This window comes from Parasteatoda tepidariorum, chromosome 9, assembly GCF_982258835.1.
Source record: "Parasteatoda tepidariorum strain Cologne lab strain chromosome 9, Ptep-v5.0, whole genome shotgun sequence".
Lineage (NCBI taxonomy): Eukaryota > Metazoa > Arthropoda > Arachnida > Araneae > Theridiidae > Parasteatoda > Parasteatoda tepidariorum.
The window spans coordinates 19,249,812-19,538,169 of NC_141763.1; the positions used below are offsets into that span (position 1 = coordinate 19,249,812).

General features: G+C 29.7%; 9 protein-coding genes across 17 annotated transcripts; 6 read left to right on the top strand and 3 right to left on the bottom strand.

Moving 5' to 3' along the window:
- Positions 1-1,935: 1,935 nt before the first annotated feature.
- Positions 1,936-22,256, bottom strand: sigmar (Tumor necrosis factor alpha-induced protein 8-like protein sigmar). 6 transcript variants are annotated; one of them, XM_016051593.4, is made up of 4 exons: positions 21,965-22,256; positions 15,782-15,823; positions 13,337-13,536; positions 1,936-12,387 (listed from the first exon to the last, which is right to left on the bottom strand). In XM_016051593.4, coding segments are annotated over exons 2-4 (567 nt in total). In that variant the 5' UTR covers positions 15,783-15,823; positions 21,965-22,256; the 3' UTR covers positions 1,936-12,021. The 6 variants fall into 6 exon arrangements, with proteins under 6 accessions (XP_015907079.1, XP_087007114.1, XP_087007115.1 ...); XM_087150988.1 differs by lacking the exon at positions 21,965-22,256 and adding an exon at positions 21,891-21,912; XM_087150989.1 differs by lacking the exon at positions 21,965-22,256 and adding an exon at positions 21,885-21,912.
- Positions 22,257-30,557: 8,301 nt separating this feature from the next.
- Positions 30,558-31,136, top strand: LOC139426895 (putative serine/threonine-protein kinase DDB_G0284251). The gene has a single exon (XM_071187026.1). The coding sequence runs from the start codon at positions 30,558-30,560 to the stop codon at positions 31,134-31,136; it is 579 nt and encodes a 192-aa protein (XP_071043127.1).
- Positions 31,137-31,328: 192 nt separating this feature from the next.
- Positions 31,329-34,132, top strand: LOC107451542 (uncharacterized). Its single transcript, XM_071187078.2, has 2 exons — positions 31,329-31,711; positions 32,888-34,132. The coding sequence occupies exons 1-2, from the start codon at positions 31,592-31,594 to the stop codon at positions 33,533-33,535; spliced, it is 768 nt and encodes a 255-aa protein (XP_071043179.2). The 5' UTR covers positions 31,329-31,591; the 3' UTR covers positions 33,536-34,132.
- Positions 34,133-49,323: 15,191 nt separating this feature from the next.
- mTor (serine/threonine-protein kinase Tor) lies at positions 49,324-154,645 on the top strand. The gene is made up of 58 exons (XM_016051467.2): positions 49,324-49,556; positions 50,950-51,169; positions 54,947-55,182; positions 56,961-57,062; positions 59,006-59,104; positions 66,221-66,352; positions 69,437-69,733; positions 70,509-70,621; positions 72,223-72,402; positions 73,862-73,987; positions 75,558-75,721; positions 77,712-77,795; positions 78,549-78,667; positions 81,362-81,455; positions 82,572-82,777; positions 83,704-83,826; positions 86,111-86,194; positions 86,966-87,058; positions 88,275-88,409; positions 91,031-91,169; positions 91,625-91,869; positions 93,852-93,938; positions 95,202-95,369; positions 100,317-100,429; positions 102,292-102,406; positions 103,431-103,571; positions 105,126-105,275; positions 108,043-108,185; positions 109,410-109,572; positions 109,706-109,845; positions 109,928-110,006; positions 112,071-112,210; positions 115,633-115,733; positions 116,302-116,417; positions 117,717-117,794; positions 117,904-118,011; positions 119,970-120,095; positions 120,218-120,349; positions 121,860-121,975; positions 123,650-123,767; positions 124,556-124,699; positions 125,842-125,939; positions 127,266-127,362; positions 129,091-129,312; positions 131,884-132,066; positions 135,351-135,485; positions 135,769-135,943; positions 136,818-136,953; positions 140,696-140,843; positions 141,721-141,843; positions 141,945-142,027; positions 143,980-144,127; positions 146,458-146,593; positions 147,136-147,201; positions 149,472-149,531; positions 152,482-152,559; positions 152,647-152,752; positions 154,487-154,645. Exons 2-58 carry the CDS (start codon positions 50,950-50,952, stop codon positions 154,500-154,502), a joined length of 7,479 nt encoding a protein of 2,492 aa, XP_015906953.1. The 5' UTR covers positions 49,324-49,556; the 3' UTR covers positions 154,503-154,645.
- Positions 154,628-159,385, bottom strand: LOC107439156 (cytidine deaminase). The gene is made up of 4 exons (XM_016051645.3): positions 159,094-159,385; positions 158,154-158,268; positions 155,890-155,947; positions 154,628-154,838 (listed from the first exon to the last, which is right to left on the bottom strand). The coding sequence occupies exons 1-4, from the start codon at positions 159,233-159,235 to the stop codon at positions 154,716-154,718; spliced, it is 438 nt and encodes a 145-aa protein (XP_015907131.1). The 5' UTR covers positions 159,236-159,385; the 3' UTR covers positions 154,628-154,715.
- An 86-nt stretch (positions 159,386-159,471) lies between these two features.
- tsu (40S ribosomal protein S12 homolog tsunagi) lies at positions 159,472-166,727 on the top strand. Its single transcript, XM_016051639.3, has 6 exons — positions 159,472-159,654; positions 161,808-161,867; positions 163,769-163,846; positions 164,842-164,978; positions 165,883-166,010; positions 166,526-166,727. Exons 1-6 carry the CDS (start codon positions 159,582-159,584, stop codon positions 166,554-166,556), a joined length of 507 nt encoding a protein of 168 aa, XP_015907125.1. The 5' UTR covers positions 159,472-159,581; the 3' UTR covers positions 166,557-166,727.
- Positions 166,728-172,109: 5,382 nt separating this feature from the next.
- LOC107439080 (uncharacterized) lies at positions 172,110-182,121 on the bottom strand. Its single transcript, XM_016051559.4, has 2 exons — positions 181,767-182,121; positions 172,110-175,806 (listed from the first exon to the last, which is right to left on the bottom strand). The coding sequence occupies exon 2, from the start codon at positions 175,692-175,694 to the stop codon at positions 174,240-174,242; it is 1,455 nt and encodes a 484-aa protein (XP_015907045.1). The 5' UTR covers positions 175,695-175,806; positions 181,767-182,121; the 3' UTR covers positions 172,110-174,239.
- A 178-nt stretch (positions 182,122-182,299) lies between these two features.
- Positions 182,300-209,621, top strand: LOC107439038 (eukaryotic translation initiation factor 5B). Of its 4 annotated transcripts, none has more exons than XM_043046299.3 (2): positions 182,300-182,488; positions 202,431-209,621. In XM_043046299.3, exon 2 carries the CDS (start codon positions 202,461-202,463, stop codon positions 205,800-205,802), a length of 3,342 nt encoding a protein of 1,113 aa, XP_042902233.1. In that variant the 5' UTR covers positions 182,300-182,488; positions 202,431-202,460; the 3' UTR covers positions 205,803-209,621. The 4 variants fall into 4 exon arrangements, with proteins under 4 accessions (XP_042902233.1, XP_071042884.1, XP_042902234.1 ...); XM_071186783.2 differs by lacking the exon at positions 182,300-182,488 and adding an exon at positions 194,026-194,155; XM_043046300.3 differs by lacking the exon at positions 182,300-182,488 and adding an exon at positions 196,338-196,424.
- Positions 209,622-235,261: 25,640 nt separating this feature from the next.
- On the top strand, positions 235,262-239,257 carry LOC147803365 (uncharacterized). Its single transcript, XM_087151264.1, has one exon. The coding sequence runs from the start codon at positions 235,262-235,264 to the stop codon at positions 239,255-239,257; it is 3,996 nt and encodes a 1,331-aa protein (XP_087007390.1).
- Positions 239,258-288,358: the final 49,101 nt, after the last annotated feature.

Here is a 288,358-nt window from a genome sequence, read left to right on the forward strand (position 1 = left end):
TTACTTCACACTGATAAACCGCCACTGAATAAAAACTCTTTTCACTTAATCATGCAGAAATAACCAATAGTGCAAAGATTGAATTCGCCCTGCCAGATCAAATCTATATTACAGTACGCATACCTGCTAACTTTCACTCTTTCTGAGAATGGATTTTCAGAGTGGTTGTAAAACAATAAACGAAAAACAATCTGACTCAAAAATATATTTATATTTTGATCTCGTTCAGAGGTGATTGTGAGTCCAAGTCAAAATTCCGGAAAATTTCTTGAGTAAAAAAAAAAAAAAAAAAGACGGTTCAAATTGAAAAAAATTTAAACAAGTTTTTTTTTCTCCTTTTTCTCAATATTTCTTAGTTTACTTAAAATATATTTAAAATTTTACCCATACCTGTACCATTTACACATACCTATGATGACCTGGAGAAGTAATTAAAATTTACAAATATGTCTGTCTTTCTTGAGGTTATGATTATAACAACTATTTACTGATAAAAAAATGAATATTAATCAAGAATATAAGCTTATATAGTATCTCTCTGGCTTTCCCTTACATACAAATAAAATAAACTGTGTTTTTAAGTTCCACCTTTGAAAATTTGATTTCCGGAAACTTCTGTGATCAATGATTTTTTGAAACGTTTGGACCTTCGATCTCCGGAAACTTCCGGATCGCTGTTAGCGAAAAATCCGGAATTTTTCCGGAGCACAATCAGCCCTGCTCGTTGAAATTCGCTTGTGCAAGGATTATTATGCTTTTATATATTTATTATAATTATTTATATGTAGTGGTGGTCAAACTCATTTATAATTATCATTATAATTCAAAAAGTTAATTGGAATAACATGAGTATTGCTACCACTTTAAATATGAAAATAAAATCTTTCGGAAAATCCGGAAGAGTTGGCAGGTATGCAGTATGTATACTAAAATAAAAAATTTATCATTATCAAAAATAGAAATTTCAATAAAAAAACATCACTTGGTGGTGCAATTATAACTTAGCAATTCTATTGACGATATAACTGCGTAGTATTTTATACTGCAGGGCAAAGGGGAGTTTGCAGCAGGAAACCAATTACGTATGATAAACTTCGTTTGATTTATACTAGGACAATTTGCCCTTCGTTCGATTAGTACACATTATCGCTTAATTTTAATTCCACACGCTGTGCATGATTTCTAAAATTAAATTCCATATTCAACTGGTTAAAAATTTCATGTACCACACTTAACAAAAAATACCTTAATAAAATTAAAAAGCTAACTTGTAATTTACACGTCATATAAAATCTGCATTATAGTGTGATTGGTACTAAGGTTTACAAGATACACATAAACAAAAAATGTAAACGTTTCAATATCTATCTTGCAAATACAAAGTTTTTTTATTTTAGCTACTTATTTTAGACATAAGCCAAAGCTAAAAATTAACAGCAAAATTTTAATAAATTTCAGAAAAAGCAGCTTTAGCAATGATTAAGAAGCTACGAGAAAAGAAAACATAATTCTCACTATGTGAGCATCGGTGGCTCAGGGGATAGAGCATTTGTCCCCCAATGATGGGATCTAGGTTCAAACCCTGCTCCCGTCTTGCACCGCCACAGTGCCGATGTAAAACACCGTCAGCGGTAAATGAATCATTGATCTGAATCCCCTTTCCGCCAGGCTAACAATAGGAGGTTATAGTGGTAATGCAAATGTTGGTTAGTTCCATCAAAAAGTTCTCCATGAAAGCTATTTTGTCCCAATGCTTGATCCACGAGTTCTTTTGTTTTCTGGGTTAGGCTCAAAATTAGAAGGCTACAGAGTTGAATATTAATATTTGTAAACCCAAAAATAAGTAATGAAAATTGGGTTATAAATTAAGTATTTAAACAGTAAATAAAATATTTATGTCAATGAGTCTAATGGAAAAAGAGAAAAAAAAGTTAATTCATAATATAAAAAACATTTTATTGTTTGTGAAAAATGTACAAGTACAGTAAAATGCTTATAAACATGGCAAAGTGGAGTATTGATAAATTCATTAAGTACAGTAACATTAAAATGCACAGAAATGAAAATGCATTTCAATAAAATTTGTTGTTTTGCAAAACACATAAAAAAAGGGAAGGAGAATAATGCTAGACTAGAAATGCCATTGGGGCAAATAAATGGCTAAAAAAAATTCATAAAGAAAGTAACAATTTTTAAAAAATTTTGTAGCATATTAAATCACAATATTCCTTCAAAACATTGTTTTACTAAGTCTTAACAACATTTATGTTCTTATTTTTCTTAATAATATTAGGACACTATTTTGCATCTCTTTGAAAGAAAAATTTAAAACTAATTAAAATTTAAAAATTAATTAAATTAGGATTTCATATATTAAGTTACAGTTTTCATTATTGAAGAAACCTTCATATATGAACCATTAAACCAAATAAGCTAGGCTATATTCATGGGTCAACATAGCACATATAGTTTGTTTATGGCAAGAACTCCCCCCGCCACAAAGTCAGAGGCTGTTGCTATGGAAACAAGAATAGCACATTTCAGGGAAGGTAACTTTTCTAGGGCTAACACAATAGACCAAAGATAAAGATTCCTTTTTTCTCGCTGACCAGAGCCAAAACCTTTCCTAAACAGTGACTGCACACCCCTACAGAAATAGTTATATCTCGTTACCATAGTCACCACCAGGGGTCCAGGCGAATGGTATGGGGAGTTCTTATTTTAGACAAACTATAGTGCAGGCTTTTTGCCATGTCACATTACATCGAATAATTATTAATAAAAAATTTTAACATAATAATATGATATAATACATATGATATAAATGTGTAATACTACACATTTAAAAAAATTCAGTCAATTTCATTTTAAATTTCGTTTTAAAGTGCAAAACCATTAAATATTTTTGGCTTATGAACACAGGGAGTGCCAATATTTATTTAACAAAAGTGCGATTTTCATTTGATTTAATGGTCGCACATCACATGCTTGATATTTAGTACATCATTTAAGCAAAATGATCAATATAATAATGAAAGACAAATAGATAATCCGAATAAATACAAACAACAGCTAAAATAATAAACTGTACAAAGTAGTGATTTTCAAGTAACTATCACGTTAACATGCTTTTTGCGTAACATATAATATATCCAAGCCACAAAAGCAAATTGAAAAATGTAAACAATGAAGTGTAAATGTAGATTAGCAAAATGGCAAAAAACATGGAGACAAAGTTAAACAATATAAGCCAACTATGTGAATGAGGAACAGAATACATAACTTGAAAACAATTAAACAATTGAATATACGAATTTCATATATTTTAAAGTATGCTTATAAAACCTTAAGTAAGGAGATCAACAATTAATAGTAAGTTATAAAAAACTAAGTTTAAAGTTATAGGCTCAACCAGAATAAAAAATAGTTTAAAAAAATTTATCGGTATATTTTACGTAATCCTACTATTCACAATTAATATAAATTAATATGATTAGTACACAAGAAAAAAAATATTCTTTCAGATCTGAGCATCAGTTCATAAATCTTATGAAGGAATTCGTTTTCCATGCCCAGATAGCATATTGGGAGATAAGTAGATTAAAAGAAAATTAATTACTGTAGTTAACAAACATTAATTAAAGTTAAGTAGTTAACAATTCTTAATTAAAAATTAAAATTATAGTCATTACAAATTAAAAGTTACACATTCTACATTCAAAAAATTTGAATACTACATGAAAATAAGGCACTTTAAAAACAATTGTAAGTGATGAACAGCATTTTCGATGTTTTGTTTCTTGTATTAAAAAAAATAGTGGCAAAATTTTATTTTTTTAAATCAGTTTTAGGTAAAGGATATATGCTAAACATTGATTGAGAAAAATATATGTTGTTGTTGCTTATCCCCCTTGGCTTAGACAAACTAAACCAAGTCCATAAGACCATGTCTCACAATTAAATAAAAAACTACACCTCCCTCATTCAACAGCTCTCAATATAATCTAAGATATGAGAAGGAAAAGCTAAGCAGAACAGAAGCAAACAGTGCAAGTCTTCTTGTTTCAGTTAAAAATTAGAAAACATGTTATTTAGATATGCATAGCTGCCAACATGGATAGGAAAAAATCCAGTAGATATAAACTTCATGATAATTGTTGCATAATGAGCTAAATATTTTAAACACAGTTAATTTTAGGGATTTTTACAGTCATCAAAATAGTAAACCTGCAATATTTTTCAGTTATTTCACATTAAATATGCTTGAAATGTTATGTATTATGTTTACTCACAATTTCGAATATTAATAGGCATTTAATTCATCAAAGATAGTTAAAAGATTTTTTAAATTAATTTAAAAACAGAGTTCTGAATAAAAATAAACTGAACATTTTGAGTAAAAAGAGTATTGAAATTGATTTATATAAATGAGGTTTGCTTCATTATGCATTAGTAATACTTAATTATTCAAGCAATAATCTGTACAACTATTTCAATAGGGAATTTTTTTTTAGGAAACTTACTCAATTTTAGGGAATTTTCTAAAATGTACAAAAACCAGGAGAATTTTAATTAAACCAGTAGAAACTGGCAAAATCCAGTAGAGTTGGCAGCTATGGATATGGCATTCTTCTGATATGAATTCTGTAAAGTTAAAAGGTTATACATAAAGTTATGTGGCTAAAGCTGAAAATGTTTTGTTGCTATTCTTTTCGTAGGTTTACATAACAAAAAAGTATTCAATAAAATAAAAAAAATCCTAAAATTACTTAGTGTATAATTAAAAAGATTAACTTTTATCCAATATGTGAGTTTGTTTAAATCAACAGAAGTTTGCTGTAAGTTACAATCAATAAGATTAGAAAACAGATTGATGGACATAGCATTTTTTCCCCTTATAAAAGTATTTAACTCAATTGAAACAAAAGTATATTTCTTCTTCCACCAATGAAATATTTTAGGTACACGAAATCGACAAATAAATAAACCTCAGTGCTAGTTACAGATAATAATAGTAAATCAATTAAAAAAATGTAATGAAAGGTGGAGATTGGAGAAATTTCAAATGTTAAGAAACATCAATGAAAATACTATTAAATGACACAAAAAATTACTTAAATAACATCACATTGAAACAGCGATTTATTTAGGACAACGTCAATTTTCCTCATTTGATATTTTATAACTCAGGACTTATTTACAAAATTAAAATGATTTAATACTAATTGTTAACCTAATAATAATTGTTAACTAAAAGCATGTTTTCTTAAAAGAGTGATAAGCTAAAAGTTTTGCATAGAGGAAAAAACGTTTGAGGAAAAGTACTAACAAAAATGTTAAAAAAAACAATAAAATAGTTTAGAATTACATTATAAAAAAGTAAATTAGATAAAACATAAACTGATAACCTAATACACAAAAAGATAAATATTTGTATGCACAAACACATTATGTAAAAAGCAAAATACATACTTATTCAACAACTAATATAATTTTAATGGAAATTTTGGAATATAAATAAACTATGAAAGATAATAAAATTTTAGTTAATAATAACTAGGAAAAATAATGTAATTAATACAAAAATAAAATTTTGAACCTATTCTAAGGATTACTTAAATAATTTTTGTAAGTAAAATATCCAAAAATAACAGAAGATTAGTTTCTATAAATATACTAGATCAAAGGCTATAAAATTCAGAAGACAAGATGAAAAAATTAATAAAAAGGTTTTACTAAAATGTGCAAATAAAAAAAATAAAATTTGGAACATTAACATAAAGCAAAAGCAATTTTTTTAAAAAAAAAGAGATCAATTTTATTTTAGAGAACTCACACAATATTTTAAGATAGATTTTTTTTTCTTTAATAACTGTGGTAATTAAAGTAAATTAATCTAATCTAATATAATATTTGGAGTAAATTGATCAAAAACAAATGCTTGCAATATAAAAAAAAATGACAAAGCAGCTTTTAAACAAGAAGAATAATATAACCCTAACTTACGTAGTTTGGAATCAACCGAATTACTACGCATAGAAATAGTACTCTCAAAAATGATTATATAGTTAGATAATACACAATTGAATACACATTAATGAATCATAATTATATACAAAACCTTTAAAGAAATTCAAGCATATAATCAACCAACATCACAAAAAATTTAAAAAAGATGGTTAATATCACAAGCAATCTAAATTCAATTTCACATAAACTTTGAAACAAGAAAACAGATTTCCTCTCACTAGTTCATAAGCACGAACTTGATTAATAAAAAAACAAACATTATTTGATCTACAATTTAAAAAAAAAGATTCAATATACAAAACCCTCTAAGAACAATGGAATGCAGCGGTTCTCAAAAGGTGTTCATCGGAACCTTAAGGTTCCGTAGGAGGGTCAAAAGCGGTTCTGAAAATTTGGTTTTTTTCTACCAGTTATTTTTTAAACCTGCAATTAAATTTTTATCTCACTAATTATTCATTACTTGTCTAAATTTATTCTATTCAAATGTGTGTGAAAAAAAACCCTAATAACAAATAATTGAATGAATGATCATCATCATCGATCATGGCATGACAAGGTGAACCAAGTCTTCCGAACTAGGTGTTTACAGTCACTCCAATGAGCAGTCAATAACTCTCATTTATGAAAAATTACATTAGTATTTTGCCTAGATTAAAAATTACTAAATTTAACATTGAAGAGCCGTGTTTCTCTGATAAGCATTTTTAACGTTTACAATATACTCTCGATATCTCAAAGAGACAGTTAAAAAAAAAAATTTGAGATAGAGAGTTTTCGAGATAACAAGTTCAGAACTAAATATGTTCTAAAAAGTAGACAAATATACTCTAAAATGTAGAGTCATGAAATATGTATTTAATGATAGTTAACTATAAGTCTAAATACAACAGTGATCATCTTATTTTTAAAAGACATAAATAATTATGCATTAAACAGAAAAAAATTAGTGTACATAAATTTTACATTGTGGTTTTTTTTCGAAAAAATTAGATTTCTATTTAGAAAAAAAATTTGAGATACAAGGTTTTGAGAAGAATCTCATCAACATAGGAATTCAAATTATCATTAGGTAGATATAGAATGCCAAGGTGGAAAATATTTTTTGACATAACAAGGTTTTAGAGACATCGAAGTTCGAGATTACGAGAGTATATTTCATTCTTTTTCCGCTTTTCTTTAAACAAAAACCCTGATTCCAAATTCATATTCAGTTTAATCTTTCACTAACTTAAATCAAAAGCTAAATTTGTGGGCTCCAAACCTGCAAATTCAAATATCTCCCTCAAAACACAAAATAGTATTTCAAGACTAGTGTTCATGAAACGATAGAATATAAACATTTCATTCATTCATTAACTCTTTTCAAAATAATTTATGAAATTTCAGACACTAAATATTTTCAAAATAATTAATAGTGTTTTGTTAATTAACATGTTTAGATTTGCTAATAAAACTTATTAAGTCTCTGGAGGTTTTGCCAAAGTCAAATCTAACATTTTCCATAGCTTAAAATTGGGAACCGCTGATCTAATTAACCCGCCAATAACAATGAAAACATACTTTGAGAATAAGATAAGAAACAAGTGTGGGTTGGAGAAAAACAACCAGCTTTAAGTGATGTTTAGAGGCTTTAAAAAAATTAATATTTAAAACAATTTTTTAGCTCATGTAATTCAACATAATCTCACTTTTTATAAAATATATTCACTTAAATTTTGAATTTAAGAGCTGATATACCAGTGAATTAATATTATATATTTAAAAAAATTTGGTGTGTAAATGTTCCATTTCATTCAAATTTCTTAACCCAGCAAGGCTTCGAATTTTAAGAAATGTCAAGCTCATGGAAATAAACTGTAAACACAACATGTTAAAATAAAATACTGTCCACTGTTTTTTTTTTTAATGTGGAATGTAATTTTGCTGATATTATATTAAAAAAAGTTTTTCATAGCTAAGTGTCACAAATTAAAATATTCTTATTTAAGATAAGAAACTAGAGGCCCAACAATAAGGACACCTTAAAGAAAAAAAATTAGCAAACTATCACTCCTTAATACACTATTTCCTTGTTTAATAACATTAAAAAAAAAAACTGTTTTACTTTAAGGAGAAAACTTTAAGGTAAAAAACTACTTTTTAGGTCTAAAAATATCAAAATCACACTAACAAAAAAATTATTAATGAAAATAAACCATTGGAAAATGTAGTGAAAAGTTAAAAAAAATATGTACAAAAAAAAGAAATATATTAAAATAATCTCATTATTTGAAAAAAAAAAAAGAAGAAGCAATAACATTAAGATAAACTGTATCAATGCTTACCAAAATAAATAATGGCAGGATATTTTGAATAAAACTACAGATTTCACACATAACGTTCCAGTCAGCAAGAATAATGCTGAATACTAATATTAAATGTTCGATGGCATAATATTGTAAGTCTAAAAGCTGAATACTAAATTAGGTTACTAGCTTAATAGATTACTTTCAAACACATAAATATTTTAAATATGTACACGTTTCAACAAGAGATCTCGTTTTAAATTTTCAGAGTTGTTCTCGTTTTATGTGGACTTTTTGAGGCCCTAAGTTGCAATGATAGTTGGGGCACGAGGTCGGTTAATACAGCAGTAATACATTTGAACTCAAAAATTATTACTTTAATTGATTAAATATTGTTCTTGAACAAGTGTAAAATCAAGGATCGACTTATACAATGAATGCATACTAGATTTCCATTTGAAGTTTAAAATAGGGTTAACTTATACACAAGAAAATACAATAACTGCATACTTTCACTTTCAACTAAAACATAGTCCCATTTCAGAAACAGAATCAACGTTTTCCAGTTTTTCTTAAGTTAAAAACCAACTCTCAATCTTTTAAAGATATACTTGAAGCTTTTTTTTTCTAATTTATTTGTAGAGATATTAGAAAACTTTTGTACTCTAAAGTTTTCTAATATCTCAACAAATAAATTAGAAAAAAAGCTTGAAAAATAAATTTAAAAGATTGAGAGTAAAAAATTTTTGAAGCAAAAAGAAAATTATGTGTTTTAACTCACACACACACACACACACACAAATCAATCAGTCTACAGAGGAGAGGGGACCAACGCAATAACTACCACTTGGCACACACCACAACCAATATACAGTAGAGAACCGATTATCCGGAACGATCGCTATTCCAGATAACTGATTTTTCCGGTTTTCTGAATCGCTACAAAGAACTGTTTTTTATTGTCAAACTCAACTAAATATATATATATATAGTATATATATTTAGAATAATTTTAAAAAACTTTTACTTCTCTTGAGAGTATAGGGAACTAATGATTATTTCTAAAATGATGGTAAACATCTTTTAAAAAAGAAAAAATTCTGAAATCTTTTGAGGAAAAAAAAATTTATTTTTTTCTTAAATGGTGGGAAAATGCTTTGAATTTCGTTCCGGTTTTCTGATTTCCGGATAAGAGGTTCTGTACTGTTCAAAAGCTCTCTCAAAATTGATTAGTAGAACTCTAAATCTATGATAATTGGCCTCATTTCGAATATGATATGCACGGTTAAGATTGAAAAACTTCAAACAGTTACAAGTAAGTCAGTAATTATCACTACATATCTAATATAACATGAACAGTATATAAAAGATTAAAAAGTTTAAAATTCATTTGTTACTCAAACCATCTATAAGGCATCATAAATTTATGGTACAAAACTATGGCACAGTTTCATGCAAAATGTAGGCAATTACATGGTTTTACAATGAGCACATAACATACAAAAATGGCATCAAATTTCTTTAAACACTTCCACACAATACTAAATTTGGCATCAAAATAATATATCATGATGTTGTTTAAGTATTTATCAGGAAAGTATTGTGCAATTTATAACAATTAGAAAAAGAAAAAATTATATCTGATTTTTTCCCCACAATATTTGTCAGTATACAATTTACTTTTAAAGTATAGGAACAAGTATTATAAACTACAACTATATTTAACAAAAAATATCAGATATATTTTTTAGAATTTTTTTTTTTAATAAATAAGATTTAATTTAGTCATAAATAAGGGATACTTTACAAATATTGCATTAGAAAATAGAGGCTAAAATGCTGAAAGAATAGAACAAAATATTTGAAATAAGTTAATTTTAATACAATAGGGTCATATGAGATCATTTAGTTAAGTTTTTCAAATTGAACATATGGCTATATAAGTTATAGTTTTAAAAAAATAAATTTTAGAATTAGTTTTAACAGAATAGAAAATCAAGCAAGAGATCAAAATAATTATTAATGATTGTTACAACTTTCTATTTTTTTTTAATTAAAAGAAAAATAATCTAATTATACCAAAAATCTATTTAAATAGAAAATTAATTAAGAGTATTATCCTAATTAAAATAAAAAATAATAAATTTTTATTATTGTTTAATATGTATAATGCAATAATGTTCCTACTATTTTAAGCGATAAATATTAATTAATTTCGCCTCTAATCCTACTATCTGGGAAGTAATTAAGACATGTAAGGGTGATTTTTTTCTAAGTCATCGATAACAAATATGGCAACTTTGCTATCTTCTTCATATTTTAAATGCAACTATGCATTCTCTTTTAAGTATTTCAATAGCTTACACTACAAACAACTACATTACATAATGTTGACTTCTACATTTCAAAAAGTTTAGCTGTTATTCAATATTGTGCATAATTTTAAAGTACACAAATGTGTGAGTCTGTATACTTGTGGAAGCACATTTTGATAGTAAAATAAGACAGATTATACCTCACAATGAAAAACACTTATAAACGCTCAAATCAAATATGTATAACTGCAAAAATTCATTATTAAAAAATACCTGTTTTTAAACAGATGTGTACAAATCTTTTTCTAAATATACATGGACAATGCAAAAAAATTGCAATAAACATGGCAAGTGTATTGTAATGTCACAATAACTAATCAACTTGTATTTTTAACATACAACTGTAGATAAATGAAAACAATTCGTAAGCAAACATTAATAATAGTAACTATGCAAATAAAAGTTTTAAAATAATTAAATAAAAATCTATTTACTCATTATATGATTAATTATGACAATTATGAAGTAGCATACATACTACTTTAATTACTAAATTCAGTACTATGTCTTAAAAGTTTTAAAACAAAATTATAATGCAAATTGAAAGGATTACATTATATCAAAAGCTAGGAACTATATTTAAATTACAAACTGGTACATTGTCGATTAAAATCCATTCAAAGAAGAATGAATAAAATATATCAAATTGAATTAGTAATTCAAAACACAAAAACTTGCAGAAAAATCCTTGAAGGAAATTACAATTAAGATTTCTTTATAAAAAGCTTAAGCGTTATAAATCAAGCACTAAATTAAAATGAGCATGCTAAACTCAGTTTACGATACCTAATGCATACTACTATTTTCTTGTAATCTACTACCCTTGTTTATTACAAAAACATGTGCAATCTTTCTTAAAAATGTCTTTTAAAAACATTTTTCTTTGAATTTAGGATTATTAATGTACAACAACATCTTCCATGATTATTACAAAAAACATGTGCAATCCTATAAAAAAAACATGCTAAATTCAGAGTTAGACAGTTTCTACAATCTATAACTCTTGTTTATTATAAAAACATAGGCAGCATTCCTTAAAAATTCCCTTTAAACCTATTTTTTTTCCTGTAGTCAGTTTCCTTTGTTAATTACAAAAACATGTGCGATTCTCCCTTTAAAAAAAGTGTTTTTAAGGCATAATTCCTAGAGATTAAAATTCACTGGTTTTCATTCTTTAAAAAAAAAGGTTCCGTGTAAAAATTTGTTTTTTAATAAAAGGACACTGCTATAAGAGATATATGATTAAAGAGAACCATCTTCCATAAGCCTATGCATGCTGGACACAATTCTTCCCAAAATGTCTTTGTGGTGACTATCTCTGCTAGATATCATTAAAGAGAACCATCTTCCATAAGCCTATGCATGTCGGACACAATTCTTCCTAAAATGTCTTTGTGGTGACTATCTCTGCTAAACACATCATCGAGAAACGTTGGACTGGCAAAAAAGTTGAACACGTGCTCTATTCTGTTGATGGATTTCTCCGTTAGGTGGCGGACAACTAAACTCTTGAGAAGGGCACAGCATTCGTTTAAAGATTGTAGGAGAAAATTACGATCATAGGAGAACTCGACCTCATAGAAACTGATGATTGCCATGGCTGTGGAGTGGAATTTGTGCTTAAATTTTTCAGCTGTCCACAGTTCCTCTTGATTGAATTGGTCATTGCGATACAAAATTCCTATTTTGATTACAATCTGGAATAACAAAATGCAGCATTAAGCAATTAATCTAAATTATATGTACCTGTAAAATTACAAAAGTGAAATGTACCTGTAAAGTAAAATGGTATCGTTGAAAATTTAATCTAAAGTTAAATGTATTTAAACAAAATAAATCAAAGATCAGAGTTTTTAAAACTGACATTGAAATGTAATTCAAAATACATTCAAAATTTCAGCTCTATAAACAAAAACTTTCCTCGGTGTCGAAACACTAAATGATGGCATTTAGACAATATGAATACACCAAATTATGGTGTTTAGACAATGAGGAAAGTTCTTGTTGATTAAACCAAAACTAATTTTAAATTCTTAAATATTAGATTCGATTTTCAGACATAATTCTGCACTAATGGTATTAGGTATTTTGAAATACTAAGTACAAAGTATCAGATAAATTGATAGAGACCCTATATGGAATTAATAAATTCTTTTGAAAACCGCTTCACTTTTTATTCTCAAAATTTCTTGCAATTTTTGATAAAATCTCAATCTTTTGGTTGATTTATCTATTCATTTGTTCAAAACAATCTAAACTCTTATTTTCATGTTTTTCATACCATACAGGTTCATTTCATACAGGTTTTTCCTACCATGCAGCAACTATAACAAGTCATACTTGTTACACAACTAAAGTTAATATGGAATAAATTTGATTTATAATTTCTAATTATACTGAAATCAACAGAACTTTAAAGCTATTAACTAAAAATAAAATAATTAACACACTTAGCATTAATTTGCAAAATAAATTTTTAATAAGCATTTTTTAAATTTCTACATTTTTTTCAGCATGCACTTAGATAAGTTTATAATATCTTTGAGAATCAATTTCAAAATATTAAAAAACAAAAAGTTTAACCTGAAACAAGATAAAACATAATTTTATTAAAGTATTTAGATTAGATTTAGAAATAAAACTCACTTTTATAATATTCTTTACGACTTTTTCAGCTTCCTTCTTATTACCAGACTGACTCCTGCCAAGTTTATAGAGATTGTCCAGCAGATTTCCTGTGGCGTCATCGATAAATACTTTTGCAATACTCTTGTTTGCCATACGACTAAGCAACTTCTTCTGAGCACGGAAGCCAATGTCCTTTGCTCGAAAGTTCGAATCACCCACTGCAACAAATGCACAGGGATAATAAATAACAAAAGAGATCAAAATTATGGCAATTAGGTACGTTAGTCCAGAGACACAAAACTTTGACTCAGACTAACATAAAATTATTATACAGTAAATGTATAACATCTCATGTGTAGAAGTTATAATGTAAAGTTGCTATATCGTACTGAGTTACTAAGTTACGTTGGTCCAGGGTCACAAAAATTTGACTTAGACCAACATAAAATTATTGCAGTAATAAAATTATTACATAAAGTTTTATCAGTAAATGTATAACCTCCCATTATGTGAACATTATAATGTAAGGTTGCTATATCGTACTGAATTACTAAGTTAATGAATCCGTGGATCAAAATACTAAAAAAATAGACACCTATTTGCTAAACGAGTAAGATATGTATTTGTAAAAAAAGTGAGTTTAAATGACAATAACTCAGTTTGCATCAATAAATTGCAAAGATTAATGTTAAAATGTTTAGAATATATTTAATTTTTTTGAATGACATCTTTTAATATTATGCAATAATTATTGAATGCAATATTAATGTAGGTATTGATACATTTTATTTGAGTAATGAAAGTATCAACAAATGTAAAAACAATATAAAATAGTTACAATTTATTGTTAAAAATATTGATATTTGTTGACTATAAACCTGTTAGATTAGCATCATGATATTAGAAATCTTATTTCACTTAGGCGGTGTGTAATGTTTGTGTTGATATTGAATCAGAAAAGTTCATGTGGTCCCTACAACTGATAAGTACCACTATTCACTTTTCTCAAATGCCACCAAGATTTTGCAAAGAATGAGACCAATTGGAAAAGCCTCCAGAAAGTATATTGTGTCTTCTTTTTAGTCACATATTTGTAAGCTCATTACTATTAGCAAGGTTGGCAAGTTTCTGCAGAGGTGGTTAAAACCACTGGTAGAAACCAGTTAAAACTGGCATGGCATAATGCTTTTTCAGCCACATTTGTGGCAGAAACTGGCAGAAATTCAGAAAATGACATAAAAGTAAGTACTGAGATTGACATACAATGGATAATTCATATAAAAACAATTAAATGTTAAACAAAGCACAATTTATTTACAAAATTATCACCATTCAAAATCAAATATCACATTGTTTGCACTCTGCAGTAATCTATAACAAAAGACAAGTTTTGATGCAGTTTCTAAACCTAAACAATTTCTCAATTTGCTATGCACGAACGAGAAATTTAACTGTTACTGCTATAATAATTGGATTGTTCCCATGCAAATTATGTATTGAAAAGAAAAAAACTATTTGAAAATAGCTCTATTCAGTTATGTTAAAAGTTAAATGTTAATGATTACTGAATTTCAGTTTAATATAATAAATTAAAATCTAGTATTTATATTTAATATAACATTACTTTATTCTTTATTTTATGTAAATATTTGATATACTGCACTCTTTGTATTTAATATAAACAAATATTTACAATTAAAAAATTTGTTACAGTTACATTTTTCAATTTACTTAAGCAAAATGCCATTAAGCAATTACTAGAACCAATATAGACATTTCTGCCAGTTTTTACCGGTTGTAACTAGTTTCTGCCACTGGCATGGCAAAAAGCAGTTTCTACCGGCAAAAAGCCAACCCTGACTATTAGTCCATATGCTTTTAGACTCAATAGAAGATGAACAATGAGTAAGTTGCGTGGTGCTAAGAAACATCAGTGGCTTACAAGGGGAGATTTCCACATCGTGACCTGTGTTCCAACATCTACATATTTTTCTTTTTTGGGAAATATGAAAGTTTAAAATCCATTCGGCACCATCGCAATTGTAGTTGGTGCAACAGATCACGATACGGAAATATTCTCGCTTACAAAGTGCCTGACATTTCACTTAACCTACAACATAAATACATATTTAACCATCTTATAATATATAGGAGATATATGTATAACAACAAGGTGAAATATTTTAAAGATCGTCTTAAATGCCTTTTAAAGTTCATGGAAAATCATATCTAATTTTATAACATTCAGTGAAGATTAAATAATAACTTAAGTTACATTTTTTCCTATTTATTTGAAAGAAAAAACAAAAATGAAAGAAGCAAATACATACATTAATTTGATTACCTAAAATAAATATAACAAGAAAATGTGAATGGCTCAAAGATATTTCTCCAAGAGTAATAATTGCTTTTGTACAAAAAAAAAAGAAAAAAACTACAGAGAACTTATTTGCAAATACTTACTGTTATTTAGCAAAAGGAGTTCTTTAAAGTAAATCAATAATCCTGCAAAAAATGAATTACATTCAATAAGTAACATGATACACAATGCAATACAGAAATTAGTGAATATTAGTAGTAATTATAGCGAATGTCTAGAATCTTTGTTTAACCCTTTAAAGGCAATTTTTTTCTAGTGAATTTATATTAAAATACTTCTGGACTTGAGATTGATTTATAAAAAAGATATTTGTTTGGCTTATCATATAACATCAATTTGATTTTTTAGACCATAACTTGGAAGGGAGAAAAGTGGGATTTTCAAAATTTTACCTACTATCAAGAATAGTTGATAAATTTTGAACTTCTGTGTTCATAAATAAACAAATAAATAAATTTTGTACTTTTAACTACAAATAAACTCTGTGGGAAATGATGAAATGAACAAAGGGATAAAGCAGAGATGTTTTCGTTCATTTGATCAGTTCTCTTGTTGCAAAGGTGCCAACTTCAACTTCCCAAACTAGCTATTCATAATCTGAATTACAATAATATATGTAACGTTAACAAAGTTCAAACTAATGCAATTTAAAGGTGTCCTAACTACTTAATTTTATTTAGGTATTATTTAACACCGTTAAAATTTATCAAAATGAGTTATATTATATAATAACTGAATTTGGATATCAAAAAAATTTTAACCATACTTTTCAACAAAAAATAAGCACATTTTAAGTACCTTTTAAGCTCTTTACAAAAAAAAATAATCATCATTAGGATCTGTGCAATAATAAATAATAAAAATTTCTATCGTTTATAGTTCTTAACAGAGTTGGCCATTGATTACAGTAATCGATTACAACTGTAATTGATTACAGATAATTACAGCTATGTAATCAATTACTTGTAATCACGATTACAAGTAATCAATTACTTGTAATCGTGATTACAACTTTCAAAAAATTTTGCTTACAGCTGTAATCATGATTACAATTTTGATTACAGTAATCAATTACTTGTAATCACGATTACAAGTAATCAATTACTTGTAATCGTGATTACAACTTGCAAAAAATTTTGATTACAGCTGTAATCATGATTACAATTTTGATTACAGTAGTCAATTACTTGTAATCACGATTACAAGTAATTGCGATTACAAGTAATCACAACAAAAACGATTACAAGTAATTATGATTACAAGTAATCAAAATATATGATTACATGTAATCTTGATTACATGTAATTTGATTACATGTAATTGTGATTACTTGTAATCAAACTATACGATTACAAGTTATTACGATTGTATACTATAGTCAAGTTTTTTATGTAAGTATTCATGTGTTTACATATTTTTATGTACATAGAATGTACGCACGCATAAGCGTACAATTTGCGATTCCTATACATACAATGTATGCACAAACGTTGTTTGTACGTACAATATTCATAACTATAGTGTAATATACTTAATGCAATGCGCATATGCTTAGTACATATAATTATGCATTTATGATACATGTACGCATGTATGTTAGTTTGTACAAAAAGGCAATGTTTTGTATCTTTATATACATAGACAATGTATGTATGAACGTATATGAAAATAAATTATTGTTTATGCGTTTGCATGCTTTTATGTACTTAAGTGCATATATTGTACAAATTTACGATAATAGCACGTATATGCAATGTACGTTTGTATATAAAATTGTACGTATTTGCGAACAATATGTAAGAATGTTATTTAAAGGTACAATATATGCACATAGTTGCGTAAATAAAATGCGTACATGTATACATGCATATTTATATGTACATCGATATATGTTTACGCAAAGTATGTACTTATGTACAACTTACGTATGTACTTGTATAACTACATACTTTGTTAATACTCATGCGCATGTAATGCATGGATGTACAAAAAAATAGTTATATGCACAATGTATGCATGTGCATACAACGTATACATGTACATAATTACAAGTAATGTACAAATGCATGCGTACATTTAAATATATGTAATTACAATATACACATACATTGTGCATACATTAAAAAAATTTATATGAGTAAAGTTATTAAAATTTGTTTTAAAATTTATTCTAAGGCATATGAAACTCGACCTCATATTTTTTAGAAAGCAAACGATAATTTTATTTGGAATTTCTAAATATTAATTCCACACATAAAATTTACCGTTTTTCTTACCATTTAAAAAATTTCTATGAATCATGCATTATGTTATAAAAAAAATAAATCTATATTGTCAAACATTTCATGAAAATACCTGAAAATAATTTTTTATTCAGAGAATTTCAAAATGATATAGAACAATTAAAGCTGAAAACTAAATTTAAATATCGTTTGATTTTGTCATTTAACTTGCTTGAGTCATTAAAAGTTAACTTACATGCATTTTATTTATTGCATTGTACACATATTTAGACATAAATGTAATGTACATATGTATACGTGTAATGTATGTACGCATGTACAATGTATGTACATACATTCATGTATTGTACGTGCATATATAGTACATATGGATATGCATACATGGAACATACGTGTATTGTACATGTGTGGATACATTCATTGGACATATATACATTGCACCATATGCATAGATAGGGATAGCATGCATGTACACATGTAAAATTTGTACGAAAGAATTATGCCCAATATATTTATGCACATATGTACTGTACATGTACACGCATATGTACATTATATGAACATTATATGTTCATTTCATCATATGTACATTATATGAATATACATCTGTACGCTATATGTATACACATCTGTACAATATATGCATCTCAAATGTGTGTATGTACGTACGTTATGCATGTCGAATGCATGTATGAATATATGTGAAATATAAATACTCCCAATGTACGTACAGTCGTACACAAATGTATTATGCATATTTGGATACTTACATTGAACATGAACATATTATGTACATGTACATAAATACACTGGACATGCATATCATGTACATGTATACATACATATATTGTACATCCTACAGATATGCCTATATTGTACATGCATACATATATTGTACTGTTCATAAATAAATTGCACATACATGCGTGGGACATACATTGTACAGACAATGTATGTATGTTCGTACAAACACAAGTACTTGTGTATACATGCATACATGAACATAGATATACATTTTACATACACAAATATTTGCATAAAATGCATATATTCATTGTGTATAAATGTACATGTCTACATTGTTTGCACATACATACGTAATTATTATCTATATACATACGTACGTATATTTTATACCTACAATATAAGTGTATGTACATGTGTGTGAAACTAAAATGTCTGAACATATGCACTAGATAAAATCATATGTACATACATTTTAATTACATTCATTTGTACGTATACAAATACGTACAAAATGCAGTACATGTTAATACGTGCAAAATGTATCATAATAAAATACATTCTACTATCTACTGTAAAATATAATCATTTATAAGAATACAATAGTCTTGTAATCGTGTAATTAGATTACATGTAATCATTATTACATGTAATCAAATTACATGTAATCAAATTACATGTAATCATATATTTTGATTACTTGTAATCATAATTACTTGTAATCGTTTTTGTTGTGATTACTTGTAATCGCAATTACTTGTAATCATGATTACAAGTAATTGATTACTGTAATCAAAATTGTAATCATGATTACAGCTGTAATCAAAATTTTTTGAAAATTGTAATCATGATTACAAGTAATTGATTACTGTAATCGACTATGTAATCATGATTACAGCTGTAATCAAACTTTGTAATCACGATTACAAGTAATTGATTACTGTAATCAATATTATAATCATGATTACAGCTGTAATCAAAATTTTTGAAAATTGTAATCATGATTACAAGTAATTGATTACTGTAATCAAAAAATGTAATCGATTACATTTTTGGCCAACTCTGGTTCTTAATTTATAAACCTAAAATTAATAAAATTCAAAAACATTTCAAAAAACTTTACATAATCATTATAAAATAAATTGTTTCTGATAAATAATGCAGAGAAAATTGTGAAAGTCATGCATTTTTTTGTAATTAGAACAATCGACATGGCAGAGAAAAAAAATTCTTTTTCTAAAAGATAGAAAATTAAACAGTTTCTACAAACCCCAAATATAAAAAAAGCACCTTTAAGCACTTTTTTAAAATGCTACACATCCTGTATAAAATCATTTAAAAATTGATTCACATACTCCCCCCCCCCCAAAAAAAAAGTTAACCAGTTGAGAATAATCCTAACAACATGAGTAAACATATAAACAGAGATAATTTAACTAGTGGGTAATTATTATAACTAAACAGTGAATTATTTTTTTAAAAATGGAATATGAATAAAACAGCAGTGTTTTTAAGGGATGGAGGCTTATTTTTACATAAAGGGCACAGAAGGCACTTAAAAAGGGAAGCAGGATGGGCTGCCCTTCTAAAAAGGCTTAAAAGTTAGATTATAATGAAAAACTTTGAAAACAGTGATTTTTAATACTCAACTATTAGACAATAATCTAGACTAGGAAATGATAATAATAATGAATTAATTGTAGTAGTTGCTATTCTATTCTTGGTCTCTCTCTTAATTACATGTAAACTTTTACAAAACTCATCAGTGGTTTTTCTATTTTATTATTCTGTTATCAGCAGAAGGCCATATATACCATAAGAGGGGAAATAGGATAAGAAAATAATTAGAGAAAGATAGACCACAACATTTTAAAGATTATCCAAATTTTTTCAAGTATAATTAAGTCTTTATAGATGAATAGTACTTTTTTGTTTATAATATTATATTGAAATTAGCAAAAAATATGTCATATATAAAAAAGATATTAGAAAGAAAAAAAAAATTTATCACAATTTATAAAAAAAACACTTCTTCTAAGATTTAAAAACTATTAAATTAATCACTAGGAAATTATTCTAATTTTTAATTATTCTAATTTTAATTTTCATTTCACTATTATTCTAATTTTTAATGTGATTAATCTAATGTTTTTAAATATTGCTTGCTTCATTATTATCTAGTATTAAAATTAAATAAGAAGAAATTACTTTATTTCTCATTTTTAAGTAACAAGATTTAAAAAATCAGAAAATAATTTATAATTTTTAATGATTTTCAGCAAGATCATCAAAATATTATTTTAATTGAATGTCTTATATAAAATCATAGATAAACTAAGATATAATAATTTAAATACTATTCCAAAACACATTTGTAATTCAAAAGTTCCATGTCACCTACTGTTAAATACAAGAAGATTTGACACCGTTAGCAACAGATTTCAATAATATCAGAGCACAATTTCAATAACATTTAAAATCAAACAGTTATGATAATAAAGCTAAAAAATGACAACTCAAATATCTCAATGACTAGATGTTTTGTAATAGCCTATTAAACACTTCAAAATAATGTCACCACAAATACAAAATATTAACCAATATTTGGAAAAATAAAAACAATTTGAAAAACTCTAATAAAATACTTCATATTAAAATGTATATAAATAAAACTTCAAAAATAACATTCGTTCATAAAATAAATAAAACAAACATTGTTATCAAAGTAGATCTATTTCGTCTTATCTATAGAGATAACCTCTATCTATTACAATCGATGGAAGAAGAAATCCGGCATAACTTTAAATGACAGCTCATAATAGATAATTACAAGTCAATAAATAAATCCGATTTAAATATAAAGTAAATAACATTTAAACTTATATAATATATATAAAGAAGCTAATAAAATAATGCTCAACTATGGTATCTATCTTAATAAAATATATTTCGAGTTTATTATTTATTTCTCCTTCCGAAAAAACATAATTGGCAAAACAAAGTCAATCGTTTATTATTAAACGAGGAATTTCCGACATCTTCATTTCCGGGAAAAGACAAATTTGAATTTTTTGCAGCTGCAACAAAATAAAATAATTTATTCATTGCAAAAAGATACAAATTATACTAATTTTGACTGAACGAACTCCTAATAAAATATATTAATAAATAATAAGAAATATCAATACGAAAGTGATACAGAAACAGCATTGAAACTTTAGTCCTAATAATTCTCTCTGATATTTTCTACTTAATATTGAAACGAAACATTTAACTTACCTGTAATTAATTACTAATACAAGTCAAAATCGCGTTTCTTTCTAGTATGTAAGTTTAATTAAAAAACCGGCGTATGTCCACAAAAAATTATAGCACTAGCACACTTCATAAAATCTCTTTAGTGAAAAAAATTCTTTGGAAGTAACATAAAAAAAAATTATGCTTATTAATTTTCAATCATCATGAACTTGACAAGTCAGTTATAAGAAAAGGAGAGGTCATCAAAATACAATTAAACTTTGTCTGATAAAAAAAATAAAAAACAAACAATAAAAGTTTATTCATGATCAAAGTTGTAGTTACATATCAAAACTGAATGAATAACCATAAAAAAAAAATTTAAGATGGCGCTACGGGTAATATTCGTCGCCGAACTTCCGAATGACTACTCTCGATTTATTTTATGACTAAGTTTGAAAAAGCGCATCTTCCAATGTTACTATGCTTGTAGTCTTTAAAATATAACGCGTTCTTTCATTTTAACTTAGCTCAATCCGTTTAATTTTGACTACTATGATGCAACCGGAAAAATAACGAACAGCGATATTTTACACAAATATGGTCAGATAAGGGATAATACTCAAAACATGGCAAAGCCTATATAGGCCTTATTTATGTTGTAATATTATTCTTAAATTTATGTAAGACATCTTAGAGTTTATAAATTACACAAAACTCTTAGGGAAGGTAAAAGTACGGGTAAGTTTAAACACAAATCACAATAATAAAACTATGGGTGGTGTTTTCAATAGAAATGTAAACAATAACAATCTCGAGCTCGGGACCTACTCTAGTTCCGGTTAAAAAGTTTGCAGCTGCTTACTACATGTTATTCTTATAGGTGATGTTTTCAAACAGATAATTTTGTTTTCAATAAAAGAAATAAACTAGATAATTTCTGACCTCAAATCTGCCGTATTTCATAAGATATTAATGTTAATATGTAATTCTGGGGAGTTTGGAGTGAAAATTTGTTTTAGTTATTTTGTTATTTATTATTTAAAAAGGTGACATGGTTGCTAGATTTTGAATAACTCGCTTTTTTGGCAGTCTTGATTTGGCCTCTTTCCATTTGTTTATTACTGTTTGTTCGTGTTGCAAGCTGTGCACCATCTTACGTTAGTGTTAACACTTTTAGTATTGTAAACAGTATTGTTAGTATTGCAAACATAAGCAATAAGTAATGAAATGCATTGTTTGCAAGAATCTCAAAACAGAATGATGCCAAATGGCTTTAAAATACAACTGAAACAGTAACCCGGAAATTTAGGCAGTCCCGAGCTTGCAGCGCTCCCTAGCGTAGAAAACACCATCCATAAATGATATAGACTCGCGAAATGGGCTACAGGTGGCGTAGAGCAGAATTTTCCACCTCCAGCGAGACACAGTGGAAATTTTCGAAAATATTTGTGTTAATAAAATACGAAAAATAATAAGAAAGGAAAAAATATCATAGTACTTTCCTATATAACTGGGAAGAGGGGAAGGGTCAAGCTATGGAACCGGTCTTCTACCCACATGGCGTATTCGAGCATTGCGATAGCGAATATTTGGTTTTTGAATTAATCCATAATTTTCTAACTTTGACCATATATTTTTTTCAAGGTCAGTAAACACGAGACCAAGCCTCAAAATTATAGACAAATTAGTTTTGGTACTCAGGAACCTAAATGTAATATTGTAAATGAATGATTCCCTATATAATACAAGAATATAGCACATGCTCTAACTATACTTAAGGCCTATATCTTCTCTTATTATTAACCTATAATTCTGAATTTTGGTGAGATATTGTTATAACGCAGTAAACTACCACACCGAATGGCAAAATTATAGACGAATTAGGAGGTGTATTATGAGGTATGAGATGTTTTCATTGCGCTGCAAAACCGCGAAAATAACTCAGCTTGATTTTTTGTTCCGCAGACTGATGACCATGGTCCCGTAGTGTCAGATGAAGCACATAACTGCTATTCCCAAGAAAATGAGTTCGAGTCCCGGGGGCACCTTTCTGAATCAGAGATCATTTAGCGCATTAATGCAGTTAAATGCCATCAAATTTAGCCAATTAACAATTTTGCCAACCTCTTTCACCTTTTCTGGCAACCCCATATTCAAGCCATGTGATTCTTATACTTAACTATGATCGTCTTTTGAATTTTGATTTAAATATATTCAAGTATGAGTTGGAGACACAAAAAAAAATCCCCATTGAAAAAATTATCAGATATCGCTCACATCTTTATTAAACAAGAGATTTGATATGTTAAAACAAAAAGAGTTTTTTTAACCACAGTTATACAAACATAATAGCGTTACTTAAGGGTCTTATTCTACTAAGAAAAAAAAACGAATTTATTTCTTTTCGATTTGTTGCTTTTGTTGGCATATCCGCCAAGACAAAGTCAAGTAAAATTGGGGACTTTAGAGATAAAAACAAAGCTATTCTTTCTCAACTTTGAAAGCTAGTCTATAACTAAGTAGGAAACTTTATTTTGTTCTGAAATTAAACTAAATGGGCGAATAATGTGCTTTTTGACATTTAGGAAAGTAAAGTAAAAGTAGGAAAAATATTTTATTTCCAATTTTCCCTATATTTTCCGGGTAGAAAACTTCATTTTCTTCCCAAATAGTAATGACGGAGCGAACAAAATGTTTCGCCCCTTCTGAAATTTCGACGTGCGCAAAAATAAAGTCAAGAAATATTGATAATTAAAAAAATTTCATTCTTTGAATCTATTTTCCAAATAGAAAACTTTGTTTTCCTCTGAAATAAAAGTGAGGGGGTGAAAAATCTGCTTGCATCTTCTGAAATTTAGGTGGTACAGAATCGGAGATTGATCGTACACTGGTTCAGATCAAAATTACAATCTGTGGATCAATAAATGAATGTATGAATGGTTCCGCCTTGTAAAGCGGGCTGTGACGAGTGTGACTGAAATCGTATTGTTGGGCATAAATGGCAGCACTGAGTAAGAACCACATCATCTGCCTTAAATTCACTTGGTTTCCCAAGCAGGCTTGCTGGCATGGTAAGTGGCAACAGAAACAACAACACAATTATAGTATAAATAGTGAACAAAATGTTCTTTGCTATATGGAAAATACTGACTTTTAAAGAAAAGAAAAAATGATGAATGAGAAACAATTATGGGGTCGAGCGGTCTCCTAAAGCGGAGTCTCTTGGAAACATAAAAATATTTAAATAAATCTAGCCACCCTTAACGTTCAATTAAACGTTCAATTTTATTGCTAAAATAATTCTGTTTAATAAATTATATATTTATACATCATGTAACTAATTGTTAACTTATTTATAGAATTTAAATGTTGCTTATAAGTCTTGGGAAGTGCAATGCCTTCATTATTTTTTTTTCTTAATCACATAAAAATAAATTCTATTTGCACTTTTTTTCTGAGTGATTCAGAAGTTGAGTATTCAGTGATTCAGTAATCTTTTACAGAATTATTTTTTTATTGATATTATGTTAAAATAATTTATTTTTAGATTGATTTATAAAATTAGAGAAAGCAAGCTCATCATCTAAAAATAATTTTATTTTTAAAACCTTATTTTATTTTTTTTGTGTGAAGGTAGGTAAGATTTTCTGAATTATATTTATTGTGATGAATAAGCCTTAAACCAGCACTTCTGTTCCTAAAAATAACAAAATACATAAGTTCTATTATTATGCACAAATTAACTTGGTGAGAGAAGATCAAACGAACAAATGCGTAAAGCACTAAAAAAATATGCATCACACGCAGGAGTGCCTCCAATGATGTGATCAACGACGAACCTGGATGAAGGAATGGCATGAAGTCGTCTTTTAATACGAATCCAGGTTCTGAATACAGCATCACGATGGCAGCATCCGTGTTTGGCGACATCGTGGAGAACACCCATTGGTATGGGGTGCCATTGGATACACGTCTCGATCACCTCTTGTTCGCATTGCCGGCACTTTGAACAGCAGCCGTTACATTTTTTATGTGTTGTTGTTGTTGCTAATTCCCATCTGGTCTGACGGGGTCAGACCAGATCAATGAATCCGTTGACATTCAGAAAATCCGAAACCAGAATGGGAGAGGAATGAATGTCATTCCAGTCCAGCCCTAAACAGTTCAAGATGTGCTCAGGTGATGCCTGGTTTTTTTTATGTGTTAAGGCAAGTTACTCTGCCTTATCTTCGAGGCCACCCTAAAGCTACGTTTCAGCAGGGCAATGCACGACCGCATGTTGCCCGCCCTATCCTGACCTTCCTTGACTCAGAACATGTTCGCCTGTTACCCTGGCCATCATGTTCTCCTGATCTCTCACCAATTAGAAACGTCTGGTCAATGGTTGCCAAACAACTTGCACGCCACCACTCGTTAGTCACTACGGTCGATGAATAGTGGCATAATGTTGAAGCCAAACGGAATGCTGTATCCGTCCATGCTATCCAATCTCTGTTCGACTCGATGCCCAGGAGAATAACTGATGTTATTGCTGCCAGGAAAGGCTGCTTTGAAAACTGATTCCTCAGGTTCTATGCATTCAAATATTCTGAAAATTTAATCGTTTGTTCTTCCAACTATAATGCATGTGTCCAATAAATATCATTCTGTTATTTACATTCCTTCCTGTTGTTGGCAATTTTAATGGCCAGTAGTATATATATATATATATATATATATATATATATATATATATATATATATATATATATATATATATATGTAACATAAAAAGCTTCAATTAATCTTTTTATGTTAGTTTCTTTGCTATAAAACAACTCCTACTTAATTCCTAATTAATTATTCTATTCCAAATTCTTTCTCACACTTTTAAAAGCCACATCCTGTTCTTAAATCTATTTTTGGCTCAACTATGCATTTAATTAAGAGCAGGACATATCTCCCTATGCTCTGTGTGGGAAACGCTAGATTTCTTTCATAAACCAGTAGTAATCCTTATCACTTCCCTTTTCCCCTCAAATATAACAAAATAGAGGAAAATTCCTTTGCTACTTTCCCTAAGATAAAAACTTAAGCACACAGTTTTTGAGTGCGATTTTGAGCTCCGCCTTTGCTAGAAAATGTCTTAAATATACTATGTGAAGCTAATAAAATATTTTTTGCCTTCCAACTGCTATCTGCGTGGCCTAACATCACTCACCATGACTGCTACCCTTTCATATATATATATATATATATATATATATATATATATATATATATATATATATATTCCAGGTTGAATATTTCTGACTACGATTTTCAGAACCACAGGATAAAGTTATCTTTCACGTCTGTTGTCCAAATTTCAAGATCCTAGCACAAATAGTACTGGATTATAAGAAACAATGATACAAACCCTTTTTTCATTTTTATCGAATTTTTATTCCAGACTTTCACCGCTGTTTTGGGTGTTCAACTTAAACTTACAATTTGCAAAATCCATGAAACATAGATAATAAAAGGGAAGATCAGGCTCAGAATTGCCTCAAACATGCCTATGTAATATTTGAATGGCCTCTTTTAAAATTTCGCTTTTATTTAAAAATAAAAATTTTTCCAATTTTAGAGTTAAATTGTTTACGTGACAAAGTACTTAATGAATTATCTCGTTTTATCCAAAAGTCGGCAAAATATTTGATAATTCTCCTAACTACTTTGATTTTTTAAAGGACGCTAAGACTACTTGGTTTAGGAAATTGAACCCGTTAACACTCAGTAATCTCATTTAATTTTTTTTTAAAAATTGTTATTATCTAAAAAAAATCACAACTGATACCTAGCTCAATTATTTCCTCAATAGTTTTTTTTTTTTTTCATGAAAAAACAAAGGATTCGTATTGACCCTGATATATATGAGCAACACTAATCACTATTCGCAGTCTAGTTGTATCTCGTTTCAATTTAGTTGTGTCTCGCAGTCAGAAGTGTAATTTGGTGATTGGATTTTTGTTTCAAATAAGTTTTTGTGCGTATTATTCTTATGTATTTGTCTAGTTCTTATACTTCTGTATTTGCTTTATGTATTTCGTATTTTGTGTTGTATTCTCTTCCTGGACTTTGGCAAAATCTTTGGCGTACAGAGAGAACAATTTTAGACATTTGTCGTGCTCTCTCAAAAGAAAAGGTTTTGCTTTTATGACTTTCGGAGCTGGTACCCCCTGAAGACGTCAGCTTCGCTTGTCATATTTATTCATTTTTTCATTTTTCATTGTTTCTTTTATTAGCAGTCATGAAATTGTGATTGGTTTAAAAATGAAATAGTAACTAATACAAGAAAATATCTACTTAATTTAAATATTTCTGTACTACCAATATTGGCACAATAGCACTTTTCACATCACAGCAGTCTTTAATAAATGTTACTAAAAAGTTTATAAATAATAGTAAAATATTGTGTTAGGTTTTGAAAATAAACAAAAAAGTGTTAAAATCTTAGCAGTAGTACTTGAAGTAGTAGTTTTGTAAAGCGCTATAGCGGAAATAACAACCATTTTCTAACATGTTGTTAAAAAGTCTAATTTGAATGCAGCTAAAAATTCCAAAGTTGTAACAGTATTTTTGTGAAAATCATTTAAAAAAGTCTCAAAGTAACAATTTATTTTCTTTTGAGGTTGATATTTTTAAATGAATGATTGAGCTTGGTAGTGGTTTCTGCCAGCCATTCTTCAATATATTCACACATGAAATGATTAATGAGTTAAAAATAATGTAAAATTTTATTTAAAACTAAATAAAATGAGATTATTTTTCTTAAACATTACTTTTTTTAGTGTGGTATAAGCAGTTCCCGCAATGAATATAATACTTAAAAGAAACCATCTCTGGACAAATTGTCACCACAACGAAGAAAGAATATATTATATATCGACTTTTTCGAGCAAATAGAATCTGATTCACTGCGAAAGTGAAAGCAAAAAAATTCAATGAAGGATCCTGAAGAAGACAGTTTTCAAAACCAATAAAAGAATATTAAAGTAGTTGAAACTCATACAGTGCAAGAGAGTGATAAAATTTACGTTATTCAGCAATTTTGAAGGAAAAAAACTAACTAGCATTTTTTAATAAACTTTTATTACAACTTGTATAGATTTTTTAAAACAATGTTTACAATAGTCTCCACCTGATTACGTTTGGGTGACAGACATGTTTCAATTGGTGAAGATATTGCTGCAGATTGGCTCAATTGACTGCAGATTGACGCAATGTACTGCAGATTGACACAATTTACTGCAGATTGACTGCCAACCAGGCTGATAAATAGCTTAACATTCTAGTAAATTAATATTAAGCTATTGTTCACTATTGTGTGTGCAAGGGTGTGTTTGTTCAAATAGCCTAATATATTCATGTCTACATTTTCTTCACTCAAAATGCAGTCAGGAGAATCAACAAGTCCAATATGGAGTAGATGTGGATGTAGAAAGTCGTGTCCAGTTGCACATTAGTCTCTGCATGACCATCTGCACTCTGGTAACTTTCATTTAATTGATGTACCAGTTTTAAAAATAGTAAGAAATTTAAACAAACAGATTTGTCACAATCCCTGACAAAAAATTAAATTTTGGTAACACCATTAATTAAAGAGGAGAGTCATCTTTTCAGGCTTTCGAAATTTGTCAACCTTTCTTCCATTTCAAATTTGTATCGAACGAAGTTTTTTTCTTTTACATTTTTTTTAATATTTTAATGGCAAAAAAAGTGGATTAACATTGAAGTTTCCATTTGTTTAGTTCAATGAAAAGTCTTCTTGTTTTTCAAATGTTTGGACAATTTTTGCTGACACTTTTTTTTGAGGAACTGCCTGAATTATAAAGCAGGAAGATATGTACTGAGTTGAGGTAAAGGAGCACGCAGGGTGTGTCATAATCACCGCCCTGAATATATATATTTTCAATTATTGTTAAAAGTGAAATAGAAAAGAATATGTACCCATTACGGTTCGTATGAAATTTAGGAATCTTTTGATTACAGGGAGAAAAAAAAGAGTTAAGGAGATGATTATTCGAAACACTTGGAACTTTTAAAGGAATCAAACAGATTTTGATTTCTTTTTCAACCAGCTATCATCCCTAAGAATTCAAAAGACGATAGAGTTTTTTTATTTATTTATTTTTCCCTGCTTAACCATTATTGTGGAATTTTAAATAAATACATTGTGGGGTCATATCGAATTTCCCTGTTTAGTGAAACGTATTATTTATGGGTATTTAGAAACTACCGTTTAAAAAAACTTTGGTTTTCATTCAGTATTTTATAAGAAGAACTTCAACAATGTAAACTTTTGATTGAATATTTCATTAATTGTTTCCTAACAATCAGATGCAGATCTTTAAATTTTAACAATAAAAAATTTAAATCAAGAGTTCAGTGTATAAAAAATTTCATTATTGCTTAACAATTAAAATACGATGTAAGTACATGTTTAATAAATTATATTCATTGTTGAAAACTTGCAAAAATACTTTGTAAAATTTATTTTTGATCATTCTAACTTGTGCTTTCGTGATTGATTGTGCGCTTTAGAGTTCTTGCTTAACAGCAAATTAATTTGGAAAATTTTTCCTGCGCTTTGAGAAAGAAGTTTTGAGAAATGGGTGATCATTTTGATGAAAGTGATCATGATTTGGGTCAAGAAGAACCCATGCTCCCTGATTCATCAGGGCAGCGGTACCAACACAAAAGAGATGCCATGAAAGTTTTAGAGGCTAATCACTTCGTATTCATCGAAAAGCTTGGGTCTGGAGCTTTTGGTGACGTATACAAAATGATGGACTTCTCTGGCCAAGAAGTTGCTGTCAAAGTTGTATCTCTTGAAGTCACTAAAAAAAGTGAAATTGAAATTTGGCCAAAAATGCGTCATCCAAACATAATCCCCCTCCTGCAATATATTAGCTTCAGTAACCCTGATGTAGGAGTTTTTGTGATGCCCGTACACTGGGGCACTTTGAAGGATGTAGTTGTAGATCGGCACTTTTTGAGTCAAACATGTGCCCTAGACTGCCTCAAATCATGGCTTTACGACACTCTTTGTGGTTTAAACTATTTGCACTCTAATGAGGCATGTCACTTGGATTTAAAATCCGATAACATCTTGATATCGCAAGATTACAGAGCTGTCATATGTGACTTCTCTTGTCTTGCATCTGCTACGAAGGCAATACCAAGGTGAGCCCTTTAACATTTATTTAATATTGGTGAAAATGTATTGCCTAAAGCATTTTTAATTTTAAGATTAAATTCATGATTCTATTCAGTTTTTTTCAGTATTAGCAGATTATATTATTTTTAAATTATTATTATATTAATATAAAATAAATATATTATTATTTATTATATTATCAAAAGTGCAGTGAATCGAAAATATAATGTGTATTTCAATAATTGAACCGAAGTTTGTTAAAAATAAATTATCGAAGTATATTTTGTTGAAATTTTTATTAGTTTCACTAATTAGTTTCAAATCATAGATTTGTCCCGGGTTACTTTTCTCTCTGGGTGAGGATTTTACGTAATAATTTTATTTTGTTTTGCAGGGATGAACTTGGATTGCCACGTGTGTATAGACCTCCAGAAGCTTGCCTATCACTCGGGGGTGTGACAGAAGTTGATGGCAAGGCTTTTGACATGTGGGCGTATGGAGTGATGGTCTTGGAGCTGTTTACCAACAAAGCTCTGAGCAATGCCATAACCTGCGCCGGTAATTGGAACAGGGAAATTTATCCTTTCCTGTTCAACATTCTGCAGGTAAATATTTATATGTGTCTAGAACATTATTTAATTGGTTTTTAAGGTGGTAAATAATTATTTTTGGTAACTTAAGTAACATTCTACACCAAATTTGCTAAAACAAATTTTTCTACGATAAATTAACACCCAAAATAGGCTCAAAGTATAAAATTATAATTTGATCAATAATTCTGAAAATGATGGAAAAATTAGAAATTGAAAAAAAAATTAATAATAATATTTTTCCCATAAAAACTAGTTTTTTAAAATTTTCTTTTGTTTAAAACATAAACTTAATTTTATGGTGAGTATATTCGTTAGTAGTGCGATAGTTTTATTCAATATTTGATATGAATGATCTAATGTTACAAATATCAAATGTTGCACAGTTATTTAGTTTTTGTGTAGATACAGTGTGCCACAAAAATTTAGGTACGCTCAAAATTTATCGATACATTTCAAAATAATTTCGACTTTTTTTATACTGCAAATAAAATAAACAGGTATGAGAAGATTCAAAGTAAAATAATAGGTCAAAAATTAAATCCGACAAAAAAAGTTACAATTTACTTGCCCCAAAAATTTAGACACAGAACTCGATAAATTAAAAAGTTTTAACATTCCCAGCTTTAATTATGAATCTTTGAGGTTATATTAAAATTTTCATCATAATACCCAAGTCAAGACAGAATTCGGAGGTTAACAACTGCAAATAAGTTCATTTCATGAATTTTATTTTAAATACAACTCAAATTGAGTTACATGCAAAACTTCACACCGTGGTAAGAATTACAAATCACAATTATGGGAAAGGCGTATTATAGAGAAGATAGGAAAATTCGAAAATCAGCTTCAAAGCAAAATCATGCAACTAATGGCATCAAATTTCGACTGTTTTGATTGCTTTGAAAGAGATTTTCAAAATTCTTCATTTTTCATATATTTCTTTCATTTTTTTAAAGCTTTTTTACACCCAAATTCAAAAGTATGAAAAAAATAGAAATGAATACCGAATTTTTTAGATTTTTCTTAAATTTTCGTAAGAATGTTCTTTTGACTTTCACTTATTAAAGAAACGATTTAAAATGATTCTAAGATGCTCTTACGAAATTTCGCAGTCCAAATGTAATTTTAAAAAATTTTGTTTTATCTCTCGAAAATTCATTCATAATAAAATAAAATTGTATTTTTTAGGAGGATGTTTTCAAGAGCTTAATGCTTGGAATGTTTTCCGAGACGGGCATTGCAAATGGGCAAATAAGACTTGCCCTAAATTTTATTCACATCTTTTTGATGCCCGATCGACGGAAGAGGTGGAGTGCCGGAAAGGCAATTGACCACTGCTTCTTTGAAAGTGGTGGCCAGATTGGAGCAGGGCCAGATCTAAAATGGCAACATTTTGGTAGCGAGGAGAACCAATTGATTAGCATAGATAGAAATCACGGTGTGAAACGAGTTGCTGACGTTAGCGTAAAGGCCCTGCAAGCAAAAAAAGCTAACACTCAGTGGGAACAACCACTTGAAAAAAACCAACTCACAGAATGTGAGAATTGTAAAGTGCTAAAACGCAAAAATGCAGCATTGGAACAGGAAGTTCTTGAGCTAAAAAAGTTTTTGGAAATCGATGAATTTGCAAAAAATAAGAAACCTGTTCCGAAAAAGAGGGTCATTTCTGGAAGCACTCAAACCTCAAATCGTCCACAAATAATAGCTATTCAGGAGGATTTGCGTGAGCACATCTCAAATAATAACAGCGCACTTCAGAAGGACACGTTCATGAGTTGGCTGCGGAAAAAAATAAATGCTTGCAAAAACAGAATACTTCGATTTCATTTCAATTAATTAGAATATCAACTGAATAACAGAATCGAAGCATATCTGGAAATAGCCTACAAATTTTCACACAATATGTTCAGATATTCAAAGCAATAGAATGAAAGTTTTAACAGGAGTGTGCTGTCAGGGAGAGAAACCTGCCTTAAAATTTGTCTAAGAAAGACTCTCCTCGTTAAAATGAAAAAAAAGTTTGAAGAACAATATATCACGTCATACGCAAAGGCTGCAGTCTAATTGGTTATGAAAGACTAAATTACTTTTATAATAGAAGTGCCGGAGTAACCTCATATCACAAGCTCTGTTGCAAAGAGAATATGATGTAGCAGATTTTGAATGAGACTGCATGAGACTTAGTAGAAAACAAGCATTGAAACAAAGAAATTGAAATGAGAAAAAGTAACTAAATGAGAATGTATGGGACTGTGTAGTACTACTTCAGTAGACATGTTCTATATACAGTAGACTATCAAGATTGTGTGCTTCCAGATGCTTGATTCTCTTCATGAAGCATAGATAACTTAGCAGAGGTTAAACGAAGAATGTTTGAGAGACTTAGTAGTAGAAAATCTTTGCCAATAATAAAAAATAAAAAAAGGCTAAAAAAAAAAAGAGCTAAAAAGTAAAAACAAAAAAAAAGAGCTTAAAATAAAAACAAAAAAATACCATTTTTCATCAAACTCTGCAATGTTTAAAAAAAAAGTCATTGAAACAAAGCTAAAGCAATAAAAAAATATATATATATAAATAAAATTTAAAAAAATACCAAATGAGAATTGTTCTTTTGCCTTCACCAGACCATATATTGTGCAAAAAAAAAGCTAAAAAATACTAAAATAAGGAAAAAATTACTTTTTTTCTCTAGCAGACTACATATTGTGCAAAAATGACTTAATGAGAATGTATGAGACTGTGTATATAGATAAAAGAAACATTGGTCTTCAGTAGACGTGCTCTATGTTCAACGGACAATCCTATGTGTTCAGTACTCAGGAACGAAAATCCTACGCACAGTCTTTACAGAAATTTGTGCTGATTGTTGATGTCTCCAAATAATTTGATCCTCATCATATAGCTGAAATGACCTAGCAGAGGTTGAAAGAGAATATGTGGAACTGGGTAGAAAACAAACACTGGCCTTTACTAGAAATGTTCTATATCCAGCAGACTGTAAAGTGTGTTCATTATTTATGGAAGAAAATTCAGAATGTAGAAGATGAATATCCTTGTGGGAAGTATGGAGCAGCTTGATAAATGATTGACCAAACAGACATCTTTACAGAGAGACATTACAATTAGTTCTTGAACTTTAATGGAAGAAAAAACACACTGAATCTAACATTAAGATTTGTCAAATGTTTTATAATTTGCTGAAACAAACGTAAAGTGATTTAAAATATTGGTTCAATCATTCATGTCAAAAAAAAAAATTTAAAGTTGGAAATAAAAAAAAAAAAACCTAAATTGATGTGTCTAGAGTAGTTTTTTTCTTAATAAAACCAATTTTGATTGTTTCAATTCATATTTAGTGTTAAAATACCTTCAAACTATCATTTTTAATACAAATTTTTTTACTGGATAGTTAATTTTTTACAGGTAATAAAAGCCTACAAAAACCTTAAAAAAAATCTTCACAAATGCTGTAAATAAAATTGGAACAAGCTTAAGTCAAAAACACCTTTATAAAACAGATTTTATGAAAATTTATTGCTTTAACGATAGCTTGTTCTAAATCTTTTGTGAAGATTTTTTAAATGTTTTTGTGCAGCGATTCTTTTTTTTATTTTGAATGCCCTTTTCGGAACACCAGAATGGAGTTATTGATGGGCTAATTATTTTTAAAAACTGTATTAGTACTTGGTTTTGTTATGATCATAATTTGTATCATCAAATAGAAATAAGCTTCAATTGAAATTTAAAAATCTTTCCGACTACTTAAACTAAGTTCAATGGTACAACAGAGCAAGGAGAGCCAAGTCCAACTGTACCTTTCCAAGTTCACTTGACCTTAGGCTCAAGGGGGCAGGAGCAGACATTTCGATTAGATGACCAAACCCCCATGCGTTTACCCTCCATTCAATGGAGGTAAACAAATGTTCACCCTCAATGTTTAAAAAAAAATGTTTAAAATACAAAAGTTTACCCTCCATTTATGCTTGGTACTCATTTTATAGACTAACTGAAGAGATGAAAGGCTAAGTCAACCTTGCCAGTTTCATTCAAACTACCTAGAGGGATGATACGACAATAAAAGTTATAAATGTTCTCTAAATAGTGAATGCAACATTTTTTGCCGATTTATCGCCATTCAATTCGACTATAAAAAATTAATATTACAAAACTGGAAAAAAATGAATAAAATAAACTCAACTAAACTCAGTGGCGCGACAGCCTTAGAGGGCCAAGGCCTACTGTGCCCATCTCAGTTTTCCTTACCTTGAGCTCGGGGGTGCAGGAGCAGATGTTCGGGTCAGGTGGTCAGCCGAACGCGGGACCCCCAGTGTTTAGTTTCCAAGCATGCTTGGTACTCATTTATAGACCCACTGAAGGGATGAAAGGCTGAGTCACCTTACCCGCCCCGAGGATCGAACCAGGGACCTGTGGAATGACAGCGCGAAGCTCTACCACTCAGTCACCGGGCGTTTAAAAGCCGATTAATTCAAATTGTTTAACTTTATATAAAATTTATTTCTTGATATTCTTTATCCATTTTATCTTCAGTAGATTTTGATCTACTGAAGATCTACAGAGTAGATTTTAATCTTTAAGAAATCATTTGGAATTGAAAAAAGCGTCCAAATGTGAATGAAAATTAAAGTACAAAATAAAAATTAATAATATACAAACGCCAATGTTAGCATTTTTATGAATTCTGATAACATAAATAGCACTTATTACTCTATATTTAATATTGTATATACAAGTCCCGCAGTGGACTGATCGTTAAGACACGGTTCTCATCAGATCATCGAAGTCAAGCATCACTGGCTGCAGTCAGTGTGCGGGTGGGTGATCCACTTGGATCAATCTGCGTAGGGACCGAGTGTGTGCGGTATTGGTCCTCGTTAAACTGTGCTACCGTAAAGTGCTCGACTTCGCGTGCAGGCCGTTGGGTTACCGAAGCGGGGGTGCCATCCCCTCTGCAGAGGATCAAAAAATTGTGATGGCACGTCTTCGGATCATCCTCAGGGATGTTTCCCAGACCGTCGCCAATAGCCCATTGTGCAGCTCTAGTGCGAGTTAAATCAACAACAACAACAAGTATACTTATACTACTCTACTTATTAATATATAATACATAAATATACTAATATTGGTATAAAAGTTCTAACTTTTTTGAAGATAACTGCGTATTTTATTTTCGATCCTTGTGTACATACAAGCGCAAGTTAACTAATTACTTTGGAATATAGTTTAAGAGTAATTCTTTTACTTCATGCATTAAACACTTTCAAATATTCATAACTATTGGTAAGAATTAAGTGAAGCTTTCTGTACTATCACTAGCGTTTTAAATTTAAATTGTACTTATCTACTGTGATATGTTTATTACGGGAGATGTTCTTCATATTGTTCAATGACATACTTTATTTCATATAATATTAGTCATATTTAGTCAGTCAGTCATTAATCAGTTAACATTCTACTTTTGTATCTTGTATTTTTCAGAATTGTGTCTTCCTGATATACTGCTGATGGGGAGCTAAAACTGCACAAGATGAGAAGTTTCGAATAAAGCATCAGGTGAGTTTCTTAAAAACGGAACTATTTTAAGATGTTAATGAATATTTCGGACACAAAGATTTTTTCAATTATGTTGCTGCCAACTTTCAATTAAACATTGATGGCTGAATTTTGAAACCAAGAGTTGACTGGTGTATACGAATTCTGCTACTCGCAGCAACCACAGTGCTGACGTAAAATATCCTGAGTCGTAGACGGATCGTGGGTTAAAATCTTCATACCGTTGGGCTAACCGTGGGAGGCTTTCAGGGTTTCCTCTCCATGTAACGCAAATACGGGTTAGTTGAAACAAAATTCCTCCATGAAGGCTAGTTTGATCCAGGAGTTCCCTTGCCTTCTGGTTTCGTTTCAAATGTGGAAGCTTATGGAGCTGAACAGTAATAGTCGTAAACCCAGAAATTAATCTGCGTCCAACCCCTCTTGTACAATAAAATAAATTTGGATAAAGACTTGTATTTTTGAACTAAAACAAACCTGTTTTCTAAGCATCGAGAGTTTTCGAGAATACAGGCTTACGTGGTTCCTTTTTATTACTGTCTGAACTTCTGTATAAATCGTGTATAATCTGAATAAATGTGTAATACTTGCAATTTGGTTTTTAGTCCTTTTCGTAGGCTTTCATTTTTCAAGGACAGATTACACAAGCCTGCGAAATTGAACTTTTTTAAAAATACAAGAGAAGTTATTGTTGATTTATATGTTATTTGATGTGCTGATTTTGAAAATGACCTTCATTTTCCCCAATCACATCAGGATTTTTTATAAAATCGATATTAATGTTTTTACTGAAATCCTATTTGGAAAGGAATTCTCTCAAATAATTTTGCATGCACTATCCGGTAACTGTTCTCTTCATTCATTTTGATCTATGTAAAAATTTAATCTTGTGAAAGAAAATTGATTTTTGAGCTATCAACTGATTTTTTATAGGTTAAAATGAATAAAAAATACTGTTACCAGACAGCAGAAGTCACCTCTGGTCAAGAGAAAAGCAATAAGTTCCCTGTGTTCAAACTTTTTACATCAGTTTCTAGAAGAAAATCACCAACATACTATTTCAATTTGTTTTAATTGAGATAACTTACGTAAAATTGACGATTAACCAAGAATAACAAATATTGTGTATGTGTATGAGAAAGTTAGAAACAAAAACAAAACAAGCAACAAAAAAAAGAAGAAAAAAAAGAGAAAAGTTTCTATTTAAGTATATACTCGTTTTTCTCTGAAACTTATTTTTGATGATCTTCTTTCATGCTTAATCTCAGGTTTATCCCGAGCTATCATCCAACAGTAGTCAGTGAACATGTTCTTGTCCCATCTTCCTTGACATTTACCCTAAATATCTCTGATATCTTGATGGAACCTTTCCCCTTGTTCTTCGCTTACTGCTCCTAAATTTTCAGGGAAAAAGTCCACACGTGAGTGAAGGAAATGCATTTTTACACTCATGGAGCAACCCAACGTTTTAAATATGTCCAGCATTTTCATTACAATTTCCTTATAATCAGGATCCTTGTAATTACCCAGAAATTTACTGACGACATCTTTGAAAGCAACCCAAGCTTCTATTTCCGTTTCTGTAATGTTAGTCTCAAATTCTTTATCCTTTATGAGTTTGCGGATATCTGGACCAACAAATATTCCTTCTTTCAACTTAGCTTGGGATAAACCTGGAAACTTTTTGCACAGGTATTTGAAACAAATGCCATCTCTTGGAACAGCCTTGACAGACTGCTTCATTACACCTAATTTTATTTGTAGCGGAAGTAACAATACTTTTTTCGGATCAACTAAGCTGTTTCGAATAACGTTCTTGGTGCCTGGGTCAACATTTTGTCTTTTTGGCCATTCTTTTATGACCCAATGTTGAGTCTTGTCACGGCTGTCCCACTCACAAATGAAACATGGGTACTTTATAAATCCCCCTTGTTAACCAAGAAGCATGGAGATAACTTTCAAATCACCGCAAATGGTCCAACTGTGGTCTATATATTTTATTTTGTTCAGGACGAGAGCCAGGTTTAGATATTAGTCTTTGATTTTTTCGGCTATACCCACGAACATGGCAGGAACAAAAATAACAATCATCAAAGTGGTTTTGGGGCTCTCTCCACGTCATAGGAATTCCAAATCTTAAGGCTGTCTTCTTTCCTTGATGCCATAAGCGTACATGATTGAGACACTGCCCATAAACTTTATGAGGTGCCCAAAATTTGTCCTGATCTCCGAGTTTCATGTCAAAATATGCGAGATAAAGTTGTCTTACATAGTCTGTAATGCTCCTCATGAGATTTTTAACTACACTATATTCGCCGCATGTATAACAAAAGTCATCTGGGAAATTTTCACAATGTCTTGAACTCAAAGCCATGTTTCACGAAACGCACAGAAAAAAGCAAACTTTAAAATGGCTCCCTATAACGCTTATTGCTAGTGTTTCTGAGAGGTCAGCGGACCTAGATAAGGATTCTCGCGACGCTATTGGTAGAGAGAGATTATTACAGAGAGAGGGCTGGTGACAGGAAGTAGTGATAGAGGGGTACTTTCATAGATTTGACCAAAGTAGAATGCTGGTCCATCGAAAAGGGAAGAAAGTCAAAAATGAAAACTTTTTTATGGTAAATGTTCATAAAAATTCCAGTAAAATTGAATTTTTATAAAAAACGTGACGTGATGGACATTTTTCATTATTATTTTCCATTTCAGCACCAAAAAATACATTAAGTTCAGCTATCAGACCCCTTGTATTTTTTTCATCGCAGGCCTGTGTTATTAAAGGTTGTATTTAAGTTACCCAGTAAGGATACATAATCAAACTTTGATAATCTATATTATATAAAACGCTAATACGTACGTATGTATCAATAAAACCGATGATACTTCTTTTCTCGCGCTGGCAACAGTTTTCATTTTTAATTGATTGGATTCGGCGCGCAAGAGCACGTAGTGAGTATCATATGGCTAATCCATGTTATATAAAACGCTAATACGCTTTAATTGATAGGCTTCGGCGCGCAAGAGCACGTAGTGAGAATCATATGTCTAATCGGGTGAATTCTCACCGAATTATCAAAAAATTTCTCACAAAATTATCTTCATCGAAGCCGATGCTTTACATCAAGCTTTCAGTACTATTTCATATTGTTTTACAACACATGGTTTTAGCCCTCTGGTGGGAAAGACTTTAAAACAAAACTTACAACAGTTACTTTTCGCAACAACTGAAATTTAGAATAGTGTGATTAAGAAAAATATGTGAACTGTTTGCAATTTCAAATTAATATTGAAATGCACAGGCTTAGAATTTTCTACAGTGCAAAGTTTTCGGAACTTCAGTGTTCAAAAAAGTATACAAAAGCTAGACGTTAAGAACGTATTCAATGAGTGAGCAAAGCGAGCATCGGATTGCGAAGCAATCCGAAATGAACTGCGTAAGCAGTTCCGGGGGTTGGCGAGCGCGAGCGAGCAGGGGGCGAAGCCTCCTAGTTTAATGTTATTTTTCTTCAGATTAAACAGATTTCGGAGGTCTTCCATGTTAACAAGATTCTTACTCCAACTCTAGCTTGAACATTTTGTGAACGGCTCGAAAAATGTTTCTGTAGTATCTGTTTCAATGCTGTACAGTGCGCGCAAAATAAACGATATCACATTGAGTAACTTTTCGTTCCAATGATCGGATTTTCACAAACTGGGTGCAAATCCTAATTGTTATAAAGAATAACTTCAATAGCTAGCTATAATGAATAACTATAAGTATTTATGTCCGATTCTGTAGCTGAATCCCTAATTCTCGTATCTGAGGCTGCCCGTTTCAGCCGTTACGATGGGCTTTTGATTAGTAAAAATCTAATTGTTAGAAAAATATATTCAGGGCTTTATTTTCTTTACTGTCTACACTTTTTTGTACTTAGTGAAATTACAAGTAACCATTTAAGTTCCAATTTTGTCTTAAATGCTACTAGTAACGTCCATTGGCATCAAATACAGAGATCTAGCTAAAATTTAAACAATATAGCTAGTCAAATTTTTATTGGTAATAAGGTTTTTTGGCAGCATAAAGGAAAATGGCAAATTTAATGGACACAAGGTACAGAATAACAGTTGAAAATTAATTTCTACTCACTTAGGTATTTGAATTGAGATCAGTGATAAGTTTTGTTTGACGATAATTTTATACAGTTGAAAGGAAACCATTGAGACTTGACTTATCAACAGGCATTGAAATCCAGTGGAATTTTCCGGAAAGGCAATTGACCACTGCTTCTTTGAAAGTGGTGGTCAAATAGGAAGAGGGCCAGATCAAAAATGGCAAAATTTTGGTAGCGAGGAGAACCAAGTGATTAGTATAGATAGAAATCACGGTGTGAAACGAGTTGCTGACGTTAGCTTAAAGGCCCTGCAAGCAAAAAAAGCTAACACTCAGTGGAAACAACCACTTGAAAAAAACCAGCTCATAGAATGTGAGAATTGTAAAGTGCTAAAACGTAAAAATGCAGCATTGGAACAGGAAGTTTTTGAGCTAAAAAAGTTTTTGGAAACCGATGAATTTGCAAAAAATAAGAAACCTGTTCCGAAAAAGAGGGTTATTTCTGGAAGCACTCAAACCTCAAATCGTCCACAAATAATAGCTATTCAGGAGGGTTTGCGTGAGCACACATCAAATAATAACAGCGCACTTCAGAAGGACACGTTCATGAGTTGACTGCGAAAAAAAATAAATGCTTGCAAAAACAGAATACTTCGATTTCATTTTAATTAATTAGAATATCAACTATATAACAGAATCGAAGCTTACATGAAAGTAGCCTATAGATTTTCACCTAATGTGCTCAGATATGCGACGCAATAGAATGAAAGTTTTAAGAGAAGTGTACTGTCAAGGAAAGAAACCTGCCTTAAAATTTGTGTAAGAAAGACTCTCCTCAGTAAAGGGAAGAAGAAAAAAGTTTTAAGAGCAATATATTACGTCATACACAAAGGCTGTTGACTGATAGGTTATGAAGGACTAAATGGCTTTTATAATAGAAGTGCCAGAGTTACCTCATATCCCGAGCTCTGTTGCAAAGAAAATATGTGGTAGCAGATTTTGAATGCGAATGCGTAGGATTTTGTAGAAAACAAACATTGAAGCAAAGAAATTGAAATGAGAAAAAAAAACTGACCCATTGAGAATGTATGGGACTTTTCAGCACTTTTTTCATCAAACTATGCATTGTGTAAAAAAAAAAAAAAAAAAAAAAAAAAAAAAAAAAAAAAAAAAAAACTCAAGAAATGCTAAAGCAAAAATCAAAAATAATAATAATAATAATAAATAAATAAATATGTAAGTAAAATTTAAAAAATATCAAGTGAGATTTGTTCTTCTGCATCTAGCAAACAATATATGATGCAAAAAAAAAAACTGAAGCAAAAATAAGTAAATATACATGTAAAATTAAAAAAGATACCAAATGAGAATTGTTCTTTAGCTTTTAGCAAACTATATATAGTGCAAAAATGACCTAATGAGAATATATGAGTGTATGCATTGCAGATAATAATAATAAAAAATAAAAAATAGAAAAATAAAAAGAAAAAACATAGTTCTTCAGAAGACGTGCTCTATGTCCAAAGGACTGTCATATGTGTTCAGTACTCTGTGCTTGACGATTGTAGATGTTTCAAAATAATTGGATCCTCATCATAAAGCAGAAATAACCTAGCAGAGATTGAGAGAGAATATGCGGGACTTGGCAGAAAAACAATCATTGGTCTTTGGCAGTCGTGTTTCATATCCAGCAGACAATCAATTGCGTTCAGTACTTAGGAACGAAAATTCAATTTATAACAATCTTTACACAGAGCTGCTCAATGGACACGGTTGGGCATTTCAGAATAACTTGTAACCTTATAATGAAAAACGGACGAAGCAGAGGTTGGATTAAAATATGTGAGACTATGTGTTCAGTAATTATGGAAGAAAATTCTATGCGTAGAAGGAGAATATCCTTATCAGAAGTATGACGCAAAAATAATTGAACAAACAGACATCTTTACAGAGAGACATTACAATTAGTTCTTGAATTTTAATAGAAGGAAAAACACACTGAATCTAACATTAAGTTCTGTGAAATGTCTCATAATTTGTTAAAAAAGAAGAAAAAAAATGCATAGCAATGTAGAATTTCAGTTTTGCCATTCATGTAACAAAAAATTTACAGTTGTAAATAATAAAAATAAAAAAAAATAAAAACCTCAATTGATGTGTCTAGAGTAATTTTTTTAATGAGGTCTCCTCTATTACAATTTCTTATGGTTTTAAAAAATAAGAAAATGTCATTAAAAAAAACGGAGCATCTTGGGTAAGTTTGCTAAAACAAAGGCAGCAGCTTTTCAGTAGATAAATTGCCTAAATAAACAATGCAGTCATATTTGGTGTTAAAATACCTTCAAACTATCATTTTGAATATTTTAATTTTTTGCTGGTTGAAGCTATTTTAAAAAAAGCCTTCAAAAAAAATCTTAACAAATGCGTAAGAATGCGCAAGCTTTCCTTAAGTCAAAAAAAAAAAAAGAAGAAAAAAACTTTGTAAAAGATGCAGCTTAGATTCAAGTAGAGAAAGCCTTAAAGAAATCATCATTTATGAAAACTGCAGATTTTGTAAAGGTAAATCATCTGCAGAAAATCTGCAATTTATTTAAGGATTAAAAAACATTTTTCAAAGCTGCACTTTTTGGGAAGGTTTTCTATATCTTAATCTAAGCTGCAGATTTTATGAAAGTTTGTTACTTTAAGGAAAGCTTGTTCAACATCGCGAAATTGTTTTGCGAAGGTTTTTATAAAGGTTTTGCGCAGATTTTTAATTTATATTTTGGATGCCCTTTTTGGAACACCGGAATACAGTTATAAAGCGCATAATTTTTTTTAAGAAAAACAATATTAGTACTTTGTTTTGCTATGATCATAACTTATATCACCGAATAGAATTAAGCTTTAATCGAAATTTAAATTTCTTCGAAATTTTCTCATTACACCAAAAATAAAGTTCTTCAGAGTTGTTTCTTTTGTCAAAAACTGTTAGATAAATTTTGATGGATCATTTAAGAAACAATTTTAAATTGTATTGTCTTTAGTTTAAATATGAACTTACTAGATAGTTGGAAAGTGGTCCAAGTCTCTAAGTTCTGTTTGACTGCAAATTTCCCGATTGTAGCGTTCATATAGTTATTGAAACTTTGCCATCCAATATGGAGCATTGGTTAAAATATACACAGCCTTGCTTGACCGATCTTACTTGGATCGATTACACTGGAGAACAATTTTATCTTCTTCTGTTGCATGTGATTTTTAATTTTCAAACGGATCTTAGATATTTTTCGCAACGCTGATTTCAAATCTGTAATCGGCTGATAATACATTTCAATTTATGATGCGATATGTTAAGGACCTGTGTTTTTTGTCTTACGTGCTATTTTCAAACGAAGGAACTAGTGTATGTTTATGTACATAAACCTATGTGTTCTTAATTAACAAGAACATATAAGCTATTGCAGTACATTCAAACAAAAACAAAAAATATTATTTTGAAAAATCTTTAGCTTTCTGAACGAAACTAATTTCAAATTCGCCCATCCGAATAAAGTAAAGTCAAATACTTGCAAAAATTTTAATTTTTTTTTAAATGAAACTGTTAGATTTATTTATGGCAAATATTTAATTTCTACTTTGAGTATTTCTTTAAATGCATCAATGCATCATTTAATTATAAAACTTTAATAACATTTTCTACATCATCATTTTATTTGGAATTTGTACCCCATTTCACAAACGTCTTTAGAATTTAATAAGTTAAAATATAAATCTCTTCTTGAAGAACAAATGGCACTGTAAGACTGTTATTGATTAAAAGAAATATTTAAAAAAAATCACTCTTCATCTAAAATATTTTCTAAGTAGGAATTATTTTTTTATTTTTTTTATTTAGCGTATTTCAATGCTAAGAAACTCATTTTTAAAATCGGGATTCCGCCAAAAGAACTGATGCACTTATTAATGGCATTTAGCTTTGAAATGCTATGTAAAGTAACGCCTACTAAGTAACGCCCATGAGCGATGTGTGCACGCCAAACAGTATGTACCATATAAGGCAGTACTTTTACTTTCGTTACTTGTACCGCCGGTACGAGTAAAAAGTACGTACTTTTACTTGTACTTCGTTACTTTTTAAATTTAGTACTTTTACTTGTACTTTCGTTACTTTTTTAGGGAAAAAGTACAAGTATTTGTATCGGAAATGTCGAATGAAATCGTTACTTTTTTCTAAAACTCGGTAAGCTTTCTAAAAAAAAAATGCTTTCGAAATGCAATTATTTTGCAAAATGAATAAAAATATTAATTACCAAGTTATTTTCATTCATTTTCGAGTTTTATGCATTTGTTTAATACATTTTAAATAAAAAAATATTGGATTTTGTTATTACGTTTTTCAATTTTCTTTTTGAACTCACTAATAATACAATTTTTGTCTTAATACATTTTTTACTAAATACATTTTTACCTAGTATATTTTTTACTAAAATTATGTTTATGCCCGACCTTGTCAAACAATGCCCAGTCAAATCTCTAAGAACTTCAGAACTATTTGTGCTACTGAAAACTATTATAATTACTATTTTAATTCTTGAAAACTCGAAGGTATTAATTTAGCCGCTGATACTAAAATTCGTTTACAAATTTTAATTATTCCGTTAGGCAGAAATGTTCGGAAAATGGTTTTCTTGCATAACTTCAGCATTAGCCATTGTTACAAATAAAACTGTAGACTGTTCTGCTTCAACTTATACTGCACATTCAATTATTTTTTACTAGCTCAAAGATCACAAAGCTTTCTGAAACCCCGTGTTTGCTTTGTTTATGTTTGTGCTTTTAAAACGCGTTTCTATAAAGTAAAACAATTTTAAATCAATGGTAATTTAAATAAACAAAAGTAAACTAAAAATTAAAATCAATATATAAAATTTCTTTCTCGTGCAAATCCATAAAAAGTTTGATATTAAAATTATATTTGATTTTAAAATTGTATTATACGATTATATTATAAAATTATATTATAATATTCTTCCGAATTTAAAAATAAATCCATAACTTTCAAAATTAAAAATAATTAAATAAATAACTACAATTTTGCAAAAACATTAAAGAACATAAGAATATTATTCAATCAAATTTTAAGTTACTTTGAATTTTCGATTTCCTAGAAATGTACTTTTAAATCGTTACTTTTTTTGTTTAGTACCTGTACTTTTACTTCTACTTTTTACTCGTTACTTTTTAAAATAAGAACTTTTTACTTTTTACTCGTTACTTTTTTTAAAAATACTTGTACTTTTACTCGTTACTTTTTAAAAGTAACGTTGCCATATATGGTATGTACTATACTGCATAACTTGTCTTTTGTTGTTCTGTAAAAACAGATATGAATTAAATTTTGACTTATTACATTAGAAAGGCGAGTGTGAAATGAGATACACACCTAAAATGTCATTATGATACAGTAAGTGCTACAAAAGTCTTATAGCAATGAATTCCTATAGAAAATATTAATGAAAATCGAAGTAACAAATATTTTTTTTACCAAAAATTCTTGCCAGTTTTATTATAAAATTAATTATTTTATATTCAAAATTTTCAAATCTATTCTACAATATGCTAATAGATTTATCGAAACAAATATACGTAGAGAAACACTACGCCTTAGGGTTCAGTGGTGTTTCATAATTATAATAGTCCTGAAATGAAATGTTAGAACATTTAGGTTTTGTATTTACGTTTTTAAACACGTTCACGCCGGGACCGGTGGGTCACGCTAGATTGTCTCATCTTGGCAGCGCACCGGAGTAAATACTGGTAACAATAAATTGCATTTTTTAGTTTTTTTTCCGGGAATAATAAAAATCCATAACTACCAATTGTTTTTAACGGATGCAATTTTTATATTGAATCGCTTCTTCGCCGTGATAAATTTCCTTACAGTGAATTGTTATTGTTGAGAATAGATTATCTCCTCCCGAATATTATCTAATATTGAAATAGTTCTTCTACCAGTATTTTCACTTTTCCCGCCGTGAACGTGTTAAGTTATTCGCACTTATAAGAAAAATAATAAATTAAGGCGAAGGAAAAAAAACTGGGTCAGGTATCAGATTTTACTACCCTACCATGCCAAAAGAAATGATTATACACAAGTTAGGAGCCTCAAAATGTGGCACAATATTATTTATATATATTTCTTGATGCGTATAATGGCAATAAAATTGAGAAATTGTTGTTCATATACTGCAAATCTAAGTGGGCCCTTATCTCCCCTTAATAATATGTAATTTTCAAACTCGGTTTGGTAATAGATTATAAGATAATATATCACCATACCAAAAGAAATTATTATGGATCCTACAATGTAAAAGAGTTACAAATTCGGACGGCTTGGCCCACTGCACTATAGTACAAATGAAAAATTGCTAGAAATTACTTAAGAAGCTTATTATTAGTCGGACAACCAAGAGTGACCAATTGGGTTAAGTAATAATATGCTAATTATTTAGAAAAGATGATAATTTAAGTTAGGAAATCAGACACAGAAACGTAGTTTCTCCAAATTAGCTTACTTTTTTTTTCAACGTATTCAGATTTCTGATCCCGAAATTTTTGGGGGTAGCTGCAGGGTGGTCCGTTTTTTTAGCGCACTGTGCATACTTATATTTTACAGTGCGCACAATAGAAAACGGACCACCGGCAATAGCTTTTGATCGAATTTATGGATTTTCGCGCTCCAGGACTCAATTTTAATGGTTCGAAGGGGTGACCTCAAATATGCTAATTAATTAGATCGGATGATATTTCAGGTAACGAAATCAGGCATAAAACTTACTTTATATGAATAAGCATACCCTTTTTTCTGACGGATTCGGTTTTCCGATCCCTTAAATATTGGGGTAGCCGCTATCAGAGCTATATATGGTCCCCATAATTGGATCAAGAGAGAGCTCCAAAGTTTGGACCCATTAATGTTAATTTTAAATTTTTGGCACCCAATTATAAAATTCGTTTATCGGAAGACAAATCCATGTAAAATATAACTTTTAGTATGTATTCATTACTTTTTATTATTTCATTTAATAATATTCGAAAAACTTTGGAATTGTAAGGTTTACAATTTTTTTGCATTTTATAGAATGCAACTTTAGATGGCAAATACAAAATTTGAGTGAAATCGGTCGCATAGTTTCTGAGAAATCTAATTTTGATAAAGACATGTTTTAATCATAATAGTAGGTAAAATTGAAACACAATTTCTTTAATTAATTACATACTTTAATCTATCAGTCTATGTCTATTCTCTGTTAAATTGCAATTGTGTGTATTTAATAAGCATGACATATTAATTATTATTAATTAATTAATTAGTTTTAGCAATTGATTAACTTTAATTTCCAATTAATGACATGGTACAGTATGTTAGTTTTATTTACGTCACACTAGAGCAGCATCATAATGGGCTATTGGCGATGGTCTGGGAAACACCTCTAAGGATGATCCAGAGACAACATATGTACGTCACATCCCGTTTAACAGGGAGGACGCATTCACACATGCACCCGCAGATAGTAATTTTGACCTGAACCATTCAGCAACTCCAGGGGCGTAGATTTATTAGGCAAAATTGGAAGACTTTTTGCCCCAACAGATTTAGCGTGCACCTGTCACCATTTTGTGCACGGGACTAACGTCCTACCAGTCGCACTATCCCGCCCTCTTCTGATTTGAACATTTGATTTTAAACATTTTAAAATTCTCGCTTCCATTTTTTTTTTTTTTTTGCGAAATCAAATGTATTGGGAGTGATGCAGATTAAAAATGTCTTAGTTCAGACTGAGCTATGAATGAGAAAAAATTCGCAGATACGAATTTGGGGATATTCCATCAATTTTTTCATGCAACAAGAATAGCTCCTAAGAAATGTCTCTCGATTATGCTTTGCTTGTTTTCTTTTCATCTTTTTAGTCAGGTAAAAATAAGCAGTCGGAAGCGTATTATATGAATGAAGAAATAAATTGAGCAAGTTATGAAACAATTTAATATTTGTGGGCTATAGTTTAAATAAAGTTCTTGTTTTTCTGTCTATATTTGTCTTCTGAATGTTATGGTTAATGTTTTTGTTATAAATTTTTATCAATATGTATATGAAACTGTGTCTTATACATTTATCTAGCTAATCAGTGTTAACTCTGTAGCACTAACTATATCAAGGTTTGTTGTATTCCTGATTTTTCGTTTAAAAACCTTTACTCCTGATTTTTAGCTTATTGCCCTGAATTTTGTGTTCACTCAGATCATTCTACTTTCTCCAAATACATATGCGGTTTTTAAAATAAATGTTATGAAGAATAATTGGATTTGGATTTTCGATCCGATAAATATATATATATTTAATTCCTAATTTTTGCAAAATTTGATATTCTAAACTTAGGAGATGTTTGTTAATGGTATATATCGTTTACGTATGTTGCCCTCTCTCAATTTATATTGGTTCAAACTTGGATTTCTGTCATTTTTTTAAAATGAAACTTAATTTGCAATTTTACTTCATCAAATTAAACTTTTTTTAATTTTGTCGTTAGCCCTATTTATAAAGTACTTTTCCGCTAAAGGGTGTCGTTGTCGATTGGTAAATTTTTTCGCCAAATCGAAGATAGTAATCATTAATAATTACTCTATTTTTAATAATCTGATAAATCCAGTGCCACTATCCAATATGCTCTACATACATTCATATTTAAAGTTAATTGCCACTGTGTAGTATACCATACACTACATTGCTGTATTTTTAAGGTTAAGTGTCACTGTCCGGTATACCTACACTGATGTTTTTATAAACTTAAGTACCACCACTCAGTATACCCTACATATATGTATAAAGGTTAATTGCCACTTCTCAGTATACTCTACTCAGATGTTATTTTTAAGGTTAAGTACTGTCTGACATATCTTTTGTGAAGAATGAATAATATTCACAAGTCTTGAAAACGTGAGGGTAGTGGCTAGTGAAAAACCAGAAAATAAACATAAAAGAGGATTTACCTAACTTTTTGCTTCTGCTTTTTCTCTTAACCAAAGGTCTTCTTAGTTTTCAAACAATAATTGTTTGAATCAAGGAGCATAATAATAATTAATAGATCCTTAGTAATATTTCTTACTCTATAAGTGGCAGACCCTCCAAAAAAATAGAAATAAATCTCGGCATAAATTGAGCATGTCAAAGAGTTATTACTTAAATGCATGATGCAGATATTACGTGTAAATTTCTGAAGGAAAGGAATTTTTTAAATTTTTTTTTTTATTACTTAAAACAGTAATCTTTCTGATTAACGTTCTGCAACGTCGCCGTATTGCCGCAATTCTGCCACTGGGTGTAAAGGTTACTAAAATTATATTACATAAATATCATTTGCATCCATGTATTATATAAATGTCTTTTTGTTCTGACATTTTTGATTGCCATTTACTTTATGCCATTACACTGTGTTGCAGATAAGTTTTGATCAAGTATTTGTGTATACAAAAAACTTCAGTTTTGCACATTGTGAGGATAACTTTTTAATGAATAATTTTGTATTTTCATATGTTTATTGTTTAATTACAGATGGCATCTTCATTGCAAGTTTTTGTTTCTGGTCTTAAGAGCAAAAATGAAGATGTTAGGCTCAAAACAACACGTGAGCTTCATCATTATATTACAACAGAGTTGCGGGAAATGAGCATTGAAGATGTCACCACTTTTCTGGATGAGTTTAATCACCACATTTTTGAAATGGTTTCAAGCTCAGACGTTAATGACAAGAAAGGGGGGATTTTAGCAATCGGTAAGTGTACTTTTTTTATTGAATTTTTAAAAAAAATTTCCTATGGCAGAGGTTACAAAAGGCCACTGATCTAAAAAACATGGTGCTTAGTGTTTTTAAAAAGTGCTTAAAGGTGCTTATTTTCGATTTTCTTTATTTGAAAGTGTTAGTGTTTCTTTATTAGAAAGTTTTTAAAAAGTGCTTAATTTCCCCTTTTCAAAAATGAGATTTTTTTCCGTTACCATGTCGATTTTCGCCTCGTATTATGCAAAAGCGTGCTTTTCACATTGTTTTATTCAACGTTTTCACAATTCATTTCGGCATACCGTCGGTCCATAGCGCACAAAAGATCCAATCGTTTTACACGTTTTCCTAAGGCAGAGGTTACAAAATGGTGTGGGTCCATAGCGCATGAAAGAGCCAATTATTTTATATGTCTGATGAAATACTTGCAAGTCCGTATGTGCGTCTACTGAGCTGGGTTTGGGGAGATTATTGCCTTCTCATGTGCAACTCTGCTGCATTTTGCAAGATATTCTCAATTTCAGACTTCATTTTCCATCCTCTGATATCGAACCAAAAAATCTCTCGATCATTTTATAACGGCTAATATAATCCAGAAAAGAGTTCTTTCTCAGAAACTAGTTATTTTCTCATGAAAGTCCTTGAAAATCATGTTACATTTTAATAACATACATAGTACTTAAAAGCAGGGTTCGTTGATTTAAATCAGCTTGATTTAAATCACGATTTAAATCATGATTAAAATCAAATGATTTTTTTAAAAAAATCATTGATTTAAATCTACTAATTTATATATATATATATTATATTGATTTTAAAAGTTAAAAAACAGTGCTTTAAATATTGATACTTTTATTATTTTCTTTTCTTAGTTTTAAAATTTATTTTAAATAAATTGCTGCATTAATTAATTCTAGTTAACGAAATTACTTTCTTTCTTGGTGTGTGTTAAACACATTTGAAATTACATGTTTAAAAATCTTTTGATTCTTAACATTGAAAGTACAGATTAAAGTAAATATTTAATGCTGTCTTAATATAGACTTGCATAGATGTAGAAAGTAAATAAACATGATTTTTTTTCAAAAAGCAAAAAAGGCAAATGTTAATTAAAATTCTACCTTTTGATTAAAAAAGCATGGAATTCAAATCTACATTATAGTTTATTGATGGAAATTTCTATGTTTCTAAAGCTCGAGGTAATATTAAAAAGAAATTACTTTAATATGCCAAAAATAGAAAGAAAGAAAAAGAAGCTGAGTTCAGATATTTTTTCCTGATATAGTGTCATTCTTCCCTTTCAAAGTCTATTTGAAGCAATAGGGTTTATTAACTGGTATTTTTTTTTCTTCTTATAATATGTTTACAGTATCTTTGAAATTATCAGATTTTCTTTTGTGAAAAAAATTCCAATGAGTACATAGATTTTTTTAAAATGTTTTTTAGCTTAACTTATATATTTTGATATAGGATTAAAAATGAATATTTTAACATAAAAATTTATAGATTGAATATTTATTTTTTGATGAATGTCAACATTTATAAACACAATCTGTTGCATTTATTCTGCCATTTTATAAATCATGAGGAAAAAAAAAGAGATAACAATTTTAAATTAAAATTATCGTGTGCTAATTGAAACTTTGTGTTACTAGTTAAAGTAGTATTCTTTAAATTATCTATTTTATCTTGTCTTTTAATTTCAATCATGCCCTTGTATCAAAATGGTCGCTATGCATTATAATGAAAAATTATTTTAGTAAGTTAGAGCTTCTAAAATATTGTTATAATATAGTTTTAATATTAATTTAATTTTGATTAAACATTTATAAGGTTTTTTTAATCATAAATTAAAGCTCTTATAGTGTTTTTGAATAGAAATCAAAAAAATCTGATTTAAATCAAAAAAATCCGATTTAAATCAAAATAATCCGATTTTTTTAAAGAAAATCAAAAAAATCACGAACCCTGCTTAAAAGGTGCTTATTTTTTGTTTAAAATTTGACTATGCACCCTGAAAAAGAGAAGAATTAAAAATAACTTTTTGAAACATGAAAGAGAAAGCGTGATGACAAAACTGTCTATGAACCAGGACTATCCCTAGTGCACCAATAACAATTGCACAAAGAAGAGTCATTTATTGCTTTTCAGCATCACATCCAGCATGAAGAGGATTCACGTCCATCTTCTCTTGAAGATTGCATTCCTTGCAGAAAAAGGCTGGGGTAGCCTGGTTGGTATGGCACTGGGCCTATGTCCAAGAGTTCGTGGGTTCAATCCGCTCTGGCCAAAGACTCCCCGTGTAGTAAATGGTGACTGATGCACATTAAATCTCTTGAGTCACAAAGTCCTCCATGTTCCCATAACAAATCAATACCTCTGGGCCTTGTCTTCTGGATTGATTCAAAATTACAAGGCTATGGAGTATGTACATTAGTAGTTGTAAACCCAAAATTGGGTCGGCTGTTCAACGACGGATATAAAATAAAATTGCAGAAAGGGATTTGGAGAATATTAATACAGTAAAGGTGTTTAAGGTTATTTTTTGTAGGCTTTGCCGTTGTATGAAATAAAGCTTTTTTTGCGAATGATGTGCTATTTTCATAACTGTGAGCTTACAACAGTTATGAAATGATGTTTTTGTTAATAATTTGTTATTTTCATAACTGCTGCAAGTTTTCAACAGCTCTTCATGACTGTTAGGACAAGATTAGCGTATCTAAAGCTAGCACTATTTATGTTTTATGTTTATTCTGAAAATGGCACAAAAGGTTAATAGGGAGAAAAGCCACAGTTTTGTGGAAATGAAAAGCTTTGTGGTCTTTTTATTTATTTATTTTGTTTTTTCATAGTTAACTGCAACTGCTTTATTACAGGGCCGGGATAGCCTGATTGGTAGGGTGCTGGACCCATGTCCGAGAGTTCGTGGGTTCGACCCCCGCCGACCGATGCACATTAAGTCTGTCGAGACGCAAAAGTCCTCCGTGTTCCCATAACAAATCAATACCTCTGGGGGTACTGGATTAGAGGTCGATTATTCTCTGATTCAAGTCAAAATTACGATCTGTGGATAAATGAATGGATGTATAAATGGGTCCGCCTTATAAACGGATGCGACGTGTGGTGTGGCTGAAGTCGAATTCTTGGCCATAGATGGCGCCACTGGAAAATGAACAATCACACCCCCTATGCCTAAACAGGTATACGTCAACAACAACTTTATTACAAACGTAGTTAACTAAAACTACTATAGAACTCAGATTATCCGCCACGGATCATCCAATCATTCAATTATTTTAAAAATATTAGTTTTTTTTCTAAAAATAATTAAGAACTTTTTAGTATGCTTATAATAAATATTTTCGATAATATTCAATGATTATTTATTTATTATATTCGATGATCATTATTAAAATGTTATTTATTTCCAAATTTTATATGACAAGAAAAATTTACTTAAAACAACTTGTACTTTCTATTGTTAAATTTTTAAAAGTAATTTATTTATTGAATATATCCCATTTTTTAATTCCATATTTAAGAATCTATTTACTTTTTCACAAAAATTACATAATTTTAGATTTTCCTAAAATACAATTTGCCCTGTATTAATTATTTTCAAAAATAAGCATTATAACAGAAATCCTGATATGGGCCATGAAATTTGTACAAAAACATTTCCTACGTGCTTTAATTATTTATTCTTGAAGTGAGATTGTACTTTTTTTATAAAATGCTTTTATTTATTTAATTATACGGTGTTTTTTATTTTAGTTAATTTGCTTGGGATCAATGTGGGTAACACTGGTACTCGCACAAGCAGATTTGTTAATTATTTAAGGAATCTGTTGCCTTCAAGTGATATAGGAGTTATGGAGTTGGCAGCCTATGCCATTGGGAGACTTGCCTTAGCCAGTGGTACATATACTGCTGAATATGTCGAATTTGAAGCCAAAAGAGCATTTGAATGGTTAAGTGGTGATCGACATGAAGCTAAACGGCACGCTGCTGTGAGTATATTTTTTCACTTACATTTATCAGCTAACATGAATGCCTTCATTTTTAGAAATTACACTGTCAAATATAACAGACTCAGTCATCTGCGTGAAAATGGATGTTATAACGTGGATGTTATATTTATGATCTGACAACAAGGTGCATAGTTTTTTTAAAAGGTGCTTATTTTTGATTAACGTTTTTTAAAGACCCTTAAAAGTGCTTTTTTCATTCGGGGTTTGTAAAAAGTGCTTAATTTTCCATCTTTTAAAAAAAGATTTTTTCTTTACCTTGTCGATTAACGTTTTAAGTTACAAAAAACGCATGATTTATATTTTAACGAGTTATTTTATCATGATTATGTGAAGTTATTGAATGTGTTTCTAAATTTTATTGATTTTATGTTTTGTTTCTAAATTAAGAACTTTAAAGGATAGAATTTTTTTATTACTTTTTTTATTGCTGCACAGATCCTAATTATGTTTTTTTTTTCTTTTGGAAAGTTATTAAAAATATTTTTTGAGTGCTTGAAAAGTTTTTAAGGTGCTTATTTTTTTGTTTGAAAATCTGGCAACTCACCCTGAACAATGATATATTTTAAAAAGAATAAAGAAATTAATAGAATTATTGATAGCTCTAAAGCTATGATAATACAAACTGTTAATATAAGAATTAAACTTCTGTAGAACCCTGATTATCCAATACTTATGGAAAGGTATATCAGGTTACTGGGGGAACTTTTTTAAATTGATTTTGTAAGTATATAAATATTAAACTATGAGTAAAACTACTCTAAGTAATTAGCGACTAAAATAAGGTTTAATAAAGACCCTCACTTGTGTTTTAATACTTTACTATTTTAAGTGACGATTACAATATCATAAAAAAGGAATCATTGATAATTTTTTGCTTTATCGAGATGTCCCAGCCACAGGCTTAGCTCTATCATTTAATATTACTCAAATGCAGGAATTTTCCCTCGTGCAGTGGGAGCGATACCATACTCACCAACAGTGCTCTAAACTACTAAAGTATAGGGAGTTTCTTTGGTTAGACAAATATTAGTTACTTTTTTCCTACCTGCTGCTTCATAACACACCTTCATATTAGGTCCTAGTAACACCACTGAATTTTAGTTTCGTTAATTATTACTGTACTTGTACTATATAGGACAAAATTAGGAAATTTTCACTAATGACCAATGGCAGCATTTTTAATAGGGGGCTCTTTTTTAAAACATGTAGCCATTTTTTTCCAAAATTAAAGATTTTAAACAATAAAAAAAACTATTGATGTTTTTAATGTAAAGCATTCCTTTTGAAGTATTTTTCTAGTTATAGTAAACATTTAATGGCAAAATTTCAAGAGGCAAACATGAAGTAAAGTAATTTTCAAAATATTATGAGATATTAATTATGATTCCATATTTATTAAAAAAATAATTATTAAAAGCGCAGGAGGTGTATGTTGAAAAAAATCGCAATTAACAGGCAATTTTTTAAATTTCCACTTACTATATTTAGTCACCCTGTGACCAGTTGTCACTCTTAAGTTTGCCCTGTACTGTAAAGAGTTCTACTGTAGTAACAAGTACTGTAAACGCGCAGGAGGTTTATGTTGAAAAAAGTCGCAATTAACAGGCAATTTTTTAATTTCCACTTACTATATTTAGTTGGCCAGTGGTCACTATTAATTTTGCCCTATACTGTAAAGAGTTCTACTGTAGTCTTATTCATATTGTGTATAAAAGTGAATTTTTTCAATATTTTAAATGCTATATATTTTTTCATAGGTTCTTGTGTTAAGAGAGCTTGCCGTTTCCACACCAACTTTTTTCTTTCAGCAAGTGCCTCAATTTTTTGAATGCATTTTTAATGCACATAAGGATCCTAAAGTTAGTATATCTGTTTTATTCTTTTCTTCAGCTTTCTTAAAACTATTTATTTTTTAAGGCTAATTATATTATGATGTTCAGGGGTCGCATTTCCCCTAAAATTCATAAAATTCCTAAAAGTATGTGCAAACCCTAAAATTCCTAAAAATCTGATAAAATTTTGTTGGTGTTCCTGAAAAATTAGAGTTATAGGCTAAATATAAATAAAAAAGCAATAATCAAAAATATAAGAATTTAACTACATTAATTAAAACTGTTTTAATTTTGCCACATGGGAATTCTGATCCTGAGAGAGAGGTTTTTTGATTATTAAATAAAGCAATGCTTAATGTGAGTCACCATGAGAATACTATTATGTCTCTTAGACTAATCAAAGATACCATTCGAAATTATGGAGGAGTGTTGAAGATCACCACAACACTATTGAGGGCAGTAAAAGAATCTCACAAATCATATCAAGAATATTTTAGAAAAATGATCATGATTAATTTGTTTTTCTCTAACTTCTAGTTTTGATTAAGAAGGTAAAAATTAAATAAAAATCCAAGTTGTTGTTAATTTATTTTTTCTCTTGATTTATTCTCACTTTTGCCTGTTCCTGAATTATGCACTTAATTTCTGATAGGTAATATGTAAAGTTGAAATTTCATTTTTACACTTTAGAGATTTCATTCTTGACTTAATAAATTTCAGAGCTTTATTTTATGGCTTGAAATTATTTATGATATGTGTGGATGAATTGTAATAATCTTCTGTTATGTAATAAACTACCGTGTGATCTGTGTTTATCCTAGCAAAATCATATATTACCCCTAAAATTTACCTAAAATTTTTTGAAAAAAGTTCCTCAAATTACCCTAAAATTTAAAAAAAAACTTTGCTGCTACCCCTGGATGTTGATAGATTTTAAATTATAACACAGGGCTTCAAAATTTGAGTTTTTGAAATATAGATAGGTACTCATGATTGGAAACTTCATCTTACGCTGCAGAACGGATTTTTTGTTGTAAATTATGTGCCTCTTTACAGGTACTTTTGTTTATCTAAATGATCTTAATTTTACATTAATTTTATGTTTTCTAATGATTATTCTCGAAAACGGTATTGAATTGCCGGTTATTGTCAAAAATGGCAATTTTTAATCTTAATTTAAAGATTTGACAAGCATATTGACAATCTCTCAAATACTTAAATTAGGATTAAAAATCCAATACTGAACAAATTTAAATGCTATTTTCAAGAATAACTGTTAAAAAGCTTAAAATTAAGATGATTTAGATGAATAAAAGTACTTTTTCTAAGTTAACTGGAAACAGTTTATAGCAGGGAAGCTATTGTTTAATGAAACTTTATGAATCAAATATTTAGTTTTACTTAAAAAAATATTAAAAAATTCAGAACCTAATTGATTTACACATGCTAAAAAGTAGTCTTGAAATAAAAGTTTTTCTTTAAATTTCTGTTCTTTTTTTTAAATAAAATGTTTCGTTGAACTAATTTAAATCAAGATAATACTTGATATTTAAGCTTTTTAATTTCAGGCATTTGAATTCATTGATATTTACCTTTTTAAATTCTTTGTTTGTTCTCATTGATCACCATTTTAAAAGTTTTTTTTTTGTCCAATATTTTAAATTTCATCAAACTTTTATTTTATTTTCTTCAATTTTGTTTTTATTGATTCAATAATTTTCTTTATGAAAGTTAAAATTTTTTAAATAATTTTTTATAATCTTTTTTCTTTCCAACTACCCTTGAATTTTTGATATTTTATCTTATATGGACGAATTAAAAAAGACTAAATAACAAATACTAAAATGCAGTTTATTGTCGAAATAGATAACAAAAAAATTTCTTATGAATAAGATATCTGTATAATTTTTGTTTTTGCATATCACATTTGATGATTTTATTGATTTGATTTATTTTTATTTAATTTGTAGCCTCAAATCCGGGAATCTGCGGCTGCTGCTCTAAGAGCTGCTTTAGTTGTGAGAGCACAGCGAGAGACAAAAGAAGTAACCCCACCCCTCTGTTACAGTGTATGTATATTTAACGTTTGTTTTATATTATAAAGTGATCTGTTGAATTGTCAGTCACTAAAATAGTAATTCAACAAATTTCATTAAAACTTGTTTAGTGAAGAATATTAATGAAATATAACGAGCAAATAAGAGTGCAAGGGGTTTTTATCTTGTGGTTTTAAGACCACACTCCGTCTGCAGTGTGTTCTTTTCAAGTCAAGAAACCAATCCCTGCCTTCTTACATTCTAAACATTGTATGTGATGCTTTGAAATATAATCAATAAATTTCGAAATTTTAAGTAGAAATAAGCTTAGTATTGAAAATAGTAAAGATAGCTCTTATTTGATTCAAAATATTTGGCCACCCAAATATTAAGTTGCTCTTTATTTGGTCAAATTCACTCATTAGTATAGTGATTAATGTTGAAAAATAGGAGCCAGCTTACTAAGTATAGTATATTGAAGACATCTATTACTACTCAAAAATTCACTTCATGGAAAAGGTACAACTATATTTATTGAATATAAATCTTTAAATATAAAGTAAGAAAAACTACATTCAAATAAACTAAACATAACTCTTTAACATCACATAGCTCTCTCTAAACATAACATAAGAGAAGAAACATCCTCTAACCAAAGCAAAGATATAACTAACTAAAACCAGAAACACCCACTTCCTTCTAGCTGAGATAACAGGAAGTGACCCAACTTCCCCTAGGAAGTGACCCAACTTCCCACAAGAAGTGACACAGCCAAGAGGAAAATACTGTTTACATTTCTATTTGTTTACATTTTACCAACATTCGGCCCCCTTTTCCTTTTGCTGTGCTAAAAAGTTAAACACTTATTTGTAACCTTGAGTTAAGTCCTTAAATATATTTTATTACAGAAGGATCGCATTCGTTCTTTAACCGCAGGCTTTGTTAACAAGTCCGCTGTATTGTTCAAAGTTCTAACATATCTTAATTCAAAGAATTTGTCATTCGCATATTGTCTCACAAAATGGTAACGAACATCAATGTGTTTGCTGCGAGAGTTCTCAACCTCAGATTTAGAAAAATCAATAGCAGCCCTGTTATCACAAAACAATTCACAGCTTGGTACGTCCAATTTGAGTTTCTTATACGTTAGCACATTTTTTAACCACACTAACTCCTTGGCTGACTCCGATAAAGAGATATACTCAGCCTCCATGGTAGAAATTGAAACACTTTTCTGTTTAAAGGTTTTCCACAAGATAGGGATATCACCTACATATACAATAGTTCCTCCTATTGACACTCTGTCATCTCTGTTTGATGCATGGTCTGCATCCGTGTAGCACTTTATTGACAAATCTAAGATTTTCGACAAATCAAGCATATTTTCCTTTGTATATTGCAGATACCCTAATAATTTCAGTAAAGCTTGCCAATGTTTGATACCAGGATTTTCTTGATACTGCGATAAAATATTAACAGCATAAGATATTTCAGGTCTTGTCCTACTTGCTATAAAGGATACACATCCAAGAACACTTCGGTATGGAATGTTTTCCATTTCTGCTTTCTCCATTTCTGTTTGTGGGCAATCCTGCATTGACAAATTTAATCCTTTAGCTATTGGCAATGAAACTATGGGTATGTTGTACCACTTGCTAAAATGCTTCACTGTATTCTCTATATATTCTTTCTGGTGGATTACTAAATGACCATTAATTTTCTTAAATTCTATACCTAAAAGTTTCCTTGTTTCTCCCAAAACCTTTAATTCAAAATTTTGATTCAACTCTTTTAAAATTAGATCTATGTTCTTCTGACTTTTTCCCATTATCACAATATCATCTACATATAACAATAGCAACACATTATCTCCTGTGAATACTCCATTGCACCAATCTAATTTTTCAAGCTTTAATTCATATAACACACTAGTTACTTCAGTGTACCACTCACGTCCTGATTGATGTAATCCATATATTGCCTTTTTTAATCTACACACTTTTGATGGATCCACTACAAAACCTTCAGGTTGTGCCATATAAATTTCTTCTGTTAAGTCTGCATATAAATATGCACTTTTTACATCAACTTGACAGTGAACCCAGTTCATCAAACCTACAAAAATAGCAAAACATAGTCTTATGAGAGAAAAATTGACCACAGGACTATACACTTCGTAATAGTCAATACCCTGTTGTTGCTTAAATCCTTGTGCAACAAGTCTGGCTTTATGTCTCACAATTTTATTCGATTCATCAGTTTTTAGGTTGTACACCCATCTACTACCTATCACTTTAATATCTTTCGGTTTCTCTACCAATGACCACACTTCTCTTTTCTTCATCATTTCAATTTCCTCTTCCATTGCATTCTTCCATTTTTCACAATTTCTTGACTCAACTGCTTCTTTGTAGCTTTTTGGAATATTATACTCGATTAAATTTGCTTCATCTTCGTGTACTATGCTGACTTCATTTCTGGTTACTTTACCAGAATATTCATTCCTACCACTAAAATCAAATATATCTTTTTCAAATTTAATTCCATGACTATCACAATATTTCTCAATGTCATTTGATGACCTAAATCGGTTTTTAGATCCTTCTATGAAATAATAAATATCATTTCTAGATCCATCTGATCGTTTAGTTGCTTTTCTTAACCAGTTTAAATCTGATACCTTCTTGATGCTTTCATGACTACAACTTGAGTCAAATTCTGGCCTATGAGTAATATCTTCATCACTTGATTCTTCTTTTTCATTCCATTTTGTTCTTCTTGGTGGTTTTCTACTTGGTCCAGGATGACTTCCACTGAAAATTCATTTTCATTGAATTTAACATTTTTTGTTTCTATAACTTTACGATCTTCAGGTAAGTAGATACGGTAGCCCTTGGTTGAAAAAGCATAACCTAGCATTATACCTTCTTTGGCACGCATTTGGAATTTATTTCTCTTCTGTTTAGGTACACCAACATAAGCCTTACATCCAAACACTTTAAAATACATTACTGGTGGTTTCCTTCCATACAACATCTCATATGGCGTTTTCTTTCCCTTTCTCGAAATTCTGTTCCACGTATGAACAAAACAACATACTGCTTCATCCCACCATTCTTCATTCATGTTACTATCCTTCAACATAGATTTAATGGCATCCAGAGCAGTTCTATTAAATCTTTCACATACACCATTTTCTTCTGGTGTATAGTAATTAGTTCGCTCAGCACAAATTCCATGCTCTTCTAAGTATTGTTCAAATTGGTTGTTGCAGAACTCACCGCCATTGTCACTCCTGATACATTTTAATTTTCTTTCAGTCAAGCGTTCCATCTTTGCATGATAATTCTTAAATTTCCTAAATGCTTCACTTTTATTCCTCATAAGGTATAAAACTACTGCACGACTGTAATCATCTATAATTGCCAAAAAATACCTATTTCCTTCCTTTGAAGTTTTCGGCATAGGACCACAGATATCCATATACACTACTTCAAGTGGTTGAGAAGTACGACTTGGAATTGATTTAAATGAGATTCTATTGGACTTGGCAAGGAGGCAAGTGTCACAATTTTCATCTGGTTTTTCTATATTAGGTAATCCCCTTACACTCTGGTTCTTGCTAGTTTCCTTAAGGTAGTCAAAATTAATATGACAATATCTCCTATGCCACAATGTAGCTATATCTGTTCCTGATTTACAAGTGCCAACATTAAATCCACTATTTTCAGCTTTTGGAGTTCCAGTTTTATATTTGTATGGCTTCAGGTAGTACAATCCGTCTTTTCTAGTGGCATAGAATAACTTCAGCCAATCATTTGAATAAATCCATAATTTTCCCTTCGTTCCAACAAAATTAGCTCCTGCAGCTTCTAATCGTGAAATAGATATTAGGTTTCTTCGAATACTTGGGTTGTATAAAACATTTGTTAAAGTTATATTACTCATTTCTCCTCCTACTTTAACTGAAAATTCAACAGTTCCTTTTCCTAGTACCTTACTAGAAGTATCCCCAACAGCCAAAGCCATGCTTACATTATTTGTTTCTTCATAACTTGACATTAAAATTTTATTTTTACAGAAATGTGTAGTTGCAGCGGAATCCAAAACCCATATTTTATCATCATTTTCAATCATGGTTTCACCAACTTCCACAGAGTGTGTTGAATAAGTCTCAACTAAAGCAGCTGACTGATCATTGAAATTCCTTTTCTGTTTACCCTACTTTGACTTTACATTTCTGGCATATCTATCTCTACAATTTGCAACTAAATGTCCATACTTGTGGCAGTGATGACATGGACCAATGACTTTTCTATTACTTTCTACAAATTTACTTTGAGATTTTTTTCTGTCTCCATATCTTTCTTCATCTTTACTTATAGAAGAAATGTTAAACGCACTAACCTCTGGACGAATATCAGCTTTCACTTGTGTAAGTCTGCTTTCTTCTCTTATCAGTTCTTCGGCAATTTTATCAATCGTAAAATCTTCATCCTTCCAACGATAAATTAACTGAACTATACCGGAGAACTCAGGTGGTAGATGCCTTATTGCTTGGAAGCCTTGAAATAACTGACTTAATTCATGACCTGCTTCACTAAGCTTCTTCACTGCTGTTTTAAGTCTAGCAATAAAAAGGCCTATACTTTCATTAGCTTGATACTTTATGCTAAAAAACTCATCAAGTATCTGAATGAGTCTAGCTCTTGTTTTTGGCTCAAAATGCTGAACCAATTTCTCCCAAGCCTTTTTACCATCTAAACAATCTTGAATAAGCGGTCTGAATTCTGGCTGAATTGCATAATTCAATGTAGAAAATGATCTATCTCTTCTCAATTCAAATTCCTGTTTTTCTCTTCTTGTAGCTGAATTTTCCAACTCTTCTTCTTTTCCATCAATAAATTTCCAACAGCCTTTATCTAATAACAAAATTTTAATGTCTGTTTTCCACCTGTCCCAATTATCATAACTTAATAAGTTAAAGCCTTCTGGTAGCAAAGCCATTCTCTATAAAAGTTCTTCAAAATATCAATACAAATTGTTCACGGCCCCCTTCTAAAATGTCTGGGCCCATAACCAATGTTGAAAAATAGGAGCCAGCTTACTAAGTATAGTATATTGAAGACATCTATTACTACTCAAAAATTCACTTCATGGAAAAGGTACAACTATATTTATTGAATATAAATCTTTAAATATAAAGTAAGAAAAACTACATTCAAATAAACTAAACATAACTCTTTAACATCACATAGCTCTCTCTAAACATAACATAAGAGAATAAACATCCTCTAACCAAAGCAAAAATATAACTAACTAAAACCAGAAACACCCACTTCCTTCTAGCTGAGATAACAGGAAGTGACCCAACTTCCCCTAGGAAGTGACCCAACTTCCCACAGGAAGTGACACAGCCAAGAGGAAAATACTGTTTACATTTCTATTTGTTTACATTTTACCAACAATACGTTCCTGATGTTAACATGGTGCATAGCATTTTTAAAAAGTGCTTAAAGGTGCTTATTTCCAATTTTTTGTTATTTAAGAGCCCTGAAAGGTGCTTTTTTCATTGGGTGTTTTTAAAATGTGCTTAATTTTCCCTTTTCAAAAATGAGATTTTTTTTCGTTACCATGTTGATTTTAGCCACCTATTATGCAAAAGCCTGTTTTTCACATTGCTCTATTCAACGTTTTCATAATTCATTTCGATGTACCACCAGTCCATAGCGTATGAAAGCGCCATTAATTTTACATGCTTGATGAAATACTTGCGAGTCCATATGTGCTTCTAATGACCTGGGTTCGGTGAGATTATTGCCTTCTCATGTGCAACTCTGCTACATTTTGCTAGATATTCTCAATTTCAGGCTTCATTTTCTACCCTCTGATATCGAACCCCAAAAATCTCTCGATTATTTTATCATGGCTAATATAATCAAGAAAAGAATTCTTTGTCAGAAACGAGTTATTTTCTTATGATCATCTGAAGTCTTTGAAAATTATTTTGCATTTTGCTAATATATATAGTGCTTCAAAATATTTTTTGAGTGCTTAAAGAGTACTTAAAAGGTGCTTATATTTCGTTGAAAGATTTGGCTACGCACCCTGATTAATAGTGTTCTACATGAGCACTATGTTTCCGTAAATTATCTGACTGATTAAAGAGAAATACAGTAGGGAACCGATTATCCGGAACGATCGGGACCATCGCTATTCCGGATAAATGATTTTTCCGGTTTTCTGAATCTCTACAAAAAGCCGTTTGTTTATTGTTAAACCTAACAAAAAAAAATATTTTTTTGGAATTAATCTTAAAAAGAAGAAAAAACGATGAAGGAATACACTAATGATTATTTCCAAAATGATGGTAAGGTAAACATATTTCAAAAAAGAAAAAAAAAATCCTAAAATCTTATGAGGAAAAAAAATTTTTTTTTTTTTTTTTTAAATGGCGCAAAAATGTATTAAATTTTGTTCCGGTTATTTGGTTTTCCGGTTTTATGATTTCCGGATAACGGGTTCTGTACTGTTTATAGAGAGGAAATTATTATTTTTTTGCTGTTTGAGGTTTATTACTTAGTTGCCAGCTGTTACATGGTAATCTGGGAGAATATGGTAAAATCATGAAAATATCAAAGAATTTTATTAAAATACTCAAAAATCAGAAAAACGAATCAATTTGAGTTTGAGGTACCTAAAAGATCAATGTTATTCCTCAAAATGTTGGTCTTGTTATAATTTTTTTTCTAAAAAAATAATGACAAAAAATTTTGTATTTTTATTACAATAATTTTTCTAAAAAAATTTTTCATTTTCAACTTACTAACAAGTCTGTTTTTATATATTCTATGTATAAGAATAAGGCATAATTAAAATTTTAATAGCAAAATGTGTACAATCGGTTACATTTTACAACTTTTCTCCTGAATATTTTTGTAGCTACAATGGGATTGGAAAAGTGAACGGGAATTCATCTATCGGCTGTCATAATGCAAAAATCGCTGTAATGGGAGGATCATGATGTGTTTATTTTAGAAGTAAAGGCATGCATACTTTACTCCTAAAAAGTAACAAACTTTTGTTACAAAAAAATTTAATGAAGAAACAATATAAAGAGTTTAATATCTTTTTTAAACTTTTTTCCAGCTTTCATATGACGTAGCTGCAAAAGGATTAGAAGAAGCTCTGAAAGAGAAGGGTGTTGCACGTGATGACAAAATACACGGATCACTTCTAGTGCTTAATGAACTTCTTCGCTGTAGTAATTTAGATGGAGAGGTCAGTAGTAATTGGCTTAAATCTTATTTATTCATTTACCAGGTTGACTTAAGAAAATGTCTGTTTCTATTTTTAAAAAAATTTCTTAGCTTCTATTGGACAAATGAAATGAAATTTTTATTATGAATATTTTATAATGTTCTGAAATTTTTCTTAAATATTTTTTTATTTTCCAAATGGACTTGTTGACTATGTCTGATTGTGCAAATGGGGAAATTCAGGCAGCCCTGGAAAAAATTTTGATCAACCATTTTAATATGCTTAACCATGTGACCATTGTTAAATATGCTACTATTGGTTTAGAATGAAATTTCCTAGTATTGTTTTATTCTAGCTTTAAAATTCTTCTGTATTTTGTTAAAGGGCATCAAAGATAAGCACACTCGCTATAGTCAGTTGTTGTCCGCTCTAAAGCTCCACAAATTCAAAGCCACTGGGGTCAACATTAATCTTTACTTTCCACACATTTATGACAATGGTCACTTTTACTTTCCAGGCAAACAGGTATACATCAATCTGCAGCTGAGTAAACTTTGAGCTGGTTCTGGGGATAGAACCCTGGTCCTACTTAATTAGATCTCAATACATTTGTTCATAATGCTATTGGGACTTTTTAAAAGTGGTTTGTCACTGCAACTGTTCACTCACCTAATTAGATTGCAAAATTTCTAGATTAATTTGAAATTTAACATTTTTGCCAAACTATTACTCAATTCTACTGCCAAAGTTAGTAAAGAAAAATGTACAAAAAACAAATGTCAAGTCTCAACAATGAGTGTTAATACAAAATTCTAAAAATGAGTCTGTTTTTAAGCATTTTCTAGTATAAGCATTTATATTAAATCGTGTTATCTTTTGTGATTCCAAAGCGGCTATTCTTGCAATGAATTTTAATTCAACCGCTGCCTCCTCTGACATCTTTGAGTGCAAAAAACTCCTGTTAGGGCTACATAATCTTTCAGAACAAGTCTTGCGGTGGATTCCGGGACACTGCAATGCTGCTGGTAGTGAATAACGGACTACCTAGCTAAGCTGGGTGTTTTTATCTTACAAACAGCAAGGAATGCTACCCCTTTTGAGAACTAAAAAAGATAGAGATCTTTAACCAAACAGTGAGAAATTTTGACAAGATCTGGTGGAATAATCTCCAACTAGGAGGCTCCGCCCCCTGCTCGCTAACGCTTGCCATCCCCCGAGAATTGCTACGCAATCCTATGTGGTTCATGCCGTGAACCATGGCTCGCTCGCCAATGAACACAATGTTCTAGCACAAAGACATAATATATTATCATCAAAGACATAGTATTTTATCATCAAAGACATAGTATTGTACTTATGTAGAAGAATTCTACCAATGTTCTTATTGACTTTTAAAAAAGTATATTAGCTATTTAGATTGTACATGGTGAAAAAATCAAAACATTAGCTAAATAAGAAACATATTAGCAAAATAAATTATCAAATATTGCTTCACTAATATTCTGCATTTTAAAGCGTGAAAATTCAATGCATAAATAAACGCGAAATATAAAAAAATTCAATGTATTCAATACAAACACTTAAACGTTTTTTGACGTTTAGGTAGCTCCCAGTAGAAAAATATCAATTCAACAGAGGCCTTTTAAAGCATTCGCACTTCAATTAATTAATTCCTAATTGAGTTTAAATTAAATATTGTCATGTTTTTAGTGCATGAATCTGAATTGAACAACCTGATAATGCTCACTCTGGTTATTGTTATCTGGTTGCTCACTACGTGCTCTTGTGCGCCAAATCCAATCAATTAAAAATGAAAACTGTTGCCAGCGCGAGAAAAGAAATATCATCGGTTTTATTGATACATACATACGTGCGTATTAGCGTTTTATATAATATAGATATGTCCCGAAGTGGCCTAGGTGTAGAGCTGTTGGCGAGTTTCGCGAGGCTACTGGACACATCTGCCTCTTTAAACATCTTTAATGTATTAATATTGTCTAAGACCTTTCTGCAGGCTCCGCAATCTTTGGGAGGAAATGGGTGCTAACCATTTTCATCGTTGCTGTGCAATAAATGACATTAATGGTACTCTAGGGACATTCATAGCTGCTAACTCTACTGGATTTACGAGTAAACTACTGGATTTTGCCAGTTTCTCCTGGCTTGCTGGTTTAATAAAAATTCTAATGGTTTTGGAAAATTCCCTAAAACTGTGTGAATTTCTTAAAATACTAAAAATACTGTAATTACTTAAAATAATTACAGTATTTTTAATTACAGTATTCGTAAATTACTTAAAATGCTGTATTGAAATAGAATTTTTATACAATTTATTGCTAGCTTGAATATTTAAATAAATATTACTAATACATAATGACGCAAGCCTCATTTTTAATAATCCGTTTAAAGCTTCTTCTTCTTTTTTTTTTTTTGGTTCTGAAATTTTCAATTTATTTTTATTCAGAAATCTCTTTTTAAACTAATTAAAAAAATCTTTGAAGTATCAATAATAAATTACTTGTTTATTAGTATTTAAAATTGTGAGTTAACATAATAAAAAACATTTAAATTTAATTTCATTTAATGTCAATCAAAAATGGGAAATATTGCAGACCATTTATAGAGTTTACAGTAAAAAAAAATTTGTATTTTGATTAAAATAAAAATTCCTGAAATTCCATATATGTAAAATATTTAGTATATTATGCAACAGTTATCAGGAAATTTCTATTTTGTAAAATCTACTGGATTTTTTCCTATCCATGTTGGCAGCTATGGACATTCATGGTTCATAAACTTTTCTGCCACACACTTTTTTCTTTCTTTTAATGTTATTTTTCAATTCTTCTCTAATTGTGGTTTTCTGTAACCTCGGCCATTGGAAATTTAAAAATAATATTAAATACTAGTTTGATGAGCACCCTAACTGAAAAAATAAATTGTCTTAGTCCTTGTGTTATTATTATAAATAAGTTCAACTGTAAGAAGTATTTTTGTGCACAAACTGTTAACTGTTAAAAAATTAATTAGGCCAAACACAAAATAATTAGTATTCATTATTCTATGCATCCTTATCTCATCACTTACTTACCATTTTTGTTTTAGATGACACGACAAGAATTGGAGGATAAAATTCAACAGCAAGCATCTCACGAATCAGGCCAAAATCGATATAATTTTTTGAAAGAGCTTGGAACAGGATCGTTGAGTCGTAGCTTCAAGGCATTCCACCAACTCCATCAAAACACCCAGAATGGGTCTCATAAAGGAGCTGGTCTCTCTGCTGTCGTCAAATATCACAAGGCCCTGGGTACGTACCCCGGAGATGTCGTGTCTACCAGAAGAATACAAGTTTATGAGAGCAATGCATGCAAACAACTCATCGCAGAACATTTTGACACTGTAAGTCTTTTCTTTATTCCTGCTTTGTGTAACATCAAATTACAATTACCAGTGATTCCGCTAGATTTAGGAGAGTACAGGTCCTTCCTTCTCAGAACTTCCGAATTTCTGGGACATTTTTTACTAAAAGCAGGTCCTTATTTAAAATTATACAAAACTTTTCTTTAAAGATATACATAAAATATAAATGTTTTATGATTAAGAAAAAAAATGCGTAAATTGATTCAGTAATAATATGTCAAGAAAAATAAAAAGCTAAATTATTTTCATTTTTTCTTCTGTTTTTTGCCCAGAAAAAAAATTAATTATTTTGTCTTCCTTTTTAAAATTTTTTGTGGTAGAGAATTATGCGTCAAGGAAAGGACAGTGCTATTACTTAATAGATTACTATTTATGTGAAAAACTTATATGAAGTGCATATTGATTATTTAAATTAAATTTTTTAAATTTGGATAAATTACTTTCCTAGATTGAAATTCAAGTAATAAGTAAGTAAGAAGTAACATAAATATCCGTTCAAAAGTTAATGTTTGGCAGTTTGAAACATTTCTAGTATGTGTTTAGTATTGCCTTCTTCTGTTATTGGTTGGTAAATTTATAAATGAAGTATAAAAATAGATTTTGAAAAAACAGCTTATTGATTGAATTTTTTTTAAAACTCATTGTGAGTTAATTTAATTTTATTTTAAAATTATATGTCATCAAACTTGTAACTAACTTGTAACTCTTTATACAGAAATCCTAGAGTATATATTTTTTATGAACATTTTTTTAGATTTGTCAACAAGTGCTTAGGTACAGAAATTCAAAAAGCATCTATATTCAACAAACTCTTCTGAATATTATTCCTCGACTGGCTGCTTTTTCAACAGAAAAGTTTGCCAAAAGGTAATAGATAGTGATGAGTTGAATATTCAAGTGTTTATAATTCAGTCATATTTGTATTAAGTCTTATTTGTTTTAAAAATCTATTTTATTTTATTTCTTTTATATTTGCAGGTATAACTTTAATAACTTTTGATTTAATGAGTAGATTTTCACATACTTATGCTCATTTTTAATTACTTAAGGTATTGACTTTGAATGTACATATCAATTAGATAGAGCAAACAATATTTTAAATTACAAAATCTGACACAAAAACACACTTTCGCTGAATAAACAAATTTTTTTTCAATTGATTTGGATTTTTGACCATCAAAATAAGAAGGAAGTAGCTAGAATCTAAAAAATATGGCCCAAATAATTTGATTAGGACAACTGTTTAAAGTTTAGATTCCTTAAATTAATTACACTTTTTGCATATTTTGCCATCTGAAAAAAAAAAGAATTGTAAACTTTTTTACCTCAAGAACTATTAGACTTATTCCCTTCTAATTTTAGGTTTAAAACAACTTAGATCAAATTGGTGGAGAGCTTTATACATTTTTTGATTCAAACTTTGTTCAACCATTAGTAAATTAAGTCAAGCAGCATATTGAATAATTAAAAAAAAAAATTTTTTTTACATTGACTGAAAGAATCTTTTGAATAAACAAGTTTTATAATTGTAAGTAAAAATTTTTTTGGTTTGCTTCATTAACAATAGAAACTAATTCTAGACTGAAAGTATATATTTGCCCAAAAGCAGTCAAAATTACTGGAGTGTAAGAATAACTAATGTGTAAAGAAATTTGTTTAAAATTGTTTTTTAATATTTTTTATATTATTAACAGTTATATAACAAGTTATTAGTAAGTATTAACAATAAAAAAAATATATGTTGTACAAAAAGTCACACAATTCTAATAAATTGTGTCATTATATGCATCATTGTTTTTCTAATTGAGATTAAAAAGCAGTCAAAATGATTTCCTTGGCAATCTAGTATTAATTCTTGGCAATCTAGTATTAATTCTGTGTAAGAATTATTTCTGATAGGGAAATTTATTTTGCATAACTTTCTTAATTAATTTATAATTTAGTATTATCCACTTTCACTCATATAGTATATATTTCTTTTTTAATCCTTTTTAATATTTTTCATTTTAATATTTTTTCCTTCTATGTTGTTGCTTACTTCTAATTATATTGTTATTATAATATTATTATAACTTTTTTTTTAAAGAATGTTAAGTTTTTATTTTAATGGAGATCCATTAAAAATATGATATCAGCTTTTGCTGTAATTTTAATTCCAGAACACTTAGCAAAATTTTGTTTTTGTTCATAATAATTTGTGATATAGCCCTGCTATATATTTAGTATCCTGTTTTACACTTTGTATGTAAAAAATGCCCTAAGTTGATTATCTGATATTTTATTCCGAAATTTTTAGTTTTATAATAATTTGTTTATGGAATAAATACCAAAATGAAATCATGATGATCATTAATAATGTTAAATTTGAATTTTCTTTGTGATTAATCTGGATGAGAATTTGAAATTTAGTTAGAAAACTAATTTAGACAACTAAGATGCATTGTTAGAATGATTCTTTGTATTTTTAGCTATTTGAATGAAACAATGATACATTTGTTATCCTGCTTGCGCCGTGAGAGGGAGAGATACAATGCGTTCAATGCTGTGGGTCTTTTAGCTGTAGCTGTTAAGTTGCATATCAACCCTTTTATTCCAAAGATTATGGAGGTTATTCGATCTTCATTGCCTTCTAAAGACGTGGTTATTAGGTAAACTTATGTTTTTATCAGATTAATATTTGCAGGAATGTTTTTTTTTTAATTTCAAATACATTTGTACAGATTTTTTCTGTTTTATCCGATTAATATCTTTTGAACTATTTCCCAAGAATGCTAAATATTTAAACCAATGTTTTACTTTTTTTTTTTTTTTTTTTTTTTTTTTTGCTATGCCCATCCTAAACTTTTCTAAAACACTTGTGTCCCCCTAACATATGCGTAATTTTTAGCATTCAAAAATTGACCTTTGACCAACATTCGATTGACAAAAATTTGACCCACATTCAAAAATTGACAGGTTCACTAAAGAAACTTGTTGACTGTTATTTATCAAGCAAACGCTGAAAAAATGCATAAATTTAAATCATAAACAAAACCCTCTCCTTTTTTCTGTTAGAAAAAAAAGAAGAAAAAAAAATAAATGATGCTTTTTTAAACATTTTTATTTATTTTTTTTAAAAAATTTCAGCTGCAGAAAATTAACAACGTCCTGATAACCATACAAAACAAACATCCTAATTTAACCATCAATTTGCCTTGATCTATTTAACTGTTATTATAAAGCAGTTGAATACACATACAGTATCCAACAAACAATTATGCAAAAAAAAAACTCACTTTCAGTTCTTGATATCTTTTCAAATTTTTTAACATATTTTACTTTGCTTAGTGAGCATAAATAACATAAGACACTGTACTATAATAATTGTTTAGGCATCAAGATGTGGTGGTATCAGGAAAGGAAACGTGTGAAATCTTATTATAAATTTTTATTTATTCTACAAAATTAAATACAACAAATTATTTTTCTTAAATTTTTATATAAAAGGAGCAATATAAAATCTAATATTAAATTAAGTTGTGTTAAATAAATTGTGAGGATAGTAGTTGTCGGCAATGTCAACCTTCATATATAGAAAAGGTACCCCAACATAGAATCGAGTTAACATGTCTTATATACTAATGTATTGGAATTGTATTTTTGCAGTGGTAGACACACTACAGTACTCCCCCACCAAAATTATAGCTGGTATTGAATTCAATTGATACTTAGTATATATCTACCACTACAAAAATACAGTTCCAATTCCCTAGCATGTAAGATATGTTAACTCGATTCTATATTGGAGTAACATTTCCTTGATGAAGGTTGACATTGTCGATAACTGCTATCCCCACAAAATGATAGTGTTTAATGACAATTGCTTGAAAACTTACCTTTTGTTCTAGCATTACATTTATCAGATAAAAAAAGCTTTTAAGATAAAACTGGATATTTTTTTCTACATTAAGAAGAAAGTTTTAAAAATAATTTTCATTGTTTTAGTGTCTGACAAGTTTATGCATCATAATATTCTGTTTTATTAACATATTTAAAAATTGTGTAGTGTCATTTTAATAATAATAAAGAATATGAAAATATATGTATTCTTTATTTTTTCTACTGCAGAAAGAAACCACCTCCCATAGAACCAGCGGTTTTTACTTGTATCAGTATGCTAGCTAGAGCTGTTGGACACAACATTATGTCTGACATTAAAGAACTGTTAGAACCTATGATGGCTACTGGTTTAAGGTAAGTACCATATTTTAAAATAATAAATCATTACTCGTTATAAGAATTTTGAACCAGGATAGAAAGTTTCTTCCATAGGAGGAAAAACAGACCTGCAAGAAACAGGTTTCTTTCAACCTGCATAGAAGAAATAGAAAAAAATTATTTTTTAAAAAAAGTTATCAAATATTGAAATAATGTTTCAAACAGTTTATAGTTGCCGTGAAGTTTAAATAATGTAATATTAATTTTTGAGTTATTTAATATATCGTTTTTAGATAAGTAAAAGCTATTAACAAATTGGTAGAAAGTATAAATTTAATGAATTTCTTAAGAAACTATATTAGTAGTTCTTCAATATTTTAAATGAATGAGTTTAAAATGTAATTTTATAATTATGAGAATTTTTAAAATATAATTAAGTTTTATTAATAGTTATACTAAATTAACAAATTGCATACTAGATCTTTACACTAGTACTAATCACACACTAAATTCACAATTACAAATAGTTTTATAATCAAACGCTATTAAGTGTGACTACTCAAATTGACTTTTTAATAATATGATTATCGATTTTAAAATTTTGAAAAATTTTGAATTAAATGAAAATTATTTTTCCTTTAAAGAATGATGTGAAAATTTGTTGATGTTCTAGTAGTATCTTAAATTTAATTAGTTTAAATTTAATTTGTTTATAATATTGCAAAATAGTTATTTTTAGTTTTTTCAATTCTGTCCAGTTTCTTTTTTCCTGATTAGTTTCTTCTATTATGTCAAGATTCTTTTTCTGATTAGTTTCTTTTTTATACTGTTCAGTTTCTTTTGTTTTTCCAGTGTTCTGGAAAGAATAAATTTCATTCAATCAAAATCCTAACCCTGATTTTGAAATGCCCAATTGAAATTTTCTGAAAATGAGCTAATGTTGATATTTTATTTCTGTCATGTATTTCTTAGTTGCTTGGCCTAGAGCAAAATTATATCTTACGCTCTGCTGCAAGACTTGTTAACTGCAAATGTTCTGCACTTATTGCAAAAGACGAACTTTTACTAAATTATTAAACATTAGGTAAAATTATAACATATTAGGTAAATTATTTTTCTTTTTTTCTTTCTAGTTTTGTTTCTGCAAACAAACCCAAAAGTTGCACAAAAGGAACAGTTGATTAGTTGAATTTTAAATTAAGTATAAATGTCTGCATGACATATTTTTTATTCTGCAAGATGTGTTTGCGTGATATATTTTTTACTTAATTTGTTAACTTTAAATATGATTGTTTCAATTTTTTCGAGTGCTCCTCACACTATTGTATTGATATATTTTGCTTTTGCTACATTAATACAATATTAGAAAGCACTCTTTTTTATGGATATAATGGTGTGAGTTGACGAAGAGAGTATATCTTTTCATTTTTTTTGTTTTTCAATTTTTTAATACATGTTTTTTTTAAAATTTTTTTTTTAAAAAATATTTTATTTCGATAATTTTTCCTCTTCTCTTTTCATTAATCTTTATTATTTTCTATGTTTCCTCTATATTTTTAGCTTATATTAATAATTATAATATATTTAGCATAAATGTATTTTGCAGCCCATCGTTGACTGCCTCTTTGCGTGAATTGGCCACTGAGATACCACAATTGAAGAAGGATATTCAAGAGGGTCTTTTGAAGATGTTATCTGTCGTTCTGATGAGGAGAACCTTGAGACACCCAGGAATGCCAAAACATTTAAGTAGTCTACCCCCTTCTTCGAGTAAGCATTTTTTTCTGCATAGCCCAGTATTTCTTCATGTGATAGAATTTCCAGATTTTTTTTTTCTCTTTATAAAGTGCAAAATATTTTTGTCTGAAGCAATTAATCACTTTTAAAAATGTAAAATTTAATATACATTGTTAATTTGTACGAAGTTTCTACGTGAGGAAATGAACATAAAATTGAAAACTCTGGTTTTAGTTTTATGGTCTATCTCCTACATATTAATAGACATAAAATTACAAAAAAAAAAAAAATAATAATAATAATATTAATAATTAACTGCATAAAATTAAAAGCACTGAACTTTAAACTCGTTTTTCTTAATTGTTTTCTAAGATTTAACTGTCATTTGAATAAAAGTAGACTTTCAGAAGTCACATATTTTTAAAGAAGATAACTAGTAAAATTTTTCTTGGATGTATTCTGACACATGATTGGGAAACAGCTTAAAATAAGTTATATTTTTTTGACCCATCTAAAGTTAACAAGATTCTTGAAATTTTGGTTTAAGAATTAAAAAAAGAAAGAAAGTAGTTCAGATTATTGTTCACTAGCAAGTTTTAAATAAATAAAATGTTATTAATCTGAAACAGAATCGCGTTTTATTATTTTCATAAGCAGAAGTTCGAAGCCATTTTGAAGTTTTCTTTTAATGGTTAAATTTAAACAGTTGTAAACAATTTAAACATTTAGACTTAAAATTTAAATCTGTTCTTTACTATCTTTTATTTGTTTTTTAATTTTATCTTTTATTATGTACCTTTTATTACTTATCTTTTACCTTTATCTTACAATTCGAATCTCTTCTTCTCTTTCTTTACTTTCTTGTATCTGTTTTTTAATTGTATCTTTTATTACTTATCTTACAATACAAATCTCTTCTTCTCTTTGTTTACTTTCTCATTTTGTATAATATGTATTTATATTGGGAATTTGTATCTTTTATCATTTCTTTCAATATAGTTGAGATAACAAAACCTTTGTCATGTAAAAATATTAGAACAAATTTCTTACATTATTACTGTCTTTGGCCATGGCCAGAAGTTTTTCAAAATGGTGAATAAAACTAGAAATCAAAGAATGTTTTTTTTTTAAAAAAAAGGTCATAATTTAAAACAGAAAAGATGGTTTTTAGAGCAAGCAGGAGAAATAGTTATTAGTACACCAACGAAGAGAAAACAAATTAAAATTAACTGCACTATTTTTTTAGGAGAAGAAAAAATATGTAAAAGAGATACAAGAATGTGAAAAAAATATTTCTATGTGTAGGTGTCTACCACTACAAAATTACAATTCCAATTCGCTAGTATATAAGACAAGTTAACTCAATTCTATGGTGGTATCTTGTCATAGATGAAGGTTGACGTTGATAACTACTCGCTATCCCCACATATGCATATAAACAATTTAATATATATATTAATGAGTTATTTCTGCTAATCTTCCCTCTAAAATTTTTCTCCCAACATGCCTGGTGACAATAATTCTTAGTTATCCCAAAGATTGTTAATTGAATATTATAAAAGAATAAAAAATTTTTGCGGGTTATTGTATATAACTACTCATGCCTATATCAAAGCAGTTCTTGTAAAAAGTTTGTATAAACAATAAATGGAACATTGTTTTATGCATTCTAAGGAATTTTAACAAAAAAATCTACAGTACCAATCCAGCAGGCAGTCAAAGAAAAGGCAGACCAAATTTGAGTTGGCTTTGAAAAAGGTCTGTTGGTATTGTGGACAAAAAACTAGAACAATTTGCTGGTAGAAAAGCTTTTGCTGCTAGAAAACCAATTTCTTAAGGCCAAGGCCCACTCCTATTTGTTGAGTCAATGAAAAAGAAGTTTATAAAGATCATCTGTTTTAGCTACAGAAAATTAATTCTTGAGTTTTTATTGACTTTTATTTCTAATTATTCTAATATTGTAGTTTTAATTTAGTGTTGTTCTTGGTAAGTGTTTCATTTATTTATTCGACTAACATTTCAGGCCTTCACCAGAGCTTGCTAGAAGTGAATGATGCTGCAAGCCTAACATTAGCTTTAAAAACTCTTGGCAGCTTTGATTTTCAAGGTAACGTCAAAATTACTTTTTCCATAAAACTTTTATTCATCACATTTTATTTATCATGTGAAGTTTGTAAAATTGGTGCTTGGGGAACATGAAATATTTAATACAAACTAAAAAAAAAATTATGCGAAATCCAGATATTTTCAAATGCTTCATCTTTAATTGCAAGAAAATAAGTACTTATTTAATAATGAATAAATGTGAAAATTTTTATTTCCTAAGTAATTGTTTTTAAATCATGCACCAATCCCAAATTTTAAAATGAAACTTACATACCTAATATACAAACTTAAAATAAAACTTAAAAATGTGGGTTATTAGAAGTTAGCAATTTTTTTTTTAATTTTAAAAGTGCATCTGTTTTTTCTTAAATCAATAAAATGTGATCATTCTTGACTAACAGCAACTGTCTATGTGAAAATTTAACAAAAAATAATGCTTACGAACTGTGGAAGACATATTCGAAGCAGTCCTGATTTGCATGTTCACAGTGGCTCTACAAGCGCCAAACTTATACACTAAGTGTGAAATTTGAATAGACATCTTTTAGTTGTATAAGCAAGCCTACCAAATTTAATTAATCTAGCACAACTCCTTTTTAGTGTTAGGATTTTTTTTCTCCTTTAGTGTATTAACTTGTTTGACAAATTGCAAAATTCAAATAACTATGAAGAAGTTTTAAAAATATCTTTTATTAAAAATTAAGAGCTTTCATATTTTAGTAGTAAAAGTTTGTCTCTTTTGAATGTGTTACAGGACGTCCTCTAATGCTCTTTGTTCGCTACTGTGCTGAGAACTACCTATCTAGTGAAAATAAAGAGATACGATTGGAAGCTGTTCGTACCTGTTGCAAGCTTTTATCTCCTGCTGTAGATGTAAGTATGAAGTGAAACATTTATTACTGTTTCATTAAGGAACCTAGTCTTTCAAAGCTGGGTGACTGCTTTAAACTGAGAAACATAACTTATTGATGTGCTCTGTGGCAGAATTGCAGCGACATTGTCGCATAACCTTAGAGTTTTTACAGAAAGATTTTTCATTTAGGAAAGGGAAAATTTTGATTTTCCTTTCAGCACAATTTTTTGAAAAATGTTTTTTCTTTTTTTTTCTGCAGAATTTTTTTCTCCCAAAGATGTCTTCTTGCCCATCAGGGAATAAAGAAATAATCATGATTTTTCCATTCTTATTTGAGATTTAAAATAAAATAAATAATAATCGGTAAATCTTCAGCTAGAATTTCAAATTAATAATTTAAAATAAAAAATTCAGAAATCGCAAAAGTTTAAAAGATAATTCGCTCTAGAAATGATGTTCTGTCTTTCATTTTTTTTTTCCTTTAAGGAACACCATATATTTATACTTATTTGTATCTTTATTTTTATTGAAGAGATACACTTATTTGTGTATCTTTTTTAAATAGTCCTACTCGCGTGATTTGGGATCTTTATTTTGGGAGTTACTGCACGGATTTTATGATTTTTAATTTATGTACAAATTTTAATTTATTTACAAATTTTAATTTGTGTAATGGTTTACAAAATTCAAAAGAATAAATAATTAGTGTATTTTTCCGCCTACACAATGCAAGAATATCTCCTATAATATTAGAATTAGAAAAATATCAATTTTACAATTAAAAATTATTATATATTTTTATTCTATACTTTCTTCTGTAAAAACAACATTATTGTTACTTTAAATTAGTAATTGTTATAATTAAAAGTATCTTAAAGCAAAATATATTAGTGATAGGGAAGTTTGTCGCAGAAAGCCTGAAAAACATTTTGCCACAGGGCTTATGTGTAGAATGACAGATTTGGGGTTCTGTCAACACAGTCACTACATTCTTTGATCTTATTATTTATTTTTTGGAGTTCCGTTCTATCGATCACTTTAAAATTTTTGGCATTGTAATATATTTAAGTTCAGTTTTATCTGTTGCTACATAATCTTTGGCTTTCTATTTTTGGATATTCTGTCCTCATCACCATTTCATGATCTTAGGCATTATTTTGAATTTTCAAGGCTCTATCCTCGATATTGCACAATTTTTGGCGTTCTTTTGTATGTCCTGTCCTCACTATCGCTGCAAAACTTTTATTAATGTTGTATCTATTTGCAGTTATGTCTTCATTGTGGTTACAAGGGTACGTGTTAGTCAGTTTTATGATACTGACCACGGCTTTGTGAAAAGCTTCATCAACAGATATACTACAGTGTTTTCACTACAGCGCGAGAACGCGAGAATCTCGCATATTTTTTTCCTTTCTCGCATTAAAAAATGATTACTGCGAGAAATTCGCGCATTCTATAAATCAATTTCAACATTCACGAATTTCTCGCATTTTGGTAATAACTTCGAATTACGCCATTTAGAATAAAATCCGTTTATCTTTTCTTCCTGGATCTTTCATTATTTTCAACATCTGCCCCATTATCTAGCTTCCCTATTTACCAGTATTGTTCAGAACCTCTTCGAACAACAGAACACAACCATGGAACCCCTTTCAGAATACATTTCTCTGCAACCACGCGTTTACCGTAGGTAAAGTTTCTTCATGTAAGACGTTCAAAATTTTTATGCACTTATGTAAGATGGACAAATACCTTGCAAAGGCAAAATCTTCTATGATGATGCACCAAAAATATTCAATGCTTTAAAAAATAGAAGACGTTAACAATGTATTATAATTAAAGAAATGATTTTTTTTTCAAGAGTTTTTGTTTTTTTAGAAATCTCACTTAACTTTTTGAAATCTCACCCTGTTTTTGAGAAAGGGTGAGATATTCTCACCCATTTTTTTTCTATGATGAAAACACTGTACTAGTATCAAGAAAGAGGTGTGTTTGTGGATGTATTAACGATATTTCAGGGCGCATAGCGTTTTTAAAAAGTCCTTAAAGGTGCTTATTTTTTATTTAAGTTTGTTAAAAGCCCTTAAAGTTCTTTTTTTATTTGCAGATTGTAAAAAGCGCTTAATTTTCTATCTTTCAAAAAGATATTTTTTCTTTGCTGTGTCGATTGTCGTTCTAATTTACAAAAAACTGCATGATTTTCTCAATTTTCTCTGCAATAGTTATCAGAAACTAGTTATTTTTATCATGATTATGTAAAGGTTTTAAAAATGTTTTTGAATTTTATTGGTTTTATGTTAATAAAGTAAGAACTTTAAACGATAGAAAAAAATAATTTTTATTATTGCACAGATCCTAATTATAATTATAATTTTTTTTTTTGGGAAGTAATTAAAAATATTTTTGAGTGCTTAAAAAAAACTTAAAAGATGCTTATTTTTTCTTGAAAAAGATGACTATAGATCTTCAAAAATTGCATTTTCTTATATGTATTTATAAGCTGTTCTGTTAAGAGAAGTACTCAAGTATTTTTTGTTTCACATTAAAGAAATATGAGTTAGTAGTTTTTGCTTGTTATGAAATACGTAAGTTTTATACAATGTCTGCCTTAGTTTATGTACTATTAAATTTCAAATTTTCTATAATCTAAAATAATTATGATTTATAAAATGTAGTTGTTCTTTTTGATCCTGATACATTCAGTACATTTTCAGAGCATGAAAGCTAGTGGAAGGTACAGCTCCTCTCTTACAGCAACTGTCCAAGAAGTGTTGGCAAAGTTACTCATGGTCGGAGTTACAGATTCTGGTAAGTATTTTTAATGAATCTTATAAACGGTTGAGCCGTGATGGCTAAGGGGATAGTGTTCACCTTCCAATGAGGTAAACCGGGTTCGAATCCCAGCATCGGCTGGTTGATACCAATTCTGCATCTGTCTTGCACCAATCACAGTGCTGATGCAAAATATCCTCAGTGGTAGAAGGATTATGGGTTAGAGTCCCCTTGTCTTCAGGCTAACTGTGGGAGGTTTTTGTGGTTTTCTCTCCATGTAATGCAAATGCGGGTGAGTTCCGTCAAAAAGTCCACCACGAAGGCAAATTTCTCCCAATGCTTGATCCAGGAGTTTCCTTGTCTTCTGGCTTGGGTTCAATATTACAAGGCTACAGAGTTGAACATTAGTAAACCCAAAAAAATTTGTCGACTGTGCAATGACGGTTATGATATTATAAACAGTTATTTTCTAAAATAATGTTATAAAAATCAAAACAAATAAACTGTATATGAATCAAAATTATTGGTTATAATATTATAAACGGTTATTTTCTAAAATAACATAAATCAAAATTAAATGATAGCATAGCTTAAAAGGAGTGATTGTGTTCCGACTATAGCTCGGAATTTTGGTATAAACACACTGGGGTTTAAACACTAAGAGAAGAGCATGTAATTTTTCTGCTAATTGGCAGAATTCTTCGTATGTCAAGGCCATTGATTTGCGTGAATCAAAAACTTGTTTTGCAAAATTTTTGAGGAGTACCACAAATCTAAATTTTAAATTTTGAAATTTATGCAATATTCCATTAACATGACATTTATTATTTCTATTGTCATTATCCCCTTTTTTTTCTACTCAAATTCTCGTTCACACACAGCTTTAAAAAGTTATAGAAATGTACATCTTTACTTTAATTAAGACATGATTCATGATTTTTGTTCCAAACTTTTTCAAAGAGGAGATTATTTTTTATAAATTATGGCATTTTGAAAATAGGTAAATAATTTTAGAGAATTCTTTAAAATGATTTTAATTATAATGATAGAAGCAAGTTTTGTTTTAAGAAAAATTATTATAAATATTATAAATATAAAACAATTATAGATTATTATTATACATAATTATAATTTATGTATTCTTTTCTGCAGACATGAATGTTAGATACTCAGTGTTAGCCTCACTGGATGACAAATTTGACAGCTACTTGGCACAGGCTGATAATTTGAATGCTCTGTTCATTGCCCTGAATGATGAGATGTTTGAAATAAGGGAGCTGGCCCTCTGTACTGTTGGTCGCTTAAGTGCTGCTAATCCTGCATATATTATGCCTTCTCTGAGAAAAGTTCTCATTCAAGTAATTGTTTTTGCAACCATCATCTTTTATTTATTTATTTTTTTGGTTGTATGATTTTTGAGCAAGGTCTTGAACAACTAAACAAAGAAACCGAATAGAAAGGAGAAAAGAAAGGAAATTTTATCAATCTGGAAAAATCAGGGGAATTTAATGAAAATATCAGAAAGATTAAGAAATTTGAAGTAGTTTGTATTTCAAGAACCTAAGTAAGTTTCTTTTTCTAAGTAAGTTAACTTTTTTTTTCCTTCAAAAATGTGGTACAAATTCTGAAAGTTAATTTCTTCTGCTTGATTTTGACTTCATTTTATCATTAAATGCTCATCTACTACAAGTCCTATTTTCTCTTCATCAATGCATTTATTTAAAATTTTTAAAAACAGAGATGATAAGAATAAGAAGCAACATACAAATCACTATGCTTTCTTCTTCTTTTTCCCTTCTTGTCAGAATGTGTTGTGTCAAGTTCAAGTTGAATGGCTGACTTGTTAAAAACATATAAAATTCTCATTTATTCTGTGTCTGGTTTCGTCATTTTTCGTACTAAAATCATCATCTCAACTCCATTTTGTGTTATTTTTTTACTTTGAAAATCAAGTAAAAGTCAATATTGCCTTTTAAAAAATTTTAATTTGCTCATCGTAACCATAAACTTAAGATCTTTATTGTTATCAGTCATCACAATCTCGAACCTATACCTTCAAATAAAATAGTTTGATATTTCATTTTGATTATATAAGTAAATTTGTTAAGACTGTACATAAACGATAAGACCTTTTATAAATAAACTTGTTAAACAATTAAAAATAAAATTTTATTTGTTAGTTTCTTCATAAACAATCTTTAAAAAAAATACAAGTATTTAATTTAAGTTTTTTTTTGTTGATAAATAGATGAGGCATTAATGTTACCTCTATGATTTATTTCAGATCTTAACAGAATTGGAACATTCGGGTATCGGTCGTAACAAAGAACAAAGTGCCAAGATGTTGGGACATTTAGGTGCCAATGCCCCAAGACTAATCCGACCCTATATGGAACCTGTTTTAAATGTAAGTGTTTTTAATAATCCTTCGATTCTATTCTTTTTTTATTAACAAAGTAAAAAAAAATATATATACAGTGAAACCTCCGTTAAGCGGACATTCGTGGGACCAAAAAATTTGTCCGTTTATGAGAGTTGTCCGTTTACGGGAAGGGTACCCTAATAACGAAATTTAACACCGTAAATTGTTTTTAGAATATTCTCAAAAATGTAGAAACAATTAAATAATATCTACAAGGATACTGTAAATATCTACAAGAATATTTATTTAAACAATAAGAAAGATAAAAAAGAATATATAAAGAAGTTTGAAATAAATACATAATTCTGGATGTAGCTACAGATAAATAAATATAATTTTCCTATTAGCATAGATACTCAAGTTAAACATATGATACCAAATAGGAGCGTACTGTCCTCAGTCCGTTTCAATTATTAAGTTCACATCCCCTTACACCTACTTATCATTTGATAGGGAACATGGTTAATACCTTCTTGGAAAATAAACCTCCCATGATTCGCAGAAAAAAAAAGTAATGCATACCTGTAAGTCATGAGGACCTATGGAGATGATTATTCACAATTGATCAATCAAGTGTATGAATAAATGTTTCATTTATATAAACACCTTAAAGATTATACTTCTGTTCTCTTTTTTTTTTACCCCAGTTGTGTTAAATACAGTCTTCAAATTGATAAGAAAATTAAAGAAATTTTCAATGGGGAAGAAGTATTGAGAAAAGTCATTTCAACTTGAGGGGTTTTATAACCTGTGTGGTCCAGATGAAAAGATCAAAAGATGCCGATGTCAGAATTATTTCAGGAGTGCAGTACCATTTTCTCTTCTCCTTTCTTTACAAAGATAAGGCAAGGTGACAGGAGAAAGATTGATTTTTCGGTGGTGAAATAGCTTAACAATATTTTTAGTTATGGATAAGGCAAAAAGTTTTATTTACATGCTTTAAAAATGGTGAAAAATTTGAATTTTTTTAGCTTGCAATTTATTTAGAAAAAGTAGTGTCCGGCTTGTAGAGATTAAAAACAACCTTTCAGGACCAAAATGACTGTCCGCGTCCGGTTACGGGAGTGTCCGCTTTGCAGAGAATGTACGTAATGGTTTATTCATAGAAGATTCCCGGGGAATTAAAAATATGTCCGTATTGAGAGGCGTCCGTTTTGCAGGAGGGTCCATAACAGGAGGTTTCACTGTATATATATATAAATATTTTAGATAAGAGTGTATAGGTAGAAATGTAGGTGACTAATTTTGGAACTGATTAATTGTCTTAATTTGGAACAATAACTTTCTATTTTAATGCTTCCATTTGTTAGTAATGTGCGCAAATTATATTAAAACCGTCTTTTAATTAAAATAAATTAAGATTATAAAGTTAAAATTAGTAATATATTCATTAAAATTCTAGAGCCATTTTTCGCATCACTGAAAAGACGTTTGTTTCCATTACATACCTCCTATACGCAAAATGATCTTAATTGTTTTTTAAAATCATTCTTTTAATTTTTTTTATATCGCAGATTTTTGCTCTTTTCTCTTCTATTTTTGAATCTCACGTTTGTTACAATGATCAGTTCTAGCATCACATAATTATAAATTAAAATACCATATTACTTTATTGTCTCTTTTTTTTTTTAAATTATTGTGTTTGATTAAATGTGTACACTTTTTTTTTTTTTTAATTTGTAAACCTGTGTTTTCCCTAATCATTTTTAGATCGGCCATATCTGCTCTTTGATCCTTATAAATGCACCCTCTTTGCCTTTTTTTTTTTGTGGTTAAAATAACCTGCTTTTTTACTCTTAGTCCATTTAATTAAATAAATAAGTCACTGTTTAAATAATTCCACGCAGATAAAATTATCTATGTTTATGGGTTTAATTCTGATTATACTTTGTTGGGATTATTCTCAACTGGTTAAATTTTTATAAGTTTCTCTTTTTTTCAGGGAGTATATTAGTAAATTTTTTAAGTGAATTTAAATTCTAAAATTATTTTTTAAACCATCCTTTTTTTTTTTACGTGTCCTTTTTTATTCCTACGGAGGACTCTGGTAAACTAATGTAATTTAGCTAAGCCATATAACCACTGCTGTTGCAATTTCTAGTATTCTTTTTAAAAAAATTATGATCTATTTTTTAAAAAAAGTATGTTTGTCCATTTTCAGTAAGGAATTGATATTTTTTTTAAATATTTGCTAAGTTAGATGTTACATAAAATATTTCTTATGTTATTTGAATTTCAAAAATGTTTTAAATTACATGCTTTATTGTAGGTCCTTATTCCTAAGCTGCGAGACCCTGATCCAAATCCAGGTGTTACTGTTAGTATTCTTGCTGCAATTGGAGAACAAGCACAGGTAAGAAACTAAACAGTATTCATTAACTTTTTTTTTGCATTTACGTTTAATTCTTTGTTATTTATGTAGTAAATTCAATAAATACTTGCTTGTAGGATATGTACATATAAGTAAGTTATATTCGTATGTTATTATAAAATTTTTTTCAGTATTTAATGACCTCTGCACCTGTAAATGATTTAGTGAAAAAATTTTGTGATATATATCAATATCCGGGGCCAACGCTAAGGATTTCTAATTATTAGCCAGTAAATTAGCCAAACATCAAAAGTATTCACCAATTTTTAAACGTCTTCGTCAATTGCAAATCTTAAAAAAAAAAATTTTAGTTAATTTTTCCCCCCCGTAGAGAACTATTGTGCAGTAGTTTGTTTCAGGCTTATATTATTAAGATCCAATTCTAATTGGTCATGTGACGCATCTTCCAAAAATTACTGTAATTGAATAAAAAATACTGATTGTTTATAAAAATTCATTTTGAGGTAATTTAAATTTCTTTCCAGTGGAAAAAATTATTAGCCAATACTTTCATCAAAACACAACTTTATTTGCCAAATTTACAATTTTATCACAATTTGCAAGGTGGCAAATGCTTAGCGCAGGCCCTGCATATCCATAGCAATATCCATAGATGGTAGCTATACACATTTGTCGTAAAAGAATTATCCTATGCTTAGCACTCAACTTAATTTCATATTAAAATGATTGATTATATTGTATTTTCTTTATGATTTCACTATAGTTTTTTATTGTTTTCTTCTATATGTTAAGGTGAGTGGTGTAGAGATGCGTAAGTGGCTGGACCAGCTGATGCCAATCCTTTTAGATATGATGCAGGATTCATCTTCTTTGCCCAAGAGAGAGGTACATTTAATAGACATTATTTCCAATTTTTTTTATTCCTATGAGTTTTATTTTAGAAGCTTAAGAATAATTTTTGAAGGGAATCTAACAATTTGGAAAATACAAATAAACTTGAAAAGTCAGTGGAAATTGGTAATTTAAAAAAAAATAATAATCTCGGAAAGTTTTTGAATCTATTAAATTTTAAATCTCTTAGGAAAAGGTGGAATTTTTCTGAATGCAATTTTAAATTTATAAATATCTGGGGAAAATGTATTTAACTGTCTTTTGCTTTTATTTCGGTTTTTGTTATTGTTACCCACAAAAAGTTTCTAAGTTTCTTAACTCAATGTGTAATAAGAAAAACATTTTCGATCTAAATTGTTTCTTTAACTTTTACATATTTACCATATTTGTACAAAAAAAAAAAAAAAAAGTTTTTAGAAAAATTGTTTGATTTGTTTGTTTATATTTACAATATTTGTGCCTAAGAATTTTTTCCAAATTTGGTGTTATGGGAAAAATATTTTCATATAAAAGTTGTTCTTTTAATTTATACATTTTTAGAGGAACTAAAAATGTTTTTCTTTATTTTTGGTAAGTAAATTTCCATGATAAATATTTAAAAAAAATATATATTAGTAATATTTAAATTTATGTACTAATAAAAGTAAATAGTCTACAACTTTATTTTATTTATTACGTAATTTTCTTTATTTATTTTATGATAAATAATTGAAACATAATTATATTATTTTGAATGTAAATCTTTAATTTGTGTTTTAAATTTTCTTTTTCAGTGAAAGTATTAGAAATAGTCTTATATTTTTGAGGCATGTGTCCTTAAAATTTTATTTAATTATATATGGGAAATGATATACCTTTTAATATTTTACTAAGTAGCAAATTAAAAAAAAAATTGCAAAATAAAAGGATTTTGAAAGTTTACGCATCGAAGTTTTGGAAATTTTATATGAAACTTTACCACGCACCCTGGAATATTTTTTTTTTAATATTATATATTATTTCTGTCAGACTATTTTAAAATGATGTAATTTTTTACTGTAAAATGATTAAATGTAATTTCTTTTAAATTCATATAATTTGTTGAAAAATATCTTTTTAAATCTTGTTAGTACAAATTGTTACTTTTTCTATAACTTTTAATTTTTTGTAATTTGATATTTTGTTTTAATTGTGATTGTAGATGTAAGATGTATAAAAAGTAATGTTTTAGGTTGCTTTATGGACCCTTGGACAACTGATTGAGAGCACTGGTTATGTAATTGAACCATACATGAAGTACCCAAACCTGCTGGAGCTTCTATTGAATTTCTTGAAGACAGAGCAATCTCCCACCATTAGAAGAGAAGTAATATAGTCAAATTAAATTTTATTCCAAAATTAATAGGATAATCCTGTGTTATTCCTAACTTTTTTAGTTTATTACAGTTACTTTAATGTTAAGCTATAAAAATCTGATTTATCCCCATTAAACTTTGATTTTATACTGATTAAAACTTTTATACACAGTACACTCTCGATTATCCGTGCGCGGATTATCCGTGCTTATTCCGGAGTCGTACAAAAAATTTAAAGAGAAACAGTTTCAAAATTTAAAAACATTTGATTCATGAAGTTATAACACTACAAAATCTTTGGAAAGCAATATTCGTTATTGGATTGCAGTATATGGAATATCAGCAGCACAATCAAAGGTAAAATCGTCTATGTTATCACGATCGTGGAGAAAGATCATACCGCTTGATGAATAACCTTCTTCAGATATTCAAGAAGAATATGATAACAATATTCTCGAGCAAGCAAAAGAAATCTAAGGTTTCGAAATTCTTGATGAAGAAAAATTAGAAGATAGGTTTCAAAGTGATGCATGTGAGCCTGGCTTCCAGTATTTGACAGATGAAGACATCGTTATGTTGTTAAATCAAATAGTGATGATAGTAACAGATGCAGAAGATGTAATAAATGAGGGAAATACGATTTCTGCTGCTCTACAATCTGTTGAAACTTTAATAGATTATATAGGAGTATTTGATTACGGTGACATTACAACGGTTTGTAAAATATGTGTCAATATGCGGCGTATTACACATTTTTTACACGGTTCCCTGCAGATCACCGAAGTCAAGCATCACTGGCTGCGGTCAGTGTGCGGGTGGGTGACCACTTGGATCAGTCTGCGTAGGGACCGAGGATGTGCGGTATTGGTCCTCGTTAAACTGTGCTACCGTAAAGTGCTCGACTTTGCGCGCAGGTCATCGGGCTACTAAAGCGGGGGTGCCATCCCCCTCCGCGGAGGATCAAAATTGTGATGGCATGTCTTCAGATCATCCTCAGAGGGATGTTTCCCAGACCGTCGCCAATAGCCCATTGTGCAGCTCTAGTGTGACGTAAATTAACAACAACTACACATTTTTTAAAAAGGAAAATTCCTAGTTTGAAGTTATATGGGATGCAAATGTCAGTAATTTTTATATTTTTCGTACTGATATGGATTTTTTCTTTAATAAAAAGTTTTCGGATTATCCGTGTTTTTTCGATTGTCCGTGCGACCTGTCTCGGTGATTAACCCGGTTAATCGGGAGTGCACTGTATTTTTCAAATTTAAAAAAACAAAATATAAAAATTAGAAATGCTACATTACATTTTAATTATTTTTATAGTTATTAATTTAGTTTTTTATTTGTTGGTGTAATGCATTTTTGTTTGAGATGAATAATCTCAAGAAATTGAAGTGAAAAAAAAAATCTATTCATCAATGAAGACTTCATTTGCTTCGTAATAAAAATGGAGAATAGTCTTTTTCTACTTTAATTATGAAGCAAATGAAGTTTTATGGACAAGTAAAAATTTTTGTTGCACAAATTTTTATTTTCTTTTTTCTGGCGAAAAATTTAAATTTTCTTGTGCTTATTTCTATTTATTTGCTGAATGCACAAAAGTTTAATCATATTTAACATGTTAAAAAATTTTAAGTAATTTGTGATATTTTTTAAGATTATATACCTTAAAACAGATGCAAATCGAAAAATAGGCCTAATAGTTAAGTGAGGATGATAGTCAGAAGTTTGATTACCTTTAAGTTATGTTTACATTTTGGTTTTTTGTTAATCTGTGGAACTAATTGCACAGAAGAACATACAATTCTTATACCTATTTATTCAATTATCTAAAGGTAATATAATGTAAAAAATAATTAATATTTGTTTCGCTATTTAAAATCATTAAAAATTTTATGTTAGTTTTTAAAAAAATTTAAATCCTCTTAAATTTGTTATGAAACAAATTAAATAGTTTCCCTGGAATAAAAAATATGGAAAGTCATTTTATTCCTTGGTGAATACCTTGATTTTTTTTCTTATTTTTTGTTTATAAAAAATACCTAATCAATTATTTTTTTGTGTGCTTTAAGATGATATGAGAAGAGGTTGTATGACATTAATTATAGAACAACTCCATTTATAAATTTCTTAAGCATATTACTCAGATAAAAATATTCAAACTGCTCTAATAATACATTTTTGTAAAAATAAGTCTTTCTGTCATTTACACTTACTTCAATTTTTAGTAACTTTCATAAATTTTAAAAGTTTTTAAAAATAAAAACTAGGTGTTACAGGTTACAGAAATGACACAATATGTTACGTCCGTAACAGCCAATTTTTAAATTTTTAAATTTTTTAAAAAAGTCTACATTTTTTTAAAGGTTTTATAGTTAAAGTAAGTATAAATGACACCAAAGTCTATTTTTACAAAAAAATATTAAACATCTTGAGTATTTTTTTAACTGAGATCTATGATTTTAAAGTTTTCTAATAAGATGTTGGTAAAAGGAGGAATTGCCTATTTGTATAGAGCCACATTTTCCATTATTAAATTACTCTTATTTTGTTTGTTATTGATTTGAGTTTCACTTATTTTCTTGCTAAACTAATTTTTCATGGCCATTTACAATATTTTTTATCTTCTTAGGCTATTCGTGTTCTTGGTCTTTTGGGTGCATTGGATCCTTTTAAGTACAAAGTCACACTTGGTCTAATTGACCTCTCTGGAGAATCAAGTAGTGGTATGCTGAGCATAGGAAATTCTACAAATATTGCAGACAATCAAGGTACGTTTTGTTTAAATTTATCATTTGCATTTATTGTACCATAGCCTCTTACTCTACTGGATTTTCCAGTAGACTACTGGGTTTTTACAGTTTCTCCTCTTCATAAAAATGAAAATTCTCCTGATTTTCGTGCATTTTAGAAAGCTTCCAAAAATTTAGTAACTTACCTAAAAAAAATTCATATTCAAATAGAATTTTCCCTCAGATTATTGCTTTCTTGAATACAAAAATGAGTATTAGTAATACATAATGTAGTGAGCCTCATTTATAAAAATGAGGTTAAAACTTTTCTTTGTTCGAAAATGCTCAGTTTATTCGTTAAAATTCGTTAGTTATCGTGAAATATTTTATTGTATTTTTTATGTATTATTTTATGTATGAAATTATTGTATGTATTTCATGTATGATTTATGTAAAAAATAAATTTGTGTGAAAAGCTTTTGTTGTATTTGTAGAAATGAGTGCAAGTGAGATGTTAGTAAATATGTCTGGATCCCTAGATGAATTTTATCCTCAAATAGCCATTGTCACACTGATGAAAATAATCAGGGAGCCTCTGCTGCATCAGCATCATTCCATGGCAGTCCATGCTATTACTTTTCTGTTCAAAAATATGGGAATAAGTGCTGTACCTTATCTTCCTCAGGTTATGCCATCATTCATTAATGTTATCAAAACTGCTGACAATCCTTTTAGAGAGGTGATTTATTTTATTTTTCCACTTTTATTTGCTTTTTAACAGGTAGCAATTTTAAATTGAGAAAAAATTCTAATTCTTTTTAATAATATAATTAAGTATCTTATAAAATTTCTTTCTAAAATGTTTGGAACATTGCAAAATATGAGAACAAGTTCAATTCCTTACGTGTCTCAAGTTATGCTGTCATTAACTACTTGATATTTAAATTTTATGATTATTAATATGGTAGATGTGGGTTTTTACCGTTTCCGTTTAACTACCAACATTGAATTTTTATTGCTATTCGACAAAATTTTGTTTTTTTCTTTAATCACAATTTATATTAATGACATTTGCAAAATAGACATAGTGATTGATATGAATCCTTTTTGCTATTTGCGATAATATTAATGTGATTGATGTCTCATTATTTCATGTGTTTTTCGTATAGTATTTTTTTTTTATCTTATTGAAATATTATTAACTCAATATAATCTTGACTTGCGAGTCACACTTGCAATCTCCAAGTCCAATTCAAGTTGACGTCATTAAAATTTCACACCTGTGGTTCATATTCATGTGATTTAAAATTAAACATCGTGATTTGTATTCATGTGAATAAACAAAACATCATTCGTATTTATGCAATTTAAAAATCGAGCATCGTGGTCCGTATTCTTTCACTTCTAAAGCTACTGTTGTGATTTCTATTCACATAACTTAATTATATATTGAGATTCATATTCACACAATTATGAAATCAAACATCGTAACTATATAATTTTAAAATTTAACATCGCATTTCTTATTAATGTGATTTATTTTTAAGGGTTGACAATAATCTCTTGTAGCAAAATAACTTGGATCCTCATTGGACCAAATAAGGGTTCAAAGGGCCGTTATTTTACGATATTGGTCCTATGTAGAATTGTTTAATTCTCCCAATATTGGTCCCTCAGTGCATATTGAGCGATGACAATATAGGACCCACATCGAGCCAATTTTGAGCCCATCTGGGATCGAAGTAAAATTTTTGCTAGGGATTCGTGGAAAAAAACTAAAAATAATAATAATAAATAAATAAAATAAAAATAATAAAATAAATAAATAGTTTTGTATCTAGCCTCCTTATAATTCGAAACATATTTTCAATATATTGATGCAGATAATTAAAGTATAATAATTTTAAGAAACTGTTTTTATTTTTTATTTTACCGAAGCTTTTTTTAATAACAAAAGGATAGTCTAAATCTGTGTTGAGAATTAAAAATCTCTATTAGTATTGGTATGAAATGCTGGTATATTAATTTTTATGATTCATAATGTTGATGAAATTCATTCATTTATAATTCAATATGAAAATATTAAAACTTCATGTAAGAAAATTAAAAAGTAATCTAAAAATTTCCCAATAAAGAAAATTTATGATTGGAATTTATAATTTTCTAAAAGCATGAATTTCAACAATGAATGAATTTGTGTCTGCTGTCTAATTTTCTACTGCTAAATTTTTAAAAATATCTTCATGAACTACTTTTGTTAAATGTAGATAATAATTTTTATTGTATAGATTTTTCTGTTTTTTATTTTTCTAAATTTTTTTAAAAATATTTTTGGATAAATTATTAAATTTTAGTGGAAATGATATTCGTTTACAAAATTTTTTAATTTGTAGATAAACATATACTTTCCTGGCATTATTGATTTTAGTAGTGTTGATTTCAGTCTTCAATTCTAAACTTTTTTATTTCAAACTTATAAATTAAACAATTTCTCTTGTGTATGTATCTGAATATAAAACATCTATTATTTTATGGAAAAATAATGAAATAAACTGATTTTTTTCTTTGAAGTCTTCATAATTTTATTTAATTTTTTCTGTATAATTTATATTAACTATTTACTTTTGATATATATTCCGAATTTTGAGAATGGTACATAAATTTTGTTCTTTCTTTTAAATGTACAGAGTTATAAAATGTTTTTTTTTTTTTTCCTTTCAGTTTCTATTTCAACAGCTGTGCCAGATAATTAGCATTGTCAAGATTCATATTCGAAACTATCTAGATGATATATTTTGTCTTTTGAAGGTAAAAGTCAAAATTTCTTTTAAGTTTTGATAGAGCATTTGTCTTCTTATAAGGTGAACAGGGTTCGAATTCCGGTGATGGCTGGTTGATATGAATTCCGCATCCGGCTTGCACCGACCACAGTGCTGACATGAAACATCCTCAGTGGTAGACGAATCTTGGGTTAAAGTCCCCTTGTCGTCAGGCTAACCGTGGAAGGTTTTTGTGGTTTTCTTCTCCATGTAATGCAAATGCGGGTAATGCAAATGCCATGTAATGCAATTTAATCTTTCTATGTTATGACACTGTAGAAGGTTTTTTTTTAAAATTTTTTTAAATAATCTTATTTTTGTTTATATAGCATTAATTCTGCTTATTTCACATCATTTTGAATTAGATTAAATGGTGTACTAATGGTGTACTAATTTCGAATGTGTACTAATTTGGCATTTCTTTATTATATGGTGTGCGATAATTTTTTTCTCCTTTGTTGATAAGCTTGTTTGTGTATCCATTGCTAGTTTTTGTTTCATGAAGATAACTTTACCTGGTTGGTAAGGCTTTGGGCCCATGTCCAAAAGGTCATGGATTTGATCCCCGTCAGCCGAAGACTCCAAGCGTAGTAAATGGTGACTGATGAATATTAAGTCTGTCCGGTCACAAAGTCCTTCATGTTCCCATAACTAATCAATACCTGTGGGGGTACTGATCCAGGAGCTCCCTTTTCTTCTGGATTGTGTTCAAAATTACAAGGCTACGGAGTTGAACATTGTTAGTCGTAAAACCAGAATTGGGTCGGCTGTTCAAGGACAGTAATAAAATAAAATATAAAGATAACATTAATCGACAGTTGAAATTAAGTTTTTGTCACTGGTTCAATGGACTAGTTATCGAAAGGTATTATTAATTTACATTTTCACTGGTCTGTCTATCTTCTATTAGATTTTTTTTTTGTGAAAAGAAAAGCTTATAAAGTGAATGAAAATGAAAAGTTACATTATGGAGAATGTGTAATGTCACTACTATGAAATGTGCTATTTTATGACAGTAACATAGACTAAAAAAAAACTAAAAATTAAGACCACACCCAGTCTTTTACATCTATTGTTTGTCCTCGGGACCACTGATAATTATTTTAAGGTTGTCCGAATTGAATTTTGAGAACTGCTATTATTGTTAAAATTACATCATGCTAAGATGTCTCAATAGAGTGGGTACAATAATTTGGAGTGCAGCTTCCATATTGAATTCTGTTGTTTTGAGTAATTGTTTTTTTTCTTTCAGGATTTTTGGACACCACAGAGTCCAATGCAGAGTACAATTCTTCTTCTTATAGAGCAGGTTGTTATTGCCCTTGGAGCTGAATTTAAGATATATTTACCACAGTTGATCCCACATTTTTTGCGTGTTTTCATGCATGACACCTCAGAAAACAGAACTATTACCATGAAGGTATTGTATCAGTATCTATTCTATTCAATCAATATATTTTTTTATAACTTTAAAAAAAAATTATATTAGCTTCATCTTTAAAAACATTATGATTAAAGTTTGGAAATGCTGTGTTTAAATGTATTTCAACTTATCAGTAATATCCCATGTAGCATTATACGGGAATTAAACATAATTTTTTTGGAAAATCGGTAAAATCAATATGCTTTATGCACATATCTATGTAATATTGATGGAAGATATCCTCTGAGATATCTGGTAAAAATTCATTGGTATTTTTTTTCGTAATATTAACAGAATGTATTTTACCAACTACTTTCGGTAAGATTGCTTTTGTATATTTTATGTATTTTTGACGATGTAAATTTACCATTTAAATTTGGATAAGAAAGATTTTATGCATTTTACGTATAAATGTTGATGTGTATTTTACCATTTCGATTTTGGTAAAAAGTTCCCATATATTGTTCGCAATATTGACAAAATAATGTACCATTTTATTTCGGTAAGAATATTTTTGTATGTTTTACGTAATATTGACAAAGTGAATTTACTATGTAGATTTAGTAAAAATGCTTCTGTGTATTTTACATATATTGACGAAGTATATTGTTACATATATTGACGAAGTATTACATGTATTTAAGAACCATTAAAATAATATGTGAAAATAATGTACTGATAAAATATTTGCAACTGATAAAATATTTTCAAAATAAATTAAATTGTTTATGTATAATTTTACATCTATTTTTCGTTTCTTGGATGTCCATTTTTTTCTATAATATGAAGTTTGTTTTTCATAAATTTGTGTTACATAAATTGTTGTAAAGTAAATTATACATACTTTTGACACCAAATTGACGATTTTCTGCTATATGGGATTTGCTTTTGTAAAGATTAATTGCTGTAAGGATTACTAAAAAACTACTGGATTCTAATATACATTGAAGTCTTGCATGTTAACCATGTCGGAAATATTTTTAAAATTTTCATTATAATTTTGAGTGAGCAAAATAGTTAACTGGTTTCTTATTAAGAAGAAAAAAAAGTTTTAAAAACTTTTAATTTGAAGCACAACTGTCAACAAACACAGTTTTTCTCTTTTTAATTAGAATATATGTCATTTTGATTTATACAATGCTTAACATAAATTTAATTTTGAGAAATTTAATTTTGGCTAACTTGTATGTAAAATTTACTTAACAATTCAACTCATCAATTAATCAAAAAAGATGCAAAAGTCTAATTACTGTATAAATTGTAATTCTGATGGTTAAGCATTGAGTCAGTAAGAATCATTTTTTAGGTGTGGGTAAAAAGACCTTCTAAAAAATTTTGGCATTTTCTTGTTGCTAGAAAAAATCCAGAGGTAAATAATTGGATTACATATAATTGAATAGAGTGTAGTAATCTTATAACTCAGTATATATTCAAGCTTACATGAAATTACATTTTTCAAGATTAGATGTAACTCTAAATGACTTACAAATGTGTATCTTTATTGCTTGTAATTGTAGTTCAATATTACTGTGTGACTTTGAGGCGAGCTCCTCCAAACTAAAAGTCTGGGGCTGCCTGCTATTATGGTAACAAGCAAGAGCATGTCTCTAATGGGAGTGAAATAGAGGAATGCAGGTGTCGATTGGTTTACTCACGCAGACCTATGCCAAGTTTCAGACAAAACTATTCACCCCACACCCCTATTCGAAGTGACTTTTTCTTGTATCCTTAGTATCCGCCACGACGCGGTGTGGGTGTTTTAAGGCGTTCTCCTGAAAGCCGCTCTATTGTCCTATTCTGAATTAAATTAGAAATCTTAAGTTAGGAATGATTTAATGTAATTAGTAAATGAATTGTAGAAAAAGGTTACTTGGTTTGGTGCCTTATAACTACCAGGTTAAATAAAATCCATTTATTTAGCTAAGCTATAATTTTAGTAATTTTGGGAATTTGATTGCATATATAAATAATTTTGAAGGAAAAATTCAAATTTAAACAGCCTTTTAAAAATTAAATAAGTTGATCTAAGTTAGATAAAATTGATATTGTGTTTTTCTTATTTTTTTTTATCTAAGCACATTTTGATTTAAAAGTTTTAAATGTTTCTGGGCAATTCCATGAAAAAGGGGAAAAGTATTGGAAAATACAAAAGAATAATATTATTATTTTTGATCTTTTCTGTATTAGAAAGGTTTGAAGTTTGATAATTTATAATAATTTTTTTTGAGAATTTAGTTTTTTACTGTTGATGACCCATTGAACACTAGCAAATTGCTTGTTCTGATTTGGGTGAAGAATATGGTCAGATTTTGAAAATCAGTAAGTTAACATTATCTTCGTTTCAAAATGTTCCAAAGAATAAATATTGCTTATTGCACTTAATAAAAATATTGTGCAGTGTTAAAATAAGTTTTTGTTGTTAAATTCACTTAATTATATAAATTTCAACTAAACTTCAATGCATGTAACGTAAGTTACCAAAAACTAGGAAAAGTTTTTATGTGCAAAAAAGAACAAGTGATACAAAAGTAAGAATAATATTTTTTCTTTCTTACAGGCTAACAATAAATAAGAAGCAATAGTTTTCTTTTCAAATATTACTTATTTATTGTTTTGTGCACTATTCAATGTGTGTAACGTAAGTTACTGGCATGCATGTAATGTAAGTTACCATTGTGAAATGAGTCTATTCCTCTTGAAAATTGGCATATAAACTAAATAAGATATATCCAGTTACAACACCAAACTTTAAATGAATAAATACTGCCTTAAGATATTAATTTTAATGAAAATCTCTGCATTAAGTTATTTAATTGGGTGTTGGAGTTCATATGTTTTCAAAATTGGACGAAATCTCTCGACAAGCATCAGGAGTTAAGGATGTGATTATAATTCGAGATGCTAATGGTAGTAAAAAGAAAGTCCAAGAACGGCATCTTCTTCATTCAGTTGGAGAAATTCTCCAAATGTTTATAAAAGAAATCCAGAATGCAAAATTGGAAAAACTAAGTTCTTTGAGCTCCGTCCAAAGCATGTTTTACTCAGTAGCAAAATTCCAAGAAATGCTTGTCGTAAGTATCACGAAAACTTCGGATTGGCTACTGAAGCCTTCACCAAATTCCATAATGTTCCATCTTTCGAAATTCTTCAGAAATTTATTTTTATGTTTAGAAAAAACAGATGAGTGCTGGTCTGGAGAATGTGAAACTTGTTCTCATCAACTTGAAGATTCACTAAACAAAATTACCCAAAAAGAAAACCAAAATAGTTTGAATTGGTATGCATAGAAGGAAGCTGATGCTGGCCAACTGAAAAAAAAATGTCAGAATAAGGAAATTCTGAATATTTGTCTGAACACATAAAGAACATGAAGCCACAGTTTCGAAACCATGTTAAAACCAACCGTGTACAAGCGCTTGCTTACAGAAGGCAAGTCCAAACTTCGACATTACCATCATTCGATAAGAGCACTGCAATCATTCGATAAGAGCACACAATTTTGCTACTGCAATCACTTGAATATATTTCGCAGAAAATTATTCGTGCGAATACCAAGACGAGGTGTAAAGTGCACACTGGACGAAGAAGCAAGTAAGTATTTTCACCATATCAGCATGGTCCTCCGGAAAGCATCATTCAATGGCTTTCATAAGTGAGATGATTTAGATCACACTAAAGAAACAGGTGATCAGGAAAAGGAGTGTGAGAAATGTCGTATTGAGAAGAAAACATATTGTCACCAATACCTCTGAGTTTGAGGCAGCAATACAAGAGCATTGAACAAAAATAAATGTGTTAGAAATCACACCAGAAGATATTAAGAAACGTCAGAAAAAGTTACATCTGTCCATTCTATTCTCAAAAGCTCCACAGATTGAAAACATTAAGCAGATCTACTATTTAAAAGAACAAGAAGGCTTACCAGAAGGATTTTTTTAGTGAAAGATGTTGAAAAACAAAATGATGAATCCAAGATAAGAGCAGGGGATTGGTATATGGTTAGATACGAGGACATGTTATATCCTGGTGTGGTAATGTCTGTTGAAGAGCAAGAATTTGAATTCAATGTAATGGCTACTCTGGGAATCTATTGGAAATGGCCAGAAAAAAGAGATGAACTATTCTACCAGAAAGAAAACATAGTGAAAAGAATTGAGCCCCCTGTAGTAGTTAATAACAGAGGACATTATAAGTTTGCATAGTAATGTGTGAATCAAGTGTGGGAATCAAAAGTATCTGAATTTACTTCATGTACACTTTTTCTCCATTGCACTATACTGTTTAAATATCTTAATTTGCATTTGTACATTATTAGAATAAAAGTTTGCTACAAAGTGAATTTCGTAACGTAAGTTACCCATTTAAAAAATAATATTTAATTTAACTTCTGAAATAAAATTTTAAATCTAGGCATAAGAAATATTTAAACATGTCAGAAAAATGATACATATAATCTTAATCATTTAACGTTTGTATAGGAACAGAATTTTGCCTTCAAGTATATTGCAAATTTATGCCATTCCTTTTTCGGTAATGTAAGTTACCACACTAATTTTAGGTTTTTACACTGTTTAAATTGAAAAATATAAATTATTTTAATTAGGTTCCTCTTGGTTTTGAATGTAATTTTAAGAAATCACTTTATTTTAATGTGTGTATTAGTATTATTTGTTTGCTTCTGAGTTCTCAGTGCAATAAAGTTTATGTGAATGTAACGTAAGTTACCGTGGAATAGCCCTTCTAAATTTAAGCTCTTTCTTTTTTCCTTAAACTAAAATGTCTTAGTATTAATCTGTAAAATAAAAAAAATTTGTATTCTAGTTTTACTCTTTGTTTGCATTCTTAATCTTAAAATTATTGGGAAAGAACTCAGAAAAATATTAGAGCTCTTATTCTTGTTTGTTAGAAATTGTATTTATTTCACTTATATATTCATTTTTACAGCTTCTAATAGCATTACAAAAATTTGGAAATAATCTGGATGATTATTTACATTTGATTTTGCCACCTGTTGTTAAGCTTTTTGATTCACCTGACGTTCCTATCAATGTGCAGAGGTAATTTTTATTTTTAAATTACGGGTCTTTATAAAAAATCAAGGAGTTGGAACAATTTCTGAGCATATACTTACTAGCTTATTTTTAAATGTAGCAACAGTGTGGTATTTATTTTTATTAATGATTTATTTATAAAAATTTTAATCTTACAAATTTAATTAAAAAAATTTTTTAAAATATTGATTAATTTAAAAAAAAAGAGTATGTATATTTAATTAAAGTGTAAAGGGTGTCTGGTAAATGTTGCAACAAACTTCTGGATAAGGTAGGGGACATCATGAAGATTAAGAATTGTATTGGAACCCATGGCCAGTCTCCATACGGTGCTAGGGGCATTTCTCTATAATAAACTCTTTCAATGTGTACCTTTAAACAAGTACTTTTAATTATCTAGTATATTTTAATTTTATGTTTTCTTTTTATTATTGTTGAAAATTGTATTCAAATAGATACAGAAATAGCTGTTTTACAATAATTTGATGATTTGACGCTCTTGTTAAATTAATCACCAAATCATAAAATAACAATTAAAAATTCAATACTGAACCAATTTGACCACAATTTTTGACAATAATTATTAGAAAACATGAAATTAAGATGACATAAAGTACCTGTTCTAAGGTACATGTAAAAGCAGTTCATAATACGAAAGCGACCCTAGCAGTGAAAGATGATCAATCATAATTTCATTTGCAATTAATACTTATGATATGCCTTACCTTTCCTAGAGGTTTGTCGCAACATTTACTGAACACCCTGTATATATTTACACATTACTATTATTTTTTGAAAATACTGTTGACTTCTCCTTATCTGGCTCAGGACTTTAACATTACATTTTACATTTAACACTTACAAGTACATTTTAACACTTCCTAGTCATACATTTTCACACTTATGTATTCAGGGTTGTCACTCCACAGGAAAACTCAGAGAATTTTCGAAAAATCACCTAAAATAACAGGGAATTTTGAGTTTCTTTAGAAACTGGGGGAAAATACAGGGAATTTTGTTTCTTATTTTTGTGTTTTAAAAAATGGTAACCACTCAAAGTATAAATCTATGGGATATTTAAGGAGGACATTTCAGCTATATTAAACTAGCTCATTTAGTATAGCATTATTTGTTTTAACTATGCTCAGCTGTCCTTTTTTTTCCTTAAGTTTCTTTTTAACAATTATAATTAGTATAGATGGCCCAATACAGCTCATACAAGAGCACAATGATTGTTGTGTTTTCTCTTAATATATTGTGAATAATATAAACAGGAAAAACACAGAGATTTTTTTTTTCTAGATTTGAATGGCAACCCTGCTATAAACTTCAAGTATTTTTGGATTAATCACCTGTCTTAAAATGTGTAGCATGAATTTTTAATTATGTAATAAATCATTTTTAATTATATGGGGCCTACACCTCAACCACATCATGCCTTTATAGTTGAAAGTCTACTGCATTCATTAGCTAAAAATTAGAAATAACTATTTGTATTTATATTTCACAAGAAAGTACTGAAAACATTACATTTTTTGTAATTTTTCTTTCTATTTTATGGTTAACAAGTGATTAGAATGAATAATTATGATGTTTATGTTTCATCCAATCTTGTTCGATCCAACTATCTGATGGTTTTGCTCGTAAATGGGGGGAAAATCTTTCAATTTGAATGTTGCTTCGTTACAAAAAGCAAACCAGCATCTTTTAAGTTCCCATGTAACAAAATGTATTTTAGGGAAGTACTTGTAATAGCATCAGAAGATTAATTTTGGCAATTTCAAGACTTTATGCCTGAAAATTTCTCATATTGCTTCAAAGTGTTTTTTTTTAAAATCTAATAAGTGCCTTTTTTTAAATATTCATAGGCATGCTTTAGAAACTATTGATCATTTATCAGAAACCTTGGATTTTACTGAATTTTCTTCTCGAATTTTGCAACCTCTGGTCCGCAATCTGGACACAGTACCCGAACTTCGCCCAGTAAGTGATTTACTTTTAAAAATTTCTTTATTGGTTGGCATTTTTGTCTGCATTTGTCCCTTTATAAAAATAAATAAAGGATATGTTTGTAGAAAACTTAATAATTACTAAATCTAGATGAAAAAAAAAAAATTTCGGCATTACTTACCATTTATTGCCTTCATGTTCCATCAATACTAATTTATTAGACTGTAAATGTTAAATTGAAATATTCCTTTTATTTATTTGATTCTTAAAATTATATTAGAGCTACACTAATGGACTATTAGTGACATTTTTGGATTTTTTCTCAAATTAGATTGGGGAAATAGATGATGGTAACTATCATCTGATCTCTGTTGCATACTCCTCATTGAGATGAGGATTATTTTTTGCTCTGACACGATAAAGAACATTGAAAGGGGTTTGCTGAAGTATTTAAAGAAATCACACATAATAATTTTATTTTGAGACTATATGATAGGAAGGGAAAAAAATGCAAAATTAAAAGACATTGCTGGTACATAGCTTATTCTATGTTAAGAGTATAAAATAGTTTTAATTTAATGTTAAGTTTAAGAAGGTATAAGAAATATAAGTTGGATGGTAAAAAAAAGTTATCTTAATTGAGATCAATATTAAAATAAATATCATTGCATTAATTTTTGTGTAGTTAAAATGAATGAAAAAATTTATTAACAGCATACAACAATATACAATAGCATATTTTTGGAATTTTGTCTGAACTTCATTAATACGTTCAGGTGTAAATTGCTTAACTTGATTAATTTGCTGCAAAGTTATAAATAAATATTCAAAGATGTACTATCACAGCTTCTATTTTTATTAAAGCATTAGGGGTTATTGTTAATTTTTTTAATATGTTATAAATTTATCTGTCTTCGTTCTCAGATTTGAAAAAAAAATGGATTGCGTCAATTTATCAAAAGATTCCTATAACCAAACTTAAAAAAATTTGTTGAAATATTGTTTTATTAATTCATAAGACTTATGGACCTAATATTTTTATTTTCATTTTTTATAGACTGCTATGGATACCCTATGTTCTGTGGTTATACAATTGGGCAAAAAATACCAGATATATATTCCAATGGTGCACAAGGTTTTGACTAAACATCGTATCAATCACCAAAGATATGATGTTCTAATTAGTCGAATCATAAAGGTAAGCTTTAATATTTAAACAATTCATTCTTCTGCACACTTTTATGCATGAAAGAAGTGAAAAAAATCTGGATTTTGCACTTTCGGCAAAAAAAAAAAAAAAAAATGCATATAATTTTTCCTCAAGTTTTCTATTGAAAATAATTATTAGCATTATAGCACTAGTTTGTTACATGCTTAGTTATTAAACTTTTATGTATCTGATTATAAATATAAACTTAAATTAAATCCTCGCAGTCCAACTATTAAAAAAAAATATTGTTTATGGAGTTATTTACTTTTATTTATTTTTTTGATGCATGCTTGAAATCATTTATTTTTCATCTTCATATCTTAGTTTAACTGTTTACTCAATAAGAATTATTATTATTGGTGTTTTCTTTTTAGTTTAAATGTTTACTCTGTCAGAATTGCTTATCTGTCTTTACTATTTGATTTGACTGTTTACTATATTAAAACTATTTATTATTTGATCGTTTTCCCTAATTTGTTGACTCTTTTGCAATATTTACTTTTATCTTTATATTTGATATATTCCGACTGTTTTAATTTAAAAAGAATGACTGGCAATTAATTTAAAATGATGATTATTAAGCCTTATATATTGCTTAGTTTTCTTTAACATAGTTGTCAAAGATATTTGAAATCATATTTAAGAAAAATATAAATTATACTTTTTAAATGCTTCTCCCTCTTTTAATATAAAATCAAAATCTTATGTCAGAGTTAGAAGTTATGTTTTTATATATCTGGGTGCATGACGTTTAAAGCTTAGAGTTGCTTATTTTCAATATACGTTTTTAAAAACCCTTAAAGGTGCTTTTTTATCCGGGGTTTGTAAAGAATGCTTAGTTTTCTATCTTTTAAAATGAGATTTTTTTCTTTGCAGTGTCAACTGTCTTTCTAAATTACAAAAAATGCATGATTTTTCATAATTTTCTCTGCAATATTTATCAGAAACTAGCTATTTTATCATGATTATGTGAAATTTTTGAAAATGTTTTTGAATTTCATTGATTTTTTGTTTATAAATTAAGAACTTTAAGCAATAGAAAAAAATAATTGTTAATGCTGCACAGATACTATGATTTTTTTTGGAAGGTAATTAAAAATATTTTTTGAGTGCTTAAATTAAAAAGTACTTAAGATACTTATTTTTTGTTGAAAACTCTGGCTAGACTCCCTGTTATGTATTTGTTTCTTTAAAGAGTGGTCAAAGACGTTTAAAATTTAAAAAATTTAAATTTCGCTTTTTAAATGCTTCTGCCACTTTTAATATAAAATAAAAATCTCATTTTTTAAATATCTTATTGATATCACAGTATTATCAAGAACTTTCTCCCCCCAATTCCCAGTGTCTGCATTGTGAAAGCCTTATTTTATTTCTGTCCACTTTCATGCCTGTTTAACTGTTAAATCTATTAGAAATATTTATTGTTTACCCCTTTGGAATTATTTTTTATTTTGTTTAATCATTTCAAATGCTTGCTTTCTTGCAATTTTTTTCAATTACTTTTTTTTTTTTTTAACATTGGTTGTTGCGTTTGCTTTGTAGGGGACTGCAGTAGAAGAAAATGATGACCCCTTAATGTATCCAAAGAGAAAGACTTCCGCTAAGTCTCATGAAAATGACATCAGCCAGGCTAACTCTGAAGTTGGAAACCCTCGGAGAAAGCTGCAAATCAATATCGCTAACCTCCAAAGAGTAATATTATTATAATTAATTATTTAAAGTTGTAGTGTATCTACCACTAAAAAAATATAATTCCAATTCACTAGTATATAAGACATGTTAACTCGATTTTATGGTGGGGTACCTTTTCATGGATGAAGGTTGACATTGTCGAAATCAGCTAACCTCACTTTGTTGACCCGGACATGATGTGAACACGCCTACCTTGACGGAAACTCCCACTTCGATATGCCCTAGTTTGATAGTAACAGCCCTAGTTTGATAGTAACGCACACTTTGATCTAAATACACCTAATCCGATTAATGGTCCACATTGAACAGTTGACTTACTACTTGTGACTGCGACTTTATCCACCTCCTCACACTGTTGCATCTTAATCTCAATCACGCATAACATACAACTTATACACTCCACTGCTAAAGGCAACACAGGAGTGACCACGACCATGAACTTTATACAGCTCTCACAATCAGCATTTAAAATGTCCGGTGATCTTAATACAGCTCTCTCGGCTTCTCACAAAACAGGAATTAATCAACTAGTGGCATCCGTTCATCTAATTCTATCACAATATAATTCTGGTGGGGGAGTACTGTAGTGTATCTACCACTACAAAAATATAATTCCAATTCTCTAGTATGTTACCTCCATTCTATGGTGGGGTACCTTTTCATGGGTGAAGGTTGACATTGTCAAAATCAAGTTACCCCACAAAGTTTTTTCTTATAGTAGTGTTACATTTTCAAAAAATCATTATTTTTTAAAATTCTTTTTTTGAATAATTTATGAAAATAATCCTAATTCTGTTGAATTTAAATTTTGAAAGCCTTACTGATTGATTTATATCTAGGTCATATGATTTAATCGTGTAACCAGAGTTTAATATTGATGGTACCAGGGTACCTTAATGAAATCAATAGGAGTTTTCATTATATATTATGTTTTGCATAAAAGTATCTTAGATAAAATGCAAGATTATTTAAGAATTGAATTTATAAACGTGTGAGTGATTAAATTTGAGTTTTCCTCTGAATTGTTCAAGCAAATTATCCTTTTCATTGCCTTTTAAACTTTACATAAGAAGATTTTTATGAAACATTTCTAATAAGTTTTAAAAAAATAATAAGTTAATTTATGACAAATTTAAAATGCTTTGAAACATATTTATTTCAAATTAAAAATGTGTGTTATAATATGTTATAAAATGTTATAATATGTTCTTATATCATAGCTCATTCCGTAAACTTTTTTATACAGTAGGGAACCATTTATCCGGTATCCAGATAACCGGGAAACCAGAAAACCAGGAAAAATTTTGATCGGTTTTCCCGCCATTTTAAACTAGAACAATTATGAAAAAAAGCGGAAATTGAACTCATCCTTGAAGTTGAGTAGAGGAAAATGTAAGGAAGGGGAGAATTTTTCCCCTCATTTACCCAGAGAAACGTCATTTCCTCCTTGACCTTGAAGGCAGGGAAGGGAGGAATGTTTTATTTTCTCCTTTAGGCCGTCAATCAAGCTCAAGGGTGTGGCATGCTGATTTAGTTTTCTGTTTGATTTACGAGGGGGGTGGGGGAAATGCATTGCATGCATATCAGTGAACAGAAGATGAAAGATAAAAATATATTTATCTATTTGACATCGATTAATAAAAATAAAATCTTTTTCTTCTGAATAAATTCTCATTCTTTGGAAGTGCGGTATTATTTGCAAGTTTTCATTGGTGTGGAATCACATCTGCTGTAATTAAATATCGTGTTTTTATCAACAAAAGAAAAATAAAATAAAAGGAGAATTGTTTATTAATTTAAACATAGGATTATTTTATGAAGCAGATTGCAGTTTTGTTTTTCTGATTTCACTACATTTGATATTTTTTTCTTTTCATGATAAATTTTTCACTCAATAAATTAATTATTTTTATTCATAAATTTTATCATTAGGTTTTTTTTTAATAAGTTTTCCTTCTATTTTATCGTTTCCCCCGTATAATTAGGTATGAAATATATTGCATTATTTAACCATTGGTTTTGTTTATATTAGTCAATTTAGGAATTGTAATTATTTTTAAAAAATGAATAGGAGAGTTTGTGTTTTTTAAACTTGTTTTTCTTGTCTAAACTTGCAAATTTTTTTATTCTTTTAAATGTTATTTTTCTACCATTTTTTTTTCTTTTTATAGTTAGGAGTACCTTTCTTTTTTCTCTTACTTTATGCATTACACTTTTTCCTTGTAATTCGGGTTCGATAAAACATCGATTAATGACACTTTTTGGTCGACCCAGAAAACCGGAAAATTCAGACATCCGGGATAGCGATGGTCCCGAGCATCCCGGATAATTGGTTCTCTACTGTATTAATTTCTGATCATCATGAATTAGCATTATATACACATCATTACCTTATTATAAATACACAAGTGGGCGACCTTTGTGCTAAAAACCTATTATGTTACCTTATTATGTTAATCTATGATCAATCCAAAAAAGCTTTTTTTAAAAATTCAGGATTTCATTGAACTATGTTCACCTTTAAAACTTCTGAAATTTATTTCTAAATAATGTGTTATCATTCATTATACAAAATGAAACTAATTTCAGAAAATTTAAGGATTTTAATTGTAACCTGATAGTCATTTGCTTTTTTTGAATACTCAAATGAAAGTTCATTATTTATTTTTATTCATCACCTATTTAGAATGCTGTCAAAATTGTAATTTCACTTGCATGTTTTTATCAAATTAATACGATTTTATGTGTCCTCTCTGTATGATTTTAGGCCTGGGCATCAGCTCGCAGAGTTTCGAAAGATGACTGGCTAGAGTGGCTGAAACGAATGAGTGTTGTGTTGCTCAAAGAATCTCCGTCACCTGCATTAAGATCCTGTTGTGCTCTGGCAGAATCCTATGATCAATTGCCAAGGTTTGCATTTATAGTTCTTCGTACGTTTATTGCAAAAAAATTTTACAGCTATTTTATTTTTATTGTTTCTTCAATCTCGAGAACTTGTATTTGTGTTATTTTTCTCAAGAATTGTCTGAAGATGTATTATAATTATTATTTTTGAAAATTTGAGATTGTGTATTAATGCTGATTGTTATGGATCTTAGCATAGTCAGACGCTTGTTCATACCTCCCAAGTCTCCTGTTTTTTAAAGAAGACTCCTGTATTTTATGTCTATATCCTGGTTACCTGTATATTCACAATTCTCTATATTTGTTGAAGAAATGCGAAATTTTTTTTTCTGATAAAGTATCCACTGATGGCAAAAAAATACTTCTATTATTTCTCAACAGATGGTGCTATTGACAGTACTGCAGTATGGTTAGTGTTAATTGTTTAATTTGAGCCTTGATGGCTCAGGGGATAGAGCATTTGCCTTACAATAAGGTGAACCCAGGTTCGAATCCGAGCTATGACTGGTTGATACGAATTTTGCATCCGGCTTGTACCGACCACAGTCCTGACGTGAAATATCCTCAGTGGTAGATGGATCATGGGTTACAGTCCCCTTGTCGTCAGGCTAATCGTGGAAGGTTTTCCTCTTCGTGTAACTCAAAGACAGATTAGTTCCATAAAAAAAAGTCCTCCTTGAAGCAAATTTCTACCAATAATTAATCTAGGAGTTTCAATGTTTTCTGGATTGGGTTCAAAATTACAAGTCTGCTGAGTTAAACATCAGTAGTCGTAAACCGAAAATTGGGTCGGTTAGTGAAATCTCTGTTGTTTTATTTCTCCATTGTTGGCAGGTATGCTTGTTATTGTATGTGGTAATATTAATATTTATCTATAATATTTATCTAATATAAGTCAAATATTACAATAATCTTAGGATTTCCATTTTTTATAGATAAAATTAACAATGAAATTCTTTGCATGGAAGCCCAATAAATACACAACTTCAAACTGCTGTTTTTATAATAAAAAACAAATTAATAAATTTTAAATCATTTGGATATTGCTAATTAGTTACTCTTAGGTATAATTTATGTGGCATTCATAAAAAATCTGTATCCTTGATCAAAACATTGAAAGTCAAAAAAGTTTTTTTAATGTTTGCTAAAATCCTTGGCAACTTTTTTTTTGTAAGTTGTTTATAATAAGTATGATATTATTTACTAACGTTGTGTATTTCCATATTACAGAGACATGTTTAATGCAATATTTCTGTCCTGTTGGTCCGAATTGCACGAAAAACAGCAAAATGAATTAGCAGAGAGTCTTCAACAGGCACTGACAACACAGAATATTCCAGAAATTACACAGACACTTCTTAATTTGGCTGAATTCATGGAACACTGTGAAAAGGTAGTTTTATTATTTTTTTTATTAGATTTAAATCATTGACACCCTTGTATAAATATCGTAAAGATATAAAAGTTAAATATTGCACAATATCTTGTTTTTGAATTAAACAAATTGGTTTTAACTTTAATTGCAGGGACTCCCTGAAAGCACTCTAAAATCCACTTTGCTGGGAGAGAAAGCAATGGAATGTAGAGCTTATGCAAAGGCTTTGCATTACAAAGAAGATGAATTCCACAAAGGCCCCACAACTGAAATTCTAGAAGCTTTAATCGGGTAACACTAATTTCTCAATTTAGTGGAATTAGTTCGATGGAATAAAATTAAACATTCTCACACTGTTTTATTGTTCTTTCAGCATAAATAATAAACTACACCAACCAGAAGCAGCCGCTGGTGTTTTGGAATATGCTATGAAAAACCATGATGCTGAGTTGGTAATTTCAATGTTTACTTTTACTGCTACTATTTATCGTACATACCGGCGTAGAGGGACCAGGATAGCCTAGTTGGTAGGGCACTGGGCCCCTGTCCAAGAGATTATGGGTTCGGCCCCCATGGGCTGAAGACTCCCCAAATTATAAATGGTGACTGATGCACGTTAAATCTCTTGATTCACAAAGTCCTCCATGTTCTCATAACAAATCATACCTCTGGGGATATTGATCGAGGAGTTTCTTTTTCTTCTACAGTTAGTTCAAAGCTACAAGGCTATAGAGTTGAATGTTAGTAGTCGTAAGCACAAAATTGGGTCGTCTGTTCAATGACTGCTATGTAATAAAAAATACCGACAAGTCCACTTTTCAAGCCCATAAAGTTTATGAGAAACAGGTGGTCAACATATACAATGGTAATATCAATGCATAATAAACAATGCAATAGATATAAATAACTCAATTTACCACTTTCAAAAACTACTTTTAATATCTTATATAATATTAATTTTGTACTTTCTCTCATCTTATTTCCTTAACATATAAATGTTTTTTTTTTTAATACTTTGAAGTACATTCAGAAAAAAAAAATTTAAAGCAAGCTATGTTGAGATAATTTAATCAGAAAATATGACACAATGAAAACCTTTAAAATCTTCCATAAAGCTACGAATTTAAAAATTCCTCAGCATCTATATTGGATTCAATAACTATAGCAATGTTGTTATACGAATCAATGGATTCGACTTCATCCTCACCTGCTGATTCCATGACATAATTTTAATTTTGAAAATTAGTAGCAAAGTTTGCTAGAGCTAAAAAATGCTAGCAGCAAAATCAGGGTTTATTCTGGCATTTAAAAGAAAATGGCATTGCTATAATATTTTTTCATGCAGAAAATACAATATAATCATTACCATGTGACATATTGTAATAAAAATTATTACTGCACGGTTATTATTAAATATGTATACTTTTACGAAAGTTCGAATTTGCCTTCATGGAGGATTGGAAATATGAATATCTAACTGGAAATACGGCCTTTTTTTTTTTTTTTTTTTTTTTTTTTTTTGAATGGCATTGTTATAATATTTTGTGTTGCTGAAAATACATTATAATCACTACAATGTATTGCAATAAAAGTGATTACTGATTGGTTATTAAATATTTATACTTTTATGATAATTCGAAGAACACTGTTTTACACTATTTTAATGCTGTAAGTTGTATGTTCCTAATTTGAGTGTATATGTTCCTAATTTGAGTGTATATGTTCCTAATTTGAGTGTACTATAAATTTCTAGCTTTAGGGGGGGGGGGTTAGAGGTAAGTGCCATATCAAGAAGTACAAAATTTTGTGTTTTGCATTTAACTGACCATATTTAGTTACTTCAATACTATTTTTTAAATTGACTTTAATAATTCAGAACTTTTTTTTCTTATTGGCAGCATAACTACCAATATGAATAGGAAAAAATCCAGTAGATTTTACGAAATAATATAAATTTCACGATAATTGTTACATAGTGTGCTAAATATTTTACTCATAGGGAATTTTACGAATTTTTGAAATATTTTCCAGTTGTGATTGACATATTAAACTTACTTGAAATGTTATGTATTATGTATACTCATAATTTTGAATATTAAAAGGCATTTATGTCATCAAGGATAGTTAAATGATTTTTAAATTAATTAATAAAAAAAAAGAGTTTTGAATAAAAATAAACTGGACATTTTATAACAAACAAAGTTTTGAACTGATTCCCAGAAATGAGGTTCTCTTCATTATGTATTAGTAATACTTATTTAAATATTCAAGCAAGCAAACAATAATCTGTACAGAAATTCTATTTCAACAGGGATTTTGTTAGGAAACTTAATTTTAGGGAATTTTCTGAAATGTGCAAAAACCAGGAGATTTCTAATTAAACCAGTAGACCATTAGAAACTGGAAAAATCCAGTAGAAATGGCAGCTATGCAGACTGGTTCTACTACTGTCTTTAAATTTTCCCCCCTGCTATCTGATTGAAGTACATTAAAATTGTTTCTTATGTAATTGACAGAAAGTGAAAGAGCTGTGGTATGAGAAGTTGCATAAGTGGGACAAAGCACTGATTGCTTATCAGAAAGCAAGAGAGCAGAAACCAGATGATATAGAACTCATTATGGGACAGATGAAGTGTCTAGAAGTTCTTGGTGAATGGTAAGACAATTTTCATTTTGATTTCGTTTTGTGCGTGATTCACATCATAGACTTTTCATAAAACTGTTTTTCAAAGGGTCTATCATTGCATGAAATGACACTTTCTTTTTTTGCAAATAATGTGCTATTTTCATAATTATTGTGAGTTTGCAACAGTTATTCATGACTGCTAGGTCAGGCTAAGCTTATTTTTAGCCAGGGCCTTTCATGTTTATTTTGAAAATAGCACAACTGTAGATGTCTGTGAATATAAAGAAAAGCTGCAGTCTTTTGAAATTGAAAAGCGTGTGTGATTTTTTTTTCAATATTTAAGAAGTTACTGCAATGCTGTATTGTCTGAGCTCATAAAAATGTGAAAAAATTGAGAATCAATAATTTGATTTTGTTAGTTTTCATTTTAGCATTGAAAAAAGTTTAATAATTTTTAAAATGTTTAAATTTTTTTTTTAAAGCTTGGGTAATTTTTTATGGCAAGATGGTATACATGGTTTAAAAATATAGCTCTGCCTCAAGTGTAAGGTACTTAAAGAGTGGCTTTCTTATTTTTTGTGTCGAAAGAGCTTTAAAAAAGGTTGTTAACTGGGAGCATCACTTTGCAGTTATTATCAGCATTTTTCATACCATTTCTTTACCTCTCACAGAGCGGTCAGGGTTCCCACGGTCCTTGAGAGTCCTTGAAAGTCCTTGAATTTTTTTTGTGCTAAATTTAGGTCCTTGAAAGTGCTTGAAAAACGTCTTAGGTCCTTGAAAAACTTGATAGATCCTTGAATTTGTCCAATACTGCCGACGGCCCTTTTTATAAAACACCCGCGGATCTTTCTCGTTCTTTCTGTTTTGTTCCCGAGCTCTCTCACGTGGTTTTTAACGCCACCGTTTCTAACCGGGCCTAGCGTCTTGGTGTCTGCCAAGCGCGCGGAGCACAGCAGACAATCAATGCGTTCGGGGCGAGACTCCTTCATCATCTTTCTTAGATCTTCTTTTTTCTTATCGAAACTGGAATACTCTCGAATTTCGTAACAATATGTACCTTGTAGTTTTCAATAAATTTGCCGCTTTACCATCCGCACTTGTCCTTACGCTTGCGTCATTTCAAAACTTTATTGTAAAGCGTATTCGCAAAGGCACGACTTCGTATTTGTGTTATGTAGTTTAGGCTAGTTATGCCTGGGAAGTGCTATTTTAATCCCCAATGGATGGATAATCAAGCTTATAAAGAATGGATTTTATCGATGCCCGAAAAGAAGTTCAGAGCCAAGTGCCGATTATGCATGAAGGAGATCGATATCGGAAATGGAAGAGTGGAAAATGGAAGAATCTGCTCTGAAATCACACATGAAAGAAAGGTAAAACAAAAAAGCAGTCTCATGCCCTGAGTTCTCTTTTTCCAAAGACATCAACATCTAATTCATCTGGTGTAAATACTCCTTCAACATCGTGTGCACTATGTGAAACAGAAACTTTAATGGCCGAGGTAACATTGTCTGCTTATCTGGTCAAAAGGAATGTGCTTGATGCTGAAATTCTCTGGAGTCTGAAGTGCATCACTAGAAATTATTCATGTAACTCCTGTGAAGGGATTAGTAAATTGTTCTCCAAAATGTTTGCTGATAGCTGTATAGCTAGACAAATTTTTTTGTAGTGCCACAAAGTGAGCCTATTTGGGCTCCTTTGGATTGGCACTATACTTCAAAGGGATTCTTATAAATGAGCTGAAGAATGTTGATTGCTACACTGTACTCTTTGATGAGATGTTAAATCAGTCTCTACAATCTAAGCAGAGGGACATTATGGTAAGGAATTGATAATAAAGTTTGCACTAAGTATCTTACCTCCCAATTTATGGGTCATGTAACTGCAGAAAATATTTTGTCCTCTTTTTACAAATGCATGGATGATGGTTAAAAGCTCTCTAAATTGCTTCAATTATCCATGGATGGACCCTATGTCAATTGGAAATTCTATTAGAAGCTTCAGTATGAATTAAAAGAGAAATATTCCCACCAGGTCATATTCATTGGCAGTTGTGGATTACACATAACGAATAATGCTTTTAAACATGGTGAAAATGGGATTTGTTCCATCTAATTTTTATTTTCATAAAGAATTGTTGCTGCATAACATTTAGAGAAGGTTGTGTAAATTATAGATGAATAATTTCAGAAACGATGTTTAATAGAGGAGAGGAGGGGGTTATGGAATAGTCATGGAATATGGAATACCTAAGATATAGCTCTGTCTTTCATGCAGCCTTCACATGGAAATACACAGGATTAAAGGATTTCACCATTAACACCTCATTACCATTAGTTATAGATTGTGCTGAAAATGATTTTGTGAATTAATATGTAAAACCAGTAGTGTTGTTTTTTAAAAAATATAAATTTTAGTCCATAATACATATACTCTCTTCTCTCTATATAGGCAAAGCATTTAGGTATTATATTTGAAATTAATTATTGCCACAACAAGCATTGTTGCTTTTAGTAAAATAGAAGAGAATAATTTTTAAAATTGGGTCTTAGATTAAGGTCCTTGAAAATTTTGTTGAGGTCCTTGAAAAGTCCCGGAAAGTCCTTGAATTTCAATCTCATCATAGAGTGGGAACCCTGGCGGTTGCAAGGATTACCTCTGATTAATTTAATCCCGTCACTGCTGAGTTATTTGATAGCATTAGAACAATTCTTGTGAAACTATGTGGAAATATATCTTTCGAGCAAAGTAACACTTGCAACTTTTATCTCACCTCAAGAGGACACCATACAGCTGTTGAAAATTTTTGTCGAAAATTCTCTCTATCCTTCATTCATAATTTAAAATTTAAAAGAAAGAAAATGTAGGCATACCTGTTATAAGTCATGAAGTTTCAGTTGCTGAAAAAAAAATACTTCAAAACATTAAAATGCAAACAAATTATTAGAAGAGAACTTCAATGTTGCATAATCCTGAGTTGTCTTATAATTTATTTTCATTTGTATATTTTAAAACTTTCTTTTCAGTACTTGAAACTACATGGCTTACTCTAGGTTTGTCTGAACTCACACTTTAAACTTTAAATTAGCAATGAAGGAAAAAGTGAATTTGCGAGGAAAATTTTCTCCCGCTATATGGCGTCCTCTTAATATGATGACCTTCTTTCAATATAATATCATAAACAGACTACTTACACAGATGTCACTGTATTTTTTTTTATTAAATAATTTTATTATTTAATTTGTTTATTTTATTAAAATGTAATTCTGTTGAAATTTATTAATATTATGATGTACACGTGATTTTTTATAATTAATCTTTTGTTTACTGTGCTTAGCATGATGAAGCCATTCTGTGTACCAGCGGTAAACAAATGGTTAAACAAAATTATTCATTTTTATAATTTTTTTAAAAGGAATATTTTGTAACAGTAATATACTTTTCTTTTGCAGGGGTCAACTGTACCAACTTTCAAGTGAAACATGGCCCACTGCAGATACTGCATTCAAAACAAAAATGGCGCCTATGTCAGCTGCAGCCGCATGGGGATTAGGTTAGTTAAGTTAATTCTTTCTTTTAAGAAGTAGCCTTTTAATAAATTGGAGCTTTTTCTAATAAGTTTTTTCATCAAGGAAAATAGGTACTGTTGAATCAAGGTAAAATTTTAAAATTCCCAACTAAAAAAACATATATAATTGGTGGCCAGCTAAAGCCCACCCACATTCAGTTTGATGGGTGCCAGCTCGTCTGAGAAATAAAAGTGGCTGCTGCTCAATATTGACCCCATCATGCTCTGTTGGTCACAATATTTCAAATCACAATTGTGAAGACCCCTCTGGTCTACAATAACCTGTTGCAGGAAATGCAACAGGTAAGTAAGCACCTGTTGTAAGTAAGCACCTGTAACCTGTAAGCACCTGTAACCTGTGCTTACACCTGTTTTTGTAGTAAGCACCTGTAACCTGTAGTACCTAAAGTAAGAACCTGTTTTAGTATGCATATGCTTTAAATTATTCTTACTACTGTACATTAAAGATTATTTTTTAATTTCCTATATTTCTGTAAGTTCTTTTTTAATTTTTTTTTTTTTAAAGTGCTGAAATAATTATTGCAAATTTCAGGTCATTGGGAGAGTATGGAAGAATATACGAAGGTGATTCCCCGTGGAACTACAGACAGTGCCTTTTATCAAGCCATACTTTCAATTCATCGATCTGATTTCTATGCTGCCCAACAGGTATATTTAATTATATTTGTATCTAAACAATGAATTAAGCAAATCATTACTTAATCTTAGAACATTGCTTACTTATATATACTGATTGATTTTAGGCATTCATGTAGGTAACAATCTGAATTATCTCAATTAATTCAGACTAAACTACTTCAGTTTTTTTGAGATTCATTTTCCTAAGTTAATTATTTTCCTCAATATGCTCAAAAAATTGACATATTGGTGTATAACAGAACAAATTTTCTTCAGCTGATATGACATTCTGACTAAGATTTTTGTTTATTGAATAAATAAATACACCATGATAGGAAATAAACTTAAGTAATGTAAAAATCATGTTGTAATGTTTTTTGTCAGTTCATTCAATTACATATATTGGTCTGGTTTATGTAATATTGAATCAGAATGGTAAATATTTATATTTACAATATTTCAACTTTTCCTGTTATTTGAAAATAATTGCACTTAATGTCAATCGTTGCTGCTATTTACATAAAAGTAACTTAATAAAGTAAGTAAATTTATAAGAATATTAAGATAATTAAGTAAATTTTTGATCATTACTGTAATGCCATTATAGGGATTACATATTTCCTGACTTTCATAAATTTATTTTTTTAAATCATTCTTAATCCTGAATTAAGTCAATTATTTCATTTTTATCTCATTTTATAAAAAGCACTTGAAAATACTTTTATTCTTTTCTTAACAATCCATGTAAGGGCTGACGTTTTAATTTAGACAAATCTAAAACTCATTAATTCAGTGTCTCAATGAATTGAATTTTAACTGCTGGGTTATATTAAAATTTAACAGTCTTTTTGGTCATTAAGCTGTAGCCAAATTATTTTAAATTTAATATTAATGGAGTTGACTTTATTTTTCGCTATATTGTCTATCAGTAACTTGCCAAATTTTGGATATCTTCCCATGCTCTTAAGCAACTATGCATTCATTGCTAGTTTGTCCGATGACCCCTTTTTCCGATTGTTGAAAGTGTTACACAATTGTTATAAATCGATACCTAAAACGAAACTATCTTCTTCTCTGTAAAAGAGATGCTTAATATTTTTTTGTTACTATAATATGCTTTTGAAGTTGTAAATATGACCATATTTGATAATTTAAAAAATGCTGCGTAATTAAGCTGGATGATTTTCTTTGTTTGATCAGTAATTTCACTGTTTTAGTAACATGACAATGCGCAAAAAGTTTCCCTCTACCACTAACGATGATAATTACCTGCATTAACTAATTCAGTAACTTTGAAGAATGATTTGGTTTTATTGGTTACTTTTTCAGTTTATTGATAAAGCTAGAGATCTCTTAGATACTGAATTGACTGCATTGGCTGGTGAAAGTTATAGCAGAGCTTATGGTGTAAGTAATTTCTATTTTCATTGTATAGTTTTTTTTTCATTGCATAATTTTTATCTTCATTTGTTATGAATGTATGTCTTATTTCAATATATTTGTACTGTTCTTACAGGCAATGGTTCATGTCCAGATGATGTCTGAACTGGAAGAAGTGATACAGTACAAGCTCATTCCTGAAAGACGAGACCATATTAAACAGAAATGGTGGGATAGATTACAAGTGAGAAAATGCACTGCTAAAGTGCTTTAATTGACTATAATTGCATTTTTAAACCCAAAGAGTGTGAGTTTTTTTAAGTGCAATATCATCTTGAAAATCCAAACAACAGTCAAACAGTTTAAAGATAAAGAGGCAAAAAATTACTGGATTTTACATATGTTACTTAAACCAATGACTGAGTTTTATGCACAAAATTTAAGAGCAAAATTCTATTTCATCATAAATGCCGGAGAATCTGTTAAAAGGTCATCTATCAAGGTTTTATCTATCAAAAAGTACCTCAAAATTGAGTCAAGTTAGCATGTTTTGTATACTAGTTAATTGATATTTATTAATCGTAGTAGTATTTACATCACAATAATCCCCACCAGAATTTTATCAGGGATAGAATTCGATGAACGGTGACCACTAGTTGCCATATTTGTGAAAACCCGGGAGAGCTGTGTTAAGTTTACTGGATTTTGAACACTTGGTGAGAGCTGTATTAAGTTTGCCGAGTTTTAAGCATTTAACGTGAGAGCTGTATTAAGATCAAGGTTGTGTGTGTGGTCCCTCCTGTGTTGCTGTTAGCAGTTGAGTGTGTACAGGATCCGGCTGTGTGTAAATGAGCCAGTAGGACGAAGATGCAGTCGCAAATAGCAAGTCAACTGTTCAAAGGGGACCTTCCATCGAAATAGGCGTGATTAACTTCCAACTTTAAAAGTAAATCATTGTAGACAAAGTAATCAAAGTAAGTTCATTGTCTTTAGTGCACTCTGACTGTAACAGGAGGTTTGATTGTCAGAAAGAGCTCGTCCCGCAGTGGACTGATCGTTAAGACACGGTTCCCAGCAGATCACAAAAGTCAAGCATCACTGGCTGCGGTCAGTGTGCGGGTGGGTGACCACTTGGATCAGTCTGCGTAGGGACCGAGGGTGTACGATATTGGTCCTTGTTAAACTGTGCTACCGTAAAGTGATCGACTTCGCTCGCAGGTCGTCGGGCTACCGAAGCGGGGGTGCCATCCCCTCCGCAGAGGATCAAAATTGTGATGGCATGTCTTCGGATCATCCTCAGGGATGTTTCCCAGACCGTCGCCAATAGCCCATTGTGCAGCTCTAGTGCGACGTAAATTAACAACAACAACAAGTCAGAAAGAGCTCTCTAAATAAGAGCCTCACACAAATAGTTTGAATACATTTTTATCTATTTATTTGTTTTGTCAATATTTTTTGTTATAGTATTTTTTGCGTTTCCTTATTTGACCTTTTCTGTATGTGGTGCAGATGTTTTTCCCGGTCGCTGGGAGAGGTTTTAGTGGCCTTTCCTAAAGGAAGTCTATGGATAAAATTCCGCGGCACTCAAAAGTGGTCTTAAATAGAGGTGGTCTTTCCTGGAGGATTCTCTGTACTACCAATTACTTTGCTATGATTATGTTATACAGTAGGGAACCGATTATCCGGAACGATCGGGACCATCGCTATTCCGGAAAACTGATTTTTCCGGTTTTCTGAATCGTTACAAAAAGCCGTTTTTTTTTATTGTTAAATCCAACTGAAAAAAAAAGCTTGGAAATAATCTTAAAAAGAAGAAAAAACGATGAAGTAATACACTAATCATTATTTCCAAAATGATGGTATGGTAAGCATCTTTAAAAAAAGAACGAAAAATCCTAAAATCTTATGAGGAAAAAAATTTTTTTTTATTAAAAATAGCGGGAAAATTTACCGAATTTTGTTCCGGTTTTTTGGTTTCTGGATAACGGGTTCTGTACTGTACTATCATCCCTGTCCTGTATTCGCTTTGCCTTCTAGTGAGTGATTCCTTAAAAACAGAAACAGATTTTTGAAATAGATATTAAATGAATGGAATCACAATTAAAAAGCTATTTTAAACTGTTATATCATTTAGGATATTTAAATAATAATTTTATCAGCTTTATCTATTTTTAAAAACTTATTTATTTTTCTTTTTTAAAGGGCTGCCAAAGAATAGTTGAAGACTGGCAGAAAATAATGCAAGTTCATTCTTTAGTAGTCAGTCCGCAAGAGGACATGAGATCATGGCTCAAATACGCAAGTCTCTGCAGAAAAGCCGGACGTTTGGTATGATTTATTTTTCTGAGGCTTATTTATTTTATTTTTACTAACAATAAAGAAAAATTTATGTGTACCTTTGCTATATATCTTTAAAAGTTTTATTTTAACTAATAATTTAATTATTGCAGGCATTATCTCACCGAACATTAGTAATGCTCTTAGGATCAGATCCCTCTACAAACTCTCAAAATATGCTCCCCTGTAACCATCCTCAAGTAACATTCGCTTACATTAAGCACATGTGGAAAAGTAACCAGAAGGTATATTTAGTTTTTAAATTTTTTTAAAACAAATGTTTGTTATTTTTTAATGCACGTTTATTTGTATAATCACTCGTTAGTGGAATTTGCTGTTTATTGATGAAGTTTCTATAAACAGAATCCTTTTTAAGTGATATCAATGAAATTTCTTTTCCATTAAGCTCATGATGGCCAGATATCAGCATGGTTGTCTGGTTTTGACCAGGTCAATAAAAGCAGGCCGGTTTCTCTTTTAGTTTAAACTGCTAAAAAAAGACAAGGTAAAATTTCAAAAAAAAACCCGAGCTTATTTTTAACGAATATTTTTCAAAACTGTAATGAATGAGTTTTCTGACAAATGAAAAGTTATAGTTTATGTTCTTGATCGTAACTGTCGCCCTTTCAATTCAGTTGAGTCACTGTAATTCCCTGATCCTGTTTTTTTACTGCCTGACTGTGTCTGAGATGCGAAGAGATAAGATCCAGGATTTGGACATCAAATGTACTCTAAAAACCAATCTCTGAAACCTTTGTACTCTAAAACCCAATAATAGAAAAAATACATATTATTGCAAGAGGACCAAAAATTCCCGGAATTTTAGTAAAGCTAACTGGGGAGACTTTGCCAATATTTTTGAAAATTGAGTAACAGATATAAATTTGTCGGATTTATCTGCTGATGCAGCAAATAGGATCTTCTGTGAAGAGGTATTAGGGGCAGCCTAAAAAATCAATCCCTTGCAATAAAGCTAGGAGGTACAAACCTTTCTGTAATGAGGAACTGAAGGTCTTGAAGAAAAAATGTGATGACGCAAAAATTATGGCGGAACTAACAGGAAAAGAATGTCTCTGTATGGAGAATCTTAGCTAGACAATTTAAATCTGAAATGAAGAAATCTAAGCAACAGTATTTTATAAATTTTATATCAAATATAAATTATAAAAAGGATGGCAAGAAATTATATTATTTCATGTCAAAGGTAAATAATGAATATGAAAAGGCTCCAAAACAATCCATAGTATGTAATAACAGTTATGGAGCTGACAATATACGGAGAATGCAGATATTGCAGAAGCCTTTCTCAAGTTTTATGCTTAGAAACAAAGAAGAATAAGTGAAATCTTAAAAAAAGAAAGACAGATAAAACCTCTTCTAAAGCACAATTCAAATGCAACAGAGAATGTATTTTTTTCAATAAGATTTTTTTTGCCGTAAAATTTTGGTGGTTTGAAAAATCAACTTATACACTGGGATGTGCAGTGTATAATTTTACTGAATAGTTATCAATAAAACATTTAAATACGTTTGTATTAATTATGAATAGTAAAATATAAAAAAGCCAATAAAGGCTTTTTTTAAAAAATAAAAATAATAAGAGCTGGTATGTGAAATTGAAATTGAATTAAAATATTCTATTTTTCTCATTGCATTTTTATTTTGTTTACTGTATTATTAAATATTATATTAGTTTTGTTGTAATAAGTTTTATTTGTTTATTTTATTGATGATGTAATTATCTTATTGTTTCAGCAAAATGCATTTAAGCATCTGCAGACATTTGTGAATATATCTCTAGCATCTCAAGAATACAAAAATACTATGACTAATGGAAACCCACCTACAGAAATCACAAAACTTCTGTCTAAGTAAGACCCTGTATTTTGTAATCATATTGGACCAAATTTTTAGTTTTAGTTAGTTATTTTTTATGTAATTAATTGGCATTAATCTATATGAGTGAGCAATTAAAATTAAGAATTATCTTATTAATATTTAATTAATATTTTCAATCAACTATTATATAAATAATTAGTTTATCATAGCTGCCAACTCTACTGGATTTTGCCAGTTTCTCCTGGTCAACTGGTTTAATTAAAATTCTCCTGGGTTATGTACATTTTAGAAAATTCCCTAAAATTGAGCAAGTTTCCTAAATAAAATTCCCATTGAAATAAAATTTTTGTACGGATTATTGCTTGCTTGAATATTTAAATAAGTATTACTAATACATAATGAAACAAACCTTTTTTTATAGAAATTAATTAAAAACGTTTTTTGTTTTAAAATGTTCAGTTTATTTTTATTTAGAACTATCTTTTTAAATTAATTAAAATAATCTTTTAACTATTTTTGATGAATTAAATGCCTTTTAATATTCAAAGTTAGGAGTATACATTGCATTTCAAGTATGTTTAATGTCAATCATAACTGAAAAATATTACGATTTTTCTATTTTGATGACTATAAAAATCCGTAAAATTCCCTATGTGTAAAATATTTAGTGCCTTTTACAACAATTATCATGAATTTTATATTTTCTAAAATCAACTGGATTTTTTCCTATCCATGTTGGCAGCTATGATTTATGTTTTAAGTTATTAAATATTGTTATGATAGAGAACTTAATATCATTGTTTGATTAATTAAATTTTAAAGGTTGGCCTGCTTTTATAATGAACTTTTCTTAAGGGGGAAAAACATTTTAAAAAAAAATTGGTTTGGAAATATGAAAGAGTAGGATGTGCGAGTAGTGCCGCTGTAACCTACATGGGTTGAAATCAAATAGTAATATTGAGCTGCATAAATAATAATACATGGTGTGAAGTGCTTATTTTCGATTTTCGTTTTTTAAAAGTCCCCTAAAGGTGCTTTTTTCATGGGGTGTTTTGAAAAAGTACTTAATTTTCCTTTTTCGAAAATGGGATTTATTTTCTTTACCATGTCAATTTTTGCTTCGTATTATGCAAAAGCGTGGTTTTTACATTATTCTATTCAATTCATTCAAGCACAATCCATTTCGGCATACTGTCGGTCCGTTTTGCATGATAGCGTCAATCTTGATACATAATTGATGATATATTTTGGTGTCCGCATGTGCATCTATTGAGCTGGATTTGTTGAGATTCCTGCACTTTCATGTGGAACTCTGCTGCATTTTGCAAGATATTCTCAATTTCAGGCTTCATTTTCCACCCTCTGAAATCGTACGGAAAAAATATCTCAATTTTTTTTTTATGGTAGCTAATAGAAGAAAAAAGTTCTTTGTCAGAAACTAGTTATTTTATCGTGATCATGTAAAGTCTTTGAAAATTATTATGCATTTTGTTAATATATATAATGCTTAAAAATATTTTTTGAGTGCTTAAAAAGGACTTTAAAGGTGCTTATTTTTTGTTGAGAGATTTGACTATGCACCCTGTAATAATATTGTGCTTTAGATATTATGTGCATAAAAGTATGCCCACTGCTTTATTTACAAATTTGTATGACTTTTTTTTCTTTGTTGTGGTTATAAATAAATTCTTCTCTATCTGTAATAGATGTTATTTGAAACTTGGAGAATGGGAGGAGAATCTACACGGCATTAATGAAACTTCAATTCCACAGATTTTACAATTCTATTCATTGGCTATGGACAAAAACAGAGATTGGTATAAAGTATGTTTTTTTGTCCTTTTTTTAAAATTTTAATTATGAGAAACTTGATATTTAATTTCACTCTTTATTTTTTAAAAGTGACAGTTAAGAAATTCAATAACAAATGGTTAGTTTACATAGGTTTTGCTAAAACCTAAACAACATGAAAAGAGCACAAATAATTTTACATAAACAGATATATCATTTTGGTTCAATAATTATCTTTTTTTTATTGTAGGAACAGAGATGCAGAAGGAATTACAAACTAGTTATAACAAAAGTAAAAAAATTAATTGGATAAGAAAACAAAATTGAACCATTTATTGATTATTTGCAAGATGTATCTTTTAATTTCTACATCTTGCAGTATACTGCAAGATGTAGAAATTAAAAGATAGATCTTGCAAATAATCAATAAATGGTTCAATTTTGTTTTCTTATCTAATTAATTAATTATTTTTCTTTTTTGTTATAACTTGTTTGTAATTTCTTCTGCATTTCTGTGTACCCTCTTTCATACTGTGCTTTGACATTGAAAATGGTTCTTATTATTGTACTGAAATGGTTGTATGTCTATTTATATTATATTATTTCCATCATTTTCATATTATTTAGCTTTGCTGTTTAAAGCACAAATCTACTTTATTTCATGCGTGCTGATTATTTATTTAATTTTTGTTGCCAATTATTGGTTTAATTTTCATGTATGTGAGCTTCAAAGCAATTATCTTCACCATTGTTTAATTTAATATTTTACTCTTTTATTAATGTACATATTTTTCAGTGACATAATTCTTTTGATATTTCAGGTGGCTCATGCATGGGCACTGATGAATTTCCATTCAGTTCTCTTCTTCCAGAAAAAAGAACAGCAGAAGCAGCAGTTAGCATTGGGAGATACCATTGATATGCAACAGGAACATCCTAGTCTGGGATCCATTAAAATTGCATCAGTAAGTAGCATTATTAAAATTACATTTTTGGAAGTATTTATGCCACCATTTTTTAAATTTTTTTGTCTTGCGTGCTATTACTCCGATTCAATGTATTATTTTTGTAGTTTATTAAATTTATGTATTTTAAACAATTTAGACCTAAATTGTGGAATTTTCGGTTTGTTAAATTAAAATGAAATAAGAAAAAGAAGAAAAATACTTAGAAAGTCATAACAAATAGTTACGACTTTCTAACTGTATGATCATGCATATTCTGATTACATTGTCAGTCAATGATCACAGTGCAACACTTCCTGGCTTACCTAAAGTGATAAGCTGTATTTAATTAATATGAAAAAGCCCCTTGTGCAAGAAATGGGTAGACTTAAATTATAATAATCACCTTGCTTAAATACTTGCTTTGCAAGCTGGAAATAATTTTCGTCGTCACTCCCTTGTTTCTATTATTTTTCTCTTTTAAGTTAAATTACTTTCTTGTGAGATCAATCACATGTGCACAAACAAAATAATTTATATAAAGAATTGTTTTGCGTGTGCTTAAAATTTATATTAAAAAAAACTATTAAAGTGGATATAATGAGGAGAATATATAGATCTATCATTGGCCAATTTTATAATCTGACTTTTTGAAAACAGTCACTGTCATTTTGCAATGTACCAGGCTAATTGAAAAAGTATCCAATATTATCCAATGAAACTGACAGTTTTTAGGCTTATTTCTGTGATTCCAGATACCTTTAGAGCAATAGGAAAAAAAATCACACAAGGCACAATTAACCTGGTTTATTTCAGGCAGTTTGCAGTAAGCCCAAATAGAGAATAGAGAATTCATATTGTAAATACCCTTAATATAGGTTTTTTGCAATAAATCAAAGAACTTCAGACCGAGTAATTAACTTAATTCCTAATCAGCCCGAAGACATATAGGCTGATAGCAATAAGCCTAAAAATGTCAGACAGATAAGAAAACACTGAAGACTTCTCCAATTATTCGGACACAGTGCAAAATATGCAAGTTATTTGCAAAGTGCCAGATTTTTCAATTAGCCTACAAATTTTATATTAAGCCATGTATGATATTTCCACAGTTTCTCTATTGTATTTAATTTACTTATTATTTTTTTAAAACTTATTTTTAGTCTGCTGAATACATAAGGATGTATGCTGTTCCAGCTGTCAGAGGTTTCTTCCATTCTATAGCTTTGTCCAATGGGAACTCGTTACAAGACACTCTTAGGTTGGTGATGAATAGTTTACTTTCCTATGTATATGTAGGATTTATGCCTACTATAAAATAATAATACAAGAACTTATTATATAGAACTTATGTATATTATAAGAAATATACAAGATATTATTATTAGAACTATAGTTGATGTTCTTTAGATTCACTATGTAATGGGCTTTGATTTGTGGGGGCGGAGTTATCGACCATGTCAACCGTCATCTATGAAAAGGTACCCCGACATAGAGTCGAGTTAACATGTCTTATATACTAGTGAATTGTAGTTGTAATTTTGTAGTGGTAGATACGCTATAGTACTCCCCTACCAGAATTATATCTGTGATAGAATTCGATGAATGGATACCACTAGTTGAATCATTGCTGTTTTTGTGCGAAACCGGGAGAGCTGTATTAAGATCACCGTGCTTTATGAGTGCTGAATGTGAGAGGTGTATTAACATCGCGGTCGTAGTCGCTCCTGTGTTGCCTTTAGCAGTCGAGTGTATGCAAGCCGGCGTTGTGGGTGATTGAGAAGAGACTGAATAGCAACAGTGCGAGGAGGTGGATAAAGTCGCAGCCACAAGTAGTAAGTCAACTATTCAATGTGGACTATCCATCGAAGTAGGCGTTTCCAGATCGAAGTGGGCATTACTGTCAAGGTAGGTGTGTTCGCATCACGTCCGGGTCACCAATGTGGGGGCGGAGTTATCGACCATGTCAACCGTCATCTATGAAAAGGTACCCCGACATAGAGTCGAGTTAACATGTCTTATATACTAGTGAATTGGTAACTTTGTAGTGGTAGATACGCTATAGATTGTAAAAATTTAGTTTTTGTTCTCGTAACTATTGTAGTTTTATGACATTTATAATTTGTTTTTGAAAACTGTAAGAAATCTATAATTACTAAAATATCCTTTGAATTAGAGTTGAAACAATTTAAAGTTTTTTTTTACATTTTTAATTACTTTTATATCTGCTCAGGTAAATGTTTTGTACAAAATTTTTTATAATATATATTTGTGCCATTAATGTAGTATATAAAAGCAATATGTACTTTAAATAAAGTAATATATACTGTAACTAATGATCAAATAGATAAAATTCTACATTGTATTTCTTGAGTGTTTATGCAATTTTAAGATAAAAAGGATATAATCTAAACTTTTCTGTGGGAGAAAGTGACTTAAGCAAACACATTTTATTATATTATGAAAAAACGTTTTCGAGACGATTATTCAACGAAAAAGACATTTTTAGTCGAAAAATTTTAGACTTCTTATTTATTAAAAATATTTTAATTGTTAATCTTTTCTCTTAAATTTTTTTTATGACTAGATTGTCTACTTTATGGTTCGATTATGGACACATCCTTGAAGTAAATAAAGCTGTGATCGAAGGGCTAAAAACTATTCCTGTTGAAACTTGGCTTCAGGTTTGTATATAATTTTCATTATTTTTAATATTTTGCTTTTTCCCTGTAGAAAATTCAAAATTTTCTGAAGCTTAAATCATTAAGTTATTACTTGTTGGAGCTATTCAGGTATAGGATTACGTACAAAACTAAATGGAGAGGACGTTTGTGATTATCTTATATTTTGCTGTCATAGAACACTGAAATCCAGTTATTTTCAATTTTTTTTTAAATGTCAAAAAAAAAAAAAAGAATTAACTCCTGGAAAATTTTTAATTTAAAAATAGAAATTAAATTAAGGAGAAAGTTAAAAAATTTCTTCTAAGAGATTCTTAAAAAACAAGACCTAAATTTTGCTTTAAAGTTAAATCTTTAATTTAAATTTTATCCTAAAAATCTTTAAAATAAGATTACTAGAGAAAAGTTAATGTTAAAGCGAAATCAAGGGTGTTATAACTTTTTTGCATAATTATAGAAGGGAACCACAACTATCTTCTTGTTTATTTAATTTTATATTATTTCATAGCCAGCGTTGAACAGCCAATCTAATTCTAAGTTTACAATTATGTTCAATTCTGTAGTCTTGTAATTTTAAACCCAACCGAAAACACGAGAACTCCTGGATCTAGTATTGGGACAAACTAGTCTTTGTGATGAAACTAACCTGCACTTGCATGGAGAGGAAAACCTCCCATGAGTAACTTGAAGGCAAGGGTATTCTAATATCCGCCTACCAGTGATAATATTTTACATCAGCACTGTGGTCAGTGTGATCCAGGGCAGAATTTGTATCGACCAGCCTATTCTGGGATTAGAGCCTGGCTACCTCATTGGCAGGTAAATGGTTGTGCAATCTGGCTCCTTTTTATTATTTATATTTTATAACCAGCGTTTTAACAGCCAGCCCAATTCTGAGTTAACGACTTTTAATGTTCAAATCCGTGGCCTTCTAAATTTTGAACCCAATCAGAGAACTCCTGGATCAAGCATTACGACAAACTGACCGCTGTGGAGAACTTTTTGATGCCAACTGTTAGGCTAATGCAGAGTTTTCATGTGCAGTGTTGAAGTAGAAACAATGAAGACATCCTTGTTGCTGTTAAACAATTATTTATTAGGATAAATATGCCGATGATTAACTTATAGATGAACTTGAAGGCGAAGAATACAATCATGACGATATATAACGACGACATATAAGTCGAAATAAACGTACTGTTATAAAGAAACAATGACGTGAACACTTACATCAGTAAGTGTAAATGAAAGCAAAGACAATGCAGGGAGAAGATTACAGAATGCCTGAGCTATTTAAAGATAATACATTTACGTCATAAACCAAATCATAACATCCTGGGCATTGTGCATACCATTAAAAATAAAGAACAATCACAAGTTTAGTTGTACATATACTACTCTTAGTAATAAACATTTAAAGAGTTAGACAAAAGTTAACAAGCTTGTACTTAAGTTTCACTTTATAGTGAATAAGGTAAAAGCGTAATAAACTGATTCAACAAACTATTTCCAACAGAAACTAACCCGCTTTTGCATATCATGGAGGAAAACCACTAAAACCTCCCATGGTTAGTTCCAGGGTAAGGGGATTCTAACCCATGATCTGAGAATCATCCCTTTGAGAATATTTTCATTTGTTCATCATTAATGGCTCAACAACCCAAGGTGGGTCTTGGCCACCCTGGGTACCTTGCAGTACCTTGATGATTAATTTCAATTTTTTTTCTTTAGGTTATACCTCAGTTAATTGCTCGTATTGATACTCCACGCCAATTAGTTGGAGAAGTGATTCACCAGTTGCTGATGGACATTGGAAAACATCATCCACAAGCTTTGATATATCCTTTGACCGTAGCTGCAAAATCAACCACACCGTCGCGAAACAATGCTGCTAACAAAATATTGGACAGTATGATGAAACATAGTGGCAATCTTGTTGAACAAGCTAAAATGGTATGGAGTTGTGAACTTAAGTGTTCATTATACAATAGTCAGCAATAAATATATAGTGAATATCAGTTAAATGCCTTCAACTAAAGATTAGTATTTCCTGTGGAAACTGCTATTGATGAGATGAAGTCTTCTAGTTACTTACTGTTATTTATCGATTTACTCTCATTTTATTGTTTCATTCATATTTATGTCATTACAAATTTTTTTTAAGTTGTAGTGGTGTAAGTAGTTTTTATTTCCCCTTAGTTCTTTCACCAAAAAAAATATGACTCGCACAATTGTAATTTTTGTCTGTCTATACTATAATGCTTTAAATCAATATCATTTATTACTTATGCTTTTTATTTGCCTGAACGTAATATTTATTGCTCATCTATTTTTTTTCTTTTTATACGAAAATTGTATAACTGAAAACCTTTATTATTATATATAGAATTATACTAGAGCAATGCTAATCTGTTGTGGTGCTATTAGTAATGGTTAAAATATAACCATCTTTTTTACATTGAATAATCTGGAATTCAATGAAATGCCAGCTGTCATAATATAAGTATTTTACTGCCACACATTTGTTGGTTTTAATGGTACAAAATATGCACTGCCAATAAAAATTCTGCCCAATATGATGAGTGTTAAGTTTTATCATAAGGAAACTCTGAGGAAACGGAAAAGATTTGTCCATAACCAGAATTGTGACTTATCAGTTGAAGTTGTGCTGCACGATAATGCTCACTTTTATGGGTGCTCAGAAAATACAATATCTTATGCACTTTAAATGGAAGGTATTTAATTACTTTTCCCCTTGATTACCATTGTCATGCCACTCTATGCATTACATATTTCCTAGCTTTAAAAATTTATGCCATATTGAAATGCCAGTCACTATAAATTTTTGTTTCAACTGTTGAACTGTTGTAAACTTTTGAAGACTCCGTCTAATTTTCCTAAGTTTTTTATAATTTCTTATTTTCTGGTAATTTTTTTAAGGAGCCCCTTATTTTAACAGGCGAATCTAAAACAGCCTTGTGTTAGAAGAAATTTATCTTATTACCAATTGGAAATATTAATCTTTATTTCTTCCTTTACGGAATATAAAAAATTATTTTTTCTTTTAAAAAGTTTTAAAAACTTTATTTCTTCCTTAAAAACGGTGTTTAGTTTCGATTTCCTTGGAGCTATCATTCACATTTTCATGTACCATTTTGTTTCACACTGTAATTTCAAGTACAAGATTTTCTTGTGCATATTTTCAATTAATGAATACAGTAAACTTCTGATTATCCGTGGAATTGGGTGGACCATGAAGTGTGGATAAGGAAATTTGCGGGTAATCTTCAAAACCCATTAAAAAAACGCATCAGCAATTTTTTGATATAAATGATAAATTTGAATTTCTATTATTATATACTTTTAGCAAGCAGCTTTCTTCACATTTTTTTTAAAAATTTCTCTACGTTCTATTTCTTTGTGTTGCAACATTTCTTCTTTATTTGAGATTGCTGATTTTTTAGAAAAATTATGTCACAAGGAAAAAACTAAATTTCTGCACTTGCTATCGGTATCATTGCCTTGAATAGTAACAATATTATTCAGGATAAGAATTTTTGATGGGTGTTCTATTCATGGAAGTTAGAACTTTATCCTGCCGTTATAAAAAAATTCGACAGCTGTAAATAAAGACTCATGTTTTCTTGCTCTTCATGAATGCCTCCCTATTTTCACCCTTTCATTGTTAGTTTTTACTTAGGTATTGCACTTGAAGCTGCAATTTTTAAATAAAGACCCATTATTTGATTAATTCTGAACACTTGGGCTACGACCATGAATGTTTGCTCGCATGTTGTTCTCAAATTTCTTTAAGCAGTTCCATATCTATGAAATTGTTTATTTTATTTTCAATTCTAAATGCTATATTGTTCATCATGAATGCCTCTCTATTTACTACTAAAAAAGAAAAAGTGAAACACGTATGATTGGGAGTAGTGATTGGGTCAGGGTGTGTAGCGTTTTTAAAAAGTGCTTAAAGGTGCTTATTTTTGATTTCCGTTTTTTTAAAAGCCCTTAGGGGTGCTTTTTTTATTTGGGGTTAGTAAAAAGTGCTTAATTTTCTATCTATTAAAAAGAGATTTTTTTTTTCGGTATTGATTGTCATTCTAAATTACGAAAAATGCATGATTTTTACAATTTTCTCTGCAATATTTATCAGAAACTACTTATTTTATCTTGATTATGTAAAGTTTCTGAAAATGTTTCCAAGTTTTATTGATTTTATGTTTATAAATTAGGAACTTTTTATTACTGCTCAGATCCTTAGATGATTATTATTTTTTTGGAAAGTGATGAGAAATACTTTTGGAGTGCTTAAAATGTATTTAAAAGGTGCTTATTTTTTGTTGAAAAATCTGGCTACGCACCCTGACTGTATATTATTTTAAAATATTGTAAAAAGAGAAATCTTTATTTACATTAATATTTCTCTTTTGCAATATGTCGAAAATTTTTTGTAATGTAATTAACAAAAACTTATGAATGTGTTAAAATAAAAATGTAAAGATGACTAAATGCGTGCAGGTGAGTGAAGAGCTGATTCGAGTGGCTATCCTCTGGCATGAATTGTGGCATGAAGGACTAGAAGAAGCCTCGAGGCTCTACTTTGGGGAGAGGAATATCAAAGGAATGTTTGCAGCTTTGGAACCTCTTCATGCACTTATTGAAAAGGGGCCTCAGACATTGAAGGAGACATCTTTTACTCAGGTACGTATCATTATACTCCAATGTTTTGTCTTCTTTAAAAAAGGACAATACAGTAAATTAGGCTCAGGGAATAGAGCGCAGAAATGCCAACTTGCTCCGGAGAGCAAATATGTATTTTAAAGTGGTAGTTTAGCCATTTTGATTCCTGATTTAATAAACTAAATTTAGTAGATTTTCATCCACCACTATTTCTAAATAATTCGTAGTCTTACATAATTAACCACATTAAAGTAATTGAGTCATGCTATACCTTTAAAAAGCAAGTAAAAATAGTCAAATGTTAGCAAAATTTACCTTGTAGTTATTTACCGTTTTTTTAGTTATTTTGGCGTGTCCGGAGCAGTTGGCATCTCTGAGAGCGTTCGCCTTCCCATGGGGTGAACCGGGTTCAAATCCCAGCAATGTCTGGACGATATGAATCCCCATCTGGGTGCTGACATGAAATATCGTCAGTGGTAGACGGTTCATGGGTTAGCGTCCCCTTGCCGCCAGGCTAACCGTGGAAGGTTCTCGTGGTCTTCCTCTCCATGTAACGCGAATGCAGACTACTTCCATCAAAAAAATTCTCCACGAAAGCAAATTTCTCCCAATACTCGATCCAGGAGTTCCGTTGTCCCTGGATTGGGTTTAAAATTACAAGGCTATGTTGTTGAACATTAGTAGTCATTAACCCGAAAATTGGGATGGCTGTTCAAGGACAGTAATGATACTGTGAATTAGCTTTTTGTAAATAATAAATCATTTTTTATTAAATTTAATTTATTGAAGAGAAAGACAAATTAAGATAGATTATACAGGGATGTGATTCTTCCGCGGATCCGCTTTTTTCAGATTTTTCCATATCTTCCGCTCTTTTTTCATAAATTTCCGCGCTGAAAAATTTTTTATGCAGTAAATGATATTTTGTTGAAAATTTTTTTTCTTCCTCGGAGCAAAAGTATTGAAGCCCCCAATAAACCTTTCTTCACATGTCAATCTGCTGGCTGGGGTAAAAGTGGTTGACCTTGGTAAAACAATGCCGTCATCTACTACACTACTCTCTTATCTTTTCAGGGATGAAAGACTTTTTAAAATTTCCGACCATGTTCCAAAAACTTTTGGGGAGTCGAACGAACGATATAGTCGGACTTGTGACGAACTCCCCCCCCCCTGGAGTAGCCCCCTAAAAAAATGATCTTCAGAAGAAAATGGGTAGAATTTCGGCATGTACGCCGTAGCCTTGACAACCGCCACTTCCGCTATAGATTGGAAAAAAGAAAAAAAGTCCTAAGCAGTTTCGTTTCGGCCGCTGATATTTGATTGGCTGATTTACAGAATTTTAAATATTAGGAACTGGGCCAGAATCTGCTAAAATTGCGATTCTTACTTAGATGATTTTTATGTAAATCATCGACTTTCGTATTTAACTGATTTAAAAGTTACTTGTTGAGATTCGTTTTTACACGATTTAAAAATCATTACTCGCAATTCCCATTCACGCAATTTAAAAATTCAATATCGCGATTTGTATTTAAGCGTTTTTAAAACCCAATATCGCGATTTGTATTTAAGCGTTTTTAAAACCCAATATCGCGATTTGTATTTAAGCGTTTTTAAAACCCAATATCGCAATTCATATTCCCGCTAGTTTAAAATCCAATGTCGCGATTCGTATTCATATATATTTTTAAATTTCAATATTGCGATTCGTTATCACGCGGTTGTAATATCAAACATCGATTTTCGTATTTATACGCGGTTTAAACATTACTCGTTGCGATAAGTATTCACGAACTCTAAAAATTATGCATCGTGATTCTTATTTACGCGATTTAAAAATTCAATACCGCGATTTGCATTTTCGTGCTTTTAAAATCCAATATCGTGATTCTTATTCACGTGAATTAAAATTCAATATCGTGATTCTTATTCACGTGAATTAAAATTCAATATCGTGATTCTTATTCACGCTATTTTAAAGTCAAACATTGTGGTTCTTATTCACGCGATTTTGAAATCCAACATCGTGATTCTTATGCAAGCGATTTTAAAATCCAGCATCGCGATTCTTATTCACCCTATTTTAAATTCCAACATCGCGATTTTAAAATCCGGCATCGCGATTCTTTTTCACGCGATTTTAAAATCCGGCATCGCGATTCTTTTTCACGCGATTTTAAAATCAAGCATCGCGATTCTTATTCACACGATTTTGAAATCCAACATCGCGATTCTTAATTTAAGGCCTTTAAAAATTGTGTGAGAAATGAACTTTCTTGTCCTATCAACACTGATGATCAAAAGTCTGCAAAGCGCAGACTACAGATCAGTAAGGTTAATAAAAGACCATCGAAAAAACAAAGAACTGATGAGAAAGTCCATAAAGGCCCTTTGACCATTAAAGAAATGTTTTTTAAAATGATGTGATACATAAAATCGTGCTTATGCATAATTGCTCAAAGTTATCTAAATTATTAAAAAAAATTTATTTTAATCAATACTTTATTTAAGAACATAATTAAATTTTACTGGCAAGAGATTCTTCCTTTGATTCATATTTTTCCACTTTTATTATTATTTTATTTATTTATTTAAGAAAATCATTTTCTGATTATTTTTTGTCATTTTTTTAATTTTTGATGAATAACTGCACTGCCCAAAATAATCTATTAACCAAAATATGCCAATTGATCCGGACGCGACAATATATATATATATAAAATACTGTAATTATATATAAAATAATGTATATGTAATACTGTATATATATATAAAATACTGTAATAAAAGAAACTGTAAAAAATTACAAATTGAAATTTGCAGATTTTCAATTTTGCCAACTTTTTAACAGGCTAAACACAATTAGACTGTAATAAAGTGGCATATTACATAAGCCTTTGAATTATTCAAAAGTAATTAAAAACTCTATGAATTAATTGTTTTTATCTTGTTATTATTTTTGTTTTTTTTTTGTATTGTGTAATTGCCCTGTACAAGATGATAGTTTTGATAGATGACAGTTGAATAACGAAACAGTATCATTATTGTTAAAAATAACTGATTGAAGTATATATTCTCACAAGCACATTAATGAATGCACACAATATCGTAGACCTGAGCTAGTTCACAAGCCTGTCTTTTTTCTATTACCTAGTGAGAATTTAACATTCACAACATTCTTATTATGAAAAATAAATTATTTTAAACTGAAATTTTTTTTAATTTGTTGTGAAACTTCTCAAATAATTATCTATTATAGTTTTAACTTCAAAGTTGATTTTATTTCATGTTTTTTTATTCTCTAGGCTTATGGAAGGGAGTTAGCAGATGCTCAGGAATACTGCAAAAAGTATCAACGGACTGGCAATGTAAAAGAATTGACACAAGCTTGGGACACTTATTATCACGTGTTCAGGAGAGTTGCTAAGCAACTTCCTCAAGTGAGTGAACAAAAACTTAAAAATATTTTTGAGTGTTTGGAAAGTATTTTAAAGGTGCTTATTTCTTGTGGAGAGATTTGGCTATGCACTCTGTACACAAACAAACACTTTTTTCTTGTCCAAATTTTAGTTATTTTTTTTCCATTTATTTTGTGTTTTTCATATAACCTATTTAGATTTCCAATTTCAGCCTTTTTCGTATTTTACAAAACTCTTCCTTTAATGTACACATTTTAAATTGGTTAAATTTAAATACTAAATGTTTTTTCTTTTCCCCCCACAGTTGACATCTCTAGAACTTCAATATGTATCTCCAAAGCTTCTGATGTGCCGTGATTTAGAGCTCGCTGTGCCAGGTTCTTATAATCCTAACAAACCAATTATAAGAATTGCCAAAGTTGAAAGTGCTCTTCAAGTTATTACAAGTAAACAGCGCCCTAGGAAACTTACTATAAAAGGTATCAACATATATTGAGATTTCCCCCCTTTTTTTAAAATGTTATTTATATATTTTTTTAAGAACGAATTATTGTAATTAATTCTAGTTTCATTTTTGAAATGATTAGAAGGCTCCGTAAATTGTTCTTTCAGGGACTATATATCTTGATAATGCAGTATAACTTCTAAAATCCTGATTTTAGAAAGTTCTGGATTTTAGATTTTTTTAAAAAACAAATTTGGTTGTTAAGGTTATACAGCTAAAATAAAAATTTAAAAAAAAACTCATTAGATTTTTATCATAAATTCATGTCGATATATGTTTTTTACCCCCCCCCCCCCAGCTATTTCTTAGATTTTCATATGATCTTTAATATTGTAACTAACACAATATTATGACACGTGAATTTTGAGTTTCATTTCTGAATTGATCTGCTCGATTCGCGACCATCTATTTTTATAGCTTTCTTAATTTAAGGGGTTATAATAAAGAAAACTAAGGCTAGAAAATATTTACTTGCAAAAATTTCTTAGCAACTTTGAAGTAAGTATGTAGGTCTGTCATGCTAATTCCAAATGTAGAATTTATTGTGTGTCAGCTCTGTTTATAACATAAGTAACTGTTGCTGGCAAAAATAGCATTTGTTGATTTCAAGTTGTTGTTTAATTTTTATTTAGCACGGCAACACTGTTAATGTATTAGTTACAAATGCCAGTCATTTGGCCGCTACGCCATTAGACAACGGGCTCTGCAATATTTCTCTACTAAAAATATTTTATTTGCGTGAAAAAAATAAAATTGAAACTTATTATTTTTTGTGACCACATGTTTTAGAATGTCTGGGTTAAAGACTGTTGTCAAAATATAAATGTATATTTTCTTCTTGTCCTTAGGTAGTAATGGCAAAGACTTCACCTTCCTCTTAAAGGGTCACGAAGATCTTAGACAAGATGAACGAGTGATGCAGCTTTTTGGTCTGGTCAACACCCTTCTTACCAAAGACCCAGAGACTTCCAGGAGGAATATCACGTGAGTCATTTCTTAATGACCTCTTCAAAGATGTACCTTTGTAATTTACGCTTTGCTAACTTTTGATCTATCGATCAAATTTTCGCTGATAAAGATATAATCTTAATGCTTAAAGATTTATCTTATATTACTTAATTTGTGCAGACGATATGTTATGGTACAAAATGTTTTTAATTTTTGATGGATTTTAGATTATTAGCCCTTGAGATATAGGCTGGCTATATTATGCATACAATCTGTAAAATATGGCTTAATAGTTTACTAGTGCATAGCGTTTTAAAAAGTGCTTAAATGTGCTTTTCTTTTGTTTTTTAAAAGTGCTTTTTTTCATTGGATGTTTTTAAAAGTGCTTAATTTTCACTTTGCGAAAGTGAGATTTCTTTCTTTACCATGTCGATTCTCATCACATATTATGCAAAAAGTATGATTTTTACATTGTTCTATTCAATGTTGAATGAAACATTTTCACAATTTATTTCAACCTCAATCCATTTTGGTGTACAATCGGTCTGTAGCGTATGCAAGCGCAGATAATTTTACATGTTTGATTAAATATTTGCGAGTCTGCGCGTGCATCTATTGAGTGGGTTCGGTGAGATTCTAGCTCTCTTATGTGCAACTCTGCTGCATTTTGCAAGATATTCTCAAATTCAGGTTTCATTTTCCACCCTCTGAAACCGAACTGAAAAGTCTTTCGATCTTTTTATGGTGGCTAATATAATTAAGAAAAGAGTTATTTGTCAGAAACTACTTATTTTATCATGATGATTTAAGTCTTTGAAAATTATTTTGCATTTTGTTAATGCCATATATAGTGCTTAAAATTATCTTTTGAGTGCTTAAAAAGTACTTAAAAGGTGCTTATTTTTTGTGAAAAGATGTGGCTATGTACCCTGTATACATAGTTAACTACAATCTGTAAAATGTGGTGTAATAGTTTACTCTTAAGAGCCCTTGAATGTCAGTCCCCTTAATGTTAATTTCGAAGTTTTATGTTCAAAATTGGAAGCAAAAATGTAGTTTCTCTAATTTCCGCAGATGATATTCTAAGGCAGTGATTCTCAACCACTGTGCCGCGGCACTTTTGTGTGCCGCCAAATTCTTAAAATGTGCCGCCAAATATTAGAAATGATACAATAAAAATTAATACTCTTTTCATTACATGTAAAGTTTAAACTAAAGAAAAGTGTATAGATATATAATATTATATATATACTTTTTATAATTTTTTCACGCTTTAACCGCGTGCACATGTCTTTGTGGGAGATTGTCTTGTCTGCGACAATCTTAAAATAAGAAGGAAGTGTTTAAATTGTCTTTGACACACAATTTTAAATAATGTTGAAATTAGTAGGAAATTTAATGACTATTAAAATTATTAATTAACAAAGGCTAAAAAAAGCTAAATACTAACTTCCAAGCGAAAATAAAAGCTAATCAATAAAGTAAGCTATGCAATTAATAGTTATAAAAACAAATCAACAAAGGATAACTTAACTAGCAAAAAAAATAAGCTAACATAATTAGCAAAAAACTAACTAACAAGAAATCACAAATAATAGTAATGAATGTAAAAAAACTAACAGTTAATATCTATGGAAAACAAGCTAAGAATTAATAACTAGCAAAAAAAAACTGTTACTAACTAATAAAAAATTATTCGAAAGAAATAATTAATCCCTTAATAAATGTGCTTTTGTAGTACATATTATTTTATTTCACATTCAAAATTATTATCACAAACTATTTAACACAGTGTATTATAGGTAATTAAACAACTTTTAAACTAATTTTTTTCATTGTGTGCCGTCAAATTTCGAAATCTTTAAAAGTGTGCCGCCACAAAAAAAAGGTTGAGAATCACTGTTCTAAGGTATAAAAATTTTTGAATTTTCAATTGATTTAAATTCATCACCCTCAAAATATGAGCAATATTACAGAGTTTCCTACAATCTATAAAGTTTTTACACAACTATATAAACTTTTATCTAATAATAATTTCATGCAAAACATATTTTTTAAAAATATTCATTACTTTTATTATTCAAGCTCTATTATTCATAATATTCAAATTATTTTTTAATTATTCGTAAGCTTTTGAATTATATGGTATACCAATTTTTACCTTATTATATTATACTGTGTACTTCTTAATAATAAAGTAAAAAAATTTAGTAAAGTAGTCTCAGAGTACTGAAATTTCAAAAAAGTTCTGTGTTTAAATTTCTCAAGAACTATTCCTAGTATTTCTCTAAAATTATGGATTCTGTTACTTAAAATTATGTACCATAAAACTCTATGTCCTTTATTAAGCCATTGGGACTATATCATCCACATTTCGGCTTCCTTCTTATTTTGAAGAGCAAAAATTCAAATCCATTGGGGAAAAAAGGTATGATTATTTTGAGGAAGTATGTTTTTGTGTCTGATTTTGGAACTTGAAATATTATTTGTGCAAAATAAATCTTATACTCTAGCCCTTGACCTATTAGGATTGCATATTAGTACATGAAAATTAAATGACTTGATCAAAAGTTATTCTGTTCTGATTTTTTTTATACAATGTACATTGTGTAAATGTAATGAAATGGCAGATCTGGAATAACTTTTGACTCAATTGTCAGATTTTAACAGAATACAACACAATCTTATAGGGTTATATGTGCTATTTTTTAACAGATTTGCATTTTTTACCCTTAAAATATTGAGAGTGGCTGTAATTTAGAAAATATGGTTCTACTAGTTTAAATGGGATAGCAGCTGAAAATTTGGTTACCTTATCGTTGTTTTTAATGTTTTGAGTTGTTAAACACATCTCTGGAAATAAGTACCCAAATCCAAACTTTCTTCTCACTTGAGCTGCTTGCACGATATTTTTATACAAAAAATAATTTTTAATATTTATTTGTTATTTAACTTAATAATATCAAAATATATTGAATTGTAATTTTTTCATCCTTTTAAACAATGTAGTTTGTAACGGTGAAATTAAAATTTGAAATAATTCATAGGCAATAAAAGTATTCTACTTTCAAGACAGCCCTTTGAGGGTCAGAGCCTTCCCTAGAACCTTCCTCCTTTTCTTTGTGATTGTTCTTCAGCTTGTAATTCTTAGGATTTTCAATTCCTCCTCCTCACAGTCAAACCATCTGATTTCAGGCTCTAGTTTTCATTGGTTTCTAATTGATGATCTTAAATGTCAAGGAAGAAGGATCCATTCCAGAGATGTGACCCGCAAGCTTTAAACAACTTATTTTGATGTATTTGTTGATATCACCTCCTCCTTGAATAGCCTATCTAGTTTAAAATTGCGTTGTTGTCTCCATAAGCCATCCACATTTATAACACTAAAAAATTTTCTCATAACTTTTCTCTCAAGAACAGCAAACAGGCCTGCTTGAGTTTTAGTTAAAGACCATGTTTCGAATTCATAGGTTAAGATAGGCCTAATGATTGTTTTATGAAGCATTAATTTTGTTCGTCTTTTAATTCATTTTGATTTAAGAAATATTTTTAAGTCATGAAGGCATGATCATAGTCAACAAAATAGTCATAAGCAAAAACATAGTAATAATAAAAAGTCATATTTTCTCAAAATGTTTCAACGATTATTGAGAGAGAGCATATTTTTTTCAAATTTCATCATTAAATTGAATATTATTTTAGATGATACCTTTATACCTAATGACTGTGACCCTCCTTGACCCTCAAGAATTAAATTGTTTTTTTCTCACTTTCTTAGGATCCATCGATATTCTGTCATCCCATTGTCCACAAACAGCGGCTTGATTGGCTGGGTTCCTCATTGTGATACTCTCCATACCTTGATAAGAGATTACAGAGAAAAGAAGAAAATACTGTTGAACATTGAACATCGAATAATGCTAAGGGTAATTCATTAATTTAAGGTGATAAAATATGTGTGAACTGGGATTGATTCAGGTTTTATTTACTTATTTTTCTTTTGGTCAATTTTTGTAAATTAAATTTTGTGAAAAGACAAAATATTTAATAATTAATGTTTATAAAAAAAAAATTTCTAAGCCATTATCAAAAATATATCAAAATGCTAAGTATCTCTGTACTTACATAATTTTTTTCTTATCGATCACTGAAATGAAAGATCCAAGGTATTTATTTTTGTGCAAAAATAGTTTGTGTTTCACCTCCAAATTTGTTTTAATATTCCTAGAATAAAGTTTTCAATTAATAAAATTTTCAAATTTAATTTTGTGAAGGGGCTATTGATATTATTTTGAATTTTTCAAAAGAGTTATTTTTATGAATTTTTCAAAAGAGTTATTTTTATGAATTTGATTTTTTTAAAAAAAATCTGTTTTTACAAATTTGAATTTAGTGTCTGAGCCAATTAATGAATAATAAATGACGTAAAAATTATTGACTAATATTGCCAATGATATAAATAACCTAAATGTATGGGATATTTTCCAAAATATATCGCTGTGGAATTATTAAATATTGTATGTAAATATTTAACTTATTACTATTTACTCTCTAACCTATAACTATTTATTATCTAACCTAGTACTATTTAGTACTATTTTTCCTTAATTCAATCGATTACCACCTTGAAAATTTAGAATAATGCTCAATCGCATTAATAAATAATCAACGATATAAAAATTATTGACTAATATTGCCAATGATTTAAATATCACAAATATATGGGATTTTAAAGTGTTCCAAAATGTATGGCTGTGCAATTATTAAATATTGTATGTAAATATCTAACCTATTGTATTCCAGATGGCTCCAGATTATGACCATCTCACTCTAATGCAGAAAGTAGAAGTATTTGAACATGCTTTGAAAAACACCCAAGGTGATGATTTAGCGAAACTCCTGTGGCTCAAAAGTCCAAGCTCAGAAGTATGTTGTTTAGAGTATACAATTAAGTTCTCATTCTGTTGTTTCTATTTAAAATGTAATAAGTTAATGATGTGCATTGATTTTCAAACTTATGTTTGTAGGTGTGGTTTGACAGGAGAACCAATTATACACGGTCTTTAGCAGTGATGTCTATGGTCGGTTATGTTCTAGGATTAGGAGATAGGTATATAGACTTTTGTGTTATGGATTTATTTGCTTTGTACTGTTTTTATTTTGATATCAAAATCATCAAATTTGTTGCTAATTTAAATGAATAAATAATCTACATTGCTGATTTAAATGATGAAATAAGCTACATTGCTAATTTAAATGAAGGAAAAATCTACATTGTTAAATTAAATGAAGAAATAATCTACATTGCTAATTTAAATGAAGGAAAAATCTGCATTGCTAATTTAAACGAAGGAATAATCTACATCGCTAATTTAAATAAAGGAATAATTTACATTGCTAATTTAAATGAAATAATCTACACATTGCTAATTTAAATGAAAAAATAATCTACACAATGCTAATTTAAAAGAAGAAAAAATCTACATTGCTAATTGAAATTAAACAAATTTACAGAATTTAGGTGTGCACACAGTGTGCAGAAAGTTTACATATTTTGCAGAAAATTTTGCTAAATTTAAAAAAAAATCAAACTCAAAATTATTTTTAAATATTTTTAAAGGGACTGACTCGTTTTGTGACAATTCTTTTTTTTTTTTTTTCAATTTCAAATTATTTTTTAATTAGTGTTAATTTAAGGAAAAATGTTTTTATTTTTTGCAAACACAAGTATGTTTTTTTATGAAATTTTTGAACTTTAACAACATTGATACAGATGAAGTCAGCAACCATATAAGATGCAATAATGTACTGTGCCTATGTATATATATAAACGTTTGCATGTTTTCCAAAATTTAAAATGTTTGTTAAATGTAAATTACAGCATCTTAGGAATATTGCTCCAAATTTTTCAGAATATTTTTCTAAATTTTTCGGTCAATCTGAGTAAAACTGCTTTTCTATATAACCTTTTAATTGACTCAATTGCACATTGATCAATGGGTTTTAGTAATGATAAAAATAAAGAAATGCGCGTTGAAAGGATAATCGAAGTGTTGTATTAGCGAGTATCAGATAATCGTTTTTTTTTATTGTAATGTGATTGTTGTGTTTCTCCACTTAAGCCGCACCAAAAAAAACAGGTTTTAATAAAAATGCTTTTAGTCTTGTTTGAATTTTCCTAAATTTCTTTCAAACATCATTTTATTTAACACATTTCAGAAAATCTTGCTAAATTCGCTTAAAAATTGAAGTTGCCATTTTCCGCCTTTCATTAAACTTGCTCCTATCAATTAATTTTTATTGCAAAATTAATTTAACATACATATTTTTCAGGCTTTCAGTTGTTGATATTTTTGACACGCTAAATTGTAAAAATTTTGATAAGATCAAGGCTAAGAGTTTTTTTTTTTTTTTACTCTTCATCCTAGTATGATTCATAGTTTGTAAAAATTTTAAGTTATGATGCATTAAAAAAAAATTTTATAATTGAAATTCTTATTAATTAAAGTATAAAATAACAGTATGAAACTGTTTTTTTTCAAATTGCTTTAGAAGGCAATTTTGAATGTCTTCAAAATTTTTATTTTGAAGACAGTCAAAATAATTATTCTTGATTGCTTTGTGGATATGGAACACCATATGAAGTTAATCATTGGTGGCATTAGTCATTGGAATTTGTAATAAGACTTTTAGGTCACTTTTTCTTATTTAGTTTTACTTCTAACCTTAAAAACATCTTCTGTTGTCGCATGGAGATGTCTTGATCGCCCAATTAATTGTTATTGTGCTTTTACTGTTTGCAGTAAAAATTGTGCTGTGATTTTATTACTACTGTAAATTTACACAACTGTAAATTTATTTAACTTTAGCTGAAGACATATAGAACAGAAAATAACATTCAAAAATTGTGACACTTAACCCTTATTTAAGACATATTAATTTCCTAAAAATTATTTGTAACATGTTTCTTGACAGCCAATAACATGTTTCGTATTGCAATTACATGTTTCTTATTCTTTACCATTAAAAAAATTTGACCGAATTCTTTTTTTCTTCTTCCAGACATCCATCCAATTTGATGTTGGATCGCTTGAGTGGAAAGATTCTTCATATAGATTTTGGGGATTGCTTTGAAGTTGCTATGACCAGGGATAAATTCCCTGAAAAAATTCCATTCCGTTTGACTAGAATGCTCATACATGCCATGGAGGTAAGAATTTCAAATCATCCGTTTAATTAAACTACTATTTGTTACTTCTTTTTCAAGAATGTATTTGTTATTTAATTTTTGTGTTCAATAGCTTTTTTTTTTGTTAATTTCAACATTTCTATATTATCTTGGCGAGTAGCAAAGTTATATAAGTTATTATAAGCGCAATTGAACATATTAGGGTGTTGAGTCAATATGTTGATAGTAACTGTAAAGTCATAGTAATAATTTCAAATGAAGGCTGATTGCTTTAAATGTATATTGCCCTTATTATTAATATTAGTTGCAATTTTTTATAATTATTTTTAAATAATAGGTGTTTTTTTGCACAAAAATTATTGTTGAAAAAATAATCTGTATTTACAACTTTCCTTCATTCCTAACTATCAATTTCTTAAAAATAAAAACCATTTTTAAAACAAAATAAGTCTCTCAAACTGTTTTTATAATTAATTAAGAAAGTTTAACAAAAAATGAAAGATCGTTTTTGTTGCTTGTTTTTTTTTTTTTTTTCTGCTTTGTTGTTCAATTATAAAATGTTAACCTAATATGTTTTCTTTAATGTTAAAAGAAAGGCAAATGGTATCCTCATGTTTTGTACTTTCAAATCTCTTTATGTTCACTAAGTAAAAACTTACTTATGCCTCTCTCTTGTTAATTTTTTCACGTGTCTTATTTCATGATTAAATAATTTTTCAAAAATAAAAAAAAACAAATATTTGGATTAAGTTTCTGTAAATTAACTGTAGCATGCATATTTAGTACTACTATTTACTTTGGTAACAAATTATCTTTGTTTCATTCATTTTTAATATTGAAACATTATTTAGAATTTTTGTATCTGTTAATATATTTTGTTATAAAATTAATAAAAGTTATTTGACCAACTTTTACTTTCAATAAATTTTGCAGGAAATAAGATATCCAAGTTATGCTTGTATATGTTACAGCATCATTTGATTTAATTTTAGCGAAAAGAAACTAGCAAAAAATTAACTCGAAGCTAAACATGAGTTAAATATGCATCTGAACATTTATATGAAATAATACTTGAAGGAATGCATAAAATAAATAAATCAAAAACGTAAGAAATCTGTATTTTAATAGAATTTAATGTGTTGAAAGAGAACTTTTTAAGAAAGAGAGCTTTTTAAGTCATTATGTGTCAAATTTCACGAGATAATTTTCATTTATCAAGCATTTTTTAAATAAACTCAACTCTCTTATGACAGGGATGTGATTCTTCCGCGGATTCGCGGATTTCCGCTTTTTTACAGATTTTTCCATTTTTTCCGCTAATTTCTGCTGAAAATTTTTTTTGCACAAGTTTAAATATTTTATGAGGAATTAAATTTTCCGCGAAGTGAAAATATTGAAGTCCTCATTCCTCCCTCAAACGTTGATTTTCGTATTTGCCTAATTTAAAAGTTGAACGTTGCGATTCTTAATCAGGCGATTTAAATGCCGTACATTGTGATTCTTATTTACGAGATTTAAAAATCCAATATCGCGATTTGTAACTACGCACTTTTAAAACCCTATGTAGCGATTCGTATTCATGCGAGCTTAAAATCCAATGTCGTGTCTCGTCTTTGCGGTTGTAATATCAAACATCGATTTTCCTATTTATAAGTGCTTTGAAAATTAGACAGTGGGATTCGTATTCGCGCTATTTAAAAATTATACATCGTGATTCGTATTTATGTGATCTAAAAATTACGCATCATGATTTGTATTTTCGCATTTTTTAAATTCGATATAGAGTTTCATATTCACGTGATTTAAAAGCCTCATTTCGGGATTCATATTCTCTTAATTTAAAATCATGCATGTGATTCATATTCTTGTAATTTGAAATCATGCATGTGATTCATATTTATATATTCATGCAATTTTAAAATTAATCATCGGGATTTATAATCGCATGGTTTACAAGTTTAAAAATTGCACTTTTTTGTCAAATTTATATATATATTCATTCATGAATTTCCTCTCTTTTACTTTCCAACTACTCTCATCCCTGTTATGATTATAGTTTAAATTTATTCTTTATTTATAGACAAGTATATTTTTTCATTTTACATTTAATATTGTAGGTACTTTTTAAAAAACTGTTAGAAAATTTTTAAGGAAAAGCTGTTTGTTAAAGGTAATTAAAACAGTAATTGTTAGAAATTAAGATTTTTTTTAACACAATGTAGTGTCTCTTAGTCCCATCAAAGAATTAAACTATATGTAATATTTCACAAAATAATTTCTTTTTAATATTGTATTATTTTACTTTTTAATTGTAAAAGATAGCTTATTTTTATTTGTTATTCGTGAAATAGGTGACTGGTATTGAAGGAACATACCGAAAAACATGCCAAAAGGTTATGAAAGTATTGAGAGACAATAAGGACAGCCTTATGGCTGTTTTAGAAGCCTTTGTTTATGATCCTTTGCTGAATTGGAGACTCATTGATGGTATTTATCGTTTTTCTTTTAAAACCACCTATGAAACAATCTATTCAATTTATTTCTAATAATGAGTTATCAATCTTACAAGCAAACATTTTTTTTTCATTTACTGTAGTAATTAAAATAATCAACAGATCTCTGTTATTAATGATGATTGTTAAATGTTTACTTTCTTGTTTTCTTTTTTGTAGTGACATAATTTTGAAAATAATTAGTTATACATACATATATTTATGTATTAATAAATATATTTTTAAATATTGTTTGATATTGAATAAAGGAAAGGCCTGGGGTTTAATTTTAGTAGCCCTGGTTCAAATAAAATATATTAGGTTCCATTTATAAGTTTTTGTTACAAAACACATTTACGTTTTAAAGAAAAGATACAGATTATAAACTTATGTAATTAAATAAATAATACATTAAAAGTTGTTTCTATTTTGAAAATCTATCATCGTAACTTAGCATTCCTTGAATTTTTTACCTTCTCGCTACCAATTTTCCTCAAATGTATACATTTTGCACTAAAGTTTATTTATTATTTTTAGCTCAACCAAAAGGTAAACATTCAAAGAGCAGAAGTGAATCATCTTCTTCGATTCATGATCAAAATGGTAATAAAAACAGAATTCTTTACTATATTTTTCATTTTAGTATCTCTTATTTCGTTAGTCTGAGAGATTTAAAATTTACTTTTATTAATTATTGCACTAAATATGCTTTTATGTGAAGTTATACATAGTGGTAGCACAAAGTAACAATTAATTAGCAAAAAATATTGAACTTCAGAATAGTTTTTCTTTTCTCTAAGTTCTGATAATGTTTTTTTTTTTTTTTTAATTCAATTAATTTTCTTTTAATTCTTTTTTATTTAGCATTGTATAAACATTAAGTATGAGTATTGAAAAATCTTAACTAAATTAAATGTTTTGAAAATATATGAACTTAATGATTTGAATGCCTGATGACAAGAAAATAATTTAAAATGTTGTGTGTTGATATTAAGTTTATTATACTATGATAAAATACAAATTGTATACACTGAAATATTTATATTTCCATATCTTCTATATTCTGTACTTTAAAATTTTTTAATTAACCTTTTTAAAAATATATATTATTAGAAATTGCAAATTATGTACTAAGATATTCTCAAAAATTGAAATGTTAATTCAAATTACTATTTAAACTACTGTTATAACATGCTTCAATATATAATATTTTTAGAATCACAATTCGATGAAATGAGAAATAATTTATCTATAAAAGAGCATTTTAATTGCTATTTTCCCGACGTGTGAGTCTTATTACATACAGTTTTAAATTATACTTTTAAAATATCACACCTTTCAACTGGTTAAATACTTGTTCTAGAATTCTGGTTCTTGATCCCTGTTGATAAACTGATGCTTATTCTCAAAGCTATCTTTCACTGTTCATAACACGAGGCACAATAACACAGTTGGAAAAGTAATGCAATGCACCATTGCATAAATACATTTTTTTTGTTAAAAATTACTTTAAAATTGTTCTTTCATTTGAATTGAAATGAATAATTTATTCCTTCACTTAAACATTTAATAGTTTCCATAATTCTAAAATAGAATAAGTAAATTTTTTGAAATTAATTAGACAATTTTATTGCCATTCAAAATATTACTAACTTATGAAATAACATTGTTATAAAATGTGTTAATAGTTATGGTTATTAATAGCTTAATTAATTAAATTAAATGGTAATTATGATGCAACGAGGCTTAATCTACGACTCTAAAGAATAAGAAAATTATGAAAAACTTTATTTTGGTTTGAAAAAATCTCAGTTAAACCCTGAAAAAAACCTAGTGGGTTGAATTTTTCTGAAAAAAAAATGCTTTTTTTTTACAACATTGTTCCTACTAGAATTAGTTGGAATAAAAAACTTATAACATGACAAATTCAAGAAAAGAAATGGCCTGAAGTAGCTTTTGTCTGATACATAATTTGTTTTGCCTTTAACCTATATAAAATTTGCTGGTGCTTTTTTTTGTGGGTAGTTATTATCACATTTCTCAAAGAACAAAAGAATATATGCAATGCTTCTAACCTAGTCAAATGTTACATAGTGCATAGTGTTTTTAAAAGGGGGCTTTTTTCATTGGGTGTTTTTAAAGAGTGCTTAATTTTCCCTTTTCTAAAATGAGATTTTTTTGTCTTCTTTACCATGTCGATTTTCACCTCGTAATATGCAAAAGCGTGCTTTTTTCAAATTGTCTATTCAACGTTTTCACAATTCGCTCAACCACAATCAATTTCAGCGTACTGTTGGTCCATAGCGTATTAAAGCGCCTATCATTTTACTGGTTGAATGAAATACTTGCAAGTCCGCATGTGTGTATAGTGAGCTGAGTTTAGTGAGATTATTGCACTCTCCTGTGCAACTCTGCTGCATTTTGAAAGATATTCTCAATTTCAAGCTTCATTTTTCACCCTATAAAATTGAACCAAAAAATCCCTTGATCATTTTTTTAATGGCTAATATAATCAAGAAATGAGTTTTTTGTTGAAAACTAGTTATCTTATCATGATTGTGTAAAGTCTTTGAAAATTATTTTGCCTTTTTTTTAATGTATATAGTGCTTAAAAATGTTTTTTGAGTGCTTAAAAAGTACTTAATAGGTGCTTATTTTTTGTTGAAAGATTTGGCTATGCACTTGATTGGTTTTATGTATAAAATGTTTAGAAGTCGTTTTCTCATACTCTCCTTCCACTTTCAATTACTATAAGTAATTCTCTTGCATGTATATTTAATTTACTTATAATATATTTGATTTATTTATTTGCTATTTTATGTATATTTGATTTACTTATTAATTGCAAATCCTTATTCTTTCATTTTAAATAGATATATTGGAAGTAGAAGTGCAATCTCAGGCAGATTCAAAGAAAACAGACACTCCCATTGGTGAGTTACACATTGATGTTGAACTTGTTTGCAATATTTCTAATTTTCTTCAAAGCGTTTCTTTTGTAACATTTAGTTCTGCGGAACTTAAATGTATGGATTTGAAGGAGAACCTTTTTTTTCTATACAATTATCTTGTTGTGATTCTGCACCAAAAGAAACAAAATTTTTTAAGTCTATTTTGTCATATGAAGTCATATTCAATAACATGCTATTTTGATATGTTACGGGCAGGGCCGGATTAACCTATAGGCACACTAGGCACGTGCCTAGGGCCTACGAAATTCAGGGGCCTACGAAAAACTTGGGAGAAAAAAATTTGTTGACAAAAATAATTTAGCTTTAAAAACAACAAGTGTATTTTGCACAAAATTATGAAGATACAAATAAAAATATAATATTTTTCGGTAATAAATTATTTTGCATAATCTTATGATCTAATATAATACTTTTTTGCGATTTTTGGATTCAACGAAATCTTGTATTATGCTGTCGAATTCCAAACTACGCAAAATGTCGTATTCAATAGACATAAGTGCGAGCGATGCCAAACGATCTTGATTCATTGTTGAACGCAAATAATTTTTTATCAATTTTTATCTGGAGAAAGATCTTTCTCCTTCTGCATTTGATCCAAGAATCGACAAATATATTCTTTATGCAATGTGAACGTTAGGAAAAGTATTCACAAGTTTATCTTTAATTTGAGCCTTCAACATTTCTTGTGCAGATTTATGGTCATACAAATTTGAAAATAGTAAAAATTCATCTACAAAGTTTTCCTCTAAATCGGATGAGTAAATTTTCACCAAATTTTGCGCTTCTAGTTTAATCTCAGATTCTGACAAATTTTTGTGAACAAGAAAAGCGAAATTATCGTACAAATCACTGTAAGCTTTACGCCTTTTAGTCATTTCTGAAATTAATACATCTAAAATGGCGTAATACGTTCCTGACAAAACGTGACTAACATTTTATGAAAATAGTATTAAATCATTTTTTTTCTATTAGTAAACATTTAACCTACCTTGCAAATTTATTTATAAATAATGTCAAAAGATTTACTTTTGACAATGTTAATTTCCTTCACTGACTTATCATAGTAGTATCATGAAAACTATGAAGCTATTTGTAGTATAATTATTTCTTGTAATTAATCTCACTATCAATTTCACTGTTTTCTTTGCTGGTTTGTTGTTGTATTGTTGACGTGAAGTGTTTACCTTTACACAGTTATCGATCGAACTAATCATAATAGTACGTATTATCGATATCAACTGCAATATAGGCAGTATGTCGGTATTGCAGATAAAGTTTGATAAACAAATTTGCAAATTAAAATCCATATTAATAAAAATGCTAAAAAAAATATGCAAGAAAATTTTAGCATATATTTTGAAAAGAGGGGAGGAGTGGGGGAAGGGCCCCGAAAACGGCTGTGCCTAGGGCCTACGAAAGGTATAATCCGGCTCTGGTTACGGGGTAAAGCAACTGGGAAATCTGTGAAAAGTCAAAGAAGAATTATAAGTGCTCCTCTCCACCTGCCGTTTTTCTGCTCCACTGACCTTGGTAAGGGAAGCAGGGAACATGCTTTTGCTGATTATCTACTCACATAAGCAATACCGAAAATCAAATAATTTCTGCACTATTGAGTTTTTTCATTTTTATGAAAAATTAAAAATTCTGCACCTTTAAAGAAAGATTTTTAAAGAGAAACAAGGTTTTAAAAGGGGAGTAAAAACGAATTTCTCTCCTTTAGGTTGTGCAATACAGTCTCTGTGTAAAAGAATTTCTTTCATTGCACTAATGATATATTTTAATGCATTACCTATTTCCTAGCTTTTAAAATTTCTTTAATCTTATAAAATTCCATGTTTTTAATCATCCTTAATCAAACTTTAATTAAAATAAACCAATTGTTTATCTTTTATTACATTTTATAAAAAGCAATTATAAACTTTTTATTATCTTCTTAACAATCAACATAACAGCTAACTTTTTTAGTTCAATACAAACGTATAACTCCTTAATTCACTGTTGCGACTAAATTAAATATCAAAATCCATTTTTAACTCTTAATTTTATAAGCTACTTTATTTCTCCAACAACAAAAAAGTTTCTGTTACAGGGTTAAATTAATAACGTTGGGATTGGCTTTGTGTTTGGCTTTTTTTATCGTAGGATAAATCGCCAACTATGGATTTTTTCCCATGCTCATAGGTGTCTGTTAAGAACCATGCAGTCACTTTTAATTAGAAATTCTAGATGTTAGGTATGGGGGTTTTTGATTCCGAATAGCCCCCCAAGTGCTACTGTTATTAATTTACAAAAATTTCTCCGGCATCTTTGTTTGATACTTTTTTTTATTTATTTAATTTTATATGGCCATTATAAAATTATTCCTTAAATAAAAGTAACTATTGTTTTATATATCTGTGGACTCTCTCTTTTTCATAAAACCAATGTGATTAACAATGATGACCAATTAAAACTAGTATTAGTTATCCTAATATAGCTCACACATTTGCACAGTGATTTTATATTTCCTCCTAATATATTGTGTATAATATATACAGGGAACTTTTTTTTTTCAGATTTGAATGGCAACCCTGATTTAATTTTTATTTATAAATTGAGTTTTATTTTGCTATTTAATTATTTCACTTAAGTTTACAAAAAGGACAAAATGCTCTTCTTAATTTTTTTAAATGGTTCTCTTACTATTCTTCAAATATTGGCAACTTTGTTTTTAAGTCTAATCCATTCTTTCCAGCATGATGGTTTGCAAACTATAAAATTATAACCTTACTTCAAATTTAAGGCTTTAAAACTGTGAGCTTTTTTTTTTCACCTTTGCAAAAAAAGTGGAAAACATTTTATAAAAAAATATATGAAAAACAAATTGTGTTTTAAGTTTCCGATTCATTGCACATGCATTGCTTTGTTTTAGATTCTTGGTACAATAAGCCAGAAGCATTAAATGAAAAAGCAGTTCAGATTATTAATAGAGTACAGGACAAGTTAACAGGTAGATTATATGTATTCATTCTTTTATTAGTCTGGCATTTGCAGGAATATTTTGATTAAATATCTACTGTGCCATATCTATTTGCAGGTCGAGATTTTGATCCTGGCAGGATTTTAGAAATTGATGAACAAGTCGATTTACTCATTCGACAAGCTACCTCACATGAAAATTTGTGCCAAAGCTATATTGGATGGTAAGAAATTCAATTTCTTTTTAAATTAAAAAATTATTGTTATATTTGATTTTCTAAATTCATTTTAATTTTGAGAACATTTTTAGCTACTTGTTATAAGTGTAAAAAGTTGAAAATTTTAACTCAAAATTTTTTACAGTTTTTCAAGTAATCTAATAATCTTACTCTCATAATTGCTTTTAATTATCTTAAAGTTTTGGAAAACTTGTGCAACTTTAAAAGTAAAACTGTTTAATTAAATAAAAATATGCATTTCTATGCTAACATTATAACTTGATAGTTCATTTCAAATTCCTCCTTATGAAGAAGAAAAAAATGCTAAATGTAAATTTATATTATCAAATGGCGAAGCAGTACGCTGGAATTCTCAAAACTTTTTTCACTTGCACAAGTATCGGAAAGTCAGTTTTATTAGCAGTTAATTAAATAATGTTCAAAAGCATTATTTAATTATTGTACCAAAATTGATTGATGAAATTCGATTTTTGTTTAACATAATTAATAATTGATTTTAAATTATAAAATTATGTGTGACAATAATAGAGAAAAAAATTCCCAAAACTACTAAATAGAAATCATAATTGGAATTTAGGATTTAAAACTGTCTCTTTGGTTTTATGTTTTAGCTCTGACTTTTTGATCTTTTCAAAGTTTTTGATCTTCTCAAAGAATCATTTAATTAAATAGATTTTTTTGTTCAGTGTTTGTTTATGAAAAAAAAAAATGTTTACAAAATAATGAATTTCAACAAAAATTTGAAGGATTAAGTAAAATATATTCTTGTTCAGAATAGGAAAAAAACTGGTGCAGCACAAAGATATAAATATTTATTATTGCATAAATATTTATGCAATAACCAAAAGATGATTATGGTGTTTCTTACAAACACCATAATCATCTTTTTCAAAACTGCTGTAAAGGCTGTTGCTTTTAAAATTTGTATCTTAGTACAATTTGATTAAGATTCATTTAAAAAGTTGATAACAAATATTTATACACTATTTTCTATTCTTTTGTTCAATTCATCACACTGTAGCAGTAATTTTAATTATATTCTTTTAATTACTGCAGCAAGTAATTTATATATATTCTTTTTGTATAATTCATCATTCTGTAGCAGTTTTTTTTTTCTTTTTTCAAATTATTTTGAAATACATAACTTATAAAAAAAATCGTTTTTAACCATAAAACCAATTGATTGCATACAGTTTTTGGAAAATATTACATTTTACTTCTTTTTTGCATGTTGTTACAAAAAAATAAAATTAGTCAAACTATTAAAAGTTACTTAGTAATTATAATTGAATTTTTATTTTTTACTCTGTTCTATTGTATCATATAGTTGCTGATCCAATAATGTATTGTAAAATTTTTATCTAGATCTTCAAAGCTTTTATCCTAATATTTCTGAAGTGTTCTGTGTCATGTGATTTTATTATTAATTACTTATATTAACTTGCTTAGAAATTTTCAAATTCTCTTATAAAATTCCTTTTTTTTATACAAATTAAGAGATTAGAAATAAGCTATTATTTATAACATAATGTGTATTTACTAGAACATTTAGATTACTGTGCTTCAATTAATTAAAAATGCTCTAGTAGTAAATAATATGCTTCTTCAATGTAGTTCAGAAAATATAAATTAATTTATTTTAGATGCTTATTACAACATATTTTTATGTTATGTTACAAATTTGTCTTAAAATAAACTTTGCTATACTTGTATCTTTAGGTGCCCATTTTGGTGAAATCTCAAAAGTCAATCCTAGCCATGAAAATTGTACATAGTACTTCTAATTTGCATCCTCTACTGTGATAATACTATTAGAGTGGTGACTTATATGTAAATAATGCTATAAAAAATAAATAATACTTTGTTACTTTATAAAAATATTTGTTTTTATTCAAGTCTGTATATAAAATATACTTCAAATGGCAGAAATCATTAATAAATAAACTTGCTAATGGTTATAACTTTTTCTTAAAGATTCTGGTACAAATGCAAATGGCAGAAGATCCCCAACAGTACATTTAGTGTATGTACCATCTGATTTGGTCAAATAAACATCCCAATCTGTGCCAAACTGAAACAAAATTAAACAAACTTAATATATTTTAACCAGAAAACAATAAAAAGATAGGTATATTTTAAGCAGAAAATTTTAGAGTTTAGTTTAACATTTACAGCTTTAATAATTAATGAATATTCATAAAATTAAAAAATTTTCTAAACATGGAAACATACTTAAGGTAATCTCCTTAAATTTAACAAAAATCATATATGTTGCAGAAATAAAAATAAAAAAAATCTAAACTTGAAAACTGAAACCTTATAAAAATTATGTATGCAGAATTCTTTCCTTAAAATAGTGTTTAATAAGAACTAAAATAGCTTTGTTTAATAAGAGTTCATAGCATTCATAAAATACATGATTTTAGGAAAAAATGAATATTTTAATGGGGAAAAAATTAGCTAATTTACAATCAATTAAGTAAAAGAAAATATTTCTGGATCACTAATAAACTGCTGGGTTAATTTAATATTTGAGTTTATTCTTTCACAGTACTGTTATAATTGAAATTATTTTTTTCTGAAAATTATAAGTCTTAGTTTTATGTTACCTTTTATAGAAAAATAAATAAATAAAGCATTAGGCAATGGTATCAGATTCTTTTTATCATTCTAATTGTATTATGATAAAAAGAAATCAAATAACATGTATTTATTTTGATTAAAGAAATAGTAAATATGAAATAAATGGAGAAAAAAAAACTAAAATTTACACTTAATGCTTTACATGAAAAAGAAAAAAAATTGTACTAGTCAATTAATGATAATGCATAAACTATGCATTAATTACAACAATGCAGAGCATTTTTTGTAATAACAATCCAGTATTTCAGATAAAGGTAGTAGCAAGGGAAAATTACTTTGGTTTATTACATAGTGGTATATTATTAAAATTTAAAAATGAAATTATTTTATATTTTAATAACACACTGCTGTGTGAGAAACAAATTAATTGTTTTAACACTATAAAGATCCCAATTATTGCTTGGTTTATTTAAGAAAATATTATAGAGATTTAGAAGATAGTTAATTATGCAGTGGAATTAATTCCTTCTATGATTTACCTCCACCAGAACTTGCCTGCATGCTCCACAAGGTCCAATGTATTCATCACTCTTAGAGCTGAAAAAACAGTAAATTATGTCAAAAAGATAACATTCGAAAATTTATTGCTGTATAAATTATGTCACAATGGAGATATAAAAATATTGCATAATCAAAAGCTTTTTTTATTGTTCTGGTGATGTTCCTCGACATCAATAAATAACTAGTCTCAAGTGCTTTTGCATCATCTAGACATTTTTAATTGTAGCTTACAACCTTTAAATCAACATTAAAATTCAAGACTCAAAGAAATTTTATGTTTAAAGCCTTGTGAGAAAGTATATTAAATAGTATCTGTATATTAAAATCTGTCTAACTATGTTAAGAAAAAAATATATATAATGTAAATCCATTCAATTAGAAAAATAACAATTCATTTGCTGAAAGAAGTACACAATTTTTTTTACTATTAAGTTAGTAATCCTTGAAGTAGATTAATTTATACATATTTCAGTGAAAATATAATTATTAGAAAATAATCAACTCATTCAATGCAAAAAGGAAAGAACTTATTCACTGTTTTCACACATCAAGTATTTCATTTGAAAATTATATAAATTACGTATGGAAAAATTATCTTCATAACTAATATGATATCTTAGTAATACAGCAAAAAAGATTTTACTAAATATGTTGGCTTAAAAATAGTAATTTTACAGTATTCCGACAAAATGGGGAAAAAATAATTACACAAACGGTTCTGACAGTTCACGTCATATATCTTTACTTTTAAAACGACTAACTGTTCAGCAATAATAGTTGAATAATGCATTTATCAAAAATTATTTACTATGCATTTTCTAAGTTTTTGATAAATCGGAAAAATGCTTTTGTACAAATCAATGTTAACTATTTCTGTACCAACATAACAATTCTCATTTTTAGTAGTAAATAAAATGTTTTATATTAGTTGAATATGAATAAAAAAAATAGCACCAATTGTAATTAGAAATATGCTTATAGCATAGCTAAAAAAAACTCTGTAACTAAAAAATTTTATTATCAATGAAGGGAAATAGAATTCAAAAACTATATTGCACTAACAATTGCAAATGGACTTAAATATAAGTTAATTCTATTATGTACATTATATTTTCAAATAGTAAAGATCTTAAATCTATTTTATACAGTTGTTCTTGGGTAGTAAAAAAATAAATATTTTTAAAATTGTAATTTAAAATAAAAGGCTTTGGTATTCTGTGCAATTCTGTTGTCCTTCTATTTTTTTCCCTGACTATGTAAAGTGTACTTTTCTGCTGAAAATGACACACCCTATGAGAAGAGTCACAACTTCATTTTTGTGTCCAATCTACGGTTTTTGACAATGTTGATGCACTATAGCAGGTAAGCATAGTATAGTGGTTAATTTTTACCAGATCAAAGCAATTCTGTGGTGCTTTTTCTTTTTACGACCATGTAAATTGTACTTTTTTTGCACCCCATGAGCCGTGACTTTATTTTTGCATCGAGTCTATGGTTTTTGACGTATTTGATGCACTATAGCGGGTAAGCGGAGTCACTGATATATATTTGTCTCATCTTCACCTATTATTTAAGCGCATTATTCATGCAATTTTTTAAAAGCGGAGTGAAAAGTTTACTTCATGGAGATCTTTTTGGAGCTTACAAGTTTAATTGTGAGTAGTGACTAAGCCTTAAATATTGCATAAATAAGTTTTAGCAATAAACAATTTTATGCTATATTTAAATTAATACTGTAACTTACAAAGTCAATTGAACTAAACTAACCTTCCAAACATAAGGTTCTAGGCAAAACAGATAGGAACTTTGTTTGTCACACACTAGTTTCTCATTGAATAATACGAGTAGTTTTCATTATTGCATTTAGAAAGTTAGATTTTTACTACAACATATTATTCACATTCGAAGAACCAATTATATAAAAATATGTGGAAAATGTAACTTGAACGAAAAATAAATTGGAAACTAAATATATAAATGGCAAATATATATGTGTATGTGAGTGATAATTAATTAATTTGGTAGGTTTAAAACAAAATGCTCAATTTTAAAATGATGGGTGTTTTTTTTAATTTGTGAACATCTCCGCATACTTATACATAAAACCTTCACCTAAAAATTCAATACGATGTGCGAAGAAAAATTACCCACTACTATTATCTTTGCATTCATTATTACATTAATCTCTGTATACATTAAAACTTCACCTTAAAATTCGATACTATGTGCAAAGAAAAGTTACCCGCATACTATTACTATTGCTTTAAACTTTTGGCAACCATCAGTGACAGCTTTGGCTATAGCAGATCTTTCAGCACATATTGTCAAACCATAAGATGCATTTTCAATGTTAACACCTAGAAGAATTCATTTTATTAGCTGCAAAATTATATTTATCAATAAAAAAAACAGTAAAGAAAAAGGATTTATAAATATTACTTGTAATTACTTAATAAAATTTATATCAAGAGTTTTTTATGGAATGTTTTAAAAAATTGAAAAACCTAATGCTTATCCATAATAGTTTGAAGCTTATTTATCTCATTTTCTTTAAAATATTTATAAACCTCTGAAGCTAATGTTAGGTCTCAACTTAAACAAAATCCTGGCAATGCCACAGCACATAAAAAGATGCTAAATCTTCATATATATAGCTTCTTCATACAAAATTATCAGTAAATATTTTAAATCAGAAATAGATAATAGACTATAATATATTTGGATCTCATTAAAATCATTTTTTAAAAAGATAAAGTTATCTCCTTGTAATTCAAAGGATACAATTACTAAAATTAACAAACACAATTTCCTATCTTTGAAAACTACTCTATGATAAGGTTTTTTTTATTATTTCGAAGCCTTTGAATGATTTATAAATTTTTTCTAATACCTACTATACAAAATAATGGTGAAAATCTGATTCAACTGGAAAATATATATAATATATGAAATATTCGAGAACACTACCAAGAACACTCGTATAAATGTAAAAAGTAATTAATTTTTCAATGTAATTTAATTAATTTTAAGTTCAAATTAATTAATGGTTTAATTAAATTAATTACATTTATTTAATTATTTCGTTCATACGAGTTTTTAACTAACATGAAAAAAAATGAAATAGTACTGGTGAATAAATTTCCTACAAAAATTCAAATAAAAGTAATCGTACAGTAAGTTACCTGTAAATACTCGATCATCTTCACTTAAAATCGCAGCAGAAACAGAAAATTTGCTATAAGGACAATAGGAATTTGATAAATTTGATTGGCATATTTCAAAGAGATTTTTATATTCGTCTTCTGAAAGTGATTTTGAACTCATTTTGTTTCCTTTGAGAAAACTAGAGAAGAAAATTGTTAGAAATGATGGCGGAGAATATTACAGATGACGATTGTAAAACAAAAATCCTGTTTGAAATTCGAAACTTTTCTTTTTTTGCTTATGCAAGGACTTATCCGACGAGTTTTCTATGAAAACTACTTAGTTGCTTATAGCTTAGTACAAAAGTATAAAATAAAGGAAAGTTATTTTTAAAAAATGTTCACTGCAACTGTAACAAAGTGTATTCCTTAACTGTAACTTCAATTCCAATTCGCCGTATTTATGAAAACAAACGTTTTAAGTAGGTGAAGTTAATATAGTTTTTAAATTGTATCGATCTTTAAAAATGTCTATCTCATCGGATGTTATAGATATTGACGAAGGTGGTGAAGAGTTCCCAGTTGATGTTGAAGGAGATCGTAAGTAGTCCTTTTTTTCTTTCGTTTTAAAAATTACGACATATTCTTAAGCCAGTTATGGGGACATTTTCCTACTAGTATTGTTTTAATTTTTCAATAATATTAAATTCAGTTCAATCATTTAGTTGCAATGGATATCTGTAAGGTAAAACATAATTTTTCATGCAATAAAATAATATTTACATGTGATGTATAGGTTATGTTATTTTCTTCTTGTGCAACAAACATTGTCCTTTTAAAGAAACAGCTGAATAACTCTTTTTTTTCCTTTTTTTTTTCTGTGGCTTACGTTGTTTAATGAAAATATCAAAATAAGTACGTACGAGTACTGTGATTTGCTTACGGGTTTCCTCAAATTTATGAATTAGGTAAAGCGCACTTATTTCTTAAATTAATTAATTGTTAAAGTTAGGAATTATAATAACACTAATGTAAGTATCCTTAAGCATGAATGTTAAAGAAAGATAAGGGCAAGGTTACCTTTTAAGATGGAATACCTAAAGCCATCAATTTGAATTCATGTTAAAAATATAAGAATAAGTAAAGTGAGTCGTGGTTGTACGGAGTTATGACTTTTTCAAGCGTTTTGGATCATAGGTGACTGGTTTCAACATATGTGCTGGTTTAACTAAACGAAGCGAACTGAGTTTTGTTATTATTAACAAAATACAAATCTTAGGTTTTTGTTTTAGTTATTTACTGAATGCATGTAATTTATTTATACCAATTGAATAATGGCAAATTTTTCTTTAAAAATCTTTTTAAATTTGAGTTATTGCTACAGTGAGACTGTTTATGAATGCGATATGTCTCAAAAAATTCTATAAAAATGATACAGACCATGTTCTCACATAGTTTTTACTAAAAGTAGGTCCCTATTTAAAATATGAATTTTCATTCTCAATCAACCTCTTTACCCATTTATTAATATTCTCATTCATAATATTATTTATTTTATTGATCGATGAAACAGACAATTTAAAATCAAGATATTTTATTTGAACTATTGAAGCTTTTAATTAGGATTGATTAAACACATGCACCAAGGAAAAGACTCAGAATTATTCTTATTATCTCCTTCAATTATTAATTATGAAAGAAAAGAATTTTTTATGTGTATTTAGAGTGTTATAGTTTTGCTCACATAAATCGGCAGACACATTATTTTTTCCCTCGTTAAAGAATCATGCCTCAAATTATTTTTTGCATCTCAACATTTTTGCTATATTTGACCAAATAAGCAGAATCACTGATTTTTTATAATAAAACTGTAAAGCCCACAACATTAGGATTAATACAGCCACTGCTGCAGGTTAATTTTTGTTTTGTTACAAAAATAAAATAAACTTTTACAAAAGGAAATATTCTTCTTTATTGCAACATGGTCATATTATTTGTTACTAAAATTGCTGTTTAAACTTTGTTCCAATCCTGTCATCCATTGCCATTTTCTTTTTCAGCAATAAACGAATGTACAACTATCAGCCAAAGTGAAAGATGAATAACAAGAACTTTGCATCTGCAGTGTTCATTTTAGACCTTAAAAGGGCAGGGTGTTAGAAGCTAAAAAGGGCACTATTTCCCCCTAAGAAAGGGCATTGTTCGTAAATATTTGTATTATTTTTCAGACACCTAAAATATACAAAGTTTTTAATTTTATCATTAAAAAAAATCTTAGCTTTTTTTAAAGATAATTTTAACTAATTCCTCAGATTCAAATTTTGGAAATGTTGCTCGTCATAATATTAACTTTTAAACATATCTGAATTTTTAAAATTTATGTCAAAATTAATTGAAAAATGATAAATAATTGTAATAATTGCCTAAAAAGCAATTTAGAAAAATGATGTGGACTTATTAAAAATTATTGAAATTTATTGTTGCGAATCAAACATTTGAAAAAGTTAGTATTAAAATATGAAATTCCTTAGCTATGACGTCATATAAATTACATCAGAATTGAAAAAATTGTGAGGGAATAGTCAAGAAATGACAACAACTGCCGGGAAAAAAAATCTGTAGACGATGTGGATTTACAGTAGAATCAATCTAAATTGAGAATGTCAAAAATTGACTCCTTAAATATATGTTTTGAATAATGTTATATAGTTATATTTCTGTGTGTTAAATTTTGTAATTTTTATTCTTGGCAGAAAGTGTTCAAAAATTAAAAGAAAAAGTGAAGAAACGAAAAGGCAGAGGATTTGGTGGTGGTAAGTCATTTTGATTTTTGTTGAAAGAATTCAAAATAAATATCATAACTCTGTGGTTAAGAATGAATGTAGTTTTTTTTATGTATCTTATATAATTAGTTTTTATATATGATATGAGTTAGTTTTTTTCTTTCTTTTTATTTTCTCCATGGAAATCAAAAACTTTTTACATGTTTTTTTTTGGTTTAAACCAATGTGATTTATACCTATAAAAATAGAAAAAAATAATAAATTTTCCCATAAAAATCTTTTAAATATTAGTTTTTCATTGCTAAAAGTTAGACGGTAATTTTTGCAAGAACATAATTATAAAGTAATTAACATGAATAAATTTTATGTCAAGTTGCATTGCCCCTAATAATTCTTTTAAATAATATAGATCATCATCATTCCTATGTTCAGATAAATTTTTAAAATTATCAACAAAAAAAAAAAAAATGCAATTAAAAAAACAATTAAGTTCCAAAGTTTGTATGTTTTCTTATCTATTTTTTGGTGAAAGAGGCATCAAGACAACATTTCAGTAAATATTTTTTTATTAACACTGTTATTTCTCACTAATTTTATTTTTCTGCTATTGTTAAGGGTTTTGAAGACATCTATAAACGCTAGTATTTGAATTGGAATAAACACTTTCTGTTGAGAAATTTTTTTTAACTATTCTAGTTTCTCAACTTGAAATGGTTATTGGCAACTACAAATTTTTGAAACTGTTTAATTATTCAATTTCAGATTATTCATATGCTATGATGTATTAAAGTTGCAAGTTCTGTAAATAGAATGAAGTGAAATCAAATTTCTTAAATAACTAACATTCAACTAGATGGTTTGTCAATTGATTTGTCAAATGGTGCATGTACACATCATTTTGCTTCTTAAATAAAATATTTTTAATTCATTAAACTTTTTATGTTTAAATGAATGTAATTTAAACATATTTCAATTAAAAATACCATATATTATAAAATTTCTATCCATAGCTTGTGCTTTGTTAGTTGTGCTTTTTATATGTAGCAAGCATACATTCATTATGCTTGCTACAATCAAAAGCATAAATGGGAATGGAGTACTTTTCTGCATTTCATATTTTATTTTTAGAATGTTTTCTGTTATCAGCTTAAACTAACTATTGTTGCCTGTGTGCGCTATAATTTTATTGATTCTAATATTTTCAAAATACAATGCCTATATAAAAGTGCATAATTAAAATATATTGACAATATTTAAAATTCATGAAAAATTTTATCTTAGTATATTATTTAATGCTGCAATATTGATATGCTATAATGCAGCATTGTGTTAAGAAAATGACAAAAATCATAAGTAGTAAAATATACCTTTACTTTTATTCTAATATTTTCAAATTTGTTTGATTTGAAAATATATTACCTTAAATTTTCCATTCTCTCCTTAAAGTTTGTATTAATTGTAAAAACAGCATGATAATTTTAATAATTAAATATGATTGTAACTGTTTGTTGTAAACTGAATGCAGTTAATTAATGGTGTTAAATTCTAAAGTATGAGACTTTCATCTATACTGACAAACAAAGGGGTTACTCATTATTTACAAATGGAAGGAAATTAAGTTATGTTTAGGGTAAACTTCCATGTTTGTGGAAGGAAAGTGGTTATTTTTTAATTGTATATTATTGATAATATTAATATTATTATATTAATTATCATGATTATACCATACAATAGAATACTTTTAATTTAGAGCTCAAATTATTATTTTGCCTTTTCTTTTAAGTAAGCCAAAAAATCCTGGTTTAAACTCAAAAAGAGAACTTTTTTTCAAACTCTTTGTTTTTATGTACTTGTGTTAGGATTGTATTTTTATGATTTAAAACATGTTTTGTTATTTGCAAAGTTATTAAAATAGAAATGTTGTTTTATAGATGGCACTGCCAGAGAAGAATTGCAAGACTATGAGGCAATGGATCATGATGGAACAGATGAACCGGGACCTCAAAGATGTAATTTATTTTATTCATTTAACTATATTGAAGATTTCATTTTCATTACATATGATATGAATTTTAATTATTAATTCCTCATTTGCTATTGGACATATGCTATGGGACTTTACTTTCATTGTGGCTGTTAAGTTTTTTTATATATATCCACTGTTTAACTTGAATACCCATTTTTCAGCAATCAAAACTAGTTTAACTTCATATTAGACAAAACTATGGTACATAGCGTTTTTAAAAAGTGCTTATTTTCATTGAGTGCTTTTAAAAAGTGCTTAAATTTTCCCTTTTTGAAAATGAAATTTCTTTTTTTACCATGTCAATTTTTGCTGCGTATTATGCAATAGTGTGCTTTTTGCATTGTTCTATTCAACATTTTCACAACTCATTCAACCACAATCTATTTTGCCGTGCTGTCGGTCCATAGCGTATGAAACCGCCAATCACATTACATGTTTGTCGAAATATTTGCGAGTCCGCGTGTACGTCTGCTGAGCTAGGTTTGGTGAGATTATTGCACCCTCATGTGCAACTCTGCATTTTGCAAAGCATTCTCTATTTCATGCTTCATTTTCCACCCTCTGATATTGAACCGAAAAATCTCTTGATTATTTTATAACAGCTAATATAATCAAGAAGAGAGTTCTTTGTCGGAAACTAGTTATTTTATCATGTTCATGTATAGTCTTTGAATATTATTTTGTATTTTATTAATGTATATAGTGTTTAAAAATATTTTTTGAGCACTTATAAAGTACTCAAAGTTGCTTATTTTCTGTTGAAATATTTGGCTACGCATATATTTCATTATATTCATATATTTCTACGCATATATATCTGAATATATTTCAAACCATTAGTTAGTCTCCATCTTTAAAACCAATACAATCCTGAGTGTTCAACAATTTATTATTTGTAGTGAATGCCAGCCTTGTTTTCTCTACTTATATGTATGTAATCATGTCAAAATAAGTAGATTTTCTTTTCGTTTCCTTTAGCAATAGAAGGTTGGATTTTGTTTATTACTGGAGTCCATGAAGAGGCTCAAGAGGATGATGTTTACGACAAGTTCTCAGAACACGGTGAAATTAAGAATCTACACCTCAATCTTGATAGAAGAACTGGATTCCTAAAAGTATACATCTTTTAAATACAAGTCTTATTTTATTTAAAAATAATCTCTCTTTTTATTCTTATATTACACTAAATAGAAGATTTTAGCTCTGTTAAGTTTAACCTTTTAAGTATTGATACGTTTTATGTTATTAAATTGAAAACAAGCAAAAAGAGATTTTGAATTTCTCTTTTTGACTTACATGATTCTGCATGATGTATCAAAACTTTACTCATAACCTAAAAAATGTCGCTAGTAAAATCTCCACTATTTTATTTCTCCAATGTTAGCAGGTATGCTTTATATATTGTAAAGATGTGTTATGTTACCAAGAAATGTCCTACAATTTGGAAATTATCCTGAAAATCAGGGAACTTTACATCTTTGAGCTCAAACTCCTGAAAAGCCGGAAAGGTAGATTTTGTGGACCCTAAGCATGCAATATTAGCGTCAATATTTCCCGCTGAACGCATTCCTTGAGCAGAATTACTGTTATCCTCATTTGGCATGCAGAGTCAGTCAAACTGCTTTGTATTATGACTTAGAAAACTTTTAACCAAAAAAAGATTGTTGGTTGCTAGAATCCAGATCAGAATAATAGATGGACTTACAATCATCTATTCCTGTTATTGATTAAAAAATTTATTGAGTTCTTATTATTTTGCTATTTGCTCACAGATTGCGGAAATATAGCAACAATTATAGTTTCCTGTGTTGGCTTGCTGAAGAAAAAAAAAAAAATTCTTCTTCTCTCATTTATACATATTTATTGTTTTTAATGCCCTTTCTTCCTACCTTTATTCTTCTATTTGAGCGAGAAACCTGTTAGAAGTTTCTTAACAGTTTGCATTGAGTTGTTATGTTTGAAATTGTTTGTCAACTAATAAAGGGTTGCAACAATGTTATTTATTTTTTTTTATTTCAGGGTTATGCCCTTGTAGAATATGAAACATACAAGGAGGCTCAAGCAGCTTTAGATAATTTAAATGGCTCAGATTTGCTTGGTCAGCAGATACATGTGAATTGGGCATTCGTCAAGGGAGCTCTAAAAAAGTAATTTTATATTTGTACTATCAACAAATTATTTTTTTGTTTATTTTGTGTGTTTTGCAGAAAATAGTTGGTAATCTGAACTAAATCATCTCATTACAATTTATTGTTATTACAATTCAGATTTAAGTCTGTATATTGGGTTTCGGATAATCTGGCACTGTATTTTATAATTGCAAGAAAGTTAGAATGATTTTTCCCTAAAACCTGAAACCCATGTTAGATTTAGTCATAAAATAATTTTATGTGTCTTACTTGTAAAACCGTCTGAATTAATCAGGTGTTAAATAAAGAAAAAAAAGCCTGATCTAGTTATTTATTTTAATTTCTATTACCATGTTCTATTTGTCGTTGCATAATGATAATACTTCTAAATTGTATATAGTAAAGCAAAAACTTAATGTGAATAAAGCACAAATGAAAATATATAAATTGGCATAATATAGTTTTAGTTCTATAAGCAAGATTGATTGAATTGGTTTAAATACATCATTTAATTCTATTTTCTTATTTTTTAGAAAAAGAAGTAGTCGGAGGCATAGGTATTAATGCTGTGATGAGTCTAGATATGTTTATTTGTTAAGACGGAGAAAGTGTAAGACCTGTACTGTATACAATCATTGTCACATTAAACTGTTTGTGTAACGACAAATTTATTATTACAATATTTGTTTTGTCATTTTCATATCATTTGAATAAAAACTAAATTTTAAAGAGTGATTTTTTTAAGTAATTGGTAACACGTGTAGAATTTTTAAATGTTTGATGTGTGGGATTTTGTGTTGTTATGAAATATATTGTGTTTCTAGATTATTTCATTACAAATCATTCTCTTTGAATTTCGTATTTAAAGTGTTAGTTATGTTCATACATAAAAGTTTTTTAACATAAAAACATTATGCTAATAAAAGATAAATTGCTTATAAATAAAATAAGCTTCAATTTAAGAGAATTCTGTTTGTCAATTTTCTGTTTGTTTGTCTCTGTTGCTTCGCATTTGTTTCTCATCTCATGACTTTACACGATCAGTTTGAATCATTGCCGTGTAAAGAGGAGTATAACTTAAAATTTTACTCTAATTTGTTTAAATTTCAAGAAGATAAATGGAGAGCTTATTTCTTAGTGAGTCAAATAACAGTGAGCAAAAAAGCTTTTACGAAGCTCACTATAATTTTCCTAATAAATCATTTTAGTACTACTTTTATAACAATTCAATAGTTTTGTTACTTCCTGTTAAATATCTTTTCATATACATACGAATATCCTTCGCAAGTAGTCGAATAAGCGTCGCCCCATTACTGGTGACTCGGCCCGATCAGAAACTTTGCTCTCACCCGAATATGGGTACACAGCATGCAACACGCTAAAAGAAATTCGAACACTGGATGTATTTGAATAGTTAAATAGAAATCCTAGTTTTTATAAACATATTCAAAAAACCTGAAATATATTCAAGTTGCCATTTTAAATCTAAATGAAATACTCATTAAACAAATAAACTATAAAACAAATAAACTCGATAATTTGATTAAAACTGAATAATGTGTCTATTGATCACTGATCATGATATTTGAGGTGGGACTGAAAATGATTTCAAATAGTTACAAGGTTATTAACTTGGAGATAACATAGAGCAGAGCTTAAGGATTGAAAATTGCATAGCTAACCCTGGTTGGAATTTTCATTGTATGCTTCTAGGGGTCGATATGGTATTTTTGTTTGCCTAAACTATTGTAACTAAAAAAATTTTAGTAATTTTTTTTCAAAATCATCAAGTTTAAAAGCCACGCTGCTCGCCTCACAATTAGGTGATTGAATTCTGCTACTGGTTTGCCCCAAGAGTGGTATCATGGGTTAAAAGCCCTTGTGGTTGGGCTAACCTTGGAAGGTTTTCGTTTCGATCTACTATAAATGTGAAGCAATTTCATTAAAAGGTCATCCACAAAATCAAGTGTTCCAATGCTTAATCCTGGAGTTTTTTTTGTCTCCGGAGTTGGGTCCAAAGTTACAGTTACTGAGTTGAACATTGGATAGTCTTAAATCCAAAAATTCATCAACTATTCAACATGGGTTATTTAAAAATTTCAATAGGCTCAGAAATAGATATTTTTTCCTTATTAAATAATTTTGCGTTTAACTTGGTGTGCTTGGCAAGATGGTGGCTGACTCGATGTGCTTGTTTGAGAAGTTAACTAAAAAACCTATCTCCCCTTTAGCTCAGTAACTGCTGTTACCCAGTTTGTTTATACGAATTTTTTTTAACTAAGTTATTCAGAGCACTGAATTCACAGTCAAAGACATTAGCAATCGAGGTTGAAATTCAAATATATTTTATGTCAAAGAAATAAGTGATAGGAAAGTTCAATTTTTTCAAATTCATTTATTTTTAATATCACACAAAATTGCACTATGGCACTCATAAAACAATGTATTGTCTTGAACACTTACTGATTTTACAATAGACAAATTCAGTTGAAATCTGAATTTCACTTTTGCTCCCTACAAAGTTTCATTTGCTAGAAACTGTATACAAAACAGAAAAAGCTGTAGGGAGCATTTCGATTACCCAGATTTCAACTGATAATTACAGGTGACAAAGATCCAATAGGTGATGAAATTTATTTACAGATTTGATCTTATTATTATTATGGTTACAATGACTGATGATAAGAGTTTCTAGAAACCCTAGGAATGTCAAAATAGCAATCATTGATGCTTTATCACAATAAAAATAAAGGGGAGACGATGCATTTATTGTTTATTTCCAACTGCAAAATTCCATGCTTTTCTCAAAATGGTTACACTAAATTCTTATACTGGTGGAGAAAGAAAAGTAAAAAGGAATGCATTCTTTTCCTTACACTAGTTATTAAAGAAATGAATGCATTATTTTCCATACACTTCGATTCACACTGGACCTTATTTCTCAAAAACTATTAGGAATTTTATGATGCAATTTTGTAACACTGTTATAAATAATATTATCTGTGTTCTGAATTAGAACTAAAATTTTATTTCAATATTTGATTATTTTATAGCTATGTAAATCCAAAAAACTTTAAAAATATATCGTTATTTTGCTGTTTTTCTACGTAATTGGGCATATTTTACCAAATTTTTAAAATTTCGATTAACTTTTAATTCAGAACACAGAAAAGGGTTAAAATAATATATATTCCAAAGGAAATTGTATTTTATTGTACACAACTAAGTTGAGGGTGTCCACCGTAACTCTTAAAAATCACTAATTTTTTACCTAATTTCAACAAAATTTTAGAAACTATAAAATATATTGTTATAATTTTTCTTATTTGTGTCATTTTTTATCCCATTTTATATAACTAAGCATAAAATGTTTTAAAAATTTATTTTTTTTTAAAAAAACTTCACAGAACGTGGGCAATTGCCTTAAAGAAAGGAATAAATTTGTTCCCTTACACTTGTTATAAGGCCATTGCCTGGTAATTGATAATTATTATAATTTTTTTTTTTAATGTAAAGAATCATTGCTCAGCTTTCACAACTCGGACATTTTTTTAGCGGTTACGGGCTATTGCTTCTTAATTCCATACACTGACATATCTAATATTAATTTAGAGAGACTTACAAAACTCATTAAAAGTAGTGAATAAAATAATACATAGCAGCCAACTCTACTGGATTTTGCTAGTTTCTCCTGGTTCTTGTACAAATTAGAAAATTCCTTAAAATTTAGTAAGTTTCCTTAGACAATCCCTATTGAAATAGGATTTTTGTACAGATTATTGCTTGCTTGCTCGAATATTAAGTATTGCTAATACATAATGAAGCAAACTTCATTTATAGAGATAAGTTCAAAACTTTTTTTGTTCTAAAATGTTCAGTTTATTTTTATTCAGTACTCTATATTAATTAATAAATAAGAAATTTTAAACAATCTTTGATGAATTAAATGCCTATTATATTCGAAATTATGAGTACACATAATACATAACATTTCAAGTATGTTTACTGTCAATCATAACTGGAAAATATTGCAGTTTTTCTACTTTGATGACTATAAAATTCATTGTGTAAAATATTTAGTACATTATACAACAATTATCATAAAATTTATATTATTTCGTAAAATTTTCTGAATTTTTCTCTATCCATGTTGGCAGCTAAGTATGAAATAAAAAGAATACAAAGTGTGATTAACTCGAAGAATTGAAAGCAGTTTATTATTGGAAAAATATTGCTATCAGTTAGTTTCCCATACACTGACATATCTAATACTAATTTTGAGAAATTTACGGTCAAAAAAGTAGTGAACAAAATAATATGAAATAAAAAGAATAAAATGTGATTAACTCGAGGAACTGAAAGCAGTTTATTATTGGAAAATATTGCTATTGGTCAGTATTCCATACTCTGACATATCCAATATTAATTTAGAGAAATTTACAGTAAAAAAAAAAAGTAGTGAATAAAATAATATGAAATAAAAAGAATACAAAGTGTGATAAACAAGCTAAATAAATTTTCTTTTTGTTGAATTTCGAACTTCCAATACTGCTCTGAGTTATTGAAGTTTCTGTGTAGTTGCATATCAGAATAGATTATTTCCATTTTATTTAGGTTTTAAGTTGAAAAGGTTGTGCTACCATGCATATATAGACAGTTTTATTCACTCCTTTTCACCTGATGCACTATGTGCCCTCATGGATGCAAGAATCATTAAACAGGAAAGTGAATTGTGCATCCAAGATAAGTGAGCAGATTGAATGCGAAGGACACAAATACTTGTTCCTTTTGTTGCAGTAGTAGATGTATATTCTTAATTTTTAAATTTAATCCTAAGTCATGTACAGACAACCGGCAAATCTGATCATATTGTCGATAAATAGTGGAGGAAATAGGGAGCATTAGTTTAAAAAGATGATATAATTTTTTTAATATTGTTCACTATAACTGCATTTCTGATTAACAAAAAAATTCATATCTAAATACATAATACTGGTGCATATCAATTGTTCTTCTGAAAGAAAATAACTCGAATGAAATACTTATTATTGAGCTTTATAGATTTAACTAAAGAGACAATTTTTGAACAGTTCATTATTTTTTATTAATTATTTATCAATTATTAACCAATTATTTATTTTTTATTAATTATTTATCAATTATTTATTTTTAAGAATATAAATTTCATTTTTAAAAGAGAGATTTTCCTCAGCTTATTATTTAAATGATAAGTGATTGGGAAAAACTTGTTAATGTTGAGAAATAAAAGATTGTATCAATTTAATGGTTTATAAAAATATCCAAGACATACTTGGATTTTGGTGGCAAAAATTGATTTTTGACATGACAAGCGTCAAAATCTTAGGAATTAAAGTCCATTAAACATTTAGTTATATCAATAATTTAATTTTAAGAATCTAAATTTCATTTTTAAAAGAGAGATTTTCTTGAGATTATTATTTAAATGATAAGTGATTGGGAAAAACTTGTTAATATTGAGAAATAAAAGTTTTTAGTAATTTAATTGTTAAAAATATCCGAGACATACTTGGATTTTGGTGGCAAAAATTGATTTTTGTCAAGACAAGCATCAAAATCTTAGGATTAAAGTCCATAAAATCATAATACTTATAAAGTTTTTTTAGTAAATTTACTCAATAAGTTAATCTACAAATTATATGCATCATGTACTAAGTTATAAATAATTAATAAAAATTGTCTTAAAACAAAATCTTTTATTACCTTGCATCATTTAAAGGATTTTTTCAAGTCATTATCTTTTTTAACATTCGTTAAATTATGTAACATAAGTAATATTAAATATTTTTTGAGCATTACATTTAATAAACATTATACATATAATGTGGTGTTTAATACTTCATTTAGGATTTTGACTAGATGGTTTTATACATGATTAACATCCCCAAATCTTTTTTTTAATCTTTACTTTTTTCTGTTTTGTATAATGTTCTTTATATTTATTGCTGTAGTTCTCTTTTAGTCTTGTCACAGGAAATAAAAATCTATATAAAAAAAATCCCATCAGAAATTTGCCATTCCTTGTTTGTAATAAGTTGTTCAAATTTTAAAACACTTTAAGAATTGAAAAATTCAGGATGCCAAAGAAAATATTTATTAACAAAATTGTAATTCAATTTCTTTTTTAACTCTAATCAATTTTCTGTAAATTTTATCATAATACCTGCACAGTATGAATAATCCTGCTGTTAGAAAAGCTAATATTAGAATTAATTCGTGGAAAGAAGTCTAGTACTTTTGCTCAAAACAAATTTTTAATTAAGTTGAATACAATGAGTGTTTAGGAAATTGTTTGCTTAAACTGAATTAAATTTAATTGCTTAAACAATCAGTGTTTAAGAAATTAAAATATTTTAATGACCAGAAATATTACCTTGAGCATTTTTTAAATATTTTTTATAATCAAAAGCAAAAGTTATTCAAATTTTTACATTTAAATATGGAGAATCAATAGTGAATTGATTAGAAAACAAAATATACAAATAAGTTTATTTGTGCTTTCAAATTATAAAATAAATTTCTATATTTGTTTAAATGTGTAATGGAATGACTTTTTAAAACATTATACAGAATTTTATCACAAGAGTAAAATTTTTTCATTGTTAGTAAATTTTAAAATCAAGCATTGTCTCTCTGCAATACTTAGAATACGTGCATCCTAAATGATTGTTCATTTATCTTAATTTATTATTTCTATGATGAAATATCGATAAAACGACATTTATAAAATAAAATAATTTTAAGAATATTAAAAGACTATGTGAGTGATAAAAAAATAAAGTAATTTAAAACTTTTCTCCAATTCCAAAATGATAATTAAACTTCATTCACCCCATTTAAAAATAACTTCAAACAATCGAATTAAAATGAGCATTTAACTCGTTAATCACAGTCTTAAAATATGTCACGTTCATACCGTATTATTAATTAGTAGTAAATTTAAAATAATAGTCACAAAACCAGAACAATGAGACATGAAATTAATCCTTTTAACGATGCTATCACAAATAGTTAGTGCTTTTCTTGAGGACCCAAGTTTGCATGGCTGTAATTTGATTCAAAATTAAAATTACAAACTTTCTCTCAGAATTTACAAATTTAATTTCTTCAAAACATTTATTTTAAACACATCATGAAATTTAAAATTATCTTGGTATTAAAATATCAGATAAACAAAAATGTATATGTATGTGATTTCTCATAGAAAACCATGAACAATAAATTGCCGTAAAATACATCACTGAAGGGTATTTTTTAAGTCGAAAAAGATGCCATTTGAAAATTGGTATTGTATAAAATAAAATTATAAAACTATTAGACTCTAATTAGATATAAAAATAAAACAATGAAAAATAACAATAAAATAAAATAGTAAACATATATATTTCATCTTCATCAGTGCTGAAAACAAAAAAAAAGTTTGATTTTTCAGGTGAAATGTTATAAATGCCCACTCATGAAATACAATAATAAATAAATTAAAATTCAATGGCCCTATTCCGTTTAAGGGGGCCTTAAAAAATCTATTATAGTACCTATAATAGGTATAGTTCGCTTCACCAGGAGTTGGAACTTGGCTCCACCTCCTCGGACGAAGAGTTTATTACAGGGCGGGGATAAGAGAAGAAACCTCTCCGCACCTGAAATTAAGACAACCCTTAATGAGCGCCAAACTGAATTTTTTTCAGTTACTTACTTTGCTTTATCATCTGTTAACACATCTTTCATTACTCTAGCTAATTAAATATATTGCAACAAAATGTCTCAAAAAGGACAAACTATTCACTCGAAAGAGATAAATATCATCAAATTTATGAAATATTTTATGTTTAAAAAAATGCACATAAAGATTGCTAGATAATATTTTTGTCATATGATCGCCAAATAGCAACCTTGTTCAGGATTATTCGCATCCTTCTCCCAAAAATAGCGAAATAGTATCACCGGATACCACATTGATGAAGGCATAGCCAAGTGCCAACTCCTGGTGAACGAACTATACCCATTATTACTATACCAAGTATACTTATTGCAAAATTAAGCATCAACAACAGTTACGTGTTTTTTTCTAATGCCTCCTAAAACGGAATATTACCAAATCAATCACATGATATGGATTTGAATAGATCTGTTGGCCTAGCAGAGTATGATAAATGCATCGATGAGTAAATTTTAAAAGAAAAATTACATTGCTAAATATTATTGAGACTAGTTACCCATCCTTTCATTTTTTACACACCGAAAATTATTTGCTGGGTTTTCAGGACGCAAATGAATCAGTTCATCGAGTGCTTCGTGTATTGCCATCACTTTATCGTGAGGAGATGATAATTTACCCGCTAGGTCATCAATAGCACTATGTATAGTTTGCAGCTTAGACTCCACATTCTCATTTGGAAATGGATTAGGTGGCACACTTAACATTCCGCTCTCAGCATAAAAACCTGGCGGCCTAGGAAGAAAACTAGCTACAGACACTGGGCCGAAACCCGAGTGGCCTAGAGTTGCCTGCAGGGGCAGAGCACATGGCGTGAAAGGTTTGTGTTCTGATGGATTCCCAACGTTTATTGGCGGGTTGCATAACTGTATTTGAGAGGTAGGTGGGAAAGCATTGTTCACTGGCACTAAAGCATTTGACTGCACCTGTTGAAAGTTGTTTGGAGCAGGTGGCAAGACGTTGTTGACAGAAGAAGCTGGCACGCCTTGGTATTCGGGAGGGCGGTGGGGGTCTTGTTCATTTGGTGAACTCTTACTGAGGTTCTCATGTTCACTGTTTGGCGTCTCACATTTTACTCTCTTGGGTGGGTTTTTTCTTCGTTTGTTGTTTTGAGGTAGATCAGAAGCTTGGTTACAGTTTTGCGGCATTTCTTCTTCACTTATTCTGGAGCCAGTAGGAGAGCCAACAGCATCAGCTGGATCTAAAGAGAGAATGAAACTTTCACTGGACAAGCTTGGCGGTTGCTCCTGGTGCTGCGGAATCTCAGCCTCTGTCACGCCATGCTTTTCTTTCAGGTGCCTTTGCATGTTACCTTTTAACGTGAACGAACTGTTACACAAGTGACATTTGAAAGGTTTGTTGTTTCGATGGATTGCCATGTGGGCTCGAAGATTGTGCGCTCTTGACAGACCCTTCCCGCAAATGTTGCAAGCGAAGGGTTTTACGTCCGAGTGTGAGATCATGTGCATTTTGAGAGTCTGCGGCTGAGAGAATTTTTTCCCACACTGATCACAGGTGAATCTCCGCTCAGTGTTATGTATGTACGTATGTCTCTCCATGTTCGCTTTGAGAGTGAATGTGCGTCCACAGATGGGGCAGGCAAATGGCTTAACTGAATTATGCGTAGCTTGATGAGCCTTTAAGTGATGTTCCTTCATAAACTTCATTCCACATACCTGGCATACAAATCTCCGCACACGAGTATGAATTAGCATATGATCACGCAGCTGACTAGGATATTGGAACACGCGCTCACAGATTTCGCATCGCAATTGAGACTGGATGCCAGGTCTTGACCAGTTTGGCACTGCAACAGCCAAGCGAGGTTCAAAGTTTTGAAAGTTGTTGGAATCTGGGTGTTCTACATTGATGCAGAACTCCCCTTGTGGAAAGCACTGGTTTGTGTTGTCACAGAGAGGACGATTCCATTTCTTTTTCTTCCCCATCGGAGAATATGTGTGCACATATACATAAGATTAAATTAGTTTATGCAAGTTTCGGTCAAGCTGTTGTCCAGAAAGTGTGCATCTCACCCATGGCTGTTGTCGGTTGTGTCCTCTAACAAGAAGAATAAAACATATTAGATTTCTAGCAATTAAGCTGAATTTTTGTCTTATAAAAAATGATGTACATACTATAGCTGCTCAAAATACAAAATATTAGTGTTTTAAGTGGAAAACAGAAGGTTAAAAATTGTTTCTAAATTAACTTCATTATCAATTTGCACCTTAGAATTTTCAAAGTAAGATGATTTAATTTTAATTTAAGAAATTAATACAAGAAGACAAATGTCATTTTGAAAAAATGCTAAAAATTTTAAAGGTAATTACATTCATTAATTTTTATTTATTTATTTTAGAATGTCCATTTTGTTTTATGTTAAATAAATTATTATGACACACTATTATTATAATTATATTTTTATAACACACATAATTGTTGAATTTTCTTGTTCTCTGCAAGCTGTAAAGCTTCATTTTGAGTTTTAAAAGCATAGAAAACTGTATTTTTCATCCAAGTCTTCATAAAGCAATTTTCAGTGGAAAAATAAGTTTTTTCAAAAATCTGGTGCTCCTAGATTCACTGAATCATAACTTAGTACCTTTTTCCTTAGCTCCTCAATTAAAATCAGATTTGTAACTGAAAACAAAATATTAAATATATTGAAAAATATTTAAATACATAATTTTAACAAAATCTAAGCTATTAAGGGTGAGCAAGACAGTAGAAACCAGTAAAAAAAAAAAAAAAAAAAAAAAAAAAAAGGATTTCTTACAGAATTTTTTAACATTGTGACAAACTTAATATGTTCTTTATTTTCTTATTGTATGTATGTTTATCATGTTACAAACGTAAAAATTTTAAAAATTAGAGATGAACATATTTAATAAGCAAGTAAGAATGTTACAAAAATTTTTTTGAGTAAAACACATATACTTTTTGAACATTTCTTTTCTAATAAAAAAAGAATTACATGAGGATTTATTAAGCAAAAAGTCTGTTTTAGGATCAAATTTGCGATCAAATAAGAAATAAATAATGCTAGGAATTGCAGCTTTTTTTTTATTTAGAAAAAATGCAAATTTATTGCGTATGTAACATTTGGTGTTATAGACATAACACTCTATAATTTTTAAATTATGGATCAGCTTTTACAAAATGGAAACCATGAATAAATAAAATACAAAAGAAATTCAAGTTCTTGATTTGCTACAGAGCAACAATGTAAATATATTAAGTCCGTAACACCAATTTTTAAAAAAATTACATGCTTGGAAAATAATTGTGCAAGGTATTTAACTCGTTACTAACTATTATAGGAGGATCAGAAAAGATTTTTAAAAAATATTGCTTACTTTTTTTTTTTTTTAAATAATAACTTTTGCTTAATTTTTATTATGGTCATAATAAAAAAAAATTTAATTTAAATTCTAAAATAGCCAAAATTATTTTTTTTGAATAATTACTTTTTGTGTACATAATTGTAGTATAATTTTACCAAAAAAAAATCGAAAGTGGTTAAATGCTGAAAATATTTAATTAAATATTAAAATGGAGTATTTAAATAAGGCCTTTCCTTTATTTCACATCATTCTAGAACAAAATGAAATGTGAGATCTGAGTTAAAAATAGAGATATTAATTAAATGCTAAATTAAAATCAAGCTGTACATCAAAATATACATTTTAAGCTTTAAAATGATATATGTAATGCATGTTAAGTCTGTTAAAGTTAAAAAATTTGTTTTACTGTTTTACCCTACAGTACCTAGACTAGTGAAAGTACCCATTACCGCAACATTTATTATCCCAATACCAGCAGTATATCACAATTAATTATCATTGACCACTATAAAAATTTGGTGACTTTTACTATATCACAAAATTGATAAGTACAAAATAGATTCGTATTTAAAAAATTATGCTAATTTTTATAAAATTTTTTCCTGAGTACTTATATGAATTTGATAATCGGGGTCTGTCCAGACATTTTGTGAAAAGTCCTGTTTTTGTAAAATTGTGAAAAAACTATTCACAATATAAAATAAGCATTAAGTCACATTCTTTCAACCAGGGTCCTGCTTTTGTGAATTTGTGCAAATAGGGCCCTGTTATTGCAAAAATTGCTAAAAACCTTTTCAGGAAGTTTTTAAATTGTAAATAGATACAAGATTCTGCTCAACAATTGCTGCTACTAAATTAAAGATGCAACATACAAATATTTGGTATTTAGCCTATACTGCTCAACACAGAATATTCATTTCGAGCGAATAATGGAAACAAAATCACTCAATTTCAATTGACGTATTTTAAATAACACAACTTAGTAATGTGTTATGCATTAAGTAAACTTAAACAATTCTGAAATTTATAATATTTTATTTAAAAAAGTTGCCAGATTTTAATTTTTATTTACATAATATTCCATTAATTAATTTTATAAATAAATATAAATTGATCAATTATTTATTTACAAAAAAATTATGATTTAATATTGATAAGAATGTGCAAACCAGGGTTGGGTTTTTGACGTCAAAAAGTGGTTTTTGACATGACAAGGGTATAATACTGGTTTAAACCGTCAAAAACCCGTCAAAAATGTCAAAAACTGAAGTTTGCCAAGAAAATATATAAACTTCAAAACTACCAACAGTTGCCATGCATTATATTGAAATTTAATTATACTATAGGTAATCAGCAGGTTTTAAAATATTTTTTTAATTAAAATTAAGGTAAAATAACAGATTTGAAATCTCAGAAATTTATATTCAAATGCATGTGCAGAAAAATTTTGCACAAAAATTTTTTAAATATATATTTAAAAAATTTTTTTCTTTCTTTTTGATACTTAAGAAAATTAAAAGTTTATTACTATGCATTTTTGACATATAAGGAACATATAACTAATATTTATAAGGAACTTACAAGTTATGTTGTATAAATACAAACTTGATACAAGATACAAGTGTATACCGAATATCTTTATTATCCAGTATGTTAATTTGAATTTAAATGTAGTTATATTTATGAATAATGATAAATATAATTCATATTGTTTATTATATTTATTTATAATTATTACACTTATCATTTTAAAACAATTTTTATCTCTTAATTTTTTTTTTCTCCACTTGTATTAAGAATACAAATAATGCATATCTTGAAAGCAAGAAGTAATTATTCAACAGCTGAATATTTAGATATTCAACAAAACTATATCGTATTCAGCAAAATGAAATTCGCAAGTATTTGGATAAACTAAATTTTCAGCATAGTAAATGAATAGGCTGAATATACTGTAAATCGACACTAACTACTCTGTGTATTTAACAGAAAGCACTTAAATTTGTATTGTCTTATGTTAAAAAGATTATTAAGAAGATTTAAAAGAATATTAAAAAGATTTTTCTTTAAAAGAAGATGTGTAATGTATAAAACTGCTAATGTTTATCTTTAAAAAGGTCTAATTTTTAGTATAATCTATACTATACACTAAATTTGGTTATAAATAAACTTCTTAATAATATCACTGCAGATTTTCAATAACACATGAAAATAAATACATAATATTACTAAATATGTTGAGTTTTCAAAAGTACAAGATTTTGGTTACTATTCAAAATATAAGTGTTTCTTCAAAATTTTAAATTTATTTTTTCTAGAACATATTTAGAAACACTATCCTTTAAAAAATATATAAATTTTATGTATTAATTAAATTTCACATATGAATATAGGTTTTTGACATTTTCGACATTTTTGACAGTGAGGTTTTTGACGTGACGGTTTAAACCATGGTTTAAACTGTCAAAAAACCTGCCAACCCTGGTGCAAACAATGTTTGTAAAAGTAGAAATATTTTCTCAGAATACTACATTAAGAATTTAAACTTAGGGAAACTTAATTTGTCTGGAACCGTCTTCATCCCCCTCCCGGGAAGGGCTTATTCGATTAACATAACAATAATGGAGATAAACAAATTTGTGAAGGGTCCAATTAAAAGATAAATTATTTTGTGAAGGGTCCAATTAAAAGATAATTATTTTGTGAAGGGTCCGTTTTTATAAAAAGATATTTTGTGAAGGGTCCGTTAAATTTCTTCCAAACAGACCCCTGGATATTCACAGCTGTTTAATAATAACCTACTTAAAAAGAAAGTTAGCACAAGCAGAAATGGTTTTTTTTTCCCTCTTAGGCTGAGCAAACCTCAAGTTGTCTTTATTTCCTAATAAACCAAATTTATTGCAAAAAACAAATAAAAATATAGCTTTCTCTTGAAGATAGAATAAAATAAAAAATAGGTTTCTTTTAAGAAAAATTGCTCTTAATATATATATACAGTGGAGAACCGATTATCCGGAACGATCGGGACTATCGCTATTCTGGATAACTGATTCTTCCGGTTTTCTGAATCGCTACAAAAAGCCGTTTTTTTAGTGTTAAACCCAACTAAAAAAAATAAATATTTGGAAATAATCTTAAAAATAAGAACAAACGATGAGGTAATACACTAATGATTATTTCTGAAATGATGGTAAGGTAAACATCTTTCAAAAAAAAAGAAAAATCCTATGAGGAAAAAAAATTTTTTTTTTTAAATTGCGGGAAAATTTATCGAATTTTGTTCCGGTTTTTTGGTTTTTCGATTTCCGGATAACGGGTTCTGTACTGTATATCCCAGTAAGCATGTAACCTTACAGCAACCTTGTGTCGGTTACATAATGATACCTTGTGATGTATATAAGCCTTATTGATTGAGCAATTTTTATACAGTACAGAACCTGTTATCCGGAAATCAGAAAACCGGAAAACCATAAAACCGGAACGAAATTCGATACATTTTCCCGTCATTTTTTTAAAAAAAATGTTTTTTTCCTCATAAGATTTTAGGATTTTTCTTTCTTTTTTGAAAGATGTTTACCTTACCATCATTTTGGAAATAATCATTAGTGTATTACTTCATCGTTTTTTCTTCTTTTTAAGATTATTTCCAAATATTTTTTTTTATAGTTGGGTTTGACAATAAATAAAAAAAAAGGCTTTTTGTAGCGATTCAGAAAACCGGAAAAATCAGTTATACGGAATAGTGATGGTCCCGATCGTTCCGGATAATCGGTTCCATACTGTATTAAGTTTCAACATTTAATACGTAAGTAACACATAATATGGAATTATCAAATCTTTAACTTATGATACATGAACAAGAAGGAGTTGATATTTCTTAAGAATTATACACATAAAGTATCAGTAAATACATAATACTAAGACAATTTGAGAATACTTATTTTAATCTTTTTTAAAAAAAATATTAATACCTAATGAATCAATGTACACATATTTTTTACAAACTACACTTATTATAAAAGATTTAAATATGCGTTTGAAAATATGTTACTCATCTCTTTTAAGGGCAATTAAAAAATTGCAAACTATAATTGACACCAGTGATGTTTAATTAATTGAGCTAATAGGTACAAAATATATTGATATATTCGCCATGTCTAATATACATATTTTGATAGATTTTTTCAGCTCTTCACCCTCTGAAAATAACAAGAGCCACAGATATTTATTTTGAATTTTTTAAGTTTGGATTATAGCAATATTAGCCTCCTTCTCAACACGCTCATGAAATCAATGACCATTCATATACATATATAAATATATATTTTTTAAATCTTCAGTTTTCTTAATTTTATGAAATGTGGATATTTCTAAAAAAGCCACTTGAAATTACTATTTACGTGTTTTAATACAGGAATATATGCTAGAAAAACTAAAAATTTCATTTTACTTATTGGGGACAATTATGAATTTTACTTCATCTTTAACCTGTAATGTAAGAATTTTTAATTTTTTATGATGGATACAATGAAATACATAATACTATTAGATATAAAATATGATTTTAGGAACCTGTACTTTGGTTACTATCAAAGCAAAATTGAAATAAACAATAAATTTATTATTACTTAGACAAGATGCTATAATAGGTATATTTATTTTAACAACTCTTACCACAATGGGATGAAAACTCCCGATGCATTAAAATTATATTAATATAATCCATTTTAATTAACTGTTTTGTCACCAAATGGTTTTGAAAATTTGTAATTACACTCATTAAAATAAATAAGATATGTCTTCAAAATAGAGAAACAGTAATGTTTCTGACTAGACATTTTGTAATCAATCAATGCAATTATGTAAAATTTAAAAGTATTTGGAAGCTACATTTTTAATCAAGAGATAATATTTTATTTTATTTCAACATCTAGTCAACAGAGCAGAATCATTGATAATTTAATATCATTGATCCTCTTTCATAAATTCATCACATCAACAACAGAAGAAAATATTTGGACGATGCCATAATAAAGTTTCGTTTTGACTTATTCTTGAAAAATATTATTTTCTTAAATACTAAAAAATTATGTATTGTAATGATATATTTTGAAATTTTCTTAATAAATGTCATTCATAATTTTAATTAAAAAAACTTCCTTGTTGAACAAGTTCACTATTTCTTGATTTGATAAACAACTTGGCAACAGCAGTAAACGTGTTTTCTAGATTTTCGCAGCTGTCTTGGTTTGTGTTTGTGCCAACTGTTTAGTATTTCGTCGGTTATTTTTAAACATTGAAAATTATTGAAACGTGTTTACATTAACATAATAATTCTGAAATTTTTAATTCAAATTGATCTTTTTGACCAAAACATCAGGTTGACTTCATTTGTGGTAAGTTTAGATTTGTGTTGCACAAGTGCAAACAAACTTACAAAAATTTAAAGTTGTATCCAAATTATCTTTATGTCAACATTTCAATAATTATTTAAAGTATGCATTTGTTCTTAGTCGAGAATATTCATTAGTTCTAAACATGTAATTATTGTTTTCTATTTTATACATCAAATATTGCTTGCTATTTGTTACCTTGAAAGTTATGGTATTTCCGGTGTTCTATTTAAAATATTTATCAAAATAAGCGATAAATAGTATTCGAACATTCTTATTAGAATATTTCCTTTATGCATGTGTGTTTTAAAGGTTGTCATAGAAGTTCAAACTGCATATTTGATTATGACCCATGTAGTTGTGCAATGTTTTGGTATGCATGCATGGAAATAATTTCCGTTATAGAATAATTGCAGTTGAATAAAATTGCCTCTAAGCACGTATATTTTAAGAGTTGTCAACGAAATTTAAGCGTGATATTAGTTTGCGACCCATGTAGTTGTGTAAAGTTAGATATTCATGCAGAATTACTTTAAAATTATTCCCATTCCTAGAATTATTACAGACTTGTGAAATTGCTTTCAAGCATAATGCTTTAAAAGTTTTCAATGAAATATAAACTGTGTATTGGTGTAATGTTTGCTATGCATGTTACTTGCATAATTGCTAGGAAATTGATTCCTGTTTCTGAAATTATTACTGATAAATCGAAATAGCTATGAGATTATCTTATGTTTTTGTTTGTTTGTTGTTTGAATAGGTATTTTTATGACTTAAATATTATATATACTATTTATATCTACTAATTGTGAATTATGTTAGTTATAATTCAGAACTGATTCAAATAAATTACGCTAGTTATAATTTTAAATGTGTCAATTTTTTTTATATTGTGCTCTAAATTTTTATTACACTGATAGTTTTCAGGGGTCTGTCTAGGCTTTTCTGAGAGGTACCTATTTTGTGAAAATTTAAACATAATTTGTGAAAAATTAAATAATATTAAAAAATCAACACAAAAATATGGATTTATTGTTTCTTAAGGGATAAAATGATAAAATTTTAAGAAAAAGTATTTTGTGAAACTACCGTTTTTCCTAAAGTTGAATTTGTGAAACTTCCGTTTTTCCTAAAGTTGAATTTGTGAAGGTACCGCTGAACGGTATTAAATTCGGCCTGGACAGACCCCTGGTTTTTTTCTTATAATTAAAATATTATACTTTTGAAAGTGAAGATTTTTTAAGCTTGTCTGTACACATATATATATAATTGTGTGCGTGTGTGTGAATGTTTAACTTTAAATTCCGGAGTAAAAATATATTTTTTACTTCCTTTTTTATGTAAAGTAATGATTTAAGCAGGAATAAAGTGTTTCCATTTAGAAACATAAGTTTAAAAAAATGTTACTAAATCCTGTTCTAAATGCGTGTATTATAATTTTTTCACATGAAATATGAAAGTCTATGTAGAATCTAGTGCAATTAAGGTAAACTGATTTAATGCAGTCAGAAAAAGCATTTAAAAAAACCTTATTATATGTAAAGAAAAATATTATATAGTCTAGCACTGAGTGCATATTTTATTACAATTTTTTCTTTAAAATTCACATGAAATATGTATTAAAATGTTGAGAATCTAGTGTAGTTTTGGAAAACGAATTGCATGGGTGCAGTCAGAAAAATTCATGCATATATTATTGTATTATTTATTAAGTTAGTATAACTGTTATAAGTTATTTTTCCTTATAACTTTTAAACATTTTTAAAAAATTTTTGCCTGAAAAAAATTATGGCTTCATTTGAAAGCTATAAACATGATCATTTAAAAAATCCGGAGTTGAACAATCATTTACAATTTGAAAAAGATTTCGAGTGTGATCTCTATTTCAGAATTTACTTATATTTAAGGGGAAGGGAATTGTTATTAATTATCTTTTAGTAGTTCCAAATAAAGCATTTTATTCTACTTAAACTTTTAATGTAATTCTGAAATGTTTGCAATGTGTACTGTTTATGTATTTGTATAATTTTTATTAGATTGTTTAATAAATCTCTTCAGTTTAAGTTTAGCACAAGTTCAGTTGGTTAAGTTCAGTTTAAGTTAAATGTAAAATTTCATGAATTTGAGCTACTGATCTTAACTTCAGATTCAAAAAGATTATGCAGTGCAAATCCTATTTTTGATTGCAATTTTTTCGGGGAGGGGGGGTTAATATTTTTATTCAAGCTATAAGAAAAAACAGTTTGAGAACAATTTTTTCACTAAACCAGAGTTTATTTAAATTATCGGAAATAGAAATTATGATGTTTTAAAAGTTGACTAGAAAATGTATAAAAATGATTTATTATTACAGTAGAGAACCAATTATCCGGAACGATCGGGACTATCGCTATTCCGGATAACTGATTTTTCCGGTTTTCAGAATCGCTACAAAAAGCCGTTTTTTTTAGTGTTAAACCCAACTAAAAAAAAATAAAAAATATTTGGAAATAATCTTAAAAATAAGAAAAAACGATGAGGTAATACACTAATGATTATTTCTGAAGTGATGGTAAGGTAAACATCTTTCAAAAAAGAAAGAAAAATCCTAAAATCTTATGAGGAAAAAAAATTTTTTTTTAAAAAATTGCGGGAAAATTTATCGAATTTCGTTCCGGTTTTTTGGTTTTCCGGTTTTCTGATTTCCGGATAACGGGTTCTGTACTGTATATAAATATTTGCTCTGATTGAACATATTTTTAACTGATTATAATAACCTTTGAGGTTTCTTGTGGTTGAACCTGGGCAATAATTTGATTTACGGATAGAGATATAAAATTCTTGGTGATATTCTTCTCAGAGAATATTCTAGACAGAATATTCTAGAAAATAGAATATTCTAGAGAATATTCTATTTTCCTCAAGGAAAATTACTGAGAGATTCTCCTTTAAGTTACTCATAACAAATACAAACCTTAAATATTTTAGTATTTAATCTTATTTAATATTTTATTGAATTTATTATTTATTTTGTATAATTAAAAAAAAATATTTATTGATAATATATAGGAAATAAAAATAAAACTGAGAAATTCATAGCAAACTGAATAAAAACCTTGAAAATTGTTCTTAATTACAATGCATTTCAGGCATAAATTATTTAAAAAAACTTATTTATATTATGTAAAAATCCTGTTTTAAATTATAAATATTTATTTTATTTTAAGTTATTTATGAAAAAAATTTATAAAATTTTTTTAAAAATACATTTAATTGATAATATTGGATGTTTAATATCAGAATTTTCCCTCTAAGTGAGTAACATTAATCATAATTACTAATTATCTTGCGAAATTTTTATAGTAAATTGAATTACACTGAACAAAAGATTTGAAGAACAATTCTGTGTGTAGAATTAATCTTTAGAAACTGTTAAGAAGTATGAGTAGTTGCTATCAAAAATTAAATAATTATAAACAATAAGAATAAAGTTTTTAGTAAATGATTTATCTTGCATTTGAAATGCAGAATATAAATAACATATTTTGACTGCAAGATTTGGAAATTCATGATTTCGTGAATACTATTGTGAATTGGATCATAATATTAAGTTAAACTGACTTTTAGTATACTTGGTGAAACGTTTAAAGGAAAAAAAAGTTTGCAGAAACATTTATCATGAACTCCACTTTCTGCAAATTATGCTTATCTTTTTAAGTTTGATAATGATATTGTTAATAACCATTTATTATATTTAATCCGATCATTCAAATATGTATGAAATGAAACATAACTATTATTGCAAAAATCATACTATTGAATAATCAGTTTGGCAATTAACTAAAACAATTGTTTTTAAAGGGAAGTAAGTTCGTATTTTAGTATTTTTTTACTCTGATTAAATGGTGCTATGCTTGTTTAACATCACTTACACATATATTAAACAGCTCTTTCATCTATTTTTTTTTTCTTTCCTTTTTTAAACCAGGAGTTTTTGTGTTTAACAAATATACTTACTCAATTTCAAAATATGTATATTTTTTATAAAACTCAGATGTCAACTTTATTTTGTGCAATTATTTGTGAAATCTAAAACAAAAATTCAAATTAGTCCTAGGTATACTATCTTTTTTTTTTCCTTAAAAAAAAACTGTTAAATGAAAGATCAATAGTATATTAAACGATTTTCATATTTTGTTAAAAACATTTTATGGGATATTGAAGTTGCCTCTTTAGCTCCAAACCAAAATTTTCATTAAATGATACTCTCATACTTCGATATTTGTGTTAATAATAAACTTAAAGGTTTGTAAATGAAAGTATTTATTAAACTTTTTGTCTCAATAACATATCAATGAGAAAATTTTTTTTTTTTAAGTTATTGCTCCCTGGGCATATAAAAATGTGTAAAAAAAGATTTAAAAAAAACTTTAAAAATATACAAAAATTACAATTACAAAACACAAAACTACAGATAATAGTTACTGAAAAAAGATTGCTAAGACTACAGTAATTGCAGGTTTAAGCAATTCGCAAATATTTTAAGTTTAAAATTTATTTCATTGTTGCATAATTATTGAGTTTCAAGGACAAATGTTTTATTGCTTCTGACTAATAATGATAAATAACCCACATTTGATACAAAAGAAGTTTATTCATCAAATAATAATATTAAAAATCAATTTTTATACATTTTTTACTACGCTAAGTTTGTATTAAAATTTTAACATCTTACAAATCAAAATATTTTGGACACTTATCCATTTCAGTCTTTTCGGACGAATTTTTAAAGGATTTGAAATAACATCAGGTCTTAATTTTTTGTTACTATTTTTCCTATTTACTTTAAGTTCAGATTGTTCAAAATGAACCTGCAAGAAAATTTGAAATACTTTTTTTATATTTTCGTTCTTAAATTAAATCACATTAAAAGATTCAGAGTTTAAATTTTGTAAACATGCTCCCATTAACTTTTCTACTACAGAAACTAATTATTTCAGCAATTTAACACAAGAATTTTAAAGAAGAAACAATATTTATAGATCCAAAAATGTTTGAATGTTTAAATAGTTTTCTTATAGTAAATGTAAACAAACTGTTTGAACTTTAAGCTATATATTACCATAAGTAACTATTTGACACATTAGTGATTCAAAATGAAATACAATTAGAAACAAGTAAATATTTATTTTTAACAAAACGAAAGGAAATATTTAAAAGTGAATACAAAACTTGGCGATTTTGAGATAGGTTTGACTAACACTTATTTAGCCTATCTTTTGCCTTTATTTACTTTGTTTTATACCACACAAACATCAAAATTGTTAAATAAATATTTACTTAATAAATGTAATTTTCAATGGAACGTCTTATATTTTATACTTAGTTAAAACTAAACAATTTAAGAAACTCCCAAACACTTATTCGCTTATTTATTTTTTTTAAAAAAAGCATTCCGAAACGAATTCTAAAGATCGTTTATATTCTACATATATAAGTAAATAAATAATATACAGTAAATAAATGAGTATTTACCTCACATAAGGGAGCTCCACTTCCAACCTCTGCTAGTTACATTTTCTGCAGTTTATTATCCATTTCTTCTTTCGAGATCTGTAGGTAATTTTAACATTCGAAGTTTTTTCCAACTGTTTTCCCATTTGTGCTGCACAATTACCCATATCAATAATTGTAAATATCTAAATGGACTTCAAACTCTCACGCTAATGTTAACGCTATGTAACTAGCGAACTGGTTTGCTCCATAATGGCGGACAGTTCAGCCCAAACTATAAAGCAGCATTAACATATATATATGTATATATATTTTTATAACCGTCGTTGAACAGCTGAACGAATTTTCAGTTTACGACTATCAATGTTCAACTCCGTATACTTGTAATTTTCAATCCAATCCTGAAAACAAGAGGTTCAAATTTTGGGAGAAATTCGCCTTAGTGGAGGACTTTTTGCTGGAACTAACCAGCACCTCCTTGAAGTAGCAAGGCCCTCAGCACGGATCAATTTAGTAGTCCGATGTGACGAAGTTAACTGCGCAGTAGACGAAATATAAGAAAGATGTCATTACGTTAGGGGTACTAAGCTGCGAAGTGGTTGAAAATACGAAATATGTCATTACGTTTGGACTACTAAAGGATATTTATGGTAACTCGTGCTGAGGCCTGCTCTCTTCTAGGAAGTGTTGAACTAACCCGCATTTGTGTTACACGGAGAGGAAAACCACGAAAAACTCTCACAGTTAGTCTGACGGCAAGATAACTATAATTAATTAATGTTCCATCTACCACTGACGATAATTTACGACAGCACTGTGATCGGTGCGAGCCGGGGGCGAAATTCGTACCGACCAGCCATCGCTGGGATTCGAACCAGGGTTTACCGCATTGGAAGGCTAATGCGCTATCCCCTGAGCCATCACGGCTTCCCTGTATACCTTCCCTGCTACCCTTAAACTGTAGAGATTAGTTATTCGACAGATTATCTAGCTAATGTACAGATTAGCTAGAATGATCCTTTAAAATAAAATAGTTACATTTCTCAAATTACGTACTAACTACCGTGGTAATCCTTACTAGGACTAGTTAAAGTAAAAACGAGATCTTTGCTGGCACAATAGCAATGTTTTGTACAAAATTAACGCAATGTTATTTATTTTTCGCTATTTAGAAGAAGAAGAAAATCACGTTACTACAATCAACACATTAGTTGATAGAATTAACCATTAATCACTTTAAGAACTACAACACAAGAATTAATGGGTTTAAAATGTTTTTACAATTAACAGGGATGCTACGCCTGCGCCATTTGCGACAAACTGAGACAAAACGGCATAACTGCGCCATTTTGCGACATTCAGCTCAGTTTCTGCCAAAGCTGCGCCATTCTGAGACAAAACGTCCAAAATTTGGCAAACCTGAATTCAGTTTCAAATATTAATCCGCATCGCCGTGAGTCATTGGAGATCATTTTGCCGTTCACGTCTCCAAGGGATGAAAGACTTCCGCGAAAAAGCGGAAATCCGCTTTTTTCTCCCAATTTTTAAAATTTTCGACCATGTTCCAAAAACTAAAATTTTTAGGGAGTCCAATTAGAGAAACCCAAGCCGCCGGAACGATAGTCGGATTCTAGCGACTTCCGCTATAGAGTGGAAAGGAGTCTAAGCGTTTCGTTTCGACCACCAGTATTTGATTTTTTTTTTCCCTTCGTTTGGCTGATTTTCGGAATTTTAAATATTAGGAACTGCGCTGGAATATGCTAAAATCGCGATTTTTAATCAGACGATTTTAATATCAATCATCGATTTTCGTATTTAACTGATTTAAAACTTATGTGTTGCAATTTTTTTTACGCTGTTTAAAAATCGTAGTAGCAATTCCTATTCACTCAATTTAAAAATTCAATATCGCGATCTGTATTCTCGCGAGTTTAAAATCCGACGTCGCGATTCGTATTCACGCATTTTTAAATCCAATATTGCGATTCGTTATCACGCAGTTGTAATATCAGATCTCGTTTTTCGTATTTGTACGCTATTTAAAAATTACTCATTGCGATTCGTATTCACGTGATCTAAAAATTATTCATCGTGATTCTTATTTACGCGATTTAAAAATTCAATATCGCTATTTGTATTTTCGCGTTTTTAAAATCCAACAGCGCTATTCTTATTCACGTGATTTTAAAATTCAAAATCGTGATTCATATTCACGTGATTTTAAAATCCAACCGCACGATTCATATTCACGCGATTTTAAAATCCAAAATAGTGATTCATATTGACGCGATTTTAAAATCCAATATCGTGATTTGTGCTTTTTAAATCCAGCAGCGCGATTCATATTCACGTGATTTTATAATCCAAAATCGTGATTCATATTCACGCGATTTTAAAATCCAATATCGTGATTTGTATTTTCGTATTTTTAAAATACAACAGCGTGATTCATATTCACATGATTTTATAATCCAAAATCGCGATTCATATTCACGCGATTTTAATATCCAACCGCATGATTCATATTCACGTGATTTTAAAATCCGATATCATGATTCATAGTCACTTGATTTTAAAATCAAAAATCGCGATTCATGTTCAATCGATTTTAAAATCCAATATCGTGATTCATATTCACGCGATTTTGAAATCCAATATCGCGATTCATATTCGCGCGATTTTAAAACCCAAAATCGCAATTCATATTCACGCAATTTTAAAATCCAGTATCACGATTCTAGAAAGAAGTAGAATTAAGTTTTTTCTTGAATTAGTTACTGTAAAGATGTGATATATTTTTCTGCAGTTGTTGCATTTAAACAATTACTAAGTGCATTCATAATCACATTTTATGATTGTATATTTAGCTATATAAATTAAAAGAACATAGTCAACTAACTGATCTTGTGAATGCAAGAAAGTACAATCTACTAGTCAATGCCAAATAACTAAAAAGTTTACTTTTATACTTAATAAGGGATGCAAGTCATTTTAGAAAGAAAATTATATTTATATGTGTCTTTTTAAATTGTTTATAATAGTTTTTATATATTTCTGTTTGATATAAAAATGTATATATGCTAATTTTTGGCTATTAAGTGCTTCCTAAAATTTTCTTGAAAAATTCATACCTAAAATGTTTCAAAATTTCACTGCACCTCCTGAATTCTATCAAAGAGTGTTTTTTTTTTTTGTGTTATTTGCATTTTCTTAAACTCTCATTATTTAATTACTGGATTTCTGTTTTAATTATTGAAATCTGTAGACCTTCCATTGTAACTGAATAGTTATATATTTTGAGATGAAATTTGAGCTCAAAATAAAATGGGTATTTTCCCTTTTGAATTACTGAAACTAAATAGATATTTCTTTTTAGAAAGTTAGCACCATTATATTTTAAAAAATAAGAAAGTTAAAATTTACTTTGTAAAATTCTGGAACAGATACTATTCATTGGCATAAATGATAAATGGAATATATATGAAAACAACAGAGTCCACCACAAATAATTTTGTGGACTCTTATAATCAATCATATGCAGGTTTTTTAAAATCCTAGCAATAGTGAATGTATGTATAATTGTAGTACTCCTAGTATGCTATTAATGGTTTTATGGATCCTGAAAATTATCTTTATATTGTTATCAAACTGATTAATAATCATTTTAGCTGAGATAAACTGAGTGAAAAAATAATTTTAGCTGAGACAAACTGAGCCAAAAAGAGATTTTAACTGAGACGAAATGCAATTTCTGGTGAGACAATTTGATATTTTGCGAGTAGCATCCCTGAATTAAGGAAATGAACTTTTATTTTTCGGTGTCTAACGAATCAAATCTATGCAATCTAACAATCAACGAATTATTTGATAGCCTTTATAGCTTCAGCTACTCGGAGACCGTTACTTCACACATTATTTAGGTAAATTGTGGAAAACTTGATTCTTCACTTAAAAGTCTGCAGATAAGCTAGATAATGTGCCTGTTAACGGCTTTTATAAACGCCACTAACTTTTCATTGCTTACTTACAATTTCAGAGCTAGTACTTTTTAAGCGTTTTCAAAGGAAAAGAAATTTTCGCGAACAGTCATTAAACCTTTTTTTTTTTTTTTTCCGGAGTACAAAAAAATAATTTTGAAGTGAAGTTTCAGAAAACTCTTCGTTTTATTCAAGCAACAGCAGAATTTTATAAGGGTTGTTAACATTAAACATGAATTAAGAATTTTGCTCGTTATACATGGCACCTCATTAAATCATCTTCTGCGTGCAAAAATGTGACATTTTAATTTTAGATCTTTTCAAAGCTACTGGTGCTTATTATGTTTCTTTTTTCTGTTAACATTATTTATTTGTGTGTGATTTATGGAATTTTTAATCTATTTTTAGACCAAGTATAGAAATTTTATAATCTGTTGTATTAATTTCATTGAAATATGTTTAAATTACTTTCGTCAAGACACAAATATGAGTTTTGTGCATGCAAAATAACAATTTAAGAAATAAAATGATGCGTGCATGCACTATTGACTAAATCGCTGAAATCATTTAGTTGAACTTTAATCCATCATAAAAACATAATTTGTCTCAAGTTGAGTAATTATAAATTTTCAAAAATTTGAATTTGTTAATAATCATTTTAAGTTAAACAACCTAGCGTATTTTAAAAAGCTCTCAAATAAAAGTGTTTATTCCCATTGAATTATTAATATTTTATAGATGTCTTCAGACCCCTTAAAAATAGCTGAGTAAAATTAGTGAAAAATATAAGGCACACTATTAACCTTCCGTTAGTCGCGCGCACCTCACAGGTGCATCCCTACTGCACTTCCACCTCCTTTGCCGTCAATAGATTTTTCCGGGGGTCGAGCCTAATGTTATGTTCCTAACTTTGGATTACTCAAATATCTGTGTAAAACCGACCTTAGAACATGTCGATGGAGAGTTGGAACCGCTCAAATCACCCCTCTGGTGCAGCGCGACCATTGACGCAAGTATTATAGATATAATATTTTTCTGAATTAAATATATATATTTTATCTCATTTTCTGTCCTTCTCAACGTAGCAGGTATAAATGGTCAAGTTATATACACAGAAAATGGTTACGGAGTAAAAAACCGCAGAACCTTCTTGCGTCAATTGGTTGAACATCTTGTGATGGAAGAAGAGATCCGACGCGGGAGCAAGAAAAATTTATCTTCGGTACTTCGCTAAATAAGTTTTTTGATATTTATCTCTCTAAAGAGTCTTAAATTGGTAAGAATTAACTATTTAAACTAGACTAAATTTCATTTGGCTTTCAAAAAATCAGAAACACCTCATAGGTGCAACGCGACTAACCATGTCGGAAACAAGTGCGCGACTAACGGAAGGTTAATAAAAAATATTTAACTAAATGTTGCGTTTACGCACCTTTGGCTGAATAGGGGTTTACTGTATTTTTGCTGAAAGTTTCAAAAATAGTGTTCCAATTTATGTCCATTTTTTAAAATTAAAGCAACTATTAATTACTTTATTACGAATTTTTATTTAGAAAACTTAGTTTCCTAGAAAAGCTTAAAGATTTTAAAGCTTTAGGAACTTCGTTTGCTAGATATTTTTGCTAAATTATTCTTTTTTTTAGGGGGGGGGGAGCAAAAACAATTCTTAATTTAAATTTCCTTTAAGGAAAGCTTTATTTTATCATTCTGGTTTACATTTTTTTTCAATATATTTCCGTTTAAGAACTTTAAAATTTAACGGAATTTATTAAAGAATTAGCTTTCTTACTCAAATTACAGTAATATGTAAATAGTAATTTACAGTGGAAAACGTGCTTTAAAATTTATTTATAGATTCCTTTAAGTTCGCAAAATAAGATACGCATTACTTTCTTAAAATGGGATAGTTCCACCTCAGTTTAATAGATGGCACAACGAGTTCGTGTCAGAACAATATGAGGAATAGTTTCGTTTCTGTTTCGATTTCTTTTATCTCTTAATTTATCTACTAATTTATCATTTAAAGTTTCTGTTTCTAATTTGTAGCTACAAATAAGGATTTTTCCCTTTTGATTACAATAATATTAGTGAAGCTGGTTATTAGAATAATTAACTATTAAAGATCTGGTGTTCCTAAACTTAAAATAATTCAGTCTGCGTTTTGTTTAATTTTTTTTAGCTCTTCTGCACAATATTCAAGGTATTTATTTTATTGATTTTTTTTTTTAAATGTAACTGTATTTTATTCTCGTAAAAATTTATTTTTGAGACAAAATCGTAACTTTTTTATAAGGCTTTGCAATTTTTTATGTACACAATTTTATTACTAAAATTATTTACAGGTAATATAAGTTTACAATAGATATAAAACTAAGTTATATTAATTTTACTTTTTTAATATTAAAACTTATAATTACTCAATTTGTAATGCATAATTTGTAGTACTCTATTTGCAATGATTTCTTCATTGGTTTGACGGTTTGTTTCATTGATGTAAGTCTAGGGATTCTATAAAATCTTGTAGTCTTGGAAATCTGGGATAATTATCAAATTTTTACGGTTAAATTAAGTATTTAATAAGTGTGTTAAATGAAGTTGTAACTCAGTATGTCTAATTAATAAAAAATAAGAAACCCATATTAATTCATTACTCATAGTGGTTTCTTTCTGCTTCTCGAATTGCCTCATACAATCAATGGACATAGAACAAAAAGCGATGGAAAAAAAATAACATTCTCGGGAATTCAACTAACGGAATATATGTATTTCTCATTGCGTCACCAAAACATGATTACTGTAATTTTTATCTTTTTGTTCTTACATAATAAAAATTTTGGAGGTGGGGAAAATAACTTAACCATTCAAGTGGCCATAAAGTAAATCATCAATTCGAATTCAATGCCTCAGTTTTATATGATATTATGATTTTTTTTACACTTCAGCGATACTATCCAATTAGAGTCTTAGATTTATCTTAAATGTTGTCGATTTTTTTTTTCAACCTATGTTCGTAAATTTTTACCCAAATGATCCTTTAAAAGTATTTATTGCAGAAACAGAATCCGTAAAAAAAAATTTAAAAAAATCATATAAGTCTGAGCAATTAAAAAATGCACTTTATTTATTTTGCCCATCATACTATTTATTATAATAGAATAATTCAGTGAAGCCGCTAGACTTGTGAGAATCTACGGGTCGTTAAGTTCCAGGATTTCGCGGCAATTCCCGGTCCTTTTTAACTAAGAGCGGGTTCCTATTAAAAAAATGCTGATCTCCCATTTCAATTTGTAGCGTATAAAAACTGAATATTATATGATTAAGAAAAATTAGCGATGTGTAATTTAATAATAATGTAACAAGGAATTACAACCGTAATTTATACAGGACCGACCGAATATTGACTTCCGGATTCCGTATCAGTCCGTCATTCCGGTATCAGAATGTCCGGTTGTTGGCCACTCTCTCGGGGGCACTGGGTGGGCCAATGTTGCTCTCACAATAAGCAGGGCATATAGTACAGAGAAGAGAAGGAAAATCATCTATCCTTTATTCGGTATTCGAACCCCAGACCTTCCTGACTTGAGCCTCGCTCCTTAATTGTCTTTAAAAGGTCAAAATCAGGCAATCCTTTCAAAAGAAAATAAGAAACACTTCATCTTTTTTATATGTATCATTTCATTGTGCTGATTAGATCATTTAGAACAAAACTTTACTGAAAGTTGGACAAAACTAGCAAACACAAAGGTGTTCTCACGCGTTTTATTTTATTCTACTTATATTTAAATTTAGAAATTAGAGAAGTACAACAAAATCGCGCGAATTAGAAAACTAAACGAATCTCTTGTATGTCTTATCTTTAAGTTTAAAATTAGAAACTGAAAATACGCTAACTAGAAAATAAAACGAATTGTTCTATAAAAAATAAGCAGCTGAATAAATTTCTTAAATTTCTTCGCACTTAAAAAACTTTTTTTGCAATCAGAAATTTATTCTAAATTGGAAGTTTATTGCAAGTTTAATTTATTCTAAATTAGTAAAAATGGTAAGTTTATTTCAGCATGTCTTATTCCTCATAATAAATGCAGGTTTTTTCATGTTCTTTTATATTAGACGACTAACATTCGCTATTCATCAGTTTAGGAGCATTACTATTTTTTTAGAAGAGTAATTATCTTTTTTAAGTATAATATCGTTTGAATTATTTCATTGCTCTTGTTAAATGATAAATGCGCCACTTTGTTTTTCTTACATTTATTTCTCCGGTTGCAAAAATGCGATAAAATAGTAGTTAAATCGATGTTTCATCACCTTGGCGACGACGTCAGCTTAAAAAAAGTTCTTATTGGCTAACGAATTATAAACTGTAAGTTTTATTTCGTTGTTACCCAAATAATTTGTTTAAACTACTAGTTGGAATTTTGTTGCTGAAAACTTTTGAGATCGGATAATATTCAGCACTTGTAGTTAAGGTAAGCTAATGTAATTTATCTGTGGTGAGTATAGAAAATTATTAGAAATAAACATGAGTGTCTATTAACATCGATGATTTTCTATGGAAGTAAGAAAAACTGTTGACATTTTCAATTCTTTAAGGTGCTTTTATCTAATCTTTCTTTTTATGCTGTTAGAAATAAACAGATTGGAAATTGTTGCTATGAGTTTTCATAACGTTATTTAATATTTAACTTCAGCTATTATGTACTTGCAAGTACATTGAAATCTTTCTTTTATAGGGTAAAAGTTTTTTATTATATGTACTTATTATGGGTTGATCTTTTTCTGATACTTTGTAAGCCGGATTCATAGTAAATTAAATTATTTATTATTATAGTTCTTGTTGTTGTTGTTAACCTTTAGGGCAGAGGGGGGGGGACATAATTCTTTTTATTTTTATTATTTGGGATATACATTTTATTTCGTGTGCAACTGAGTAACTTGTTAAATTTTCTTTTGCTCAGATAAGGAAAAAAAAAAAAAAATTTTTTTGTTGATTTTTTTTTTTTCTGAAGAAAATAAATACACGAAACTTAAATATCGTCCTGTTAAAAATTCTTTACCATCCCTTAACAGTATTAAAATATTTTCGCGTACATCAATAAATTTTAATTTGTAAATTTTTCACAAAAAAACTGTATATGATAATAAAAAAAAGAAGAAAAAAGAAACTGAGAGTTTAAGCGAAACTTAGTTTCCTGAAAACGGTGCTTAGTATTTCACTTTTAAATAAATAATGTAAAAGAATTATTGCGTGGTGAAAGAAAAAAACTGTTTTCAGCAGTGTGTTAAAAAAAAAAAATGCAAAGGTTTATTTGAGTTATTGATAAGACAATTTCAACCTATTCTTCTATTTGTTTATAAAAAATAACTAAATAATTGCTTTTAGCCAAATAATTAAGATGATAGTTGATACATGTTTTTCCCCCTGATGAAGAAAAAAAAAAATTTTTCTTTTGTCTCGTTTTTATTTTTTTTTTTTTTTTTTTTGTATTAATGATTGATTCTAATTATTCACTTTTGTATACGATGTCATTAAATGTTAAATATTTTAATTGGATGTCTTTATTAAGAACTTTCTTTAGAATCCTAGATTTTTTTTTATTCATAGTTCATCAAAGTCATTACAAATTTTTTTTCGTTTAAATAGCTAATTTTTAATTGCGATGTAACTGTCGCGGGGAAAAAAAAATTATTGAGAAGAGATTGTGGGGGTTGGCAAGCGATATCGAGCAGAGGCCGAAACTCTCGAGTAAAAGTATAAAATTTGAGGTTTATTTCAAATTTAAGATACTATAACTGTGATTGACTGTGAAAAAATTATATTTTTTCATTTTTAGGAGAAGAAAAAAAAAGAATAAAATAAGAGTGCTGAGGGGGTACTTATATTAGTTTTTTTTTTTTTTTTTTTTTCAGTATCCCAAACATGGTTCACTCTAGGTTCACCTGAACTAACTTTTTCTGATCTTTAAATTGCTTATGTACATGAAAACTCCATAGCAGGATTGCGGCGACATTGTCGCAGAGCGTTACAGAATTTTTCATTTAGGAATGAAAAAATTTTAATTTTCCTTTCTGCATAATTCTTCGATTTTTTTTTTTTTTTTTTTTTTTTTTTTTTCTGCAGAATTTTTTTTCAAGGATTTATTTCTTGCGCATCAGAGAGGAAAGAAATAATCGTCGTTTTCTATTCTCATTTTGGATTGGAAAAAAAAGGCCGTAATGACTGGCTTCAGCTAGAATTTCAAATTAATAATATAAAATAAAAAAAAATCAGAAATCGCGAAAGATAGCTCTCTCTAGAAATTCGAGAATTTTTTTTTTTTTTTTTTTCTTTCTTATTTGAGTATCTCTTTTTTTTTAAAGAGTCTTATTCGCGTTATTTCGTCGTCGATCTTTATTTTGGAGTTACTGCGCGGATTTTATGATTTTTAATTTATGTACGAATTTTAATTTACCATCGTTTAATTTATTTACGAATTTTAATTTTTGTAAAGTAATTCGAAAGAGGAAATACCTAGTTCATTTTTCCGCCTACAAAATGCGAGAAAGCTCCTATAATATTAGAATTAAAATATACTTATACAACTACAAATTTTTATACATTTTTATTTTATACTTTCTTCTCTAAACACAACATTTCTGTTACTTTAAATTAGTAATTGTTATAATTAAAAGTATCTTTAAAAAAAATATTAATGCTAGGGAACAAATTCTGCCGCAGGACATGAAAGAGTATTTGCCATGAAGAATTTCTCCCTTGATATAACTTCCTCTTAATGAATTATATAGAGTAAACATAGTAGATAATTGAGGCTGATTTCAACTATTTTTGACATGAAATGGACTAAAAACAACAATTATAAATAAATCGCCAAATAGGCAAAGGAGGTCTTTATAAATACTAGATAATTGCCGGCGTGGGTGGTCTTGTTTTTGTAAACAGCGGAAACATCACCCTGTCACCTTGTTGTGGAAGGACATGACATTTTTACTTTTCGAATAGACAGAGAAAGCATCTCTATTTTTCTTCTTCTTTTTTTTATGCTTTCTCCAATTTCGGCATTTCCCAAAAGCGGAATCGTTTGAAATGTCGGCGCTTTTTCTGATAAAAAGTATGAAATATACGAGTTTTTATTCTGGAATTTAGGAGATCCCCTCTTCTGGATTTGATAATGAATAAGCCATTCATAATTCCTGCATCTTGTTTTATGTATACAACAATTATTATTATTCGGTTTAAAAACAACGTTTTTCTTTCCACTCTCAAAACTATTTTTTTATGTGTTATGTTTTATATGTATCAAAAATAACGTTAAAATTGTTAGAGAATTCTGGGAAAACCATAAATATACTTTTAACTGTGAGAACTCATTCATTCATTGGAAAAAAGCACTGTAAGAAACTTCATTTGTTTTTCATGGCGCGTCGCGTTTTTAAAAAGTGCTTAAAGGTGCTTATTTTCGATTTTCGTACTTTAAAGGCTTGAAGGTGCTTTTTTCATTATTTTTTTAAAAAGTGCTTAATTTTCCCTTTTCGAAAATGAGATTTTTTCTTTTCTTTACCTTGTCGATTTTCGCGACGTATTATGCATAAGCGTGCTTTTCATATTGTTCTATTCAACGTTTTCGCAATTTATTCAACCGCAATCCATTTTGTCCTATCGTCGGTCCATATAGCGTATGAAAACGCCAATCATTTTACATGTTTGTTGAAATACTTGCGAGTCCGCGTGTGCGTCTATTGAGCTGAGTACGGTGAGATTCTAGGACTCTCATGTGCAACTCTGCTGCATTTTGCAAGATATTCACAATTTCACAGGCTTCCTCTCCCCCCTCTGAAATAGAACCGAAAAATCTTTCGATCTTTTTACGGTGGCTAATATAACCTAGAGGAAGTTCTTTGTCAGAAACTAGTTATTTTATCATAATCATGTAAATTGTTTGAAAATTATTTTGCATTTTGTTATTGTATATAGTACTTAAAAATATTATTAGTGCTTCAAAAATACTTTTAAAGGTGCTTATTTTTGTTAAAAATTTTGGCTACGCACCCTGTTTTTGTTACACATAGTAACATAATTTCGTTCTTTTTTTTTTATCGTGTCATTATATATAGATGTCGGGTCTCAAGTTTAGCACTAGATAGACTGAAACTCCAAATTAGATTGTTAAAGTGTAGATTAATTAGACGTCCGAAATCTAAAAATCAATCATAATTAATTTAATAAAAACCTATAATAGATTTGGCTATCAAAATTTTTTGGTATTTTATACGATTTGGTTACCGAAAATATTCGATTTAAACTTATATATTAGTTTCTTAGATAATTAAGTTTCCTTCTATCAATAAATAATAATTATATCTATGTTGAAATACTTTTTTTTAAAAAAAAATAAAATCGGCATATATCTTATATCCAAACCTGCCAAAACACGTAAGGGAGCACTCTGGCCTCTCCTGTCATTCTAGGTAAAAGGTTCTATCTATACGTTTCTCTAAGAATAACACATGAATGATTTAAGACGCATTTAAATTGTATCAAAGTATAAAAAATCAGAAATACGCGAGTTTCAAAAAGTCGTTTTTTGAATTACAAAGCAACGTGAAACTAGAGGTGCCAAATCGGCTTAATCTGCTGTTTGGTACAAACCAAATCAAATACTTCTCAAAAATGTCCTTTTTCGGAAAAAATAAATAAAATGTACGTGTTTTTTTTCGTGTTTTGTTTTTTTTGAATTTAAACTTGTGCTCAGAGACTCGTTCTGATTTTACCGAACGGATAATTTGCACAAACATTTGGTGTTTGGATTATGGTGCCAAGGTTTCTGGAAAAAATATAATTTGAAACTTTTCCATAACTAACTCTGTAACACAATAAAAAAAAAGATGACTGCTAAAAATATTTAAAGAATATTTTGTTTACAACCTGCATACTCTGTGGTCATAATGCATACAGCTCTGAATTCTCTGTGGACATATAAATGATGCATACATGCGAATTGTCAGGCCACAATTCGCATGTATGCATCATTTCAATATGGTTTTAGTGTTGCATCGTCATCCATCGGCGATGTTTCAAATTGTTTTCTTTACGGATGAAACGTCGGGACCATGACCTAAATAATAAATATTTGAAGTTTCATTCGGATCGGGGTTTTATTTATTTTTTTCCTTTAATTTTTTTTTTTTTTTATAACCATTGTTGAACAAGCCTACCCAATTTTGAGTTTACGACTACCAGTGTTCAACTCCTTAGCCTTTTAATTTTGAACCCAAACCAGAAGACAAGGGAACTCCTGGATTAAGTGCTGGGAGAAACTTGTCTTCGTAGAGGACTTTTTTGATGGAACTAACCCCCATTTGGAACTAACCCCCATTGAGAGGAAAACCTCCCACCGTTAGAATGACGGCAAGGGGACTCTAACCCATGATCCATCTACCACTGAGAATATTTTACTTCAGCACTGTGAACGCGGTGCAAGCCGGATGCGGAATTCGTATCGACCAGCCATCCCAAGACAAAATTTTTGTGTTTTAACAAATCATTTTGATGGTTTATGTTGGTTGTTTATGTGTGATTCAAGATGGTCCAACATCATTTGATGGTCGCCATCGTCCAACATTTTTCATTATGTGTTTGTGGTTTTTGATATGCCAACAAACTTCCATCATTCCTTGATGAAAAATGCTACTTTAATGCTATGATGGTTAACCATCAAGAGAAGTTTGATTCTCATGAACCAATAATCCATGATGATTCCAACTATACGTTTCCACGATGGTTTAATTTTAATTCTTGTTGGTTCTTAAGAATATACCATCCATACAATTTTTTTTTTTTGTGTTGGCCCATTTATTATAAATCAGTCCGAATTCCTACATTGGTTTGATGGTTATTCATGATCGTTCCAACATTTGATTTCTAAGAAATTATGATGGAAATTTCTGATGGCTTAATTTGAACAAACTATCAAGTTGCTATTCTTATGTTGGACCATCATAAATCAGTCCGAATACCTACTTTGGGGTGATGGTTACTTAGGTTGGTTACTATCAAAAAATATGATGGTTGATGATGGAATTATTGATGGTTGGACCATTAATAGAAAACCATCAAAATTTTTGAATTGGGATCGCTGGGATTCGAACACGGTTTACCTCATTGGAAAGCTAACGCTCTGTCCCCTGAGCCATCACGGCTCTTTTGGATCCGTTTAGTTGAATCAGAGCTATCAGCCTCTCAGTACCTTCGATTTACTAACAACCCGGTATAATTGCACATTTCCAGTTTGCTAAATTAGCCTGTTAGTGTAAACCGTTGGAATATAAGTATGTCTAATTTAAACCGTTTTTTTCTTTTTTGTTAATAAATGTATCTATATAATAAGTATGTCTAATTCAGACCGTTTTTTTTTCTTTTTTAAAAAATTCTGTTAACGTTTGATTATAGTACTTACTGGTTGTTTTGTCTGTTTCAGGTAATAACTTTAATGAGCTTGGAGCTCTAAATGGGAAGGAACAGGAAAGTTAAGCAGTATGCCACTCAATCATCCCAGAGTGATTCTGAAGAGAACGGAAACCATTGCCCTGTAGAATTCCTCACCTCTGATGATTTTAAGGTTGTTCTGCCCAAGCGACATAATAAACGATCTCCAGACGCGCCGGAAGATTTCCCTTACACTTCGAGGTCCCGAAACAACTCCTGCAGGATCAGCGTCTGTTCCGAAGAAGCTGACGTGGGCTGCTACTCCAGTTTTTGGATGAGCAAGTCTCACTCCATCGACAAGCCTGCTAATGGAAGCTCCACTGATTGCAAGGATACGACATCGGAAGACGATAAGGAAGAATCTATACTTGCCCTCATAGCTGGTTTGGAAGTCGAGACTGCCGAACCTGATGCTGACTGTGATAATGAGTCGGAGGACGAGAAATTGCTCAATGAGATCGCCAACGCCACGAGCAGTGATTGCTCAGAGACTCGTGAATGTGAAATTAACTGTGATAAAAATTTGTCTGCTTGTGATGGAAGCAGCGACAAGCGGGTGCTTTTACAAGAAAATAAACATTCTGTGAATGGAACTATTGATAATTGTAACCCTGATTGTTTAGTCGATACGCGAAATGTGCCTGAAGTCCTAGACTTAAAGATAAAATTCTCGGATGAACCTAATGCCGAAAGCTCTAGTCCAAGTAATGTTGATAATGTTACTAAATCTAAAAGTCATAAAAAGAAAAAGAGGCCTAAGAATAAAGCGAATAAAGAGGCAACTGATGAGGTAGGTCGATCTCGCCAAAATACAACTCCTTCCTCAGAGAATTCTCCCACTGAGTGCCCAGCCGTACCTTCGTTTGATACGGGTGATAGTAGTAAGCAAGATAGGAAGAAACTGAGTAAGAAAAGACTTGCTGCCATTCACGAAGCTCTTCGAAAAGCCAAAGAAGAAGAAGAAAAGTGGAAGCGGGAAGAGGAGGCTAAAAGAAAGGAGGCAGAAGAAGCTGAAAAGAGAAGGCAGGAAATTGCAAGGCTGGAGCAGGAAAAGAAAGAGAAGAAGAAGTTAAAGGAGAAAGCAAGAAAGGAGAGGCTGAAATCTGAAGGACGTTTGTTGTCCAAGTCCCAAAAGCAGGCTAGAGCGCGGATGCAAGCAACTATCGAAATATACAGGCAGCAGGGTGTGGACATTCCTCAGATCGGTGAGAGACCAGAAAAGAGTGTTCGAGTTGGCAGCTACAAAAGTACCGTTCGAAGAAGGTTCGATTCGACTCAGTCCGACAGGAGTGAAGTGAGTCGCAACAAAACTGAGTCGTTTTCGTCGCAAGAATCGAAAGAAAGTTTCTCTGATATTCCGAACAGTTTCGAATCCAAAGAGTCTCTCGATTTCATTTCAATCGGGTCTCTCGCTACCGAATCAGATACGGGTCATTACAGCTTTTCTGAGGATTCGGATGCATTGGACGACGACAATCTTCCCTCCGAAAAGTCATTGGAATCGGAGGCCAAAGAATCTGCCGCAAAACCAACTCAGACTGACGTCAAAACGACCTCGTTGATAAGCGAAACAGTTATGGAAGACAAAGAGTCCGAATCGAGACTGAGGTCACCTGTGATATGCGTCTTGGGTCACGTGGACACGGGTAAAACGAAGTTGTTGGACTATATAAGAAAAACTCATATTCAAGATTCCGAAGCTGGTGGCATCACTCAGCAGATCGGAGCCACAATGATTCCACGAAACGCCTTGAAAGAGAAGTGCAAAATGGTTAAAGACTTTGATACATTTAATGTGGAAGTGCCTGGCTTACTCGTAATAGATACTCCTGGTCATGAGTCTTTCAGAAATTTGCGTTCGAGGGGAACGTCTCTTTGTGATATCGCTGTCCTGGTCGTTGATATAATGCATGGTTTGCAAGCCCAGACTTTGGAGTCTTTAAATCTCTTGAAGGCAAGCAAAACACCTTTTATCGTCGCCTTAAATAAATTAGATCGCATATACGGCTGGAAAAGTATTGAGAACGCCGATATCGTCGAGGTAATTCAGAGTCAAAGCGAAAATACCCTTTGGGAATTCAAGAAGAGGTGCCAAGATATAGTTCTTCAGTTCGCCAAAGAATGTTTGAACGCTGCGTTGTATTATGAGAATTCAAATCCCCGAACATTTGTTTCAATGGTCCCCATATCGGCCGTAACTGGAGATGGAATGGGCAACATTTTGAGTCTTCTAACTCAGCTCACGCAGTCTATGATGTACAAGCAACTGATTTACTCTGACGAGTTGAAAGCCACAGTTTTGGAAGTCAAAGTAACCCCTGGCTTGGGAACGACAATCGATGTGATCCTAGTCAATGGCCAGCTTCGAGAAGGTGATACTATCGTTCTCGCTGGACAAGATGGTCCTTTTGTCACTCAGATTCGCTCACTTCTTATGCCGCATCCTCTGAAAGAACTAAGGGTGAAAAATCCATACATAGATTATAAAACTGTAGAGGGTGCTCAGGGTGTCAAGATCTCTGGCAAGGATTTAGACAAAACATTAGCTGGTATGCCACTTTATGTGGTTCAGAATCCCAGCAAAATGGAGGCACTTAAAAATGAAATGTCCCAGCTTATAAGTCTTGCAGTGAATCACATTAAAACATCTGAACGTGGAGTTTACGTACAAGCGTCCACTCTGGGATCTTTGGAAGCTTTGTTGGACTACCTCTCGGAATCGGGGATACCATACTTCGGTGTCAAGGTGGGTCCTGTAGTGAAGAAGGACGTCATGAAAGCGTCCATAATGTTGGAACACGACAGTCAGTATGCGACCATACTCGCTTTTGACGTCAAGGTAGACAAAGACGCCCAAGAGCTTGCTGATCATCTGGGGGTGAAGATCTTGCACGCTGACATAATCTACCATCTATTCGATATGTTCGTTGAACACAGAGAGAATCATCTGAAGAAGCTGGATGAGAAACGGCATCTTGCCGTTTTCCCTTGCATCCTCACACTGCTGGCCAAGATAACGGCAGATTGCAGTTCTCCCTTAGTATTGCACGTGACTGTAGAGGCTGGAGTGCTGAGAAATGGAACGCCCCTGTGCGTTCCCAAGCGATCTAATCTCGACATCGGAACGGTTACTTTGATTCAAGTAGATGGTCAAACTGTTTTATGTGCCAAAGAAGGCCAGAGTGCCTTGGTGACTGTTGACAGTGATCTTCATCAGCCGTTGGAATTGGAACCTGATGACAATTTGGTGAGTCGTATCAGTCGACAATCCATCGATGTACTCAAAGAGTACTACAAAGATGAGCTCAGCCCTTCAGATTGGCACTTAATGAGTGAGCTGAAAAAAGTTCTTAATACTACCTAGGTGGTTTTTCATCTGGTCATTTTTTTAGATAGCTCGATGAAGTGCTTTTCCGTTGTTTGTTTGTAATCGATAGTTCTGCTCAAACTTATTTTAAACTGCTTACTAAGTGATGCATGAGATATGACTTTGCTTTAGGTTTAAATTTACTATCATTTCGGCGGTGTCTGAATTAGTTAATTATGCCACGTTTCGATGTTAGGCCTAAAACTTGTGTTGGAATTATTATTGAACTAGGGTTTTTCTGTAATATATATGATTTTTGGTACTTAAAAATGAAACTTAGCAAAGCTAGGAATTTTACCTTTTTAATTGAGTCTTTAGTTATAAAATAGCAATTAGAAAAATAAGCCATTTGTTGAAAATTATAGTTTTAATGTAAAAGGTATGTTTTCTGATATTACCCGATTTTTTTTTCTCAATTGCTGCAAATGTATGTAATAGAATATTTTACACGAAACGATCTTTTGCAGTTAACTATCCGAGTTCAAAATAATTGGATTGAGAGTGTGCCCCGGAAATTGTGTTTATTTTGAAATTTAGGTTATTACTGTATTGAGTAAATGAGAAAAACTTTCTATTTTTACATGCCAAATCTGTTGATGTTACTTGAAAGTACTGCTGAAAAACTTTGTGATACATAGTTTTGTTTTTCTTTTTATCATGTTGTAAGTTTTACTCTATACCGGTATCTTCATGAGGTGAAAAAAAAATTGTGTCTTTGTATAAAATAGTTCCTATTCTGGTACGTGGTTTCCTTCGATAGTTGATGCCAATTTCACTCCCAGATATTTTTTAACCTTTCAATTAGAAAACGGTATCATTAAATTATAAATTATGTTATAGGAAATTATTGAGGCAATAGAAAATACGTAAGAATGACGTCACATGTGTGGATTATACTTAAAGGATTTTAGATGATTAATTCTCCTGCGCAATTATCATAGGCGAAATTTATCGTTTGGAAATTGTATATCAGTTCAATATCGTTTGAAAATGATCTATTGAGGCAATTAATAAATCTTTTTTTTTTTTTTTTTTTGCTGAGAAATATGTCAGTCACATCTGAAAGATTTCTCTTGTGTTTGATGTGAGATACATATTTTTTTGCAATTAAAATATATTTTCTGGTGCGGGAATTTGTTCTTTTATTCGATTCCCGTACCAGATTATCTTCAAAATTAAAAAAATATATTAGACAAGACACGAGGAAATCTTTGAAGAAGTTCGCGTGTCTTTCGAATTAATACTGACGAAAATTTCTAATATTGGAATCGTATCAACCATGAACTCAATTTTCTTTCATTTCACCACTGAAATTATGTCATTCTTGGTTTTTCATGGCTGGCGTCGATGCTGTGAAATTTTCACTGATGGCATATTTGCAGGTCACAGTGTGTATATAAGATAACGAATTTTCGGTGGTAGATGGCATTAAAATACCAAAATCTAAAATTTCGGAAAGAATTTTGTGTCATTTCATTCAACCCTATTCCATAAATGTTTCAGAATTTGACCATTTTTCGGGAATTGAGCTGTTTACCAATTCCTTTACCAGAAAGTTAATTGCTTTAGCTGAAAATTCCCAAGGGAATGCTAAATAGAGAAACGAGTGAAAGGTTTCGGAAAAATTTTCGCAATTTATTGCCGAGCATAGTGATTGAGTATCATAATGTTGTCAGCAATTGTTAGGTAAATTGCAAATGATTATTTTACTTTATAAAATAAAGTTTAGGTAAAACTTTCAATTCATTATTGCGCACGAAAAGAAGCAATTTTTATTTCCCTAAATTGATCTTTTAAATTTATTTCAGAATTGGTAATTTATTCTATGTTTGTATTCGAAATTTTTTTTTTTTCAAATTCTTAATGTAATTTAAATTTTTCTTACGTCTTTGTGATTATCGAAGTGATATCAAATCTTTTGTGAAAATCAAATGCTTGTGATATAAACTTCAATTGTTATCGACATAGCCTCATTATATTAATAAGGTACGTCTACGTACTTCATAATACCTCTACGGACCAAATTAGTTGACTGTGGAAAATGAGCTAAGGTGAAATTGGTATCGATTTAGTTAGGCCTAATTATTTAGAACAGTTTGTTAAATGAATGTTTTAATTTTTTCTTCTTACTTTTGTTGCCATACATATCGTTTTGTGTTTATTGCTTAGGGCTTGTCTTAATTTGTGCTTTCCTTTTTTTAACAAGTTTTTTTTCAAACATTTTATATTATCATGGATGCTAACCGCTTTAAATTTAAAGCCATTTTATCTAATATTTAATATTTTGTTTATGTTCCCTTATTTTTATACTTTTCATAAGCGCCGTCTTGTTTTCAATGTAGATAATTGTTGCAATATTTTTTTGTACAGAAACGATTTTTTTTTATTAACTTGGCAGTTATATTCTATGCAAGTTTCGGATATTTTTATAAACTTTTAATTTTTTTTTATTAGAGTCCGGATTTTTGATGATTCATAAAATCCCCATAAATATCCGTAAAAAAATGCTAAATTTTTTTTCTTCTTATAAATACAATAAAGCCTTTTTAAAGTAAAAATATTATACTAAAATAATGTTTTTTATAATATTTGTTTTATAATAAAACAAAGTTTTTTTATAAACACCAGCAATGTGTTTGAATAAAGCAGCTATATTATACTAAAACAATGACTCTTTAAAATTATTTTCATTCAGATCAAAATCTATGAAGCAATGCAATATGTTCGTTGAAGTTTGAAATGTTATGTTATTTCCTTTTTTGTTGTTATTATCAATAACAAACAGGAAAATTTATTGACCTCAGAACATTTTGCATTTCAATTTTAATGAACATAAAAAGTTCCAATAATGCTTTATATCAAAATTTCATTGGATTATAAAAAATATTTTTAGTATTTTAAAATTTAAAAAAAAATTAAGAAAATATTGAAGAAAAAAATTAAAAGAAAATATCGCATAATGTTTTAAAGAAACCCCTAAAAATCTAAACAAAAAAAAATATCCAAGATTTAAAAAAAAAAATTATGAAAATATAGAAGAAAAAAATTAAAAGAAAATATCGCATAATGTTTTAAAGAAAGCCCTAAAAATCTAAACTAAAAAGCAAATATCCAATAATTCAAATGTCATCGAAATCCGGGCCTCATTTGTAATTCTTTAAATAACTTCTAATCGCTGCTATTCAATGTATGTGAGTTTATAGGTAAAAATTAACTTTCAGGATATCATTGAAATGTTTCAGTTGAGGATTTCATAATACTCCTCTGAATACAGAAAATAATCCCCGCAGATTAGCATCCCTGTATTATAGTACAAGTAAAGATTTTGTGTGTTTTGTATATTTTATTTTTAACATTGTGTCTGTTTTGTTTATTTGTATGCAAACGCATAGCTGTATTTGTTTGCTTTTACATTTTATTCAGAGTTAAATTTTTATTTGTTTATCTACTTTTTTTTTCTCAATTTTATGTTTTAAAAGAAATTTAAATATTTTTGATTTATATCTGAGTGGAGAAGTATTTTTTTTTTTTTTGCTTGTGTTCAATTTTCTACTAAATTATTTTTTTAAAATAATTTTACTGATTTCATATCATGTTTATAATTCTAATATTGTATGCTGGTTTTTCCCTTTTGTAATTGTAGTTATTGAAAGGGTTAAAAACTCTTTGCTGTAATAATTCAATGAAGGAAACCACTCAGCTCTTTCCTATAAATTTTGTGTTTGAAAATATTATTAAAACGAAAAAGTGTTCACGGCTCATACTTGTCATTTTTTTGAAGAGAAGTATTTTTCGAAATAAAAACACTTAAAATCATTTTTTGTGTTTTCTTTCAAATGGAATTTTTGTCTGTATTTAAATATTTACCACTAGAAAGATAAGCTTACAAATTATTACTCATCAAATTTATGATTCATGCTCTTTATAAATACAGTCCCTGGCCAAATTATTAGACGCACTATAAAATAAGATTCTATGTAAAATCTTAATTCAGTACAGAACCTCTTTTCCGGAAATCAGAATACCAGAAAACCGGAACGAAATTCGATGCATTTTCCCGCCATTTAATTAAAAAAAAATTTCCTCAAAATATTTCAGAATTCTTTTTTTTTTTTTAAAAGATGTTTACCATCATTTTAAAAATAATCATTAGTTTCCTACACTATCAAAAGAAGTATGAGTTTTTTTTAATTATTCTAACTATATATATATATTTTAGTTGAGTTTGACAATAAAAAAAAACTGTTTTTTGTAGCGATTCAGAAAACCGGAAAAATCAGTTATCCGGAATAGCGATGATTCCGATCGTTCCGAATGATCGGTTTTCTACTGTATAAGGCTATACAGCGTTATTGCTTCTACGAGACTGAAACCTGTTACCTCTTGTTTACGTTCGTGTATCGATTGTTTAAATTAGACGATATATGATAAAAATTCGGTGATTGGATAAATTGGACGATATAATATAGAATATTTATTATATGAGGTAATATATTAGTATATTACAATAATTAGATCCAATTATGAGACACTGTAGTGTTTTAATAATTACATGTTTTGCAAGAGTTTATATGCAATACTTTCATATTTAAACATGCATGTAATCGGTTTTCATTCGGGAATTTTTTATATACTTCCTATATGTGTTTATTTTTAACGTATTGCATTACAATGTTAACCAAGTGATACACGAAAAGTGTAAACCGGTTTCAGCCGCTTAAAAACGCTAATGTTGTATAGCATCACTTAATAATTAAGATTCTACTTAGAATCCTATAGTGCGTCTAATAATATCGCCAGGTACTGTAGACCAGTGTTCCCCAATCCCCGGTCCGTGGATCAAATGGTACCGGGCCACCCATTTTTTTGAAACTGAATTTAAATTCCTAGGCTCTTACCCCAAATTAAAAATATCTGTGTTCCATTAAAATTTTATTTATTAAAAAATAGGGCCCCTGAAGGTAGTGACATAAATTTTTTAATGATTTAAAACGATTACCCCCAGATGGAACCGTCTCATTGCAAAGAAACAAGCTCAGGGTTTTCATTGATTTTTCGTTCTAGTAAATTAAAATGTTAAATCATTTTATATTTATTTTTTTGATGTAACTGCATTTTATTTCGAAGGCATGTTTAAATTAAATTAAAATTAATAAATTAAAATAATCTTAAATATAAACAATCAATTCCCCCCCCCAATCGGGCAGCGGTAAAATTATCAAACGTTGACTGGTCCGCGGTAATAAAAAGGTTGGGGAACACTGCTGTAGACTACGACTTCTGAGAGTTACGATATTTCCTTACTCTTAAACTCTCCCTTATAATACTTCCAACAAATCTTGCCTTTCCAAAAGACAAAATATTCGCCGACGCAATTTTGAGCTTACGACTATCAATGTTCGATTCCGTAACCTTGCAATTTTGAACCCAATCCAGAAGACACGGAAACTCCTGGATCAAGAAGTATAGGGAGAACTACCGGCATTCGCTTTGGATGGGGAGGAAGACCTCCCACGGTTAGACTGACGGTAAGGATACTTTTTTTTCTTTTTCTTCCAGACGTGGACGCGTACCTACACCCTTGTGCAAATTAATTGAAACAAACTTTTTTTTTCGTGTTTTTTAAGGAAGATGTTTTGGGGTTGTTTCGGTTACAATGGGGTTGGACCTCTGCAGCCTATTGACGGTATGATGCGTTCTGAGCAGTACATTACTATTCTGGGTAAGAAGGTTATTCCAGAGTTGAAGAAACGATACTCTGATGGAACAGGGATTTTTCAACAGGATTTAGCTCCTTGCCATACGTCCAAAATTGTCAAGAAATTCATGTCTGAGAATCAAATTGAGACATTGGAATGGCCAGGGAACTCTCCGGATATCAACCCAATTGAAAATTTCTGGGCCATAATCAAGAATCGCTTACTAAATATGGACTGTACAACTATGGAGTAGCTAATCACGGCGTTAATTCATGTGTGGTACAAGGACACAAATATTATAAATGACTAAAAAATTAGTGGAATCCATGCCGAATCGTGTCCAAATGTTAATATAGTGTCATGGAGATAATATTATGTACTAAAAATTTTTGAGTTTGTATAAATTTAAATAAAATAGCATTTTCTCTTAGTTTTCTGAATTTATTGAGTTTGTTTCAATTAATTTGCACAAGGGTGTAGGTTTGCAAAACCCTTAACCGTATAGTCCACGTCTGGACGACAGTCTAGCTCGCACAAAAGTAAACCATTACAAAATTCATAACTGCACAATAAAGATGATACAGATGACAATAATGCGTAAATTTATAAAAAAAAAAAGAAAGAAAAATTTGCAGCAAAGAGAACAATAAATGAAGCGAATTTTGTTATATACATAATAATTGAAAAAAAAAAGAAGCAAAAAGAAAACAAAGAAAATGTAAACGAGGACGAAATTTATAATGACGGACAAAATCAAAAACTGTTAAACACTATCAAGATTACATAAAAAGTCAGGTTTAATTAAAATTTTAATAAGGAGTCGTTTTCTGCTAGAAAATTCATTACTTTAATTAATTTAGAGTTTAATGTTTTATTTGTAAGAAAGTTTTTTTTGCCAAATATGTAAATTATTAATGTTTGAAAGTCGTGTATGCCGTGATATTGTGTATAGACAAGTTGATAAGTAATGCTCTGGTTGACCACAGGTACAAAGGTTTGTATCCGAGATATGAAGGTAATGAAAGAAGGAAGGAAAAGGGCAGTGACCTGTTAGGAACCAGGTGACTTGTTTAATTGGAATTTAATTAAAGTAGTTGACATTATTGATGATGTTAAACAGACGTCTTCCTCTATCGGAATTATTCCATTGGTTTTGCCAATTACTAGATAAAGAATTTTTAAGAGATTGTTTTAGGTGTGAAACATGGAGAGGAAAGGAATAATTTTTAATGCTTTGTGTTGCTTTTTTGGCCAATTCGTCCGCTCTCTCATTACCTTCTTTATTGTTATGCGCTTTAATCCAAGAGATTTGAAGTCCCGCCGTGGACTGATCGTTAAGACACGGTTCCCAGCAGATCACCGAAGTCAAGCATCACTGGCTACGGTCAGTGTGCGGGTGGGTGACCACTTGGATCAGTCTGCGTAGGGACCGAGGGTGTGCGGTATTGGTCCTCGTTAAACTGTGCTACCGTAAAGTGCTCGACTTCGCGTGCAGGTCGTCGGGCCACCGAAGTGGAGGCGCCACCCCCTCTGCAGAGGATCAAAATTGTGATGGCATGTCTTCGGATCATCCTCCGGGATGTTTCCCAGACCGTCGCCAATAGCCCATTGTGCAGCTCTAGTGCGACGTAAATTAACAACAACGAAGAGATTTGAATCGCGGTGTCCATTAGTGCATGTTGAATGTCTTTGGTTAGGTAGGGACACTCTAACCCAAGATCCGTTTACCCCTGAAAATACTTTATGTCAAGACTGTGGTCGGTGCCAGCTAGGTGCGGAATTCACATCGACCAGCCGTTGCTGGGATTCGAACCCGTTCACCTTATTATTAAGCGAGTGCTTTATCCCCTGAGTCTCCCCGGCTCTCACTATATGACGTATTTTGTTACCGTCATTAAACAGACGACTCTATTTTGTGTTTATAACTACCAATGTTCAACTCCGTATGTTTTTAATTTTGAACCCAATCCCGAAGACAAGGGTACTCGTGGATTAAATATTACAAAAAATTTGCTTTCGTGAAAGACTGTTAGATAGAACTAACGCTGTATTTTCGTCAGCACTGTGGTCGGTGTAATAATTGATGGCCAATAACTGATGTTTGCGTTGTATGGATCTAGTTAAAGTGAAGGAGATTAAAATGATCTGTAAGAGGTGCAATTTATAAAAAATATTGTACATCAATGTAGCATTCCGTTCGTTCAAGTACGTAGGCTCTGAGCAACCTCATTTATCTATAAAGTTTGAGCAGAACATGCATGCGTGAACGTGTGTAGAACACATGTATCTGAAGTACAATATCTCTCTAATTTCTTTACAACTTTTAATTCCATGTGTTAAATTTAGCAATGTCTAGTGTTAAAGCTGAAAGGCCGGTCATCCATGTTCCCATAACAAATCAGTACCTCTTGGGGTACTGATCCAGGAGTTTCCTTGTCTTCTGGATTGGCTCAAAATTACAAGGCTACGGAATTGAACTTAAGTAGTCGTAAACCCAAAATTGTGTCGGCTGTTCAACGACGGATATAAAATAAAATGCTAAAGCTGAATACTGAAATTGTAAAATCCGTTGCCCAGTTTTTGAGACGATGTGAATCTGTCTATGAATGAATAAATCTTGATATGATGAATGAATAAATCTTTACTTATTAATAAGTAATGGCAGTTTAGGTAAGAATATTTCTTATGAGGGAAATATTAATATAAAATGTTCTTATTGCCTGTTTGTTATCTTTTATGGATGAGCAACGCCCCTGCCTTATCGACGAATTACGCCTCTTCATCGACAAATAAGTACAAAAAGCAGCTTGGTCGCAAAATTTCCCTTCTTTTAAACTGAACAGAAAGCTTATGAACGGACATGACGCAATTAAAGTCTATATGGAAGACTTGGTGTTTAAAAACCTAAGTTTCTTCCTTTGAAGCCTACTACTTTCTGGTTCTTTTTCTGAAACGGTTAAAGAATACATCTAAAATGGTTTCTTACACAATATGTATTTTACGTTCGACAAAAAAGAACTCTAAACACGCCTATCTTATGATCAAAAAACAGAATGTCACTTCTAGAATTAAAATACCGACAAAGATTTTCAGCAAAAATATTTATAGGCGCTTGAAAGTGGCATTTACTTTTTGACACTTTACAATATTTCCTTAAAAAAAAATTTTTTTGTTTTTTTTTGTTCCTTGAAAGTAAATGCTGGCGAAAAGAAGATGTTTTGTGTTTTTATTATTTTTGTTTGTGACTAACATCCATTATCTTCAAAAAAGATCTTCATTTCTTGCTTCCCCGCGGCGTCTTGATCATCTTTTAATCTATTGCCTCCACCACCTGGTCTTTTAATGCGATTATGTAGCGCAACCCGACAGCATTAATCTTACCTTCGTCTGGTAACGAGAAATGTTGTTCCAAAAGCAACCACCAAACGATTTATTATACCTTCCATTAAAATCGATGGATTGCGAGGCTTTTCCACCGCTCTGGAATCTCCAGCATAATGGAAGACTCTCGAAATTCTGTTACTATTTGCATAATTGAATTGAATAAACATGTTTAGGTATCATTCCCCATCACGTGCCGGAGTCAACTGCATTAACATGTGTAACTTCATCACTTCACTTCACTTTAATAGTTAAGTACCCATTGATTATTCATTATCGTCTGCGTTGTTTTCCTTTCGGAATCTTTTCTCTGGTCGCCGTTAATGTGTTTTCAAAAATGCAAAACTTGCTTATTCAGGATCTGGCTACAAGACTAATTATGTTGTGGTCTCCGCTTTCTGACTGTTGTCTTCTGCATTAGTGGGACTTTTAAAGAACAGAGAATTAAATATTGCCATTAACGACACTACAAACTTTCGCTCGCAAGCGATATCCAATCGCTCGAAAGGGAAAACGATATTTTTTCCCCTGCCACGGAATGTTCACGTAAGTGCTTGATCAATGCTTAGAATTACAAAATTAAAGTGAGACGTTAATGTCTTGTTAAATGGAATGTAAATTATTTCCATTTTCTAAGCAGCGTGCCTTCTCAGATTTCGATTAACGCGTAATTTATGCGCTGCGGCTTTCCGCTGTTGATGCAGATCAGTCCGGAATTAAAAGGAATGCCCTGCCATATATCAATGGAATGCGAATCGAATCGAAATTGAATTCAACCGAAGACTGCTTTACTTAAAATGATAACATTCGAATAGCTAAAATATTTCCTTGTATTTTAATATATTTCGCTTTCTTCTATTTATTCGTTGCATGAAATGAAAACTCGTTGTAGATTCATTGTTATAACAAATATCCCGCTTTCAAATTGATTTTATATTAAATTATGCAGTTTCTGCATTACATGAAATTGTTCAGCCGGTTTCTTAAAAATGAGTATAATGATAAATTAAAACAGTAGTTCATAAAATAAAATGTGAGATAGTTCATAAAATAAATGTGTAAAATAAAATTGACAAGGCGGGGATAGTTAGAGTAGGAAGAAAGAAGTGAAGAACTATTTCAAAATTAGTTTATTTTTGAACAATGCTTTGACCTACTTTATTTGTGCCCCGATTTATTCAAAATAAAAATTAGACGAGTGAATTTAGAACAAGAATAGTTTAAATACGTTAGAATGAAAGCAGGGGTCTGTCCAGACATTTTGTGAAAGATCCTGTTTTTGTAAAATTGTGAAAAAACTATTCATAATTTGTGAATATAAAATGAGCGTTAAGTCACATTCTTTCAACCAGGTTTCCTGCTTTTGTGAATTTGTGCAAATAGAGTCCTGTTATTGCTAAAATTACTAAGACACTTTCAAGAAGCTTTTAAATTGTAAATAGGGGCAAGATTCTGCTCAACAATTGCTGCTACTAAATTAGAGATGCAACATACAAATATTTGGTATTTAGCCTATACTGCTCAACACAGAATATTCATTTCGGATGAATAATGGATACGAAATCACTCACATTTTTAATAATTTCAATTGACATATTTTAAATAACAACTTAGTAATGTATCACTTATAACGTGTTACGCATTTAGTAAACTTAAACAATTCCTAAATTTATAATATTTTATTTAAAAAAATGCCAGAAATTGATTTTTATTTACATAATGTTCTATTAATTAATTTTATGAATAAATATAAATTGATCAATTATTTATTTACCAAAAAAAGTTATTATTTAATATTAATAAGAATGCGCACACGATGTTTGTAAAAGTAGAAATATTTTCTTAGAATACCACATTTGGAATTTAAACTTCGGGAAACTTAGTTTGTCTCGAACCGTCTTTCCTTTCTCCCCCCCCCCCCCGGGAAGAGTTAATTCGATTAACAAAACAATAATCAAAATAAAAAATTTTTTGAAGGGTGCGATTACAAGATAAATTATTTTGTGAAGGGTCCGTTTTTATGAAGAGATATTTTGTGAAGGGTCCGTTAACTGACCCAAATTTCTACTAAGCAGACCCCTTATTAAAGGGAAGATAAAATCAAGTTTTTACATAGTCACACTGATTCTTTTTCATTTTATTCCCCTGATTACCATCATTCCGAGAAATTAGTACAAGAATTAGAATCTGGAATTGCCCTCCTGAAGAATTGGAATTCAGAATATCGAACCACAAATCGATTTAAAAATGACTGCACTGCCAATATTTTAACTAATTAATGACTTTTTTTTAATGGTAAATACAGAGTCACGATATTTAGTGGTTTAAGCATAATTTTTCAATTTAGAAATGAATTAAATGCGTGAAAAGTGATTTTAAATTTATAACTAAACTGATAATATCATAAAATGAAATCAATTAATTTACTAATTGTTACGTAACTTTAAAAAAAATGACGTCAAGTTTAAAATCGCATGAAATTTGTTCTTGAGTTTAGGGTGCTGAATTCAGGTAAGTGTTAGCTGTGCATTTCGAACATTATTCTTTTTCCTCCTAAAAAGTTCGTAAATAGATGATTTTAATTGAAAAAGAAAGATTCGGAATCACCTTCCTGATATTTTTGTCATAGGCGGAATTAAAAAATCCGGCTCTTCACAAATGTTGCCACCATTTGTAAATGTCAATAGAAAAGCTTGTGGTATTTCTTAAGCAAACTTATTTTCCCAGGCTTATTACAACGAGCTCAAATGCTTTTAAGCTAATAAAATTCTTTCTGAATTTTCAATCAATCAGTCTGAATTTCTTTAGGCTTATAGCTACGAACTTTGTATTACGCCCCTGCTTTGAATAGAGAATTATAGTGAATCAAACTAGCTGAACAATGAATAATTGATTGTGGGTAATTAATTGGATAACATTGCATAATTAATTTACTTTGGATAATTAACAATGGATAAATTTATAATTAGCTTAAAAGTATCTAGGATCATTGAAAATAGCCTGAAATAAATCAATCTGACTGAGCGCCTATCAGCTTGAAATTTTCTAAGCTCATTTCAATAAGCTAAGCTGTATCAGCCTGATTAGAAAATTATAAAGACTTACCCAGTTATGCATCAATGGCGCATTGAAAAATCACGTAAATGGTTTGCAAAGAGCCGAATTTTTTTAATCAGCCATCGAAATTCTTATACTTTCTGAAGCTGATATTCCTAAACTGTCACTTAATTCCTTTAACTGATTTAATACCCTTTCTTTATTCGAAAGGCATGTTACAACAGAATGAGATTTTTTTTTGTTTTTGAAAAGAAAGTTGAATAATTTTTATTTTATTTTATAACCGTCGTTGAACAGCCAACCCAATTTTGTGGGTTTACGACTACTAATGTTCAACTCCTTAGCCTCGTAATTTTGAACCCAATCCAGAAGACAAAGAAGCTCCTGGATCGCGTATTGGAGAAATTTTGCCTTCAAGGAGGAGTTTCTGGTGGAACTAACCCGAATTTGCCTTACATGAAGACAACGAGAACCTCCCACGGTTAGCCTGACTGCCAGGGGACTCTAACACATGATCCGTCTACCATTGAGGATATTTCATGCCAGCACTGTGGTCGGTGCAAGCCGGATGCGGAATTCGTATCGACTGGGATTCGAACCAGGTTTGCGTCATTGGAGAGTGAACGCTTTATCCCCTGAGCCATCGCGGCTCCCCGGTGATTGCTTATAAGTAAAATGGCGTGTTTAAGTTGAGTTAAGTTAAGAGTTTAAGTTTAGAATGCTAATTAAATACAGTTAATTTAATACATCGATTTTGTTGAAGCATAATTCTTTCTCGTCTACCTCTTTTATTTAACTTAGATTTATTATTTGTTTATGTATTTTACTATAAACTTGATATATTTTTGTTTTGTGTTCCTGGCAACGTCAATTCATAATTAGTTTGTTTATGTTCTACATGGCTCTGTGCCTGTCTTTGAGCTAAGTAAAAAATATGTAGTGAAAGAATTGAAATCTTTTTCAAAGAATATAGAATGTGTTACTTAAGAGAATTGATACTTGACGGGCTTGGATTATTCAAAATAGAATGGAAAGAACAGTTGCTAACGTGAACAAATGCCACGTTTCAACAACCAATCAGGATCGAGATACCCACACTACGTCGGATGAGGTCATCCCATTGTTTTTGCTAAACCATTTGAGGTTATGAAATGTACATATAGAATAAATATATTTGCTCAAAATAAATGATTATTGAAAAATTATCGACGGAAACATGTTTTTAAGCTTGACCTCTTCACCGTATTTTAGATTTATTTTTATGTAAATATACGCGAAATGATTATTATTTTTTTAAATTTATTATTTTTAACAATATATTCTTACATTTTTCCTAATTGGTAAATCATTTAGTTTGTTATGACTCAAAATTTCCTTCTTGGCAAATCATACTTAATTCTTGATAAAATATTTCGCTTTACTTAAGTATACTACAACAAAAAATCCTTAAAAAATTTATGTTAGAAATAACAAATAGTACCAGATTTAAAATTTTAAAAAACTTCGATTGAATATTCTGTTTGACTGAATGTTCTGTTTGACTGAATGCCTGGGTATATTACCTCTTCGCCCCCTCTGGTTTGCAGGCCCCAACTCACAGGAGGGGAATATCTCCGTATCGTGATCTGTAGCGCCAACTACAAACGCCAAGGGGCCAAATAGATTTTAATCTTTCAATTTAAAAAAAAATAAATCATGTAGATGTTTGCCCAGAGGTGGCTACGAGTTATACCTTTCGAGTTGGTCCCTTTCTGTGATGTTTTTCTAGTTTTTCGCGGGCCGCTGCCCTGAAGTTACCAAGACATGGCGATTATTCAGCCACAGAAAATGATACGGAAATATTCCCCACAGGAGTAATGTTTAGGGATGAGTTCGTAAAAAAATCCTTTCTTTTTTTTTTGGGGGGGGGGGAGAAATGTTCCTCTCTGTTAGTTGTCAATAACTGTGAATACTTACAAGGGCGCCGGTAGGGGTGTGCAAGGGGGTGCACTTGCACCCCCCTGGCTTTTTTTAAGCAATTAAAGAGATACAGAGAAACAATTTTGCTATAAAAAAATTTTATTAAAAATATTTTTATTGAAAAACATATAATTAAGTAATTATTGATGCAAAACAATTAAAAAATTGTTTAATCAAACAAGAATTGTTATCGTCTTGTTTGGTGTCCAAATCTGTTTGTAACTTTTTCAATGAATTTTGAGTCATCTTTGATTCTTTTCTTATGCACACTGATCTTGCACAAACTATTTAATCTATCGTGAGACATTGTAGACCGATTCCATGTTTTGATGCGTTGCATTGTACTAAAAGTGAGTTCAATAGTGCACGTAGTAGCTGGAAGAGTTGGGCTAATTTTGATTGCCTCCGCTACAGCTGGAATAAAACGGTGTGGCCTCAATAACTAAATCAATGGATTCATAAGAATTTTCTCTCTATTCCTCCACATTTCGTGCCACGTTGTAGCTTCAGTGATGAAATTCGGTGAGAGCAGATCTTTATACAAAGTATATATATCAACACAATAAATACCAATTTTAAGCGTGCACAGACACGTTAGTATACGAAACTACTGTTTGTAGTTATTTGTGTTTCAAAGTCAGTAGTTATGCCAGCTCCATCAATACAGTTTTTTGTGGCAAAATTTGCAAGCACAAGAAATTCGTACTTTTTTTTAAAAAATATCTTGTTAACAATGAGGAAATGTATGTTGAAAAAAATTAACAGATAAAAGTATATGTAATAACAAAACAAAATGCAATAACAGAATATTTTTATTTTTCTACCTATATACATATACAGGGTGTTCCAAAATTATCTTTACAACTTCAAAAATTCATAACTTCGAACATAAACAAGATATTTTTATTCTGTCTTTTGCATGTATTACTGCAACTAATAAAGTTTTTTTTCAATAGGCTGAAAAGTTTTAAGTGAGGATGTGGACACCACAACAGAAAGCTCAATGCGTCTCATGGTTCATAGAGACGAAATCAGATACACAGGTTCAACGGAACTTCAGGACAAATTTCCAAAGAGACCCACCATCCAGACCCTCCATCCGTGCATGGCACACAAGCTTCATGAGCACCGGATCAGTATTGCATAAAAGTGGAACCGGACGATCCAGCACAAGTCCAGAAAATGTGGAGCGAATACGGCCATGAGACACATTGAGCTTTCTGTTGTGGTGTTCACATCCTCACTTAAAACTTTTCAGCCTATTGAAAAAAAAACTTTATTAGTTGCAGTAATACATGCAAAAGACAGAATAAAAATATCTTGTTTATGTTCGAAGTTATGAATTTTTGAAGTTGTAAAAATAATTTTGGAACACCCTGTATAACTTCTTTTTCTTCTTCTTTTTTTTTTTTTTTTGTTAGTGGGCTGCACCCCTTTTTATATTATTCTGCCGGCGCCCTTGAATGCTTAATAGAGTTTATTTTCATATTTATTTTACTTAAATATTGGAAAAGTTTTCCACATGGGAATTGCTATGCAATGGTAAATTATTACTCATTGGCAAAATGGGTGTTGTTTTGGGTTTGATGACGTGCGCACCTCATTTGGACGTCATCACACTACTGTGTTCAAGAATAGTAGTAAACAGTTTGCATGCGTTGCTATGGCGACGGCTGCTGTTTGATATTTTTTTCAGAATTCACTTTTTAGATAACATCCATTTTGTCAATGGGTAACCTGTGATCGCCTTTCGACGATCACAATTTTTTGTTTGTTTTTAAGTTGTGTGTGATTGTAAAGATTTCTGTAAGAAAAAAATTATGATGTGAAAATTAGTTTTTTATTATTATTTATTTCTTTATCAAAAATTTTCATTTCTTTTGTACATACATTTTCTTCTAATAAAAATAATTTCTTGTGTGGCTGATCAGAAAAAGAAATATTCTAAATCATTTATTCCGAAGTGTTACAGAAAAGTAATCGCGCTGTGATTTAGAAAAATCGGAAGCCAAATATAGTTTAACCTTATTTTCATAAAAGCTGATGTGAATAACAAAGATCTGTAAAGTTTCTGCTTAGAGTTTAGATGCTGGTTGGTTCCCTGTGAATACCTTTTCTCCTTTCAAGTAAAGGAGAGCAGACTCTTGCATGTTTCAGGGATTTCTGGTTGGGAGGGTTGGAGGCCTGTCCCCCTACCAACTCGTAATCTATTTGAAGCCATTCAGTCAGTTTTGGAACACATTAAAGCGGAAAGTTCCAGACCCACGATTCCTGAGATTCCGTTACTTGCCTTAAAATCCGTTGACCGTAAAAGTGTCTGAAGCGTTCCTTCCATCTTGGCGAGGGCAGTCAATAAAATTATGATAAACAAGCCAAAGTGGCCAACATTGGTAACGAGTCTTGAGATACCACTGAACCGAAATCTGAAAACATTCATTAACTCACGATCCAGCTTCCTTTATAATGGCTGCTGGCGAATTGAAAAGCTAAGATTCAATACAGGCAGCCATTTCTGACCAATTTTACTGTTCATTCATTCATTCAAAATAAATAAATAAATAAATAAAATTCATGACCGATAATTATCATACGTTTATATTGTGTATATAGTTACGTTTTAATTAATAAACTACTATTTAAATTGATATGTTATACAGTAGTTAGAACGTTTGAGAATATTATATCAAAAACAATACAATTAAATTTTTTTAAATGTTTAAAGCGTTCAAATTTATTTATTTATTTATTTAAATTCTACTTATTCTTTTACAAATCGTTATATTTTATACCTTTTAACTCTTAATATGGTCATTTTTACAATGTTATGATAAAATATTTATGCGATTGTTATTAATTTATTAAAAAGGTAATTTATAATCTTATTACCTAAAACTAATTTGCTTAAAAAAAAATCATGACCGATAATTATCATACATTTATATTGTGTATATAGTTACGTTTTAATTAATAAACTACTATTTAAATTGATATGTTATACTGTAGTTAGAACGTTTGAGAATATTATATCAAAAACAATACAATTAAATTGTTTTAAATCTTTTAAAGCGTTCAAATTTATTTATTTATTTATTTTTAAAAATTCTACTTATTCTTTTACAAATCGTTATATTTTATATCTTTTAAGTCTTAATATGGTCATTTTTACTATGTTATGTTAAAATATTTATAAGATTATGATTGATTTATTAAAAAAGTAATTCATAATCTTACTACATAAAATTAATTTGCTTTTTAAGACCTTTTTTTCTTCTTTTATTGGAATGGTTTGTGGGATTCTACCTAAATTTTATCTACTGTAATGTATTGGCCATGGACTTGAATTTCTGTATTTATAAATAAGTGAATTTATAAATTCTGCTTTCATGAATGCAAATAAATTCGATGCGAAATAAGCAAATGCATAACGCACACGAAAAAATAGCTTCCTAGTGTTGCTGTTCTTCTTGATCCCTCACTAGTCTTCATTGTTTCTCACGTTTATGTAAACAAAGCCCTTCATTTATTTTATATATAATTATTTTATTTTCTGAAGTTACCAGCAGATGGCAGCACAAGTAATAGAGGGAAAAGTTTCCCATCGACATTCAATATTTAGTTGGAGCGCAGTACACTTCCCAAGGCCTAGTATAAGGTTAAATTGATATGATGTAATTAGAATTTTTTAATATGTTGTATCATACAAAATACAATTAAACTATTCTAAATATTTAAAAACTTTCGAAGTTGTTTTATTATTTAAATAATAATGCTGCTTATTTCTTTTCAAATGACTAAATTCTTTTCCATTTAACTTTTAAGTGTCAATATTATTTTTGTAAAACATATAACATGTTAGCACATTTCATATACATGTTAGCAAACATATACATGTTAGCAAACATATACATGCTACCGCACTTCAACAGACTAAGTTTCCATTTTCAATCGAATTCTATTTTACTGAAAATATATTTTCTGTTTTGATATTTAGTTCTTATGTTTTTTAAAACTAAATCGATAGCAAATAGAAGAAGCTACTTGCTTAATTTAAACGTAAGTGTGATGCTGCTATTTTATATAAAGGTATTTACTATAGAATACTAATTCGACGGAGAAATAATTAAACTATTGTACTGTGCGTTATACTGTAAAGTTTAAATTTAGAGATCAATTTTTCTCTAATTAAAGCGCAGAAAAACTCGACATTTACATTTTTTTGTAAGAAAAATTTTAAAATAAATTATGGTGGATAAAAGAACATCGAAATATCCTATTATATTAAAGACAAGTACAAGTATTTCTGTCGAAATAAATAAGGCAGCAAAAAAGTTTTATTAGTAGGATTATTATTATTATTTTTTTTTACATTTTGTAATTTGCTTATTTATTTTATAAAATTTATTTTATAAACTAAAAACACTCGCACGAAAATAAATACAAACATATTTTAGATAAGTATGCGTGCTTTGTGTGAGCTTTCGTTCCACAACAATTTTACTCCGTAAAATACATCCTAAACAAAATAAACAAATTACTAAAGAGACAATCGATGAAATAAAATATATATATATATATAAAATAAATATCATTTGATAGTAGAACGCATATTTTATTTGACTTAAAAAAAGTGCGTTACAATGGTTGTTTCAGCCTTTTTTATTTCCTTTATGTAGCCGTTTAAAATATCAATTTCTATTTTTTTAAAAATAATTTTTGGATTTTGGTTAATTTAATGGAGAAAAAAGAATTACATCAATAAGTTGTTTAATTTAGACTAAGCCTCAAAATTAAGTCCTTTCAATTTATATATAATTCACAAATTGTAGTGGCTGTAAAAGTATTAATCTATCATTTTTTTTTAACCAGAGCTGGTCACTATTTAAAAAAAAAAATGATTTCATTGGGTTATCTAAAGTTATGATGTATTTTACATTTTTGAACAATTGTATTTATTTACAATAAAAATCAATTAATTATTCATTTTAATCTGTGATTTTGTTTCATAATTTTCCACGCAGTTGCAAACTTCCTAGTTCATAGAAGAAACCGTGTCTTAATTATTTTCTGAAAACTAAATAAGGTATTTTTCTCCGTTAAATCGAACAACGTGAGCCAAATTTTTCAGGAGTTCTAAAATGGCGGACAAAGCAGACGATTTCGCATGCTGTTGCCACCGCCACGTAAACTCTTTCATCAAGATGAATTTAGCCTCGGGGAATTTCGGGAGGGAGCGAAATCGATCCTGGCACCTCTTATTTTATCCAAGACTAATTCTGAGAACTTAATTTTAATAAAGGCTTCATCTTAGAAAACAAGTTTGCATCGTTCGAATTCAGTTAGACCCTTTCCCGTGTGGTTTTAGAACGAAGCTCCTCATTTTCGTTCGAAGAATTTCAGATAATAAACTGGTGGGAATTAAAGGATTGCGCCGATCGGTAGAAATTATTCAAATACCCCTTAGCGTTAATCATCCTGATACTAAAATGCCCCCCATCCTCTTTTATTTTTGACCGCTGGAGTCAAAGGTTCCATTTCCCTAGTTGCGAATATTCGAAGGAATTATTCATGGTCAGAAAATGTTCCTTTTCCATTGAAATACGGTTACAGTAGATCGCTACAGAAGTCATTTATTATCTGCGAAAGCATTTTGTATGCACAAGTATTTGATATTTAAAGTTAACTAACTAACGACTGATGTTTCTCTGCTGTTTTAATAAGACAATACTTTTTAGTAATTTAATACTTTTTAGTAATAAATTTTTTTTTCGGTAATCATCTTTAGAAAAAAAAATTTTTTTTTTAAATTTTTTTAAAATGTTATTTTAGAAATAGACACATTAAATGTATTATTTAGAATAAATATTGAAAGAGTTGATTAAATCTAAGCAACGTTGAATAGTTTTATGAGTTAAGTAATTTTCAATTTTTGTGGACATAAAAGCTTGGTTACGAAGTAATTATTAACCATTGGCAAAATGGGTGTTGTTTTGGGCGTTGATGGCGTGCGCAATTTATTCGGACGTCATCACACTTTTAAACTGTGTTCAAGGGTAATAGTAAACAGTGCACGTGCGTCGTCATTGTATGCGTTGCTATGGCGACCGCTGATGTTTTTTTTTCCACTAGCAGGCATTTTTAATGTATTTACATAATAATCATTTAAAGTATTTTTATATCATTTTTATTATCAACGTATAATTACTGGCTTGAAGGTGATTTCAATATAAATATGACTATGAGAAGGAAAAGTATTTTGTGAACACGTACATAATCAGGATATGAAACCAATCCGACGACAAAAATCAATGGAGGCAGTTTTTGCAACCAATGATTTGAAACGTTGTGGCGTTTAACGGAGTCAATCCAGAAAGAAAAATGACCAATGCTTAACCAGTGGTTAACCATTGCTCATTTTGGTCATTTTAACCAGTGGTTTGACCAATGGTTAACCAGTGATCGAAATAAGGCGATCACAACTTTTTCCTTTTTATAACCAAATTTTTTTATTTTCCATTCAAAAACGTTCGTATTTGAGTTAAAAGAAAAAAATTTATTAAGTTCTCGAGTCTTACTTACCAGAGCGGTATCGAAAATTACCGGATGTCCCAAAAATGGTCGACGATTAAAAAAATTTTGAAAGAAAAAACATAAAGAACTACGAATGTATAGCTAGCTGCATTTTGCTTTATTTTATTTTATTTTTAACTTCAGTGAGTAATTATTAACGCAATTACTTAAGTATCAATAGCTTCAATAAATGGCGATTTTTTACGTTACTCTTAAACGAATTAGTTTCATTTTCTCTTAATTTTTATTTAGATATTGATTTGATCCTTTCTAAAATGGATATAGATATTTTAAACAAAGACGCATATGGTGCAGTATTCTGTTACCCAAATTATTGGTGAAGGTGACTAGAATATTATTCTTTTTTGGACAACAGCATACGTAATTAAAATGATACTTCAAGTTATGGCTAGAGAGGTGCGCGAGGAAGTAGTACAGCACGTAATAAAATATTGCGATGAGTTTTTTATCTTATGTCATAGCAGAGAAGCAAATAACTTTAATATAAGCGTCCCGTACTCATACTTAGGGTGTTTTACATGATTTAATGACTGCCTAACAGATTTTAAATTATTACTAATATTCTATGCTGAAAGTAGTTTGACACTATCGGTGATATTCTCTTAAAAATAGTTAAAATTGAAAACAAAGTACTTCCACGTGAACAAAGCCGTGGGTAACAGCTAGGTTAAAAAAGTTACTATATTGTTTGATTGGTACTATATTGATTAAAAGTTACTACAGTGAATTCGCGATAACTCGAATCTGATAGGACTGACGAAAAACTTCGACATATCGGAAGTTCGACTTACCGTTAGTTTCGGTTTTGGACTTTCAAAATATTGTCGGATTATTTAATTAATGCTTATTAATCATTTTTCTGACAAGCCATTTACGATAATACTGTTTGAAGCGCTTTATGATACCCTGGTTCATCGGCTGCAACTTTGCTGTTGTGTTTGGCGGGAGAAACTGCAAGTTTACTGCTTTCAAATTAGGTTGATCACTATGTGCTGTGCATTTATCCATAAAGAGTATCATTTTTCTTTTTTTAGCGAATAATTTCCGATCCAATTTTCTTACATAGTTTTCAAATAAAACTGATGTCATCCAAAACTTTTTGTTAGACTTGTAATCCAAAGGATACGTTTTTACATTCTTGAAATATCGGGGATTTCGCTTTTTTTCCGATAACAAGTAAGGGCAATTTCTCTGTCCCAGACGCATTTCCTCCAACTAGGACAGTCAAACGTTTCTTGCTCATTTTACCCCCCTGAGTAGTTTTCATCCTTAAACATCATAGTCTTATTTGGAAGACATTTAAAAAATAAACCCATTTCATCAATATTGAAAACATCATTTTAATTATATCCTTGAAGTAAATTTGGTAACGTTTCAATTAACCACTGTTCACATACTTCAAGAGGGACAGCTTTATCTTCTCCATGAAGAGTGCGAAAGACATTGTGTGTGTTGCAAAGGAAGGGGCAAGATATCAGCTCCTATATTTTTTTTCTTGCTTTTAAAGATCCAAAAAAAATCGAGTTAAAGGGAGTAAAGTTCGAGTAATCGAGAATAATTAACATGAAATTGAAGATAAAAGGGTCGTGACCTCATAAAAAAATCGAGTTATAGTAACATTCGAGTTATAGCGAATTGACTGTATATTGTTTATTATCGTTAGGATTGGAGGAGGGGTTTTAGAATTAGAATACTTAAATAGAGTTGTGCTATGCTTTCGGCTTGGTTACCTTTAAAGTTTATATGCTGAACAAGATAATTTTGAAAGGTGATCTAGCTGGTTGACAAAGACAGCTAATTCAATAAATATGAATCATTAAATATTAAAACAATAAATATTATTAACATTCTTCCGATTCATCCTTTTTTTTGCAATATGTCTATATTTATATATGAACCCAAACGAGTGTAAAAAATGTGAAAATATTAGCCGACATAGACTTAATGAAATCTACTAAATACCGATACCTCAAATAAAGATGTTATGCAAGAACTTGAGTTATTTAGCGCCTAAATACATCAATAGTATTCCCACCGAAATGTTTTATAAATAATATTAAGTCCCTCTGTGGACAAACCGTTAGACACAAGACAATTATTAGACATAAAACAATCGTTAGAATAAGACATGGTCAATCATAAGACACGGTTCCCAGTTGATCACTAAGTTAAGCACCACTGGCAGCAGTTAGTGTTCGGGTGGCTGTCCACGTTGATCTGCCTGTGAAGAGACCAAGGGTGGGCTGTATGGGTCCTCGTTAAACTGTTCTACCCTAAAATGCACGACTTCGCGCTCAGGTAGTCGGTCAACCAAAGCCGGGCAGCCATCCCCTCTGCAGAGGATCAAAATTGCAATGGCATGGCTTCGGATCATCCTCAGGGATGTTTCCCAGAACGTCGCCAATAGCCCATTGTGCAGCTCTAGTGCGACGTAAATAAAATACCTACCTACCTAAGAGCACAGATGATAAACGCGAATAGCGAAAATCCTATTCTTCATCCAACTCAAGAACCCAAAACAAGGTAGGTATTTACGTCGCACTAGAACTGCACAATGGGCTATTGGCGACGTTCTGGGAAACATCCCTGAGGATGATCCAAAGCCATGCCATTGCAATTTTGATCCTCTGCAGAGGGGATGGCTGCCCTGCTTTGGTACCCCGATGACCTGCGCGAGAAGTCGAGCACTTTACGGTAAAACAGTTTAACGAGGACCGATACCGTGCAACCTCAGTCCCTACGCAGGCTGATCAGAATGGTCACCCACTCGCTTACTGACCGTAGTCATTGATGCTTGACTTCGGTGTTCTACTGGGAACCGTGTCTTTACGATTAGTCCACTGCGGGACCCCAAACCAAGGACTGCCGTCCTTGTAAGAAGCATACAAGCCTGCAAATGTACGTGTAACCATAAATAAATAGATACCAGAAATGACACTGTAACATCTTGGACAGCTGACCCCCGAGTACATTCCCCTTTGGCATCCGGTGTCACCCCACAAAATTCTAAGAACTCGATACACCTGCAAAAAGAGGAGAAAGACTGGACTCTGTAAGAGAGGAGACAGGCAGTCTGGTGAGACGAAGCATCACGAGCGCCGTCTCGATTTGAGAACTTTTTATTATATAATTTTGTGTTCGGTAGAAGTGATAATAATTGTAAATAACGGTGTATATAAGTGTAATACAACCTTGTACATACAATATTTACCCAGAAAAAGTTATTAAAAGATTGTTTGTTTTTATAAGAGTTTTAGTTCACTCTGAACAAGTAACGAAATCGTTACAACATCGTATGCCGCTAAAACTGCTTTTCGGAGGTTTTGTCCACGTGGAGTTAGTGTTTTAATTTTTTAATGTTTGAAATATTACTGCAACACTCGTCTGTCTGGGCTCATTTTTTCGAATAATGAGTGATAATTGTGAGTTTGTAACAGCTATTTTGATGACGATAATGTTGATGCAATAGCTATTCATGACAGTTACATTAACATTTGCCAATCTTTAGCCAGCGTCTCTACATGATTTAGTGGGAATTTATTGGTTTATTGAATTTACAAAAATTTTCAAGCTTGTGTGCTCAAATTAGGCTAATAAATCTTTGTCAAATAGGAGGAGAGGTAGCACAATACTAAGAAGGACAGCACGAAGATACATCCAGGGTAACGGCGGGATTCGAACCCGCTTCCTTCACGCTTTTCACGGAGTTTGGCGGGCGACACCACTCTGCCAGGGAGACCCCTAGTGGAAAAGAATGGAACAAACCCTTAAGAGATCCTCTCCATTATCGACGGCCGGTTTCTGCTCTCAGGTACTTTTATTTAACAAAATTATCTTATTTTTATGTTTTCGAATGATTAATATAGAAATTGTATTTTTTTGATGTGATATTCTTGAGCATATTTTACTTACTAAATGTTCTTCAGAACTACATATTCTTGAGAACAACATGTTCTATATACTCATCCACCTATATAAGAACGACGTTATCTTCATGCTACCATTTTCTTTGAGAACTATTCGAAATGTTGTCTAAATTCAAGCCTAAAACTTTTTTGTTATTTTAAAGTTTGGCATTTTATCTTATAGTGAAAAACGAACGTAATCTTCGCATTTTCCGGGTAGAAGGAAAAAAAACTGTTTATTGTGCATTTTGTAACTCTAAAAATCTTATAACTCGATATATTTTAGAATCTGAAGATTTGTTTTGTCATTGAAATATGATCTTTAGAATGTGCTAAAAATAAAAATAAAAAAAAGAATTTTCTGAAATCCGTCTAGGAATTCTAATTTTTTTTCGATCCTGAAATATCGGCCTTAAATATCCTGTTTATCTCCCCTTTTTTTTCTGCAGCTTTCAGTTTCAGGAAATGGAATACAAAATGTAATATAAAAAAATATTCGCATTGAAAATCTCACTATTTTTTTTATAAGAGCTTGACAGTTTGCTTTGTTTGGATGCTATAGTTTATCAGACAGTTATATATCCATCACTGTTTTTTTTCTTCCTTTTTTTAGTTAAGATAGCTAGCTATAGATATTTTTGAATTTACTATAAAATATATTTTTTGAGAACTTAGAAGTATATAAGGGACTGACTAGAAGTATATCTTCTATTCGGAAATTATGTCTCTTTTATGATAAGTTGATTTTTTTAAAGCAATTTTTATTCACCAATTGTTTCTGAAAATTATTATAGTAGAAATTTCGGACATATAAATTAATTTTTTTCAAAGTCTACTCTTTTTTGCTTCTAAACAGCAGCGACTATATTAAAAGAGGTGACTATCTATAGTAAATTAGCTATGACTACTTTGTAAGACCATTTATAAGATACTTAGTGTAGCTTGCTTTATGAAATGAAACCTTTACATTTTTGAATATTCCTTAAAAATATTTTAATAAATTAAGAAAAACAAGGAAAACATGTTATGAATTTATATATTTTGATTTACATTTATTTTTTCTGTGAATTTGTAATGGGATTATTTGCTTGCATTTATTTTAAAATCTGTTTTAAGTCCTCTGAAACTAAAGCAAGTTTTTGTTGTGAATTGGTGATTCGGCCCATGATAGTAAAGACACGGTTCCCTGTAAATCAAGTATTACTGGCTACGGTCAATAGCGGGTGGTTGACCACTTTGGTCAGCCTGCGTAGGGATCAAGGTTGCGCGGTATTGGGCTTTTTTAAACAAATCAATCGTAAAGTGCTCGACTTGGCAGGTCTTCTGGTTACCAAAGCGAGGGAGCCATACCCTCTGCAGAGGATCAAAATTGTGATGGCATGTCTTCGGATCATCCTCGGGGATGTTACCCAGACCATCACCAGTAGATCGTTGTGCAGCTCTAGTGTGACGTCAATAAAAAACCTATCTATTTCCATTACGTAAGTAGTTTTAAAGTATAGAAAAAAAGAGAATTCAGGCCATAAAATCAAAGTTGGAAATTCTGGTATGTAGTTTCTGGTCATAATACGTTTTTATTTTATTTTATACTATTACCGTCGTTGAACCGCCGAAACAATTTTTTGGGTTTACGTCGACTAATGTTCAACTCTCCGTAGTCTTGTCATTTTAAACCCAATTCAGAAGACAAGGGAACTCCAGGTCAAATCTTGGGAGAAATTTGCCTTCGTGGAGAACTTTTTGGTGGAACTAACTTGCATTTGCGTTATAACTCTATCACACGAGAGAAAATAAGAGCAACCGTAAGGGTAACCTCCACTCTATCCGCAACTCTAAAGGCAATTTCTCCAAAAATTGCTCGAAAAATCCTCGTGTTGGGATCATGTTGGATCGTGTTGGGACCTCGTATAGAAATCATGGTTGCCCGAAATATCAGCAGCTGTTCAGGCAATTTTAAGAGCAACTCACACTTGAACCAATCAGATCGTTTGCTTTTTATGACGCTTCAATTTAATGTGAGATGACATATACAAATGTAAATAAAAATGGCGGCAACGTTGGTGAAGAGGATGATCGGATGAAATTTTTTTATAGATGAAACGGAACAGTTTTTTAGTTTAATAATAACATTTCCCTAATTAATTAAAGCATTAAAAATACGTTCGCACGATGAGAAGACCATCTCAATGCAGTTGATGTACTACCATAACAGGAACCTGCAAATCATTTTAGTATCGGTAAGTTTAGTACACTATTTTCTAGATAAATTTCCTTTTAAAATATTTATTTATTTTAAACTAATAAAATTAAAACTTATTATAATTTGTTCCGACCAAAGTTTTAATTACTTTGGATAGAAATAATTTATATTTTTATATATGTAAAGATTTATACTGGCGAAAAGCTTTACTTTGAAATATTCGCCAAGCAACTCGCCAAACTTTGTTGCATTATTATAACAAATGTAATAATGATTACATTTCTTTATTTTTAAATTTTAATCTTTATTTCTGTTGATTGTAGAAGCATGTGTCCGATTATTTGAATTTTTTTATTATTATTATTATTAGTGAAATAATTATTTTATTCTTCCCTAAGAATTCTTTTAATTTTTGAAAAGCTTATTTTAAAACAAGTTTGAAAATATGTGTAGCAAAGATTTATCTTGTTTCTCACAAAGTTACCCCATTTTTCAGTAATTATTGAAAAGTATTAAAAAAAAGATAGTAATATTATATATAAGAAGTAATTATTAAAAATGCAAATTCCCAATCTTCTTGTCTGTTTCTACTTTCATCCCCTCTATTTTTTTGGTGTATGATGATTTGCATAATATTTTGTTTATAATTATTCAAAGTTAACTATTGATACTGTATCCGCACGGATTTGTAGCGCCACCTAGTATAACCTGTAACACTGAGAGAGAGAGAGTGTGTGTGGGAGGAGAGCTGTAACGAGCTACAAAAAAGCTCTCTTCCAAAAACTAAATAAATATTGTGCATAAAAATACAGTCCGCTTATTTTCTGTTTATTGAGCGAGTTCATATTTACCTGAGCGTCGACATGAGTGGTCCGCTCACCAGGAGAAATAATCAGCAAAATTAATACAATTAACGAAAAGAGTTTCGTTTTGAGTTCCAAGAGATAACCATTGTGGACAGTGTTTCGAGAAAACTGTGGATTCGTGCTTTCCCATTCAAAGTAGGATTGTTTTGATTTCTTATAAAATACTTTAATTTACAATGTTTAAGAATTGTAAAAAAGATGATTTAAGGCTTATTGCCAGTGAACTAGATCTAGAGATTAGTGATGATATGACTGTGGTAAACTTAATTGATATAATTAAAAGTTGTGAAAAATATAAAACTGACTCTGAAACTGTTAGTGATCTAGTAAGTTTAATAGTAGAAGAGCGCAAGTCTGAAGAATCAAAACAATTAAAGTTAGAGAATATAAAGCTCGAGAGAGCAAAAACTGAATTAGAAATTGCACGCATTCGTTCTGAGCCAAAAGAGAATAATATAGAGCTAATTGAATCAAATAATTCCCTAGATTCTTTGATTAAGAGCATTAGAACATTGACCATTAAAGTGCCGAGTAAACCCGAAAATTGGGGATTCTTCTTTACATCGTTAGAACGAGCATTTATAGTTAAGTGTGTGCCAGATAAATATAAATCAGAGATTCTTCTTAATCTGCTTGGAGAAAGATCGTCTAATATTATCACATATATAAGTGATGATGATCTTAATAATTATGAAAAAGTGAAAGAAATAGTACTTAGAGAATTTCAGCCAACGGCTCAATCTTGTCTGGACAATTTCAAAACAACCACGCGCCAGTTAAACGAAACTCACGTCCAGTTTGCGTCACGTTTAACAACTAGTTGGGAGTACAGTCGAACTCGTTTATAACGAGCACAAAGGGACAGTAACATGTACTCGTTAAATCCGAGTGCTCGTAATAAACGGGTCCTTAAGACAGGCGTGCAACCAGAAGAGGGGGGGGGGCTTGGGAGGTCAAATGATTGAGTTTACTTAAAATTTAATTAATACTTACTTACTTTAATTATATTAATTAATTTAATTAAATACTTTTCTTAATTTAATGACAACTAACCCCCTTCCCTAGCATTTCTTTATCATTTTGAAAAAAAGATAAGACAGAAAGACTAGAAAGATGAGAAAGAAGACTGCAAGACAGAAAAATATTGCTCGCTAAAACCGGGTCTTGCTCGTTAAAAGCGACTTCTGTTCCATAGACTTAACATTGATCCAACCAAAAATTCTCATTTCCCTCGTTAAATCCGAGTTCTCGTTAAATCCGAGCTCGTTATAAACGAGTTCGACTGTACTATTTAAAATTAAGAAATGTGACAGATTTCAAAACATTAAATCAGCTAATAATTTCTGATAAACTCTTCCAAACATTGGACAGGGAAACCGCTACTTATATAAGTGTAAAACAATCGGACACCTGGTTTGAACCAATTAAACTAGGAAAGGAAATAGATTTATTTATGACATCTCGCGGAAAATCGTTAACTAAGAGCTCTTATAATAAAAGTCATAATGAAAGAAATACTTCTAAAACCTTTTTGTCTGATGTTAAGAGTTCAAAGTGCATTTTATGTGATGAAAATCACCCCCTTTATATGTGTTCTACTTATAAGAAATTATCTGTGTATGAGAAAATACAATTTGTTAAAGATAATGAATTTTGTTTTAATTGTCTTGGTAAACATAAAGTGATGTCTTGCAAATCAAAATATTCTTGTGCAAAATGTGGTAAAAGGCATCATATTTCATTACATTTTAATCGAGAACATAATTATTCAGCGAAATCGAAAATAAAAGAGGAGAACATTATGAATTCAGAATCAAATAAGAAACAAATTGATAGAGGAAATCCCCCCCTCTCCCCGCTTGCTTCTGAATTTACACCCGCAGCATGCGACGAGCAAAACACAGGCGCCAATATCTTTTCAGCCACGAGTAGTTATGTCTGGAATAAAAACAAAACAGTTCTTTTGAGTACTGCAATTTGTTATTTATGTGATTCTTTTGGAAATGAAAGTGAAGTTCGTGTTTTATTAGATTCGGGATCTATGTCTAATTTCATAAGTAAAGAATGTGCAGATCGCCTACAATTGAGAAAGAATAAAATAAACGTAGTAGTGTCAGGGTTGAATGATTCAGCTATTTCTGTTAAGTCTCAAGTTAATGCTACTTTAATAAATAAATCCCGAACTTTTAACGCAGATCTAAATTTATTAGTTGTTCCTAGAATTACGGATCTCACACCCTCAAAGAAAGTAAACAAGTGTATAGAAGGGTTAGAAAACATTAACTTAGCTGATGAGTATTTTCACATTCCGCAGAGAGTTGATTTATTAATTGGTGCGGAATCCTTTTTTGAGCTAATAAAACCTGGGCAAATTTACCCTCCTAACTCGAATTTAATCTTACAAAATTCTGTGTTTGGTTATTTAGTTAGTGGAAGCATATCAAATATGGAGGATAATAAAATTCATTGTGGGTTAGTTAAAGAAACTCTTGATTTAGAACAAACTGTTAGAAGTTTTTGGGAGATAGAAAATATCGAAACTGAAATAATTGAGAGTAAAGAAAAAATTATTTGTGAAGAACATTTTAAAAACAACTGTGCTAGAAATTCTGAGGGACGGTACATAGTAAAGATGCCTTTAAAAGAGGATCCTAAAAATTTGGGAAAATCTAAAGAGTTTGCGTTAAAGAAATTAAATCTGATGTGGAAACGTTTAATTAAGGAGCCAAATTATTTATCTTTATATAAAGATTTCCTTCATGAATATTTAGAGATGGGACACATGTCAGAAATTTCGGATGATGAGGAGGAAGAGGCCACTTACTACATTCCCCATTTAGGAGTTTACCGCCCTGATAAGCAATCAACTATCCTAAGAGTTGTTTTTAATGCGAGTTATCCTACCTCAGCTGGTAATTCCTTAAATTCTTTGCAATTAAATGGAGGCATAGTTCAGAGTGATTTATTTTCCATCATGACAAGGTTCCGTAAATATGTCTATGCCTTCACAGCAGACATAAAGAAAATGTACCGAATGATCTTAATTCACCAAAGTCAAAGAAAATTGCAGCGTATTCTTTGGAAAGAAAAAGAGAAAGGACCTGTCAAAACCTACGAGTTGAATACCGTCACTTACGGTACGGTGTGTGCACCATTTCTAGCAACTCGTACATTAAAGCAAATAGCTATTGATGAAGGAGAAAATTATCCTCTTGCTGCTCCAGTCATTGAAAATGATTTCTACATCGATGATGTGTTGACCGGCTCTGATAATTTAGCAACTGCAAAAGAACTTAAAAATCAGTTAATTGGTATTTTAGGAAATGCTGGCATGCAACTCCACAAATGGCATAGCAACTGCGCAGCGTTAGTTTCTGATGGTGAAGAAATATATAATTTTACTAACTGTGATGGAACTCAAGTGCTAGGAGTTTCCTGGAGTCCGATGAAAGATAGTCTTTATTTTAAAGTTACCTGTAGTGCATCACAAAGAAAAGATTCGAAAGTCACGAAGTGCTGTGTCTTATCCACAATTGCACGCCTTTTCGACCCCCTTGGATTGCTTGGACCAGTAGTGTCAAAAGCAAAGATATTTTTGCAACAGCTATGGTCTTTAAAACTGGACTGGCATGAAGAACTGCCTGAGAAACAAATCCAAGAGTGGAAGAAGTTTGTCGAAGCTTTAGAGAGTGTTAACAACATGGAATTTGATAGATGTATACTTGCAGAGGGAGCTGACATGATTGAAATTCATGGATTCGCCGACGCGTCAGAGGTTGCTTACGGTGCTGTTGTTTACTGTAAGTGTGTTAAAAATGGTCAAGCAGCGACTATCAAATTGATTGCTAGCAAAAGTCGGGTATCACCTTTGAAAAGAGTAACCATCCCAAGACTAGAACTTTGTGCCTCACTGCTTCTAGCCAAATTAGTGAAAAAAGTGATAAAAGCTCTCGATTTGCCTATATCCTACATCTACTTATGGAGTGATAGCATGATTGTGCTTTCTTGGATACGTAAGGAGTCATTTCTACTTAAGACTTTCGTTGCCAATCGTGTATCCCAGATTCAAGACTTAACTAACATTGACAGTTGGAGATATGTACCATCAACAGAGAACCCTGCAGACATTATCTCCAGAGGTCTCGATCCTGATAAACTTTCACAATGTAGATTGTGGTTTGAAGGACCAAATTTCTTGTGTAACAGTGAATATCCAAATAGAGACATTCCATCCAGAGTTATTGAAGATGAATTTTCTAATGAATTTAAACTATCTAGTGACTTTAATTGTTTTATTAGTGATAATGGTAATTTTCTTGATAATTTTCTGGAAACTAGTAATAATTATAGTAAACTCATTCGTGTATTAAGTTTTGTATATAGGTTCATCGATAATTGTCGGAGCACTTATGACACATCAACTGGGTCTTTGTCTCCAGATGAACTTAAAAGAGCTGAACTAAAATTGGTAAGTTTAGTGCAGAAACGGGAGTTCAGCAAGGAAATCAGAGATTTAGAAATTACAGGTGAAGTTTCAAAGCAGAGTAAGGTAAGAAATTTATGTCCCTTCATTGATAAAGAATGCCTCTTAAGAGTAGGTGGACGTTTGTCCAATAGTGAATTGTGCTTTGATAAAAAATTCCCATTATTGTTACCAGAAAAACATAAATTAACAAAGTTGATAATTATTAGTAATCATATTAAGAATTTACATGTTGGACCTCAAACATTATTGTTTATTATAAGACAAAGATTTTGGCCAATCAATGGCAGATCTATTTGTAGAAAAGTAGTTCGTGAGTGTTTGTCGTGCTTTAAAGCTAAACCAATAACTTGTGATCAACTTATGGGTGATCTACCCAAAAGTCGTGTGAGTCAAAACTTTCCATTTGCCATTTCAGAAGTGGACTTTTGCGGTCCATTTGCAATTAAATACAAGAACCAACGGAAAGATACTTTTCAAAAAATTTATGTCGCGATTTTTGTATGTTTCGTCACAAAAGCGATTCATTTGGAGCTTGTGACAGAGTTGAGCTCTCAAGCATTTATAGCTACGTTAAAGAGATTTTTTTCGCGTAGAGGAAAAAGCAGTATTCTGTACTCAGATAATGCGACTAATTTCGTTGGGAGTAATAATGAGTTACAGCGATTATTTAGCTTAGTTAAAAATCCTGATAAGAGTTTATGTAATTATATGAGTCATGAAAATATCAAATGGAAATTTTTGCCACCTAGGAGTCCGAATTTTGGAGGGCTCTGGGAAGCTGGAGTGAGATCCTTCAAATATCATCTGAAGAGAGTAGTGGGTGATAAGAAATTAACTTATGAAGATTTTTTGACTGTGACTACTCAAATTGAGTCCGTTTTAAACTCAAGACCGCTTACCCCGTTATCTTCAGATGCCAATGATTTGAGCGTTCTCACTCCAGGCCATTTCCTGATCGGAAGACCGTTCACATCAATTGTTGAACCAGATGTAACCAATGTATCTGATAATAGGTTGAGTTTATGGCACAAAACCACTAAATTCGTGCAATTAATATGGAAAAAGTGGCACAAAGATTATTTGTCAACTTTGCAACAAAGGTCGAAGTGGTACATTGATAAGCAAAACATTAAATTTGGAGATATGGTTTTGATAAAGGAAGATAATTTAGCTATATGTAATTTTCCAATTGGTAGAATTGTGGAGGTCTTTCCGGGAAAGGATGGCAGAGTTCGTGTTTGTAGTATTAAAACGAACAAAGGGATCTTTAAAAGGCCCATTTCCAAGATTTGTTTATTGCCAATTGAATGAATATTTTTTTAAAAAACTTTATATTACTTTTCATAATCATGTAAAATGTGAAATTTATTGTGTAATAGTAATTGTTAGTATAGTAATATTTGTGTAATAGTAGTAATATTGTTGATAGTTGTAGTAATATTGTTGATTGTTAAAACAATGCAACGCCCGGCGGTATGTATCCGCACGGATTTGTAGCGCCACCTAGTATAACCTGTAACACTGAGAGAGAGAGAGTGTGTGTGGGAGGAGAGCTGTAACGAGCTACAAAAAAGCTCTCTTCCAAAAACTAAATAAATATTGTGCATAAAAATACAGTCCGCTTATTTTCTGTTTATTGAGCGAGTTCATATTTACCTGAGCGTCGACAGATACTTTACATTTATCTTTTGATATTTTACTTTTCTACTATGATAGTAAGTATGTAAGTGCGTCTTACTAATTGCTCAATATACTTACATTTTTAATAGTCTTCGCTTAGAAATACAATTTATTTTTCTTAAAACAAATTTCAATCCAAACATAAAACTACAAAACCAAATACACCTACCATCTTTCATTAGTATATAGAATAATCTTAGAACTACAATAATCAAAATATTTGTCAAACTTAAAATAAGTTTAAAAGGGATACCTAAAGACTTAAATGAATTCAAATTAATGGTATTTAATCTCCCTTATTCCAATAATGTGTTGGTAAAATTTTATCATGAAAGTGATTTCTTTCTTTCATTTCAAATATTTTGTATAATCCTGTAAGGTTCGTCTGGTGAAGAAGGAAAGAGATGTAATATTGTTTTTATGAATGAAATTAAAAAATAAGAAATGTAAATGAATAATGTTTTAAATGTTTCACTTGATATTAAATGTTTTATTTTTTAAATTAATTCTTGTATTATTTAAAATGCAGAACAAAACACGTAAAAGGCTATAACAGAATAATATGATACATAAAAAGTATGCTCTTAATAAATTTGAATTTATATATTGTATATTACAATAAATTTGTCCAAGAATAAATCCTATAATTTTTAATTAAATCTTCTTATACCAATAAAGAATGTTTTAAATTTTACAATAATAAATTGTAAGTATGACATTGAAAATCCTCTTATATTTAAAAAGCAACTTTACTAAGAAATTGGATAAAATAATTTTCATAAAAGTGATATTCCTGATATGCAATGTGCAAATGAATAAAATTGATGATCCCTTAATACAATGTAAATTAATTTTATGAAATTAAAATTCTGAGACATTGCAGTATAAACTAGTCTGACATTATTTATTATGTATTATTATGTAACAAATCATACCTCTGGGGGTACTGATCCAGGAGTTTCCTTGTCTTCTGGATTGGGTTCAAAATTACCAGGCTACGGAGTTGAACATTAGTAGTCGTAAACCCAAAATTGGGTCGGCTGTTCAACGACGGTTATAAAATAAAATAAATATGTAAATAGAGCCGTGATAGCTCAGGGAATTGAGCGTTCGCCTTCCAATGAGGTGAACCGGGTTCGAATCCCAGCGATGGCTGGTCGATACGAATTATCCGTCTTGCACCGATCACAGTGCTGAAGTAAAATATACTCAGTGGTAGACGGATCATGGGTTAGTCTCCTTGTCATCGGGCTAACCATGGGTGGTTTTAGTGGTTTTCCTCTCCATGCAACGCAAATTTGGGTTAATTCCTTCAAAAAGTCCTCCACAAAAGCAAATTTCCCCCAATACTTGATCCAGGAGTTCCCTTGTCTTCTGTATTATGTTCAAAATTACAAGGTTGTAGATTTGAACATTAGTAGTCGCAAATCCAAAAAATTGGGTCGGCTGTTCAACGACGGTTATGAAATATAATATAAAATAAATATATAAAGAACATTTTTCTAACGTAGCATAATTTTCTTGGTAATATAATATTCTTGATGTATAAGCACTGTAACTAGTTATTGTATTAAAATGTTCTTAATTTTCTGTTTATAACAATGTAAAAAATATCTCTAGCTAGCTCTAAGGTTTCGAATGGATATTTTTATCAAGAAAAATGTTATATGAGGTTTTTAATAATAACTACCTTTGCACAAAAATTAATGCTCAAAAATGTGCAAGAAAATATTTTTCTAAAAAGAAAAAAAATTCCTTTTGAAATTCGAAATAGCCATAATATATGCATTTTAAAGAGCACTATTACTTTCAAAAAAGCTAAGCATAATGTTTCTTAAACACAAGCAAGATTTAAAATTTGTATAAAAGCAAAAAAAAACAAACCTTTCCGGGTCATATGAATAATATCAACAAACCTACATACCCCTCCTAATTTTGATGCATAATAAAAAAAAAGAGGAAGGGGTTAGAAATCTTCATTCTTTCAAACTTTAAAAGTATAAAAAGAATAAATTTTATTTTAAAGGAAAAAGTTCCATTGTCTAGAATGTCCTTGGCTCTTTATTTTTCGAAAAATAAAAAAAAAGTGTCAGTTTTATTATAATAACAAATGTGAACGATTTACCAGCAAAATCTTCAGAGATTTCCTAGGCATGATTTTTGTGCCATTCCCTTCCTTCCCTCCCAACCCTCGTTCATTCCCTCAGGTGTGCGAATGGCCCTTTTACTTCTGTTATATTGTTTCACCGTTTTTTCTTTCTACTTTTACTTTTACGAAAATGGCAACAGAAATGCTTTTCAAAATTTTTTTTCGTTGATTTCCAACTCTAGATGAAAAACGAAGAGCGGGAAATTTATTCTGTTCATGCTTTGGGGTTAGAGAGTAAAATTTGAATAAATATTTTCGACAAAATATATTTTTGCATCCTCTACGGCTGACCCCCCCCCCATTTTAGACTTTATCTCGATTTTTAGAAGTTGATCTTTACAAGAATGTTCTAACCGATTAAAAAAAATTCTAATGAATTCAATCTTTTATTACTTAATGGTTCTATCTATAACCATAGAAAACATTCTAAAAAATGGGATATTTGATTTCTTACGTGGTGTTTTGTAGTGACCACTCTTAATATGTATTTTTCAGAAAATTTATGAATAACGAAAACAAAAATATTCTATTAACAAATGGAAAGTAACGGAAGCATTACTTTCCCAAAAAGCTAGTGTAAAAAAATTGAATCAAAAATATTAGAAACAAAAACATTCTATTATCAAATATTAAAAATCAAATATACTCAGGTAAAAAATAGTAGGCAACCTGAATATTTTATTAACAAAGAATAAAACTTCAAAAAATATTTTGTTTTTATTGTTATTGTATTCTAATTATATGCTGTTCGAATTATAAGTTGTAATGGACTGAAATAGTTTTTTTTTTAAATAGGTTTCATCAGAAATAATCCCGTAAATATGTTGTTTATTACTAATATAATTACTTTTTTTCACCCCTTCAATGAAATGGCATTCAGCTAGTGTTAAATAATAGCAAGTTGAAGAAATATTCTTATAAAAATGTAATGTGTATCATAAATAGTATGTTAACACATAGTAAATATTTAACATGTTCTGTTAACAAATTTCAAGTATTAGAAGCATTTCGATGAGTATAACAGTAAACAATAAATTATTCTGAAGTCTGCTATTTTTTAACTATTGTATGCAATTGTTACAATTTCGGAATGTAACAAGACTAGCCACGCAGAAGATATTCTTGAAATCTTCTTCTCTATAATTAAGATACATTAAATTTGTATAAATTGTAATACGTTCAAATCTGCTTTTATTCTTAATGCTTTTATCCTTATCCTCAAACCTTAAAATTTAAACTAAATGTAATTACATATTCTCAAAATATTTGCTTCCCGTGTAGTCCTTTTTAGCTCGTTCCAGAAAAAAAAATGTTTTATTAATAAGGCAATTAGGTTACTCCTTGCTATCCAAAAGTAAAAATTCAAAATATATTCATAACTTTGTAATTTTCGCAATATCAAAAATCCTAATTTATTCATACAAAGCTTTTCACTTAAGTCTAATGAATATTAGATGAATTTATTTAAAGCATCACAAAAACTCTACATATAAGATCCTTATCTTTATCATCTTTTCTTGACTTTCAATGAAATTTAAATTTTAAACGAGCTTTATGCTTTTTGAAACTTGTCTTGAAGAACAAGACAGAAATCAATTTAAAATTGTAACTAGTGAATTATTCATGATCCTTCTCCCCCCCTCCCCCGTAAGAGGATATTTATTAATTCTTGAACGTACAAAAAGTTACAACACAAGAATTTTTCCAAAACTCTTCTCGAAGTTCTAAACTTTTTTTTTTTGCTCAAAAAGAAATTCAAAAAATGAAAAAGAAAATCTCGTTATTAAATAAATTATTTTTCGTAATTTTGTCTTAGATATAGAAAGAAGCACTCAAGACCTTTTCAAAAAAGTTTATAATTCAAGGGTATAAAATGAATGAAAATTTTTTCATTTATTTCTACTATTTTGAACTTTTAGTTTATTAAAATACATTAAATTATACGACATGTTAATATGATGCGTTTTAATACATTTGTACTAAAATGCGTTTGATTAGTCGTAAATTATTTTAAAAATCTGGCACTTTGCAAATGTCGCCGATGTTGTGCAGTGTACTAGGCTGATTGGAATAATCTTCATTTTCTTCTAAATTTCTTGATATTTTTAGGATTACTATAATTAACCTACAGGTCTTTAGGATAATTAAAATGCTCGAAGAATTACAAAAACTGCCTAAGTTTAAGTTATAGCAATAAACCTTCAATATAAGTTATATGCAATAAACCTTCATTATTCTGGATTTGCCGAAAATATTTTTAGGCTCTTTTAATGAGGGTATTACAAGGTCTTCACTATTCTGGTCTTAATGTAAATATTTTTAGGCTCTTTTGATGCAGGTATTACAAAGCCTTCGCTATTCTGGTCTTAAAGTAAATATTTTTCGATTCATTACATAAGCAAATATTTTTAGGCACATAAGGCCTGATATTTTAGAATCATTATGTATAAGCTTTTATGTCTTTAAACTAATTAAAATACTCAAAAATTATATAATCAGCTTAATTTATTGCAATAAACCTTTAATGCGGTAACTTATAAACCTTTACTATTCTGGTCTTTTCTCTAACTGCAAAAAAATCAGGATATTAGAATAATTAACGTAAAAATATGTAGGTTCATTGCAATAAGTCTAATATTTATCAACCTGATTGAAGAATACTGCAGACGTTTTTTAATTAGCCTGACACATTTCGAAGAGATGGTGGCTGTATGAAAAACACCGGATAATTTGAATACGATAGAGAAATAGCATTAAAATTGGAACTTAGAGTTTAGTGAACTCAAACTATGGCTTTTTTTTAAAAAACTTTTCTTGGTAAGAGGTATTTATAAAATAGCCTAAAGTAGCTTGTTCTTATTGAGATTTTTCTTAATCTGTCTTAACATCCCGTTTGAGATTCATCAAAAAAAGAATTTCATTTTATTCTAATAACCTGCTCAGATATAATTCATCAAAAAAGAAATAATTTGATTTAAAATCACTAATTCTTTGAAATTCATACTATGCTAAGGCATATAGTCTTCTGAACTATAATTATTGTTCATAGTTTCATTGTTTTGATATGACACTATATTATAGATTTTGTTAAAGGTCGAAAACAAACTACTAACTGTTCTCTAATAATTCTATCTCTTGATTTTCATGAGAGAGAAAATGAAGCCATTAGAATTTTCACGTTAGGCTGAGTTTAGTTGTTAGGGTTTATAAATTAATATTTGAATGAGAAAAATGAAAATTAATTGCCATTCTTAGTCTTTTTAAGCACATTTTTCTTAAGAATAATTCGAATTATCTTTGGCTAGACTAATTATGAAAAGAGAACAAGAATAGTTGCCAATGATTGGTCAGTAATTTTGTAAAATACAATTTTACCTTTCTACCGTTTTTTTGTCTTCTGATTTTCTTCGCATTTTCGTTTGCGAATTACACACAAACTATTTTGATATGGATAATATGAGTTTGCCCGTTTGTGACATATTATTAATTGTTTAAGTTTGAAAATAAAAGGGGACTGCGTTATATAGTAATTAAGCTGCATAAATAGAAATTTAGAAAAGTAGAAAAAAAGTTTTTCTAACTTTTAAAATGTCTTATGGTATATTTGTAAAATACGAGTAAAATAAAAGTCAATTCCCCCGGCAATGTCATCAAAAATTTAATCTTTTTTCATCATCCAAACGTGCAGAATAACACTATAATTCATTTTTACTCTATTGTTCGAAGGAAGGAACAAAACAATATAAATTGTTCCTCTTAATTTTAGTTCCTCGCTAATCCCAAATAAATGACATCATTCTACTCTCGTACCCAGAAACGATCGAAAGAAAATACTCTCGACTACAAGGAGACTTTCACACCTTCATAGATCATTCTAAATCGCGTTAAATTTTCCTTTGAGTATTCCTCATTTTCTTCTAATTATGGCTCCAGCATTTAAAAGTCTTGCGCCATTTTATAGCTTATTAATGAGAAGGCAGACGATTGCTCAAAAGAGTTAACGGCTCCGCTATGCTAATCGGGCGACATTTTTGCTGATAAATAATACCTCCTTATAATCTGGATGATTTTTAAAGTCCCTTTTACGACAGTTTCGGCTCAAGTGGCAACATCCCGATAAATTTTTGTTTGCGATGTAGTTTCCATCAATTATGTAACGGATCTAAAAAGAATTTATTTTCGGGTGTATTGGCAAGTACTTGTCAATTTCTGAAACGCTTTTTAATTCGATTAATTCTAATAAGTTACTAATTTGTTGTGCTTTTAGCGCATTTGCTAAGTTTTTCGTCAATTATGATCTTTGAGATAATATATATGGAAAAGAAAAACTATGATAAATATTATGGAAATAATATTCACTAAATAATTTTACGTGAATTGCTTGACCATATAAAGTCATACCTTAATCTTGGAAGTTTTTTTGTGAACAGAAGTGGTATTTCTATGACATAATGTGTTTGAACTTATTGCAATAAATTGCTATAACGGACGCTAAAATTTAGTGGCTACCACACCAAAAGGAATATTTCAATAGATTGTGCAGATTGCAATTGCTATCCTTAAAATTGCTATAAAAATTTAATCAATATATTGTAACCGGTATTACTGTTTTTAAAAAATGTTCCTTCGGAGTATTATTGCAACGTAATAAAAAATGTATAATTCTTTTTTGGGGTGGAGGAGGAATTTGCTTTTACAATTCGGTATAGTGTTTCTTCGAATAGTTAGGTTACGATTTATCAGAAATTCACCCTTTACACTAGTTCAAAACACGAGAAAGTACTATTTCAAAAGTGATTATTCTTCGTAATAACTTTAATAATTACTCCTTATTAAAAGTTGTAAATTCCCAGAACCCTCTCATGCAATAACTTGAACTCTCAATCTTCGAATGTTGGACTATCATAAATCAGTCCGAATTCCTACATTGGGCTGGTGGTTATTTATGTTGCTTACCATCAAAAAATATAATGGTTGAGGATAGAATTATTGATGGCTATCACCAATATTACATTGGTCCATCAATGAAAAACCATCAAAAATTTTGACTTTGGTAAACTTTCCGTGTATTTCAACCGGAGTAAGGTGGGGTAGATAAGCTTAAAAGTAATATTTTCAGAACTCAAAACCAAGGCAAAAAATTAATCTGTGGTTACTGTTCTAAAAATTTATTACATATCAAAATGCTAAATGAACATTTTCGTGAAACTGCTATCTCAGAATGTTGTTAAATTACTTAGTAGCTCTTCTTTTTTTCCCCATAAAATATTTACTTGATATCAATAAAAACAAATGTAGTGACGAATCAGAAAACAGACTGCTGTAAATGCATGTATGAGGGCAGAATGACCGGTAGTCAGCCGGAAAATCCCGTCTCTTTTCACGCATGCGGAAGGAACTCTTTTTACTGACCATTCACGCAGTTTACGAAAAAAATGTTTATGAATTTGGGGATGAGAAAGCGAATCTGATGGATGAAATTTATTTACCCGAGAAAAACTCGCCTGTCAAGTTTTTGTCCGAAATCGTAGTTACTGAATATGGCTCTTTATTTTTCTCCTTTGTCTATGATAAAGGTGGACGATTTGGACATTGAGAATGATGATGTCCGAGCAGTTTATGCATTTTGGATCTTGTAAAATCTCGTTTGAATCTATAAATGATTTTGTTAAGAGAATATGTTTGTAGATAACTTTATTTATGGAAAATAAATAACACTGTATAAATCATTAGTTAAAAATTTAAAAAATTAATAATTTAAAACAGATTACCTTGTCTGATTGAGCGATAAAATTAGGCGTCATGTATTGAATTCGGAAAACGATTAATCGTCAGCTGGAAATCAATAAGGCTTGAGTGCTTTAACTTCTTGATAGATTGTGTAAACATATACTACAACTTTAATCAAGCAATTGAAACATTAGTTACTTTCATCTCTAATACAACGTAAACAAAACACAGTGAACTTCAACTTATTTGATACCTTTCTGAATTTCATATTATTACATTACTAATAATATCGATATCAGAACATTGCAGGATTTTTGCAATAATGGTTAAATTCATTTATCTAAACGTAATTAAAAATTAAATCTCAGTTGGAATCACTATATGAGGCAAAATAATGCTAGTGTTTCGATATAAGAACCAATATCTATATCAGAATATGTGCCATGATATCTATATCGACCAGCACCTAGATTATATTCCATGCTACTTTTCTTCATCCTAACAAATTACTTCTTTAATATTCACTGAGAATATCGTGACTTTCCAATAAGGAGTCACATTAAGCCTTGAAATATCATTACATATCGATAAATGGGAGAAGTTTAGCTCTTAAATTGGGTATTACTTTACAGGTAAAGAGGCATTTACACGAAGAGATTGGCTAAGATTTATGGTTCTCTTCCTCCAACTGACTTTACTGTCGCCATTTTCGTCGCCTCATTATGATGATCATGATCATTTTCAATCGCCAAGAACCTTAATCGTGTCGCGGGACTTTTAAAAAGATTTTTGTTCTAATTCGAATCAATCAATTTGGCGAATGTGTGGCGTGCGTCTTCCAGAAAACCAATCAAACGATGGCAGAACGATTTGTCACTGGCTAGGCCTACAAATATTTAATGAAAGACCTGAAAACTCTTTACAATTCCAAATGGAATTTCTGCAGATTAAGTTCTTTGTCTTCTTTTTGAATTTATTCTGATTGGATTGAAATTTATCTGTAACCAAAAGTACAGCCAGTAACGAATTGGGAAATGCAATTAATTGAGTGGATTTCATTATCGAGATTCCAATTGAATTAAAGGTTTCAACGCAAATGAATTGCTACTATTTTTAACAGAAAAAGGTCTTGGAAACGATCTCTCTCTCTCTGTTCAAATGTTTATTATGTTTTACAAAGATTTTTACCGATGTTTATTTATTAAAAAATTGAAAACAAATTAGTTTGTTTACACATTTTTATTTCTCTGTATTCAATCTTTGTGGAGGTTGAAAATTAAATTTTTCATTAGTTGCGCAATTTAAAACTATCATAACTCAAGAATATTTTCTTAAAATTTCCGAATAATTTTTTAAAATATGTTTTGGTATTTGTGAAACGAACTTCTGATTGTTAGCAATTATTGTGATTTATTAAAAAATAAATTAGTTTGTTTAAATTTCTTTTTTCTTTCCATGTTCAGTCTTGGCGGAGGTTTAAAGTACAATACAATTTTCCCATTCTGCGCAATTTATAACTATCATAACTCAAGAATAATTTATTACATTTCCAGAATAATTTCTCATTTTTTTGGTATCTCTAATTAAATTTCTGATTGTTAAAAACAGAAAAGTTTAAAAAAAAAAATAGTGCGTGGAGTTCCACCGCGCGGAAGAAGTGAAACTTCGTAATGTGGAAATGAAAATAGGAAGGGGTAGAAATTGATTTTTAGTGAAATCATATTGTTTCTTTAAGACAAACTTTATTAACATTGATTACAATTCACACTTGATCGCATCCTTTAATTATCATTTTCGATTGGAGAAATATCCAAATCTATAACGTTTACAATGGGATTATGATAACTAAAGTAAGATACGAAATATTTGAGTTCTATTTTTTCAATATTTCTTGCAAAAACTGCATCAATGGTAGTTCTCCCTTTGGTTGTTGGATCATTCCTACCATTTATCATTTCCAATCCAAATTTGTCTTTAAGTAAGGTTAATAATGTTTCAGCTTCAGGTAACGAGAAATTCACATTAAAATCCCCTGTAAGAGTCACAAGCCGCTCACAATAATCAATTTCTTCACAAGTAACGTCTGCCAGAGTTTGTGAACCTGCAGTGGATAGTGGCAATAAAGATTTTGCCATAAATGATTTAATATCCTTCATGGCTGCATTTGGTGAAATATAAATGGCAATGGAAAACCTAACAACCAATTGATATTCACATGAGACGTACCTTGACATAACCTTAAATCCGAGGGATTTGTCCATGGGATTGTTTTCACTCATTTTTTACAATTGGGTATACTATAGCCTACGTCACAGGTTGTGTTATTCCTGCCAAATTTACCCCATGAACGGCATTTTCTGCGAGCCTAACTTCAAGCCACAAATAAACAAACGCGTTCGTTTAAATAGCTGCTCGCCAGATTTTATTGCATTATAAAGAAAAGTAATTGATATTCGATTTTTGATTAATAATTGATTTATGTGGATAGTGGCATTTAGGTGGATAGTGGCATAGAATTTAGCATTGCGTCATGGTAAATGTTATTCCTACTAAGTGGAAGTAGTTGTGTTTTTTTTATATTATACCCAATTGTTATCCACTAAATTTGAAAATAAAAAATACTACCCTATTAAATTATATGTGTATCAAAACAAACTAAAAAAATATTTATAGAAAAACAATACTTTTATTATTTTTATGCTAGTGAGAACCAAAACAATATGGAAATGAATGAGGGAAAACTGGATCCTACCACGTGATTTCCCGGCCAATAAAAATGTAGCGTTAAACGTTTAACGCAACCTTGTTGGAAGTCGCATGAGAAGTTTCACTTCAAAAAAATTATGTTTATATGTAATGGATAACTTTTCCTTTTAGCAACCATAACAGTTCAAGTTGTATTAGAAATGAAGTTAAGTTGTATTAGATGAATTGAAATCTTCAATCACGTTAAGATATAAATATGTGCTTGGGCTCGTTTTTTGTGTAGAAATTGATTAGAATGATGATATTTCTCACGATTTTTTAATATTTTCAAACAAAATAAGAGCGTGAAAAAATATACATTCCTTGTATCTTCCATTATGTTCATAATATGCATTATGTTCATAATGTTCATATGTTCATAATGTTCATATGTTCATAATGTGCAAATATACATTCATAATGTGCTATCATACCTATATCACGTAATTATTCTATTTTTAAATGTTTGGTAAAGCTTCTGCTAGTTTAAATTTAAAAAAAGTTGTATTGTTGATTGTTGGGTGAAAGTTGATTTTTTTCAAAAGTTAAGAACCTTGAAAAATTATCTATATCTGTTACATAAGCATTATCTTCTTATCCTTAGAAAAATTATCTTATATCTGCTTCATAAGCATTATCTTCTTATGTTTAAAAAAATTACCTTATATCTGTTACATAAGCATTATCTTTTTATCTGTAAATTAATCATGCTACTGAATATACGCTGCCAGTTTAAAGCAGTTAACAGCGTATAGAATCAGAAGAATAAATTTGAAATAATCGTACTAATCTTCATTAAATATTTTTGAACATACGTTTTTTCCATATTCATTTACGTATTTTTTCGACATACATTTCTGTGACATAACAAAGGCACATTGCACAATGTACTTTTAAGTGGTAACATCCAAACTTTGAATAGAATCGATTCATATTTGACGATAAACGAACATTAAAAAACATAACTTTTCAAAATTTTCAATGTTGTATCAAGGTAGTTTTGTTTGAAAAGATACTCAAAAACTCTAAAACTTACTTTTCTTAAAATTTAATTCTTATACCAGATTTTTTGTCCATTCCAAATTAATTATAATCACCACCAAAATTAGATTTAATTAATTGCAGGGTTTTTTCCTAAAAAATATTTAGAGTAGTTAGCATTTTTTTGTTGTGAAACAGAGCAAACATTTTTAAATACTTTTCAGATAGTAGTCATTTTGAAAAAAAAAATTCTTCGATAACGAAAAAGAACATTTAGGATCAGAAAAAAATGTTTGTTTTTGATAATAACACCAGCCATTACCTTAAACATATCAAACCTTAATGAAAAAAAAAATCACATTATCGCAAATTCGCATTCGTGAACGGCGTTTTTCAATTAAAAGAATCAAAAATTGTTCTTAATGCATATCAGCTTTATTACTATAAATCCAATGCCTTTTAGTAAACAAGAAAAAAAAATCCCTGAAAATTGCATTTTCCACTTTCGTAATAGCATTCTTTTTCTCTTTAATTTTATAATCAAATGCGACAAAAGATAAACAGAGTACTAAAGCGCATAAAAAGTATTTGATTTCAAACTTTGTTAATCGTAAAAATGCTATAATTCAATTGATTTTCATTTTTTATTTAAATAAATTTGTTTGGTCTTTTTTTTTCTTTTTAGTTTTGTCATGAAAGGATTAAAACAAACAATGAGAGTACATCGTTATCTTTAAGGTGAATACGAAAAATTCTCTGAATACAATTCAGTTCTTTTTAAACAAAAGAATTTGAATTAAAAGTATATGTGATGTAACTATTCATTAGAAACTAAATACTTTCCATTCTAAGATCATGTATGTTTTCCTATCGTAATAAAAATCAATTATCGAATTTAAAAATAAAAAAAAGTATTTCATCTAACAAAACCATTAAGGTGATTTTGATACATTTCACTGTTCCAAAACTATTCAAGTTTAATTAAAAATCTTAATAGAAAAAGATAATTACAAAAATTCGCAGCGTTTAGATAAGTTTACTTTTTAAACAAAAATAATTTGATTTCCAAATTCTTAGCTTTTAACAGTAATGTAAACTCGAGTTAAAAGAATGTACAAATTTAACTGGATGAAATTAAATTCAAAAGATTTGGTTTTTATTCTTCAATTAACGAAATTCCAAAGAGAAGTTTCTTTTTTTTGATTTAAGTAAATAGATAAGTTTTCAATTTCGACTTTTATGACTAGGGGGAGAATATTGCCGCATTTTAACACCAGACAAGATATGAAATGGGTTTCAAAAATTTATTCCATCTAATTTCCTACTTCCTATTAAAACGCAACGTTAGAGCGTTTGTAAAATATAAACGAGATTAACGCGAATTCTTTTCTCGAACCTAAATCTAAGAGCGAGCTATCCTCATTTCATTTTAAAAACTTTAAACGATATGCATAATCCTAGATCGTAGAATATTACTACAATTTGAAAACATTTTTAATAAAAATAATTTTGAGTGTAAGAAAAAAAAGGTCATAAAAATTCCTGCGCCTGGAACTACTTGATTACAGTCATAAATTTTGTGCCTTAACCGGGGCAGGTAATCCTGTACAAAGTAATTGTAACTTCAGTCTCATTATTTCTCAATGCTTTGCCCGCGCCATCAAAGTACCGGACGATTCTTAGAGTTATTTGAAAATACTGCAAATTTATTTCTAGCAATAACATTTAAAATCATTTTTTTCCTTCTAGTTTATCTGTAACCGTCTCTTAAATCGGAATCGTTTTCTATTTCGTTTAGTTTGTTGAAAATTTATACGAATGAGCTACGTGGGTTTAAGAGTAGAACAGGCTTAAAAAAATTCTCAAAAAAATGAATTTTTTTTTATTTGGAAAATGGAAGATTATTTCGAATATTTAGTTTTAAATAATTTAGAACTTTAAATATATACTGGGGAAATGTCTTAAGAGCTGGTTGAATATCAAATAAGAAATATAATAGCAAACAAAGTTTCTTAATGAAGTTTATTGTTATTGAAAGGAAAATAACTGAAATCACGTTTCACATGAAATTGAAAAACATGAGCCAAAAATCGAAGATTCCTGTCGAAAACTTAATTCTCTATTTGCTCTAGATTAGAATAAAAAAGAAACTTGAATTAAGTTAATTAGATAACTGAATATTCCTGTTAATAACAGAAAACCACGATTTACCCTAAGATAGATGAAAATTTAAGGAAATGAAGCTAACTAATTAAGAAAATTAACTGCGCCTGTCAAAGTTTCAATTCATGATTTGCCTTTTGTTGAAATGAAAAAAAAATCTTTCTAGTTAGAAAAGAAAATTTGAAAATTCCTTGCAAAATCTCAATACGGAATTTTACCTAATTTGAAACAAAAAGGAAATGCAAACCTAATTAATTAAACAATTGAACATTGTTGTCTAAAAACACAATACATAATTTGCTTTAAGTCAAAATAAGTAAAAAACCTGCGTATAATAAACTACAAAATTGCATCTTGTTTTGTTATTACAAGACATACCGAATCAGTCAAAATTATCATAGTTACAACAGTCAAAATTATCATAGTTACAACAGTCAAAATTATCATAGTTACAACAGTCAAAATTATCATAGTTACAACAGTCAAAATTATCATAGTTACAACAGTCAAAATTATCATAGTTAAAGTCATACCTAGTTAAAATTATCATAGTTTACTTTTTTCAAAACTCATGAGCTAATAAAATTACGACAATGTAACAAATTTTATGTATATTCAGTCACCATTTTGGGAAAAAATACAGGTGTTCTGAATAGATCCGATAGTTAATGTGTATTCAGTCACCATTTTGGGAAAAAAATACGTCTGTTCTGAATAGATCCGATAGTTAATGTGTATTCAGTCACCATTTTGGGAAAAAATACGGGTGTTCTGAATAGATCCGATAGTTAATGTGTATTCAGTCACCATTTTGGGAAAAAATACGGGTGTTCTGAATAGATCCGATAGTTAATGTGTATTCAGTCACCATTTTGGGAAAAAATACGGGTGTTCTGAATAGATCCGATAGTTAATGTGTATTCAGTCACCATTTTGGGAAAAAAATACGGGTGTTCTGAACAGATCCGATAGTTAATGTGTATTCAGTCACCATTTTGGGAAAAAATACGGGTGTTCTGAATAGATCCGATAGTTAATGTGTATTCAGTCACCATTTTGGGAAAAAATACGGGTGTTCTGAATAGATCCGATAGTTAATGTGTATTCAGTCACCATTTTGGGAAAAAATACGGGTGTTCTGAATAGATCCGACAGTTAATGTGTATTCAGTCACCATTTTGGGAAAAAATACGGGTGTTCTGAATAGATCCGATAGTTAATGTGTATTCAGTCACCATTTTGGGAAAAAATACGGGTGTTCTGAATAGATCCGATAGTTAATGTGTATTCAGGCACCATGTTGAAAAAAATACGGGTTTGCAGATGTTCTGAATAGATCCGATAGTTAATGTGTATTCAGGCACCATGTTGAAAAAAAAATACGGGTTTGAAGATGTTCAGAATAGATCCGAAAGCTTATGTGCATTCAGGCACCATTTAGAGAAAAAGACTGGTTTGAAGATGTTCAGAATAGTCCCGATAGTAAATGTGTATTCAGTCACCATTTTGAGAAAAATACGGATTTGAAGATGTTCTGAATAGACCCGAAAGCTTATGTGCATTCAGGCATCATTTAGAGAAAAAGACTGGTTTGAAGATGTTCAGAATATACCCGAAAGCTTATGTGCATTCAGGCATCATTTAGAGAAAAACACTGGTTTGAAGATGTTCAGAATAGACCCGAAAGCTTTTGTGCATTCAGGCACCATTTAGAAAAAAAGACTGGTTTGAAGATGTTCAGAATAGTCCTGATAGTTAATGTGTATTCAGGCACCATTTTGAGAAAAATACGAAATTTGAAGATGTTCTGAATAGACCCGAAAGCTTATGTGCATTCAGGCATCATTTAGAGAAAAATACGAAATTTGAAGATGTTCTAAACAGACCCGAAAGCTTATGTGCATTCAGGCATCATTTAGAGAAAAAGACTGGTTTGAAATGTTCAGAATAGACCCAAGAGCTTATGTGCATTCAGGCACCATTTATAGAAAAAGACTGGTTTGAAGATGTTCAGAATAGTCCCGATAGTTAATGTGTATTCAGTCTCCATTTAGAGAAAAATACGGGTTTGAGGATGTTCAGAATAGACCCGAAAGCCTATGTGCATTCAGGCACCATTTAGAGAAAAAGACTGATTTGAAGATGTTCAGAATAGTCCCGATAGTTAATGTGTATTCAGTCACCATTTTGAGAAAAATACGGGTTTGAAGATGTTCTGAATAGACCCAAGAGCTTATGTGCATTCAGGCACCATTTAGAGAAAAAGACTGGTTTGAAGATGTTCAGAATAGTCCCAAGAGCTTATGTGCATTCAGGCACCATTTAGAGAAAAAGACTGGTTTGAAGATGTTCAGAATAGTCCCAAAAACTTATGTGCATTCAGGCACCATTTAGAGAAAAAGACTGGTTTGAAGATGTTCAGAATAGTTCCGATAGTTAATGTGTATTCAGTCACCATTTAGAGAAAAATACGGGTTTGAAGATGTTCAGAATAGTCCCAAGAGCTTATGTGCATTCAGGCACCATTTAGAGAAAAAGACTGGTTTGAAGATGTTCAGAATAGTCCCGATAGTAAATGTGTATTCAGTCACCATTTTGAGAAAAATACGGATTTGAAGATGTTCTGAATAGACCCGAAAGCTTATGTGCATTCAGGCATCATTTAGAGAAAAAGACTGGTTTGAAGATGTTCAGAATATACCCGAAAGCTTATGTGCATTCAGGCATCATTTAGAGAAAAACACTGGTTTGAAGATGTTCAGAATAGACCCGAAAGCTTTTGTGCATTCAGGCACCATTTAGAGAAAAAGACTGGTTTGAAGATGTTCAGAATAGTCCTGATAGTTAATGTGTATTCAGGCACCATTTTGAGAAAAATACGAAATTTGAAGATGTTCTGAATAGACCCGAAAGCTTATGTGCATTCAGGCATCATTTAGAGAAAAATACGAAATTTGAAGATGTTCTAAACAGACCCGAAAGCTTATGTGCATTCAGGCATCATTTAGAGAAAAAGACTGGTTTGAAATGTTCAGAATAGACCCAAGAGCTTATGTGCATTCAGGCACCATTTATAGAAAAAGACTGGTTTGAAGATGTTCAGAATAGTCCCGATAGTTAATGTGTATTCAGTCTCCATTTAGAGAAAAATACGGGTTTGAGGATGTTCAGAATAGACCCGAAAGCCTATGTGCATTCAGGCACCATTTAGAGAAAAAGACTGATTTGAAGATGTTCAGAATAGTCCCGATAGTTAATGTGTATTCAGTCACCATTTTGAGAAAAATACGGGTTTGAAGATGTTCTGAATAGACCCAAGAGCTTATGTGCATTCAGGCACCATTTAGAGAAAAAGACTGGTTTGAAGATGTTCAGAATAGTCCCAAGAGCTTATGTGCATTCAGGCACCATTTAGAGAAAAAGACTGGTTTGAAGATGTTCAGAATAGTCCCAAAAACTTATGTGCATTCAGGCACCATTTAGAGAAAAAGACTGGTTTGAAGATGTTCAGAATAGTTCCGATAGTTAATGTGTATTCAGTCACCATTTTGAGAAAATACGAAATTTGAAGATGTTCTGAATAGACCCGAAAGCTTATGTGCATTCAGGCATCATTTAGAGAAAAAGACTGGTTTGAAGATGTTAAGAATAGACCCAAAGCTTATGTGCATTCAGGCACCATTAAGAGAAAAAGACTGGTTTGAAGATGTTCAGAATAGACCCAAAAGCTTATGTGCATTCAGGCATCATTTAGAGAAAAAGACTGGTTTGAAGATGTTCTGAATAGACCCGAAAGCTTATGTGCATTCGGGCATCATTTAGAGAAAAAGACTGGTTTGAAGATGTTCAGAATAGACCCAAAAGCTTATGTGCATTCAGGCACTATTAAGAGAAAAGGACTGGTTTGAAGATGTTCAGAATAGTCCCGATAGTTAATGTGTATTCAGGCACCATTTGGAGAAAAAAAAACAGGCTTGAAGATGTTCAGAATAGATCCGAAAGTTTGTGGGTATTCAGGCACCATTTAAAGAAAAATACGGATTTGAAGATGTTCAGAATAGCCCCGAGCTTGCATTAACGTCTGTACTATTCTGACAAACAGTATCGTGATTCTAAAATGAAATAAAAAATATTGAAGAACTCCATGAACGTGTTTATGTGACACATTTAAGCAGAACTTCATTCAAATATTTGAGAGTTCGTGTTTCATAAAATATCAAGCGATTTCATGGAAATTGATTATCATAAATAACAAAACGCATCTCAAAAATTGAATTTTTCAGAATTATTGGGTTTTTGATGCCCGTGCAATTAAATTTAGAGATCAAGAAACTCATTTTTATTTTTCATGGAAGAAAATAAATTGATCATTTAAAAGACATGATAAATTATTAAAAAGGGAATAAATGAAAAAAAACTAAATAAAGGAAAAATGAAAGTTTTGTCCCCAGAGTAGGATACTCTTCGAAAACCTGAAAAACTGAGTGTTTTTAAAATAACATTTACCGTATTCTTACTCTAACCTTTTTCATTCCGTATACTTGAATATCCATATACTCCGTAATGAAAATTTTAATGAAAAGATTAAAAAACAATCAACGACCCTAAATGTTTTTATTTTGAGGCCCATTCTACGACCTTCGTAGCATATTAAAGGTTAAAAACAACACAAATAAAAAAAAAAGGCATGTGTTAAAACCATCGCGGAAGTACTAAAACTAGCGAACTTAACTTTGAAAATGACAAATTGATTATCTTCTTCAATTCTCAAGATTCTTTAATTACCCAACCATCTAAACGAGTAGAAAACATAAAAATTTTTAACAGTTTTATTAGCAACCAAAGTGTTCCTCATTAAAAATCTATTACTCTTTAACTGGTTGGTAAAAAAAGAGAACTATTTACGAATCTTTAATTAACATATTTTATACCTTCAAGGGTTGAAATATTAATTACGGAACCATTAATTTCCCTTTTCCTTTACGACATCAGTATTTACTTCCTTTTCTTCCCAGCTATAAACTATTAAAAATGCTTTTATAGGAAGTAGATGATTAAGGTTTTGCTTATTATTTTTCGAGTTCCTAAGAATTGCGTGGTAAAAGAAATATTTGGAGATTTTATAAGGCTGGAATATGTAAAATAATCAACCGTTCGTAAATATACTCGTCGAGTTGTTCAGTTGAAGAAAGTGATAATTGTATTTTCGTAAACAAAACTCATTTCTGACAATTCGTTTGAGCGATTCTTAAGCTGCATTTCGTTATTTTTTACTATTATTTCGTCATGAAATCACGTGATTTCAGGAGAAATACGAATTCTAAAGTAATAGACGAAAATTTTTCTTCGTCTCAGTATGCGTGGGTTTACTTATTACCCAGTTTCCAGATTCGAATCCGGATGGTATTGTAGATATAGATTCATGCCATGTAAACGAAGACATGCCATCACAATTTTGATCCTCTGCAGAGGGGATGGCACCCCCGCTTCGATAGGCCGACGAGCTGAGTGCTTAGTCGAACACTTCACTGTAGAACAGTTTAACGACGACCTATACAGCACACCTTCGGACCCTTCGCAGACTGATCCAAGTGGTGACCCTCCCGCATGCTGATCGCAAGTGAAGCTTGGAACCGTGTCTTTAGACAAGTCCACTGAGAGACGATTTCTTCACGAATTCACGTGATTTTTTCTAATGAAGCGCGAGCTTTCAAAAATTAGACGAAACTGCTTTTTCTCGTCTACTTAGAGTATAGTCGCTTATAATTCACGCTTTCGAAAATTAGACGAGACTGCTTTCTCGTCTTCTTAGAGTATGGTCGCTTATTCGAAAATTAGACGAAACTGCTTTCTCGTCTTCTTAAAGTATGGTCGCTTATAATTCATGCTTTCGAAAATTAGACGAAACTGCTTTCTCGTCTTCTTAGAGTATGGTCGCTTATAATTCACGCTTTCGAAAATTAGACGAGACTGCTTTCTCGTCTTCTTAGAGTATGGTCGCTTATTCGAAAATTAGACAAAAGTGCTTTCTCGTCTTCTTAGAGTATGGTCGCTTATTCGAAAATTAGACGAGACTGCTTTCTTGTCTTCTTAGAGTATGGTCGCTTATTCGAAAATTAGACGAGACTGCTTTCTTGTCTTCTTAGAGTATGGTCGCTTATTCGAAAATTAGACGAGACTGCTTTCTTGTCTTCTTAGAGTATGGTCGCTTATTCAAAAATTAGACGAGACTGCTTTCTTGTCTTCTTAGAGTATGGTCGCTTATTCAAAAATTAGACGAGACTGCTTTCTTGTCTTCTTAGAGTATGGTCGCTTATTCGAAAATTGGACGAGACTGCTTTCTCGTCTTAGAGTATGGTCGCTTATTCAAAAATTAGACGAGACTGCTTTCTTGTCTTCTTAGAGTATGGTCGCTTATTCGAAAATTAGACGAGACTGCTTTCTCGTTTTCTTAGAGTATGGTCGCTTATTCGAAAATTAGACGAGACTGCTTTCTTGTCTTCTTAGAGTATGGTCGCTTATTCGAAAATTAGACGAGATTGCTTTCTCGTTTTCTTAGAGTATGATCGCTTATAATTCATGTTTTCCTGGTTCGAATCCTGATAGTGATTAAGAATTCCTTCACTCATACTTCATTTTCTTTGTGCTATATTTCCTAATCAATCGATTTAATCGATCTGTAGCATTAATTCTAATGCTTTTAATTCACATCTTTGGACGTGTAGATAGATATATATAGTAATTTCTTCAACTTGATGAAATGTTCGCTTGAAGCATGTTTCGGAAACGGTTTTGTCAAATACAAAAGGAAGTTTCGTGAATTTTGAGTATCCGTTTTTTACATTATTCCTTGCATTGAAAATACAATGGGCACATTTCTTATAAATTAAACGATCACGTGTTTAACGCTGAATGCCATGGGGGTCACCGGTGACCGGCTCTGAGTTTGTTCGTAGCACCAGGTGGTCACCGGTGACTGGTAAAGCCAAGATTATTAGAAACACACAATTCGAGTAAATTCTTAAAGCTTTTAATTTTTTATATTATTATCGTTACTAAAATGGTTTAAAGAAATTAATGCAATATAGAACTTATAAAAATCATTTTGGCCAGGCGGGCAAGCCATGTAAAATTAGCGTGACAGTCAACGTGTTAAGATGCAAACAGGACACTACTTATTCTAACTTGTTGACTACTAACTTGTTAACTTACTAACTTGTTGAGAGTTACGTGTCTTAAATTTACTTATGCACTAAGTAACAAGTTAATATTTTTTTAATACCTTTTGCTCCATTTTGTTCATTGAAATATTTTATAGAAAACCTACTTGCCAAATTTAAAATTTTCAATTTAAATTTCAAGTACATTTGAAGATTGATATTAGAAAAAGTTTCAGTACTCTAAATTTTAAATTTAGATAACTTAATTAATTCTATTTTAATGAGTATAATAAAACAAAAATAAATCAAAATACCAATTATTTACGTAGTTAATATGGAAAATGTGGACATTTAATTCCCCCTAGAATGGTATAAAAGTATAACCCAGTTTTTGTCTAACGAAGATTCTTAATAGTTGCTTATTTAAAATATAATTTTAAAAAAATGGTGCAAGTAGCTTAAAAAAGATTTGAAAATTGCATCAGATATTTATTAAATTAAGTTGATATTTTTAAAAAAATGAAAAGTCAAGCATATATTTTGTTAGTTCAAAACTGAGATTTATATTTTTTTAAAAAACTATTTAGTTAGTAAGAAATTACAGAATACTAAAACATTTCTTTTGCTCTCTATATATGTATAAACTGAAATAATAAATTAAACAAAAATATATATTATTATTATTTTTATTGTTTACATGAAAGTATGAAATGTTTTTGTTACTTTCTAACGCAACCAAAGAAAGTTAAGAAGATTATTGTTACCTTAAAAATTTGAATTATTTTTCTAACCTTTACTGATTTTAAAACTTCTTTGAGTGTAAGCTAAAATATTTTAATATGAAAAACTAGGTTCTGGTACGCAAAATAATGTAAAGCTAAAGAATAAAAATAATTTCAAATATCACAGAATACCGTTGTATGCTTACATATTAATTTAATTTGAAGACAAGCAAGAAAAGTTTCTACACTGCACAAGTTTAAATGAGAAGAAAGATATTTAAACTTCGTCTCATTAATCAAAAAAGATCAAAATTCAGAAACTGGCAACACAAAAATAAAAATATTCTTTTGATTAAGATTGAAAGCGAAGAAAGGTGAATTTTAAATTTCGTGACTTTTGAATGTGTAAGAAAACTTCAAAAGATCTTCGAGATAACTATATTTAAAATAATGAGTTTTACGGCTTGACTAAAAACCCGACTTCATTCAAAACAAAGGCTCTTTTATTTATAATTTTTACTCCAAGAAAAAAAAACTTAATAATAAGAAAATGCCGACACGGTCACAGTTATTTTTTCTTTAAATCGTTTGCAATTTTCTTTCAGACGATACATTCTTTAAAAGTAAATAAAACTCTCTCTTTTATCAAAAACGTGGAATAAAAGATATGCCATTTTTATTCTTTTATTAGTTTTCGAATTCATAGAAAAATAATTTATATTTGAAAGTTTTGAAAGTGAATTCATTTTACTTCTTTGCTTTTTTTTCTTTTATCATATCTATATTTTCATTTTTTAAACTTTGAATGAAAGTTTTTTTGTGAATCTTTTCATCAAACACCAAATGAATACAGGGCTAAAGAGTACAAAAGGGTACAAAGACGGACCTTCTTCTTTTAGTTAAAATCAAATTAATAACAATATTGAAATTGAGAAGCCACAAAGATTATTTAAAAAATTCCGAATATAAGAAAATATTCAATTCATGCGAGTTGAGATTTTTGATTAAAAAAAATATCACAACTCATTATTGTAAAAACATAGTTTACTTGTTGGTGTAATTCATCTTTACAATTTCAATTCTAGAAACGAATTTTATTGAAGTTGGTCTTTTGTAAGCAAAACAAAAAAGACTTCTTCACTAAAATACATTACGAACGTTATGACAAAAGAAAAAATACTTCTTATCCACAAAGGTTTCATTAAAACATAAAAGAGCAATTTTTCAAAAATTAATTCCCTTTTTCTTTCAGTTTACAGACGAGTAGTTTTTAATGTTACGTAGAGCTAAAAAAGCAATTTTATTTGCGTTCGAAAAAGTTACTCTTAATAATTTTTAATCAAAGAATGTGTTTATCATGCTTCTTGTATTAACTTAAAGCGATTTTGATTTATTTAGTTTATTTTGTTGTGCCTCATCATCCGGAAAAGTTTTAATTTTCAATTGCGCGTGCAATATTGGTTACGTAATGAAAGAAAACTATTTGGGCGTATGAAATGCATACTTCGGAAAATTTAACAAAAATATTATTAATTTGTTTACATAAGCAGTTTTATTCGAGGTGCTCTTTTTCCCCCTCTTTGCTTAAAAAAGAACGTTTCCAAAAATTTTCCTATTTTGTTCAGAAATTGCTAAAAATAATAAATTAAGAATATTTGATATTATGTTTTTTTTAGTTATTTTAATTCAATATCAAGTACTATATTATCATAAGTTTACGTTTTAAAGCTCTAAAAATAATATAGTTTAATTGATTTTTAGTTTGGCAAATTAATTTCTGTTCTAGATTTATCTCAGGAATAAAATAAAATAAAGATTTTATAAATCTTTTTTTTTTAATTCCTCATGAAAGAAAAAAAAATAGTTCGGTTTTTGCCACACCTAAATCGATAAAAATAAAGCTAATCAGACGCGAGGATGGTGAAATTTAATTGGTGATAAGAATGTGATGTTTTAGATGTGATAAAAACATATTTTATTAAAAAATATTAGCTTTTAAAATGCTTTTATTATATTTTAGTTTTGTGTTCATTAGTTACTTTACGTCGTTGAACAGCCGACTCAATTTCGGGCTTACGACCATCAATGTTTAACTCCTTATCCTTGTAATTTTGAACCTAACCCAGAAGGCAAGGGAACTCCTAGATCAATAATTAGGAAAAATTTGCTTCGTGGATTACTTTTTGAATAAACTAACCCGCGTTTGCGCTACATGGGGAGGAAAATCACGAAAATCTCCCCATGGTTAGCCTGACGACAGGGGGACTTTAACCCCTGATTCGTCTACCACTGAGGATATTTTACCTCAGCATTGTGTCGGTGCGAGCCGGGTGTGTAATTCGTATCAACTAACCATCGCTGGGATTCGAACCCGGTTCACCTCAATGAAAGGCAAATGCTCTATCCCCTGAACCACAACGACTCTTTCATTATATTTAGGAAATCTTTTTCTTTTCCCCCTATTAAGATCTTCTACGTCATCAATTTTGGCGTTTGCTTTCTAAATCTTGGTAAACAGGTGCCGAGAAACTTATTCTTTTATCAAATTTGAAGAGTTTTACCATTAATGTAATTTTTGAAAAGAGATTTGTTAACACTGTATCCCCCCAAAAATAAAGAAAAGTTGAGTAAAAACTTAAGACTTTATTTAAAACACGACATCTTTTTTTTCGAATGTATTAAATTGTAAAAATGTAATAAATGTAAAAATTATCAAAATAATGAAAAAAGGTTTTATAAAACATAGCCCCCCCCCCAAAAAAAAAAAAAAAAATTTTTTTTTTTAGTTTAACAAATCTCTGGTTATAAATATATGCTTCTTTTATTATTTAAGTTTTGAGTTGAAGATATAATAAACATGGCTGCGAAGAATAATTCCCACTAAAAATAAAAATTCGAAAAATATTCCTCCCCCCTCCAAGAAAAAAAAAAAGATTTTGAAATCTAAACTTTTTCTCAAGGAATCTGTCGTCCTTCTCTAACTAAACCACAAGTTAAAAATGTGCTTCTCTTATATTTTTTTGTAATTGTAGACAATTTTTGTATTTTTTGTAATTTTGTGTAATTGTATTTTTTGTGATTGCGTGTAGTTGTATTTTTTTGTAATTGTGTGTAACTGTATTTTTTTGTAATTGTGTTTAATTGTATTCCTTTGTAAATGTATTTTTTTGTAATTGTGTGTAATTATATTTTTTTGTAAATGTAATTTTTTGTAATTGTGTTGTTGTAATTGTGTGGAGTTGTATTTTTTGTAATTGTGAACATTGATGATTTAATAACTTTGGTTGAAAAACACCCCCCAAAAAATGATTTTAAAAATCCCCCCCCCAAATAATAAGAAATTACTCCGTAAATAATTAAAAATATTCCTCAAATATCTAGTTTATAGTTTAAAATATCGAAATGGTATAAAATATAAATAAAACTATTTTCCCCTACCAAAAAAGAAATAGGCTACGAAGAAATGAGACCCCTATCAGCACCCCTGGTCATCGTTATGTTTGTTCTTCATTAACTAAAGCTGCCAACTATGAAGATTTCTGTCTATCCATTTGCTAAAAGCTGCAAATTTCCTGTGACATTTCGTAAATGCACTTCGGGCGGGAATAGAAAATCGAACTAAACAAAAAAATAACAACAAGCAACAACTAACTTAAATTCCCTACAGTAAAGCTTCTTTTCAAACTCGGCCCGGAACCTATTTTGCATTCAATATAAAGTTGAGAAGCCATGTCTATTCGAATATTTGCTTTTTCCTGCTCTACTCTTTGAGTTTTTCCCCTCCAAGCACATTGGTATGCGTCGGGAGTGCCATCTGTGGGCGAGGAAACGCACGATTTAAACGACGTCTTCTGAAAAATACCCCCCAAACCCCCTCCTATTCCAAAATCTATTCTACAGTAACGTTTTCCTTTCTCTTTTTCTTTTTTTAACTCCATCAACACTTCTCAACATCGAAGGTTGCGTCAGTGCTTTTCGATGGAAGAAAAAAAAAATTCTTTTACCATCCTTATCATTCCTTCTATGGAACACTTTTAGCGTAGCCTTCTTATAAAATACGTGGGGATGGCTCAGTGGTTGACCATTTTTTTTATTCCTTTTGACTATTTCTTTTTTCGAACGAAGGCACGTCCACCAGGAAATCGAATACTGGTGTGTAAGAAATTGTTCCTTTTTTTTAAACACCCACAGCAAAAGGTTTTCTTTTCAAAATAATAAAAAAAAAGTGTCAAAAATATGAGTTAGATCGGGAGGGGAAGAAAAAAAAATGGCAGACAGTGAAATTTCTGCACGCAGCGTACGATACCAGAATAGAAATTTATAGCACTTATGGAGAGAGAGTTTATTTATTTTTTTGTAATTTTATTTTATGTCTTGACCAACCCCTTTTAGAGAGACCTCAAAAAGAAAAGAAGAAATAAAAATAAAAAAACTCGATGTATGAAATGTCGATATTATTTTGGTCTAATAGAATTCCTTCCGCAATCATTTCGAAATGTCTACGTCGAGTTTAGTTGTTAGTTTTGCAGCGAGTAATATTTCCGTTGAAAATATTCTCTTTGTATTATATACTGTTCTCATCTAGAACTGATTGTTCAGTTCACTTTGTGAGCTTCTTTTTTAAGGCTTTTTCATCTCGTAAAAACTCCTTCTTGTAAATAATTTATTTTGCTACCTGATACATTTTAGGTTATTACAATCAGCTTATATTCATTTAGGATAATTAGCAAATGTGTGAAGATTTCTAAAAAAAGACGGACTGAATTTGTCTAGGCTTATTACAATAAACTTTTGTAGAGATTATTGCCTTAAGTCTCCACTACTCTGGATTTACTGTAAACTGCTTGAATTAAATCAGATATTAAACGATAAATGATATGTTTTCTAATCAGCCTGAAAGTGCGTGAACTCACTGCAATAAGTCTTTATACTGCTAGACTGGATAGAAAATACTGGATATTTTAGGCTGGCGTATTACAAAAAGCTGGAGGCTATTTTCTAAAAAATGGTTTTGAAACTAGCCTACGTCAAGTATATTTCCTCAGACGACGATGCTTTATTACCACTCTAGTTCAATGTCTGTTCTTAGCTACGACAGAAAAGAACCTTAGGGATCTTATAGAGTTGAACAATACTACTCAATGTAGACTATACTGAAAATACACGTATAATATGGAAAATTGGCCAGCAACTAACAAGGGCGAATCGAAAAATATCAATTAAATAGGTTTGTACATGTAAAAGATAGTTTTGGCAACAAAATGATAATAGCGTATATCTTAAGGCCAACTCCCCTAACAGCTAATGGACTGATCTATTTCCGCCTTCAAAATGGATGTTTAATTTTCTACACAATCGCTGGTAAGCATTTTAAGATAAATAAATTAGAAATAATATTTTACAAGTTTTGTTTAAGAGTAATAAAATTTTTTTCTTTTTGAGAAAGACTTATTTACTTGTCATTATTCTGCTTGTTAAGTTCGTCTAACAAAACTTAATATCGATCTTTATGACAACTAGGACTTAATAAGACCACTAAAAGCTAATACGGAGAACGACTACGCTTTTTTAAAAATAAGAACAGTTAGAATTCAATCTTTTTCATATTTTGAACATTTACTTTATTACTGAATTGTTTGAACTCATAAACTATTCATTTAACTATTCAAATTGCTCATTGATTTGAGGTGAAATTTTGCATTAAAAATTTCGCTTTTTCCCCCGTTTAGTTAGAGCAGTGTTTCCCAAAGTGTGGTACGCGTACCCCCAGGGGTACGGGAACAGTTTAGCGGGGGTACGTGCTCTTATGGGAAATATATTGCAACAAACGAAAATTTCACAAAATTTTATTTAAAAACAAAGCTAGCCGTGAAAATTTACGATTACGTATTTTTCTATTTGCTATTTTTTGCAGAATTAACAGTTAATAATTAGTGGTGTCAACAGCCAGTTGTGATTTATAACTTTTGTGCAATTTTTTTATAGTAAAAAATACATAAATTTTTTTATTAGTGGTACACAGCGTTACGAAGAATTTAGAAAGGGTACACAAAAGTCATAAGTTTGGGAAACACTGAGTTAGAGGATTCAATTCTCTACCGTAACTCTGATTTTGATGATAAAGCAATTTTTGTACTGAATTTATAGCCAAATAAAGTTCATATAGTCAATCAAATGACAGCATTTTAATCAACTAGAGGGCTCAAATCTCATTAGGAGCTTTGTGCCATGTAAAAATATAAGTCAATAAGTTTCTGATTGCCAGAATTTATCTCGTTAATTATAGCCTCAAGTAATTCAACCACAAAAAATATTCCATTCATTTTCAGGCTAACTAGAGCTCTCAAATCGTATTTGAACTAAAGGTTTGATAACAATACAGTTTTTAATTATGTTTTGTTGTAAACGTCAAGTTTATCTCCATATTCTTGTTAAAGCTCCATAATTGCTCCGTATTCTTGCTTTTTCTGATTCTCTGATTCCAAACTAAAAATAAAAATATATAAGTAGCTTACATAGAAGCTTTATGGATGTTAATGATAACTGTATAAAACTATCCGTTAGGGTTATCTAATAATGAATAACAACACACAGAATAAAATTTTCCCGAAATTTTCAAACAGAATTGACTGAATTAATAAACAAAAGAATTGGCAAAGAAATCCCTTTCATTGAATGATTGGATGTAAATATCAAAAACCATTTACATTACATACATACATTTAAATTACAGACAGTTCATTTACATTACAAACGTAACTGAAATTTAATGAAATGGAAATTTGCATTACATTACAAAATACATTAGTACTTTCTATAATTAGACTTATTATTGCTAAAAACTCATTGAATCAGCTATTAACATGTAATGAAAATATAATATCTAACAAGGTGATAATAAAAGAATTTTTAATAATTTAACAACTTAAATTTTTCTTAACAAACAGGACCTTTTTTAATAGTGTTTATTTGAAAATTAACTTAACCAGAAATATTTCTTACACCTCTAAGAAACAAGCGATTCTGCTTAAGTGATTTATCACAAAACTGCGAAATGAAGCTTATTATGTATACCTTAATATGCGTAGAATGCGTCCCCTAGGACGCTTAAAAATTATAATGCATCTCCTGGGACGCATAAGAAAAGTTATTATGCATCGTCTGAGATTTAGCTCTGCACTTTATAAGAGAGAAATTTCTACAATAGAAATGTTAGAACAACAAGTTTCCAGATCATAATAAGTTTTTTTTTCAGGAAAAAAATAAAATAGTTTCCACCTATCGCGTCTGGTTTTAAAAAATTTTAAATTTCGTAATGTGATAGCTAAATTTAGCAAATTTTCTTTTTTTTTAATTCAAAGAACTGTCAGTTCTTTTTTTTTTTTAATTCAAAGTTACTTCAGTTTTTACTGATGTAAAAACTGAAATTTCATTTAAAAAAAAAAAAAAAAAAAACTGAAATTTTATTTAAAAAAAAAAAAAGAAAAAAAAGGAATTTCATCGAAACCACTGAAAATTGTACTCCTGACAAATTGTCCCTTCGATGAGTTGTGCCTCTGACGAGTCGTGCTCACGATGTATCGTGCCTGTGACGAGTTGTACTAGTGACGAATTGTGTTCGCGACCAATTGTGTCAATAATGAATTGAGCCAGCAAAGAATTGTGTCTACGACGAATTTAGTCCATGATGAATTTTGCTGGTGACGAATTGTATTTACGACGAATTATATACCTCACGAATTGTACCCCCACGAGGAATTGTGCTCATGACGAATCGCGTCGTGCTCACAGAGCCATGGTTTCCCAGGGGATAGAATGTCCACCTTCCAATGAGGTGAACCAGGTTCGAATCCCACCGATGGCTGATCAAGCCGAATCCGGCTTGCACCGACCACAGTGCTGACGTGAAATATCCCCAGTGTTAGACGGATCATGGGTTAGAGTCCCCTTACCGTCAGGCTAACCGTGGGATATTCCCGCGGTCTTCCTCTCCATGTAAAGCAAATGTGGGTTAGTTCCATCAAAAAGTCCTCCACGAAGGCAAATTTCTCCCAATACTTGATCCAGGAGTTTCCTTGTCTTCTGGATTGGGTTCAAAATTACAAAGCTACGGAGTTGAACATTAATAGCGGTAAACCCAAAAATTGGGTCGGCTGTTCAATAAATTGAGGTTATAAAATAAATTGGTTATATAATAGTTGACGGTTATAAAAAAAGTAAAATTGAGCCCACAACTTTTCGCCCCAATGAATTTTATTTATAACGGCGAATTCTGAGCTACACCCTCTCTTCGACGTAGCAGAACAGGTAGCGGATCTCTGGTTGATACTTTCATAGCTGCGAACCAGGGGAGCTTTGAGAAATAAAAGGATGTTTATAAAAGTCCATAATGCAGCAATAATAAAACTATGTTAAAAAAATTTAAACTTTATTTTGTAGTTCCTTGTAATATACCGTTCTGCAATATCGGACTAAATTTTGCTCACGTCTCAGTAAAAAATTCTAGCTACTTCTGAAATCGTTTTCTTTTTCAATAAAGTTTATTTTGACTTCCATTTTAAAATAAAACAAGGAGGAATAAAATTCTCGAAGCTTTTCCATTATCGTTCGACCCATATTCATTTCGTTCTTTAACGGACAATTTCGATAAACACTGCCGGTGTTGGGGGAGTTGGAACAAGTTTGTCTTTTAAGGGAAGTGTCAGCGTCGACTTAGTTTCTCTGACACTTTATTGATTAAGTCTAAGACCTAATTAGAGATGTAGGGATAAGAGAGAAAACCTTCAAGAAAGTGGCTCATTAAAATGCTGAGCTGTCAACGGCGGCTGCAACTGCTCAAGTCGTTTAACTGACACACTCTTGCAAAATAAGAGGGAAAAATCCCTGATTTTTATCCCCACCACCTCGCCCATCTTCCCTAAACATATAAACGAAGAAAAAGAGTTGAGTGGAGAAACGAGATTTTTCGTTCTTTTTTTATCGTCTGCGTTTATTTTAACGATGGTTGCCAACGATAGGGGGTAATTTTCGAGCAATAATGAAGTAATTAATTTTCCGAGTAGACTAATTAGGAGAGATTTGCCCAAAAAGAGTAATATTTTGTAGGAAAAAAGGAAAAAAAATCATTTGCAATGATTAATTGTTGTCATAGACTCTTTCATTTTGTTTTTTTAACCAAATTACAAATCTCTCCGGACTTATTTACAGTGCTTTAGAAAAGAGATGCGAGGCAGAGATTTTGCGATGTTCTCTATTTTGTTTTAACAGGGAAGAAATAATTAAAGAAGATGCGCCAATAAACAAAAATTCAGTTTCGGTATAATTTAATTGACACTTAACTGAAAGTAATCTAGATACTTTGTGGCATAATCGTTATATAAGTTATTAGTCAGTTGCCAGCGGAAGAAAAAAAATCTTTTGTTGTTAAAAATGTATTTTTTTGCTGAGAGAAAAAGAAAAATTACTGTTCATTTATTGTTATGCGGTAATTGAATGGAACGAAAAATATTAGAAGCTTACAATGTTTATTTTGTATCTTTTGGCACGAAGAGTAATAATTACAAATCTGAACTAAATCATTTAGAGAAATAATTACTTTAAGGGAAATTTAGCTTTTTTTTATTTAAACAATCAATCTTTTATTAATTGATAGTCTAATATAAAAGTTTTGAATACTATCTGAAAAATATAGATCTTTATTTCAGATGCAAGATTATAATTATTATCAGAAAAAGGAAAATTATGTTATATACATTGTTGTATGTTAATTGTAGGGGCCAAAAAATACTCTAAGCTGTAAATTGGCATTAAGACACAAAATAAATATTGATAATAAATTTGGATAAAATCAATTGAATGATTAATAACTAACGTTATATGCATTTTATTTTATTTAAGAATTGTGAAAGTGTTGTAGGCAATCTCAAAAACAGAATTCCAAATATTTCAAGCAAAACTACGGAATTCTGACAAATTTCCTTTTTTAAAATTTTTTTCTTCTGAATTTGAATTTTTGATTATTAGTGTATGGGAGTAGCCGTAATCTTGAAAATAGGGTTTCAATAATATGTCAGTCAAATAACATCAAGTGGTCAAAGTATTGACCATTTTTTTTTAGGAATTATTGGGCTTTTATTTTTCAGATTTGCGGCAGTCTAGAAAATAGGGTTTCAATATTTTTTTTATTTTATTTCCAATGAGCTGCGCAAGTGCGCACACATGAGCAGACCTAGTGCGTTCTCCAGAAGTGGTATCCACTCTTTCAGGACCACCACAATGGGTGAGATACCGTTGGCAAAATTAATATGGGCGTCTAGTTTCTGCCACACTAGATGGCAGCACCGAGACTCTTATTTGGATGCTAAAGTGCTCTAGGAATTTAATTTTGCCGGAGGGTTTCAATAATGCGTCAGTCAAATAACATTAAGTGGTCAAAGTATTGACCATTCTATTTTATAAATTATTGGGCTTTTATTTTTCAGATTTGCGGCTACTCTCCAAGATTTAGTTAGTCAATAATTTAAATCCGTGGGGGACAAAAAATTCTGTTCAATCTCGGAGCATATGTTTCAGCATCTGACTGTATTATGTGTCTTATTTAATGAAATTTAGTTTCATTAGTGCTAACTTTCAGGGAATAGTTGGCACTAATTAATTATCGTACTTTTTTTTTTATTTATTCAATAACAAAAAGATTCCTCGTGCGCCACTGAAAAAGTACAACACGAGGCTTACAGACGTAAGTATGGTATCAAACAATGTAGGATATTTAAACAGATATACATACTAAAAGGGCATGAAAAATTAGGGAGAAAAAAAAATAATAATAATAAAAGTAAAAATAAAAAAAAATTAAAAAAAACATTTGCAAAAAGGATGAGAAAAGGAAAAATAAAAATAGTACATAAAACAAACTGATTTATAAGATTGCATTAAAAACTGAATCAATGAATTTGCAGAAAAGTTTGAAGACGGTTTTGTTTCCCACAAAAGTGCGAAGAGGAGGGGGATAGTTAATATTGAGCGACTTTAAGGCAATTATTAAGTTTTTTCTATTTTTCTCAAAATGTGAGCATTTTACAATAAAATGCTCAACGTCTTGTGTTCCTCCAATATTGCAATCACACAGATCACTGGAACTTAAGCCAAATCTTTTCAAATATGCCTTGAAGTTGCCGCGTCCAGTGAGAAATTGCGTCACATGAAAGTTGCAGAAAAAATGTTGATTATTGAGTCTTTGATTAACAGATGGAAAGAAGTGTTTAGTCAGTTAAGCATTTGTAGAAGCTTGATATTGTTCATTCCACACAGTTTGAACTTTATGTCTGGCTGAAAGTCTAAAAAAAGATTTTGGGGGACTTATATCACAAATGGAATCAAGATTAGTCGCTTGTTTCGCCAGAAAGTCAGCTCCTTCATTACCCAGAACACCGGAGTGGCCTCGGACATGTGAAAAGAGCACAGATTTACCCTCGGATTGGAGTTCATTTAAAATAATCTGCGAATTTACAATAATTCTGCTAAATGAAGTAATACATTTAAGTGCAAAAAGGGATGAAAGGGAATCTGAACAGATGAGGAATTTTGATGAAAGAGATGAGTTGTTTGAGATCCATTTAATAGAGTGGTAAAGACACAAAAGCTCAGCTTGGAAAACACTGCAGTCATCAGGAATTCTAATTAGGTGGTTCTCCATTTCAGTATTATTATAAAAGATCACAAAAGCCAGGCCAACTCTGTTATTTAATTTACTTCCATCTGTATAGCAAATGATCGGAAAGTCACTTTCAAAATTATTGCAGAATTTAATGGTATCAATAGGTTTTCGATTACCTGGATGTGGAACATTAGTTAATGAGAAAGAGATGTTGCTGATATTGTTTTTATAATCCATGTCCTGTAAGATATAAATATCAATGGGAGGAAAACCTGATAAGACGAAACAAGCATCGTAACTAATAGTCCTGTATCCCCGCACAATTCTAAGAAGAATTCTTCTCTGAACTCTACGCAGATTACGTACATTAACTTTTTTAAGTAGGACATTACCCCATACTCTAGAGTATGGGGTAATGCTACTCTGCGTAGCAAATGAAAGGAACAATTCCCTGTTTGTAAATTAAACTCATAACATTGAACTTTAAACCAAAAGTATTGCATGAGACCCGATTTAATCCTTGAAGAATATTTTCGCATTTGTTTGATAAGTAAGCAATATGTTTTTTCCAATTCAAATTATCATCAAGAATAAGTCCCAAATATTTAATTTCACTAACAAATTCCAGAAGGTTGTTAAATAATGTTGAAGGTTGTCTATAATAGTTGTTGATTCGAGTAGTCTTTATTTTTCTTTTTGATAACCATGATTTTGGACTTATTCGAATTGAAATCTAGTTTTTGTTCTTTGGACCATTTAACAATAATGTCTAGGATGGTTTGCGCAAGTAAAAAAAAAATAGTGTCCTCACATTTGCCTTGCAAGCAGATTAAAAGGTCATCAGCAAAAGCAATTGTTTTACAGCCATTGATGTCTGAAAGTATATTTAAAAGCTCATTAAGAATAATGTTCCAGAGCAGGGGTCCAAGGACTGAGTCTTGAGGGCAGCCTCTTTCAAGAGAGCGAAGGATGGTACGGTGATCAAGTGTTAGAGTGGCAGATCTCTCACACAAAAAGTCTTTAATGGTATTGAAAATGTTGCGTGGCACATTATATTTTCTAAGCAACTTAATTATGCCAGGCCACCAGGCGAAATCAAAGGCTCCACGTATATCTAAAAAGATAAGCAATGTATGGAGATTCTTCTTCTTACCCAGGCCTACAAGGTTTATACTTGAGGTTGAAATTTTGAATAATTAAAATTACCACTTAGTTCGTGAAAATCCAATCATTAGAACAAACGTTATTCCGGAGGATGTTTTTTTTTTTTTTTTTTTTTTTTTTTTGCTTACTTCATTTCATTTGTACCTTGGAATTTCATGGGCTAAGTGCACTATTGACATAAACACTTCATGCACCATTGAACCGGTTTTAAGGTTCAAAGTATTCATAATATAGTTTAATGTTGAACCGTTTTTTCTGAGAATGTAACTATAAGATAACTAAAACTTTTTATCCGGAAAAATGAATTTTGTTCTTCTATCTTTTTAAATATCTCATACTTCGTTTTTAAGTAAACGACAAATCGGCTTCTTCAAACTCAATGCGACGATTTTTGTTCAAAAAACCCATAATATTTTCCAATCTATAAGGGTAGAAATACTTTATAAATCGAATGTTCGAATGCTTTCATTCCACAGAGAGTTTGTTTCTATACTCAGAGGCAAAGTCTTAATAATGCAAACCGTTCGAAGAAACGTTCTTCGGCAATCCCACAAGTTGCCACCATCAATAAACCTCAAGACCAGAGAAAATGGCGCAAATTCTGTTGGGAATTACCCTTCGGTGTCGTATTTAGCGAATACAAGAATAAATCAAGAATAGGAAACAGGGGAATCTCTACTAGTGAAGTTCTTTATTGACGATGGCATCTTAGATGTCGGCCATCTTGATGACATCACCGCAGTTTAAGCCTTCTGGGATCGAGGCTGCCGGATGAGAGATTAGGATGCATGTTCCAATGATCAGAACTTTTTTTTTCCGAAAGAATAATTCATTCTATTTCCCTGTTCGATGCAAGGAACATGTCTTTATCGGATGCACTATTACCTGAAAGAAGACATAAATTTATTAGATTGATGAATTTTATATGGAACGTGGATTGATTTAAGGAGCAAAGCTGTGTTAGAGTTTTAGAAAACTCCTTTTTTTACATTTTCAATCTTAGATTGAAAATTTTTAGACGTGTGCCGAAAGACGTTATTCAACATTCTATTTTTGATAAAGCTATCAAAAAATTATTAGACTCATAACTAAATATTCAGTAACTTGTTTTTTTTTTTTTGAAATATATACGTAATGTCGTTTTGAAAAAAGGAACGTTTAACAGTTTAAAAAGTAATTATCATACTGATTTTCAAATTTCAGGTATTTTTTAAACTAAAATCGTTTTAAAAATAAAATTTTATATTATCAATGTTGGTGATTGACATTGATTCCTGTACACATCTTATAAGTCATTTTTACTTGCACATGTTGGAAATGCAAGCTGATTCCTGTACACATCTTATAAGTCATCTTTACTTGCACATGTTGTAAATGCAAGCTGATTCCTGTACACATCTTATAAGTCATCTTTACTTGCACACGTTGTAAATGCAAGCTGATTCCTGTACACATCTTATAAGTCATTTTTACTTGCACATGTTGTAAATGCAAGCTGATTCCTGTACACATCTTCTAAGTCATCTTTACTTGCACATGTTGTAAATGCAGGCAAAGATGGCTAATAAGATATGCTATATACATGTACATATACATTTGTTTTGAATATTTAATAATAACTTACGCAAACTCATGTCCTCTTATTATTTATCTATATTAAATCGTAAATATCAATAAAATCAGACTTCATGAAAATCCTAGTCTTAATAAATCATACTAATTATAAGTCATACTAAGTAATATTTTCTAATACATATAAGTTATTATAATTTACTAAGAAATCATATATTTATAAATCATACAAGTAATATTTTCTACTTAAATCAGTGATTTGTTTTTTAAAAAAGACTAGGGGGTTTAAATCAATGAATTTTTTTTTGTGACTAAAATGTAATAAATTTACTATTTTTGTTTGAAGAAAATGAGGTGTTTTAAATCGATTTTTTTTTGAAAAATAAAATTTTAGATAGTTTAAATAAATGAGCTATTCCGGAAAAAAAATTTGTGGTTTAAATCAATGAAATTTTTTGTGTGACTAAAATGCAATAGATTTACTATTTTTGTTTGAAGAAAATCAGGTGATTTAAATCGAATTTTTTTTTAAAATTTCAGATGGTTTAAATAAACGAGTTGATTTTCTTCTGGAAAATAAAAATTAGTGATTTAAATCAATATTTTGTTTAAAAAAAATGGGATATAAATAATTGTTTCGGAAAAAAATCAAATCTTTTAAATCAATATTTTCTTAAGAAAATAAAATGATTTGGATTGCTATTTAAATCATAATTTAAATTACGATTTAAATTACAGCAATTAAGATAATACAAATCCTTAAAAGGCGTATTATTTAGTAAATCAAAGAATGGATAAATAAAATTCAAATTGTACCACTCTGTATGCATATCCAATATTTTGTCTCTCAAAATATTCGCATGCATTATGTACCATGCCCTCTATATTCACTGTACACAGTTTTGTATGCAAATGAGTTATTGGTACTTAATTGATGCTGAATCAACAGTGCGGGGTAACTCCAAAATGAGTTTCAGCATGACTGAATCTCCATGATTTGCAGGAGTTTCTCTCCTGTCAATGAAAGCTTCATTGGTCACCTCTAAAATGCAAACGATTCGTGATGCAACATGATTCAGATCTCGTCGCACCTGCTGCCCGACACTGCATAAACAGCTACCTCCTGAATATAATTAACTAGATTTAGTGCACTGGTGTAGGAAGAAGCATTTAATGCTGATAACTATTAAGATCTGTAATTGTCCATTTCAATTAACTATAAATTGCTATATAAAGTTGAACTATGTAGCTATATAATGAACTATGTAGCTATATAATGAACTATGTAGCTATATAATGAACTATGTATTAACTATATAATGCAATATAAATATATTATAACAGAAACAAATTAGATATTGTCTATTGAAATCATTTATAGCATAAGTGTGTATTACTATACATACAGTAAATATTGAATTAGTCTATTTAAATTAATTAGAGCTGTCGAAAGTTCTAACTCCTTAATGCTAATTTCACTTTCTGCGTATTACATTAAATCTCGAGAACTTTTGTATGAAATCGAAAATTATATAAATACATAATAATAGAATAATAACAAAATATAAATATATTATAACAGAATAAAATTAAATATAGCTTATTTGAATTATTAATAGCATAAGTGTGTATTACTATACATACAGTAAATATTGAATTAGTCTATTTAAATCAATTAGAGCTGTCGAAAGTTCTAACTCCTTAATGTTGATTTCACTTTCTGCGTATTTCATTAAATCTCGAAAACTTTTGTATGAAATCGAAAATTATATAAATACTAGGAGGGTTTGCCCCCTACTCGCTGGCGCTCGCCAACCGCCGGAACTGCTTTCGCAGTTCATTTCGGATTGCTTCGCAATCCAATGCTCGCTTTGCTCGCTCATTGGATACGTTCTTAACGTTTAGCTTTTGTATACTTTTTTGAATACTGATGTTCCGAAAACTTTTCACTGTAGAAAATTCTAAACCTGTACATTTCAATATTAATTTGAAATTGCAAACAGTTCACATATTTTGCTTAATCACACTATTCTAAATTTCAATTGTTGAGAAAAGTAACTGTTGTAAGTTTTGTTTTAAAGTCTTTCTCACCAGAGGGCTAAAGCCAAGTGTTGTAAAACAATATGAAATAGTAGTCTGTCACTGAACCCCGGATGTAAAGCATCGGCTTCGATGAAGATAATTTTGTATTTTTAATTCTCTGAAGGGCACCACCATAATGATATGGAATTTGTAAAATAAATGTATATATTTTTGATTGTTGATGAAGCCCATCATTTTGTGTTTTCATCAGTGTTCAGAAGCAGAACAACTAAAGGTTTTTTGATTTTATCACAAAAATATAAAATATATAAAAAACAAAGAAAAGAGTAAAAAAATGAGTATAGTCATAGAAAAAGTTTAAATTATAATATAGTATTTGTCAGTTAAAATAAAACTTTTTGTTTAATTCATTGTTAACAATTCAAATTTCTCCGAGGCAATTCTAAACCTTAATTTTGTTCTAAATGTCAGTATTCAGACACATAACAGAAGTTTAATATGAAGTTCTAAAATGCATATATATATATACATATATATATATAAAAGGGATCATAGTAATTATATAAGTAAAAATTAGTATTGTTAAGTTGAAACGCAATATTTTTAGTTTTGATGTCAGCAATACAATTCAATTTTTTCACAAAAATGATTGTTTCCATTATTAAATTCAGTGTCAACAATTCAAATTTTTCTGAGGCAACTCTTAACCTCTAAATATTATTTTTTTATGTACACATTTCTAAATGTCAGTATTCAACCACAAAACAACTTAAAGTCCTCAAATTTAGCATGAAGTTGTAAAATGTAATGAAAGAGGGTCATAGCAATAATGTAAGTAGAAGTAAAGTTAGTACTGTAAAATAAAAACAATATTTTTAATCAATAAGCCAAGTTCTTCAAGAAGCAGTTGTAGAAGTAGCTGGATAGAAGTTTTTTTATTTAAAACTTTTTATAGAATTTCTTTAAAAACACAATTGTTAATCTGGGCATTTGGCGATACAACACTTATAGAATTGAAGGATTTGTTACATCAAGCCATCAGGTATCATAATTTTGATCTAGTTGCGCTTCTATGTCATTTTGATTTATGTTGCTAAGTTAACTTTCAAAAAATTCTATGGCTGGCAACAGCATTTTTATTTTTTAAGTTGTTTATTTTTATTTCTTTTAGAATTCGTAATTTTTTTAGCGAAATGTTTTTTAACCTAACAGAATTCTTTGCCGACTGTTTTCTCTATAAATGAAGAAAATAAAGTAAATATTTAAGTGTTGTGAAAAGAATCTTATTTAGTTGTACAGTCAGCAAAAAAAAAAAAGATATCACCCTGAATAACTTTCGTTCTAATGATCGGATTTTCACGAACTAAGTGTTAATCTTAATGGTTCCTGGGGGTGACCTCAAATATACTAATTAATTAGTGCTAACTATTAATTAAGTTACGAAATCAGACACAAAAACGTACTTTCTCTGAATAAACATATATTTTTTCTTACATATTTGGATTCTTAACCTTCAAAATATAGGGGGTAGCCGCAATCTGGGAAATATGGTCCCCATAGTTTGGTCAGGAGAGCGATCCAAAGTTCGTACCTCTTAATGTTAATTTCACTTTTTACATTTTTAGTCATATTTTAAAAACTAATAAAGCAATTCGAAGAAAATTTCACCCAGTCATAAAACTCATTTACCCAAAGATAATTTCACGAATAAAATAATTTTTAATAATTGTTAATTATTTTTCATTATTTAATTAAATTAAGGATGAAAAATTTTTGAATTATAAGGTATGAATTTTTTTATACCATATTAATCTACATATTTTTCAATTGAAAAATCTAAAGTTTCAACTGTTTTTATTTATTAGAAGCTGAGAAAAATTAAAATTAATTATTTTAAAAAAAATAATTTGGCGACAATGAAGAAATGATTAAATGGGGCGATTAATATTAAAATGTGTTAAACTTGCGGGGAACTTGACTTCGCGCGCTTAGCATAAAATTTCATTCATATTTTTTTCGCTAATAATCGTTTGCTTATCTTTTCATTTTTATTTTTTTAAGCTATAAAATACGATGTTTCTTTTTAAGTCGTCTAAAATTCTATTTGCAATTTAGTAAAGAAATTTGAATAAAACATTTTATTGAATAAAATACATTTTATTCAGTGAATGTGGAGTTTTATAAAAGCATGTTTCTGATAGAATATGATTATACAACAGATTGTGCTTCTTTAATGTGATTATTTTTTAGTTTTTAGTTTTTTTTTCTCAATAACTGATAAAATTTCAATAATATACATACGAATGAATAAATTTGGAATAAAATATTCATCAATTTCTTGAATATATATGTTATGAATATTAATAAAAATACGTAGTCAACATTTTTAAGTAACTCTCACAACATCGCAAATTTCTCAAAAATATTATAGGGTAAACTAACCAGTGAAGGAATACTTAAGCTTAGCTTGTCTTTAAAAAAAATCATAAAAATTTCAAAATTTGTAATTTTAGCTAAATGACGTATTTGTTATTAAATGCATGCCGACATATTCGTTATTAAATGCAAATTACGTAAAAAAAAATTAGATAACTTACATAATATTGTTTTAAGCTTTTGGTGGTTTAAATAATAACTGGTAAGATAACCAAGTGAAGGAACAGTTCTTAAATTGAATAAACACTAAATTTTCCAGTGAATGAACACTTAATTTTGAGAATGTTTGATGCTCGTTAGGAATCCTTAGGCCACACAGATATCTGTCGCCCTGTAGATGCCTGAATTGACGGCTGTTAACACAGGCGGGTATTAGGAAAAAAAAAATCTTTTAAGTTTTCGTGCCCCCATTATTTCAGTATCTTAAGGGCCTTACGAGCTCTGTTTAAAAAGAGAGTATCATATCATATCATATATATATATATATATATATATATATATATATATATATATATATATATATATATATATATATATATATATATATATATATATATATATATATATATATATATATATATATATATATATATATATAAGAAAACAAAAATAATCATAGTAGCAGTATTTGGTGGTAAATGTAGCTTATCGTAATTGAAGAATATGCTGTGCGACATTTTATGGCTATGTATATAGCTATTATAAGTTACGTTAATTTGATTTTAGTATGAAATCCTCGAATAAACATAGCAAAAATAGCATAATCTAAATAATATCAGATAAAAAGTTCATGTATTTAAATTCTAAAAACTTATAAATCGATTCAAATTTTCTTTTCAAAGGAGATTAAAATAATTATTATTTTTTTTTTTTTTTTTTTGTTTTTTGGACATAAATAAACTTAAAAATTGTCTATTGCCTGGAAACTTCGAGATCTTTTCTATTAACTATTAATTAAACCTCTCAGAGCAATCACAAAACATTATTTCAAATTTTTTACAGTCAGAAATTGGTTGCCTAGCAACCTAGTAAAATTAAGCGTTTCTCTTTTGATTCAGTCAATGGGTTATCTTAAAATATTTATTTGCGCAGGCGACTTTTTTTGGCGGTTTTCTGGACTATCGCCAAATATATAAACCTTTATTGCAACCCAATTTACGACCCAATTGTTTTAAAATTTTGTCTACCCCCCTAATTCAAGTGTCTAGATTCCAAATATGTAAAAAAAAATATATGTTTATTCAGAGAAAGTACGTTTTTGTGTCTGATTTCGTAACTTAATTAATAGTTAGCACTAATTAATTAGCATATTTGAGGTCACCCCCAGGAACCATTAAGATTGACACTTAGTTCGTGAAAATCGGATCATTAGAACGAAAGTTACTCAGGGTGATATCTTTTTTTTTTTTGCGGACTGTACAAAGTACTTCTTTAAAAAAGAAAACTGTTGCCACCAGCGGAAAAGAAATACAGCCAAAATTTGGGAGCCAAGTAAGAGAATTATATATAATAGATATAATGCTAGAATAATAACAAAATATAAAGATATTATAACAGAATAAAATTAAATATAGTCTATTTAAATAATTTATAGCTTAAGTGTGTATTACTATACAATAAGTATTGAAATAGTCTATTTAAATCAATTAGAGTTGTTGAAAGTTCAAACTCCTTAATATTGATTTAACTTTCTGCGTATTTCGTTAAATCTCGAAAACTTTTGAATGACATCGAAACTTTTTCGTACGCAATGATAAATATCATTTATCCAAAGATAATTCGATGTAAAAAATAGTTATTAGTAATTATTTATTATCTGTAATTTTATTTAATAAAAGTCTAAAACCTTTTGAATTGTAAGGTATTGAAATTTTTACACCATTTCAAAGTAAATAATTTTAAATGTCAGTATACAATGTATACATAGGTCTAATGTTTATTGAGAAATTAAAAAATTAGGCTTTTTTGAAATTTCATTCCTTAGAAACAATTCTATCCGATTCGAACAAATTATACATTTCGTCATTTAAAATTGCGTACTTTAAAACGATGTAATAATTTGTATAACTTTCATTGCATAGTTTTTTGACTATCATTACAAAATTTAATGAAAATGGGAAGCATTTGGGTTACAACAAAAATGTCAAAGTAATGCATGCAAAGTAGTAAGCCAAGCCGTATTTTCATCAGCAGATTTTTAATGTTTTAATAATATGATATATAAAAAAATTTCTTGATCTCTAATGAATAAAAAAGCTAAAAATATGGATTTGGCTAATAAAAGGAGAAATTAGGAGAGAGAGGGCCAGGAAGCAACATATGACAATAAGTAATCTAATTTGTTTTTTCCTTTATTTTTGCCAGCACTCATGATTTTTTCTTGACATAAATTTAAAGGTTTTTCATGAACTTACTGATTAAATTTTTAATAATTATTACGATTTAATAGAATAGTTAAGAGCGCACGCCTCCCAATAAGGTGACCAGGATTCGATCCCAGCAACAGGCGGTCGATTCAAATTCCTCACTCGGCTAGCACCAACCACAGTGGTATCCTTTGTAGCAGATGAATCATGGGTTAGAGTCCCTTTACCGTCAGACTAACCGTGTAAGGTTTTCATTGTTTTCCTCTCCATGTAGCGCAAATGCGGGTTGGTCCCATCAAAAGTCCTCCACGAAGGCAAAATTTCTCTCAATTTCTCTTTCTTGTCTTATGGATGGGGTTCAAAATTACAAGGCTACGGAGTTGAACATTAGTAGTCGTAAACTCAAATTTGGGTCGGCTGTTCAACGACGGATGTAAAATATTAAATAGAATAGTTACCTTATCTCTTAGCAAAATTATAAGCAATATTAACGTGAAAATAAAAGTGGCGAAATGTTGTATAAATATTGCTGAATGGCCGCCAAGGTTTGGCGCGTTTAAATCTCAAGAAAAGCTGCCAAAGATTTCTGTAAATGTTGCTTTCTTGCAACCTGAGTGATCGAGGGGGAAAACTAACTACGCTATGCGGAGAAACAATATTTTTTCTGCATTCGTTATATTTTACCTTTCCTATTATTTCATCTTTTGTAAATATCACAGATGAAAGAAATGCAACTTTTTAAGCAAATAGTAATGTTATGAAAATATATTTTAAATAAATAGTAAATTGGGCTGAATGACAGAAAGCAGAATTAAGAAACATCGATGTACAAAATTGAATTGAAAAGCATGGTCAGAAATCGAATTTCTGAAAAATAAAAATAACAAAAACCTAAAACTATTTTCTAAGTTCTGTGTCCTACTTACTTACTCTTCTGCTCTACAGTCCATGAAGGACCTTGGCCTCCTTTACCAAGAAGCTTCACTTTTTTCTGGTCCTTGGCCTTTATACATCAATTTTTAATTTTCATTATTTTTCTCACTATTTCATGAAGCCACCTTTTTCTAGGGCGTTTTGCCTTTCTCTCCAGTTTTCTTTTAAAGGTTTTCTTTGTTGCTCTTTCCTAATTCATTCGCTCTAGATGTCCGAACCATTGTTTTTATTACTTTTTGTTTTTACTAAATTTATTATATTCTTTTCTTTACGTAGTTTACTTAACTCTAATTTACTCCTAATTCTACCAAAATCTCCATCTTTGATTGGTCTATATATTTTTCTGAGAATCTTTCTCTCAAAAGTAATAAGTATTTTTTTTTCATTCAGCGTGGTAGTCAAAATTTCTGCCTCATATGTGACAATTGGTTTAATTATTGTTTTATATAACTGTACTTATTTAATATAGTAAAATTATTTAATTGATGTAGTTATTTAATATAGTAGAATTTTTTTTAATTAATGTAGTTATTTAATATATGGAGTAATATAATAATAATTATAATTGTATTTTAATTAATTTAACAACTTAAGCATTGAAAACTAATATAAGTATAAAAATTGAATTAAACAAAAATGATGACCAGAATTTAAGCAAGATAAGTCAAAATGAAAAAGCGCTATAATCAACTAAAACCAAAGTTTTCTTAAATAAACTATTAAAATAAAAATGTGAAAATTTGAATAAAGACCAAAAATTTTTTAAAGATACGCATGTTACGACAAACAGTACTTCATCAGGAGGCATACGGCCGTGTTAAAATGCTAGAACCTTTTTGTAGTCAGCGTTTAAACCAAAAACTGACTGTGACACGAAGCTCTATAATTTTAAACAAAATGACTAAAGTCAAAAGTACATTGAAAAAAAAACACCGATAATAACACGTCTACATATAAAATCAACAAAGAGAAAGTTACAGTTAAAATAACCAAAAAAATATTGATAGCCAGATCCTTCAAACATATAAACGAAATTAAAAAATTCCAGTGCTGTCCTTTTTTGAAAAATATAAAAACAAGCCTAACTCTCGAATCAGGAAGAACCATTTTAGTGAAGTACTGCCATCTATATTCATCAGGAACAACAACAACAAAAAAAATCCTTATCTTCACAACATAGGTCTACTTATGCGGGCTTCAATATCGACCAAATTAATTGAACATCTTTAAAACATTTTGAACTGAAAGATTATAGTTACAATGATTAAAAGGAAATTGTTATTGACCAAAGTAATTCTGAAATTCCTCAAAGCTGTAAGAAAATCCGTTTTATTATCACAAATAAAAAATTAAACCTAAGAATTTGATTAATCAAAATATTTTTAAAAATTTAAAAGCATAAATTGGAATTAAAATATGTTAAATTAATAAAATTAAGCTTAAAATCTCTCCTTTTATAGTATAATCCAATTAAAATTTTATCATAATGAAGAATTTAAAGATCCAAGAAATTGTCCCTTTTAACATCTGAGTCAGCCTTTATTAAATTAAGCTCTGTAGGATAAATTTCTTTAATTAAATCAAAATTAATCAAAGCGTCAGTAAATCTAAACCCTATTTATAAATTATGTTTAAACAATTTTTGTTCATAAAAATGTCAAAAAAAATATTAACAAAAGCACTGGAATAACAATTTTTCAATGAAATACCTTGAATCTGTTTGTAAAAACGCCATTAAAGAGATAATTTTCAAATATGTTTACATCACATAAATTAATCCTATCCTCTTTAATAACGTCTTCATTAATCAAATGTATATCAAAAATCTCGAAACAAATGTTTTATTTAAATTATTGTGGGGTAAATAAATTTTCAAAATCACATGTAAGAATACTTTTAATTCTATTGTAATTCAAATATTTAATAACGTCTTGGATGTTATTCATAATAAGATGTTTTTCATTGGAAATAATTTTATTTAAAAAGATGCTTAAATATTAAAAAAAAACATTTTTCCAAAAAGCAGGATTATAGCATCCAATAGTACAAGTAACAAATCTAAATTTAACCGGCATTTTGTAAAATTTAACTGTTGCTAATAAATAAGGATAATTTATTATATTGATTTTAAAGCCAATTGTTTTGGTAAAATTTAATATTTAATTGTCAATTTCTTTTCTAGAATTATTAATTTTGACAAAAGTATTATTGTTTTCATATTCTGTATTCATTAAGAGCTTAAAATTTGTTTTTTGCAAATAAAGCAAAATTATTAGATGCTTTGTCAGCAACACAAATAGTAAAATTATATTTCTTTAATATATTTAATAATATTATAATTCAAATGAAAACCATGGTATTTAATATTATTGTTTAAAAATTTAATTAAAAATAATTTAAAACACAACATTTCCATTTACTAAATCTCTCAGCAGGCTAATTAAATTTTCTAGAGCATTTTGCAATAAAACAATCCAAAATCTTTACGAATAGAAGCTAGAATAAAATTTAAATCATATTTTTTTCTCGGTCTAAACGTAGTCCCAAGTCCCATAATAAACTTCAACTCTTCATATCTGATTAAATTACTGTCACCTGTAACAATGTGTGTAATGTTTCAATGTTCTTAAATGGCAGAGTGTCCCCTGATGAAGTACTGTTTGTGTTTCCAGTCTAGCCCTTATCTCTGGATTTAATTATTTTTTTTCCAGTTATAAATGAGTGCACTAGCTGTTGGTCCATTTTATCTGTCCCTAACAAGGTCTTTAGTTTCTTTCCTTGCTAGCCAAAAGTCCCACAGTTTTCGCCTCCTTTTCTAAATATTTATATGCTCTTATTCGACATTTTTCTGTTTTAGACATTAAGTCCACATCATCTGATAATGCAAAAACTTGTAATGATCGTTTTATAATTGTTACCCATCGACTAGAATAAATCTTTCTAATAAGGTATTCCAAACAAAGGTTATAGAGTATTGTCGACAGTACATCTCCCTGTCTTAATCCTGTATTAATTCCAAAGTGTTTCTTGCGAATTTTCCCTATAGGGGAGAGTCGGGTAGCTCCGCCCAGCGGGTACCCCCGCCCAATGTCAATTTCATATGTATAGAATATTTTTTCAAGTCAATGGGCCATCGGACATTAATTGTTACATTAAAAATGATTATTTTCAAAGTTTTAAGTATTTATGCAGCTGTTAACATGGTAAGCAATAGTTTTGAAAATATGTTGAATACAGTAATCATGAAATTAAGAAAAATTGGTTGAATGTTTCGATTAAACTTCATTTTAATACTAAAAAAATAATTTTTTCTATACATACAGCATTAAAGTATGTAGTTTTAAGTTTAATTTGCACAAAGAAAGAAGTTTATATGTGAAAAATTGTTCGAGTAATTACAAATTTACAAAAAAATTGGATTTCGGGTAGCCCCGTTCGCATGAATGTCGGGCATCACCGCCCAATTTTATTTCGTCGATAAATGTACGGTTGCAAAGATTGTTATTTTATTTCTTCAAATTTGAATGTTATATGCATTTTTAACAACAAATATTGTTGTTATTGAATGATTGTTATTAAATGATAGAATTCACTAAAAGTATATAAATATGCAATAAATAAAAAAATTTTGTGATAAAAATGATAAACGAGGTTTATCTATTGTCAATACATTGGTCATTTTCATTTACACTTGAAAAAATAGTCAAAAAACATAACTTTTGTAACTGGGCGGGGCTACCCGACACATTTTGAAAAGAGCTGAAAAACATGTTTTTTTAAATTTCTATTTTTTTAAGTTTAACTATTCTTTTTTTTTGTTTATTCTTTTTGCATTACTTAATTAGATGATAAAACAATAGAAACATACAAAAATATTGATTATCACTCAATATTAATACTTCTTAAGTGAGCGGGGCTACCCGACTCTCCCCTACTCTAAATATAGCTTATGTGTTTAACTAAGTCATTTTAACAAGTCTAATTAGTTTACCTAGTACTTCAATATCGTTCAAGATGTGATAAAATTTCTCTCTATTTATACAATCATACGCCCGCTTAAAGTCAATAAAAAGTTGGCATAGTTTTATTTTATATTTTATAACCATCGTTGACCAGCCTGATCACTGATCACCTTGGTGATTTCAGATATTGCAAACAAGTGCTAATATATAAATATCCCCATAGCAATGAATGGCTTCTTTTAAAAATCACCGTTCAGGTTACCAATATGTTATTTCGATGCTTCTTTATCGAAAAAAGAAATCAATGACATCCCTTTCCGCACGTTTGGCAAAACTCAATCTCCGGAAATAACAGCTCCCAACGATATGTTACGGACTTTGCCTCAATACGCTCTCGTAGCCCAAACGAAAATAACGGGATCGATTTCCAAGATCTTTCTTGAATAACCATTTCCAATGATGCAAGAGACAAGCTGTTGACCATTAAGGATCAGAACAGCCTCTTCATCGTGATTGGTTCCCTTTTGCTTAGATAGGCGTCTCATTGTCAAGAAGCGAGTAATCGCAAGACATGAAAAGTCTTAACGAGAAGGAAGGCGGGGGAGTGTGTGGGGACTCTCTATTACATATCGACGATTCTTTTGTGACAAGGCCGGTCTTTTCTATGTGGAAAGTGATCAGACCATTCACTGATTGCTTTTGTTTGTCTCTGAGTCTTCCAATTAAGAGGAGCTTAACCTATACTCCCCCTCCCCTCTGCCATCCCCGTTTCGCGAAAGATCCTCTCAACTCCTCTCCAGCGTTGAAAAGAGGAAAAATCCTTGGCAAACTCATTTTTTTCTTCTTTCCTTCAGTGGCGCAAGTTGTTTTCGTCTTTTCAAAAGAGAGGGCGAATGTTATTAGCCAGTTTCTTTTTCATATCATGTTTCGAGCTTTAACGCCACTCAAGT

What these genes read in the sequence shown, in the direction of transcription:
- sigmar (XM_016051582.4), bottom strand. Translation starts at nt 21,895, where the DNA reads ATGCTGTTTCTGTATCACTTTC. An exon ending in ACTCCTTTTGCTAAATAACA is followed by an intron (nt 13,537 to 15,781) that starts GTAAGTATTTGC and finishes CATTTGTTGCAG; the next exon opens with TGGGTGATTCGAACTTTCGA. An exon ending in TCGTAAAGAATATTATAAAA is followed by an intron (nt 12,388 to 13,336) that starts GTGAGTTTTATT and finishes TTGTTATTCCAG; the next exon opens with ATTGTAATCAAAATAGGAAT.
- LOC139426895 (XM_071187026.1), top strand. Translation starts at nt 30,558, where the DNA reads ATGGGTGATCATTTTGATGAAAGTGATCATGATTTGGGTCAAGAAGAA.
- LOC107451542 (XM_071187078.2), top strand. Translation starts at nt 31,592, where the DNA reads ATGTGGGCGTATGGAGTGATGGTCTTGGAGCTGTTTACCAACAAAGCT. An exon ending in TCCTGTTCAACATTCTGCAG is followed by an intron (nt 31,712 to 32,887) that starts GTAAATATTTAT and finishes TGTATTTTTTAG; the next exon opens with GAGGATGTTTTCAAGAGCTT.
- mTor (XM_016051467.2), top strand. Translation starts at nt 50,950, where the DNA reads ATGGCATCTTCATTGCAAGTTTTTGTTTCTGGTCTTAAGAGCAAAAAT. An exon ending in TGCAGCCGCATGGGGATTAG is followed by an intron (nt 115,734 to 116,301) that starts GTTAGTTAAGTT and finishes TGCAAATTTCAG; the next exon opens with GTCATTGGGAGAGTATGGAA. An exon ending in TTCGATTCATGATCAAAATG is followed by an intron (nt 147,202 to 149,471) that starts GTAATAAAAACA and finishes CATTTTAAATAG; the next exon opens with ATATATTGGAAGTAGAAGTG.
- LOC107439156 (XM_016051645.3), bottom strand. Translation starts at nt 159,235, where the DNA reads ATGAGTTCAAAATCACTTTCAGAAGACGAATATAAAAATCTCTTTGAA. An exon ending in GCAATAGTAATAGTATGCGG is followed by an intron (nt 155,948 to 158,153) that starts GTAACTTTTCTT and finishes CTGTTTTTTCAG; the next exon opens with CTCTAAGAGTGATGAATACA. An exon ending in GCAGGCAAGTTCTGGTGGAG is followed by an intron (nt 154,839 to 155,889) that starts GTAAATCATAGA and finishes ATTTTGTTTCAG; the next exon opens with TTTGGCACAGATTGGGATGT.
- tsu (XM_016051639.3), top strand. Translation starts at nt 159,582, where the DNA reads ATGTCTATCTCATCGGATGTTATAGATATTGACGAAGGTGGTGAAGAG. An exon ending in AGTTGATGTTGAAGGAGATC is followed by an intron (nt 159,655 to 161,807) that starts GTAAGTAGTCCT and finishes TATTCTTGGCAG; the next exon opens with AAAGTGTTCAAAAATTAAAA. An exon ending in GAAGAACTGGATTCCTAAAA is followed by an intron (nt 164,979 to 165,882) that starts GTATACATCTTT and finishes TTTTTATTTCAG; the next exon opens with GGTTATGCCCTTGTAGAATA.
- LOC107439080 (XM_016051559.4), bottom strand. Translation starts at nt 175,694, where the DNA reads ATGGGGAAGAAAAAGAAATGGAATCGTCCTCTCTGTGACAACACAAAC.
- LOC107439038 (XM_043046299.3), top strand. Translation starts at nt 202,461, where the DNA reads ATGGGAAGGAACAGGAAAGTTAAGCAGTATGCCACTCAATCATCCCAG.
- LOC147803365 (XM_087151264.1), top strand. Translation starts at nt 235,262, where the DNA reads ATGAATTCAGAATCAAATAAGAAACAAATTGATAGAGGAAATCCCCCC.